Below are 210,850 nucleotides of genomic sequence, written 5' to 3' on the forward strand. Positions count from 1 at the left end.
GTGTTTGATTTAAATAATGAAATCAAGGAAAATGCATAATCACATGCCCACCATTCCCATCTCAGTGTGAGTTCCAGACATTATGTCAGTTACTTAATGTCTTGTAGTTCAAATGATTTTTCATCCTTTAAAAGAAACATAGAAATGCCCTTAAATTGAAAATCTAAGTAATAGTTGCATTATTTAATTAAGAGCACATTTAAGTAATCTAACCCTGAGAAGTTTTTAGATTAATCTGCCATAAATATGCTATATTTTAATTGATTCAGTTGCAATTACACACACTTTTGGAATTTTTGCTTCAATTTACATTTTAGTATTGTTTTTAAAATATTTTTCACAAGTAGAAAATAAGTGCATTATTGTTTAATTATTGTGGAATTTAGGGAAGTACTCCATTGGTACTAGATGAAGATTTTGAAAGTAAATTTTAGTTTATAATTACCTAAAGGCTGTTACTATTCAAAATTTATTTTATTTTGCAGTTCACTTTTTTGTTCTATATTAATAACATAATCTCATTTATGTACTGTTGCTCTATACATATATATTTCAGAAATTATCAATAACAACATGAATATAAATTGGGATTCCGGCTAATCTTTTGTTCTTCATATTCTTTGATAACCAGGTTTTGATTCTGACTTTTGAAGATGGATGAAGGTATAGAAATTTCAAGTGATGGAAATTCCCTGATCAAAGCAGTCCATCAGAGCCGGCTTCGCCTCACAAGACTCTTGCTAGAAGGTGGTGCATACATTAATGAGAGCAATGACCGTGGGGAAACACCTTTAATGATCGCTTGTAAGACCAAACATGTTGATCACCAGAGTGTCAGTAAAGCCAAAATGGTTAAATACCTGTTAGAAAACAATGCTGACCCCAACATACAGGACAAATCTGGGAAAACTGCTTTGATGCATGCTTGCTTAGAAAAAGCCGGTCCTGAAGTTGTTTCCCTGCTCCTAAACAGTGGGGCTGATCTCAGCTTGCAAGATCATTCTAGTTACTCAGCCCTTGTTTATGCTATAAATTCAGAGGATAGAGAGACCCTGAAAGTTCTACTTAGTGCTTGCAAGGCAAAAGGGAAAGAGGTCATTATTATAACGACAGCAAAATCACCCTCCGGTAGGCACACTACCAAACAGTACTTAAATATGCCTCCTGTAGATATGGATGGGTGTCATTCCCCAGCCTCCTGTGCCACTCCTTCAGAAATAGACATAAAAACAGCTTCGTTGCCACTTACACATTCTTCTGAAACTGAAATGACACTTTTTGGCTTTAAAGGTCTGGAGCTCTCAGGAAATAGTGATGACACACAGGACCCAGGCTCCCCTGTGAGGAAGGCTTCTGTGGCCTCTAATGGTCCCAAGCTACCCCAGACCTGGATCAAGAGTCCTCCCTTATTCATGCACCAAAACAGAGTGGCCTCCTTGCAAGAGGAGCTCCAGGATATTACTCCAGAGGAAGAATTGTCCTACAAAACCAATGGGCTGGCACTTTCCAAGCGATTCATCACTAGGCACCAAAGTATTGATGTAAAAGACACTGCACATTTGCTGAGAGCCTTAGATCAGGCCAGCTCAAGAAAGATGTCATATGATGAAATAAATTATCAATCATTTTTTTCAGAAGGAAATCAGCAATGCATTGAAATCCCTGCTGAGCCAGATCCAGACTCTAACCAGACGATATTTGCTTCCACCTTAAGAAGTATAGTCCAAAAAAGAAACTCAGGGGCAAATCACTACAGCTCTGATTCCCAGCTCTCGGCTGGTCTTACCCCTGCAACTTTAGAAGATGGCAAAGCACTTATAGGAAAGAAAAAGATCCTCTCACCGTCTCCTTCCCTGTTGTCAGGGCCCAAAGAATTGTTGGAGAATATCTCACCAGGTCCCTTGAGCAGGAGAAATCATGCAATTTTAGAAAGGCGTGGTTCAGGAGCTTTCCCTTTAGATCACGGTATCACGCAAGCCAGACCAGGATTTCTGCCACCCTTAAATGTGAATCCTCATCCCCCCATCTCTGATATCAATGTCAATAATAAGATTTCCAGCCTCCTTTCTTGTGGTCAAAAAGTGCTAATGCCAACAGTTCCTATGTTCCCCAAAGAATTCAAAAGTAAAAAAATGTTGTTAAGGAGACAATCACTGCAAACAGAACAAATTAAGCAATTAGTAAATTTTTAAGAGATGACTAGAAAGCACATTTTGTTCAAATGTCTACATCAGAGAAATATAGAACCAGAAAATAAATCTCAAATGTTCATCTTTTAAAATCCTATAATTGGTTAGTCCATAATTGTTAGAGGTATCAAAATATACTGTGTATCATATTAGGTACCGTGGACACACAAATAATACATAGTTTCTGCTAAGGAAATTCTCTCAAACAAAATTAAAGCTATACTTCTCAAAACCTCTAATATTTAACAATCTTCATATGGTCCAAGTTTTTAATTTAAGCAAAAATCAGCAAAAAAAAAAAAAAAGTCACATGTGGTGGAGATGACTTTAAAATTTTTTTCAGATTTTTCAGATATTTTATTAGGAAACACTGCATTCAAATCAATAAATATTTTTAACATTAAAAGTCAACAAATAAGATTGTAATTTCCATGATGCCAAAAGCATAAAAAAAAAAGGGACAGCTATTAAAATGTTCTATGAACAATAAGCCAAAGGTACAAAGCCTAAGGCATAAAGAAAGAATGAACTAATTCTTTTAAATTTTTTTTTTTTCAACGTTTTTTATTTTTTATTTTTGGGACAGAGAGAGACAGAGCATGAACGGGGGAGGGGCAGAGAGAGAGGGAGACACAGAATCGGAAACAGGCTCCAGGCTCCGAGCCATCAGCCCAGAGCCTGACGCGGGGCTTGAACTCACGGGCCGCGAGATCGTGACCTGGCTGAAGTCGGACGCTTAACCGACTGCGCCACCCAGGCGCCCCAGAATGAACTAATTCTTAAAAAATGTTGACTGCAGGTAGGTGAAATCTAATTAAAATTAAAAATTTTTTTCTAATTCAAATTTTAAAAAGACCAACCTATTATAGTAGACTAGGCAGCCAATATTCGTATGGTCAGTTTAATCAACTCCAAGTGACAGATCAGTTTTACAAACTAGTAATAATCTATGTGAAGTGCTGGTGTGCTGTTTTTTGCTTTATTTTGATTTTAATGTAATTTCATGGAATTGTTTCTCCATATCTTTTAATTCCTGCTATTATTTTTTAAAGCCTATATATAGGTTCTCAACAACAAGATAAAGCAAAAGGTTTAAAAGTGTTCCTCTTTACTTATATCAAATTACTCTTGTCGTTCTAAGGACAACCAAAAAATGGGAATTTATCACAAATAGAAACTATATGCTTGCTTCGTTTAGAAAAGAAAAGCTGATTATTAGATTACCTTAGATTAGCTAAAATTAAGAAAGCCAGTAGAAACTTAATTACAAAATATACTAAATATTCGGCCAAAATTAAACAGTATCTTTAATTTCTAATATATAATCATTAGATATTTATATAATAAGAATAATAAGGGTAATTTCCTTAGCGTGACATTCCAATCACCTAGTATTTAGGACCTATGAATAACTTCTAATTAAATAAATGAATACCATGCTACTATCATAAAATGTTACAAAATGACTATATTATCTGTCTGATTTCAAAATGTGGTGTTTATACAAAAAATCCTCATTTCAATCTAGCAGTTTTACAACAAAGAATAAGTCAAATTATATAAAACCTGAGTATATTAATTTGATGACTGTCATATACAACTTTATTTCTTTGCCTATTAGTAGAGGATATCCTAACAATTGGCATGATACTTGGTAATTTGATATAAGCAAGTTGTAATGTACATGGTAATTATTTAATTTCTTGTGGCTTTTATTTGAAAAAAATAATTGGAGGTTTTCCATTTAATGTTTTGGAGAACAATAATGTAAATTACATTAGAAATATTTTTTGATTCAGAACTTAGAATTGTACCTGATGTTTATAGGTAGCTAAGCCCTTTTTGCAAGTTTTAATATTGAGAAAAGTGCTTGGCTTTGAGTTGTAAGGATATAGTCTGGAAAAATATGTAAATAGAGTAGTTCATAAAAAAATGGTATCAATAAAGATTTTAAATGTTATTTGATTATCATTGCTTTTTATTTATTTCAAATACTAATGATAAATATTTCAACATAATCTCAGGAGAAACTGTGCCACATGTTACTTTGAGTAAATAGAAAACTAAGAAACAAAACTTTTGATGCAATTCACATCCCAATGTGCAAAAAATATTTAATAGGATTAAAGTTCGTTGAAGGTCATATTTATTTTACTTTTTTAATGTTTATTTGTTTTTGAGAGAGAGACAGACAGAGCATGAGCAGGAGAGGGACAGGGAGAGAGGGAGACACAGAGTCCAAAGCAGGCTCCAGGTTCTGAGCTGTCAGCACAGAGCCCCAAGCTGGGTGGAACCCATGAATGGCGAGATCATGATCTCAGCCAAAGTCAGACACTTAACTGATTGAGCCACCCAGGTGCCCCCGTTGAAGGCCATATTTAGAAGAGCTCTTAGTCTTCCATCAATCCTAAAAACATGTTAGGGGCTAAGGTTGCTTGAGTTAGTATGCAAAACCATCCTATGGGACTTTTCACTCTATTAAGTGGACTGTATCACTAGGATCCCAATGGTAAGTCACAGATGTTTTCAACAGGAATCAGATATGTATACATGTGCTATATTTTAACTTAACATAGAAGTATAATTTAACTTTAATTTCAAGGTATGATGACACTTCATTCATTAGTTTTACAGGTACCATTCTTAGTTACTTGTGGCTAGGATTTCCAAAGAGTACAGCTAATACTTATTCACAGCAAAGATAATTTTGGGGAGAACATAGGGCAGTCCTAGTTACAGAGACAAGTGGGGACAGTGTCCTATCCAAGCAGTGTCCAGGCAAGGTGGTGAACACCTGCCTGGCATATTCTTTGGTGGAGATGTACGCATCAGTTATCAAGTACCTGAACCATTTAAAATCTCAAATGATAAAACTACCCTTGTTCCGCTTAAATATTCACTATGTAACCTTCTAATAATTTGATTCCTATGTAGCTTGTTTAAAGGGAAGAATGGCAAAAAAAAAAAAAAAAAAAATGGGGCACCTGGATGGCTCAGTTAAACATCTGCATCTTGGGGCACCTGGGTGGCTCAGTCGGTTAAGCGGCTAACTTCGGCTCAGGTCATGATCTCGCGGTCCGTGAGTTCGAGCCCCGCATCGGGCTCTGTGCTGACAGCTCAGAGCCTGGAGCCTGTTGGATTCTGTGTCTCCCTCTCTCTGACCCTCCCCCATTCATGCTCTGTCTCTCTCTGTCTCCAAAATAAATAAACGTTAAAAAAAATTTTTTTTGAAAAAAAAAAAAAAAGTCTGACTCTTGATTTTGGCTCAAGTCATGATCTTATGGTTTGTGAGATCGAGCCCCAAGTAGGGCACTGTGCTGACAGTGTAGAGCCTGGTTGGGACTCTCTCTCTCCCTCTCTGCCCCTCCCCTGCTTGCATACATGCACACTCTCTCTCAAAATAAATAAATATACATTTTTTTTTTAATTTTTTTTTTTTAACGTTTTTTTTTTATTTATTTTTTGAGACAGGGAGAGACAGAGCATGAATAGGGGAGGGTCAGAGAGAGGGAGACACAGAATCTGAAACAGGCTCCAGGCTCTGAGCTGTCAGCACAGAGCCCGACACGGGGCTCGAACTCACGGACCGTGAGATCATGACCTGAGCCGAAGTCGGCTGCTTAACCGACTGAGCCACCCAGGCGCCCCTACATTTTTTTTTAATAAAGGAAGAAATTAACTTGTCAGGATGATGACAATTGTATTAATCATGTTTTTTAATTTTGTTTATTTTCTGATGCTTTGATATCTTAGGGCCTTGTTGACAGTGGATGGACTGCCCCTCCCAAGGTTAGCTAATTCCTAGAGATAGAAAATAACTTGCCACAGAATGTGGCAAACCAACCAATGTATGCATTATGTATGCAATGCATACACAATGCAATTATGTATGCAAACCAACCAATCCAGAATCCATATACTCCAAATATCTCCTTTATCAGGCTCTCACAGGGCTCTCTCACTCAAGGCAACTACCCGCCTGCCCTAATCAAGCCAGGATCAGGTACCAAACAACCAGAGACAGCTCCTACACCTCAGAAACCACCAAAATTATTCAAACTAGCCAAACCTAAGCCTGCTTACCCTGCCTCATTCATTCTTATAGAAACCATAATGAAGGGTCTTTCCCAAGTTTTCCCCTTACTACTCTGCCTCCAGGCAGACCCTGGTACTTTCCCACATTGGCCCTATGTGATATAGAATGCTTGCCTCCTCTTGGGAATTTTAAGTAACAAACTACATTTTTCAATATAACTGTCTCCTGATCTGTTGGCTTCAACATATGTGAATAGTAATAAAACCTACATTTTAAAACAAGAAGGCACAGTCTTCTTGGAAGTCACAATTCTAAATAAAATAATAGTTAAGTTTATATAGCCTTGTTTAGTGCCAATATTCCTTAGCTCTAAGTCACATTTCTAAGTCATTTCTAAGTCTCCAAGATAAGAGGACCAGATCTGGATGATAGTAAATCCACTAAATTTACTGGAACTGCCCATTGGCCTTCCCATGGTGACATCCTATCTCTTTGTATACCTTCTTTGAATGTCTACAATTCTTTTTTTTTTTTTTAAGTTTATTTATTTAAGTAATCTCTACACCCATTGTGGGGCTCAAACTCATGACCCCAAGATCAAGAGACACACACTATCCCCCCAACCCCTGACTAAGCCAGCCAGGCCCCCCTGAATGTCTACACTTCTTAAAGGGAAGGCCAGGAGAGGAAAATCTGGCAAGAGTAGCTAACACAACAAATCACAACAAAAACAATTTAAAAGAATTTCAATTAGCTGAAACATTGGATCAAAGTATAAGGATCATGAGTAGGCTACATTTAGGTTTTGAAAATCAATTGCTTAAGATTAGAAAATCAATAATTTACATGGAAAAACTCTAACAGTTTTAGTTAGATACTAAGTTAACAAGTTTGTCAGGACTCCTAACAGAGCTAAGACTATATTGTTAAAAGATTAACCAGTTTCTACTAGTGAATCTTACTACTGGTAGAGCAAATCTGAAATAGTTTTTTAATTCTAGATAGCACATCGTACAATATATATGTAAGAAGATAAAGATAATAAAAAATCTAGGAAAAAAAACATTAAAAGAGGTGAAAGAATTGATATCATTTAGCCAGAAGATAAAAGACTCAATTGAGATTAAATAGCTGATCTTAAATACGGAAGGGACAGAAACACTGACTTAGTCCAGAATCCTCCAAATTAAGATAAACTGGCACCAGAAAATTGAAGTCACAGAAATATATTAACACTTTAGTTCCTAGAGCAGTTTATCTATGGAAAACTCTGTCCAAGGAAGATATGAACCACATTTTTTTGGAAACAGGCAGAGGATGGATGTTGATCAGAGATTTAATGAGATTCATTTTAATGAAAAATCTTTAAAGTCTTTTTAAAGATTGAGACACTCTATGTATTAACAATTCTAGATTCAGTGGGAAAAGTTGAAATTAATGATTGAACTTAGTTACATTTTTGGACTTCAATCACATACATGACTTCTTAGTTTTATTTTCATATTCAATAAGTATTGGTTATAGTGGCAGAAATTTAAATTTTGATTGTCAGGCAAAAACACTTTCCAAAGGTTCTTCTTACCAATTTCAAAACAAAAAATTGCTATTCTGTACCTGCAACTTTGAGTCCTATTAATGTGGAGAATTTGGGACGCCTGGGTGGCTCGGTCAGTTGAGCATCCAACTCTTGATTTTGGCTCAGGTCATGATCTGGCGGTTTCTGAGACTGAGTCCCACGTTGGGCTCTGTGATCACAAAACAGACCCTGCTTAGGAGTCTCTCTCTCCTCTCTCTCTCTGCCCCTCCCCAGCTCATGCATTCTCTCTCTCTCTCAAAATAAACATTTTTTAAAAACCTGGAAAACTTTAAAAATGCTAATTCTTTTAAAATAACAACAAACCCATTCATGTTAGAATAAATAACCATATTTTCCAAAATATACTTAGTGAAAAGAGTGGTATTGTTTTATGGTTTCACAAATCCCTTTAATCCTTGGCTTAATAGAAAACAGCTGGATTGTCCTGTTTCTGCATTCAATCTGTTATAATATGTTGTTTTAGTTGAAACATATGAAGAAAATATGGCTTCACACAAATGTATAATTGTAAAAGGAAGAAATAATGGGCTTTTCAGATAATTGTGGATAGTCTTCTTTGATACTATACTTAAACTTGGGTAAGTGGTACTTTCTTAAAAGTTTAGCTATAATGTGGAATCTGAAACTACATCAATGAATTTTCATATTCAATTACACTATATTCACTGTACTATCTTGCAATTTGAATGGATTCCTTACTCATGCAAGGTTTTATAATATCATGGACTAGTCATTTGGAAAATAATGAATCTTTGAGTTATTCAGATCTTCCAAATATTGACACATTTTATTATAATACATTGTGTTATATTAAATTACATTAAAAATCACATTTATTAATATTGCCACTGGTATCAGAAAAAAAGTCTTTAAGCATTGGGAATTGTCAAGTTCACAATGATGGATTCAAGTTTATTCAAATTCTAATTTTTCATGTAAAAGCTCAGGTTTTGTAACTGGCAACAGATACTGTCAGTTGTTTTCCTCGAAGTGACAAACTTGCTTTGTTCATTTTTGAGAAAATATGTGCCAAATACCCAAGACTGAATAACTAGTCTGTCAGTTGTTCTTTCCAGTAAATATTTTTCCCATGAAAAAAATGACTAGCTCTGTTTGCAACATGTGCTTTTCTTTAGGACAACCACTGAATTTCAGTATACAGCAGAACTATTCTGTGTTTACCTCCCATTTTGTCACACAGACTACATTAAAGAGGCAAGATGTTAATAAATGTTCAAAATAATAATTTTTGCTGAATCATTGATGATACTTCTAAGTCTTTTTTTTTTCCTTTCTAATGTGAGTGTGTGGCAGTGGAGAATATGATTGCTAACTGATGCCATGAACTTGATTTATACTAAGACATCAACAGTTTCACCCACCATTGTTTTTCCAACATCATCGTATTTACACGAAACAGGCAAATCCTGTTTTTTGTGTGTGAAATAATAACAATTTCACAAATGGTTTTGACCTCATGAATCTCCTGAAAGGGTCTCAGGGGCACTGAGGGGTTTGTGCACCACACTGTAAGAATAACCGGTCTAAGAAAATTACCGAGGTTTTGTGTCCATCCATCCATCCATCCCATTTGTTAGGGGCCTATTCTGACCAGACATCATATAAAAATGAATAGTTTCTTCCTCTAAAACAACACAGCTGAGAACAAAACACAAACCTGTAAAATAATTATAATCCAGCAGAGAAGGTACCTCAGGAGAAAGCCCACAGGTCTGCCTGGGGAAGTCATGAAAGACTCCTTAAAAAACCTTGGTTTAGGGGCTGAGCTCAACAGGCTCTGTGAAGAGGTCATGGCTTTCTACTTTAATCCAGAGTTTTTGATCATCTCTTGAATTCACAAAGTAGCAAAAGACTCTCACAGTCAATATTTCGGTTAAGATTTTCAAACTCTTATTACATTCTTTCATCCCAAGGAAAACATAAAGAAAAAGGCAATGACCAGCCTTAATGAACATTCTGTAGTGGCAAGCAAGCCCAGAAGAGTTCAGCCACCAGATTTAGTCAGACTGATTCCTTTCTTAGGCAGAAGCATAGAAACAAGAACCTCCCTACAGGGCAGGAGGCTGAGTGGGCCCCTTTCAAGCCCTGTTTTCTCTCTTCACTGATGGTGGGACTGTGGAAATAGTTATATTATTGAAAATTATGGAATAATTAAAATATGTAGTAAAGTAGCAATTACTTAGAGAGTCTTTAAGAAACTGGTCCAGTTAAAAAAAAAAAAAAAAAGAGCATCCTTTCTAAAGTTAGAGTAGGAGATGAGTGAGTTAAGGGACAGGCAGATGGGGTTTTCAAGCGTTCTTTCCAAGTTGGTATAAAAGAGCACTATCAACAAATCACTGAAAAGTATAGTTACATGTGGCCTCTGTCCTATCTTGTTTGGGTTAGTAGCACCACTTGACCTTCTGTTACCTAGCAAACAATATATTCACAGCGTGCCTGAGTGGCTCGGTCAGTTAAGCATCCAACTTGGGCTCAGGTCATGATCTCATGGTTCATGGATTCAAGCCCTGAGTGGGGTTCTGAGCTGACAGTTCAGAGCGTGGAGCCTGCTTCAGGTTCTGTGTCTCCCTCTCTCTCTATGCCCGTCCCCTGCTCACACTCTGTCTCTCTCTCTCAAAAATAAACATTAAAAAATTTTTTTAATTAAAATATAGATTCGCTAGATTCTTCCCTCTCTCCCATACTCTCCATTCAACGAGCTTAAAAACTCTTGCAAGTTCTCCCTTTGTAACCTCTTTCCTCTGTTTCTTGAGCATTTCCATCTGCTTTTGCTACCACTTTAATTCAGGGCTTCATCTCCCTTAACTTCAAGAATTCCAAATCTTCTTCTCATGCCATTATAAACACCTTTCTAACACTCAAAACCGGTATTAAAGCTCCCCTACTTAAAATGGTGCAATGAATGATTCCTATGGCCTAAGAGAAAAGGAGCCAGCTCCTTGGCTCAGAAAATGAATCTGGCCCCTGCCTCAGTGCCCAGCCTCATAGTGTGGTGTCTTTATAAACTTTTTGAACAGGTCAGATAAGTCTCTTCCCTCACTTAGAGTTCCTCTGCGCATGTGCCTCTGTCTGAAAGACCCTTCCCTCTCTTACTCTACCTAGTGAATCTTACTCATTCAAGACACAACTTTAAGTGTTTTCTCTCAATTAGAACAAAATGCTGTCTGTTGCCACAACCTGGTGTATAGTTCCATCACAGGAGTTACAGCAAATATCCAACTTATTGTCTACAGATCTCTCTTCCTAGATTTTAAGATCCTTGAGGCAGAAATCATTTCTGAATTATTTGCACAGCTTCAGTCCATCATACATCAATTAAATGCCTGCCTCTTCCTTCCTCTCAGTATTCCTACTAAGCCCTGAAGACACAAGTGACTGGACAAATCGAGGTCCTTGCCCAAAGGATGTTAGATACAAAGAAGAGAGAGAAGCAATCACAGTCACAAGTAAAAAATACACTGGTGTGGTACAGTAGACACTAGAACAAAGACCCTGAGCTCCTGCTGCTGAGGTCCCAAGAACTCCTAGATCCTGCCCGGCTTCTTCCAAGACCTGGTTATCAGGTGGTCTTGGTTTCATTTATTCATTATACTCCCATTTTCTAGATAAAAAGTTCTTCAGTGCTACTATCTTCATCTTTCTATCAGTGAACTTTTCCTTGCATTGATTCACGGATTTATTATTATAAGCAGATTGTAGGCTCTTACTAGGCAGGCTCATACCTTAAATTTCAAGATGAGAGATAGGGCATTTTTCTATATATTCACTAGGTACTTAATTTTTATAATTACAAGGAAAAACCCCAAGATTTTAACTCCAACAAACAAGCAAGTAACCAATCTGTTGTGAATAATCTTTAACAATTTCCCACTTGGTAAATGAGTATATATCTGACTAATTAGTAATGACATCACTTTTACAGGGCCATATCAACCATACTTTTTTTTTTTTTTTTTTTAGTGTTTATTTTTGAGAGAGAGAAAGACAGAGTGTGAGCAGGGGTAGGCAGAGAGAGAGGGAAACACAGAATCCAAAGCAGGCTCCAGGCTCTGAGCTGTCAGCATAGAGCCCAATGTGGGGCTTCATCTCACAAACCATGAGATCACGACCTGAACCAAAGTCGGATGCTTAACTGACTAAGCCACCCAGGCGCCCCTCAACCGTACTTTTTAAAGCTCTGATTTTTTTTGAACAATTGGATCTCGTACCAAAGTCTCTTCTAGGACCAGGATTGCTCTGCCAAACTTGGGAAATAGCCCTTGGATGCCATGAGTTCTCAACACCAAACATTAGACTTGAGAACCTGGAGGGGAAAAATAAGTTATACTTATTTTGTGTCTGGGAACTTCTTCCCAAATATTTTCCTATGATACAAATGCATATAAAGTCATATAATTTTACATAAATAGGATACCAAACATCTGTTTTGCAGCCTGCAAGATAACATCTTTCCATATTGATAAATGTAGAGTCTCACTGTTCATATAGTATTGTATTGCATTCTCCTACATTAAGGCCTTTTTATAATTATTATTTATTTATTTTTAATGTTTATTTATTTTTGAGACAGGGAGAGACAGAGCATGAACAGGGGAGGGTCAGAGAGAGGGAGACACAGAATCTGAAGCAGGCTCCAGGCTCTGAGCTGTCAGCACAGAGCCCGACGTGGCGCTAGAACTCACGGACTGCGAGATCATCACCTGAGCGGAAGTCGGCTGCTTAACCCACTGAGCCACCCAGGCGCCCCTATAATTATTGTTAATTAACCAAGTTATGAAGTGTCTGTCCTTTTGCCCATTTTTAGTTGAGTTGTTTAGCTTCTTTTTAAGAATTAGTTTATAGGAGTTCTCCAAAGATTCTGACTATGAGACCTTTGTCAGATAGGTATTAATGGAGTCTTTTGATGATAAGTGTTAAATTTTGATAAAGCCTATTAACCCATTTTTTTCTTTTTTTTAATGTTTTATTTATTTTTGAGAGAGACATTGAGCAGGGGAGGGGAGAAGAAAGAGGGAGACAGAGGACCCGCAGCAGGCCCTGTGCTGATGGTAACGAGGCCCATTCAGGGCTCTAACTCAGGAACCCTGAGATCACGACTTGAGCCGAAGTCAGACACTCAACAAAATAAGTCACCCAGGCACCCCAATCAATTTTTTCTTTTATGATTAGTGTTGTGTTATGAGACATCATTGCCTTGGATGTGGGGGAAATAGGAAAAAAATTGGAAACATCTGACAATTTTATATGTCAATTATACCTCTACAAAGCTGTAATTAAAAAAAGAAATTGTTGCCTACTCCAAAGTCACGAAAACATTCTCCTTCATTCTCTTTTAAATCCTTAATTTTAGTTTTCACATTTGGACCTAAGATTCAAGTCAAATTATTATTTCTGTATGGTATGAAGTAGGGATCAAAGTTATTTTTTTCCATGTGAATATCCACTAATAATTTATTTTCAACAGCATACATTTTATAATTCCCTTACATATTTTTGTTCCCCAAAACAATTTAAAATACAGCTCTAAATCTTTTTTTTAGTCTTTCAACATTTTTTATTATATCATTAAAAGTATCATTTATAAAATTTCCGTTTTTTAAAATTAGGATATAGAGATGAATTAGAATTTGTACCTTGACTCTATAAGGCAACTGATGAATTCGTTTATTTGTTTTGTTTTGTTTGTCTTTTCAAAACTTTATTTTATTTTTTTTTTAATTTACATCCAAATTAGCATACAGTGCAACAATGATTTCAGGAGTAGATTCCTTAGTGCCCTTACCCATTTAACCCATCCCCCCTCCCACAACCCCTCCAGTAACCTTCAGTTTGTTCTCCATATTTATGAGTCTCTTCTGTTTTGTTCCCCTCCCTGTTTTTATATTATTTTTGTTTCCCTTCCCTTATATTCATCTGTTTTGTCTCTTAGAGTCGTTATATGAGTGAAGTCATATGATTTTTGTCTTTCTCTGACTAATTTTACTTAGCATAATACCTTCCAGTTCCATCCACGTAGTTGCAAATGGCAAGATTTCATTCTTTTTGATTGCCAAATAATACTCCATTGTGTATATAAACCACATCTTCTTTATCCATTCATCCATCAATGGATATTTGGGCTCTTTCCATACTTTGGTTATTGTTGATAGTAAATACAGCTTTAAATCTTAATCTAAGTAATACTCAGCTGATAAAGTTCTCAAAATAAAAGAATTTTGCCTTAAGATTAATATTTTTAAAACTATTATCAAGGGTCAAATAATCAAGTAGCAAAAATAATCTTCTGGACAAATGAAATTTTATTTAAAACCTCATTAAAATGCAGTTCATTTAGAAAATTTGTAAACTAAGCTTTACTTTTTATTATAATTTTAAATTATTCTTTGTTCCAATTGTTAAAATTTTGTAATTATAAAATTTTGTCTTTTGTTTTTGGCAAACAACCATAGAAAGTGAAGTTTTAGGTATTATTTGACAAATAGGACTGTATTTAGTTGGAGCTAAAATTTAAAGTGGAAATATAATTGTCTTCTTTAAATACTTCTATGTCTACAATGTTTCATGTTATACTCCTCACTGTATTTATCTACAATGGATATGATCATATGACAAGTCTAGAAGAAGGGAACTAACCTTGTCTGTTGAGTACTTACTATGCGTTGAGCATTGAGCTAGATCCTCTATTACATGAATCTCAATCTTCATAACAACTACAAGAAAATCCTCATTTTCCCTCCATTTTATAGATAAGGAAATCAAGATTCAATGAGGTTAAATATTTCCAAAAATCTATAGCTAGTAAGGGACAGAGGTGGGGCTATAAGGGAAGTCTATCTGAATTCAAAATTATATTTTCACTATATACCACTTTATCTTCTGGGAGAAAATGGCTGATAAACCAAGGCAAATTACATATCTTAGGACATTCATTAGTAAGTTTCTTTTTAATAAATGAAAGAAGTACATGTTTTTCTGAATACCTTGCTCAAGACTAAGCCACATACTATAAAGGACAGTTAAGAATGCACCCTTACCATGAAGGGCTTTCTAACCTAGCTGAAGAAATATAACTAACATGTATGACATAATTAGTGAACAATATTAAATAGTTAAAATTAACTGTTAAAGGAAGGTCTGGAGACCATTGATGTTGCAGGCATTTTTGAAATGAAGCACTGAAGGTCACTGAATTGACTTTTAGAGTGGGCTACATTGTGGATGGTCTTTAAGAGTAAAATTCAATAAAGTTGCATGTAAGAGGCCCCTGGAGGTTTCTAATTTGCAAGAGGCACTTATAAAAGCTTTCTTCAGCAGAAATACTCAGAGCATCTCTGAGTAGAGTGTGAACAATGAAGACATGAAGAACAAGTTTCTGAAGTTCTAGCAGTAAAATAAGGGCCTGAACAAGGCCCTGAAGGGCCTGAACAAGGGCCTAAGGTGGTGCTGGTGAGAAATGAAAATCAAATGATGTGTCACTAGGATTAAAATTCTACTCTTCAAGCTGCTCTGGAAGATAGTGTGAAGGTTCCTCAAAAAATTAAAAATAGAACTACCCTATGACCCAGCAATAGCAGTGCTAGGGATTTACCCAAGGGATACAGGAGTGCTGATGCATAGGGGCACTTGTACCCCAATGTTTATAGCAGCACACTCACCAATAGCCAAATTATGGAAAGAGGCTAAATGGCCATCAACTGATGAATGGATAAAGAAGATGTGGTTTATATATACAATGGAATCCTACTTGGCAATGAGGAAGAATGAAATCTGGTCATTTGCAGCAATGTGGATGGAACTGGAGGGTATTATGTTAAGTGAAATAAGCCAGGCAGAGAAAGACAGATACCATATCTTTTCACTCATATGTGGATCTTGAGAAGCTTAACAGAAGACCATCAGGGAGGCAAAGGGGAAAAAATAGTTACAAACAGACAGGGAGGAAGGCAAACCATAAGAGACTCTTAAATACAGAGACCAAACTGAGGGTGGATGGGGGTGGGGGAGATTGGAAAATGGGTGATGGGCATTGAGGAGGGCAATTGTTGGGATGAACACTGGGTGTTGTATGTAAGCCAATTTGACAATAAATTGTAACATTAAAAAAAAGAAACCATGTGGCTAAATAAAAAAAAAATTATGCTCTCCAGTAGTATTGTACTCACTATAGATAAAATATTATGATGGAAATAAAGAATACAAAACACATACACAGTTGCCAGCATGCTCCCAATAATATGGGAATGCTAGATCCATCTAATTTAATCTATATTGTTTTCAGTAAGTGGATTTTATTCTGTCATGATAAAGGTGCTCACCTGTGTGAAAGTTAGAACATTTTTAAAGCCCTCTTACTCTTCTGTAATTTCTGAAATAACCAGTTCTCCAGGAAAAAAGAAAGAGGGTGCCAGAGTTTTGTTGAATCTCTGTAATACAAGTGCCAACAAAATGTGATTTATATCCAAGCTATAACATGTAAATTCTTTCAATTACCTTCAGTATATCAAAATCATATTTTTATAAAGGTTTTCAAAGCATAATCTTCCTAAATTATTATTACAACAGACCCACTGAAATATCTTATTTCCAAATCTTTTTAAAAAATTTTTAATGTTTATTTATATTTGAGAGAAAGACACAGCATGAGTGGGCTAGAGGCAGAGAGCGACAGAAGCAGGCTCCAGGCTCTGAGCTGTCAGCATAGAGCCTGACATGGGGCTTGAGCCCATGAGCTGTGAGATCATGACCCAAGCCAAAGTTGGACACTTAACTGACTGAGCCACCCAGGCACCCCTCTTCTTTCCAAATGTTTTAAGTAAGTACAGTATCATAAGGATATATGCCTAATAAAGTAAGCACTAAGTGTTCTTTGATTAGATGATGTGGAGAATAAGTCAATCATCATAATTTATGTGGTAATTAGTTCAGACCAAAGCAGGGGATTATGAAACCAAAACATGAAATAACTTAGAAGAATCTTCTTAGAGATTAACTTTGACTCCAATGGCTTGTTGAAATTCATGGTTTTGTGGTTCTAAGATGTCATAGAAAACTTGTTTTTTGTCAAAATGGTCTCTAATGCAAAGTAAATCTTCAATGGAATAGTTATCATTTTTCCCAGTCCAAATAGTCAGGCTGTACCTGCATTAAAATAAAACAGAATTATACAGTGAAAAGTAAAAGATAAGAAACAGTGAACAGGAATTCCAATAAGCCTAAAAATAGTTACTCTCATTTATCTTTAACCCAAATTCACAGACAAAAAAATTAATTAGCAGTGCTAGAACATATAGTTTCTGTTTCATTCTTTCATCAACATTAAAAGGACTAGCGAGAAAAAAAAATTCACATTGCTGTCAGCTAAATTAGGTAACTGCTATATCTGAGTTACAGGAATGTTAAATGGCTTTGGAAACCCAGACTGGTAACACTGAAAATGGGCCAAATTTTGGACAAAAAAACTAAAGAGATTGTATTGCTGATCAAGGAATATGTTCCCTACACAAAAGCTACAGCTCTAACTTGTTTTTTTTTTTTTCAGCAGGATGGGTAGAGTCAAAAGCATGACTGCAAGAGATTATGAAGAGATATAAATGCCACTGATATTACCAACATTCATATTCACTTATAAATGGCCCTGCTCTCCCTTCTGGTCGGTGGCGGGGTCGGGGGGGTGGGTTATATGAGATATAAGAATGCCAAGAGATGTCACTAAGGATGCCAAACAGAATAAATTCAGATCCTTTTCTGGAGTTAAAAAAACAATAATAACATATGCAGATTTATTATGGATGTGAAGAATATATTCAGAATTTTAATGTTACTTAAATTGTATATTCTTTAAGTAAACATTACTTCTATTAAAGTACTCTTGTCACAGTGCACCTGAGTGGCTGAGTTGGTTAAGCATCCAACTCTTGATTTTGGCTCAGGTCATGATCTCACAGTTGATGGAATCAAGCCCCGCATCAGGCTCTGTGCTAGCAGCATGGAGCCTGCTTGGGATTCTCTCTCTCTCTCTCTCTCTCTCTCTCTCTCTCTCTCTCTCTTTCTCTGCACCTCCCTTGCACAGGCTCTCTCTCACTCTCTTTCTCTCTCAAAATAAATAAACTTAAAAAAAAAACTCTTAAAAAATCCACAATACCCCTAATGCATCAGAAACTGAGAAAATGCAAAGCTGGTAAGTAGCTTCACATTTGTTTTCCCCATAAACATGTCAGAATCCAGGAAGAAATCGCCAAAGCACCTCTTCTACTATTAATAAGAAATAATCTAACCAAGGTATATATTCTTGCTATGTTGACATATTCCTGTCCTTAAGGATGGTGACATCATTCTGGAAATGTAACAGAGAAAAAAGTATTTTGAATTTCATTCCATAGCAGCATTATGTGGCAAACCAAAAAGAAATTTTAAACTACAAGCGAGGATACACACACACACACACACACACACACACACACACACACACACATACACACACAAATAGGAATTACTTTACAAACTATATTTCTTATGACTTACCAAGACTGAATCAGAAAGAAATTAAAAATATGGATAGATCAATTACTAGTAAAGAAATTGAATCAGTAATTAAAAACTTCCTAATGAAGAAAAGCCCAGGACCAGGTGGCTTCACTGGTGAATTTTCTAAACATTTAAAGAATTAAAACCAATTCTTCTCCAACTTTTCCAAATAACTGAAGAGAAGGAAACAATTCTAAATTTATTTGACAAGATCAGCATTATCCTGACACCAAAACTAGAAAAGAACACTACTAAAAAGGAAATCTATAAACCAATATCCCTGACGAATACAGATGTAAAAATTTCCAGTAAAATACTACCAAATTGAATTCTGCAGCACAATAAAAGATCATACACCATGATCAAGTGGGATTTATCTCTGTGATGCAAAGACAGTTCAACACATACAAATCAATCAATGTTACATGTCACATTTAATAGAATGAAAGAAAAGAATCATATGATCATTTCAGTAAGTACAAAAAAGCATTTGACAACATTCACCACCCACTCATGATAAAAACTCAGTAAATTAGGCTCAGAAGGAACATATCTCAACATAATAAAGGCCATATATGACAAGTCCACAGCTAACACCATACTCAATGGTGACAGGATGAAAACTTTTCCTCTCAGATCAGGAACAAGACTAGGATGCTCAGTCTCACCACTCCTATTCAACACAGTACTGGAAGTCCTAGCTACAGCAATCAGGCAAGAAAAAGAAGTAAAAGCTATAAGAATTAGAAAGAAAGAAGTACAATTGTCTCTGTTTGCAGATGACACACTTTTATACATAGATTTGGTATAAAGACTCAACCAGAAATCTGTTAGATCTAATCAATGATTTCAGTAAAGTTGCAGGATACAAAATTAACATACAAAAAAAAAATCAGTAGCATTTCTATACACTAACAGTGAAATTTCTGAAAAAGAAATAAAGAAATTGATCTCATTTACAACAGCATCAAAACAATAAAAGACATAGGAATAGATTTAACCAGGAAATGAAAAATTTTTATGCTGAAAACTGTAAGACATGGATGAAAGAAATCAAAGAAGACACAAAGAAAAGGAAAGGTATCCTGTCTTCACATAGTGGAAGAATTAATATTATTAAGATGTTAATCCCACCAAAAGATTCAATGCAATCCCTATCAAGATTCCAATGGCATTTTTTACAGAAGTAGAAAAAAAATCTCCTAAAATTTATATGGAACCAGGAAAGACCCTGAATAGCCAAAGAAATCTTGAAAAAGAAGAATAAAGCAGGAGGCATTATACTTCCTGATTTCAAGTTATACTATATAGCAATAGTCATCAAAACAGTGTGGTATTGGCATAAAAACAGACAAATAGACAAAGAGAACAGAATCAAGAGCCAAAAAATAAACCCAAGTATAAACTGCCAACTAGTATTTGACAAGGAAGCCAAGGATATTCAAAGGAGAAAAAAAGTCTCTTCAATATATGGTACTAGGATAACTGGATAATCACATGGAAAAGAATGAAATTGAACCTATACCTTAAACCAGTCACAAAAATTAACTTGAAATGGGTTAAAGACTTAAAAATAAGACCTGAAACCATAAAACTCCTACAAGAAAACATAGGAAAAAAGCTTCCTGACATAAGTCTTGGTAATGATTGTTTGGATATGACACCTAAAGTACAAGCAACAAAATAAAAAATAAACAGGTGGGATTAAATCAAACTAAAAAGGTTTCCCCACAGCAACAAATTGAAAAAACAACTTAGGGAATGGGAAAAAATATTTGCAAACCGTATATTAGGTAAGGAGTTAATATCTAAAATACATAAAGAACTAACAGCAAAAAAAAACTAACAGTGATAATTATAGCAAAAAAACCATCAAATAACCCAATTTAAAAATGGGGAAAGACATTTTTCCAAAGAAGATATATGAAAGGCCAACAGGTAATGAAAAGATACTCAACATCACTATTCATTATGGAAATGTAAATCTAAACCACAATGAGATATCACCTCATACATGTTAGTACGGCCATCTTCAACAAGGCGCAAGATAACAAATGCTGGCATGGATGTTAAGAAAAGGGAACCCTTGTGCACTATTGGTAGGATTATAAATTGGTGCAGCCACTATGAAAAATAGTATGGAGGACCCTCAAAAAAATAAAAATAGAACTACCATATGATCCAGCAATTCCACTTCTGGGAACATATCCAAAGGAAACAAAAACATCAATTCAAAAACATCAATTCAAAAAAATATCTGCACCCTCATGTTCATATCAGCATTATTTACAATAACAAAGACATTGAAACAATCATGTCCATCAATAGATGAAGGGATAAAAAAGTTGTAGTATATACATATATACAATGTAGTATTATTCAGCCATAAAAAATGGGGAAATCCTACCATTTGCAACACGATGGATGGACTTTGAAGGCATTATGCTAAGTAAAGCAAGTTAGACAGGAAAAGAAGTACTGTACAATCTAACTTATATGTAGAATCTAAAAGAAAAACAAAACCTTCACAGAAAAAGAGATCAATCTTGTGGTTACCAGGGGTCGAGGGTGGGGAAGGGGTAATAGAAGAAGGTGGTCAAAGGTATAAACTTCCAGTTATAAGATAAATAAATACTAAGGATGTAATGTACAAAATGATGAGTAGAGTTAACACTGCTGTATGATTACATAGGAAAAGTGTTTAGACAGTGAATCCTTTTTTTACAAAAAAAAAAGGTTATTTCTTTATTTTGAGAGAGAGAGAGAAAGAGAGAGCACAAACAGGGGGAGGAGTAGAGAGAGAGGAGAGAGAGAATCCCAAGCAGGCTCCACGCTGTAACACAGATCCCAATGCAGGGCTTGATCCCATGAACTGGGAGATCATGACCTGAGCTGAAATCAAGAGTAGGATGCTAAATCAACTGAGCCACCCAGGTGCCCTGAGAGTAAATCCTAAGAGTCCTCATCACAAGGGGAATTTTTTCCTTTTCCTTTTTTTCTTTTTACTGTATTTATATGAGAAGATAAAGGTTTGCTGAACCTATTTTGATAATCATTTCACAATAAATGTAAATCTAACTATCATGGTGTATATATTGATGTATTTCAATTATTTCTAATAAGACTGGAAAAATACTTTAAAAACCCTATATTTTTGCTAAAATGGCATCTATTACTTTATTTGAACACTATGGTGACACAGATATGGATTTAGATTAAAAAAAGAGCTCTACAAAGTTACTATACCTCTTTTAATCCTCCCTCTATTATATTTAAAGTGAAATAGGAAGACAAATTGCCTAAGGGTACCTTAAATTATGTTCATTCAAATCAGTTCTCAGGTTTTATTTTTTAAGCCCTTTTCATTATGAAATATATAGGAAAAACCCATAAAACCATAAATATGAATTTTAACAAATTATTATAAAATGAACTCCAGTGTAACCAAAACACAAATCAAGAAAGAGAGCACACCATCACCATCACTACCTTGGGAGGTACCTGTATGTCACTGTGCTATCACAACCTCTCCTCTCCCCTGGAGACCTCACAACCTTGACCTTGATGGTAGCCATTTTCTTGTTTTTCTTTATTTACTGCCTATATATCCATCTGTAAAAAGTACAGTTCAATTTTTGCCTGTTAGTTATTTTTATGTAAATGGAATCATATGGTATATAATATTTTTTGGTCTTAGTTCTTTTACTGAATATAGTTTGTGAAATTTCTCCAAGTTGAAACATGTAGCTGCAGTTAATCCATTTTCTTTAGAATACGGTTTAGCATTATCTACTAAAGTAGAAGCTATGAATACTCTATGACCTAGAAATTCTATTCCTAGATATTCCCTCCCTATACAACCTTTATAAATGTAGGCATATGTACACCAGGATGTGTGTGTGTGTGCATGCGTGTGTGTGTATGTTCACAGCAGCAATACCTGTAACAGTCAAAACCATGAAACAATCCAAATGTCATTCAATAATAAAACAAATAAATTGTGACATACAAATAATAGAATATATACTTCTTTGTATATTCTCTATTAGAGCCCTTTTGAGATACAAAAATATTCCCCAACTCTGTGCCTAATCTGTTCATGTTCTTCATGGTATCTTTTGACAGGAACAATTTCTGAATTTTAATGTATTCAAATTACTCAAACATATTCTTTATGGCTAGTGATTTTTATATCTTAAGAATCCCTTCTCGGGGCCTGGGTGGCTCAGTTGGTTGGGTGACCGACTTCGGCTCAGGCCATGATCTCATAGTTTGTGAGTTCGAGCCCCGTGTCGGGCTCTGTGCTGACAGCTCAGAGCCTGAGGCCTGCTTCCAATTCTGTGTCTCCCCCTCTCTCTGCCTCTCCCCTGCTCACGCTCTGTGTCTGTCTCTCAATAATAAATAAATGTTATAAAAAAATTAAACAAAAAAAAGAATCCCTTCCCATCCCCAATGTTATGAAGATATTCTCTAGTGATATATTCCATTAAAGCTTTGCTATTTTACCTTTCATATTTAAAAAAGACTGTGAAAGAAATGTTGTTAAGAGGGGCACCTGCGTGGCTGAGTCGGTTGAGCGTCTGACTTCAGCTCAGGTCATGATCTTGCATTCATGGGTTTAAGCCCCACATCAGGCTTCCTGGAGTCTGCTTTGGATTCTGTGTATCCCTCTCTCTCTCTCTCTCTCTCTCTCTCTCTCTCTCTGCCCCTCCCCTGTTCATGCTCTGTCTCTCTCTCTCAAAAAAAAAAAAAAAAATGTCGTTAAGAGAATTCCAAAATTAGAAAGAGGCAAAAACAATTCAACAAAAATAAACAAAACAAAAGAGAACTAGACAGAGAAGTAGATAAATCCATCTGGTGCAATGCCATGGAGCCAAACACAAGGGAGTTTCAAACTGAAGGGGGTAAATATGAGTACTTAATTATAGAGTTTAGGAATTTGACTTGAATATGGTTGGGTTGAGCGTTTGACTCTTGATATTTGGCTCAGGTCATGACCTCACACTTTGTGAGGTCCAGCCCTAAGTCAGGCTCTGTGCTGACAGCACGGAGCTTGGAATTCTCTCTCCCTCTCTCTCTGCCCCTCTCCTGGTCACTCTCTCTCTCTCTCAAAATAAATAAAGTAATCTTAAAAAATAAGAATTTGACTTGAACAGAGTGCAATATTCAAATGAGAAATTTTAGGAAAGAAAATGACTTCATAGAGAGAACGTGAGAAAACTGAGGTAGTAGTAATGAAAGAAATAGGAGGTAGAAACTTCTTATTTGAACATAGCAGCCTAAAGTCAGCACTGCCTCTTTTTCCTCCTAGGAATTACCCAGGGGCAGCAAAAAGAACAAAAGAATGAAAATAGAAACCCCATCTTCAATGAAATTAAGAAAGAACTGAAACTAAAAATTATAAAACAGGTGAAAAGTTTCCAACAGCAACAGAGATTAAAGCCAGATGAGTATGTAAGGAAGTGAAGAGAATTTGCCCATGTCTGTAGATTACAGAGAAAGCCTACCAAAGACACTTCTAGATGAGGGGCAGAATCTACCTAAACACTTTGCAACAGTGGGAATGGCATCCCTGAGCTACAAATGGAGGCTTTCTTGGGGTAGGTTTGGTCCCAAGAAGTTATAGAAACAAGGAAAGAGTTAACACAGAAAAGTCACAGTTGTGCACATCAGACTATTTAGTCCTGTGGAAACTCAAAATTTTAAATATAAGCAATAGATAAAAGATTCTACTTAGAGATACCACAACTGCCTACCTCTATTCACTGGGAAACGTTAAAGGCTAAACACACTCACACATAAAACTCTCTGGTCATAAGAAGCATAGTTTTAATTCCTCTGCAATATGCACTTTGGGCAAGTAGCCTGTCTAGAAAAAAAAAATGACTTTCTCTAAAATGCAGCAATTGGGGCACCTGGGTGGCTCAGTCAGTTAAGCATTCAACTTCAGCTGAGGTCATGATCTCACGATTCTTGGGTTCAATCCCCACATTGGACTCTGCATTGACAGCACGGAGCCTACTTGGGATTCTCTCTCTCTCCCTCTATCTCTGTCCCTCTCCACCCCAAATAAATAAATAAACTTTAAAAAGTAAAAAAAATAAACTGCAGTAATCAAAATAAAATAAGGAGAAGTACAAGAGTATAAGAAAATAATAAGGATAAATAAATGGCAGATGGAGAAATAAAAACATCATCTTTAAAAAAACTGTCAGATATGGGCACCTGGGTGGCTCAGTCAGTTAAACGTCTGACTCTTAATTTCAGCTCAGTTAATTCGCTTGAGTCCCATGTCGGGCTCAGCACTGACAGTACAGAGCCTGCTTGGGATTCTCTCTCTCCCTCTCTCTCTGCCCCTCCCCTGTTCGTGGGCTCCCCCTCTCTCAAAATAAATAAACTTAAAAAAAAATTAAAAAGTAACAAAATAAAAAACTATCAGATAGCTGAAATATATGTAAAATTTAAAGAAAACCATCAAGGCAGATGAAAGCCATAACCAACATTTTTTAAATGATGCAACTGCTTCTTTGAAGAAAGAGCACAAAGCAGAGATATGAGCTATGGAAGAGGTTGCAAGATGGTACCAAAGACATAATAAAACATTAATTGGCAGATTATAGGAAAGAAATAAAGAATTAATACTATTATAGAAATAAAGTGAAGTCTGAAGATATACGAGGAAAAACAGGCATTGTGGAAAATATTGTAAGAGATATAGAAGACAAATTATAAAATCAAGAAAAATAAAATCCAAAAAAATAAAAAGCAAAGAAAGACTAAAGAGAAAATAATAGATGCCAAAGATAGGCAACAGAGATCTAAATATTCATAACTAGAATCCCTGAAAGAGAAAACTTAGTTTACAAATAAAATAAAACGAGTATTTCAAAATATAATTCACAGATATATTCCAGAAAAGACATTTTAATCTATATACTGAAAACAACACTTTCTACATTCAGTTGTCCCCCAATAACTCCTGCCAAATCAAGACACTTAAAAGAGGAAAAAAAAAATCAGACTGGCTTCAACCTTTGCCACATCAACACTCAGTAGAAACCAGAGGAGCAATGTTTTCAAAATCCTCAAGGAAAGGCACTGTGAGCCAAGAATTTTATAGACAGCCAATTTACCATTGACTATAAAGTTCAAAGTTGACAATAAAAGAGAGTACAGTCAAAATTAGGTGAAAGGGGTAAAGAAGTACACTAATTTTATTATTGTTCACAGGAAGAAATTAACAGGTACCTTTAAAGAAGCAGATTAAGCATACTTTATGGAAATTACAGTCATGAATAATCAAAAGGGAAAAATGAACCTCACAAATTATTAAAATTAAAATACAAAGGGTGGAGGGAAGATGGCGGCGTAGGAGGACGCTGGGCTCACCGCGCGTCCTGCTGATCACTTAGATTCCACCTACACCCGCCTAAAGAACCCAGAAAACTGCCAGAGGATTAGCAGAACGGAGTCTCCAGAGCCAAGCGCAGACGAGAAGCCCACGGAAGAGGGTAGGAAGGGCGGCGGAGGCGGTGCGCGCTCCATGGACTGGAGGGAGGGAGCCGGGGCGGAGGGGCGGCTCGCCGGCCAAGCAGAGCTCCCAAGTCTGGCTGGCAAAAGCGGAGGGGCCGGACGGACTGTGTTCCGAACAGCAAGCGCGACTTAGCGTCTGGGAGGTCGTAAGTTAACAGCTCTGCTCAGAAAGCGGGAAGGCTGGAGGACAGAGGGAGGGAGAGCTGCTGAGCCCCCGGACAGCAGAGCTAAGCGTGGCGCGGAACAAAGGCGCTCGCCAGCGCCATCTCCCTTGCCCATCCCCCAGCCAAAATCCCAAAGAGAATCAGTTCCTGCCAGGGAACTTGCTCGCTCCGCGCAAACACCCAACTCTGTGCTTCTGCGGAGCCAAACCTCCGGCAGCGGATCTGACTCCCTCCCGCTGCCACAGGGCCCCTCCTGAAGTGGATCACCTAAGGAGAAGCGAGCTAAGCCTGCCCCTCCTGCCCCCGTGCACCTTGCCTACCCACCCCAGCTAATACGCCAGATCCCCAGCACCACAAGCCTGGCAGTGTGCAAGTAGCCCAGACGGGCCACGCAACCCCACAGTGAATCACGCCCCTAGGAGAGGGGAAGAGAAGGCACACACCAGTCTGACTGTGGCCCCAGCGGTGGGCTGGGGGCAGACATCAGGTCGGACTGCGGCCCCGCCCACCAACTCCAGTTATACACCACAGCACAGGGGAAGTGCCCTGCAGGTCCTCACCACTCCAGGGACTATCCAAAATGACCAAACGGAAGAATTCCCCTCAGAAGAATCTCCAGGAAATAACAACAGCTAATGAACTGATCAAAAAGGATTTAAATAATATAACAGAAAGTGAATTTAGAATAATAGTCATAAAATTAATCGCTGGGCTTGAAAACAGTATACAGGACAGCAGAGAATCTCTTGCCACAGAGATCAAGGGACTAAGGAACAGTCACGAGGAGCTGAAAAGCGCTTTAAACGAAATGCAAAACAAAATGGAAACGACGACAGCTCGGATTGAAGAGGCAGAGGAGAGAATAGGTGAACTAGAAGATAAAGTTATGGAAAAAGAGGAAGCTGAGAGAAAGAGAGATAAAAAAATCCAGGAGTATGAGGGAAAAATTAGAGAACTAAGTGATACACTAAAAAGAAATAATATACGCATAATTGGTATCCCAGAGGAGGAAGAGAGAGGGAAAGGTGCTGAAGGGGTACTTGAAGAAATTATAGCTGAGAACTTCCCTCAACTGGGGAAGGAAAAAGGCATTGAAATCCAAGAGGCACAGAGAACTCCCTTCAGACGTAACTTGAATCGATCTTCTGCACGACATATCATAGTGAAACTGGCAAAATACGAGGATAAAGAGAAAATTCTGAAAGCAGCAAGGGATAAACGTGCCCTCACATATAAAGGGAGACCTATAAGACTTGTGACTGATCTCTCCTTTGAAACTTGGCAGGCCAGAAAGGCTTGGCACGATATCTTCAGTGTGCTAAACAGAAAAAATATGCAGCCGAGAATCCTTTATCCAGCAAGTCTGTCATTTAGAATAGAAGGAGAGATAAAAGTCTTCCCAAACAAACAAAAACTGAAGGAATTTGTCACCACTAAACCAGCCCTACAAGAGATCCTAAGGGGGATCCTGTGAGACAAAGTACCAGAGACATCACTACAAGCATAAAACATACAGACATCACAATGACTCTAAACCCGTATCTTTCTATAATAACACTGAATGTAAATGGATTAAATGCGCCAACCAAAAGACATAGGGTATCAGAATGGATAAAAAAACAAGACCCATCTATTTGCTGTCTACAAGAGACTCATTTTAGATCTGAGGACACCTTTAGATTGAGAGTGAGGGGATGGAGAACTATTTATCATGCTACTGGAAGCCAAAAGAAAGCTGGAGTAGCCATACTTATATCAGACAAACTAGACTTTCAATTAAAGGCTGTAACAAGAGATGAAGAAGGGCATTATATAATAATTACAGGGTCTATCCATCAGGAAGAGCTAACAATTATAAATGTCTATGCGCCGAATACCGGAGCCCCCAGATATATAAAACAATTACTCATAAACATAAGCAACCTTATTGATAAGAATGTGGTCATTGCAGGGGACTTTAACACCCCACTTACAGAAATGGATAGATCATCTAGACACACAGTCAATAAAGAAACAAGGGCCCTGAATGATACATTGGATCAGATGGACTTGACAGATATATTTAGAACTCTGCATCCCAAAGCAACAGAATATACTTTCTTCTCGAGTGCACATGGAACATTCTCCAAGATAGATCATATACTGGGTCACAAAACAGCCCTTCATAAGTTTACAAGAATTGAAATTATACCATGCATACTTTCAGACCACAATGCTATGAAGCTTGAAATCAACCACAGGAAAAAGTCTGGAAAACCTCCAAAAGCATGGAGGTTAAAGAACACCCTACTAACGAATGAGTGGGTCAACCAGGCAATTAGAGAAGAAATTAAAAAATATATGGAAACAAACGAAAATGAAAATACAACAATCCAAACGCTTTGGGACGCAGCAAAGGCAGTCCTGAGAGGAAAATACATTGCAATCCAGGCCTATCTCAAGAAACAAGAAAAATCCCAAATACAAAATCTAACAGCACACCTAAAGGAAATAGAAGCAGAACAGCAAAGGCAGCCTAAACCCAGCAGAAGAAGAGAAATAATAAAGATCAGAGCAGAAATAAACAATATAGAATCTAAAAAAACGGTAGAGCAGATCAACGAAACCAAGAGTTGGTTTTTTGAAAAAATAAACAAAATTGACAAACCTCTAGCCAGGCTTCTCAAAAAGAAAAGGGAGATGACCCAAATAGATAAAATCATGAATGAAAATGGAATGATTACAACCAATCCCTCAGAGATACAAACAATTATCAGGGAATACTATGAAAAATTATATGCCAACAAATTGGACAACCTGGAAGAAATGGACAAATTCCTAAACACCCACACTCTTCCAAAACTCAATCAGGAGGAAATAGAAAGCTTGAACAGACCCATAACCAGCGAAGAAATTGAATCGGTTATCAAAAATCTCCCAACAAATAAGAGTCCAGGACCAGATGGCTTCCCAGGGGAGTTCTACCAGACGTTTAAAGCAGAGATAATACCTATCCTTCTCAAGCTATTCCAAGAAATAGAAAGGGAAGGAAAACTTCCAGACTCATTCTATGAAGCCAGTATTACTTTGATTCCTAAACCAGACAGAGACCCAGTAAAAAAAGAGAACTACAGGCCAATGTCTCTGATGAATATGGATGCAAAAATTCTCAATAAGATACTAGCAAATCGAATTCAACAGCATATAAAAAGAATTATTCACCATGATCAAGTGGGATTCATTCCTGGGATGCAGGGCTGGTTCAACATTCGCAAATCGATCAACGTGATACATCACATTAACAAAAAAAAAGAGAAGAACCATATGATCCTGTCAATCGATGCAGAAAAGGCCTTTGACAAAATCCAGCACCCTTTCTTAATAAAGACCCTTGAGAAAGTCGGGATAGAAGGAACATACTTAAAGATCATAAAAGCCATTTATGAAAAGCCCACAGCTAACATCATCCTCAACGGGGAAAAACTGAGAGCTTTTTCCCTGAGATCAGGAACACGACAGGGATGCCCACTCTCACCGCTGTTGTTTAACATAGTGCTGGACGTTCTAGCTTCAGCAATCAGACAACAAAAGGAAATCAAAGGCATCAAAATTGGCAAAGATGAAGTCAAGCTTTCGCTTTTTGCAGATGACATGATATTATACATGGAAAATCCGATAGACTCCACCAAAAGTCTGCTAGAACTGATACATGAATTCAGCAAAGTTGCAAGATACAAAATCAATGTACAGAAATCAGTTGCATTCTTATACACTAACAATGAAGCAACAGAAAGACAAATAAACTGATCCCATTCACAATTGCACCAAGAAGCATAAAATACCTAGGAATAAATCTAACCAAAGATGTAAAAGATCTCTATGCTGAAAACTATAGAAAGCTTATGCAGGTAATTGAAGAAGATATAAAGAAATGGAAAGACATTCCCTGCTCATGAATTGGAAGAATAAATATTGTCAAAATGTCAATACTACCCAAAGCTATCTACACATTCAATGCAATCCCAATCAAAATTGCACCAGCATTCTTCTCGAAACTAGAACAAGCAATCCTAAAATTCATATGGAACCACAAAAGGCCCCGAATAGCCAAAGTAATTTTGAAGAAGAATACCAAAGCAGGAGGCATCACAATCCCAGACTTTAGCCTCTACTACAAAGCTGTCACCATCAAGACAGCATGGTATTGGCACAAAAACAGACACATAGACCAATGGAATAGAATAGAAACCCCAGAACTAGACCCACAAACGTATGGCCAACTCATCTTTGACAAATCAGGAAAGAACATCCAATGGAAAAAAGACAGTCTCTTTAACAAATGGTGCTGGGAGAACTGGACAGCAACATGCAGAAGGTTGAAACTAGACCACTTTCTCACACCATTCACAAAAATAAACTCAAAATGGATAAAGGACCTGAATGTGAGACAGGAAACCATCAAAACCTTAGAGGAGAAAGCAGGAAAAGACCTCTCTGACCTCAGCCGTAGCAATCTCTTACTCGGCACATCCCCAAAGGCAAGGGAATTAAAAGCAAAAGTGAATTACTGGGACCTTATGAAGATAAAAAGCTTCTGCACAGCAAAGGAAACAACCAACAAAACTAAAAGGCAACCAACGGAATGGGAAAAGATATTTGCAAATGACATATCGGACAAAGGGCTAGTATCCAAAATGTATAAAGAGCTCATCAAATTCCACACCCGAAAAACAAATAACCCAGTGAAGAAATGGGCAGAAAACATGAATAGACACTTCTCTAAAGAAGACATCCGGATGGCCAACAGGCACATGAAAAGATGTTCAACGTCGCTCCTTATCAGGGAAATACAAATCAAAACCACACTCAGATATCACCTCACGCCAGTCAGAATGGCCAAAATGAAGAAATCAGGAGACTATAGATGCTGGAGAGGATGTGGAGAAACAGGAACCCTCTTGCACTGTTGGTGGTAATGCAAATTGGTGCAGCCATTCTGGAAAGCAGTGTGGAGGTTCCTCAGAAAATTAAAAATAGACCTACCCTATGACCCAGCAATAGCACTGCTAGGAATTTACCCAAGGGATACTGGAGTACTGATGCATAGGGGCACTTGTACCCCAATGTTTATAGCAGCACTCTCAACAAGAGCCAAATTATGGAAAGAGCCTAAATGTCCATCAACTGATGAATGGATAAAGAAATTGTGGTTTATATACACAATGGAATACTACGTGGCAATGAGAAAAAATGAAATATGGCCTTTTGTAGCAACGTGGATGGAACTGGAGAGTGTGATGCTAAGTGAAATAAACCATACAGAGAAAGACAGATACCATATGGTTTCACTCTTATGTGGATCCTGAGAAACGTAACAGAAACCCATGGGGGAGGGGAAGGGAAAAAAAAAAAAAAAGAGGTTAGAGTGGGAGAGAGCCAAAGCATAAGAGACTGTTAAAAACTGAGAACAAACTGAGGGTTGATGGGGGGTGGGAGGGAGGGCAGGGTGGGTGATGGGTATTGAGGAGGGCACCTTTTGGGATGAGCACTGGGTGTTGTATGGAAACCAATTTGACAGTAAATTTCATATATTAAAAAAAATAAAATTAAAAATAAAATAAAATAAAATAAAATACAAAGCAAAGGAAACAGCTACAGTGAAGTATTTTCAGGAGTGACTGGGTAGCTCAGTTAAGTGTCAGACTCTTGACTTCGGTCCATGCCATGATCTCACGATCATGATCTCATGGTCGTGAGATTGAACCCTGAGTGGGGCTCCACACTAAGTGTGGAACCTGCTTAAGATTCTCTCTCTCCTTCTTTCTCTGCCCCTCCCCCATTCTCTCTCCCTCTCAAAAAAAGAAAGAAATGTTTTCAATGCTATACAAAGTAACAAGTATGCTACTTCAAAAAAAATGACAGAAACAAGACCAAACAAGACCAACATATCTGTCTTTTTATAAATAATGTAAATAAGTTAAACTCTTCTTTTAAATGGCTATTAGATTAAATTAGTGGGAGTCAGGTATCTAAGTATCTGATAAGAAATTTATAACAAAGAAAAGACTGCTAGAAAGAACCCTAAGGGGTTGGGGTTGAAATTAGAATTTCATTATGAACTCATGGATTTTATATATGTATATATACACATAGAAATGGCTATAGATGTAGGGGTGCCTGGGTGGCTCACTTGGTTAAGTGTCTGACTCTTGACTTTGGCTCAGGTCATGATCTTACAGTTCATGGGATCGAGCCCTGCATTGGGCTCTGCACTTGGGCTCTGCACCTTGCTTGGGATTCTCTCTCTCTCTCAATCCCCACTCTCTATTAAAATAAATAAACTTAAAAAATATGGTTTTAGATGTATATATTGTTGTGTGTGTATGTGTGTGTGTATGCATGGTGTGTGTTTGTACACACAAATACACACACACATACACACACTGTAATCACACATATACACAGACAAGTATTTACTAGCTCTGTCCACTGAGATGTTCTAGAAGCAATGACACTCGAGTAGCAATGATCATACCAAACTCCCAGGTTTCACTTTCTAAATACTATCCGCCACTGTAATCAAGCATAAAGTTATCCTTGAAGAAGTGGTCAATTTGAGAACTGGGACAGGGAAAGTACCTAAGTCTCCTAAGAACACAAGCATGAGAAAAATGAGGAAAATATCGAACTGATCCAAGTTGAGAACATCTTTCATAATAAAAGCCCTGTCATTTTTTAAGACTGTCAAGTATATGAGATTGGGAAAGACTGAGGAACTATTCCAGACTGAAGGAGACTGATGAGACATGACAACTAAATATAAGACATGTTCTCAGAAGGTTTCTTGGACCCCAAGGAAAAAAGAAGCATTTTTTTGAATGGTTGATAAAATCTGAATGGGTCTGAGGACTGCATGGTACTGTTGTATTAATGCTGGTTTTCTGATTGGGAGGCTGCATAGTAGTAATATAGAAGCCTGCCTTTGCTTGAGGAAGTACACTCAGGAGTACTTAAGGATAACAAGGCATCATGCAAGGAAAAAATATAAATAGAAAAAAAAACAGAGAAATAATAAATAAATGCAGGAAAAAGTTAACAATTGGGGAATCTGGGTAACAGAGATGTAGAAAGTGTTTTGCAACTTTTCTATAGGTTAAAAACTATTTTTTTAATGACAATAAATCACTCTTCAAAAAATGAATGAAAAATAAAACTATAAATTTATTTTTCAAAAAAGTATATGGCCAAGTATTCAGGCCAAAGACAATGTGAGCTTAGGTAAAATATCAATCAACAGACCAAGACCTTTTAATAATAAACTTATAATTAACTCTTCATTGAAGAGTCTGGGAGGAAAAGAGACTGAGTCTACCAGGGAGAAATCAGGACAACTTGAGAGACCATAGGTGGGTGATTGCGAACTGTGGGAGATAAAACGGGCGGTGCAGGCACGGAGGGGAGGGATCCCCTTCTACCCACAGACATAGGGAAGAGAAAGCAGCTGGGGAAGCGTAGGGCTGTATCTGGACAAGGGAAAAAAACCTTGGACTGGGATGGAGAGGGGTCCCATCTCTAACTGCAGGTTAGAGGATCTCTAACTGCAGGTTCCATCTTTGGATTGGGGCCCGCTGCCCCGCTCGCACACCTGGGGAAGAGGGGAGCCACCCGGGTTCAGCGGTAGATCGGGGTGCAGTCTGCAGCAGGAGAAACCGGTTCCCTCCCCTGAAGGACTCCGGCACAGGACAAAACCAGCCAGGACCTCGTATGGGGAGGTGCTTACCCAGTACTGGGGCGCACTGAGCAGGAGTTTAACTCCCAGCCAAGCCCCCGGGGCAAAGGAGTCAGCAGAGTGAGACAGTCTTGTCTGCACCCACAGCACAGTGAGGATGGCTCCAAAGGAGTGATTTGACACACGGGGTCATGGAGAAGAGACTGGGAACCGCCATTTTTCTTCCCACCACCGCCAAGGTGGGGCCTCAGGTATTCGTCTGCGGGGCCCACAGTGGAGGTGGGACCAGCCGACACCAAACCATGCCCCACCAACGCTGGGTAACTGCATACCTTTTGGAGTGGGATTGACGCTGTGGAACCAGACGGCTCCATCCTCCAGACCAGTACTATTGCGTAGCCTGGATTAATTCTAGAACAATTCTTGTTATTTAGATATATTCTTCCCCCAACCCATTTCTCCCTCTTATCTCTTCCCTCCTGTAGGCTGGGTACTTTGGTTATTGGTTTGTTTAAACAGACATATTTAATCCATTCTCTTGATACATGTTCTACACCTCCTTCTTTACACTCCTTTCTCTCTCTCCGGAATAATCAAGCCGTATAGTTTCTCTGTCTGGGTAACTTTATCTTCCTTTCTTTTTCCCTGCCTCCTTTCTTATTTTCCTTTTCTCTCTCTCTGGATTAAGGCTTTTAGTCCCTCTGCCTGGTCAATGTTTATTTTTTCTTTTTCTCCGCCCCTGTCATTTCTCTCTCTCTATGTGCTCTTCCATCAGTATCGCCTCCACCCTGTTCTTTACTTGTAGCTGGTGTTTCTGGTTTTTTGCTTTTGGATTTTTAGTTTTTAGGTTTTTTGTTTTTGTTTGTTTGATATGTGTGTTTTTGTTTCCTGTTTGTCTGTTTGTTTTCCTTTACAGGGCTACTTCAAGGAACAAATCAAAGCCCACCTGGTGGATGGTCCAAAACATCACTACGACTAGGAAAATAAAAAAACCAAAGTCACAACAACAGAGAGCAAGTCACACTCTCCAAAAAACACCTGAAGGGCCAGGCCCTGGACAGTGTATGACCCCCCTTTAATAATTAATTCTTCATTAAGATAAAAGAGATGTGAATATGTACCAAATAATATATCATGAATATTTTAATTTTTTAATGTTTATTTTTGAGAGAGAGAAAAACAGAGCACAAGTTGGGAAACTTATGTACATAATAGGGTAACATTTATTTTTCAAACATCTACCTTCCTACTAATGGTCTTTCTCAAGACCCTTTGTATCCTCAGATCCCTACCCTCCTCCTCAGCTCCTGTAAGCCTGCTGTTGCCTCACAGTCTTTAGATTTTCAATGTCTGTGTAGATTCCCCATAAGTATGCTATTAAATTTGATTTTCTCCGGCTGTTCTCTGTCACATCAATTTATTTAGTCCAGCTAGAAGGACCTTAAAGGAAAGAGGAATACTTCCTCTCCAACAGAAGAAATTAAAAGAATGCGAAGCTATTTGAGCCATCTGTGAAAAAATAAACTTCAAAACCTGGGTGAAATTAATAATTTTCTAGAAAAATACAGTATATCAAAATTGGCCCCCCAGAAGACAGAAAATCAAGGGACCACTTACCATATAATAAAAAGGTTGTACAAGTTAATCTTTTCTCAAAACACTAGGTTTGGATTGTTTACCAAATCAGGTACAGGCCATTTCAATGTTTTGTTTTATTTTTTTTTAAGTTTATTTATTTATTTTGGGAGACAGAGTGAGTGGGGGAGGGGGAAAGGGAGGGAAAAACAATCCCAAGCAGGCTCTGCACTGTCAGCGCAGAGCCCAACTCGGGGCTGGACCTCAGGAACCATGAGATCATGACCTGAGCCGAGATCAAGAAGTTGTCTTAACTGATTGAACCATCCAGGTGCCCCTCAATGTTGTTTTTTTTAATATCCCAGCACAAAGAAAAAGGAATGGTTCTTAGCTTTTTTATTGAAATGCACATGACATTTATACCTAAAACTGAGAAAGAAAAAAAGCTACAGACCAGTCTCACTTTCAAATGCAAACCTCCTAACTAAAATTTATCAATAAAATTCAGCAGCATATTAAAAGAATATATCATGATCAAATGGGGTTTATTCTGGAAATGTGAAGATAATTCAATATTATGAAATAGTGCCATAATTTATTTTATTAATAGATATTGGGGAAAAAAACAAGATCATTTTCACAGAAACTGAAAAGGTATTTAGTAAAAATTCACTATCCACAGGAATGTGAATACTTCTTTAATGTATGAGTATCTGATTCCCTTACTCTAATATAGTAAATTACCAAACTGAGTTTTTTCTGGATGAGTTGGGAAAATTCTTTATTAGAATTCTTTACATCAGTCTAACGTATGCATCAAGGATAGTTTTACCAGAATCTTTCCATTTTTATGTATTCAAATGTATCAAACTCTCCTTTTATAGTTATGAAAGGAAAAACTCTCTAAAGGCCTCTGAAGGGCAACCATTTTAAATTTCCTTCTAAGTCAGCACGACTGTACAGAAACTTTGTTCAAACCAAAAGCCTGATTTATGGCCTGCCAGGCATGCATTATACATCTGCTTTGTAAATGAGCAGCCTAAAGGAAAACCATCTTGTCCTTGAGATATTGATCAATGCCTCTACTCCCTTCATTTGATGATGTTTAAAACACATGATTCCTGCCTATACGCTAATCTATAATCTTTTGAGCTTTTACAAGATGTTAAAAAGTATATAACCCTGTAAACATGTTCATTCTCTGGAGCACTTTCTTCCCTGTGAATATTGTGTTTCCCAGGCAGCTGTCCTAATTTGGGCTCAAATAAAACTCTATTTTTTAAAATATATATGTATTAGAGTTCTCTCTCTGGTAACTTTGTGTCAGCAATAGCATTTAGATTCTGTGCCTTACTAAGAAAGGTCTCCTCCTTTCTGAAACTATATAAAACATCACGCTTTTTCTTTATGTATTTAATGTTTGATTTTCAAGTATTTAATTCACCTAGAATTTATTGTGGAAAAAAGATTAAGGAGCAGTGCCAGTTTTGTCTTTTCTGCAGAGTTGGCCTATTTTCCCAACACTACACTAAACTTTTACTCCAATGATTTGAAATGCCAGCTTCTCCTAAACTAAGTTCCATGATAGATTTGGGTTTATTTCTGGGTTTTCCCTGCTGTTCTACTGACAAGTATATTAAAAAGATAGTATCAAAGTTGTTTCAATATTTGTATCTTTATAGTATACTTTAATAGTGGTCCAACTAATTTTTATTACATATTAAAAAGATAAAATTTTGATACAGAAAAAACTTGTGAAATTAGGATGGAATTCAAAGAGAAAATATTTTATCCTCTTACAACTTTTTGAGAATATAACATCATTAAAAAAGGACATTTACTGGGCACCTACTGTGTTCAAAAACTTTGGTAAGGAACAGAGATGAAAGACATGATGTTATATAAGTTAAGGTTAACTGAGAGTTTCATTCTAGTGAGGGAATCTGCTTGCTTTACAATCGGGGCTCATTCTCTCTCTCAATCTTTTTCTCATACACACTGTCTACATAATCAGTTTTCATCCTCTTTCTGTCTCTCTTACACATGTACTCACATGCACATCCTACATTGTTAAACTTATACATACCTGTTTGATTTCTTTAACAGCCAGAGTAACTGAGAACAAGACTGCCTTACTAATGCTGCTCTGACAGGAAATGTTACAGGCAGATTTAGGTCCTTACATATATATTCCATTTCTTTCACCATTGTCCAACTGTAACCTGAAATTAAAGAAAGAAATTCCATTTTTCTAACTGGAATACTGAAAGTCAATTAAATAAGAAACTAGGGGAGCCTGGGTGGCTCAGTTGGTTATGGGTCTTGGTTTCAGCTCAAGTCATGATCTCCAGGTTTTGTGAGTTTGAGCCCGGCATCTGGCTCCCTGCTGACAGTGAGGAGCTTGTTTGGGATTCTCTGTCTCCCTCTCTCTCTGCCCCTCGCCCACTCACTCTGTCTCTCTCTCTCAAAATACATAAATACATAAAACTTATTAAAAAAATAAGAAACTAAGTTAAATTACTTATAAATAGGTAAATTCACAGATAATTTATAAAAATTTCTGTTTGGATACAGAGTGACTTAAAAAAACACTTAATACATGAAAAAATTTTCAGTGGAAAATGTAGACAAAAAATTAATTCTAAATTTTTTTTTTTTAACGTTTATTTATTTTTGAGACAGAGAGAGACAGAGCATGAACGGGGGAGGGTCAGAGAGAGGGAGACACAGCATCTGAAACAGGCTCCAGGCTCTGAGCTGTCAGCACAGAGCCCGACGCGGGGCTCGAACTCATGGATCACGAGATCATGACCTGAGCCGAAGTCGCCGCTTTACCGACTGAGCCACCCAGGCGCCCCGACAAAAAATTAATTCTAAAATCATGCCACAAGTGACCAAGAGAAAATTTAACAAAATATTAAAATATTAAAAAGGTTTTATGGGGCACCTGGGTGGCTCCATCGGTTAAGTGTCCAGCTTCGGCTCAGGTCATGATCTCACGATTCACGAGTTCAAGCCCCACATCAGGCTCTGTGCTGACAGCTCAGAGCCTGGAGTCTGCTTCAGATTCTGTCTCCTTCTCTCTCTGCCCCACCCCTGCTCATACTCTGTCTCTCTCTAAAAAAATAAATAAATAAACATTAAAAAAAAAAAGGTTTTACTAATCTCTCAAGCACAAAAAAAGCAAATTTTGACACTATACCTTAAAGATTCTAAAGCTCTTCCCGTAGGTATAGCTGCATCATTAATAGTCTCTATAAACTTATATTTTCCATTGTGTAATTAAGTATTCTTTTCCAAGAGAAAGATGGCTGCTAGGTACTAGACATTTTTTTTTTTAATTTTTTTTTTTGACGTTTATTTATTTTTGAGACAGAGAGAGACAGAGCATGAAGGGGGGAGGGGCAGAGAGAGAAGGAGACACAGAATCAGAAGCAGGCTCCAGGCTCCGAGCCATCAGCCCAGAGCCCGACGCGGGGCCCGAACCCACCGTCCGCGAGATCGTGACCTGAGCTGAAGTCGGACGCTCAACCGACTGCGCCACCCAGGCGCCCCGGTACTAGACATTTAATTAATAATTATCGGGGCACCTGGGTGGCTCAGTTGACTAAGAGTCTGACTTCACCTCAGGTCATGATCTCACAGTTCATGGGTTCAAGCCCCACCCTGGGTTCTGCACTGGTGGTGTGCAGCCTGATTGGGATTGTCTCTTCCTCCCTCTCTCTCTGCCCCTTCCCCACTTGTGCATGCTCTCTCTCTCTCTCTCTCAAAGTAAATAAATAAAACATTTAAAAAATTTTAAGTAATAATTATCTTCATGGTTGTTTTTTGGCTAGTCCAAATTATTTATACATTTTACCTAAAGTAGAAATAGTGGTAAAAATGACTTTTATACATGCATTTTAAATCTTATTAAGACATTATGGAAAACACACTTGCCTATTTATAAAAGCTTCAGAAAAAAATTTTCTATTTTTTAAATAACACTAAACTCTATCAAAAGCAGGCTGTAAAAAGTATTGATCAATACAGGAACATTTTACAGAAAGCCTAAGTAAATATGTTAGTTTAGCAGCTAAACTCCTTATGAAAAAAGGGGAAAGTTCTGCTTTCCTGAAAAATATGAAAAACTATCGTTTTTTAAATTTTTTTTTGTTTATTTATTTATGTATTTTCAGAGACAGATAAAGAGCACAAGTGGGGAAGGGGCAGAGAGAAAGAGAGACGGAATCTGAAGCAGGCTATGGACCATCAGCATAGAGGCCGATGTGGGGCTCGAATTCACAAACTGTGAGATCATGACCTGAGCTGAGATCAACAGTTAGACACTTAACCAACTCACCACCCAGGTGCCCCTATATCTTTTTAATTAGAAAAAGGGACTGCTAACAAAAGCTATATTTACATGACTATAAACTTTTAACTCTCTTTTCTAAATCTGTGAAATAACAAGTAAGGGAGCATAAAGTGCATGTTGGTAATGACAAGAGGAGGGTGAAAGAAAAGTAGCCTGGAGACATTCAACACCACAATGACTTCAAACCCAGATATGGTATTATTCAGTTCAAGGATCAGGTTAAGCCAGAATTATACTAAACAGTGATAAAAGGAATTGGAATCAGTAAGGAAGTTACTAAACTGTTTATAGTTTACCTTATTTAAACACTTTGAATTATAAGCAATATTCTTTAATGAAATTAATAAAATTAAAATGAATTAAAGAATTAGAATTAAGTTAAAGCATATTGCTTTTTCTCTCAATCTTATTAACTGTTGGACCAGGGGGTTAAACCTAAATGTCACTACTCACTTGATAGCAGTTACTCTAATCTTACGTTGGGCTAAAATTTAACATCTGAAAACAATAAATGCAAATAAGTAAAAAAAATGAATGCCGTGAACACAGGATAAAGACTAATATCTCTGGGTGCCTGGGTGGTTCGGTTGCTTGAGCATCTGACTCTTGATCTCCCGTCAGGTCCTGATTTCATGGTTCTTGAGAACTGTTTATCTGGAAATCACTACCTAGGTATGTATGAAGAAATAGAAAGATGAACCCAAATAGCATAGTCAGTTTCAACCAGGGAAAATAATCTGAATGTCAGGTCCATCCTGAAGGGAAAAGGTGAAAGGAAAGAAGGGATTGGACTAGAGGAGAGTCTCATGGCCTCTCACTCCCCTGTCCAACCAAAGAGAACATGAGGGTGCCAAAGTTCTAGCAAACTACTTTTAAGGGCCTCCCTCTGTCTACAGAACAGAACTTGTGCTCTTCAACCACACTCCCCTTACTTCTGGCCTCACATCACTGGCTAAGTTTTTGTTACTACTTCTTTATCTTTCATCTGACATAGGAAGTTTGCTCCAAGGTAAAAAGAGTATATTGTGTTTTCCAAGTTCAAATAGACAACTCAGGATATGTTTAAAATTTATAAAGAGGCAGCTTTTGTTAATCTAGACCTTGTAAATAAATATTTCCCATTGAAGTTTGGTAACAGAATATCACCAATGAATGCAGTGTCTATATGAAATAAAAGAAAGAAGAGTCATACAGATGCCTTTAGGACCAGACCTTTCTCTCCATTAGGCTCTTAGATTGTGGAATAAGTTTTTGGTTTTGTGCTGAGAAGTGTTATTTTTATATTTCAAGTAGATTTTAATTTGATCAAAAAGAAATACATTTTAAAAATTATTACCTTCATTGACTTTCTCAGGATGCCATCCTGTTGTCCAACCCAGGGAAAACGTCACATCTGGAAAGAAGGATGTCACTGTGTCTATAAAAGGTTTTGCATCCACTACTCTGCTATTTCCATTTGGACCAGGAAGAATATCAGCATTAATCCACACAGGACGCTGCAGATGCCTCTTCACATTTTCCAGGAGCATCATGGATGGTTCCACAGCTGCTAGACTAAAAATATAGTTTGCTGTCAATAAGATACATTCCTAAAGTAAAAATAAAAAGAAGTTCTTTGAGACTACTGTTTTCAATGTTCTCAGCTTCCTAATAAAAGTATAATACAATAATGCCTAAATTAAATAAATTCAAAGATCACATAGAACCAGAGGGGAAAGTTAACATATTCCACATCTCAAAACACTGATTTATACTTATTATTCATGAAGGTACCTGAAAGGTACTATAAATGTACGAATAATGTCACTATTTGTAGACAGACTGAGGTTTCAAATCTCTGTATTAGGATCACTCAGTATAAAATAATTTCAGAAAATACACAAATATTCACTCATAAGAGAATGTATAAATAAGATTTAAAATTAGATACATTTATAATGTGAAAATTCACATTTATTAAAATACCTAATGTGTACCCAAGCACTGTGTCTTTAATACTGGCTCATGACCTCAGAGAAAAGAGCCTCTTTTCCTTCACGTATTCTTATAAATTTGGATGCATAAACATGTTTCTAAAACTGATTGCAAAGTGTAAAATTATAATATTTTCTTAAAACTTTTACAGATTTCATTTTCATTTCATAAACATCTTTTTTGGGGGTGCCTGGGTGGCTCAGTCTGTTAACTATGTGACTTGATTTCAGCTCAGGTCATGATCTCATGGTTCGTAAGTTGATCTTGCTCTGTGCTGACAACATAGAGCCTGCTTGGGATTCTCTCTCTCCCCCTCTCTCTCTGCCCTCTCCCCATCTCTCTTTCAAAATAAATAAATAAACATTTAAAAATAAATTAAAAACAAGCATCTTTTCTTAAAACTAGAGACAACTATATTTCAGTTACTTTTAAATAAAAAAGCAGCTTCACTCTTTTCTTCTCTACATCCATTCTGACATCGATAGGTTTTAAAACAGTAAGGTTTCAATCAGCCTACATAAATTTTACTTTTTAAGAATATATATAACTTTACTGAACTACAACACTACTTATACTTCTGAATCTCTTCTGAACCTTTAAGTTTGCTTCTAAGAAAATTAGCTTTACCCTTATGCACTGTTTGGGGGAATGCAAACTGGTGCAGCCACTCTGGAGAAGAGTATGGAGGTTCCTCAAAACGTTAAAAATAGAACTACCCTATGATCCAGCAATTGCACTACTTGGTATTTACCAAAGGATACAAAAATACAGGTTCGAAGACGTACATGCACCCCAATGTTTACAGCAGCATTATCAACAATAGTCAAACTATGGAGAGAGCCCAAAAGTCCATTGACAGATAAATAGATAAGCAAGATGTGGTATACATACCATGGAATATTACTCAGCTATCCAAAAGAATGAAAACTTCTCATTTGCAACAACATGGATGGAGCTAGAGTATATTATGCTAAATGAAAGAGTCAAACAGAGAAAGACAAATACCATATGATTTCGCTCACCTGTGGAATTTAAATAAAACAGATGAACATAGGGGAGGGGGGGGGGAAAGAGAAGAGAGGAAAACAAACCACAAGAGACTCTTAATGACAGAACAAAATGAGGGTTGATGGAAGGAGGTGAGTGAAGGATGGGATAGATGGGTGATGGGCATTAAGGAAGGCACTTGTTATGATGAGCACTGAGTGTTGTATGTAACTGATGAATCACTGAATTCTACTCCCGAAACCATTTTTTGTAAGGTATGTTAACTAACTAGAATTTAAATAAAAATTTAAAAAGAAAATTAGCTTTTAGTGAATACTACAACGGGAGGCTAAGATTCTGGGAAATGCCTGTCGGAGGGAAGAACATTCAGTACCCTCTCCTCACATTACAACTTTCTTAATGGACTGGACTCCTCCTGCCTATACTTCTACCATTCTTCACCTCACTCCTTTCAGGCCTCTTACTGTAACGGGAGAAACTGATAACCTCATTATTTATTAGGTCCAATTAATTAGTGAGCAAGGATACTGTTCATTAAAACCATTGAAAACCAGCCCCCAGTCTTTCTTTACTCTGCCCCCATGTTGTGAGCTTCTTTTTGCTTATTCTTCTTGCCCTGAAATGGAGGCCCTAGATTTTAGTGTAATAAACTCTAATGCTGGACCTAGCAGACTTTAATTTAGAGACTGTCATTTCTCTGTCCTAAATGCTTTCTGCCTTAAACAGTATCAGGGCCATGTTAAAACCACAATTCTGAGATCTGGCACCCCTATTTTTGGTACCAAGCAACTTGCAGCTGCGCCTCCAAAGCTTGTTTTTCAAGGCCTACAGGAGAAGCCAAGTTACTGTGGGGTTCTGCTCTTCATGGGTGGATCTGGAGGAAAACCTAAACTAATCTATGCACCTCTGGCAACATCTCTTTTTCCAGAAAGAATTCTGGTTTCTTAAGAAATCTGGTGTCTTTGGAGGTTGGGTTAAACACTAATTTCTAGTTTATATTCAGGAGGGAGAGTCTTAGGCTTTCTCAATTTAGTAAAATAATATAGGGCTGTTGAATAATGGTTTCCCATCAGATAATATACAATCTCAGCGTATTCTCCCCAAGATTGAATCCACCAACATATATTAAGTGTCTACTATGTGCAAAGCACTGTGCAGTTAACCATAAGGAGCTATGACACAGAACATAATGAAACAAGAATTTAATACATGTATTCTTTTTTTATATGTAAATATTTTAATTATTGCTAATATAGATTATTGTAATGCCACTTCCCCTTATCAGAAATTTAAATAAGAAAAACAAAACCTATATTTAAAAAAAACATAAAATCTTACTAAGGAAAATAAAAGTTTTTGTTGTTGTAGTTTTTTATTTTCTGGAATTTGACGAAACAATTATCAAATTCTTCTGGGGTCGCCTGGGTGGCTCAGTCAGTAGAGCATCTAACTCTTTGTTTCGGCTCCAGTAGCTATGCCAGGGTTGTGGGATAGAACCCCGTAGCAAGCACCACACGGAGCCTGCTTGAGATTCTCTCTCTCTCCCTCTGCCCCTCTCCCCCACCCACAATCTCTCTCTCTCTCTCTCTCTCTAAAATAGAATAAAATAAATATAAAATTCTTCTGGAAGAGTAAATATCAAGGAAAAGTCATAACATTTTTGGAAAAAAAAAGAAAAAAAAGACTGAGGATGAACTTGGCCCAACAGCAATATATAATGTATACCTGAAAGAATAACATACCATGTTCCTAGCCTGGAACATGTAACAAATTTGTAAATATTACAAAATGATACATTTCTCCCAATTAATCTACTAATTCCATGTAATAATTTATTTTAGCATATTCAAATTCAGTCTTTAATGATTCTAATTCTAGGTGGTATCTCTAAAGTACATCCATATAGTAAATTTGTTTTTTGTATGTTTTTAAAGTTAGTTAACATACAGTGTAATAAGGGTTTTAGGACTAGAATTTAGTGATTCATCACTTACATATAATATCCAGTGCTCATTCCAACAAGTGCCCTCCTTAATGCCCATCACCCATTTAGCCCACCCCCACCCAACACCCCTCCAGCAACCCTCAGTTTGTTCTCTGTATTTAAGAATCTCTTATGATTTGCCTCCCTCTCTGTTTTTATCTTATTTTTCCTTCCCTTCCTCTATGTTCATCTGTTTTGTTTCTTAAATTCCACAGATGAGTGAAATCATATGATATTTGCCTTTCTCTGACAGACTTACTACTGACTTAATTTAGCATTAAACACTCCAGCTCCATCCACGTTATTGCACATGGCAAGATTTCATTCTTTTTCACTGCCGAGTAGTATTCCATTGTATATATGTACCACATCTTCTTTATCCATTCATCAGTCGATGCACATTTGGGCTCTTTCCATACTTTGGCTATTGTTGATAGTGCTGCTATAAACATTGGGATGCATGTGCCCCTTTGAATGAGCAGTTTTGTATCCTTTGGATGAATACCTACTAGTGCAATAGCTGGGTGATATGGTAGCTCTGTTTTCAATTTTTTGAGGAAACTCCATACTGTTTTCCAGAATGGCTGCACTAGTTTGCATTTGCACCAGCGGTGCAAAAGTGTTCCCCTTTCTCTGCATTCTTGCAATATCTGTTGCTTCCTGAGTTGTTAATTTTAGCCATTCTAACAGGTATGAGGTGGTATCTCATTGTAGTTTTGATTTGTATTTCCCTGATGATGAATGATGTTGAGCATCTTTTCATGTGTCTGTTAGCCATCTGGATGTCTTCTTTGGAAAATAGTCTGTTTATGTCTTTTGCCTATTTCTTCACCAAATTCTTTGTTTTTTGGATGTTGAATTTGGTAAGTTCTTTATAGGTTTTAGATACTAACCCTTTATCTGGTATGTCATTTGCAATGACTGTTTTCTTGATTGTTTGCTTCACTGTGCAGAAGCTTTTTATCTTGATGAGGTCTCAATACTTCATTTTTGCTTTTGTTTCCTTTGCCTCAGGGGACGTGTTTAGTAAGAAATTGCCGTGGCTGAGGTCAAAGAGGTGTTGACTGTTTTCTCCTCTAAGATTTTGATAGTTTACTGTCTTTACACTTAGGTCTTTCATCCATTTTGAGTTTATTTTTGTGTATGGTGTAAGAAAGTGGCCCAGGTTCATTCTGCATGTCACTGTCCAGTTTTCCCAACACCATTTGCTGAAAAGACTCTCTTTTTTCCATTGGATATTCTTTCCTGCTTTGTCAAAGATGAGCTGGCCATACATTTGTGGGTCCATTCCTGGGTTCTCTATTCTGTTTCATTGATCTATGTGTCTGTTTTTGTGCCAGTACCATACTGTATTTATAATTACAGCTTTGTAATATGGCTTGAAGTCTGAAATTGTGATGCCCCTAGCTTGGTTTTCTTTTTCTTTTTCTTTTTTTTAAACATTTATTTATTTTTGAGAGACAGAGACAGAGTACAAGCAGGAGAGGGGCAAAAAAAGAGGGAGACACAGAATCTGAAGCAGGTTCCAGGTTCTGAGCTGTCAGCACAGAGCCCGATGCGGGGCTTGAACCCATGAACCACAAGATCATGACCTGAGCTGAAGTTGGATGAGTAATGAACCGAGCCACCCAGGAGCCCCTGGTTTTTTATTTCAACTTTACTTTGCCTATTTGGGGTCTTTTATGGTTCCATACAAATTTTAAAATTGTTTGTTCTAGCTCTGTGAAGAATGCTGGTGTTATTTTGATAGGGATTGCATTAAATACGTAGATTGCTTTGGGTAATATCAACATTTTAACAGTATTTGTTCTTCCAATCCATGAGCATGGAATATTTTTCCATTTTTTTTGTGTCTTCTTCAATTTTTTTCATAAGCTGCCTATAGTTTTCAACATACAGATCTTTTACCTCTTTGTTTAAGTTTATTCCTAGGTATTTTATGGTTTTCAATGCAATTGTAAATGAGATAGATTCCTTGATTTCTCTTTCTGCTGCTTTATTATTGGTGTATAGAAATGCATCTGATTTCTGAATGCTGATTTTATATCCTGTGACTTTTCTGAATTCATGTATCAGTTCCAGAAGTTTTTTTGGTAGAGTCTTTTGCGTTTTCCCAAAAGTAGAGTAGAATATCATGTAAGAGTATCCTGTCATCTGCAAAGAGTGGAAGTTTGACTTCTTCCTTGCCAATTTAGATGCCTTTTATTTCTTTTTGTTGTCTGATTGCTGAGGCTAGGACTTCCAACACTATGTTGAATAACAGTAGTGTCATGTTCCTGTTAGGGGAAAAGTTCTCAGTTTTTCACCATTGAGGATGATATTAGCTATGGGTCTTTCATATAGAGACTTTATGATCTTGAGGTATGCTCCTTCATCCCTACTTTCTTGAGGGTTATCAAGAAATGCTGTATTTTGGCAAATGCTTTTGCTGCATCTATTAAGAGGATCATCTGGTTCTTATCTTTTCTTTTATTAATTTGATGTATCACATTGATAGATTTGCGGATATTGAACCAGCCCTGCAGCCCAGGAATAAATCCCACTTGATCATGGTGAATAATTCTTTCAATGTATTGTTGGATTCTGTTTTCTAGTATCCTGTTGAGAATTTTTGCATCCATGTTCATCAGGGAAATTGGTCTTTAGTTCTTCTTTTTAGTGGGGTCTTTGCTTTTGAAATCAAGGTAACGCTGGCAATACCATGTAATTCTAATTAGAAATAACAGTGGCTAACATTCTCAATTCTAACATGTATTAAGTGTCTCATAAAAAACTGACAAAGGCTACTTGAGAACAAAATGAGGGCTGATGGGGGGTGGGAGGGAGGGGAGGGTGGGTGATGGGTATTGAAGAGGGCATCTTTTGGGATGAGCACTGGGTGTTGTATGGAAACCAATTTGACAATAAATTTCATATATTTAAAAAACAAAACCTGACAAAGGCTGGCCAAGATGATCACTTGAAGAGGTAAGTTCTGATCAGTATACCACCTAAAATTTCCCTTTTGTGGTACTTACTTAAATTCCTAGGAAGAATATGAACTTTGTTTTTATAGGATAGGTTTTTTTCCTAAAAAGTTATTTGTAAGTCAAACTTCTGAGTATCATACCTATTTACCTATTAACTTTGTTTAGAAATTGGGGATGAGAAAATAAAAATCATCAATCACAAAAAACACAATAAACCATTTAAAATTACATTCTATAGGAAACTTACACATAAAATTTTAACATTTAATTATTATTTGTATACCAAACAGAATAACTTAAAAGCATATAATAAGAACTAGTAAAATTTAACTAATAGGTTATTCAGCTACTTTTACAGAGGTAGTACAGAGTTTGGGTTCACAGTGTGAACTCTTCAGCCAGGCTGGTAGCTTTCCTACTATGTGACAACAAGCAGGCTACTTACTCTTCTCTGCCTTTGTTCCCTCATCAAGAAAATGAGGATGATAGCAATAAGCTACCTCCTAGGATTGTTATAAGGACTAAATAAATGAACACATTTAGTGCTCTTAGAACAATGTCTGACACACTATAAATGTCCATAAATTCATTCCCCTTCAAATATGTTATGACCAAAAAATTTGAAAAATCTTTTTTTTAGTGCCTCAGCCCTTTTGGATAGCTGCTAGGAATGAATCGGTTGATCTGACTGGTGAAGAGCCAAGGAATATATTAGAGAGAACAATTCAGTAGGCAATAGTAAACATACACATGAAACGGCAAAGAGTGCTAAAACTCTGAATCACCAAACATTAAAGATCAAACGCTTTATTTCATGGTACAGAGAACACTATACCTTGGATCTCATCCTAGCTCAGCTGTCAAGTTTAGCTATTGTCCCTGGGTCAATCATTTAACTTCTCTGGGACTAAGTTTCTTTGTCAATAAAATAGAGTTTGGGCCATTCACCACTCTAAAAACTTTAAGATCTTAACATAGCTCTTTCATTCACCAACAGTATAATGAAGTTTACTGGTACATTTAGCCCTACAACAAATGATTAGAGTCATATTGATAATTCTATTAGTAAGATTTCCAAATCATTATTAATTTCCTAAGAAAATGCCATTTAAAAATATTGTTCAGAGATAAGGTATATTTACCACAAACCCTAGATTTTCATTAGCAGTCGCCTTCATGGGGCTTATGGTGAGCTTTTGTGGTATCACAATATATTCCTGGCTTTACTTATAATTTTTATATAGCCAAAATGGCACAAAAGTAAAATTTCCCATGATAGCCACTGGAAAGGAAATGACACTTAATCTTGCCCTTCATTATCAATACTTCCAAATATTATTTTTAAAGAACTCTTGGATTATTAAAGACTTCTAGATAATTCCCCATATACAAATATAAATCAAGTAGGATATGCATTAACTTCTCAAACTACTGCCAACTCTGTCTCAGACCACTTTTTAATGAAAGTAGCATTTTAAATTTACCATTCTATTATCACAATGGTAATTTATGATAAATTCCTTTGTAAAAATTAATTTTATCTTCAAAGAGTTTCCAAGAAACAATCTTATTAAACAACTCAATGGGTCTTAGGTCCATTCTTGAAACATATTAGTTTACAATTCTATTTTCAATTTAAAATTAGTCAAGCACAGATATGTGATGCTATTAATCCTTTTTTTCCATTGTTATTTTATAACAACTAAAAAACTGAAAATGTTTATACAAATACCTCTTAAAATCCAGTTTGATGCCTTTATTGCTTTTTATAACTTCAGTCAGCCATTCCTGTAAAGTATTATCACTATTTGTTTCAGGAGGATGGGCCATGATTGGTTGGCTATATTCTGATCCATCACTTGGAAGAAGGACATCAGCCTCTATCATGTGAGCAGGACCTGTCCAAATAAAAGAACTTAAGTTAATGCTGATAAAATAAGGACTGCAGAAGATGTCATATTCAGGAGCCTGTTGAGGAGAATAAAAACTAACATTTACTGGGTAACTACTAAGTGCCAGGTACTAAGTGCTAGGCCTTTACATGTTTGTTTCACAGATGAGCAAACAGGTGGTGAAGAATTAAATGCCTTTCCCTATGTCATAGAGCTCTTACACTGTTGTTACAGTATTTAATTTCTTCCCAGGACATAGCAAAATGAGCAAAGAAAACAAGGATTAATAAGTGTTTGTTGACGTTTCTGAGAATAAAAATAATATTTTTATCTTCTCATTCCTTAAATTAGAAACTACAGATATTTATTATAGTCACACTTTTCCTAAAGATGTTACAAAGGCTTTTTTCAAGGCTTAAAAAAAACACACTTTTTTTCTCAAAAAGACTTAAATCGTTTTCCATTTTTTTCCAACGTATCTTTTAAAATGAATGTGTTTAAAATATACATGCTGAAATGTTACAACATTAGTCTGTGATCATTAGTCTGTGATCATTAGTCTGTGATCTGGATGTTTTGACAGTGTAATACCAGGTGGTACTTTTACATTTCTCCTCCTGTACTTTGTTTTTTTTTTTTAAGTCATGATATTGTTAAAAACCCAGTTTTACAAGTTAATCAAACTGAAACAGCTCTATTAATAATAGTTATACTACATTTAAATATTCTGGAAGAAATGAGAAAACCAGTTAAATACAGCATGCATGTCTGCAGGAGGCTGTCTGTCTCCTCTCCTTTGGACTAACAAGAATTTACGAAACTAGCCATGGCTTAAAAAAGGGATTTGTGAAGAGCATTCCCAAACTATAAAACTTAGCTCTCTGGTTTTACCAAACCGAATGTAAAAAGGACATTATCTGAACACTAAGTAGCCTATGAAAAATTCCCAGGTCAACATCAGACTGCCAGCAATTGGAAATGACTTTCCATCAGCATTTTTAAAACACACTTAAAAGTAAAGTATCCATATTTAATTAGATTATTTCTAGTAAAAGATTTCCACACAGACTATTATGAATTGAAAATTTTAAAGATTTTTCTAAATTTTTAGTTATTACATAGAATTAAAATTTATTTTGTTTTGACTTTGTATCCTGAGACTTTCTAAATTTACTCATGACTTACAATCATTTATCTGAAGAAACTTTGATTTTCTACATATACAACCAATTGTCTGTAAACAGAAGTTTCACCTTTTTTTTTCCATTTAAAAAAATTGATATATAATTCACATACCATAAAATTCACCCTTTAAAGCATACCATTCAGTGATTTTTAGAATATTCAGAATGGTGTACAACCACTACCACTATCTAATTCCAGAAAAATTTCATTATCCCATAAAGAAACCCTGTATCCATTAGCATTCACTCCCTATTTTCTGCTCTGGCCAGTTCCTGGAAACCACTAATCAGCTTTTTTCCTGAAGCATTGCTTTTGCTAAAATTCACTTATTAAAGAATCACTGTGTGTTATTATGTGTTAGGTATTGTTTTAGGTATCAAGGATTCAATATTAAACCAAAGCTCCTCCCTTTGAGGAGCAAAGAATAACAATTTAAAACAGTATCTTTACAATAAAATAAATATATATTCAGACACATTATCCAGATACACAATTGAGTAGGATGCAAAAGATGCATAGATTTTTATAGCAAAACTTGGGACTGAGGAATTTTCCTTGTTGTACTGGGTCACTTCAAGTTATGCCCCAGACCTCTCTCGTTATATGCTTTCAGTCTCTTGTGCTGCTGCAGCCAAGAGGAGTACTTCTTAGGAAAAGGCTGAAAAAACTGCTATCATGTTCATCTATAAAGAAGGAAGATATAGATATAGATGGATATGAAGATGTAGGTGTAGGTGTAGGTCTAGGTCTAGGTATTAGATATAGACTAGATAGACAATATATAGATATAGACTAGTGATAGATACAGATATCTATAGGTATAGATATAGATATATAGATACAGATGATTATAGATTGAGTTAGTAAACCAAAGTCTTAGTTTCTAGCCTAAGCATAAATACTGACCAAGGAAATTAATTATAAATTAGTATACAAAGGCTTCATCCATCCATTCAAAAAATATTTATTGACCCTTTCCTTAATACACTATGAAAGACACAAAAATATGTAAGACATACAACAGTGACCTCAAAAATTTTACTCCAATCACTACAGTATATAGGGAAATGTAAATACATTGAAAGTTTCAAACAGACACAGAAAAGGCAAGTCCACTTCTGGAAAATAAGAAAATCCTTCCATTATGGAAATTTGTTCATTTTGTAAACAAAATGAGATATCTTATAAAAATGTTTATGTTGGCCTAGAATTTATACTTTGATCTTCTAAGTCTTTGAAACCTGAAAATATGCCCAGATACCAAAAAAAGAGTGGAATTAATCTATTATGCAATGTGAAAAGAAGAAACTATTGACTTACTTTTCAGTGCCTCATTCACCTGTGCCTTGTGGTTAGCAGCATGATACCAGATGATCTCAGCGCCATCTTCTGTTGTGATGTGGTTATTTCTCAGAAAATATTCTAGTATATTTTCACTCCAAGATCCTAAAATGACATTTATATTAAAAAAAAAAGGATTGTTTTTTATGAATTAAACATTTCTTTTAGGATCTTGAGTGTTGGGTTTTTTTATTAATAATTTATTATTTTTTTTAATTTACAGCCAAGTTAGCATACGGCACAACAATGATTTCAGGAGTAGATTCCTTAATGCCCCTTACCCATTTAGCCCATTCCCCCTCTCACAAACCCTCCAGCAAACCTGTTTGTTCTCTATATTTAAGAGTCTTTTACGTTTTGTCTACCTCCCTGTTTTTATATTATTTTTGCTTCCCTTCCCTTATGTTCATCTGTTCTGTATCTTAAAGTCCTCATATGAATGAAGTCATATGATATTTGTGTTTCTCCAACTGACTAATTTCACTTAGCATAATACCCTTTAGTTCCATCCATGTAGTTGCAAATGGCAAGATCTCATTCTTTTTGCTTGCTGAGTAATACTCCAGTGTGTGTGTGTGTGTGTGTGTGTGTGTGTGTGTGTGTATACCACATCTTCTTTATCCATTCATCCATCAATGGACATTTGGGTTCTGTCTCTCTCTCTCTCAAAATAATTATATTAACTTTAAAAAAAGCTGTATTAAAACCTTTTAAACTGTGTACAGCTTAATTGTTTTCTCCACCAGAGGCCCCATTCTATATTTATATTAACAATTTAGAATCTTAAGCTATACATTTAAGCATATGCACCTTGGGATTATGAATGTGGGCAAAATTTATATCAGTGACTAAATTCCTGAGCTATTATTTATAGATTTGTTTACCATGTACAAATATACATAATTCCCATATCCATCAACTACTTTTTGGATATCCAGATTTTCTATTAAGCATTAAAATATGTGAGTTAACCAAGACTGTAATACTTGAATCCAAATCTACTCCATACTGTGTAATATCCCAATATAACAGTGAGAAAAATAGTTACCCACATAATTCTTATATATTAATTTAAACATTTTAGTGCCTATCAATTGCCTGCAAATTCCTTCTGCATGAGCTTATATCTTCTGTTAATTATTTGTTTCTTAACTCTGCCTAGCAATAGTTAAAAACCTGAAAATAACCAGCAGAAACTTCCAATAAGACATTGAGAAAAAGTAAATTTTGATTAGAGAATGGAGGAACATATAAAGAGAAGTTCTAACTAACATGCATGGAACTTAGCAACCACTCTGTATATCGGGCTATAGAATAAAGGTGAGAGTTAGCTATGGCATCCACTATGGCCCCAAACATGTGGTTCTATTTAGTATATGCAACAGTCACACACTCTTTAGACTCAGAAGAAAATATGCAGCAATTTTAAAAATATTTGAATTAGGGGTGCCTGGGTGGCTCCGTTAAGCGTCCGACTCTTGATTTCAGCTCACCACAAATTGATTGTGGTGATGGTTACACAACTCTGATATATTAAAAACCACTGAATTGTATGCTTTAAATAAATGAGTTGTATTTTTTGTAAATTATATCTCAATAAAGACTTTTAAAAAAGAAAAATTAAAAAAACAAGAAAAATACATTTACCCAGAAATTCCACTTTCATAAACTTATGCCATAGATAAATATGCCTATATGTGGTAAGTGACACATTTGGTACAAGGATATTTGATATAACATTGTTTGTAATAGCAAAAGTGAAAATAATCTTTTTAGAAAATAACCTTTTTAGAAAGGGTGCAATATTCTTGCTACTCTTGGCCATCCCATCGGCTTTTCTTTCAAGGCCCACAGGAGGAACCAAAGTTCTAGGCCACTCCGTTGTGGGCGCACTGAGGAAGTGGACCTCCATCAGGAAAAGACAGTGGTGCTATCAGAGGAGTCTCTCAAAACGCTCCAACCATAGGCGCCACGCCCAAGTGCAGGACTGCGAGCCAATCGAGGGAAGCCCTTCAGGGACCCACAAAGGCCGGATCCGCGCTTACCAGGGCCCCCAGCGGTCGCTGTCATGGCAACGACCGGCCGCAGTCCGCGGAGGCGCTGAGCCGTGGGCAACCGCCGCTGACCGTCACAGGTGGCGTGGAAACGCGACTCAACAAACAACACACTGTAAACAAAAGAGCCGCCACCTACGGCCCACAGAGCGCCGGAGCCGAGGTTCCCCAGTCGGAGGCGGAAGGAGAACGGGAAGCGGTGCGCACGCGCAGAGACTGAGGCTCTAGTTGCGCGAGCGCGCAGTCTCCGCTCTGGTGTCCGCGGTCCAAGTGTCGCGCGAATTGCTCTTTTGAAAGGTAGTGGGAAAACGGGTTGTTCTTCTGAAGAACTTTACGTCAGGAAGGCAGAGGATGAAACGCCGAGATTGAAAGAAGTCACTTGCATGGGGTACGATTTTTTAAAGTTGGATATATATATATTTTTTATTTTAGTGCCATCCTAAAATGACATGGAATCATTTCTCCATAAAAATGAGCGTTGCTTCACAAGGATTTTAGAAGTGAGAACTTGCAAGTTTTGTCTCCCTCTTCTTCTGTACTAGTGTTCACTCAGGAAACACTAACAACTGTATTCTCTTACCCACTACCTTCTTTGCCCTCAACTCCCTACTTTGCGCCAGCGACGCTGAAGCTAGAAAAAGACCTCAGGCAGTCAGACTGATCTGAGTTAGCAGCATAGCACTGCCATTTTCGGGTCCTGTGACCCTAATACAACTCAGTTGTCAAATTAAGATAACAACACATCACCTACGCATAACACGAATGGCAGCACTGCAGATTTTTATATCTTTTTAGTCTTTTCACACTTGGGTTGTAACTATTTCAATTTGTCTTCAGTCAGGCTTTCAGTATTCTCTGGATGTTCTCTAGCTGAATCAAAAAGATTTCGAGAGTTTCAGAAAACAGTAAATTTCAATGATTTCAGTGGTCTTTAAAAAAAAAGATCTTTGAGATATATAATTGGTTGACTCGTATTTGATTTGCATTTCCCTAATGATAAAAAAAAAAGTTATACATTTAAAGTGTTCAAGTCAGCGTATTCATAGAATTTTGCAACTGCACCACAATCAACATTTTGATCACCCCAAAGCAGCTGCTTTCCATTTCCTCCCCAACCCTTTGCAACCATAAATCTTATTTTTGTTTCTGTGGATTTGCCTATGTTGGCCACTTCATATAAATGGAATCCTACAAGGTAATGGTCTTTGTGACTGGCTTCTTTCATTTAGCATGTGTTTGCAAGCTTCGTCCACATTGGAGCACGCATCAGTATTTTATTCTTCATGACCTAGAAAAATTGCACTGTTGGTAGATTTCACACTTGACCATTCATCAGTTAATGGACATTTGTGTTGTTTCTGCTTTTTGGCTACTAATGACTAAGCTGCTGTAAGCATTCATGTATAGATTCTGTGTGGAAGTATGTGGAAGGTATTTCTCTTGGAGTAGAATTACTGGTTTATACGGTAACTCTATGTTTAACTTTTTGAGGAACTGCCAGTTTTTCAAAGCAGCTACTCCATTTTACATTCCCTCCAGCAATGTATGAGGGTTCCAATTTATCTACATTCTCAACAGAGAATGCTGTCTGTTGCTATCTGTTGCTATCTGTTGATTTTTTTTAATGACAGCCATCCAAGTGGAAAATGAAGTATTGTCTCATTTTAGTCTTGACTTGCATTTCCCTAGTGATTAATAATGTTGACCATATTTTCAAGTGCTTATTGACTATATATATATTTTTTGGAGAAAGGTTTATTCAAATCATTTGCTCATTTTTAATAGGGTTGTTTGTGGGGTTTTTTGTTGAATTATAAAAATTTCTTATAAAGTCTGACTACAAGCCCCTTAATATATATGATTTGCAAGTATTTTCTCCCATTTTGTAGGTGCTTTTTTCACTTTCTTGATGGTATCAGTTGCAGTTCAAAAGTTTTTATCACCTCTTGGTCACAGTATTAGGTCAATATTTTCATATATTTTATAATTACTGACTCAATTAAAATTACTGTTCACTGTCCATTTTTTAGAGCTGCATACTGAAGTATTTAGCATGAAATGATGATGTCTGAGATTTGGTTGAACACACTCCCGCAAAGAAATAAAGGGATAGATGAAGCAAAAGTGGAAAATCTTGAAAATTGTTGAATCTGAGTTATAGGATCAGTACATGGAGCATCATCATACTATTTTCTCTACTTTTGAATGGGAATTTTCGTACCAAATATGTATCTAATTGCTTTTTTTGGCACAAAGGAAAGGTTTCACGAGTTAAGGGTATATGATACATTGAGGAAAGGATAGCAGATACATAGAAACTTATGAGATTAGAAAGTAACAAATGGGCATTGATCTGAGAGTTTAGAGATGGTTTTGATGATATAAATAAATAGGAATAAATAGTGTATTGTTAGTTCTGAGTAACCCAGTCTGGGTAGAAGTGGTGACGTACATAGTAGAGGAGCGGAATAAGATGAGGCCATCAGGGGAGCATGACCTTTGATTCAGTATACATAACTCACTCTTGGGTAAGAGTGTAGCTGGCCTTAGAATTTGGTTATTTCCCACTCAGCACTTGTGTGTGTATGTGTATATATATATATACACATACACATAAATATACATATATATACATAAATATACAAATGATTGGCATAATTTGCAAGTCAAATTGACACAGACAACTGCAGATTGTCACAGAGGAGTGTTAAAGATTCTCATGATCACCCTGGCAGTGGTCTCCAAAAGCTCTTCTGCCTGTGAGAAGGACTTCTTTTATAAGACAGACACTTCGGGGCGCCTGGGTGGCTCAGTCGGTTGGGCATCCGACTTTGGCTTAGGTCATGATCTTGCTGTCCGTGGGTTCGAGCCCCGCGTCGGGCTCTGTGCTGACAGCTCAGAGCCTGGAGCCTGTTTCGGATTCTGTGTCTCCCTCTCTCGGACCCTCCTCCGTTCATACTCTCTCTCTGTCTCAAAAATAAATAAATGTTAAAAAAAAATTTATAAGACAGATACTTCAATAACTTACAAATTTTTACTTTTTTACCCAAGCTCATCCTCCTGGCAACATTAATAATTTTGAGTCTGAAGGCTGCCAAAGTGTTGTTGTTTTTAAAGAAAATAGCTTTTGGGGCGCCTGGGTGGCTCCGTCGGTTAAGCGTCCAACTTCGGCTCAGGTCATGATCTCACAATTTGTGAGTTCGAGCCCCGCGTCGGGCTCCGTGCTGACAAATCAGAGCCTGGAGCCTGCTTCGGATTCTGTGTTTCCCTCTCTCTCTGCCCCTTCCCTGCTCATGCTGTGTCTCTCTCTGTGTCAAAAATAAATAAACATTTAAAAATAAATAAATAAATAAATAAAATAGCTTTTGATGGGGTATGTGAATATCCTGAGGAGATTTGTTTTAAAGTGTGAGATGAGGCAGGAATTGTGGCTTAGAGTAGTATCTTATTTTCGGTAAGACTTTAATTTTAGTTTGTTTTCCAAATTTCTCTTAGAAGTCAGGGTTGTTGTTGTTGTTGTTGTTTAATAAATATGGTATCTCCTTAAATTCTATGCAGAATTTTATGTTTATGTGTGTTTTTCCCTTGGGGAGGGAGTTTAGTTTCTTCATGACCTAAAACAATTAGAAAAATACTATATACTTACAGTATAGAGATTCTGAATAAGAATCTACCAAATTTTACTATTATGGAGAAGGTTAAGGTCAATGTGGTACAGAACTTTCAAGACAGAATAATCTGTTTTAATTTTTACACAGTTGCCACCATTTAATAATAGAAAAACAGTGAGCGTATTAATCGGGGATAATAAAACTGAAACTTTTAGAAAAGCGGATTCATAATGATAGGATATATCCAGATTTATTTTAACTGTGACTCTTAGTCTTTAAGTCAACTATTGTGAGACTAAACTTTGAGTACTCTACTTTGTTTCTAGAATTTATCCTGAATATCAGGCTCTTAGTTTGACTTGTCCACAAAGTCCTCCTTTTACTTTATAGTTACAGTTGTTTTCAACTTAAATTGCAAAGGATGGGAACTAAGCTTTTAAAACCACTTACAGTTCAGAACATTACCTTTTATTCCCAGTGATTTGGGAATGCAAAAGCTTCGGTGTCTCTCTTTCTCTACGACTCGCTGCTATAGCCCCAGTGAGAGCTTCTGGAACCACACTTATTTTGACAGAATGTGTTGTTTCTCTTTGTCCCCATATTTTGATATTTTGAGAAAGAGACAGTGCTCATGCAAGCATGAGTGGGAGATGCTCAGAGAGAGAGGATCCCAAGCAGGCTCTACATTGTCAGCACAGATCCTAGTGTGGGGCTTCTACTCACGAACCATGAGATCATGACCTGAGTCGAAATCAAGAGTCAGATGCTTAACCGACTGAGCCATCCAAGTGTCCCACTTTTGAATTTTTTATTTTACACAATTTCATTTTAATTTATATATTGACTTTTAAAAAGTAAATCTCCATGCGTATATTGTTTAGTGATTACTCTAGAGATTATTGCATCCCAAACTTTTTGCAATCTACTTTGAATTTTTGTCACGTCAAGTAAAATATAGAAACCTTACAACCATATAGGTCCCTTTACTATCCTCCCATTAGGATGTAGTTCTCTTATGTATTAGATCTATATATGGTGAACATCCTGTCAGTGTTATATATTTTTTATTTCAGCAGTTATACATATTTTAGCAAACTTAAAAGGTGAAGAAATAGTCCTTTCTATTTATTAAATATTACCATTTTTGTTGTTCCTTCTTTCATGGCATTCCAAGGTTCCCTTTTCTATCATTTCCCTTCCCTATAAATTTTCATTACCATTTCTTTTACAGAAGTTCTGGTAGTGAATTATCTTACATTTTTCTTTTTCTGAAAATGTCTTTATTTCACTTTGATTCCTGAAGGATATATTTACTAGTTAAAGGATTCTGGGTTCATAATTGTTTTTGCTTTGTTTTTTTAAAGCACTCTACAAGTGATGTTCCACTTTCTCTGGTTTCTGGTAAGAAATACAACATAATTCAAATCTTTGTTCTCCAAAAAATGTGCAGTGTCCTTTTCCTCTGGCTCTTTCCAAGATCTTTATGTTTACTTCATCAGTTTGGTTATGATGTGCCTGGGTATGGTTTTTAACTTTTTAGCACTTTCTATGCCAGTAGAACTGTTGTAAATATAATTTTAGGTAAACGTATATAAATTTATGTCTTTCACCACATTTTGGAAATTTTCAGTCATCCTTTTTTTTTTTTAAATGTTTATTTATTTTTGAGAGGTGGGGAGGGGCAGAGAGAGAGGGAGAGAGAATCCCAAGCAGGCTCCACACTTTCAGCACAGAGCCTGATGCTGGACTCAAACTCATGAACCATGAGATCATGACCTGAGCTGAAACCAAGAGTCAGACGCTTAACTGACTGAGCCACCCAGACACCCCAGCCATTATTTCTTCAAATGTTTTTTTCTTCCAGTCTTTTCTCCTCTTCTTTTGCAACTCCTATAACATGAATATTAGGCCTTTTGATATTTTCTCATAAGTCTCAAAGCCTTTTTTTCCCTTTGTCATTTAGGCTGGATAATTTCTACTGATGTATCTTTAAATTTGCTGATGCTTCCCTTGGTTGTCTCTATTCTATTAAAACCCTCTAGTAAATTTTTTGTTATTTGTATTTTTCACTTATAAAATTTCAATTTGGTTCTTTTTATAGCTTCTCTTTCTTTGGTGAAGACTTCTACCTTTCCATTCATTTCAATAGTGTTTGCCCTTGCTTTGTGGAACATGATTAAAATAACATGTTGTCTTTTCTGATAATTCCAAAATTTGACTAACCCCAGAATTGGCTATTGTTCATTGTCTTTTCCCTTTAGAGTTGTTTAGATCTCCCTAATGTTTTACATGTTATTTGGATTATTTCCTACATATATTGAATATTATGAAACTCTCAGTCCTGTTCAAGTCTTCAGAAGAATGTTTTTGTTTTTGTTTGGTTTGTTTTAGCTTGTAGCCCATCCTGTTAGTTCAGGCCACATATTCTGGACAGCTGTATGTGGGTTGTGGTTCCAATGATAATTTAGTTTTCAATACCATTATAGTGCGGTTCTAATCTGCCCTGATCGTGCTCCACCCAGTGGCCAGTCTGAAACCTGCATCCAGGCATACCTCATTATATTGTCATTATATTGCACTTCACAGATAATTGTGTTTTTCACAAATTGAAGGTTTGTGGCAACCCTGTGTCAAACAAGTCTATCAGTGCCATTTTTCCAACAGCATTTTCTCACTATAGTTTACTGAATATTTTTTTTTAATTTTTAAATTTTTTTATTATTTATTTTTGAGACAGAGAGAGACAGAGCGTGAATGGGGGAGGGTCAGAGAGACAGGAAGACACAGAATCCGAAGCAGGCTCCAGGCTCTGAGCTGTCAGTACAGAGCCCGATGCAGGGCTCGAACTCACGGACCATGAGATCATGACCTGAGCCGAAGTCGGATGCTTAACCGACTAAGCCACCCAGGCGCCCCGGTTTACTGAATATTTTAAGCCCACTGTTGAGACCTACTGCTCAAAAAAAAGATTTCTTTCAAGATATGACAGCTCATTGACAATTCCCCTGGCCACCCAAGAGCTCTAATGGAGATGTACAATGAGATTAATGTTACTTTCATGCCTGCTAGTACTATATCCATTCTGCAGCCCATTGATTAAGGAGTCATTTCTATTTTCAGGCCTTATTTAAGAAGTACATTTTGTGGGGCACCTGGGTGGCTGAGTCAGTTGAGCATGTGACTCTTGATTTTGGCTCAGGTCATGATCCCAAGGTCGTGGGATTGACCCCTGCATTGGACTCTGTGCTGAACGTGGAGCCTGCTTAAGATTCTGTCTCTCCCTCTGCCCCTCATCCCTGCTCCCCACCCCCGACACACACACTCTTTCTCAAAGAAAAAGAAAAAGAAAAAAATATTTTGTAAGGCTAGAGCTGTGTATTGATTCCTGTGATGGATCTGGGCAGTCATCTGAAAACCTTCTCGAAAGGATTCACCAGTGTAGATGCTGTTATGAACATTTGTGACTCATGGGAAGAGGTCAAAGTATCAACACTACCCAGTTTGGGAGAAGTTAATTCCAGCCCTCATGGATGATTTTGAGGGGTTCAGGGCTTCAGTGCAGGACATAACTACAGATGTGATGCAGATAGCAAGATAACTAGAATTAGAAGTAGAGCTGGAGATGTAACTGAATTGCTACCATCTCATGATAAAACTTGAACAGATGAGCACTTGCTTCTTATTGATGAGCAAAGAAAGTGGTTCCTTGAGATGGTATCTACTCCCGTTGAAGATGCTGTGAAGATTACTGAAATGACACCAAAGATTTAGAATATTATATAAACTTAGTTGATAAAGACCCTCTACCAGCAAAAAGATTATGATGTGCTGAAAGCTCAAATGATGGTTAACATTTTTTAGCAATAAAGAATTTTAAAATTAAGGCATGTAAGTTGTTTTTTAGACATAATGCTATCACAGCTTAGTAGAAAACAGTATAGTATGAACATAACTTTTATGTGCGCTGGGAAGTCAAAAAATTCAAATTTGACTTGCTTTATTGTGATATTTGCTTTATGCCACATTATCTCTGAGTTAATGCCTATAGTGATATGCAGTGTAGTTCAGTGTTTAAAACCCTTACTCAGCTGCTTCTGGTCAGTTTCACACATGCACAGCTTGGGACTGGTCCCAGGATTTTATACACAAATTTGGAGGTTCACTTCCTATGATCTTTACCCACATTCTCTGGTTCCAAGATCCTCCTCCTTGGTCTTCTGGTAGAAGGTCGGGGCTTTCGGCCTCCCTTAACCATTCCCAGTATTCCACCCAGCAGTCTGATTGTCTGCCACCACTGCACCAGTGGGTAGAGGGGGGTGATGCTGTTTTGCTGTCTCTAGCTTGGTGTAGGGCAAGGTTCCCTCACAGGGTTTACACATGGTGAGGAGGGTGTGTGTGTGTGCGCGTGCGCGCATGCTGCTTTTCTGCAGCTCTCCGGGAATAAGGCAAGTAAATTCAAAAGGTCTGTCTCATGGCCCCAACTCCTTTTTTCCTGTTTTTTTGACTAGAGAGAGCAAAACTGTTACTTGGACTCTGTGCCAGCTGGCAGTTCCTGTTTTCCTATGTGTCTATAATGATTCCTTTTTGTTTGGGAGTTGTCTAGCTTCCTAAATCTGTGGAGTAATGTCTTTCATCAGTTTTCAAAAGTTTATATTTAAAAATATTTGTTGAGGGGTGCCTGGGTGGCTCAATCAGTTAAGCATCCAACTTTGGCTCAAGTCATGATCTTACAGCTAATGGGTTTGAGCTCAGCCATTGGGCTCTGTGCTAACAGCTTCAGATTCTGTGTCTCCATCTCTCTGTCCCTCCCCTGCTCGTGTTCTCTCTCAAAATTAAACATTACAATTTTTTTTAATATTTATTCATTTTTGAAAGACAGAGAGAGACAGAGCACAAACGGGGGAGAGCTAGAGAGAGAGGGAGACACAGAATCTGAAGCAGGCTCCAGGCTCCAAGCGGTCAGCACTGAGCCTGATGCAGGGCTCTAACTCACAGACCACGAGATCACGACCTGAGCCAAAGTCAGCCACTTAACCCACTTAGCCACCCAGGTGCCCCTAAAAAAAATTTTTTTAAGTATTTGTTGTGTCCTATTCTGCTGTCTCCTGAAGCTAGTTAAGCATATATTATGACTTCTCAATACCTGCTGTATATGTTTCTTTCCAACTTGTTGTCTTTCCAGGCTGCACCTCTGGAGAATTTTTCCTGATTTATATCCTTATTTATAAATTTTCCCCAGTGGCTGTATTCTATCCTACCATTAAACCTACTTAATTAGAGCTTTAGAGTTTTTATATATTCTTGCAACATGTGTATTCAGTGTTTTCCCAAATTAGCTCCATCACTTTTTATGGTGTCCCATTCCCTTCAGGTACCTCACACCTATTTTTTAAACACAGAAATCAGGAATCTAATACCTAAAGGAGTTTTTCATTATTTCTACTAGTTCTTGGCTCTGGAGTCATTTCCTTACATGACTCCTTATTTAACTGTGTGTTAGTAAATGTTATGCTTGAAAAGTAATTTGAGGCCTGTAATGAAGTTACTTTGCTATGGAGAAGATTTACATTTTTATTCCTTCTGCAGAGTGGAACACCTTAAAGCAAGTTAAATGCTTAAGAGTTTGGATGATGTAGGCAATTCTAAATTTGGCTACAGTTTTATAATACTTTGTACTTCTGGTTCCTCCTCATCCCAAGGCTAAAACCCTTTGGGGTTGGTGTGTCTCAGCCTTGTGGGAAAATTCCCATTAGGTTCATGATTCTGATTAGATGCACAACCTTGTGTGGCTCTTGAACTTTGATATCTACCCCCCCTCACCCTGTAAGTTTGTCTCAAATAGGACCACATGCCAACTTCTCTTTTTCTCTTTCCTCTTGAACATTCCTAATATCTTGATGCTTTAAGAAGAGTTTTGTATTTTAATCACCTTAGGTTTTCAGCAGAAGAATGGATCTAAGTATCCCAACATGCAATTCCCAGAAACAGGAAGTTTCCCACAACTCCATCTTTGTTCCTATATGGCCAAACCCTATTCTATTGGTATTCTCTGCACATAGCACATCCTACTTGTGGCATGTAATCCATAAATGTTGCTAGGAAATATGCTTTATTCTATTAAGAGTTAATCACTTTTAGCAATTTTTGTGTATAGCTGCTCAAAAATATTATATTAGTTATCTAATAGTACTTGCTGCATATAACAAATCACCAGAAAATTTAGCACCAGAAAAATTTATAATCTTAGTTTCTGAGGTTCAGGAATCAGAGAATGGCTTTTTTTGGTGGTTATCGTGAGGTCACAATCTTTTGGCTGTGACTGCAATTTGAAGGCTTGACTGGGGTTGTAGGATCCACTTCCACTCATTTGGCTGTTGGCTTCAGTTCTTTGTCAAATGGGCCTCCCCATGGTGCTGCCCATGCCTGGCACCTGGCTTCCCCAAGAATGAGTGATCTAACAGACAGGAAGGGAGGCACAGAGTGAAGAAGAAAGGATAGAAAAAAAAGGAGGAAAGGAAGAGTGGGAAGAAATGCACCAAAGATAGAAGGGATAGTTTTTCACAACAGTCTTAGAAATAACATCCCAACCCTTCTGCCATATTCTATTGGTCGCAAAGACCAACAGTGTTATGTGGGAGGGACTACACAAGGGTATGAATATCAGGAGGTAGGGATCACTGGGGGTTATATTGGAGGCTGGGAAGCACTGTATTTTACCAAAAGAAAAAGAAAACCTTTATTATATTCAGAGGTTCATAATAAAGCACTTGAGTTAGACCTACTTCTTCATTTGTATAAAGCATGAAAAATATGGTTGCAATTTTATCAGTGAAGATGCACAAAGTATTTCCTAAAGAGTGTTAAATATTAAATTGTTCCAAGCTTAATACAAAAGAAAAAATAAAAGATTTGAAACTACAAAAATCTGATGTGAAAAGAAAATGTCGATTATATAGCAAAAGATAAATTTAGATGGCAAGGCTTGGTGTCTTAAAAAATTTTAAGTATAGCTCAAATAAAAAATAAGCTTGCAAGTGTTTTAGTAATAAAAAAATTGTTATGAGAAAAATAGTCCTCCCACTGAAACATATGGTCCTAATTCCAGTAACAGGATTTTGTCTTTCTGCAATTAATAAGCTTTTATCAATAGTGGTTTGAGAAGGAACAAAACCTTTAAAATTCTAAATATGAACCTCATAACTCAAAGTAATTGAGAAAGTGAATGTGTTCTTCAGTATAAACACCATGCTACATTTTTTGGTATAAAAAATGAAAAGAGGAAAAAATACATGTATCTGTATTTGCTGCTACTACACCTAAACTGTGAGAAGATACATATGAAATGGGACTCCTGGGTAGCTCAGGTCATGATCTCACAGTTCATGGGTTCAAGCTCTGCGTCAGACTCTGTGCTGACAGCTCGGAGCCTGGAGCCTGCTTCGGATTCTGGGTCTCCCCCTTTCTCTGCCCCTCCCCCACTCATGCTCTCTCTCAAAAATAAATAAAACATTAAAAAAAATTAAAAAAAAAGAAACTAATAAAAATGATTACTTGTTGAGATTGGAGGGTAAGAAGAACAAGGTAGACACGTGGAAGGTAAATTTTACATTGATAAGTTTCTTTTTAATGTTTATTTTTCTTTTTGACAGAGAGACACACAGAGACAGAGACAGAGAGCAAGGGGGGGGGGAGGGGCAGAGAGAGAGGGAGACACAGGATCCGAAGCAGGGTACGGGCTCTGAGTTGTCAGCACACAGCCAGCATGGGGCTCAAACCCATGAACTGCAAGATCATGACCTGAGCTGAAATTGAATGCTTAACCGACTGAACCACCCAGATGACCCTACAAGTTTTGTATATTATTCTGATTTTTGAATCATGTGTGTGTGTCTGTGTAAATATATATATATATAATATATAAATATATATGAAACTTTTTAAGTTTTTTAATGTTGGGGGGGGGGAGAATGAGTGGGGGAGGGGCAGCGAAGGGGAAAGAGAGAGAATCCCAAGCAGGCTCTGCACTGCCTGATGTAAGGCTTGAACTCACAATCCATGAGATCGTGACCTGAGCCAAAATCAGAAGTTGGACATTCAACCAACTGAGCCACCCAGGCACCCCTGAAATATATTTTTTTAATCACAAAGAAAAAAATTAAAACCTAAGATGGTTTTGTAGGTTTCTGGTTTATTTCAGGATATTTTCTTTTAAAATAGGAGTCAAGTTATCAAAGTTATACTTGCTACTAAAAAAAGAAAAGTTCTGTTCTTATAAAACAATATTTGAATCTAGGCTATTATAAATTTAGGCAGTTGAGATACCATAGTCAGGCTACTGCTTTTATGATTAAATCAGAAGGTGAGATATTCATACAAGAGAAGGTCCAGTCTTTCTATATATTACCTACTTTTCAGATTTTTATCTCTTACCTAGCCGAGTTTAATGCCCACTATCTAACAAGTTCTCAGGTAACCTTCTCCTTATTGGTATAGCCATCCTCCTGGGTTGTTTTCCAACCATGTAGTCAAGATTCATATCTCTATTATAGCAATTACTTTTACTTTGTTAATTATCTGCTTCACATATTCAGTTCCATTAGGGACAGAAATACTTTATTCATCTGTCAACCAGTGAAGCCTAATAAAGTGCTCTGTACATAGCAAGTATATAGACACAAAGTTTGTTTGGTGGCTGCATAGAACAAGTGGGCTAGATTTTACTTCATATTTCAAAATTCAGAGAAAAAGAGCAATACTAAAAGGCGTAAGACCAAAACAGATCAGTGCAGACTGAATACAAAGAACCATTCTATTTCTTCACCTTTAAAAAAATTAAAATTTCAAAATAAGTACCAATGTGAAGAACATGACCAAATAAGTAACAATGGCATTCAGAAACATATTGTACAGCTACAAAGAACACTTCAAAATGTGCCTCCAAAGGCACATTATTCCAATTTTTATTAATTGTAGAGACTTTATGAAAACAAATCCAAATCCTATCCTATCCTATATCAAGGGAAGCACCCTGCACCAAATTGTTATTTTAAAGTAATTTCAGTATTCATAGACTGTGCAACTACTTATACTGCAAAATAAACACACAGTATACACAGAAAACATAAACTGAGTTTGATATGCAATTGTTTTTATCCTATACCATTCAATAAATTTCACAGGTTACTTTGTGTTGCCTTTTTATTTAATAGCTGCAACATTTTACATTGCTTATGAAGTAGCTACTTCCAGGAGACTGATAATCTCCTTCATAGGGTGTCTTTGGCTAGTACTACAGATGTGATTCAGTAGGAACCATATGACCAATGGAGTAAAATTCTCAGTCTCTCCTAGCCTGAGACTCAGATCCTGAGTTATAACCCTGACTTGGTCTTCATAAGTCTTTTTCTTACATCAGGGTTATTTAGTGTTGAGATGCTTCATAAGTCTTTTTCTTACATCAGGGTTATTTAGTGTAGTTTTCTTTTTTCTTGAAATATACAATGAGTGTTTTGATACAAAAACATATACCACATAAGAATAAAAAAGAAACATGAAAATAATGATTATATTCATATAATGTAAATTATAGGACTAACTAAAATATCCCCTTTACTTTTTTTTTTTTTTAACACAAAGTACTTCTTACAATTTTGCTGTTTGAAGAGGAAAGTTCTGTAACAGTTTCAAACACATAGAATTTAACTTAGGTTAATATCCTGTTATAAAAAATAACTACCATATAGAGAATATAAAATATGCAAAAGTAATTGGTTCATTAAAATGTATATTTAGTACATTGGTGTCACTGAAAATATGCAGACTCGCCAAGAAAGTTCTAAGGTTTAAAGGAGAAGTTGAAAAAATCCTGTTTCAGGCTTCATTTATTGCTACATAATGACTACTTCAAGGGTCATATGGCCTGTTGTCCATCACTCTTAGAAGTGGTAAATACAGTGGGGTATATTTTGGAAGGAAAGGAGAAAACATAATGCACTGCAATACAAAAATATTACCTATTTATAAATTATTAAAGACTTATAAAACATATACTGAATCACATGTTTTTGCTATAAAAACAATGTATTTAAATATATAAGCACAAAATTCTGAAGCACCCACAATTATTTTAAGAATACCCATTTAATAAAGAAGAAAACCATATATATATGTGTGTGTGTGTATATATATATATATATGTATATATATATATATATATACACACATATATATATACATATATATATAATAATTTGAGAAGAAAAAAGGCAAAATTCTGATTTTGATCCAAATAATCAGAGTTTATCTAATCATGGAGGTAGGTCTCCACTCCAATTATACAAATACGTTATCTGCCTTATTCAAAGAATTATAAGACTAAGATCTGGAAACTGTGCCGTTGAAATTCATTTTTAACAGACTCTAGAAGCCAGCAATGTAACTGGCATATGTAACAGCTATTTCCCTCATAAGGTTACATCTGAAAAGAGCCTTCATTAAAATCATTCTTGGCATAAAGAGGTATACATAAGTGCAGATACTTTGGCTTTGCATTTAAATAACACAGTAAATGCTACAAATTTATTAAAGACAGAAAAAATCTTTGTCTTTATAGAACTTGTATTAAGTCAGAGCTTCAAAAACTGTGGGTCTCTTAAATTTTTAGAGATTTAAATATTGTGCTAATGATTTAAAAAGATCATTTCCTACCTAAAAAGCAAAACTTACATGTTTCAAACAGCAAATCTTTACTTTTAGTGTCTGTGGCATTTCAGTTTTAGTGGATTTAGTTTTAACAAATTACTTTGCAATATATAATATTACTCATATCTTTCACTAAAAAAGATTTTCTATAATGAAAAATACTAATTCTATTTCTAATGGTAAACTAGTAGAGCTGGAGGTCCCACCATGGAGTACAGGGATTAGAGCACTATCAAGATCATTTAAATAATGCTGAGGAAGAAGTTGGCCATCAGATCCTGCCTGAAATTCAACCTGGAAAAAAAAAAATCTTGATAAGTCAACCCTAGAAAGTAAGCAATCTTGCTTAACTCAGCAGATGAATACAAACTAATATAAAATATCAGTTTAAGCATGTTAAGAAAATACTTGATAAATACTTCATAAACTAATGTTTCACATCTCCTATATATTCTTTTATCTGCTACATAAGTTGTAAGTGTCTTTCCCATAGACATCATGAAAATTGTTTAAATACCACTACTTCATACTTCAGGTTTCTTCTCAATGCACATGTAAACACACTAGAGAACTAAGGTTTTAAATAATTACCAACATGACTTATAAATAAAAACCTATGGTATTAAAAAAAAATCTACTTAAAATTATTTTGAATTTGTTGTTGCAAAAATATTTAATATTTGAATGTAATGTTGCTGGTGAAAATTACATTTTAATACATTTGCCTAAAAAAAATAATTGGGCTACTGAAACAAATAATTACCAGATGCTTACTTGAAAAAGGAATTTTTAATAGTAAGATCAAAGTAGAAGTTCTTTCCAAAAGAACTATGAGTATAACACATCCTGACTGAAGAAAAGCAAACCCTCAGTATATGAACTCATTCATGTTTAGATTAACCATTCTAATGAAGAACCTACTTTAAAATTGATTATATTGGATGTTGGAAACAGAAATGCACATTAAAATAATACTGGAGTATCATTTTTTACCTATAAAATTGGTAAAAGTCAAAAATTTGATTACATACTGCTTTGATAAAGATTTGGGGGAAGAACTCTCTCACACAAATTGTGGTAGTAACCTCTGTTTGAGACAATATGGTAATATCTATTGAGTACAAACTTACACCTGGCAATTCTACTCTAAGAATGTTATATACTCACACTTATGCAGAATCAAAATATTGTGGATAACCTAAATGTCAATCAGTACATAAAAACTAGTTATAAATAAATTATAGTACATTTATATAAGAAATGACTACTATGCAACTGTTAAAAAGAATATGTAGTCATATGAAATATCTCTAAAACATAGATTGAAAGAGCAAGGTTAAAAAATAAGAGTAAAAGGAGGAATAAAAAGGATTTATATACTTATTTGCTTGTACATGCAAAAATTCATAAAGACTACATAGAAATGGGTAACACTGATTGTGTGACCAGGAATGGAGGATGAAGAAGAGTATGGAGATAGACTATAGGGGTTGGGAGTCAAGAGTGGGAAGGAGATCTTTCCAGGGCTATTATCTTATACAACTCTACTGGGAACCATTTACATTATAACCTGGAGTTAATATCTCTAGGGGCTACCCATTACATGGACTACAACATGAATATTGCTCTCTGGAAATGTTTGAAAAGATGGTCCTATTATACACGCTTGTGAGACAACAGAATATATATATCATTCTCTGCCCCTGGTTTCTGGTATAGGGCTCCTGACACCCTAGTAATTATATATATATACACATGTATATATATATACACGTGTATATATATATATATATATATATACACGTGTATATATATACACACACATACACGTATATATACGTATATATATATGTATATATACGTGTATATATATTCACACCTATATTTTTTTAATTTGTTTTGAGAGATAGAGCTCAAGCTGGGGAGGTGCAGAGAGAGAGGGTGAGAGAGAATCCCAAGAAGGCTCCATGCTGTCAATGCAGAGCCCAAGGCGGGACTCCATCCCACCATGAAATCATGACCTGCTCCAAGATCAAGAGTTGGACACTTAACCGACTGAGCCACTCAGACACCTCTACCCTTGTAATTTCTTAATTGATAAGAACACTGTTAAGTGTCTCTTGTTCTCATATTTGTATTTTACACTGTCCATGACACAGGGCTCCTAAAACCCTTATACATTCCTAAGTGATAAGAGCACTAGGAGTATCTTTTACTCTAATGAAGTGACTCTGGGTGGGTTCCTGAATGGGGACTGGTCACCAGAAAGACCAAGCCATAATTAGAAGCTTTAGATTTTTCAGCTCTACCCTTACCTGTCCAGAGAGAGGAGAGGGGCTAAAAATGGCATTACTATTTGATCCTACCAACATAAGAAAGCCTCCATAAAATCCCACTAGTGGGGAGTTTAGAGAGCTTTAGGCTGGCTAATACAGCCACACTAGGAGGGTGACATACCCCAACTTCACTGGGACAGACGTGCCTATGCTTGAAAACCTCCCAGACCTCACCCTATGTATATGTCTTCATCTGTGTATATCCTTTAATAAACTGGTAAACATAAGTGTTTCCCTGAATTCTGTGAGCCACTCTAGGAAATTAATTAAAACCAAGGAGGAGGTTGTTAGAATTTCTGATCTATAGCTGGTTGTTCAGAAACAGAGCGGACAACCTGGGCTTATGATTAGCATCTGAAGGGGTGTGGGGGAACAGTCTTGTAGGAATGAACCCTTAACCTATGGGATCTGATGTTCTCTCTCTGGGTATAAAGTGTCAAAATTGAGTTGAATTTCTGGATATCCTGCTGAAGTCTGAGAACCACTTGCCGGTGGGTGTAGTTTCTCTACATATCTGGTGACCAGAAGTGTTAGAAATGAAGAATTTTGTGTGAGTAGTAAAGGAGACTCACAGGAAGGAAAGACACATTAGAGAAAAACATAGGAAAGAAGACTAAGGTTTTCCTTTTTTTAACATTTCTCGAATTCTGTAATTTTAAATCATGTGAACAAAGTCAGAATTTAAAAAATTAAAAACCTACTTATCAAGTAGGACTGCTATGGTGCAGAGGTCAGCAAACTATGGCCCGTGGGCCAACCTGGCCCACCAGTTATTTTGTAAACAAACTTTCACTGGAACACAGTGAACTCATTAGTTTATATACGGTCTATGGCTGCTTTTGCACTATAATGGCAGGACTGAATAGTTAGTTGTAAAAGCCGTCAGCCCACAATGCCTAAGATATTTACTGTCTCACATTTTACATAAAAGTTTGCTGACCACTGTTGAAGAGAGTTAAAGATGATAATGTACATGCAATGTGTAGTACACATTGATGTTCAACAAATTTTAGTTCTCTTCATTTGTCCCAAATAAAAGGTTAAAGAAAAAACTTTTGATTATTTAATATATGATACATTCATTTCAAAAATACATTACCAAAAAATGCCTCACCATATCAGTATCAGTGGAAACTCTGAGACCAATTTTATTCATCCCATTACTCTTCAGAGTTTTCAGGTGAGGACACAGTGCAGCACTACAAGCCATGGCTATTTCTTTTGCAAACTGATAACGAGTTGCTGAAATAGATAAATCCTGGTCCTTTAGAAAGTAGAACACCTGAAATGTATTTAATTAGGAAACAAGTCATGATTAAGATTAAAAGTAGCTTGAAAAATACAACTGCTATTTTCAATTCAACTTTATTAATAAAATTCCAGTGTTAGTGCCATGGAATTCACAAGTTAAAAGCATTATCTATATATACACACATTAGTAAGTAGTAAGTAGTAAGAGCTTAAAACCAAAGATTCTGGAATATGGCAAGACTTAGCTATTTTAACCTAAAATTAACCTGTGGCAACAAAAACCCTGTTAGTTCAGTTTAGAGAAGGGTAAAAATGAGTCCACCCTATAAGATCACCTTCCTGTAAGGATCTTAATGAAGCTAAAAATCATACAAAGAAATAATATTCTATAGTTTCTATGTCCTCTATAGTTTCTCTGTATCTTGTACATGCATAAAATCACAGAGAATACCTAAGAAACGAGTAACACTGATTGCCTGACTCAGGAGGTAGAGTGAGGGAGAGTATGGACATAGACTAAGGGGTTGAGAATCTATAATTCCATAATCTCTTAGTTTAAAGTTGAAACATGCAAAAATAATTTTCCATTGTGAATGCTGATTATAAACTGATATTTATAAAATATTTTATTTTTTATAAAATAAGAGAAAAATGAAAATAATACAGTCAAATAACATATTACTATACAAAGATGGCAATGCTGCCAAAACTTAACTATGAGCCGGCAGGGAGTACAGGCAGTACCATACAAAGCCTGAAATAATCTTTTTTTTTTTTTTTTCTGCCCCTTTTTTTTTTTTTTTTTAATTTTTTTTTTATTTTTTAATATATGAAATTTACTGTCAAATTGGTTTCCATACAACACCCAGTGCTCATCCCAAAAGGTGCCCTCCTCAATACCCATCACCCACCCTGCCCTCCCTCCCACCCCCCATCATCCCTCAGTTTGTTCTCAGTTTTTAACAGTCTCTAATGCTTTGGCTCTCTCCCACTCTAACCTCTTTTTTTTTTTTTTTTTTTTCCTTCCCCTCCCCCATGGGTTTCTGTTATGTTTCCAAAGCCTGAAATAATCTTATGGAAATCCAAATCTGGTATACAGAAGGCAGTATGGGATGAAAATATGTGTGTGTTTCAACATGTAATATAAAAAGTGTTAATAAGCTGCAATGAGAAATCTCCCAAGTTTAAAAAAAAAAAAACCATATCCAAACACAACATATAAAGGGAAGGAATCTTCTTTCTCAGTTACCTCAGTACACTTTACAGTCTTCTCATCAGTTTCAAAATCTGCTTCCAGTTTTATTTTTTCACTTGGAAATCCTTGTAATGATATTCCATCCACCGAACTAATAACACTAACAGAATAAAACACAATATGGTAGTATTATTAGTACCAAAATGCTTTCTATGAAATGAGTCATTAGATTTGAATAAGGAGAAAATATATGAAAACTATAAATTTATAGCAGTAAGACAGCTCATTACCTACAAATATTTAAATAATATTTACAAATAATTAAAACATTTACCAAGATTTCTTGATTGTGTAGCAAATTATATCTACTCTTTCATATGCCCAATACAGACCTGAGGTTTAAAATGCCTTAGACTCCTAAAAGAAAAGCTGTCTGAGGAATTTCAATAACTTGGTTTTGGAATCCTTCAGCATTAGCCCTCTTTTTCCTTCTTTACTATAGACCCTTTAGCCAATCTCCAAAAGAGCAAGAAAATGGATAACTGAAAGGAAGGAGTGGCAGTAATATTCTATACGGCCTCTAATGTATATATTATTAAATTCAGTTATTGTATTTACGGTGAATCAACATAAAAAAGAATAAACACTCAAAGGGTATCCTTTACTTACTTCACAAAAATAGGTACCAAACAACAGAAAAAATATGTTGCCTTTTTCAACCTTGGTATCAAGGTCACATTGCTACAAAGTGCACATTTTATCACTGTCCCTCTCCCAAAGTGACCACTCTTTAATAATTTATAGCATCTTAGTCAAGAAAATATACATGAGGCTGGTTTAGCACATGTTTGAAAAAAAAAGACCACTCATTAGAGTATAGGCATTTAAATTAATGGTATAATTCTATATTGACTCATAAAATGCTTAATTTTGTTAGCAGGGCATTTTTATCCTTCCCCTTCCATCAAATCAATTATATTTTAGTAACAAAAAATTCCTACCCTTTGTTTCCTTTCTCTTCAGAATCTACCCAGCAGATATCCACATATTCTCTGAGGTCTACAGCATCAACTTTCCCACACGTAATTTTAAAGTCTTTCTGTTCTCGTAGAGCTAGTCGCAAGCCATCCATGGTCTCTGGTGTTATTTGTACCATTAAGCCATCTAAAAATGAGTTGTTTCACTCATGAGTTGTTTCATTCCTTTTATTAAATATCAATTTATATATCTAATCCATAAAATTTGCTATCAAAATATGTTCTGCACAAGATACAAGTTTTATATCATCTGTTAAATGATTTTAATGATTTTCTACTAAGAAATAAAAGTATTTCAAAGTTAAGGATTCTTTTTTAAACTTTTTGTAATGTTTATTTATTTTGAGAGAGAAAAAGAGTGAGTGTAAGTGGGGGAAGGGCAGAGAGAAAGGGAGAGTGAGAGAATCCCAAGCAGGCTCCGTGCTATTAGCACATACCTTGACGTGGGGCTCACTCTCATGAACCAAGAGATCATGACCTGAGCCAAAATTAAGAGTCAAAGCTTAACCAACTGAGCCACCCAAGCGCCCCCCTCTTTTTAAAAAAAAAACAAACAATGGAAAGAATTTTCATTACTATGATGAAATTACTGATGCCAAACTGCCCTATCATAACAACCAGTCATAAAACTAGACAAAATATATGAGGTAATTGTTTTCAGGTAGTGAACAACATGAAGTGCAATACTGTGATTCCTAGAGGAAAACTCAACAGGTACACCCACAACTGCCCAGGTTCTAGGCTTCAAGACAATTTCTGCATGGTGACCCATTAAACCTACAATGGCCATTACTGGGCTGAGAAGTCAGAGATAAGTTTGGGGAAGCCTGGAATCTGGGGCCAAGACACTGAAGGGGGAGACACCAGATGACTGTGTGTAAGGATCCCTTTGAGTCCTTGGACAAGAATTGCGGACACAGTATTCGAGTTAGATTAGATGAAGCCTAACAGAGAATAGCTATTAGGCTTGGAACATAACAGAGATACTAGAAACCAAGCAATGCTGGGAGATACTGACACTCTGGACCAACCAAAGTAGAGAGACCTTATTAACATCTCATTAACTTGCACTGTGGCAAAACAAAAACAAACAAACAAAAACCAAAGCCCTTACAAAATCTGTAGGCAAAACAGATTTGGAGAAGTGTCCTGCCAGATTGTAAACACCTTAGGAGTTCCACAGATCCATCTGTTAACAAAGTGAAAAACACAGACTACACAAGCTCAACATGATTTGCCATGAAAATGCCTGCTTAAATATAAACCTTCTTCAGAAAAAGTTAATAGAATCTCAAGTCTCTAAGCATATTAACAGTGACAAGTATATAATCAAAAATTACCAGAGAGAACTACAAGAAAATGTGAGCCTCTAAACAACTGAAACCAACCATGAGATAGATAGATAGCCAAGATGCTGTATTAAACACACACTTGAAAACATCTATTCTAAAATATATTTAAAGACCTAAAGCAAAACTTTCAAAGAATGAAAAGCAAATATGGGCTAAATGAATAAACATTAAAAAAAATATTAACAGAAATAGAGACTAAAAGAAAACAAAGGGAAATTCTAGAACTGAAAAGTTCTAGTAACTTGAAACTGAAACCTCAATGGATAAGCTGAATAGTAGATTGAAGATGGCAAAAAAAAAAAAAAAAGACTCAGAGAACATGAAGAAAGGTCAATGAAAATTATCCGATCCAAAGAACCCAGAGAAAAATGATTAAAGAAAAATAAACAGAACATCAAGGACCCAAGGGATGGTATAAAAGAGATATAGATATAAATATACATATACATATATACAGATAAAAATATATAGATATCTCCCAGGAGAAAAAGATAGGAATATTTAAAAAATAGTGGTAGGAAATTCCCAAGATTTGATGACAAACATTGACCCATATTCAAGAAGCTCCATAAATGCCAAGCAGGAAAAATATAAAGAAAACCACATAAAGGCACATCACAGTAAAACCGGTGAAAACCAAAGATAAAAAGGATATCTTGAAAACATCTGGAGAAAAGGGCACATTAAATATGGGGAAACAAATGTAAAAAATTATGCTGACTTTTCATTAGAAGCAATGGAGGCCAAGAGACAACATGACATCTTTAATGATGATTAAAACTTTCAAAGAATTCTAAATCTAACAAAAATATCCTTCAAAAATAACAAATAAATATAGCTTCAGATCAACAAAAGCCAGCCAACTGGTATTACAAAAAATGATACTGACATCTAGTGTCTACTCCAACATATAAAGAGTTTGAAGTTGTCACTCCCATTCTTACAAGAAGAAAAATACTGAACAAACTGAAAATGAACAACTCTTAGGTCAGAGGACTGAGGTCATAGGACAAAATGCTGCCCTGAAAAATGGAGCAAAATCAAAACCCACCACAAAAAAGTAAAACATGAAAAAGCCTACAATAATTTCAATAGATTCAGAAAAAGCACTCAGCAAAGTACAACATCTATTTGTGATAAAAACCCTCTCTAAAGGAAGTCTAGAGGGAACATCCCTCAACTTAATAAAGGCCTTATATGAAATAAAGGCCAATATCATACTCCATGGTGAAAAACTGAGAGCTTTACCCCTAAGGTCAGGAATAAGACAAGGATGTTCATTCTCCCCACTTTTATTCAACATAGTAATGAAGTCCTAGCCACAGCAATTAAAGAACATGAAGAAATTAAAGGCATCCAAACTGGTAAGGAAGAAGTAAAACTCTATTTGCAGATGACATAATACTATATATTAAAAATCTTAGGGGTGCCTGGATGGCTCAGTCGGTTAAGTGTCCAACTTTGCCTCAGGTCATGATCTCATTCTTGAATTCAAGTCCCATGTCGGACTGTGCTGACAGCTCAGAGCCTAGAGCCTGCTTCAGATTCTGTGTCTCCCTCTCCTGCTGCCCCTCCCCCACTCATGCTCTGTCTCTCTCCCTCTCTCAAAAATAAATACACATTAAAAATTTTTTTAAAAATCTTAAAAGACTCCACCAAAAACTTAACTAGAACTGATAAGTAACTTCAGTGAAGTCTCAGGATACAAAACCAATGTACAGAAATTGGTCGTGTTCCTATACACTGATAAACACAGAGTAAAATTAAGGAAACAATCCCATTTACAACTGCACCAAAAACAGGGGCACCTGGGTGGCTCAGTCAGTTAAGTGTCTGACTTCAGCTCAGGTCATGATCTCACGGCTTGTGAGTTCAAGCCCTGTGTCAGGCTCTGTGCTGACCACTCAGGGACTGAAGCCTGCTTTTGGATTCTGTCTCCCTCCCTGCCCCTCCCCCGCTACTGCTCGCTCACTCTCTCTCAAAAATAAACCAAAAAAATTTAAAAAAAAGGAAAACAGGGGCGCCTGGGTGGCGCAGTCGGTTAAGCGTCCGACTTCAGCCAGGTCACGATCTCGCGGTCCGTGAGTTCGAGCCCCGCGTCGGGCTCTGGGCTGATGGCTCGGAGCCTGGAGCCTGTTTCCGATTCTGTGTCTCCCTCTCTCTCTGCCCCTTCCCCGTTCATGCTCTGTCTCTCTCTGTCCCAAAAATAAATAAAAAACGTTGAAAAAAAAAATTAAAAAAAAAAAAAAAAAAAAAAGGAAAACAAAGCAATTGCACCAAGAACAATAAAATATCTAGGAATAAACTTAACCAAAGAAGTGAAAGATCTGTACTCTCAAAACTATAAAACACTGACAAAAGAAATTCAAGATGATACAAAGAAATGGAAAGACATTCCATGCCCATGGGGTGGAATAACAAACATTGTTTAAAGGTCTATACTACCCAAAGCAATCTACAGATTTCATGTAATCCCTATCAAGATACCTACAGCATTTTTCACATAACTAGAACAAACAATTCTATAATTTGTATGGAACCAGAAATGACCCTGACTAGCCAAAGCAATCTTGAAGAAGACAAACAAAACTGGAGGTATCACAATTTCAGACTTCAAATTGTATTACAAAGCAGTAGTAATTAAAACAGAATGGTACTAGCATAAAAATATACACATAGATCAGTGGAACAGAAGAGAAAACCCAGAAATAAGCCCACAATTATATGGTCAATCAATCCTTGACAAAGGAGAGATGAATGAATAATGAAAATGACAGTCTCTTCAATAAATGATACTGGGGAAACTGGACAGCTACATGCAAAAGAATGAAACTGGGGGGGTGCCCCGGTGACTCAGCTGGTTAAGCATCCAACTCTTGATTTTGGCTCAGGTCATGATCTACGGTTGCATAATCAAGCCTCACTTTGGGCTTCATGCTAGGCATGGAGCCTGCTTTATGATTCTCTCCCTCCCTCTCCCTCTCCCCCTTCCCTGCTCATGCATGCACATGCTCTGTCTTTAAAAAAAAAAAAAAAGGAATGAAACTGGACCACTTTCTTATACCATACACAAAAATAAACTCAAAACAGATTAAAGACCTAAATGTGAGAGCTGAAACCATAAAAATCCTTGAAAAGAGCACAGACAGTAATTTCTCTGACATAGGTGACAGCAACATTTTTCTAGATATGTCTCCTGAGTCAAGAGAAATCTAAGTAAAAATAAACTATTGAGACTACATCAAAACAAAAAGTTTCTGCACAGTAAACACAACGAAATTAAAAGGCAACATCCTGAATGGCCGAATGTATTTGCAAATGATATATCTGATAAAGGGTTAGTATCCAAAATATATAAAGAACATATACAGCTCAATACCCCAAAAAACAAATATTCCAATTTAAAAATGGGCAGAAGACATGGGCAGACATTTCTCTGAAGAAGACATCCAGATGGCCAATAGACACATGAAAAGATGCTCAACATCACTCATCATCAGGCAAATGCAAATCAAACCACAATGAGATATCACCTCATACCTGTGAGAATGGCTAAAATCCACAATACAAGTAACAAGAGGGGTTGGTGAAGATGTGGAGAAAAAGGAATCCTTGTGTACTGCTGGTAGTAAGGCAAAGTGGTGCAGCCACTGTGGAAGGTAGCAGGGTGGTTCCTCAAAAAATTAAAAATAGAACTACCCTATAATCCAATAATCTCACTAATGGATATTTACCCAAAAAATAAATAAAAAACACTAATTCAAGGGATACATGCACCCCTTTGTTTAAAGCAGCATTATTTACAATAGCCAAACTAGGGAAGCAGCCCAAGTGTCCACTGACAGATAAACAGATAAAGAAGATGTGATACACACACACACACACACACACACACAGAATATTACTCAGCCATAAAAAAATGAAATCTTGCCCTCTGCAACAATGTGGATAGAGGTAGAGAGTATAATGCTACGCAAAGTAAGTCAATCAGAGAAAGACAAATACGACATGATTTCACTCATATGTGGAATTAAAGAAACAAAACAAATAAGGAAAGAAAAAAAAGAGATAAACCAAGAAACAGACTCTTAAGTGTAGAGAACAAACTGATAGTTACCACAGAGGAGGTGGATGGGTGTAATAGGTGACAGGGATTAAGCAGTACACTTATCATGATGAAACAAACAAAAAACCCCAAAACATTTAAAAAGCCTGAAGATATGTGATAAGAAATAAGAAAAAATATAATTGGATACCTCACATCCATTATCAGAATGACAGAGATGGCACACAAAATTGAATCATAAAAGCTCACTTATTTTTAAAAGGTATTATTTGACAAACATGGATCTAGACAAGAGCATTTACATTCATTGCTTCAACTGGTAGACCTAGCCAATAATCAAGAAAAATAAAAGCCAGATGGACTGTAAAGAAATAAGCTAAATTACCATTATTAAAATATGATACACTGAGCTATAAAGAAAACTCTAAAAAGATCTATAGGTAAATTATTGTAAAAAATGAGAATTCAGCAGTGTTACTGGTTATAAGATAAAAATACAGAAATAAATGAATTTCTAGACATCAAAACAAAAACTTTAAAAAGATACATTTACATCAGCAATAAAATCTGTTACAGAAATAAATCAAAAGAAGACATGCAAGACCTATACAAAAACTATAAAATTTAAGTTTTTAATTTTTTAAAAGATTTTATTTTTAAATAATCTCTACACCCAATATGGGGCTCAAACCCCCAACCCTGAGATCAAGAGTTGCATGGTCTTCTGACTGAGCCACCCAGGTGCCCCTATAAAATTTCACTAAAAGACATTGAACATTACCTAAATTAAGGATAGCCCATTTTTATGGATAGGAACACTGAGAATGGAAAATAAGTCAGTTTTTCTCAAAATTAAACTAATTGATTTAACGCAATTCCAATAAAAATTCCAATGGACCATTAGGACCTGACAAGTTGGTCCTAAATTTAATGTGGCAAACTGAAAGGCTTAAAGTGGCCAAGGCACTACTAAAAAAAAGAATAAAGTATGTGCATGGCACCAAAGATAAGAGAATTTCCTATAAACCTATGTTTGAGATAGTAGGGAGGACATTAGTGAAAAAGCAGACTTAAGAATCTCCCAAAATACTCTCCTCCATAAAAAGAACAAGGGAACTAATAAAATGTCACAAGAAACTTTTTTAGAACTCTGGAAATTAACTAAAGTCTTGCAGCAATCTGGGGGATATTTATTCAAGAAAAATGGCTGGATCTTCATAAAAACAGCAAACTTTGGGCTTTCTGTCATTTTAACTTTCCTATTCCCATCCTCTCCTCTCTAGCTGAGTGGAAGCCTTAAAAACCAATAGCCTACAATCATGGTAAAAACCAAAAGCCTGGTAGCCACAGGAAAGGGCAAAAGGAGGTCAGAGCTCCTTCAAAGTCTCATTACCAGAGAATTGATAATTTTGACTTGGGTATTTTGCCCAGTGCAAAAAGGCCTTTCTCAGGGAGCATTTGTCAAAAACAATTAGAGGCCAATGATTAACAGTGGAGCCACCTGTGCAGCAGATGAACAGAAGAGGCAAACAATAGGCCAACCAAACACTTAAAAGGAAAAGCTGGAAAATGTGATGGCCATAAGGTTTTGAAAAGCTCTAACATATTTCTGGGAATTTAGAAGGCCACACACATGTACAATACTGTGTGCATGATCAGGGTGTGTGCATGCTAAGGAAACACCCTAAGTTCTCACCTCAGGCTGACTGTTAGGCTCTGTACAGGCAGGACGTGCAGCCTATGGCAGAGTTGTTATGCTTAAGGTAGACCCAAATATTGGCAATATTCTGGTCCTTGAGTTGGGTAATGATTTCATATAAATTTGTGGTAGTGTGCTTTCTAACTTACATATGTTCTTTTCTGTCAAATACATTTTAAAAGGAAATGGAAAACATCTTTACGTTAAAACAATCTTAAAAATGAAATTCATACCTTCAACTATGCTGGACTTAGCAAGAAATCCTGAAGATGTTTTGAGAGCTCCATTGAATACCACAAAACTTGCACCTGTCACTGATAAAAAAAAAAGTCTTAATATTGCTTTTTTTTTTTTTTTTTTTTTTTTAGAGAGAGAGCAGGAGTGTGAGCGGGGCCAGGGACACAGTGAGACAGATGGAGAGAGAGACAGAATCCCAAGCAGGCTCCACATTCAACACAGAGCCCACCAAAGGGCTCGATCCCACAACCCTGAGTTCATGACCTGAGCAAAATCAAGAGTCTGACACTCAACCAACTAAGCCAAATAGGTAGGTGCCCCTAATGTTACCTTTTTTTGAAATACTATATATTTGTTAAATGTATAATGTGGAGCATGGCATATTTAAGTACTTGATAAATGCCATGCCCATACCATACCACTTATATTAGAAAGCTAATAAAAAAAAACTAGACCAAATTAAGATAAAAAATACTGCATAAAGGTTAGGTAATGTTTGTATCTAATAATTGACAGCTACTGTACTACTTAAAATGTTTGTGTCTATGTCAGAGAATGGGAAATCAAACATCCACTAATGGTAAGACCATAAATCAGAGCAACCTCTATGGAAGACAACTTGATAATTACCTATTAAAATTGCAATTCCACTACCAGGAATATATACATATACAAGGTTATTCATAGTACATTTTTATAAATAACCAAGAATTGGTACTCACTATGTCCATTAATAAGGAAGAAATGAATGATGAACACATAAAAAGTATAAAGTTACGTAGAATACAAAAGTTCTTTTTATACTAACACAGAATCATCTCCAAGATGTGCTAAAAGAAAAAGCAAGGTGCAGAATGGAATACATGTTATGACTTGTTTAAAAAAGTGGAAGTGGGGAGCCTGGGTGGCTCAGTTGGTTAAGCGTCCGACTTCAGCTCAGGTCACGATCTCACAGTTTGTGAGTTTGAGCCCTGCTTGTGCTGACAGCTCAGAGCCTGGAGCCTGCTTCAGATTCTTTGTCTCCCTCTCTCTGCCCCTTCCCCACTTGCGCTCTCTCTGTCTCTCAAAACTAAATAAAAAATTAAAAAAAATTTTTTAAGTGTAAGGATGATGTGTGTGTGTATTTGCTTAAATATACATGCAAGCAAAAATTTTTCTGAAAGGATGTACAAAAAATTGATAACACTGGTTTGGTTGCCTGTGGGGAGGAAAAGAGATGAGCTTCACGGTCAAGGGAAGAAAGGAGGTTTTACACTGTAGATATTTATACCTTTAAAATTTTATAAAATATATACCTATTCAAACAAATATTAAATAGTTGTTGAGTTTCAATAACAAAAGTGTTAATGACATGTTAAATTAAAAATATAAATATCCAGTAAAATCTTCTACTTAATAGATATCTACTAATATAAGAAGGAAATATGTTAATGTCAACAATGGCCATACCTTGGCACTATTTTTTCTTTTACTATTTTTTAAAACATATTCTCTAAACTTACTGTAAATATATATTACCTTTATAATCAGAGGCAAAAATTTTATTAGCAGCTAGAATATCAGACTTTTAAAACTTTATTTTTTATTTAAAATACTTAAAAATTCTTTTAAGTTTATTTACTTATTTTGAGAGGCAGCGAGAGAGCAAGGGAGAGGCAGAGAGAGAGGGTGAGAGAGAGAATCCAAAGCAGGCTCTGCAGTGTCAGTGTAGAGTCCAACACGGGGCTCTACCTTACAAACTGTAAGATCATGACCTGAGCCAAAATCAAGAGTCAGACAGTTACCTGATGAGCCACCTGGTGCCCCCGTTTTTAAAAATACTTTTTAAAAAATATGTATTTTATAAAAATGTATTACTTTTATGAAATACTCACTTTCACTTAACTTTCAATTTGTTAGGCCCTCTATTGCAAGGATTTGGCAATCACAGTAGTCATTGAGGCCATTCAGCCAGAAGTGAGAGTAATGACACTCACATAAGCTACTCTACCACCTTTACCATTTTTATATCCCCAGCCACTTATAATTTTATAAATCATTCTCGGGGCGCCTGGGTGGCATGGTCAGTTAACCTTCCGACTTCGGCTCAGGTCATGACCTCATGGTTCATGGGTTCAAACCCTGCATCAGGCTCTGTGCTGACAGTTCAGAGCCTGGTGCCTGCTTTGGATTCTGTGTCTCCCTCTCTCTCTGCCCCTCCCCAACTCACGCTCTATGTGTCTCTCTCTCAAAAATAAGTAAACATTAAAAAAAATTATAAATCATTCTTCATTCTTTATCCACCCTGTACTCCCCTAAGAAGAGTTGAAGCAAAGAGCAAACAAAGGTGACAAACACCTCATTCCAGAGAGAAATTACTGAAAATAAAATTCATACCACATGGGATAAATTAAACCTGAAGATATCAAAATAAATATAATGTTTAACCTTTAAACCTAATGTAGCCCAAGAAAAAAACACAAATTAGAAGCAATTTTTAATCTCTGTAGCTAAAATTTTATTTTTTATTTTATTTTATGTTTTCTTTTATTTTTGAGACAGAGAGAGAGTGTGAGCAGGGGAGGGGCAGAGGGAGACACACAATCCGAAGCAGGCTCCAGACTCCGAGCTGTCAGCACAGAACCCAAGGTGGGGCTCGAACTGGTCAACCGCTAGATCATGACCTGAGCCGAACTCAGACACTCAACCGACTGAGCCACCCAGATGCCCCTGTGTAGCTAAAATTTTAAAGCAAACTGTATTATCATCATCAATTCAGCAAATAAGTAAAATATATATATTTCCCCTTTGGATGGAATTCCATTTATTGAGGTCCTTTTATAGATCAATACTAGGAACCAACACTTACCTTTTCTAGGATGGCCAGTGGCACTGTTGGCCTGTGTTTGATAAATGCCATCATTCTGTATACAGACTAGGTGAGAATCTGCTTCAGTACTAAAACTAGCTCCAATGCTAATGACATGCTCATTAGAAGAATTTATAACTTTCATCACCTGGGGGAAAAAAACCACCATTTAGAAACACTATTAACATGCTATGTCCTTATTAGTTACAATCATTCAAAGGGCCACATTTCCAACCAGCTTCTAAGCTTCTTCTTTATTATCAAGCTTTGGTCTAGACAACTCCCTGAGAATGTGATAGAAACCAATGTTTTAACATAAAATCACCTCAATTAACAGATAAAACAGTAAAGGGGCACCTGGGTGGCTTAGTCAGTTAAGCCTCTGACTCTTGATTTTGGCTCAGGTCATGATCCTACTGTCTGTGAGACTGAGCCCCAAATTGGGCTCTGCCCTGAAAGCGTGCACCCTGCTTGGGATTCTCTCTCTCCCTCTCTCTGTACCCCTCCCCTGCTTGTGTGCACTCTCTTTCTCGGTCTCAAAATAAACATTAAAAAAAATAGTAAAGAAAAAACAAATCCCTTATTAGGAAACAAATCTAAAATTTCAAAAATATTGGGGTGCCTGGGTGCTCAGTTGGTTGAGCGTCCGACTTCGGCTCAGGTCATGATCTCGCGATTTGTGAGTTCGGGCCCCGCAGCAGGCTGTGTGCTGACAGCTCGGAGCCTGCAGCCTGCTTCGAATTCTGTGTCTCCCTCTCTGCCCCTCCCCTGCTCATACTCTGCCTCTCTCTGTCTCTCAAAAATAAATAAATGTTAAAAAAAATTTTTTTAATTTCAAAAATATTATTTTTTGCCATTATGTATTAGACAGTCTGATTCAAAACAAATTTAACACACCTTTAAAGAAATCTAATGTTCAATAATTATCTTCAAAATCTGCATGAAGAAATTAAACTTACATCATTGTATTTTTTCCGAGGTATTTTTATGCAGCTCTTCCCCATTTCCATATGAATCAATAGCTGGTCTATGGTATGCAAGGTATACTGGTAATTTCGAAGGTCCTACATATAAAATAATGACATTTCCATAAACCTTAAACTATCCATGAGCATTTTACCCATTCATTAAATACTTTTTTAATAATGTCCATCATTTTAAGACTTGTGATATATAACTATCAAAATGCCATACAGAAAGTAGTACCAACTTGAAAAACCAACTAATTCTCCTAGCTACTCCACAATAGTAATAAAGAATATCATTCTCAGGAAAAATTCTGTAGTATTTAGGGGTGATGTCCTCTTTCTAATTATAAATCTTCCAAAATAAGTCTTCAAAGTAAACATGTATAAATTAAAAATAAGTCCACTCAAAAAAAAAAAAAGTCCAAATACTTTTTTATGGTTACAAATAAAACAATTATTTAAATTAAAGGTAGAAGGGAACCTGAGATTATCTAATCCAATCCTTCCTATTACAAATGAGGAAACTCAGGCCACAATTTGCTCAAAATCACCAAACTGACTGACTTTACTAACATTGTTACTAATTACTTTTACTAACACTTCAATAACTGTGTAGATCTCACATTACCTAAATGTGTTAGCAATGCAGCAGAATGAATCAAAAGGCAATCAGAATCAGGTACACATAAATTAAGAGATGTATTCTAAAAAGCAATCCATTAGAAACAGAGCCCATTTATCTAAATAAAGATATATTATAAACAAACTCTCATTATACCAAATATGCCAAATTAATAGAGGAAAATGCAAACATATAAAATATGCTAAATAAAATATTAAAGTTAACAATGTAAGAACACTTAATTGTTTGATTACTCACAACAAGTAAGTTCATAATAGTATGTCCTATTTCTCCAAAAAGAGGTTTTCGGCCTCTGATACTTGTTAGAGGAGCAGGATATACTATAGATAAGAAAGGAAAACTGGTTACCATCAATAAAACCCGAAAAAAGTCTTGAATTTATTACTTCTAATTCTCATTTTTCAAAGATTATGGATAGATACCACCCAATCAGTTCTCTGGGGAAAGTGAGAGATACATTAACCCATAGTGTGTATTTACTGGAGGCTACACTGAACTGCAAACTTTATATACATTATCTTATTTAAGCCCTAAAACAACCCAGTGAGGCAAGTATGTCTACCCATACTTTACAAATGGGAGAGGAGAGACACAGAAATTAATAAAATTGTCTATGGTGACTAAGTTAATCACCAGTGAAACAGATTTGAAATTAGGCTTGCTTCATTCCAAAGTATTTAATCTTTTCATTATACATGTTGATTTCACAAAACGATAATGGCTGGAAAATTAGTGATCTGATATACCCCTATAAAGTTCTGACAATTTAAACAGAAATGAATAATTCAGGATTTTTAAGACATTTAAAATTAATATTCAATTGTGCTAATTTACAGATGGTAGTAAACTTTTATAGTTCTTGGGTCAGCATGATAAAAGGGGTACACAGAGTCAAAAAAATCAATGCAGAGCAACAGAAGAAAGGTGGAGTCTATCACCTAACTACTTTTCTCTTCCTTTAAGGCACTATAAATATTATTCACCAAAAGGAAAAGGTATTTGGTTAGCAGTGCAGCACGCTTCTGGAAGAAAAGGTAAGACATTTCTATAACAATAAAAAGCAGAAAACATTTTAACTTTCAGTTCTCAGCCTAGTTCTTAAACAAACCTCTCTCATACCTGTCATACAAATATTCTTTCTTAATATTCTAAGAAAACACATATTACCTGACATTATCTATTTTTAAAATTTAAGTCAGAGCAACTCACATCTTTGCTATTACAAACATACTTTTTGGTTTTTAAAAGGACAACTATGTTATTTAGAGGGCAGAGGGTACAGAATGGAAAAAGACACAGATGTTAGTGGTAAAAGACATTAAAATGATAAGTGATCTGATTAAGATAAATGATGACTTTTCACTCCATCTTTTATGAATGAGGGAGCATCCTTTACAACTTGAAGTAATTTTTTTTAAATTTTTTTTTTACATTTATTTATTTTTGAGAAACAGAGTGAGACAAAGCGTGAACGGGGGAGGGGCAGAGAGAGTAGGAGGCACAGAATCTGAAGCAGGCTCCAGGCTCTGAGCAAGCGGTCAGCACAGAGCCTGATGCAGGGCTCGAACCCACGAACTGTGAGATCATGACCTGAGCCGAAGTCGGACGCTCAACCGACTGAGCCACCCAGGCGCCCCTACAACTTGAAGTAATTTTATTTGAAACAGTATTTTCAAAGGTTATGGCTTATTTAGAAAGACAACGTTCTGTCAGGGTTACAAAGGGATCTCTTAAATCACCTAATCCAACACTGAATGATAATCCAAACAAACGGTCTCAATGCAAATGTGTAGATAATCCCCACTTTCTACTACTATTTCTAATAATTACTGCTTTCAGACCATTATTTCTATCCTTTAATCTTGGAACTCTAACTTTTGTCATTAAATTTTCCATACATCCATTTTCTCTAACACACACACACACACACACAGTACTTCCAAGTTCATGCCTAAAGAGGCATGGACACCATGCCTCTTTATATCTAAAATCCACCAATACATAAAGAACTCAGAAAACAGCTAAAACTAATTAACTTCTATGTATGTACAGGTTTCTCCCTCATCCAAGTTTGCTTTAATACCACTTTGCTTTTACAAAAGACCTATGTGACTTCCTGTTTTCACTATGAAACAGATTTTTGTGCTTATGAAGTGGTGATAGCTTCTTTCCTTTATGCCATTTTGGCTTTAAAAAGGTTTTATAGGAATGTTCTACTTTCAGGTAGCAGGAAAAACCTGTATAACTCATGATTTTTATCCTCATCATCACTAAACAGCTATCATAGCTTTTGGGCTCCAACCCCTGTGATCTTCTGATAAGTCCCACAAGTTGCTCCATGATTTTGCTTCTTTGAGCATGAGAAAAACAGATTTAGTATCTATAAGTGATACTAACCAAAACACTGGCCAAAGTTATATATTATATGTTCCATAACGACTTAAGGTTATATATTGACCTAACTTCTCATAAAAATAGCATTCAAATATTTATATCAGAGACAAAATATCAGGCTGAATGTATGAAATAACTGACACAGAATTAAATTTCTTAAGCTCTGTAGTTTATACAATAAAAAACCTGAAATAAAATTTACTTTTTACATAATAGCATCACATATCACATGTTTAAATCCTAAATGGTAAAGACCTCCCCCTAAAATCAAACAGCATAATAAATTTGCCAAAGAGGGAGATTTATATCTCACTGAATTTGCCCATCTTGAAATATTTTATAAATTTTATAAACCCCCTACATTTAATTTTCCTCCAAGAAAATACCTATTTTAATTAAATTATAATCAAATACCTAAAATTTCATTAGATATATTTTACATGCAATAAATAATTTCTTGAAAAAAGTCAGGGATGAAGGGTGGGAATTCAAAAAGTTTAACACCAGAAATTATTTCAACTTAGAAATAACCATATACATAAACCCAGACCATTATTTCATAATCTTTCATGTTTGGTTTTATGATGTACACAAATTTAGAGGGGAAATCATTTACCTTCTTAAAATATAGGAAATGTAACAAAATGTACTCCCTACAGTATATGCTTTTAAGAAAACTTTTCAATGTTTTCTATGTTTTGTTCTAAAATTTAAAAACAAATTTTTTTAAGGTAAGTTAATATAGCTATCAACATCTAAAACTTCATGATATACCAAGGTTGTCTAGACAGTTCATTTGGTAGTAGAGAAAGGCTGTTTTGGAATTTTAAAAATATATCAAAACAAAAGTAGTCCCCTTAAATCCATTAAAAAATTGATTTTAATGATATCACTGAAATTCTTATTTTACATTTAGTACATATGAACCTATGTGATTTAACTTATTATTCTAAAACTTACCTTTATATTCTGCACCCAGTCTCAACATTAAACGCATAGGAAAAACCTTTGCCCAGGGAATCTCTAGCTTCTGGATAAGAATTCCACAAAGAAAAGGATTACTTGGTAACAGGAGATCATCAAGTTTCTGAAAAGTAGGTGTAATAAACAGAAATCCTCCATGATCCTTGCTACTGAGAAAACTCTCAGTAAAAGTTATATTGTCCAAGTTTTCTATGTATTTTCCTAGAAATAAAATCATTAATAAGAAGATTTTTAAATTGTTCTGAGAGGCATTCTAAGTTTGAATGTTGCAGTATAAACTTTCTTAAATAAAAGCAATGTAGATTTTTTTTTCTTATTTCCACTCTTGAAGCATCATCAATTGAGTAACTTATGTGTACAAAGCTCAGTTATTCCTGGAGACTGAGAATTGTGAACAAAATTTTGAAAATGTTTCTAACCACAGGTGGTTTAAAATTTTTCTCTGCACTGCATGACCAAGTGAAAATTCTTATCTCCCCCAATCCTACACAGATAGTAAGAAAACAATATAGACATATATAAAAAAATGAAGGCAAATATATTTCCATTTTTAAAATTAAAAAAAAAAACTGTTTAAAGACACTAATTACATAAAATGCTAGATTTAAGGTGACTGAAAATGATGAAAATTGAAAATGACTGAAAATGACTGAAAATCTTTTAAGACATCAGCAATCTCTTCACAAAATAAATCTTTAGCACAGTTAGCATAGCCAAAAGCATAAATGCCTTTAATTAATTTATCCATCCCCTGGTCTGAACAGTTCAAAATAAAATGCTATACCTTTTACAGCATCCTTATAGATGGTGATAAATAGTTTGAAGATGTCGGTCGGAATAGCATCTTCATTTGGCAAACATAATAATAGAATAATTATTTCTGCCTGTCCCAAGCCATGCAATCCATTGGTTGAGAAGTACCAATATTTGTCTGAGGAATCTTAAGTGATAAAAGCATACAACTATAAATGTCAACTTCTTTTAACCACAGAAACTAATGTAGTTGTCCTTTGCATGAAGCACAACTTTTCAAATTCCTTATTTTCCCAAAGTTCTCCTCACAAAAAAAACACTTTAAATTATATAAGATTAATGTAAAAGAAAGGATGAAAGATTATCTTATAGAGTCAATTAATAAATAACACTAAAATAAAAAATAAAATACAAGATGCACTAATATGCTGAAATGTAGTGGGTAAGAATCAATTAAGTTTGTTTCAGAGAATGAAACGCTGAGAGATGCATTGTTAAGTACTGAGGATTATTTACTTCCTTACTTTTAATTAGGTCACATGTCACTTACTCTAAAACTGTCTTTATTGCTATTAAATCAAGATTCTTATTTAATTACCAAATTTCAATTCATCTAAAAGCTATATGAAACACAGTCAATTATATCTTTAATATCAAAATATAGCTCAGCTAGGAGCCCATAAGCTTAACCTAGCACTGACTGAAAGACACTAGTAGAAATCTTTAAGCTTTCATTTCAAGTTCCACTGAATATAAATCTAAAAAATCTATATTCCTTTGTGGCTAAAAATTCAATACCCAATGCTTACTTTTTATAGTTGCCAGTCAAAATTCAATTAATTAATTTCAGAAATTCTGCATACCAATTAGGCAAAGAAAGATTAATCATTACTTACAAAATACTATCTTGACATTCACAAGTAGATTAGCATTTAAGACAAATGTAACAGGACGAAAACTTTTGCTTTCAAGAAGCAAAATGATTTGCTCATGAGATGGGTGTTCTTCTATTACAGGCACTAAATCATGAAAGTAACATATTCGTTAGAATATAACTTCCAGTTAAATATGCTTGCAATAAAAACAAAAAAACACATTTAGAAATCCTTCAATAGCTTGATCAAACTTAGTAACAAAAGCAAACCCATTTCATAAAAATCAGTCAATGCCCTGGACAACTATTATTATGTACTCATTCTTTTCTATTTATGTAAAGATATTAATGCTATAATACATATAAGCCCTGACATAGTATATTATATATGTAGTATATATGCAAATACGTTGATTAAACAGCATATTTATGCAATTTTAAAACACACATTTTTGTAACGTGGATTCCAGACTGCCAGCCACTCTATTTATAAATTCTGAAATTTACAACTCTTGAAAGTACAGCTTTATAACTCTCAAATTGTACATACTGCTTGCTGCCGTATGCCCTATGTCAGTGACCAAGTGTCAAAAAACATCTTGATATCATCAACAGGAAAACAAGCAAAGTATAGGACTTAAGGTATTTCTGCCACTACAGGCAGGTTCATGAAATAGCTCCTACTGACAGAACAGAGATCCTAAGCTTTATTCCCCTATATTATGATGCACAGAACATAATCATTTCATGTTGCAGGATGCAGCATAATGCCTGGGGTGACAAGGATGTATCCTAGGGAACTACTCTGAGTTGGGAGCTAGCCACAGAAACTCCAGCTTGAAAAGGACCTTAGGGATCGTACAGGTTCTCTTCTTTTACACAGGAAACTGAAGCCCATAGAGATTAAATAACATGCTTCAAGTCATAGATGTATTAAGTAGTAAATGAGGAACTAAAGTTCCTAGTTTGTTGTCCAATCCAATACTCTCTTCTTTGGGCGCTATGCTCCTTTAAAGAAAAATGATATGGGGGGAGGGGGGCAGGGGAAAAAATAACAAAACCCTAACACAATGGAAATATTTTCAGGACTAAAAATCAATGAGTTTCCCTGTTGAACTAGACTTTTGCCTCATTCTAAATTAGGGACTCAAGATGTCATAAATGAATCATATCCATTCAACTCAAAAGTTCAGATCTTTTTAGAATTTGTTTTCACATAATAAGACTTTTTGTAAACTTAAGATACCAAGCCATAGTACATATTTCAACCAAATTGTCTAAGCCTAAAAAGTACATTTCATACATCACAAAATTCACCAGTACATTCTTTCAAAAAAACCCTCTTTTAAAATTTAAATAGGGGCACTTGGGTGGCTCAGTCGGTTAAGCGGCCGACTTAGGCTCAGGTCATGATCTCGCGGTCCGTGAGTTTGAGCCCCGCGTCGGGCTCTGTGCTGACAGCTCAGAGCCTGGAGCCTGCTTCAGATTCTGTGTCTCCCTCTCTCTGACCCTCCCCCGTTCATGCTTTGTCTCTCTCTGTCTCAAAAATAAAATAAATAAATGTTAAAAAAAAAAAATTAAATAACTGCTATCCTACCTGATCCCTTTTCTCCAGATGCAACCATAAGAGGGGGCAAACTGTCCTCATCATTAGGTAGAAGACTAATCTTATTGCAGACATTCTTGTCAATATCACACAGTAACCTATAATCCGAAGTACTAGCAACAGGTAAATTGCTGTGAACTAAGACATCAGTAGGAGTAGGTGGTCCCTCAATTTCTGCAAAAACATCATCATTTAGTGTAAAAGAACAAGAAGTAGGTAACCCCTCAGTTCCTGTGTTTATAGGCAGTTTTTCCACAGATGGAACCTGAGAAATAGGACTCCGAATTATGTCACTTGTAATCTCTCCTATCTCATTGTTTGCTTTCTCCACTGCAGTAGAATGGGCATGATCCACTGTGTTTACTGTCTGTAAAATATGGAATTAAAAAAACAAAACAAAACACATCAGTTCATATTCTCTGTTCAACTGTGAAATGTTAATCGCTATAACCAAAGATACCTTTTTAACAAGAATAAATAAAACCAAAATGGGCTCGGAAATTCTTCAGAAGCCAAATTTGCCAAGAAACAGTACCATTTTGCTTCTTTAAATTCTGAAGAGTAAGACTTAACTTTACTATATCATATACTCAGTAGGTGTTAATGACTTTAATTTTATAGACTAGAAAAAGGAGGCAAGAAGAACTTCAGGATCCTGTACCATATCACACACTAAGCAAATTTAGTTCAACTAAACTCTCCTGACAATAGCCAAAAAGCCTTGGGTGTGGGGCGGGGACCAAGGGAGAGATTAGCAGGTAAAGCAGGGAGGGGAGTGGTTAGGAAGCAGAGTGGTAGGTATATTCCTCACTAGTAACCACCAATAAACAACATTTCAAGCTGGCTTCAGTAAAGCCCCTTTCTTTTTGAACTGGCCAAAGCTGAGTCATTATTAAATGAGAACCAGTTTGAACTCAAGTAAATCTTACTAGCCTGTTTAGAACTTTTATTTTGTTAAAATATCAATTGAGGGTAGGTGTTAGCTAAGAAACATACTTTGGGTAATTATGGCTATTTGTAAATTCTAGCTCATGAACCCTGACAAAAAAGCATAGGTTTATATGCTATGTGAATTTAAACAGAGTAGGATACATAACAATCTTGTCTACACCCAGGATAAATCAGGTAACTGGCACAGAGTAGATGCTCAATAAATTTGTTTACTGAGTAAAAGCATTCCAACTTCATGTATTAATACTCACTTCTATTAATATTTTGCTACTTTACAATAAGAGTTCTTAGTGGGCTGGGATTCTGTCTTACTTATCTTTTATTTAACACCTAGCATATTTGTTTAAATGCAAACATAAATACCACTATCAGATACTTTATTGAATGTATGAAAATCACTAAACACATATTAGTCTAAATTAAATTACTAAATCTCAGTTCTATTTTGTTACACCAGAGGTTCTTAAAACGTAAGTCAGGGGGGCGCCTGGGTGGCTCAGTCGGTTAAGCGTCCGACATCAGCTCAGGTCATGATCTCATGGTTTGTGGGTTTGAGCCCCGCGTCAGGCTCTTTGCTGACAGCTTAGAGCCTGGAGCCTGCTTTGGATTCTGTGTCCCCCACCCTCTCTCTGTTCCTCCCCTGCTTGCACTCTATCTCTCAAAAATAAATAAAGATTAGGAAAAATTTTTTTAAAAATGTGAGTCAGAGATCTCTGAGGTCCTCAAGATCCTTTCAGGGAGTCAGTGAGGGCCTAGGATTTTCTTCATATAATTTAACTAAAAGCAACATAACACAACAGACTGAATATGGAAGATGTGAGAATCTTGTATTAAGACAGACATCAAAGAATTTTGCAAAAATATGAAAGTGTCATTCCTCTCACTCAACTTTTATTTTGAAATGTCTATAAAAATACTACTTCTATTAATATGACAAATTTATTTTTAAATTAACTTTTATATTTTTCACAATTTTAATACAGGAATTATCACTAGGTATAACCCACATAACCTATAGTAGCTCTTTGAAGGTCTAAGTAAGTTTTAAGAGCATAAAGGCATCCTGAGAGCAAAAAGTCTGAGAATCATGACCTTAAACTGACATTAAAAAAGGTAAAATCTGGGGTGCCTGGGTGGCTCAGTCAGTTAAGCATCTGGCTCTTGATTTCTGCTCAGGTCATGATCTCACAGCTTGTGAGACTGAGCCCCATGTTGGGCTCTGCCCTGACAGGGTGGAACTTGCTGAGGATTCTCTCTCTCCCTATCTCTCTGCCCTTCCCTCTCACATGCATGTTCTCTTTCTCTCTCTCAAAATAAATGTTTTTAAAAAAGGTAAAATCTAAAATATATTCACTACATCATATATTTCTCACTTTAGGAAGCTCACAGTATTAAAAAAAATAAGTACTATAATAATCATGCTACAGAATATACTTAAAATAAAATCTTATTAAATCAACAAGTCATTCTTTAGATTCCTTACCAAGGGCATATCAGGCAAGAGAGGACTAACGTCTTCAGGACATCTTTTACTTCCAGATGATAATTTTGTTGTATCTGCAACCTCACCATTGGGCAGTATACCATCTGCGAACCATACTCTTTTCTGTTCTTTGGAGCATAATCCTAGGATCAGTTTATAAAGTAAAGTACTTGAATTTGGTAATATTACAATGATTTAATACTAAATCGGTCGGGAAGTGATTTCAAAAGCTTCTTGCTACCCATTGGCAAGACCTGCCTTCTCAGGATTGCAAAGGCCTAGAGAAATGACCTTTTATGATTTATCTACCCAGAATGGAAGTCTTTTCCTAATTCATAAAAAAGGAAGGAGTAACACTGGTAATTACATACTCAGAATAAGTGGACAGGAGAGGTTATATCTTTAGGACACTGGGGGCAGATTTAAAGCCTGTATTACTAAGCATACGTTTCTGAGGAGTGAGTGAAAACTGAATAAAATTTAAAGACCACAGCACAAGGTGGAAAAATGGAGTACACTGGAGGATGGTAGATAAGCAAAGAAAAACATGGAAAAACAGAAAGAAGTATAAAAAGTCTAAAAAGGGCAACAAGATCACTTGTGCATCAGAGGTCATTTCTTATTTTTAATTTACTTAACAAAAGAAGCATAATAATTTTTGTTCTTATAATATGGATATTGGATTTTATTAATATTTCCCTCCCAAATTTGGAGAAAATAATTAGCTATCAGCGTAAATATATGTTCTCTTTTATTACAAAGCATCCACAGATGGAGGTTATGAAAAAAGCTGCCAGATGGTTTTAGAATATAAAAATCAAAAGATTGGCATCTACCTTCTAGAACATAATACAGATAACACTGAGAAAACTGGCATCACATATAACTTTTGCATTATGGATAGACATTCTAAATAAGGTATCTTTTGGGGTGCCTGGGGGCTCAGTCAGTTAAGCATCTGACTTTGGCTCAGGTCATGATCTCAGGATTTGTGAGTTTGAGCCTCACACCAGGTTCTGTGCTGACAGCTCAAAACGTGAAGCCTGCTTCAGATTCTGTCTCCCTCTCTCTTTGCCCTTTCCCCACTTGCACTCTGTCTCTGTCTCAGAAATAAATAAATGTTAAAAAAAATTTAAATACGGTATCTTTCATGTATCTGCAATACTTTTATAATTTAATAATTTAGGATGTCAAGATAAGACAATATGTAAATATTTTTAAAAAATTTTTTAATGTTTATTTGTGTGTGAGAGAGAGAGAGAGAGAGAGAGAGCGAGCGGGGGAGGGGCAGAGAGAGAGGGAGACACAGAATCTGAAGCAGGCTCCAGGCTCTGTCAGCACAGAGCCCGATGCGGGGCTCGAACTCATGAACCATGGGATCATGACCTGAGCCAAAGTCAGACACTTAACCGACTGAGCCACCCAGGCGCCCCTAGAATATGTAAATATTTTTAAAGTATATTTATTCATTTTAGAGCTATAACATACAACCATATATTCTGAATCTTATTTAAGTTATAATGACAAATGGAAAACAGCTCTATTAAGAGATAAACTGAGGGGCACCTGGGTGGCTCAGTTGGTTAAGCATCCAACTTCGGCTCAGGTCATGATCTCATAGTGAGTTCAAGCCCTGCATTGGGCTCTGTGCTGACAGCTCAGAGCCTGGAGGTGCTTCGGATTCTGTGTCTCCCTCTCTCTCTGCCCCTAGCCCACTCATTCTCTCTCTCTCTCCCTCTCTCTCTCTCTCTCTCATAAACATTTTAAAAAAATGTACACAGGCTTTACTGAAGACCCTAAACCACAACAGCTGTAAAAAAAAAAAAAAGACCAGAGAACCCAAAGATTTTTAAATACGTTTTAAAAACATTTTATTGTAGTAAAATATACATTTAAAAACACATTTTTGAAGAGAGGGAGATGTGCCAGTTACTTACTTGTCTCTCAAACCCAAGGCCACCCTTCTATATAAGGTGCTCTTTGATGCCAGGCTAAAGTCTGGAGAGTGCAACTCCCAGACCCCCTTGCTGGTTGGCTCTGACCATGTTCTGCCAATAGTGTTGGTGGGAAACTGGAAGGTGGGAAGAGAAGGAATTGTTTCCAATTCCTTCCAGGATCCTTACAGCAGCAGTACCACCAGATACACGTGCATGCCATGCAATTTTCAGTACTCCTAATATCAAGCCTGGATCACTCCTTTGCTCAACTGAACACCAATTGTATGAGAGCCCTTGATGGTTCCAGGATTTGCCACTTGGTGCTCCCCCAGAAATCACAATACCAGCCACATAGTACCCCAAGCCCTGAATCCCAGTTCTGAGAACCAAACACCTCCTGGTACTCCTGCACTGAGTTCTAGAATACTGCCTTTCACCGTTCATTACCCCAACCCTATGGGTAGTGGTTGTTTCCTGCAGTTAGCAATCTCTGAGTCACTTGAGCATGCCATTTTTGCTCTTCCAGCCTTCTAACACATATACCTACCAGTTCCCCGTACTAAATTTCTTCTGATATCTAGTCTAGTCCTCGCTAGACTCTATCAAACTAGAAAAATTCCATTAAAAATTATCTTTAGTCTAAAACACAGCATTTTCTTCTAATTACCTTCAACACTTGGTTGTTTAAGTGCTGAGATCGGTAAAGTTGTAGGTGAAGGTATACTGGATGTTTGACTCTCCTGAAGAGGCTGGATGTTGGCACATTCATCAGAATGATTAGATTTAAGATTAGAACCAGTTGGACTCATCATCCTTTCGAATGCCTGAGCTATAAAGGGGAAAAATATTAAAATATTAAAATATTTTTGAACTTCAAAGTAAATTATGATAAATTATCTATTTTTTCAAGTTGTGAGGAGAAAGAACTCAATGGCTAAGCAAGAAAAAGAAGTGGCACTTGGCAAAGACAATGACCTTACTCCAGCTGGCAGCACCCTACTTCACTATAAGTTACCAATTGTCTCAATATTCTATTTAGCATATGTTTGATATCTACTAAAGGAAATAACTGCTATTTAATATGACTGTCTTGGTTTTTGTCCTTGTACCCCTACAGTCTGTTTTTGACACAGTTCAGTGTGATTCTTTTAAGACATAAATCCTATCACATCATTCCTGTTTAAAATCCTTTAATTGGTTCCCAACTGGAGTGAAAATCCCAGTTGTTACAGTGGCTCACAAGACCCTACACAGTCTACATCCCTACCTCCTCTGTCTTCCCACTTAGCTCTCTGACCTCATCTCTCACTACGATCCCACTTGCTCATTATGATCCAGCCACCAGGCCTCCTTGTTCTTCAACAAGTCAAATAAGCACTCTCCTAGCTTAGAGTCTTGGCTCTTATTCTCTCTGCCTGGAATGTTCTTCCACAAATACTCACTTTATTCTCAGCTTTATTCTCTCACTTAAGTCTCTGCTCTCACGTCATATCATAAAGCCTTATTCTGCCCAACATTAAAAAACACTACTTCTTGTTACCAATCCGGCACTATCCATCCCTCTTATAATCTTTTATTTTCATTTAGGATATTATCGCCATCTGATATCCTCTTTCCTAACTATCCATCTCTCCCCACATTCCTAAGCTCCACGAGAACAGGAAATATATTCTTTCACAGCTAGAGCTCCAAAATGCAAAATATTGCTTGAATGTTGGTGAATGATTTTTTATCCAAATAACATAGAACAGGCACTGAGAGCTCTCCCTTCAGCATTTCTCCAAACCAATCTGCTAGATATGTTGCCACTGCTACAGTCATCTTCCTCAAAGGCCACTGAATGACAGCACTCTCATGAATCAGCTTCCCCTCACCAAATAAAATCCAAACATCTTACTCTGAGTTTTGAGTAATGTCCAACTTGCCCCAAGTCTACCTAATGGCACTCACTAGCAGGCTTCCTTGAAACTTACACAGTCTCAGCACAGCTTCCTCATTATCCATAATCTCTATTTAAACTATCTTTTCTTCTTAATCCTTATGGAATCTAACAACCCTTCTTGAGCCATCTTTCTCATCTTATTTAATAACATTATTTTAAATGGTCACGTCTACCATCTTCAACCCTCAAGTTGATATTAAAATAACTTGTGTTTGTTTTCTTGTGGTGTATAAATTAATGTTAAATAGAACTGTGAGAATATATTCTAGAAGGTATCATACAGAATAAATAAAACAGATAACTAAATAACCAAATTCATTCCAAGATATTTTCTTTGAGAAACCAAAGCATGATCCCAAAATCCTACTGAGTCTCTTTAATGACTGCATCTTTTCTCCTGGTACCTTACAGTCAAAATGTTTGAATGTTCACCTAAAACTCTGACATGTCAACTCAAATAATGTTTCAAATATTAGTGGCTATTTTATTTTTTTTCAAGTAGGGAGAGAGAATTATGTGGGAGCCTGAATTCTATTCCTGAATTCTAGCAGGCTGTCTGACCACCAGCACCAGCAGTCTTCTGGGGCTACTGAAACAGCATGGGAAAAAAACCAAGACAACTATAAAGTCTTAAACTAACCTCTTCATAAACAATGTTGGTAATATGGAAATATAAAAAGTTCACACTCTGTTATCTTCCAGAGCAAGGGGCAACAACAGGGAGTAAAGTAGCTTACCTCAGGCTAACAGACTCCCATCAGAGCTTTTTGGAAAACTGATGAAAAATTTTATCTTCATTCAAAAGAGAAAAACAAATTATTATCAGGTATTTATTCTCCTAGCTCACAGGGGAAGCAGTACCTGAGCTAAAAGCACAGGTCTGGTATTGAAAAGTCCCAAGTCATATTTGCTGGGAATTAAACTGTCAACAAATCTTTCAAAATGCCAAGAAGTACTCAAAAGAGCAAATGTGTATTTGAGGGAAAAAGCACAATACAACACACACACACACACACACACACACACACACACACACACACACACTGTGAGAACACAAATAAGACTACCAAGACTATTGCTGATAATGGTAGCTAAGCTAGGGAGCCAGAAACAATGGGAAATTCATACAAACAAAATTCTAAAATTGAGAAGGGAAAAAAATATGAGACAAAATGTGCTAATACTGTGACAGTTCTATGAATTTATATATAAAATCATAAATATTACTACCTTATTTTTTATTCCCATCTTAGATTATAATTTTCTAAAGGGTGGGAACAATTATCTTGCCTTATGCTATTAGTGTGTAACACTAAATACTATTCAACAGTAACTATTCTATAAAAGTTTAGATTAAGATGATAAGGATGACAATAATGTTGACAAAACAAATAGGCAGATGAAATGCAGCATTTAGGGACTTGGTACCTGTTAAAAGTTAATGAACTGCCACTCCAGAAACTGCTTCCTTTCCGGATTGGTAGTATTAATTGTGAGAGTAGAACAAAAAGAAGAGAAACCAAGCCGTGGGATGGCCCACCTAAGCCAGATAAGTCAACACTAGGTCCTCGCCTTAAGAAAATAAAGAAGTTTTTCTTTGTCACAATCCAATTGTTTTTAAGATATATTCAATTACTGGAAGAAAATATGTCAGGTTAATACTCACCTTTACTTATAGACTCAAAGCAGACTACACATACTCTTGCTTCCTTTTCTAGATATTGCAGTTTGCACTTCCTATTACAACAGACACCACAAAAGACCTATAAAGAATAAAATATCGAATTTGGTTTTGTGTCAAGCATGTTTATACCTACAGGAGGCAGGGAGAGAGGAGGCCCAAAATCTAATTAACCAAACACCATTTTTTTGATGATATAAATAATTTTTCTAATCACCATAATCATAGATAGTTATTAAAATAATTATTTTTTGTTTGTTTTATTTCAATGAGGTTTCTGCAACTTAAAATCATATCTCTGGAGTGGCTAGGTGGCTCAGTTGGTTAAGCATCGAATTCAACTCATGTCATGATCTTGTGGTTCATGAGTTTGAGCCCCACATCAGGCTCTGGGCTGACAGCTCAGAGCCTAGAGTCTGCTTTGGATTCGCTCTCTCTCTCTCTCTCTCTCTCTCTCTCTCTCTCTGCTCCTCCCCAGCTCATGCTCTCTCACTCTCTATCAAAAATAAATAAAACTTAAAAAAATTTTTTTTAAATAATAAAAAAATAAAAATAAAATTGTATCTCTCACAAGGGGAATTCCTTTAAGTCAATTCTGTTCATTGGAAAGGAACAAAAATGTTCTTTAATGAGTAACTTTACAATTTAAAAAGTTTTCTGTGGTCCTTTATTTACAACTTTTAAAGGTAGAATGTCATTATTTTTCTAAAAGAAAAGAGGGGTGATCTGAGACCAACCCAATACTGAAAATCAATGCTGAATAAAAAATGCAATGTTGGGGTGCCTGGGTGGCTTAGTCGGTTGAGCATCCAACTTTTGATTTCAGCTCAGGTCACACTGGGGTCTGTGCTGAGCATGGAGCTGTTTGGGGTTCTCTCTCTCTCTCTCTCTCTCTCCCTCCCTCCCTCCCTCCCTCCCTCTGCCCCTCTCCCCTACTCACTCTCTTTCTCTTTAAAATAAATAAAATGAAAATAAATGAATACAAATAAAAAATTTGAAAGAATTAAATGTTATTTCTATAGGAAACCCTTAGAGTTTAGAGTCAATGCAGTCAGAATGCAAACAACGCCAGCTTCAGCATTCTGAACCTTGTGGCAACCAATTTGTTTTTCTTTCTCCCAGTATTTCCCTAGATAGACTCTCTAACACTAACTGCAAAATGGTCTTGAAATTAAGACTTCAAGGACCCAGGGGGATATAATGAATTTGGGACATCTCAAGTGTAAATGTTAGAGAGATAAAGATACATATTCTTTAGATTTCATAAAAACTAGTAATTAGTATTCCTTATTTCCCAGTATGTAATACTAACGACAATGTGACATTTATTCATTCTCAAGCAATCTATAAAATGAAAGTGTTTTATTTATTTCTACGTACGTGAAAAATAATGATTTTAAACTAAAACTTTAAATCATCTATCAATCTGTTTTGTAACATTAAATTTCATTTTAAATGTCTCAAAAGAATAGGAGCACCTCAGTCCATTATGTGTCCGATTCTTGGTTTTAGTTCAGGTCATGATCTCCCAGTTTGTGGGATTGAGCCCCAAGTCGGGCTCTGTGCTGTCAGCACAGAGCCTGGTAGGGATTTTTTCTCTCTCCTCTCTCTCTGCCCCTCCACCCACTCGCTCATACACGTGCACACACTCTCTCTCAAGATAAATAAATGTTTAAAAAAAATAAATGTTTCAAAAGAAAAACAAAGATTTTTATAACTTACTTTCCCACATGCTCGGCAGTGGTGTCGCCTTTTCGTAAAAGTAAATTTGACCTGGCAGTTCATACAGTTTGGAGCTTCTGAATCAGGAACCCAAGTAGGTTGTTTTAGGCCCAAAACCAGGCCTTCTTTGCAAGTGTTTACAGGTAGAGATTCTTCACCCACAGTTATAAAAGTGGATCCACCTTCAAAATTACTTTCTATATCAATGTAATTAGAGTTGAAGCTAACCTGAGGATCAGCTGTAGAATCAGTAGTACAAGTGGTTGGAACAATCGTATTTGTTGTGCTGGGTTCACTTTCAGGGATATTTGGAACATCTGGTTTACCTGGTTCCTTTGAACTCCCTGGTCTTGATGGAATGCTAAACAATTGCTTAGGTCTAGCCCCTCCAACATGAACAGACTGACTATTAATATCAGAGACTGATAATTCATTCATAATCTCAGATTTATTGTTAGGTAACCCTTGTTCATTTGCAATTGTACTTTTTTCCCCTAAAGAAAGGCCACCATTTGCTGTTGTATTTTGTTTATCAACTGTTTCACAAATCATATTAATACCAAGACTTTCCCCAGTAGCTCCTGTTTCAGCATTGAAATATGTATTACTGACATTTCCATCATCTAGGCCTTTCACATCTATCTGATTCATTTCAGATTTTGAGTCATTCACATTTTCTTCAAAGGCTTTTATGTTACTAGTCTGAAGATACTGTTCAGTTAGAAAGGCATCAAGTTCAGCATCACTAATTAGTGTTCCACTTTTCATACCTTCATCAATATTAAAGTAATCTAAGTCTTGCCCATTGATATCAGTGCTTAAAAAAGGGAGACCTTCACAACCATCAGGAAACTCTGGGGCATCAGCACCAGAAAGCTCCAATTGAGATTCTGTAGCTGTAGAAGAATTTGTGTTACCAGGGTAATCCAAAGATTCAACTCTGATTACCATAAGGTTGGACTCTTCCTTTCTATCTCCCACCTTTTCAATTACGTTTTCACATTTTTCCTGTTTCAAATGATCAGTCTCCTTCAACGGTTCCCCACCCAGAATAACACTCTTCTGTATTTCTTCATGGACTGTCACTGTGTCTTGTATGTTATCTTTATGTTCATTCTGTGATAAACAATCACCATGTGCTTTACTTTCAATTAATGATCCACACAAAGACCCAGGTACTGGAAGACAGGTCAATGAGGAATAGATCTCTTCATCTGAAACCTGTAAAGCTGGAGAGGAATCTTGGATTGTATCTTGATTATCTTTAAGACCTATATTTCTTGAGTCTTCTTTCGCAGATTGTTTTACAAATACAGCAGTCCTATCTTCCTGAAAGGAAAAGTCAGGTAATTTGAAATTTTCATCTTTTGAATTTGAGTCATGTAAGTATAAATCTTCATTTTTTGGAACACTGCAGGGCACAACACTTATGCAGTCTCCTTCTTTTAAACATTCTGTGGCAGCTATGACTGCCACGTCTACTTCATCTTCCACCAAACAGCTATCAGCTTTTAGTAATTCACATGGCTGGTTCTTGTGTTGTAGGTTGTCTTTGGTATCAAACATTTTAGAACTTTGTTGAGTCAAAGCAGATGGCATGTTAAAACCATCAACAACTGGTTCTAACTGATTAGAGATCTTTTTATCCTTTAAATTCTCTTTTCCACCGTAATTACATGAATCTGAAGGTGTTGTATCTACTTTTATACCCAATTCTTCAGCTCCACTAATTTCTCTATTTTGTAATTCAGAGTGGACATCATTCTGTTCCTCTCTGACAGTATTATTATCACGGTCTGTTGAAGAGGCATGAAGAGTTTCTGACACTGAAGATAAATCCAATCCAATCAAAGAATCTGCACTAGACTTAAAATCATCTGGCAATAATTGTTTAATATCTTCTTCACTATTTGTTACATGAACTAAGTTACCCATGTCACTTATCAGATCACAGACAGGTTTACTACATCGTCCCATATACAGAGGCTGGATTTCATCTGAAGTGCCACCATCCACAGAAGAAAGCAGATCAAGTCCTGTTACATTTTTTTCATTTTGTATAGAAGTTAGTCCCTCAAGTGTTTTGTTCGGAGAAATCTGATTTGTTTCATAGCATGTTTCTGATGAGGCACAACAATTAATGCATTGTTGATCCTTTGGTAGTAGCGAGGAAGCCAACTCTGAAGAAACTGAACAGTGGTTAGAATCATATACATTTTGCACATCTCGGAGATAATCTTGTTCATCTAATTAAAAGAGAGATACAATGTTATTCAGGAGAGCCAAATTAAAATTGTCACAAAGATGTTACATTTTCTAAGACTTCTAAACTGAACTTTTATTTAGACCAGAGGTAGACTACTTTCTTACAAACAGTAACAACCTCCAAAACATTTTTTTAAGATTTTTTTCTTTTTGAGTAGTCTCTATACCCAATGTGGGGCTCAAACCCTGAGATTAAGAGTCACATGCTCTGATTGAGCCAGCCAGGCGTTTCACCCCCCATTATTTTTATTTAAATTACTTGGGAGTTTTTACTATTCAATGCAAATGTCACAATGTGATAAAAGTTGCATTTGAAATAGGGGCAACTAAGTGGCTCAGTCAGTTAAGCATTGGACTTCAGCTTAGGTCATGATCTCACAGTTCATGAGTTCAAGCCCTACATCAGGCTCTGTGCTGACGGCCAAGAACCTGGAGCCTGCTTCAGATTCTGTGTCTTCCTTTATCTCTGCCCCTCCCCCACTCATCCCTCTACACTTGCGTGCTCTCTCTCAAAAGAAATAAGTAAACTTTAAACACACACACACACACACACACACACACACACACACACACACAAAAACCAAAATAACTCAGCTGCACTATAAAAACCAGACTGAGGAAGAGCTGAAAAACAATTTAACTTCTTGGTTCTCTCTCCAGTTTCCTAGTCTTCATTCTTTTTTTTTTTTTTTTTTTTTTTTAATTTTTTTTTTCAACGTTTTTTATTTATTTTTGGAACAGAGAGAGACAGAGCATGAACGGGGGAGGGGCAGAGAGAGAGGGAGACACAGAATCGGAAACAGGCTCCAGGCTCCGAGCCATCAGCCCAGAGCCTGACGCGGGGCTCGAACTCACGGAGCGCGAGATCATGACCTGGCTGAAGTCGGACGCTTAACCGACTGCGCCACCCAGGCGCCCCTCCTAGTCTTCATTCTAAAATGAGTAAAACAGGGGTGCCTGAGTGGCCCAGTGAGTTAAGTGTCTGACCTCAGCTTAGGTCATGATCTCAAGGTTCTTGTGTTCAAGCCCTGCATCAGCCTCCACACTGACAGTGCAAAGCCTGCTCTGGGTTCCTTCTCTCTCTCTCTCTCTATCTCTCTCTCTCTCTCTCTGTCCCTCCCCTACTTGTGCTCTCTCTCGCAAACAAATAAACTCAAAAAAATGGGGTTGGTCTTTATAAAATATCATTATAAAAAATAATAAAGTGAGTAAAACACTATCTCTCATAGTAATGAAATACCAATTCATGTAAAGTTTTCAAGTTGCTTTCAGCTGGCTCATATGTTGATTTTAAAGGTCTTTTAGTTAAATTTGTATCTGTAGACAAAACTAGCTTCTTTACTTCTATTTCTGGCTATTGGTTCTATTCTGTATAAGAATAAACTAGCATGTTATAATAAAACATGAACTCTTTACAGAATATAACCTTGTGACCAGAACTAAAACCAAATTTGCTAACAGTACTCTCTATCTTAGACAACTGATGCACAGACATTTAAAAATTCCATTAGTAACAAAAATTAAAAACCAACACACCTGGATTCTGTTCAAAATCATCTAGGAGTCTGTCCAAGTCACTGACTGCTGCTTTAAAATAACTGTCCATCCTACTTAAAGACTTATTCAGAATTTAATTCTCTATGCCTAGAAAATAAAAAGTCATGAAAGTTCATTTAATTCTCTAACATATAAATATTATGCCATCTACTGCATACCGAGAAACATAGTCGAGAAATAGACACAAATAAATTCCTTTGAGGAATTTACAATTTAGTTGAAGCAATTGCTTCTCTATATACAAAATGACAAGAAAACCAACTCTAACAACATAACACACTATTTAAAATTTACACTATTGTAAATTTTAAAACACTTATCTAAGTGACATGAGTTACTTAAGGTACATAATCAAAGAAGAATTCATAAGTGAATGCTAAAAATAGTTATAGGAACTTTATATCAAATAATATATATGATATGGTAATATAAAATATACCACTTACAAATAAAAATACTGCATGTAAAAACTTATGGGATTCAGCAAAAGCAGTACTTCAAATACAGCTTTAGATCCTCATGTTAGAATAGGAGAAAGACTGAAGATTAGTAAGCTAAGAACAGGAGTTAAAGAAATAGAAAATGAACATATTAAGAGAAATATAAAAAAAACTAAAAGTTAGTTTTATGAATAAAGCAGATAAATCTCTGATCTATGTCAAGAACTTCTCCATGTAAGTCTGGAGACACCTTAAAGAAATCTATCAGTGACTAATGGGATAAAATCAAAAGGACACAGGAGCCTAGTTGAAGGGGTTCCTACTGTCTTAAATAGGACAACCAAACATCAAATTAACTAAGCCTGCAAAGGACTGAACACAAATCAAATAGATAAAAAACAAAGAGATCTTAATGATACTGAAAACAAAAACAAATACCACCACTCATTAGAGGGTTGCCAGGACATAAACCCATTGCTCTGAAAGGTGATACATTAAGGGAAAAGAGCCAATAACTTATCCTTCCCTTTATTAACAAAATGTACTTTAAGTAGTTGCTGAAGGAAAGTTCTTTAGGTAAGAATCTCAGGTAATAAATGCAGATGTATATTAAAATTTTTTAAATCATCTCTTTGCAATCCTTAATGCAAGTAATAGACTAGGCAATGGCTATCAATGGATGTTAATTAAAGTGTTAGATGAAAGATTGGAGGAGAACTTTATAATGGTGGGAACAGACAAACACATCTGATTTCCAGTGATCAATTTCACTATCAATAAATATGGAAGGGAGTGCCTGGGTGGCTCAGTCGGTTAAGCGTCTGACTTCAGCTCAGGTCATGATCTCGCAGTTCGTGAGTTCGAGCCCCGCGTCGGGCTCTATGCTGACAGCTCAGAGCCTGGAGCCTGTTTCAGATTCTGTGTCTCCCTCTCTCTGACCCTCCCCTGCTTGCACTCTGTCTCTGTTTCTCAAAAATAAATAAACATTAAAAAATAAATAAGTGTGGAAGAACCAAACATTATGTGCCTCATGTGGAAGACATAATATCGCATATGATATATTCTTACCCAAAAAAACTGAACCTCAATCTAATCAAGCTTTTAGAACTAACCACGTATTTACAGGAAATCCAAGCATAGAGAGACAAGTTAGATGATATCAAAACAAAGCAATCAACTAAATCCAGAAGGTGGAACACTCTACAGCAACGTTCCTCACACTGTCTTTGGTAAATGACCTTTTCTAAAAAAAATTTCCAATCTGTTCCATACTGCTACTTTTGTAAAGCATAATCAACAATATAAAATTTGCAATAATACATAACAAACAAAAAGATATACATTATTAAGCACATCTGAACAGTTCCCTGGGGTGAAGAATAAGAGTGGGAAATGAGGGATAAAAGACAAAAATGAGACAGTTTTTTATAAGAACCATTTATGATAGTGTCATGAAATGAACACTTGAGGTCCAGAAAAAAATAAGGACACTTTAAAAATGAGTTAAAAAGCTTAGACACAGCTTAAGAGAAAAATGAATGAACTAGAAAACCTACCTGAAAAAACAACCTAAAAGGCAGCCCAGAAAGACAAGAGGGACATATGACAGGGTAAGAGACATGGATGGCAGAAGTCATCTATCATAAGAATGGAGACCTCTAAGGAAGATAGACAGCATGAAACAAGGATGCTTAAAAAGATGGTAGGAATTTTTCTAGAATTGATGAAAAATACAACTCAACAGATACAGGTAACCCCTATACCAAGCCATTTCAATAAAGAGAAATGCACAGGTGGCCACTCTATAGTTAAACTTTTATACTCCAAAGGTAGAGGACCCTTCAGAAAAGATCACCTTAAAAGAACAATAATTAGGGGCGCCTGGGTGGCTTGGTCAGTTAAGCATCCGACTTCGGCTCAGGTCATAATCTCACGGTCCGTGAGTTCGAGCCTCGCGTCGGGCTCTGTGCTGACAGCTCAGAGCCTGGAGCCTGTTTCAGATTCTCTGTCTCCCTCTCTCTCTGCCCCTCCCCTGTTCATGCTCTGTCTCTCTCTGTCTCAAAAATAAATAAACGTTAAAAAAAAAACAACACAATAATTAGGGGCGCCTGGGTGGCTCAGTCGGTTAAGCATCCAACTTCAGCTCAGGTCATGATCTCATAGTCCATGGATTTGAGTCCTGTGTCAGGCTCTGTGCTGACAGCTCAGAGCCTGGAGCCTGCTTCGGATTCTGTGTCTCCCCCCTCTCTCTGCCCCTCCCTTGTTCATGCTCTGTCTCTCTCTGTCTCAAAAATAAAAACATTAAAATTTTTTTTTAAAAAACAATAATTATTCTGGAAACAGGTAAACTTCAGAACAATTTTCAATAATAATGGCATGTCATCCTAATTTAACAAAGCACATTACTTCTTTTATTTCCATTTTTAAATTTTTTAAATATTTTATTTTATTTTTCAGAGAAAGAGAGAGAGAGGGAGGGAGCAAGGGAGGAGCAGACAGAATCCGAAACACACTCCAGGCTCCGAGTTGTCAGCAGAGAGCCTGACACGGGGCTCAAATGCATGAGCCACGAGATCATCACCTGGGCCGAAGTCGGATGCTTAACCAACTGGGCCACCCAGTCAACCCATTTTCCATTTTTAAATTGTGGTTATATCATACATATACAATAGTGCACAAAAACACACACACCAAAACAAACAAAAGGAACTTGGAGTAAGAGAAAAATGCAGGAAACAGAAGAAAACTTCAAAGAAACTAATATTCTCAGAAAAACAGCAATGCATATATGACACAGGAACAGGAAGCCATAAATAAGGAACATATGTCGGGGGGGGGGGGCAGGGAGTGATCATGAAAATTGATGGCAAAAATCTTAAAAATTCAAGTGAAGCTTGTTGGACGCAATTAAAGCAGTGCATAGAGAGGCATTTATAACTTAAGTGCATATGTTTAAAAAAAGATCTAAAAATCAATCATCTAAGCTTCCACCTTGGGAAACTAGAAAAAGGAGAGTAAGAAGAGCAAAACAAGTAGAAACAAAGATAACAAAGATTAGAACAGAAAACAATGAGATTAAAAGCAGGAAAGCAACAGAGAAATAGGAAAAAAAAAAATCAGTGAAATCAACAACTCCTTTCTTTGAAAAAAAAAAATCAGTAAAACTGATAAATTAGGCTAATCAAGAAAAGAGAGAAGCACCTGGGTGCCTCAGTAGCTTGAGCATCCGACTCTTGATTTTGGCTCAGGTCATGGTCCCAGAGTCATGGGATTGAGCCCTACATCAGGCTTCATGCTGAGCATGGAGCCAGCTTAAGATTCTCTCTCTCTCTCCCTCTGCCCCTCTCCCCTGCTCACACATGCTGTCTCAAATTAAAAAAAGAAAAAAGAAAAAAAAAGAGAGAGAAACACAAATTACCATATCAGAAATGAAAGAGGAAACAAAATTACTGATAATATGAACTTAAAGGAAAATGAGGAAATATGAACAACTCTATGCCTCCAAACTTGATAATTTAGATGAAATAAACCATTTCCTTGGAAGACACAAGCTACCAAACCTCACACAAAGAGAAACAGATAACCCAAACAGCCCTGTATCTATTAATGAAACTGAATCAATAATTAGTAACCTTCCACAAATCACCAGATCCAGATGGCTTCATTGGTGAATTTTACCAAATATTTAAGGAAGAAATAATACCAGTTCTCCACAATCTCTTTCAGAAAAAAGGAAGCAGAGGGAATCCTTCCTAATTCATTTGATTAGACCAGTATTAATCTAATACCAAAACCAAATACAGACATTACAAGAAGAAAACTACACACCAATATTGCTCATGAACACATACATAAAAATCCTCAACAAAATATTAGCAAGTAGAATCCAACAATGTATAAAAAAATTAACAGAACAATCAAGTGAAATTTATCCAGGTATGCAAGGCTGGTTCAACCTCTGAAAATATCACATTAACAAATTAAAGAATTATCATATAATCATATCAATGGATGCAAAAAAAAAGCATTTGACAAAACTCAACACTTACTTATGATAAAAACCCTCAGCAAGTTATGAGCAGAGAGAAACTTCTTCAATTTGATGAATAGCTACAAAATGCCTACACCTAATATTATATACATTATGATGAGAAACTGGATGCTTTCCAATCAAAGATTGGGATCAAGGAAAGGATATCTTCTTTCACAACTCCTATTCAACACAGTACTGAAACTGCAGTAAGAAAGGAAATAAAAAGTACACCATTTGGAAAGGAAGAACTACAACTGTCTTTATTTGCAATGACATGATTTTCAATGTAGAAAATCCCCAAAAACTGATCCCCCCCAAAATAGAGTAGTGAATATAGCAAGGATGTTGGATACAAGGTTAATATACAAAAATCAAATGCATTCCTATACATGAGCAAGGAACAACTGGAATTTGGAATTTTAAAAAATACCATTTACGATAGCACATCAAAAGAGTAAATACTTAGGTACAAATTTAACAAAATACATACTGAACCCATATGTGGAAAACTACAAAATACGAATGAAAAAAATTAAAGAAGGCCTAATTAAATGAAGATATATTCCACGTTCAAGGATAGGTACACTCCATATTGTTAAGATGTCAGTTCCTCTCAACTTGATCTCTGGATTCAATGCAATCCCAATCAAGATCCCAGCAAGCTTTTTGGTAGGACTCAGGAAACTCAGAATTCTAAAGTGTATACAGAAAGGAAGAGGACCTAGAATAGCCAACATAACGCTGAAAAAGAAGAACAAATTTGGACAACTCACTCTAATTTTAAGACTCATAAAGCTATAATAATTAAAGCAATGTAGTACTGGCAAAAAAAAAAAGAAAAGAAAAAAAAAGACACATAAACCAGTGCAAAAGAATAGAGAGCCTGCGGGGCTCCTGGGTGGCTCAGTCGGTTGAGCATCTGACTTCAGCTCAGGTCATGACCTCATGGTTCATGGGCTTGAGCCCCACATCGGGTTCTGTGCTGACAGCCCAGAGCCTGGAGCCTGTTCGAGATTCTGTGTCTCCCTCTCTCTCTGCCCCTCCCCTGCTCACGCTTTGTTTCCATCTGTCTCAAAAATAAACATTAAAAACAATAATAAAAAAATAAAAAATAAAAAGAATAGAGATCCTGGAAATAGACCCACACAAATAAATACAGTCAAATTATCTTTGACAAAGGCGCAAAGGCAATTCAAAGGAGAAAGGCTCGTCTTTTCAACAAGTGGTGATGAGAAAACTGGACATCCCAAAAATGGGACATCCCATGCCAAAAATACGAACCTAGATATGGACCTTACACCTTACACAGGAACATACTTAAAAAGGATAAAGAACTAAATGTAAAATATATTATAATATTTCTTGAAGAAAACATTACAGAAAAATCTACATAACCTTGGGTTTGGTTATGAGTTTGGTTATGATCATAACAATACCATGATCCATTAAAAAAACTGATGAAGTTAGACTTTAAAATTAAAAAACATATGCTCTGAAAAAGACACTTAAGAGAATAAGAGGACAAGCCATATCCTGGGAGATAACATTTGCAAAACACATATCTGATAAAGGACTTGTATCTAAATCTCCAAAAAACTCCTAAAATTAAATAATTAGAAAACAAACAATCCAATTAAATGGGCAAAAGTTCCACAAAGAGACACCTCACCAAAGACGACACACAGCAAATAAATACATGATAAAATGCTCAACGTCATTTGTCTTTAGGGACTACAGATTAAAACAATGAGATACCATTTTACATCAATTACAATGGCTAAAATCCAAAAAACTGACAATACCAAATGCTGCAAGGATGCTATTCAGCAGGAACTCTCATTTATTCCTGATGGGAATACAAAATGGTACGGCCACTCTGAAAAATGTTTGTCTCTTATAAAACTAAACATAGTCTTACCATATGATCCAGCAATCATACTATTAGGTATTTTACCCAATTGACTTAAAGATTTATGTCCACACAAGAATTTAGATGTGAAGTTTATAACAGCTTCTTTTACAACTGACAGAATTTGGAAGCATCCAAAATGACCTTCAGTAAATAAACAGATAAATAAATTGTGATACGTCCATGCAATGGAATAGTATTCAATGATACAAAGAAATAAGCTAACAAGCCACAAAAAGACATGGGACGTACCTTAAATATGTATTGTATGTGAAAGAAGCCAATCTTAAAAAGTCTACCTACTGTATGATTCTAACTGACATTTTGGAAAAGGTAAAACTACAAAGAGAATAAACACATCAGTGATTGCTAGTAGTTTGGGTGGGGGGCAGTTGAAAGTAAAGCACTGTGGATTTTTTAGGGTGGCGAAACTACTTTATATGATACTATAGTGGTGAATATAAGACATTAAGCATTTGTCAGTATCTACAGAACTTTATGACACAAAGAATAAACCTCAGTATTTCCAAAGTTTTAAAAATTATTTATAAGATCAGGTGATCGGGCGCCTTGGTGGCTCAGTCAGTTAAGTGTCTAACTTCAGCTCAAGTCATGATCTCATGGTGCATGGGTTCGAGCCCCATGTCGGGCTCTGTGCTGACAGCTCGGAGCCTGGAGCCTGCTTCAGATTCTGTGTCTCCCTCTCTCTGCCCCTCCCCACTCATGCTCTGTCTCTCTCTCTCTCAAAAATAAACAAACATTAAAAAAAAATTTAAGGAGCGCTTGGGTGGCTCAGTTCGTTAAGCATCGGACTTCAGCTCAGGTCATGATCTCACCATTTGTGAGTTCGAGCCCCACATCAGACTCTGTGCTGAGAGATCCTAACTTGGAGTCTGTTTCAGATTCTCTGTCTCTCTCTCTGCCCCTGCCTCCCACTCACGCTTTGTCTCTCTCTCCCCCTCAAAAATAAACACTAAAAAAAAATTGGGTGGGGGGTGGGGGAGGCGGTGCCTGGTTGGCTCAGTCAGTTGAGCATCGCATCCGACTTCAGCTCAGGTCATGATCTCAGTCCATGAGTTCAAACCCTGCACTGGGCTCTGTGCTGACAGTTCAGGGCCTGAAGCCTGCTTCAGATTCTGGGTCTCCCTCTCTCTGCCCCTCCCCCACTCACACCTCAGTCTCTCTCTCTCTCTCTCTCTCTCTTTCTCTCAAAAGTAAATAAACATTAAAAAAAATTTTTTTAAGTACTGAAGGAATTCTGAATATAGAAATATTAAAAAACTAAAGCACAGGAACTAGAAGGCCTAGAAATAGTCTCTCATTAGGAAAAAAACCAGCATTTTTTAAAAAAATTATGGAATTCATTAAATGTTTACAGAGTATCTCTATGTATACCAGTGTACTACTAAGCATTATGTCATTTGAGGTGCCTACAAGGTGCAAAAAAGGAAAGATAATTAAATAATAATAGAATCCAATAATTTATAAAAGATATAATGCAAATACTGTACATGAAACCTTTTTTTTTTTAACGTTTATTTATTTTTGAGACAGAGAGAGACAGAGCATGAACGGGGGAGGGTCAGAGAGAGGGAGACACAGAATCCGAAACAGGCTCCAGGCTCTGAGCTGTCAGCACAGAGCCCAATGCAGGGCTTGAGCTCACAGACCCCGAGATCATGACCTGAGCCGAAGTCGTCCGCTTAACCGACTGAGCCACCCAGGCGCCCCACGTAAATGAAACCTTTTAACATGGCATTTGAAGCTGCACATAATTCCCATTTCAATCAACTAAGATGTACTTACTGTGCCAAAACTCTATGATGTACAGTAAAAAGACACAAATGGAATATAAGATATACTCCCTATTCTAAAGAAGTTTATTTATGTGTACATATAGCAACCTGTTTTAGGTAATATTTTTTTTTTAAATTTTTTTTTAATGTTTATTTTTGAGACAGAGAGAGACAGAACATGAATGGGGGAAGGTCAGAGAGAGAGGGAGACACAGAATCAGAAGAAGGCTCCAGGCTCTGAGCTGTCAGCACAGAGCCCAACGCGGGGCTCGAACTCACGGACCGTGAGATCATGACCTGAGCCGAAGTCGGACGCTTAACCAACTGACCCACACAGGCACCCGTTTTAGGTAATATCTTTACTTACCTGACCATTTATATACTCCCAGATTTACAATAACATATTTACAATATTTCCTTTACAAAAATGGTTTTTAAAAATCTCTTCATGATTTTAAAAAAATTGGCAACAACATGGAAAATTAATCAGAAAACCAACAAAACCAATAGTAAGGAGACTCCTAAATGGTTAAGATGAGACACAATGAGGGCCTAACTGACATAATGCAGAGCAGATGGAAAAGGGATCAATAGAAAAGTGACTAAAGAATGGGAAATTCTGGAGAGTGAAACAAGGGAGAAAGCTAGGATTACTGCCAGGTTTCCATCATGGGTGACTGAGCAGACAGTGGTACCACTGACTATGACAGGCAATACAAAGAAGAGCAGGACTCAGGGAAAAAGTAAGTTCACGTTTGGACTGTTGTTTGAAGTACCTTGAGAACATCCTGGGGGAGATGTCCAATAGGCAGTTGAATATAAGGATCTGGAATGCAGGAGAGAAGTCTGAGATAGATAAAAGATTTGGGAACTGGCAGCACATAACTGTTAATGGATGAGATCACCTAGGAAGAGAATATAGAAGAGGACAGGAGCCTGACATCAGATAACTACAGATCACAATTAGTGTTTCTAAAGCCACTCTGGATTAAACTTTGCCCAGAGTTATATGCACTTTGATAGGAAAATATCCAGTATAGAGTACTAAATGACTAAAAATCAAATTGCAAAATGTCATGTACAGTACAAACCCATTTTTACAAGTAAGTTGTTAAAAAAAAAAAAAAGTTAGCAAAGGCACGGGAAAAAAATATAGAGAGGCAAATACCAAACTGGTAATAATGGTATCTGTGATAATGCATGCCTTTCACATCTACATTATGTAATTCTATAGATAATGCATAATACATATCTGTATTTTACTTTTTGTTTACAAAAATGTACTACTTTTGTAAATAACAAAAAAGATAATTTTCTTCCTTTCCTAGAAACTTATAGTGCATATCCTTACAATATAAAATAGATAATAAAGGGGTGCCTGGGTATTTCAGTTAGTTAAGTACCAACTTCAACTCAGGTCATGATCTTGCAGTTCATGAGGTCAAGCCCTGCATCGGGCTCTGTGCCCTGGAGCCTGCTTCGGTTTCTGTGTCTTCCTCTCTCTCTGCCCCTTCCCTGTTCGTGCTCTCTCTCTCAAAACTAAATAAACATTTTTAAAAATTAAAAAAGAAAAAGATAATAAAAATCTGGTAGGGGGCGGGGCACCTGGGTGGTTCAGTCAGTTGAGGGTCCAACTTCAGCTCAGGTCATTATCTCACACACAGTTTGTGAGTTGGGAGCCCCACATCGGGCTTGTTGCTATCAGCCTGTCAGAGCAGAGCCTGCTTCAGATCCTCTGTCGCTCGCTCTCTGCCCCTCCCCCACTTGCACTCTCTGAAAAAATAAATAAATATATTTCTAAAAATCTTTTAGGGGGCATGTGGTGGCTCTATCAGTTTAGCATCAACTCTTGATTTTGGCTCAGATCATGATATCAAGGTTCATGGGTTCAAGTCCCTGGTCAGGCTCACACTGACAGTGCAGAGCCTGCTTGGGATTCTCTCTCCCTCTCTTTCTGCTCCTCCCCAGCTCTCTCTCTCAAAATAAATAAATAAACTTTTTAAAAAACCCTTTAGAAAACAACACATTGACACTGGATTATAAATGCGCAAATAATATGAACTAGTAAGATTATGAAAAAATATTCAAAGCACAATCTGTACTATCAAAATAATCTGAATTATAACATATATCATTTGTTGCCTACTAAATCAGAACACAATTTTTTCTTAGTGATCTCTACACCCAACATGAGGCTCCAACTCACGACCCCCAAGATCCAGAGTCTCATAATTTCTTTTAATAATATAAGGGATCGGGGTGCCTGGGTGGCTCAGTTGGTTAAGCATCCCACTCTTGATTTCAGCTTAGGTCATGCTCTTGCAGTTCGTGAGCCTCAGCCCTGTGTCAGGCTCTGTGTTAATGGTGCAGAGCTTGCTTGGGATTCTCCCTCTCCCTTTCTCTCTCTCTCTCTGCCCTTCCACCATGCTTGCTCACACCCTCTCTCTCTCTCTCTAAAAAAAAATAAACTTAAAAAGCTTATTAAAATAATAATAATGATAAAAGTGTTGGTAAGGGTGTGACAAAACAAGCATCTCCAATACCAATGACAAGAAGTAAACCAGAATACCCTCTCAGAAAAACAATGTGATAATATGTATCAATAGCCTCAAAAAGTTTCCTAACATTTGATGTAACAATTCTTTTTAAAAATTTAAAATAATCCAAAGCAACTGAAAATATGCAAAGATATTCTACCAAATCATTAATTGAAACCATCTAAACACCAACATTAGAAAATTATGCAGGCATCAAAAGTAATTCTACTTCTAGAAAAACATTAGCACTTGTGTGCAGGAACACATCACAAAGAAATTTGAATGCTGCAATGTTTGTAATGGTGCAAAATTTCAAAGAACCTAACAGCTCATCAACATAAGAATAGTCAAATCACCTTTCTCAAACTGGTCTAAGGACCCCTGGAAGACTCTAGAACTTTTCAGGGGATCTGTGAGGTCCTTCCTTTTCCAAACACCTATCTATGCAAGTCTGGACTTTCTTAATATGCTTTAGTGTACAAGATAGCACATAAGAGTGAAAAGACAAGCAAATCTGAGAATCCAGCTGTCTTCTATAAAGCCAGACATTAGTGATCTACAAAAATATAAAACAATGCCACCCTTCCCACTACATTTTTTAAGAAAAATATATTTTTCAAAAATACTCTTTAATTCAATATATAAAGGGTTTTTAATGCACAATTTTTAAATATTTTCTGAATTTTAATTTCTAAAATAGCAAAATACTGCATTAAAGAACAAAAAATCTTTTAGTCTTCAGTCACCTTTAAGTTTGTAAAGGGATCCTGAAACCCACTGGGTTAAAAAAACTGTGATACCATCATATTACCTAACATTACAATTGGGGTGATAATTAAATGGGAACTGAGCTTTAACTGCAATGTTCCAAAAGATAGTTCACTCATGTATTACTTGTGTAATCAAACATCATAAAGATACTCATGAAGCTTTTTAAAAACTGGAGGAAATACTTAAAAAATTTTAAGCAAAAAAAAGCGGGCAATCCAACTGTATATAACATCTCATCATCTTAATTAAGAAAATGCCATGAGAAAAAACCCTGGGAGATTAAAAGTCAAAATATTAACTGCGGTTGATTCACTTTAAATGGTTGAATTATGGCTTATTTTTTCTTAATCTTTATTATATTTAAGATTTTTTGTGACACTAAGTGTGCAGTTTAACATCCATGGGAGAAAAAAGGGGAGAAAGTGGGTGCAAAATTACAGTTTTACTGGATCAAACCACTGCACTCTTGCCAATTCAGAAGGAACAAGTTCTAATAATTTAAGGAACCTAATTCAACCAACAAATTGCCTTATTTTGTTAAATGAAAAAGATGACTTTATCAAATATATGGGATGGTTTCCACACGAGTCAAGCTAATAAGAACACTCAGTCTGGAATAATTTGTAATCACGGTAGAACAAGTAAGTTAATAGTTTCAAAGTTAGGCCATCTTTTAGGATTTTTCAGAGGTACCAAAGAAAAGGTAGAGGAAAGGAACACTACCGCATCCTTCAGATCTAAAATGATGAGAAAATGCATCGGTGCGAGAATGGGGTTTGCGAAAGAGCACAGGCGGCGATGACAGATTCTTCTGCTGGAGTCCTCCCAGCGCACAGGCTACCTCTCCGCGGGAACGACAGTCCCCTCTAGCAGGCACAGCCCCTCCCAAGGTGGGCTAGGCAGCCCTGGGGGCACTTCTCCCAGCCCCCACCGCGGCCCCCCGGGCCGCTCCCACCGCAGCCCCGAGCACTCCCGACGGCCCGGGTGGGTGGGACCCGGCAAAAAGCCGCCGAGATTGCCCTCCCTGCCTGGTCCAGCCGGCCAGGCTCTACCGAAGGGGCACGAGGTTTGAGGGTCGTGATTCCCTGGCCAACTCAAGGAGCTCGGAAAGAGAACAAGTCGGGGGCCTAGATTCGGCCCTTGGAGGAAAAGGAGGGCCAGACCCGGCACTCAGGTCGGCCGACCCAGCGGCCACCCCGCCCCCTCCGCGAGTGCAGCAGGGGTGAGGGGAAGGCCAAGAGGCCAGTTACTGGGGGGGGGCTCTTACCTCCCCCACAACCCTGAGGAGCTCTCTGAGGACTCGATACGACGAGGCGCAGAGGAGTGAAGAGCGACCCCGGCCGGGAGTCCCGGGGGTGAGCTACGTCGGCTCAGGGTTTGTTTTCCCCCGGACCTGTTTGGGGGGGGAAGGCGGGGTGGGCGGGGAGGAGCAGACAGCGCAGGCGCAGAAGAGGTTTTCCGTCGACACACACACACACGCACGCACACACTCACGCACACACACACTCCCCTCCTTCCTTCGAGTCCGCGCGCGCGCGCGCACACACACACACACACACTCCCTCCCTCCCTGCGAGTCCGCGGCCTCCGCCAAGTCCGGAGGCGCCTGCGCGAGGCTCTGCGGGGTCTGAGCCGAGGGTGCCGGGATTCTTACCGGAAGTGCCTGAGAAGGTTGTGCGGTGATGAGGCAGCTTGAAGACCCGCATTAGACGGGGACTGAGTTTCCCCCTAGACGTCTGGGAGCCGGAATCGGGAGGCCACCTGCGTCAGTGTCCGGCTTCCTTTGCCCTTGGATGACCTATACGCAGCTTCCCCCGCCCCCACCCTACGGCCTCAGCGGAGCCGGCGCAGCGCACCGGCCTGTACTGGACACGCCCGCCTGCCAGGCAGCGAACCAGTCCTGCTTCCCGCTCCGCTGTCCTCCCGGAAAGCCTTTTTACTTAACGCTGGTGTTGCCCACCCCCGTTTTTCTCTCGGCGGCAACTGAAAAGCTCCCACCTATCCCCCAGCTTCAAGCCCTCCAGTTGACTGCCTGCTCCCAAGGCTGCTGGCCTTCCCTCTCATTGCTTTAGTTCTGCTTTTCTAACAGTGACCACGAGAACAGCTGCCTCCCCGCGTCTAAGAACAAAAGCTAACCAACTGGAGAAATAAATGCTCCTCATGTGATGTACGTTTGTGCTTGTTGAGCTTTACTATTTTTACCACAAGTTTCCTATAAATTTAAGTGAGGGAAAAGGAGATCATGGGTATGGGGAGAAAAATCCCATCTGTTGCCAAAAAGTTTTACCGGTAATTCATACTGGTCTTTCAAAAATTTCAAGAGTTGTATGTAGTACGTTTCATTCAGATGTGATTTATGGTGAAAGATTTGAGAATCGGTTCAAATTCTAAATCTGCAGTTTGCAACAAACAATAGGTTGTGCTCTTTCAAAAGTACTGAATCTCTATTTTCTTTCTCTGATTTTACTAAACCTGAAATGAAATTGTGTTGTTTTAGTCCAACAGTAAAACTTTTCTTGATACTTGATAATTTTGATAATTTATTGAGCATCTACCATGTGACAAACGTTGCATTAAATGCTTTGCTTATATTATCTCACTTAATCCTAAGTAGTTCTACAAAGTACTGTATGCATATTTCTCTACTATGCGTTAAATGTTGTTTACAGATAAAAGGGTCATTGCCCTTATGGAACCACCATCTAATAGCAGAAACTCGTGGATACAAGTGTTTGGGATAGAAATATTTATATAGAAATATTCATATAGTATAACACATATCTATATCTATATATCTATATCTATATAGTGTGAGGACAAAGAATAGAAATAGAAACACTAAGACCTTGGGGCGCCTGGGTGGCTCAGTCGGTTGGGTGTCCGACCTCAGCTCAGGTCACTATCTCGCGGTCCGTGAGTTCGAGCCCCGCATCGGGCTCTGGGGTGATGGCTCAGAGCCTGGAGCCTGCTTCCGATTCTGTGTCTCCCTCTCTCTCTGCCCCTCCCCCGTTCATGCTCTGTCTCTGTCTCAAAAGTAAATAAAACGTTAAAAAAAAATTAAAAAAAAAAAAAAAAAAGAAACACTAAGACCTTACAGATCAATAGGAAAACTGTATACATGAATGGTCAATTCACAAAATAAATTCATAAGTGCCTGGTACATGTTTTACTAATATTCAAACTCATTAATAATGAAATGAAGACAAATGAGATATTTCCAGTGGATCTAATTAGCCAATTTGTTTAAAATGCGAATTAACTCCATTGGTGAGGGTAGAGTGAAATGAACACTCATCCTGTTGGGGATCTAAATTAGGACAAAGATTTTGGAAAGTTATTTGTCAAATCATAACAAATTTTCGCATGACCTAAATTAATAATCTCCTTTCTGGAAATTATAAGGAGATATTCCAGAATACAAACATTTATATGAAATAATAATAAGGGAAGTGAAAAAGCTCCCCAAACTGGAATACCTTTCTCATACAAATGCAATTGTACTTTGTATCACATTTATTTGTTTATGGGCATTTCCTCTGTGTGGTTCATTATACTTGGTTTGGAGTTGTAAGGATCACAAAGATGGGGAATTCATGAAATTTGCCCTAAGAAGTTCACAATCCACTGTGTCATTCTTTTACTTACAAACATTAATAGTTGAGAGGTTGCTGCAATATCATAAAATAACAAGATGTTTGTGGAGCTTGTCAATTAAATTTCCTATGATTTCCTTTGCTGATAGAAATGAAGAAGAAATCTGCACATTGAATGCAATGTCAAATAAAATATTAATGAAAAAGAGACCTTGCAAAGTTTGAGTAATAATTATTGAAAAACTCCCATGTATTATTTAACCTCTAAAGATCCCAATTTATTACTAAATAGTTATGACTTGAGGAAATTGTCCCAATTGTAACATATGTGGCCAACTTATTCTTTAGACTTGAACTAGTTCTTACTTGGACCATAAACAGTTTTCATTATTTTGAAGGTTGTTAGAATCTTGATTATCTTAAGAGGCTTAAATTCCACAGTAACATGAACTTGCAAAGCTGTTCCTTTTTCATAGGTAGTCTGGGTGGAGAAAATACCAGAAGCAAATGAAGATAACAATTACAATTATTCATTTGTTTCATGGCTGGTGTTATACTAACAAGCAATTTTAGAACTAGGAGTTCATTGCTCCCAAACACAGAAAGTGACATGGAACTGTTAATCATTAGTATTTAATGCTATCTAACCATGTTAGAACACCCATGTTACAAGGAAAAGAGCTAATTTTGTTTTAAATTATCTACTTAAGGGCCACTTAGATCAGCTACCTGAAGCAATGTCACTAAGGAAGAAATGGCTATAGTTTTGGTAACCATGAGAACGAATTTTTAAAATGCATAGAAAAAGTTTGGAAGGAAATCCACTAAAATATTAACTGTGATTATCTTTGGAAGGTGAAATTATGGGTGATTTCCCTCTTTCTAGTTTTTTATGTTTTCTAAGTGTTTTACAATGGGAATGTATTGCTTTAATAATCCAAAAGGAAAATAGAACACTTTTAAGAAGTATTGCTAAATTCATAATTGAGTCAACCAGTTACTTTACAGTCCTTATGCAATCAATACATTGCATACTGCATACAATATATTGCATGAGTATGGTCATTAACAGGGAAATAACCCAAAAGGATGGATAAGCACTTCTGTCTGGAGACTGTCTTAGGGGTGGCAACAGGTACAGTTATTTGGAGGGCTCATATGATACAGCTTCAACACAATGACCAGGTGCTCTTAGCAAGGAAGTCAGAATTCTTTGCCAAATAATTCCAATTCTCTCTTCTGGCCATACGATGGCATTGTACTTCCGGGCCCCCTTGTGGTTGAATAGGGCTGTGTGACTGATTCAGACAAGTGAACTATGAGAAGTAACACGTGTCTTTGCACACTGGATTTTTTTTACGCACCAATGTAAGATATTCCAGAGCCTGCTGTCCCTCGGGCACAGCAACAGGCAAGACTTGATACTGCGGCTACTCTATCAGTCTGAGTGCTTGAGAGATTCCAGTGAACAGAACACTTCTAGAATAAGAAATAGACTTTGTAGTTATACACCACTGAGATTTTGGGGATGATTTGTTACTGCAGCATAGCTTAGCCTGACATGGTAAATAAACTTTGTTTTAAGCCTCACATTTGGAGGTGGCTATTCTGAATGATATACTGCGCGCCTCAGTGAGTCTATCTGTGGCAGCATTGTTTCCTAAAGTGTTTTTCCTTCACACCTGAATTACTCAGTACTCATAATTATTATGATATGCCAGGTGAATACATTTCATTGTAAATGAATACTTACCTCTATTGCTTCTCAGAGTAACAGTGAATTTTGTTTTGCTTTTAATTTTTTTTATTATGGAAAATGTCAATCACATGTAAAAGTAGAATAGTACAATAACCCTCTCAGCTTCAGTATCAACAACTCATGGTCACATCTTATTTCCTAAGATGTACATTCACCCACCCTACCCTTCCCCCCACAGCTGGATAATTTGGAGGCAAATCATTTATCATATCTTTTCATCTCTAAATTTTTCTGCCTGTGTATTTAAAAGATGAGTACTTTACAAAGTAGAAATAATAATGCAATGAATTCCCTCATATCCAATACCACCATCTAACTTCAATGTGGACAAACTTGTTTCATGTATACCTTTACCCATGCATATTATTTTGAAGCATATATAATATGTCATATCATTTCATCCATAAATATTTCAATATGTATTTCTACAATAAAATTGCTCTTTGCGAAAACATAATAATATTATTTTCACACCTGAGGATTTATCAATAATTCTCTAATAATGCTAAATATTTAGGCATTGGTGTTCATATTTCTAATTATTTCATAAATTTTATAATTTTTAAATTGTGTGAATCATAAAGTCAACATTTTTAGATTGATTTCTAATAATGTTCTCTCTCTTTTGTTCCTTGCACCTTATTTTTTGAAAAAAAAACATGTCTTTTGGCCTGTGGAATTATCAGGATTTGGACTTTGTCTTTCCCCACAGTGTCTTTTAACATGTTCCTCTTGCCTGTGTGTTTCTTGTAAGCTCATAGCTACATCTGGAAGTTTGGTTTCGTACAGGTTTAATGTTTTCGCAATGCCGTCCCATAAGTGGTGTTATATACTTCCAACAGATACATAATATCTTATTGGCCTCTTTCCATGATGTTAGCAACCATTGATAGTCACCACTTGGATTCACTCTTTTTTAATTTTTTTTTTCAACGTTTTTTATTTATTTTTGGGACAGAGAGAGACAGAGCATGAACGGGGGAGGGGCAGAGAGAGAGGGAGACACAGAATCGGAAACAGGCTCCAGGCTCCGAGCCATCAGCCCAGAGCCTGACGCGGGGCTCGAACTCACGGACCGCGAGATCGTGACCTGGCTGAAGTCGGACGCTTAACCGACTGCGCCACCCAGGCGCCCCTGGATTCACTCTTTCATTTGGGTTTGCAAAATGGTGACATCCTATTTTTTCTTTTTTATTCATTATTGGAACTAAATTCCAATAGATAAAAATTCCCTCAACAGCTGTTTAGTTTTCCCAGAATATAGTTCATATAGAAAGGAAAGTTAAATATTTGACCTTTTACTGACTGTTTTCAGAAAAATGAGTTGCCTCCCTTGTATCCTCTAAAGGAGACTAATGGTGGGGGAGGGGGGTTAATATATGTAAGTTAAATATATGTGTATGTATGTATATGTGTATGTATGATACTACACCAGTTCTCTAGATTTTTTGTGTAAACAAACTTAAGCATTTCACCATTGTTCATCCCAATATTTAACGCTATAATGAACACATGTCATACTTATTGCCTTAATCATAATACAAAAAAATATTAAAATGGTCAAAGGAATCATAATTAAATTTAAATCAGATTAGGATTTTTTTTAATTCTAATGTTAGATTTCTACTTTTTTCTATTAAGTCAAAAAACAAATCAATAAGAAAAGATTTTTAAAACTAATAGTTGCTTTTATATAAATAAGGATAGTCACATCTGAATTCATCTGCAAAAATTTTGAAGACATAGGCATGTCATATTAGTACACACACTAATTTTATATTTAGAAGCTGGCATAAGGAAACTCACCAGAGCTAAAATGTGTTCAGATTGAGTTAACAATTTCAGGCAATCGAAAGAGAGAAGAAACAACTGTTGATGATCCAATTCCACTACCACTTAGCATGTAAACTGGAGACAGAAAGAGAACTGAAATTCAAATCAGAGAAGTGAAATTATTCTCCTTGTCAGTTGCTTGAATAATATTTAAGAATAAGCTCAAAAGAAATGTTAATGTGCTTTCTGAGTTACATAAGTTTAATCCTGTGCCATAATTAGGAGAAAAATTGAACTAGGGTTATCATCTTCTCTATGTACATTTGAGAAAAGAGATCACATTTGCAAACATTGGGAAAACTCGAGCTTTCTTCAGCGGGAAATAAGACAAGTAACCCACCACTGGGTGGCAGAGACCACGTCCTGAGGGCCTGTAGTGACCCTCTCAGAATGTGGCAAGGAGAAGCACACCCTGAAGTCAGTGGGAAATTTCCTGTGACATGCATCTCTGAGCCTGCCTGACATTTCGTGCCCAAGAGTCAGGCTCCAGGGCTGTATAGCAGCATCTTGCAAGCAAGAGAGCAATGGCAAAGAGGGCTAAGCAATGGAGAACCTAGAATAGCACAACCACACTGTTTTGACAATACTGAAGTCCAGGATTAGTGCAGGACCTCCCCAAAACAGGAAAGGGAGTTTCAAAAATGATTGGTTGAATTTTCCCTCCAACCTCAGAACAGATTACATTTTATTTAAGAAATATGGGAATGTGATATTTCTTTTATCCTGGCGTTGTAGAATAAACTTCATGCCCATTGTATGTAATTTTATAATAGTGATTCCTTGATAAAAAAAAAACAAAACACATAAATGGAACAGAAATCCTGTCTTTTATGATGAGAGATAATGATGTTTCTGTCAGGCTTTTTTTTTTTTTTTTGGTAACAGATTGAGTAGTTAGTTCAAAAGTGAATTTTTTATATAAAATTTCTTTGACTTCTTCAAATCAAGAAAAAGAAATAGTAATAACCAGAAGAATCTTTTCTGCACACTTTGCAATGTGCCTTACTATTTAAAAAAAAAACAACAACGCAGGGGTGCCTGGGTGGTTCAGTCAGTTAGGCTTGCATCTTTGGTTCAGGTCGTGATCTCGCAGTTCATGGGTTTGAGCCCTGCATCCGGCTCTGTGCTGACAGCTCAGAGCCTGGAGCCTGCTTTGGATTCTGTCTTTCCCTCTCTGTCTGCCCCTCCCCCACTTGCTCTCTGTCTCTCTCGCCCTCTCTCTCTCAAAAATAAATAAACATTAAAAAAGTTTTTTGTAAACAGTAGAATTATGGACTCAGACTTTTACAACACAAATTAAACTCTATGCATATATATATATATATACACATGCATATATATATATATATACACACATGCATATATATATATATACACATACATACATACATATAATGTGTGTGTATATATATATATAGTTAAGCAGATTAGAGATATATATGTACAGTTAAACAGGTTAAAATATATATACACAGTTAAATAGGTTTTAACAAAGTATGTAAGTATGCATTAAGTAGGAAAAGGGAATCATCATCTGCCTCATATTTCCTCTTGAAGTAAGGTTTTGCAAAATTGTCTGCTGTGATTGACCAGTGATATACAAGGAGACTGGATAATATAGGACCACATTTCCTCATGTGGGATTTCTCTCTGCTACAGTCATTTCCATGCCCATTTCCTTCTTAACATCAAGGACTCCTGGACAGGATGCCTGGTCTCAAATAAACACTATTATTTCTCCCAAATAGAATCTTCTTCAATGACTCCTATTTTCATCTCAATGATGGTTTGTCATTTCTGTTACAGTCTGGGCTTTTCTTGCTGTCCTTCTATATATAGTTAGATTTAGAGTTGACTAAGGATGTTAGTAGCCTTCAAAATATCAGAGGCTTGAACTAGATGCTTATTTTTCTTTTGCTTTAACATCCAGATACAAGTAGTGTAGGAATGCCATGGAACTCTCTTCTGTGAAGTGAGTGCAGACTTTGGATTCTTCTAGTTTTTTACTCTATCATCTGAGGCCTCTATCCTGATGGTCCAAGATGGCTCTTTAGCTCCAGCAAGAAGAAGGAAAAAGACACAGTGGGTCAAAGGGCATGTAAGACATTTCTTAAGGAAGGGTCTCTGAAGCTGTTACAGGATACTGTTATTTGTATCCATTGATTAGAACTTACTCTCCTGGCCACATACAATTGCAAGGAAGAATGGGGAATTGTCTTCATTTTGGGAGCCCTGTGCCCAGCTGGAAATTCTAATGGAAGAATGGATATTGGGAGGAAATAGCAGTTTCTGCTACCCTCTGTTTGAACCATGGTACCTTTGAGAACTCCCTTGTTGCAAGAACACAATAATATTTTATCAAGCAGCAAGGATCTGAGCAAGCTCTGCATGATTACTGTAACTCTAGAATAAAGGCTGACTTTTCAGTCATACTGGAGCACCCTATTGAGGATTACGTTGTCAGTGTTTAATCTTCACCTGCAAAGTCAAATACAAAACCTTCTCTCCACCCCTCCCTTTCTTTTCCTCATCACATCTTTAGGAATATCTGCTCTTGCTGACTCACTTCCTCACCTCCTTTGTTTATCTTCAACCTTCTTCAGAATGGATTCTCCCAAATTACTCCACTATTCTTGCTAAGGCCAAGAGTTAACCCATAAAACTAAATTAGTCAGCTGTTTTTCTGTCATCTTCCTTGGCTTCTCAGCATCGGGCAAAGCTGGCACTTCCTCTTTTTTGAAACCTCTTCTGTTGGATTCCATGACACAACATTCTTCCAGAGGCTCCTTGTAAGTCTTCTTTGTGGAACTTCTCCTTGACCAGAACACAAAATGATGGATCTCCTAAGCCCAGTTCTAAGTTCTTCTGTTCTCTGCCATTACACATAGATGAATTCATCCACTGCAGGCTTCACTTATCATTGTGCATCGAGGATTCACTAAACTATGCTTATAGCTTGACCTTTATTCTGTTTTGCAATATCTCTTTTACTTTCAATGTCTGAGCAAGTAAGTGACTAATTTGTCTTTGATTAGCCAAAGCTGCTTCTTTATTATCCATCTGAATGCACAGAAATTTTTAAAAATGTATGAGCTTGTTAGTAAACCATAAACTCTATAGCCACATTAAGAGAAAAATATTATAACTAGCTTATCACCATAATGATTAATCTCTTATTCCTCAACTGACTTAAATAATTAGATATCTGCTGTTTCTCAGACACATTCTCTATATGTTATTGAGGATTAAAAAGAGAAATGAAAGAAAATGTCTCTTTATTGGGAATTTAGAAATATAATTGAGGGTCACCTAGGTGGCTCAGTTGGTTAAGCGTCTGACTCTTCATTTCAGCTTGGATTATGACCTCATGGTTCATGGTCTGAGCCCCACTTGGGATTCTCTCTCTCCCTCTCTCTCTCTGCCCCTCCCCTACTCATGTTCGCTCGCACTCTCCCTCTCTCTCAAAAATAAATAAACTTCAAAAAATAATTGAGAATGAAGATATGCCTTAAATACACAGATATTTGCAACATATACATAATTATATGTACACAAAGAGCAATGTTAAGCCCTTCTAGGGATAAGTATTAGTTTATATAATGGGTCTGTGCCTTAGTTCAGTTATTTATAAAATAAAGATAACAATAACACAAGATTGTTGTAGAGATTAAATGACTAATCTACATAGGAGTGTCTCAAAAGTTACAAGAATTCCACATAACACAGATACCTAATAAAACTGAGATATTTTTGAGCTCTACCTCTCACAGTTTTGTTCTCCACGAGACATTATTAAATTTTTTTAATGTTTTATTCACTTTTTGAAATAGAGAGGAAAAAGACAGAGACGGAGCATGAGCAGGGGAGGGGCAGACAGAGAGGGAGACACAGAATCCAAAGCAGGCTCCAGGCACCAGGGTGTCAGCACAGGGCCCAAACCTGTGAACTTCAAGATCATGACCTGAGCTGAAGTCAGAGGCCTAACCAACTGAGCCACCCAGAAGCCCCTCCATGAGATGTTATTGCAGGTTGTCTATAGTTGTTTTGAAGTTTTTTTCAGGCCAAAATGATCATTGTGGGTGTTCTGGTGTGGAACACTGAGATAGCAGGTGACTAGCTATTCAAGTGTTAGAGCTATTCAAATGTACTTTTTAAGGAAAAGGAAAATCACTGGTTTTGTCCTCTGATACCTAGTCATATGACCTACTTATATGCAGATTTGAAGGTCTTCTATTCTACCATGCCCACTTGCAATTAGAACCCATCATCAGCTGCAGAATACCTGCATTCCTGGGGGCTCCTCAGATTTTATATTTGAATTTTCTGCTGGTGAACTCATATCAAAAGCTTAGTTGAGAGAAGAGTTCTTGAGAAATCATCTATGGTAATGTTTTTTCCTTGGATTAAATTACATCCTGAGAAGCAACACTTGAACTAAATTACTTAGCCCCTTGTAAAATCACCAATGCTAATTTGAGTTTTAATATTATATTCCCAGCTTTTACCAAAATTATTATAACACATAGTGATGTAAAATTTGGTCTTGTTTGTTATTAAGCAAAACCAGACCATTTCATTGCTCAGTGAGTTCGTTTTATCTTTGTGTCTATTGTCAGAAATTGCTATAAGAATTTAAAACCTGAAAGAACGATGTGTATGTCTTAAGGAACAGGTATGCTTCTTCCTATCTAAAAGTTATGAAACCTGACTTAGTTTGGTCCTGTTTTGGTTTGCTACTGGCTTCCAAGAAGTTAAAAGGCAAATCAAATGATCAATCACACTAAGTCCATCACTATTATGATCACTTTTTACCTTCTTTCATGATTGATTCTATATTTCTATTTTATTGTGTATAAACAGATAGATGATAGATAGGATGGATAGATAGGTAGGTAGATAGATAGATAGACAGACAGATAGATAGATAGATAACAGATAGACAGATCTCCCTTAGGATAAGCCACATAAAATATGTTAAGGAAAGATTTTCTTTTCTTCTACTGTTAATGTTAATGGAAAATGATCATTTCAGAGAGTTATTGTAAATATATAAGAAATATTGGAGTGAGGATTAAAGGTTTAAGAAATTTAATAAAATATTTAGAATTATCTTCTTGGAATTTCAATACTGCAGTAACAAATATTTAAATGTATTCTAAATTTCAATTTAATCTTTTTTGAAATGATCAACAAATAGATTTAAATCATGATTTGATTTGCATTACTAATTTACACATCATGAATTCTATTGAATAAAGTAAATTAGAATGCTTTTGCATATTGAAGATTTAGCAAGAACACAGTCTCTAACGAATATGAACTGCTTTCGTTAAATTGCAAGATCTCTTCAATTATAATCTTCTCCCATGCAGTTTTATATTTTTCTTAGGAAAGGCAATGCAACAAGGCTCAAACTGCCATAAAATTTTCATAGGGTTATAAAGCTAAAAATATTTTTAAAGGGTTATTTCATTAAAAATTTCTTTTTTTATTTTTTTTAATGTTTTATTTATTTTTGACAGAGAGAGAGAGACAGAGCATGAGCGGGGGAGGGTTAGAGAGAGAGGGAGATACGGAATCCGAAGCAGGTTCCAGGCTCTGAGCCATCAGCACAGAGCCCAATGCGGGGCTCGAACTCATGGACTGCGAGATCATGACCTGAGCCGAAGTCGGACGCTCAACCGACTGAGCCCCCCGGGCGCCCCAAAAATTTCTTTAATTAAACTTAATATTAGATTTTTAAAATTATTTTATGAAGTTTTTTTACTTTATATTATTGAGACAGAGAGCGAGGGCACACACATAAGTGGGGGAGGAGCAGAGAGAGAGGGAGACAGAGGATCCAAAGTAGGCTCTGAGCTGACAGCAGAGAGCCCAGTGTGGGGCTCGAACTCACAAATCGAGAGATCATGACCAGAGATGAAATCAAGATTCAGAGGCTTAACCAATTGAGCCACCCAGGTGTCCCATTTAGACTCTATATTTTAAAAAAAAATTATTTTTATTTTTTAATGTTTATTCTTGAGAGAGAGAAAGAGACAGAGCATGACCTGGGGAGGGGCAGAGAGAGAGAGGGAGACACAGAATCTGAAGCAGGCTCCAGGCTCTGATCTGTCAGTGTAGAGATTGATGTGGGGCTCAAATTCAGGAATTGTGAGATCATGACCTGAGCTAAAGTCAGACGCTTAATCAACTGAGCCATCCAGGCACCCTATTAGACTTTATATTTTAAAGCAGTTTTTAGATTTACAGAAAAAAATAGCAAAAAGTACAGCATTCCTATATATTCCCTTTTCTCTCACCCACAGCAATATTTCATTTTTAGTAAGAACAGTTAAAAAAAGTTTAACCCAATGGATACCTAGGGGGGTCACCCCCCAAAAAAAATAAATAAACCTTTTTTTTTTTAATGAGGGGGCACCTGGGTGGCTCAGTCAGTTAAGCATCTGACTTCAGTTCAGGTCATGATCTTGCAGTTTGTGAGTTCGAGCCTCACATCCGGCTCTCTGCTGTCAGCACAGAGGCAGCTCCTGATCCTCTGTCCCCCTCTCTTCTTCCCCTCCCCTGCTCGTTCATGCGCACTTTCTCTCTCTCAAAAATAAATAAACATTAAAAAAAATGAGGAAGCTTCTTTCTTTAGAAGCCTCCAGCAAATCTAAAAAAAACAAAAGGATGATTTCATTATTACAATAAGTCATTGGCAGCTGTGACTTCCAATGACCTCCTTTGTTATTCTATTCATAGATGCTACATGCATATTATTAATTAATGCATTAATTAATTAAATGCATATCACAAGGGTAAGTGAAACATTACAATTATAGTATTGCTTAAACTGGACACACTGAAGTAAATATACCTATGTTTATAAAAAATATAAAAATTATACTTGATCACTGTTATTAGAATAATATTTTAAACATCCTCTTTAAGGTGCCTCTAATTTATCTGTTCTGATATTCTTTCTGTACATTTCATCCATTTGTGCCAATTTTAGTGCCTAGTTGTTTTTTTTTTTTTCCTTTAAGATTTTATTTTTGGACACCTGGGTGGCTCAGCTGGTTAAATGTCTGACTTCAGCTTAGGTCATCTCATGGTTCGTGGGTTTGAGTCCCACACCAGGTTCTCTGCTGCCAGCAAGGAGTCTGCTTCTGATCCTGTCTTCCTCTTCTCTGCCTCTCCCCCACTTTCACACTCTCTCTCTCTTTCAAAAATAAAATAAACATGTAAAAAAAATTATTTGTAGGTAATCTCTACACCCAACATGGAGCTGGAACTTACAACCCCTAGATTGTCTGATGCTATGAGGACTGAGCCAGCCAAACACGGCCCTACTTCTTTTTCTTTTTTTTTTTTTCTTTTTTTTTATTTTTTAATATATGAAATTTACTGTCAAATTGGTTTCCATACAACACCCAGTGCTCATCCCAAAAGGTGCCCTCCTCAATACCCATCACCCACCCTGCCCTCCCTCCCACCCCCCATCAACCCTCAGTTTGTTCTCAGTTTTTAACAGTCTCTTATGCTTTGGCTCTCTCCCACTCTAACCTCTTTTTTTTTTTTTTTTTCCTTCCCCTCCCCCATGGGTTTCTGTTACGTTTCTCATGATCCACATAAGAGTGAAACCATATGGTATCTGTCTTTCTCTGTATGGCTTATTTCACTTAGCATCACACTCTCCAGTTCCATCCACGTTGCTACGAAAGGCCATATTTCATTTTTTCTCATTGCCACATAGTATTCCATTGTGTATATAAACCACAATTTCTTTATCCATTCATCAGTTGATGGACATTTAGGCTCTTTCCATAATTTGGCTATTGTTGAGAGTGCTGCTATAAACATTGGGGTACAAGTGCCCCTATGCATCAGTACTCCTGTATCCCTTGGATAAATTCCTAGCAGTGCTATTGCTGGGTCATAGGGTAGGTCTATTTTTAATTTTCTGAGGAACCTCCACACTGCTTTCCAGAGCGGCTGCACCAATCTGCATTCCCACCAACAGTGCAAGAGGGTTCCTGTTTCTCCACATCCTCTCCAGCATCTATAGTCTCCTGATTTGTTCATTTTGGCCACTCTGACTGGCGTGAGGTGATATCTGAATGTGGTTTTGATTTGTATTTCCCTGATAAGGAGCGACGTTGAACATCTTTTCATGTGCCTGTTGGCCATCCAGATGTCTTCTTTAGAGAAGTGTCTATTCATGTTTTCTGCCCATTTCTTCACTGGGTTATTTGTTTTTCGGGTGTGGAGTTTGGTGAGCTCTTTATAGATTTTGGATACTAGCCCTTTGTCCGATATGTCATTTGCAAATATCTTTTCCCATTCCGTTGGTTGCCTTTTAGTTTTGTTGGTTGTTTCCTTTGCTGTGCAGAAGCTTTTTATCTTCATAAGGTCCCAGTAATTCACTTTTGCTTTTAATTCCCTTGCCTTTGGGGATGTGCCGAGTAAGAGATTGCTACGGCTGAGGTCAGAGAGGTCTTTTCCTGCTTTCTCCTCTAAGGTTTTGATGGTTTCCTGTCTCACATTCAGGTCCTTTATCCATTTTGAGTTTATTTTTGTGAATGGTGTGAGAAAGTGGTCTAGTTTCAACCTTCTGCATGTTGCTGTCCAGTTCTCCCAGCACCATTTGTTAAAGAGACTGTCTTTTTTCCATTGGATGTTCTTTCCTGATTTGTCAAAGATGAGTTGGCCATAAGTTTGTGGGTCTAGTTCTGGGGTTTCTATTCTATTCCATTGGTCTATGTGTCTGTTTTTGTGCCAATACCATGCTGTCTTGATGATGACAGCTTTGTAGTAGAGGCTAAAGTCTGGGATTGTGATGCCTCCTGCTTTGGTCTTCTTCCTCAAAATTACTTTGGCTATTCGGGGCCTTTTGTGGTTCCATATGAATTTTGGGATGGCTTGTTCTAGTTTCGAGAAGAATGCTGGTGCAATTTTGATTGGGATTGCATTGAATGTGTAGATAGCTTTGGGTAGTATTGACATTTTGACAATATTTATTCTTCCAATCCATGAGCAGGGAATGTCTTTCCATTTTTTTATATCTTCTTCAATTACCTTCATAAGCCTTCTATAGTTTTCAGCATACAGATCTTTTACATCTTTGGTTAGGTTTATTCCTAGGTATTTTATGCTTCTTGGTGCAATTGTGAATGGGATCAGTTTCTTTATTTGTCTTTCTGTTGCTTCATTGTTAGTGTATAAGAATGCAACTGATTTCTGTACATTGATTTTGTATCCTGAAACTTTGCTGAATTCATGTATCAGTTCTAGCAGACTTTTGGTGGAGTCTATCGGATTTTCCATGTATAATATCATGTCATCTGCAAAAAGCGAAAGCTTGACTTCATCTTTGCCAATTTTGATGCCTTTGATTTCCTTTTGTTGTCTGATTGCTGAAGCTAGAACGTCCAGCACTATGTTAAACAACAGCGGTGAGAGTGGGCATCCCTGTCATGTTCCTGATCTCAGGGAAAAAGCTCTCAGTTTTTCCCCGTTGAGGATGATGTTAGCTGTGGGCTTTTCATAAATGGCTTTTATGATCTTTAAGTATGTTCCTTCTATCCCGACTTTCTCAAGGGTCTTTATTAAGAAAGGGTGCTGGATTTTGTCAAAGGCCTTTTCTGCATCGATTGACAGGATCATATGGTTCTTCTCTTTTTTTTTGTTAATGTGATGTATCACGTTGATCGATTTGCGAATGTTGAACCAGCCCTGCATCCCAGGAATGAATCCCACTTGATCATGGTGAATAATTCTTTTTATATGCTGTTGAATTCGATTTGCTAGTATCTTATTGAGAATTTTTGCATCCATATTCATCAGAGACATTGGCCTGTAGTTCTCTTTTTTTACTGGGTCTCTGTCTGGTTTAGGAATCAAAGTAATACTGGCTTCATAGAATGAGTCTGGAAGTTTTCCTTCCCTTTCTATTTCTTGGAATAGCTTGAGAAGGATAGGTATTATCTCTGCTTTAAACGTCTGGTAGAACTCCCCTGGGAAGCCATCTGGTCCTGGACTCTTATTTGTTGGGAGATTTTTGATAACCGATTCAATTTCTTCGCTGGTTATGGGTCTGTTCAAGCTTTCTATTTCCTCCTGATTGAGTTTTGGAAGAGTGTGGGTGTTTAGGAATTTGTCCATTTCTTCCAGGTTGTCCAATTTGTTGGCATATAATTTTTCATAGTATTCCCTGATAATTGTTTGTATCTCTGAGGGATTGGTTGTAATCATTCCATTTTCATTCATCATTTTATCTATTTGGGTCATCTCCCTTTTCTTTTTGAGAAGCCTGGCTAGAGGTTTGTCAATTTTGTTTATTCTCTCAAAAAACCAACTCCTGGTTTCGTTGATCTGCTCTACAGTTTTTTTAGATTCTATATTGTTTATTTCTGCTCTGATCTTTATTATTTCTCTTCTTCTGCTGGGTTTAGGCTGCCTTTGCTGTTCTGCTTCTATTTCCTTTAGGTGTGCTGTTAGATTTTGTATTTGGGATTTTTCTTGTTTCTTGAGATAGGCCTGGATTGCAATGTAGTTTCCTCTCAGGACTGCCTTTGCTGCGTCCCAAAGCATTTGGATTGTTGTATTTTCATTTTCGTTTGTTTCCATATATTTTTTAATTTCTTCTCTAATTGCCTGGTTGACCCACTCATTCGTTAGTAGGGTGTTCTTTAACCTCCATGCTTTTGGAGGTTTTCCAGACTTTTTCCTGTGGTTGATTTCAAGCTTCATAGCATTGTGGTCTGAAAGTATGCATGGTATAATTTCAATTCTTGTAAACTTATGAAGGGCTGTTTTGTGACCCAGTATATGATCTATCTTGGAGAATGTTCCATGTGCACTCGAGAAGAAAGTATATTCTGTTGCTTTGGGATGCAGAGTTCTAAATATATCTGTCAAGTCCATCTGATCCAATGTATCATTCAGGGCCCTTGTTTCTTTATTGACTGTGTGTCTAGATGATCTATCCATTTCTGTAAGTGGGGTGTTAAAGTCCCCTGCAATGACCACATTCTTATCAATAAGGTTGCTTATGTTTATGAGTAATTGTTTTATATATCTGGGGGCTCCGGTATTCGGCGCATAGACATTTATAATTGTTAGCTCTTCCTGATGGATAGACCCTGTAATTATTATATAATGCCCTTCTTCATCTCTTGTTACAGCCTTTAATTGAAAGTCTAGTTTGTCTGATATAAGTATGGCTACTCCAGCTTTCTTTTGGCTTCCAGTAGCATGATAAATAGTTCTCCATCCCCTCACTCTCAATCTAAAGGTGTCCTCAGATCTAAAATGAGTCTCTTGTAGACAGCAAATAGATGGGTCTTGTTTTTTTATCCATTCTGATACCCTATGTCTTTTGGTTGGTGCATTTAATCCATTTACATTCAGTGCTATTATAGAAAGATACGGGTTTAGAGTCATTGTGATGTCTGTATGTTTTATGCTTGTAGTGATGTCTCTGGTACTTTGTCTCACAGGATCCCCCTTAGGATCTCTTGTAGGGCTGGTTTAGTGGTGACAAATTCCTTCAGTTTTTGTTTGTTTGGGAAGACCTTTATCTCTCCTTCTATTCTAAATGACAGACTTGCTGGATAAAGGATTCTCGGCTGCATATTTTTTCTGTTTAGCACACTGAAGATATCGTGCCAAGCCTTTCTGGCCTGCCAAGTTTCAAAGGAGAGATCAGTCACGAGTCTTATAGGTCTCCCTTTATATGTGAGGGCACGTTTATCCCTTGCTGCTTTCAGAATTTTCTCTTTATCCTTGTATTTTGCCAGTTTGACTATGATATGTCGTGCAGAAGATCGATTCAAGTTACGTCTGAAGGGAGTTCTCTGTGCCTCTTGGATTTCAATGCCTTTTTCCTTCCCCAGTTGAGGGAAGTTCTCAGCTATAATTTCTTCAAGTACCCCTTCAGCACCTTTCCCTCTCTCTTCCTCCTCTGGGATACCAATTATGCGTATATTATTTCTTTTTAGTGTATCACTCAGTTCTCTAATTTTTCCCTCATACTCCTGGATTTTTTTATCTCTCTTTCTCTCAGCTTCCTCTTTTTCCATAACTTTATCTTCTAATTCACCTATTCTCTCCTCTGCCTCTTCAATCCGAGCTGTCGTCGTTTCCATTTTGTTTTGCATTTCGTTTAAAGCGCTTTTCGGCTCCTCATGACTGTTCCTTAGTCCCTTGACCTCTGTGGCAAGAGATTCTCTGCTGTCCTGTATACTGTTTTCAAGCCCAGCGATTAATTTTATGACTATTATTCTAAATTCACTTTCTGTTATATTATTTAAATCCTTTTTGATCAGTTCATTAGCTGTTGTTATTTCCTGGAGATTCTTCTGAGGGGAATTCTTCCGTTTGGTCATTTTGGATAGTCCCTGGAGTGGTGGGGACCTGCAGGGCACTTCCCCTGTGCTGTGGTGTATAACTGGAGTTGGTGGGCGGGGCCGCAGTCCGACCCGATGTCTGCCCCCAGCCCACCGCTGGGGCCACAGTCAGACTGGTGTGTGCCTTCTCTTCCCCTCTCCTAGGGGCGTGATTCACTGTGGGGTGGCGTGGCCCGTCTGGGCTACTTGCACACTGCCAGGCTTGTGGTGCTGGGGATCTGGCGTATTAGCTGGGGTGGGTAGGCAAGGTGCACGGGGGCAGGAGGGGCAGGCTTAGCTCGCTTCTCCTTAGGTGATCCACTTCAGGAGGGGCCCTGTGGCAGCGGGAGGGAGTCAGATCCGCTGCCGGAGATTTGGCTCCGCAGAAGCACAGAGTTGGGTGTTTGCGCGGAGCGAGCAAGTTCCCTGGCAGGAACTGGTTTTCTTTGGGATTTTGGCTGGGGGATGGGCGAGGGAGATGGCACTGGCGAGCGCCTTTGTTCCCCGCCAAGCTGAGCTCTGCCTTCCGGGGGCTCAGCAGCTCTCCCTCTCTTTGTCCTCCAGCCTTCCCGCTTTCTGAGCAGAGCTGTTAACTTATGACCTCCCAGACGCTAAGTCGCGCTTGCTGTCGGAACACAGTCCGTCCGGCCCCTCCGCTTTTGCCAGCCAGACTCGGGGGGCTCTGCTTGGCCGGCAAGCCGCCCCTCCACCCCGGCTCCCTCCCACCAGTCCGTGGAGCGCGCACCGCCTCACCGCCCTTCCTACCCTCTTCCGTGGGCCTCTCGTCTGCACTTGGCCCCGGAGACTCCGTTCTGCTACTCCTCTGGCGGTTTTCTGGGTTCTTTAGGCAGGTGTAGGTGGAATCTAAGTGATCAGCAGGACGCGCGGTGAGCCCAGCGTCCTCCTACGCCGCCATCTTCCCTCCCGGTCTCCCTACTTCTTTTTCTTGATGAATTGTTGATCAAAGGCAATTTGTGGAATATCTGCCATTATATTAATTCCTCTTTCCTCTTCTGCAGAGTATTTTACTTTTCCCAATATTTTTTCTACCATCATAAGCATAACTAAGTGTTCAGTTCAATGGTACTAAGTACATTCACATTGTTGTGCAACCCACCGCTACCATCCATCACCAGAATTCTTTTCATCTTGTAAAACTGAAACTCCATATCTCAGAGGATCAGAAGGAGCCAGGGTTTAAGGGATATCCCAGCCCCTGGCAACCACCATTATGCTTTCTGTCTTTGCAAGTTTAACTATTCTGAGCACTTCATTTAGATAGAATCATACAGTATCTGTCTTCTTATGACTGGTTCATTTCACTTGGCATATTGTCCTCAAGTTTCATCTATATTGTAGTATATGTCAGCATTTCCTTCCTTTTTATGGTTGAATAATATTCCATTGTATATATGTACCACATTTTGCTATCCATTCACCCATCAGTGGACACGGGGTTGCTTCCATGTTTTGGCTATTGTGAATACTGCTGCTGTGAACACGTTCATACTGCTTGCATGTGAACATCAAGTGTTTTTGAAGGAATGCTTATCAAGTGCCAGGGGCAATCCCAGAATAATTCTTGCCTAAATTCTTAGACTGAAGAGCAGATATGGTCTCCTGACCCCCAGTCCCTCTCAGGGCCTCACACTGTGCCTAGGGAAGTCTGTGATCTTTGTTCGCACATATGTAATGTGTGAAATTAACAATATGATGGAAATGTACATCAGAGTTTTGGATTTATGAGTAATTACTTTGGAATAATTATGGACTCAGATATTTCTGTGGGAAATCTCTAATTATTTGTATCTGCCAAGATTTTCTTTTCATCTAGTCAAAGAGTAACATACACAAAGTAACTATCACAAAGAGTAATATACTAATTTAGGGGGGTTGGGGAGAAGGTTGGGGGAAAGGAAGTGGGTAAATCTCAGTTAAGAGCTTTCTCAGAATCAAAGAAGGGAAGAAAGATGGGGTTTCACTATTCGATGTGCAGACTTTCAGTTAGTAATTTTTCTGGTTTTCAGTCCTGAGCCTCCTGAATTATGTAAAAAGTTACAAAAAGAGTGGTTTTTTAAAAGGACCTTTGAAAACAAAAAGTTCTAAAATTCAGCACATTAAAAACCAAATTCTGGCTATTCTTCCCGAATCTTCTCTTCTCACAGTTTTCCCATTTTGATAAATGGTGACTTTATACTCTTGGTTGCTCAAAGTAAACTTGGGCATCATCGTTCACTTGTCTCTTTCTTTCCCTTTTCCCTCACATTTACATCTGTCAATCACTAAGTCCTGTTGGCTCCGCCCTCACAATATATCCACTTCTCACCATCTGCTGCAAACCACCACCATCTCTAGTCTATGGCAGATTGCTCTACTAACATTTATTCCTGCTCTGTCGCCAACAAAGAATCTATATGTTATTTACTTGGACTAATATGCTAATATGCTCCACTTGCCTGTGTTTTTTTTCATGCCATAGCTTTCTGCTCTGGACCTGACCACTGATGCTCTGATTTGTGGTACCTGTGAGACTCCTTCCAGTCAAATCGCAGTTTTGGAACCCACTACTTTAGGCCTCCCGTACACCAAATCTAGGGAGGGAGGGCTCTGCTGGTGAGGAAGAGAGAAGAGCAAAAGCAATAAACTATCTGCCCTGTAATTCTGTCCCAGGCCATGCCAACAGTTCCTCAGAAAATAACCATGACTGTCACTGTGCTGGTCATTTGTCTATTTGTCTTCAGATTTATTCCCTGTCCTTCCTCCATTCCACTGTGTATTGCAGCACCCTGACACCTGCCAAGTGCATTCCCCAGGCTCTTTGACAACTGGTTCCTAGTTAAGATGGACCACTGAGAATACAGTGACTGGAGCTTGGAGGATGAGAAGTGGGAAAACCAAGGCATTTCTCCTTTCTCTCTTTGCTTTGTGTAACATCTCAGGCAGGGCTCCATCCCCACCATGGTTCCATCTCTCTCCAGGATTCCTAAGCCCTGGTTCCACCTCCTTCTCCCTCTGTCCCTCTGGCTGTTGGAGCAAGAGCAGTTTCCTGCTATTGGTAAACTCCAATGTGTTGCCTCGCTGACCTCTGATTGCCTTCTCAGCTCTCCCATCACTTTCATGACTTGTTCCCCACACTAAATTTTCTCTATTAAAATACCTTGGTTCTGGGGGCACCTGGGTGGCTGAGTCAATTCAGTGCCTGACTCCGGATTTCTGCTCAAGTCATGATCTCACGGTTCATAAGATTAAACCCCACGTTGGACTCTGTGCTGACAGAAGGGAGCCTGCTTGGGATTCTCTCTCTCCCTCTGCCAATCCCCCATTTGCGCTCAATCTCTCTCTCTTAAAATAAGTAAAATTAAAAAAAGTAAAATACCCTGGTTCTATTTTCTGCCTTGACCTTAATACTGCCACCTTTCAAATTCTTGCCTTATTCTGCTAATACTGGCTCTAGTTTTATGCTTATAACCAGACTTTCCCCCAATACTAATATTTGTTTGCATTCATAGCTACCCTGAAGGTTTAAAACAAAATTGTCTACCTTCTATAAAAGTGGAGTTTGAGGGTGCCTTGGGGGTTTAATCAGTTAAGTGTCTGACTGTTAGTTTTGGCTCAGGTCATGATCTCACGTTCGTGGGATCGACCCCTCCATTGGGCTCTGTGCGGACAGTACAGAGCCTGCTTGGGATTCCCTCTCTTCTCTCTCTGCCCCTCCCTCCACTTGTGTGCATGCATTCTCGCACTCTCTCGCTCTCTCAAAGAAACATTAAAAATTAATAGTAATAAATGAAAGTGAAGTATGTTTAGAAGCATAGTCTATGTGTTCATTCTCAAGATTAGGATAGCAGCTTCCATTTGGGCGAATCCCTATCACGGGTTGGATACTGAGCTAGACACTTTGCAAATGTTTTCTCAAATCTTCAAGATCACCTGTAAGGTAGTTACTACTCCCTGTTCATCAAAGGGGAAAACCGAGGCCCGGAGAAATGAAAGAACTTGACCAAGATTATGTAGCTTATACGTGGTGAGGCTTGGCTTCACACACATCTGCTTGATACAAGCAATTTCCTCTATCCCATTCCACTTTTCTAACATACGGCATGCCCACCTTCACATTAATCAGTGTTTGCTCATCCTTATGATTTTAACAAGCACAAATAGGTTTTATTATATATTATATATTTACATAGTAATTATAGGACCATGTGAAAGATATATGAATTTAGGACATATTAAGTCTAAGCGTAGAAAACTGTTTGATTAGGTCAACAATTGTACATGACTTCAAACGTCATCTCAACTACTATTTGTCACTTGAACCATGGAAACAATATTGAATCAATGAGTTAATTCTATCATGTAAAACTAATCATATGTTTCAGTATCCATTGAGCTCCATTATGAAGTTAAACCGGAATAGTCACTTACATTTATTTCACAAAAAAATGCAGAAGCAAAACCGAAGCAGTTGCTTTATCTAATTACTGAACCCCTGTTTTGAACGGAGGAAGCTACTTCCTAAGAGAAACTGTCACATGCCTCTGAGAAACAGAAGATACATGGAGCCAGTTCTTAAGCACTGCAAAATTTAAACCCAAAAAGCATCCTACAATTATTTTATTTGCTCACAAAGTTGAGGGCATACACTCACAAGTTTGTACAATATTTTTTAAGAACCATGTCCAAAGAAACTAGAAAGGGGCACCTGGGTGGCTCAGTCGGTTGAGTGTCTGACTTTGGCTCAGGTCATGATCTGGGTTCATGGGTTTGAGCCCTGTGTCGAGCTCCGTGCTAACAGCTCAGAGCCTGGAGCCTACTTTGAATTCTGTCTCCCTTTCTCTCTGCCCCTCCCCCAGATGTGTGCTCTCTCTCTCTCTCTCTCTCTCTCTCTCTCCCTCTCTCTCTCAAAAATGAATAAACATTAAAAATATTTTTTTTAATTTGAAGAAACCAGAAAGGAAAGTGTGACCCAAAGAAGTGCTAAGGCCAGGATTTCAAGTGGGAATTAACAACAGATGAGGAAAGAGTAAATTTTACTTGAAATAGAAAGCGAAACACAGCCCTACCTTTCCTCTTTTTGCTGTCAAATCCTTGAGCCCTGACATTCACCTTCAATAGTTACAAATCCTCAGAAGGAATTTGACCTAATTTCACAAATAACACTTGGGTATAATCTGCATGTAGATTTGTACTTTGCAGGATCTTCTGTAAGAAATTAACATTCCATACTCTTTTTTTGCTGCTGCCTGGCACCCAACTGCTGCCAATCCCTTCCAGCACTGGCTGCTATAAGTTAAGAAATGACAAATGATTTACAATATATAATTGGGTAAAACACAAGCTTCCTATGATTTCATTCCCCTTGGGGGGGGGGGTGTAAAACACCTCACAGTCTGCAGTCTTACCATATATAGTTTTTAATTTTTTATGTTTATTTATTTTTGAAAAAGAGAGAGAGAGAGAGAGAGCACAAGCGGAGGAGGGGCAAAGAGAGAGGGAGACACAGAACCTGAAGCAGGCTCCAGGCTCTGAGCTGTCATCATGGAGCCCGACGTAGGGCTAGAACTCACAAACTCTAAGATCATGACCTGAGTTGAAGTCAGACGCTTAACCAACTGAGCCACCCAGGTGCCTCTCATCATATATTTTTAAGGCAAAAAAAAAAAAAAAAAAAAAGATTTCTTGGATGATGATGTTTTTAAAATACTTGTGCCCCTTATCCCTTATATTAGCACAAGTGATCAGAAGTTAATTCTATACCATTGTTTATCCCAATGCAAAGTAAAGGTACATGGAGTTTAGTTCTGATTAACTCACCAAAAATGTGATAAAAATAAAGGATCCTTCATTCGATACTCACTTAACAGCTGATAATACATTTTTACTTTCAAAAAAAAAAATCTGATTTCTACCATTTATTGGGGACATTCTGTTCACCATTTTAGTCTATGCTTATAAGGTATAAGCATATAAGCATCAAATTCTTTCATGTGGGACTTATTATAGAATTATTTTCTAGACTTCTAGTGACTGTAAAGTATATTCATTACAAAATAGATTTATTTTATATCTTATTTTTAGAGACTTCTATGGAAGACTTTACCATAACTTCTTATGATTCAGTGTTGCCTCTAAGAATATAGCTACTAGTCCTGTTTTACTTACTCTAAGACCTTTTTTGCTGAGATTTACTTTCTTTTCAGAAGGGCATGGTTTCAAGGCATTTAGCATTCCAGTCAGGAATTAACAATGCATCCTTTAAAGATCTAGCATTAGGTAAGGAGTCAGCAGACCTGGGTTTAAGATCTGGCTCTACCACTAACTAAGGTATATCATCTTGGGAAAGTGTTTTAACTTCTCCGGCGCTAAATTTCTACATCTCTACAGTGGAGTAATAATTACAGCCCCATGTCATTCAAAGGCTTCATGTGAAATAATGAAATGTATATAGAGTACTTAGGGAATCTACACATTCTAATGGTTGAAAACTTTATGCATGGCTGACATTGTGTTAGCAAAGCAGGAAGTACTCACCTATCTATGCACTCAATCCCAAATTTCTAAGGTTTTCTACACTTCAATAATTTGGCAAGAGAGTCAAAAGAGGAAGGACAAGAAAATAATTTTTTTCTTGTATTTAACATTCAGATACTTCAAGATCTGTTACCTCTCCAAAGACAACCTTACAAAAATTGTATATTTCCTGAGCAATAAGCTTCTCTTTAACTGAATATTGCAAGGGACTCCAAATGCTCTTGATTCAAAACCAAGAAGTAAAAGGTCAGAAAGAATCAGTTAAGTAGTTTCTAAGTGGTGTTATTTAGTTGGTGTTAGTTGCTCTAACAAAGAATAATTTCTGTTAGACAATGCACATAACATTCATTATGAACAGGATCTGGCAGCCCAAAATTACATCTTAAAAGTTTTATGGTGACACCTGGGTGGCTCAGGTGGTTAAGTGTCTGACTCTTGATTTCAGCTCGGGTCATGACGTCATGGTTTGTGAGTTCAAGCCCCTTATCGGGCTCTGTGCTGACAGCACGGAGCCTGCTCTGGATTCCCTCTCTCCCTCTCTCTCTCTCTCTGCCCCTCCACAACTCGTGTGTGTGTGCGCACTCTCTCTCAAAATAAATAAACTTAAAAAAAGAAATATAAAAGTATCAAATGAGTGTACTAAGTAGGGTATAGAATTGTTGAATCACTGTATTGTTCACTTGAAACTAACATAACAGTGTGTATTCACTATGCTGGAATTAAAATTTTTTAAAGTTGTATTAAATGAAATAATGTGAAATCCTGGATTTTAAAACTAAAAGTGAAAATATTAAAAGGCAAGTTATCTAGAGAATTTCAGGATGATGGAAAACTAATAACAGAAATTTTACAGGGATTCCTCAATCCAAGTATTTAATTCTTAAGGCACATTTCTATCTTTTGGATTGCAAAAATCAGTCTCCTCCCCCTCCCCCCTTTTATGGAGAGTAAAAAAGTAAAGAAAAGGAGAGAGGATTAATGTTCAAAGCTTCTGAAATGCAGTCCCAGGGACTGGATTTATTCTCTCATCTAAAACAACCGAAAAGTCAAGTAAAAATAGTTGTCAATGACAAGACAGTTTTCAAGACATTGGACATCAGGTGATAAAAGCCAGTGATCCCTGAGAGATGGCAAATAACAAAGTGAACCCTAGGTTTTTGAAGCTTTCTGACTTGAGAATTTCTAGGCCACAGTGTAGACAGGGAGCACCCAGGAAGAGCCTGGTGGACTCCCCAAATTACAGAGACAGGCAGCCAGAGTGTGTAGGTCAGAGTACCAGAGAGTACAGGGTTGCACAGAAAAGGAACCCCAGAAATTAGCACATGGGCCCCCTCAAAGATTCCACTGAGGATTGATAAGGGTAGGTATTTGATGATACTACCTGCAGCTGGCAGGTAGTTAGGATTCAGCACAACAGAAGCCAGGGCTGACACAGGGCCAGGAGTGGTGCCTATTCCTACCAGCCAGACTGGAAAACCTCATAATTTACTGAGAATTAGAAAGAGTACTTAAAAGTGACTTGCCTCAGTGGAGAATAATTAGCCCTAGAAAAACGCTGCTTTCATCCATATTATTCTCAAACACCACTTCTTCTGCTGTTTAACTTTACATTTTATACAAAACAAAATGATGCATTTTAGTCTTCCATCATTTCTACGTTACTACAAAATTCTAGCACTGTCTCTATTTGTAAGTGTCCCTAACATCTAACAGATGTATTTACTTCATTGTGACAGCGCATATAAAACCAATTTTTAAAAATAACATTATTTTACAGGCTCCTGGGTAACTCAGTCATTTGAGCATCTGACTCTTGGTTTTGGCTCAGGTCATGATCCCAGGATCGTGGGAATGAGCCCCATGTTGGGTTCCATGCTGAGCATGGAGCCTGGTTAAGATTCTCTCTCTCTCTCTCTCTCTCTCTCTCTCTCTCCCTCTGCCCCTCTCCCCCACTCACACACTCTCTCTCTCTAAAATAAAAAATAAGATAAGATAAAACAAAATAAAATAAAACAGTCTCCTTGTTCTTGCGGATTGATTTGCTGAAAATATATGCTATAATTTGACATTATAAATTAAATTCACACTGTAAAACAGGTCATCATAAAATTTTGTTTGGAAAAAAGCAAACAGTTTCATGGCTTAAGTGTATGGAAAGTGCTTCTCCTAGATGACTTATAGAAATGTGTTTAGTATAACAAAAAAGGGAAGCCTATTATATTGGTAGAGATTTTTCACTGAGAAAATATGAGTTGATAAGATAGACAAAAATAAGAATGTAATAAATCTTATAGTTACATCATGGAAGACAAATGTCTACAGGTATATATTATATATATTTCATAGATCTACAAATAAAAAATGTGGAGGGACAGGTGGGTGGCTCAGTGGGTTGAGCGACTGGCTCTTGGTTCTGCTTGTGTTGTGATCACAGGGTCATGGAATTGGGCCTCTGTGTTCAATGTAGAGCCTGCTTGGGATTCTCTCTAGTCTCCCACTTGAGCTCTCTCTCCCACTTGTGCTCTCTTTCCCTCTAAAATAAATTTAAAAAAAATTTTTTTAATGTTTTAAAAATGAAAAAAACAATTTTTTTTTTTTTAAACGTGGGATGCTAGGGGCGCCTGGATGGCACAGTTGGTTAAGTGTCCAGCTTTGGCTCAGCTCAGATCTTGTGGTTCAAGGCCTGAGTCAGGCTCCACACTGAACAGTTCAGAGCCTGCTTGGGATTCTCTCTCTCTGTCTCTCTCTGCCCCTCCCTAACTAATGCACGCACTCTCTCTCAAAAAATAAATAAATAAATAAATGAATAAAAGAAAGAGTGCATGTAAGAGTGAGTGGTATTCTCTCTCTGCTTCTCTCTCTGCCCCCCACCCCCCTCTCTTGCTCTCTCTCTTGCTCTCTCTCCCAAAACAAACATTAAAAAAAAAATTAAGTCTTGACTAGGCAAATGATTTCCCCAGTGACATGAAATATTTTAAGTTTAAGATTATTCTTTACATATTTGTGGTCATGATGAGTTATTAAGTGAGTCAGAGGTACAGATTGTTCTTAAGACTAGCAAGCAGAGGAGGCAGGGAAATGAACCAGAATTCCTGGGCCATGAAACAAAACAGCTTTACCATGTGGTTTTAGCACACTAAGACCTGCCTGTTAAACGTATCCTAAGAATAGAAATGAACACTAAAAGAGGAAGTATGTAGCTTTAAATATGAATTATAGCTTCTTTTGCTTAACTACAGATAGGGACCTTGAGAATGATTTGGGCACCTAGCCTTATGATTTGAAATAAAACATCAAATACACAGTCATCAGAGTCAGCACACTATAACTTTCCATCCATAAATATAAAATTATCATGTTCTTTGAGGAGAATTCTACAGTGGACTAGAAACAAGTCATACATAGGGGCGCCTGGGTGGCTCAGTCAGTTGAGCGTCTGACTCTTGATTTCGGCTCAGGTCATGATCTCACAGTTTGTGAGTTCGAGCCCCATGTCAGGCTCTGTGCTGACAGCACGGGTCCTGCTTGGGATTCTCTCCCTCCATCTCTCTCTCTCTCTCTGTTCCTCAGCTTGCTTTCTCTCTCTCTTCCAATCTCAAAATAAATAAACATTAAAAAAAAAAAAAAAGAAACAAGTCATACACTACCAACCTGTGCATATCCTTTCAGTCATAAGTCATTAGATATATGCAGTAAGCCCAGATGCCAAGGATCATATTGAAAATTGCTCAGAAGAAAGGCATGCACAATGGGACATTAATTAACACTAAAAAGAAGATTTTATAAGAAATAATATTTAAAGCTTATTTGCCTTAAACAAGATTACATACAAAACTCTGCTTTCAAATCTTTTCTCAGAGTTACGTATACTACTATAGAAAGAAATCTAAGATATATTGTCCATGATAAGGGCAAGATACAAAATGGACTGTTCATTTTTATAAAATATACAAACAAAATAATTAATCCTCAATTAATGACTCCATTTAATTTCTGAAGATTCTGCCATTAAATGAAAAGATATTTCTATTCATTCTAATGGAGAAAAATGATGATATGGTCTATCCCATCTCAAGACACCCACCAGTTTTCACAAACAGGAAAATATACCAATAGATAATATAAGTAATAATAAAAAGTGTTTGAAAGTAAATAAATGCAATTTGCACATAATATCTAGGAAATGAAAGTATATTTTAATCATTAAAGGAGGAAGATTCCTATTTTGATGGAAGAGGGATTTGAGGAAGTTTTTCTTTGTAGGTGGTGGAAGATAGATGACTGATTTTCAGGCAGACGATTCTTTGATGGCTAATGGTTATCTTGCACTGAAACTGCTCACAACCAACTGAAGAGTTGTCACATTTATTGCTATAAGTAATTTAAAACCTAGAGAAATATATATAATATACACAAAACGTAACAGTGGTTATCTCCAGAGATAGGAGCATAAGTTACATTTGCTTTCTATACTATATATTCTATAATATTTAAAATTTACAAGAAGCATGAATTTTTATTCACAGAAAATAAAAGCTGAAGAGAAATTTGTTTAGTTTTCCTTAAAACAAATTGTTAACACATACCAAAGGTTGATCCCTTCTTGTATATAAAGCTAATACAAATTGACAGGACTGACTCTAATTTGCAGAGCCCAGTGCAAAATGAAAATGTGGAGCCTTTTGCCCAAAATTATTAAGAATTTCAGGGGTGTCTGGGTGGCTCCATCATTTGAGCATCTGACTCTTGATTTTGGCTTAGGTCATGATCCCAGAATTGTGAGATGGAGACCCACACCCAGTGTGGAACCTGGTTAAGATTTTCTCTCTCTCTTTCTCTCTCTCTCTTTCTCTCTCCCCCCACCACCAAATAAATAAATAAACTTTAAAAAAGAGAATTACAGATTATATTTTATTTTTTAGGTCATTGAATTCGTTGTTTAAAAATGTTTATTATAGGGGTGCCTGACTGGCTCAGTCAGTAGAGCATACAACTGTTGATCTTGAGGTGGTGAGTTCAAGCCCCACACTGGGTATAGAGCTTACTTTAAAAACAAAAAAGTTTATTATACTAAGGGGTGCCTGACTGGCTTGATGGGTAGACCATATGACTCTTGATCTTGGGGTAATGAGTTTGAGCCCAACATTGGATGTGGAAATTACATAAAATAAAATCTTAAAAAAAAAAAAAAAGAATAAATGAGAGGAAAACTACAAATAATTCAATGTTACATGTTTCTGGTATTTTCTCCATGCAATTTACATATGAATGAGAATCAGTTTGTTCACAAATAATATGGCATTCAGGGTAAAATCTTTGGAAATTTGGAAAAAACATACCACTATGTAATTCAAGCTTCTTAAAGTTTTACACCAATTAAGACTTGATTATCATTCAAAATAATGAAGCCGTTGATGATTGAAGCAAAGACTAGTTTTGAGAAGCAATAGTTTTGAGAAGCAAATACTTTAGAGCTAGCAGAAATTCCTCAAGTGCTTCACATGCTCAGTTAGAAACATATGAGATCCTGCCTGGAATGATTTTTTTTAACGTTATTTCTCAAATCACACCAAGGAATTCCTTTTCATTAATATTTGATTTAGTACTATATCTGATGTACAAATTTCATTTCAATCACCACATGAAATAATAGAAATTTTAATTTCTTCCAAAGAAGACTCTTCTAAATCTCTTCCAAAGAACCTAAAGTCATTTCTCAACCTTGTGTTGGTGAGAAAAGTAATCATTAATTCCAAACAATTGCCACAACATGGTAATTCACTGAATCCATCACTCCTCCAAGGCAAAAATACCTATTGTTTATTTTTTTGATTCTCACTGACTCAACCACAGTGCCTTTTACATAGCAAGTATTCATGAAGTAGTGAAATAATAAATGAATAATTTTAAGAGTAATTTCACGTTTTTATTGCTAAGTACATTTTAATTTCTGGTAGCCTAGTTACTTTCCTTATATTAAAACTATTTCTATTTCTTGGCAAATACTAATTAATGCTACAGGCTAAGATCATGGCTTGTTATAAAAGAAAAGCTATGTATGCACACTAAAAAAAAAAAAGAAAGAAAAGCTAAACTGTGTTAAATTTTTCTTCTGTAGATAATCCATAAATTATACAAATCATACACAAGTACCCAAAAGTTGAATATATAGTATGATTATACTATGTAATCATAAAAATCATAAAAAGACTGAAAAAATATACTGTATTATTAACTATAACTGCCTTGAACCATGGATATATTGCTGTGCTTTTGTTCATAGAATCTGGAATGAGGGATAGCTATATTTCTAGGAGCTTTTCAGTACCTACTACTTCTACATCAGTATGCAAGTTCTGTGAGGCACCCATAAGGTATTTCAAGTGGCATGATGAACTAACATTTTTCCTCATTATCTTTCTCTAAAGGATGTTTTTCCTTCTTAAGTAAATTAAATTATTCCTATTACAGTTTTTCAGGTAAGTATATTTTACATAAATTTCCACCCACTTGTACAATTTTTCAGGGTCACTCTGAATTCTAATTCGGTTCTCCAGGGTATTAGATGTCTTACCTAATTTTGCATCTTTAAAATATCTATGCATTTTCACAAGTTTTTGCCCAAATGCCTGATGCATATAATAATTAAAAAGCGTACCCATTGACATAATCCCAATTCAAAGTTGTAATTACCATAAATAAATGATGAAGTCAATAAAATTCAAATCTGAATTGAGTCTAGTTATAAGTTTGTCAGGTTTTAATTTTTTTCCATTCACTAACACAAAGTGCTCAATACAAAAACTTTTTCAAAAATATAATTTTTTTTCTCATGTAAGGTTGGATGCAATATAGATGTATCTTCAAATATATTTGCACATATAAATACACATATTTAATAAATATACTATACTTTTTTGTTTTATTTGGGGAGGGGGAAGGGCACAGAGAGAAGGGGGGATATAGGATTCAAAGCAGGCAGCACCAAGCCTGACGCGGGACTCAAACTCATGAACCAAACTGTGAGATCATGACCTGAGCTGAAGTCAGACACTCAACCGACTGAGCCACACAGGCACCCATATATACTGTACTTAATACATATATAAATACATACACTATTAAGCAAATATGTACTGTTTTATGGAGTATCTAAACTGAATGCTTGAAAGCTGAGTCCCAAGAAACTCACACTAGAGCTCAAAAGGACACAGTTTCTACCAGTCTTAGAACAAATCTGCAGAAAGAACAGCCAAATGTTGGTGAACTAATTCTCTTGCCAGTCATCACTTAACTAGAACCAGGAAGACAAGTGAAAATCATATTTTTTCTTTTCTTCTTTTTTTTTGTAATCTCTACACCCAATGTGGGGTTCTAATTCACAACCCCGATATCAAGAGTTGCATGCTTTTCCCAGGCACTGCTCAGTTATTTTTATCTTCAAAAGATATTTTGTGAGAGAAAAGAATGAAACAAATGACTGATTTTTGAGTTACACAAATTATCCTGGACAGATTATTTTTTTTTCCAAATGTTTATTTATTTATGTATTTTGAGGGGGCGAGTTGGAAAGGGGAAGAGAGAAAGAGAGAGAGAATGAGAAGCAGACTCTGTGCTCTCAGCACAGAGCCCAATGCAGGAACCATGAGATCATGACCTGAGCTGAAATCAAGAGTCAGATGCTTAACAACTGAGCCACCGAGGTGCCCCTGGATGAGTTATCTTTAAAAATCCAGTGGATGGCACGCCTGCCTCTCTGGCTCAGTCAGTGGAGCGTGCAACTCTTAATCTTGAGGTTGTCAGTTCAAGCCCCACGATGGGTGTAGAGCTCACTAAAAAATAAATAAATAAAAATAAAATCAACAGGAGTTAGCATATTGTTTGCTCACCTTCACAATTGCAAAGATCCATCATGTTTCTCAAAACTTTGAGAGAGTTTTTAAGCTTCTTTCAGGCCTGGAAGGCAACAAAATACTACAGAGTCCATCTGATGGCAAAGAACCAGAGAACACGGGCATGTTCTGAAGTCAGTACGGGAGGAATCAGACAAAACTCATGCCTGAAGCTGCCTTGGAACCTCTGTGACCAAAAGACAGCAACCGGAGCCAGGATCTGCAGGAGCAGTGTGAAGTCTTCAAAGCAATGGCAAAGATGCAACTGCCAGAGGCAAAGTGTCAGCCCCAACCTCTGTTTTCTGAGACATAGGAACCCAGAATTCTTGTGAAATTCCATGGAGGGAAAGAAGGAGCCCTCAAATAACTGAGGTTGGCTCCCCTCCATCAATGCAAAGCAGATTAAATTTAATCTAGGGAAATGAGGGTCTGTGACTTTTTGTACTACTATTAAGTACCCATTAAGTGTGGTTTTTAACCTCTCGATAAAGAAGATTGGAATCAACTAGGAATACTACCCTCTTTAAGAGCATTACTGGGGTGCCTGGGTGGCTCAGTCCGTGCATCTGACTCGTGATTTGGGCTCAGGTCATGATATTGTGGTTCATGGGATCAAGCCCCATGTTGGGCTCTAAACTGTCAGGGCAGAGAATTCTGCTTGGGATTCTCTCTCCCTCTCTCTCTGTCCCTCCCCCCATTCTCTCTCTCTCTCTCTCTCTCTGTCAAAAATACATAAACTTTAAAAAGAGAGAACACTTCCAATAAACTCTAGTAGTATTTTTCGTTCCTGGGATGTGGTAGTCAGTAAAACTTTAATTTATTCTTTCAAGGATAGATTGTAAAGGATACAAGATGCATTTTTTCCTCCATATTGTATAATTTATCTTAATATTGATTTTACCATACCTTCATTGAATGAAAAAATATGAACAGAAACATATGGCTTTTCAGATCCTTACAATATAAACTGAACAAAAATATATAATAAACAAGTTAAAGAAAAGTATATACTAAATGGAAAAAAGGGAAACTTTCTGTCACTACTTCTCCGTAAAATCTCTTTATAGGGTGATTGCAGCGGGGGTGCTCAGTTCACAAAGGGATTTGGCTCATTTGGGACTTCATTTCCTCCACAACATTTTCTCCTTTATGATCATCTCTTTATAGGTGTCCTATATTAAGGTTAAGAGTGCCTGAGCTCCTAAGCTCCTAAACTGGCCCTCTGGGCTTTAGTTATTTGGATGACAATAAATTTTATCATACATTTTTTTTTCCCAAAATGGGACTTTCATTATTAGCTTTTTATTTGTTTTTATGGTTTTCTTGATGGCCTATGTCTCCTTTAAGCCTGTTTCTGAGTTTTTCTTATTGTTTCCACCTTTGACACTAAAAGCATCAGAAGATCTCTTGGCATAGGAGATTTTGATTTGGTACACATGGGCTCAACACTCTGTGCAGCTATTCATCCACAAACCAAAGGACTTACTTTACACCAACAAGTTTCTGAAAGCAGAGAAAATATTTTCAGTCATCCCTGAAGAGCATTGACAGTGTTGTTTGCATAATCTCTGCCCATAAGGCTGAAAGCAAAGGCTTTTCCTTTACCCCTATTTCTCTTTCTTCCTCTTCTGTAGAAGAGAGCAGCTGGCTCTCCCTCATTGCCACCATTTCTTCACCACAACCCTCTCCAGTTAGGATTCTACCCAATTACTCCACTAAACTGCCCTTACTGCTCTTGCTAAGTCACAGTGACTTCCAAATTGCTAAAGTCAATAGACATGTTCAGTTGTCAGCTTGTATGGTGTCAGCATGGACACATTTGTCCATTCCTTACTCCTTGAAGCACTCTTTCCCTTTGGTTCTGTGACACCACACTGACCTGAAGGCTTCTTCAAGTCTCCCTTGAACTCCCGCTCTTTTAGAAGATTTTCAAATGTTGGAGTTCCTCAAAGCTCTGAATGAAGTCCTCCTTTCCAGATAACATGAGCCTAGATGATCGCATCCATTACCATGGTTTAATAACCACTTATGTGCTGATGACACCCAAAGCAATCTTTAGCCCAAACTCTCCTGTTGAACTCAAGATCATGTATCCAACTGTCTGCTGGCCATTATCAAGAACTATAAATGTTCTGAGGTTTTACCCTACTTCTAAGATAACTAGTTAACCTGCCAATTTTACAGGTGCTGACAGAAGATATGAGACTCCTAGGTCAGGAAAAAAAGGGCTTAATACTCATAGCATAGGCAACATGAGCTCCAGGTTTGCATCTGTTTTCTTGCCCCCCAAGATCCCATGGGAGTGACAAAGAGAAGGGCCCCAATAGATGCTATGCATGCAGTGGGTTTGTGTCCCTGTTGAGGAGCTCTGAATTTAGGAAATCCCAATCTTTAAGAGTTGCTGATAGCAAATCTACCCTATTCTTTATTATCCTAGACAGCAAATACATCTGCTCTCTGCCCTTAGTCTTCTAAGGCTGTTTGTCACAAATATCCTTGAAAAGGTGATTCACAAAAAGTTGCCATAAGACAAAAGTCCATATGGAATTGTCTCCCAAAAGATACCTTTCTCTGTTGTTTTAACATATACCTTACCTAAGGCCTGGTATAAAATAGACACTTAATAAACATTTGTTGACTAATATGCCTACATATTTCTCTTTTAAGGGTGGACACACAGAAGAAGCAATAGGTTTCTTTTTCTTTAGGAAATTTTTTTTAAGTAGGCCCCATGCCCAACATGGGGCTTGAACTCACAACCCTGAGATGAAGAGCCACATGCTCTACCCGCTGAGCCAGCCATTTATTCCACATTTATGAAATTATTTTGTTTTCAAATATATGTCTTCAGTAGTTTATGCATTGTGGGAAGCAATAAAGAAATAAAAATTCCATATCCAAAAGTTGACTTACTGTATTTCTTTCTAAACCATGTAACCTGTTTCATTTCCTGTCACAGTGAATGGAACTGAGCGCTGAAGTTGGAGCCTTAGGTCTTATCTTCAACTCCTCCTTTTTCCTTCTACTCACTCTTCCAGCTGCGCACATTAACTCTCTCACCAAGTCACATTGAATAGACAGCCCATGAGATATGGGATTTCATATCCAACCCTATTTGTCAGTCCTATCTGTCTATTCTTTAGTCAGTTTTTAGGGGGGGAAGTACACTGAGGGTGTGTGGGTTACTGCAGACATGTACCAATGAGATCACCTAAGAAGAGCTGAGAATTAAGAACAGCCAGTGCTTAAGGAGCAGGGTCAAAAGTGTCAAACCACCACATAGAAATGAAATAAGAAAATGATTGCAAAATGCCAATGGATTCAAGTATAAGAAGGTCACACCCACAAGAATTCCAGTGTAAGGAAGAGAGATGACACTGGAAAATAGTAGATGAGGATTCCATGTAAGGTGGGGTGAACTGATGTTCTCATCTCACAAAGAACTATTGTTTACAACTAATGGAACAAAAGAGAGATGTGTGATGCTTACAGCTATAGGGGTTGATCAGAAAAAGAACTGAGAACAGCAATATAACTTCTTTTTTTCTTATGATTTATTTATTTTTGAGAGAGTATGTGTGTGTGGGGCGGTGTGCATGCCTGTGCAGGAAGAGCAGAGAGATGGGGAGGAGCAGAGAGAAGAAGGAAGGGCAGAGAGAGGCGGAGGGCAGGGAATGGGAGGAGGGGTAGAAAGAGAAATGAGAAGGGGCAGAGAGAGAAACACAGGATCCCAAGCAGGCTCCTTGCCGACATCAGCGAGCCTGATGCAGGGCCTGAACTTATGAACAATAAGATCATGACCTCAACTTAAGTTGGACTCTCAACAGACTGAGCCACCCAGGTGCCCTAGCAATGTAAGTTTCTTCAAGGGGAATATAATGAAGGTAAATCTTCATTTTTCACATGGGGAAGTCAATTTAAAAAAAAAAACAAAACAAAACAGGGTGTGAGGAAGAACTATTAATTTTCCTCATAAACTCATTTCTACATTGGTTTCTTTATCTATAAAATGGAGACAATAATGTCTGCCTTACAGATTGTTGTCAGGATAAACTGAGATAATACATGTAAAGGGCTAAGAATAGCACTAGGCACAGAGTAAGCATTCAAAGTTACGTAATCATTTTTTAAAGCCTTTGTATATATTAGTTTATAAAGAAATTAAAAAGCTGAGGAATTCAAATTCTGAATATTAATTGCTTTCTCTAGACTCCAGCAAAAATGGGAGATGGGACAGAGGAGCTGTAGTTCTGTTTTGCTTTAAGATTAGAGGCTATGGAATTTGCTTACGGATGGAAGGATAGGAACTAACAGTAAAAAAAAAAAAAAAAAAAAAAAAAAAAAAAAGAGGATGAAGATACAAGAGCTAATTGACAAGGTCCCTGAGATTTTTGTCTGGAAGGGTAAGCCTGAGGGCTGAAGATAGAACTTGTAGGGCTATGAGATTATGAAATTAGGGACTATGGTTTATTCATCGCTCTAACTTCAGGGTTTAGCGTAATGGTGGAGTAGGAAGAGTATTATGCCATACATTCTTCTTGAATCTTCTTGAATTTTGCATAGATATAGAAATATTACCTATAAAATAAAAAGTAGGCCTTAAATTATCTAGCAAAGTACCATATACAAATGGGTTTTGTTTAAAATCCTCTAATTTACAATTCTCATTCCCTTCTTTTTTATCATGTGAATTTTGACTCTATCTCTATTTTTCCCAAAATACCTATTTTGTGTGGTTTTCCAGATTATGAAACCTTAAAAAGTTTCCCCAGCTTTATCCTCAGTGCAGTACAAGACTTGTAGCTTTCATATAAGGTTTATTTTTGTTATATTCTTGTACTCACAAGATCCTTCCATACAGATATTTGTATTGAACCATGCTGATGAAATTAGATCACAGGATAATAATCTCAAGTGGAATATGGAATATAATACAATTATAATTTAATTTTTCCTAAAATCCCTCAAATATTAGAAAATAATTTTGAAAAATAATATCCTTCAAGACTTAACAAAGAGAAAAGTTTACCAACTGCTGTATGACAATCATACATTTCAGTTATGATTTTGGTACTACGAGGAATTTTCAAAAGACTCAAATCAATAAACTCCCATCTCAAAAACTAGAAAAATAAGAACAAGAATAAAGCCGAAGCCAGCACAAGGAAGGAAATAATGGAAAGCTGAAGCCAATAAAATTGAAGAGAAAAACAATCAATGAAACAAAAAACTGGTTCTTTGACAACTCTACACATATAAATTTGACAATTTAGATGAAATGGATCACTTCTTCAAAAAAAATATGAACTACCACAACTCACCCAATATGAAATAGATCATTTGAATACCTTTATAACTATTAAGGAAATTGATTCATAGTTGAAAATCTGCCTCTGAAAAATTCCAGGCCCAAATAATTTCACTGAAGAATTCTGCCAAATGTTTAAAGTAGAATTAACATCAATTATACATAATCTTCTCAAACATTAAAAGAGAAAGGAACACTTCACAAATCATTTTACAAAGCCAGTAATTAAACAAAGATATTTCAGTAATACTGAAATGAAACAAAGACAGTGCAGAAAAGGAGCATCTGGCTGGGTCATTCCGTGGAGCACGGGACTCTTGATCTAAGGGTCATGAGTTCAAGCCCCACACTGGGCAAAGAGCTTACTTAAAAGAAAAAAAAAAAAAAAGTGCAAAAAGGAAAACTATAGACCAATATCCTTTGTGAATATAGACACAAAAATTCTTATCAAAATATTAGCAAACATAGGTGCACATGGGTGGTTCAATCGGTTAAACGTCTGAGTTAGGCTCAGGTCATGATCTCACTGCTTGTGGGTTCAAGCTCCTCATCCGGCTCTGTGCTGATGGCCCAGAGCCTGGAGCCTGCTTTGTATTCTACATTTCCCTTTCTCTTTGCCCCTCCCCTGCTCCTACTCTGTCTCTCTCTCAAAAACAAATAAACATTAAAAAAAATTTTTTTTAAATATTAGCAAATATAATTCAGCAATATAAAAATAATAATAATACCATGACCAAGTGAGTTTATTTCAGGGATGCAATATATGTTTAATATTAAAAAATTAATACATAGTCTTCCATATTAGTGGACTTATTTTGTTTATTTATTTTAGAGAGAGAGGGCAGAGTGGGAAAGAGGGGCAGAGGGAGAGAGAATCTTAAGCAGCCACCACGCTCAACATGAAGCCCTACACATGGCTCAATCCCATGACACTGGGATGATGACCTGAGCAGAAACCAAGAGTTGGATGTTCAACCAAGGCACCCAGTCACCTCCCCTCCTTTTTTAAGAGAGAGAAAGAGCAATTAGGCTAATTTTTAAAAGATCACATGATCATATCAATTGATACATAAAGCATTTGACAAAATTTAACACTTATTACTGATAAGAAGTCTCAGAAACCTGGGAATAGAGGGAAATTTCCTTACTTGACAAAGAATATCTACAAAAATCTACAGCTAAGCTCTTTGTCGATGGAGGAAAACTGAATGTTTTTCCACTAAGTTTCTATCTTCCAAGACACAGCTTCTCAGTGGAAACCTCTAAGGAAGAGCCAAACCCAGCTTAACAAAATAAAGGCATATTTTAAAAAGCCTTATAATAAGGTAAAACTTCTATGTTGGTAATAAATACATGAACTCAGAAGACTTCAAGGCCCAAAATAAAACTAATCACTGAAGGTCAGCTAAGAAAATTATATTGTCTATTCGTTGCTTTTAATGAATAACAATTGTACTAGGTAAACAGAAAATGCACCCTAATTAAAGAAGATTATGGGCACATTTGAGTGTATGCCTGTCAGAGGTGCTAATAATAGGTGCTAATATACACTTTTTAAAAATAAGTTTTGGGGCACCTGGGTGGTTCAGTCAATTGAGCATCTCACTCTAGATTTCAGCTCAGGTTGTGGGATTGAGCCCTGATTCTCTCTCAAACTTCCTCTGCCCCTCGCCCCTGCTTACTCTCTCTCTCTCTCTCTCTCTCTCTCTCTCTTTCTCTAAAATAAAAAAAAAATTTTTAATTAAAAAAATAAAATAATTTTCATTAATAAAGCTGATGTTCAGAAAATACTACTGGAAAGTCTATAAATATTACTGTAAGTGATATCAACACATTGGGAATACAGTGACTACTGAAAGGTGCCATTCTCTTTTCTTCCTTGGAGGATTATCCCTGTAAAAAAACTGACTTAGCAGTCGGAGGAAGACAAATATCATACAATTTCACTCATATGAGGACTTTAAGACACAGAACAGATGAACACAAGGGAAAGGAAGCAAAATAATATAAAAACAGGCCAGGGAACAAAACATAAGAGACTCTTAAATATGGAGAACCGGTTACTGGAGGGATTGTGGGAAGGGGATGGGCTAAATGGATAAGGAATCTACCCCTGAAGTCTTTGTTGCACTATACGCTAACTTAGATGCAAATTAAAAAAAAAATAATAATAATAAATAATAATAATAAAAATACTGACTTAGGGGTGCCTGGGTGGCTCAGTCGGTTAAGCCCGACTTTAGCTCAGGTCATGATCTCCCAGTTCGTGAGTTCAAGCCCTCTGTTGAGCTCTGTGCTGACAGAGCAGAACCTGAAGCCTGCTTCAGATTCTGTGTCTTCCTCTCTCTCTTCCCCTCCCCCTGCTTAACTGGGACACCCAGGCACCCCTAAAATAATAATGTTTAAATGGCACCTGGCTGGCTCAGTTGGTAGAGCATGTGGCTCTTGATCTTGAGGTTGTGAGTTCAAGCCCCATGTTGAGTGTAGAGCTTACTTAAAAAAGAAAAAAAAAATCTTACAATCAAAACAGAACGCAAACCACAGCATTAAGTTCCTCATAAAATGAAGCTTTATAACACACCAGTGCCAACTAAAATGATGTATACCTCCCTGTGAGAGAAGATTTAATTAAATATGGATTAGTAGTTGGCAGTTTCCTCTGGAAAACGATGTAATTGTTAGAAAAAATAAAATAAAACCAAAGTCTCAACTGACTGTGACACTCTGATGATGAATCTTTGCCTGAGGCCTTTATTTATGGTAAGAAATATTTTAAAAACAATTTTGTAGGGGTGCCTGTCTGGCTCAGCATATAGAGCATGCTTGATCTCAGGGTGGTAGGTTCAAGCTCAATGTTGGGCGTGGAGCCTACTTATAATAATTGATAATAATAATAGCAATAATAATTTTCTACCTCAATCAGGTTTGTGGAAAAATATGAAAATAATAATAAAAATGCCAATGTGATGATGATGACGATAAATCCACTTTTTTTACTTCACTTTGATCTGGTTACTTTCTCCTTTGTGTAATATCTTTCTTTTACCTTGGAAAATATCAGTTACCTCTTTGAATCACTATATTGTATGTCTGAAATTAATATAACACTGTATGTTAACTAACTGGACTTAAAATACAATAAAAAAAATTGTCGATGACCTCAAATTCTGGACATCTTGTGTGCCTATTGTTTCTTTCCTTTTTGGCCATGCTTGCTTCTAATTAGTTTCTAATTCTTTCATCATATCTGTTTTTATACCCCAGAGAACAATAAGACCTTAGCTGAGAGAGAGACAGGGAATCATTGACCATTAGTCATTGGTCCAAAAGAAAGTTACTATCTTCATCTTGCAAAAGAAATAATTAGGATCCAGACAAGTTAGGACACAGAATCACCTCCTTCTTTGTGTAATTCTTCTCCCATTATACCATCCTTATTTTTTTTTTAATATAAAGCTTCTCATATTTTTCCTTATTAGAAAGGTTAAGGGGCACCTGAGTGGCTCAGTCGGTTAAGGGTCCGACTCAGCTCAGGTCATGATTTCATGGTTGGTGGAATTTTAGCCCCATGTCAGGCTCTGTGCTGACAGCTCAGAGCCTGGAGCCTGCTTCAGATTCTGTGTTTCCCTCTGCCCCTCTTCTGCTTGTGCTCTGTCGCGCTCTCTCTCTCTCTCTCTCAAAAATAAATAAATATTTTTTTAAAAAGTGAACTGGGATGGATTAAGTAGAAGCCACTCTAGGGCACTTAAAAAAAATAATAAAAAAAGAAAAGAAAGGTTAAAAAGTGCTCAGAAAGCACAGACATGCTAAAAGGACATGAAGGGGCGCCTGGGTGGCTCAGTTGGTTAAGCGTCCAACTTTGGCTCAGGTCATGATCTCGTGGTTTGTGAGTTTGAGCCCTGTGTTGGGCTTTGTGCTGGCAGCTCAGAGCCTGGAGCCTGCTTCAGATTCTGTGTCTCTCCATCTCTTGGCCCCTCTCCTGCTCTGTGTCTCTCTGTCTCTCAATAATAAATAAACTTTTAAAAAAATAGTAAAAAAAGGGGCGCCTGGGTGGCTCAGTCGGTTAAGCGTCCGACTTCAGCTCAGGTCACGATCTCGCGGTCCGTGAGTTCGAGCCCCGCGTCGGGCTCTGGGCTGATGGCTCAGAGCCTGGAGCCTGCTTCCGATTCTGTGTTTCCCTCTCTCTCTGCCCCTCCCCCGTTCATGCTCTGTCTCTCTCTGTCTCAAAAATAAATAAACATTAAAAAAAAATTTTTTTTTAAATAGTAAAAAAAAAAAATAATAAAAGGACATGAAAACATCCATAATTGCAGAACCCTTGGAAAACCAACATAAATGTCTTGATAAATCTCTCTAGATCCATTCCAGAAAGATTAAAAAAATAAGTATGAAAGACAAAAAATGAAAAGGACTTTTGAAGACTTTTATTCATGATCTAGGTAAGGGTTTCTTAAACAAACTATAATTAAAAGGGAAAAGTTTAATAAATTAGCCTACACTGAAACTAAACTTCTGTATACTAAAGGATACTATAGAGAACAACAACAAAAAAAAGACAAACCATAGAATGGGAGACAATGTTAGCAACTCATAACATCACAGGACTGGTGTTCAAAATATATAAAGAACTCCTATAATTAATAATTGGGAGGCACCTGCATGACCCAGTCGGTTAAGGATGCAGCTCTGGATTTCAGCTCAGGCCAGGGTCTCATAGTTTGTGAGGTCAAGGCCCGAGTCAGGTTCTGTGTGACAGTGAGAAGCCTGCTTGGGATTCTCTCTCTCCTTCTCTCTCTCTGCCACTCCCACATTTGTGCGTGTGTGTGTGCATACACATGCTCTTTCTCTCTCAAAATAAACTTAAAATGGCCCAAAAATATAAAAATTTGACTAAACTCCATAGTCAAGGAAATACAATTTAAAGCTACCATGAGGTACTATTACACAACCACCAAATTAAAAAGTCTGACCCCCACCTTGGGCATCTGGGTGATTCAGTCGGTTGAGCATCCAACTTTGGCTCAGGGCATGATCTCAAGGTTCTTGAGTTCAAGCCCCACATCAGGCTCACTGCTGTCAGGCTGTTAGCACAGGGCCCACTTCAATCCCCTGTCCCCATCTCTCTGCCCCTCCCCCACTTGCATTCTCCCAAAAATAAATAAATATTTTTTTAAAAGTCTGACCCCTCCCAAAAAGTGTGACCCCCTAATACTATTAATAAAAAGTAAAATGACTTTTTTTAACTAGGCTCTACATGCAACATGGGGCTTGAACCTCAAGATCAAGAAGAGTTGCCTGTTCTATGAACTGAGCCAGCCAGGAGCAATAAAAAAGATTCTGGGGGCACCTAGATGGCTCAGTCAGTTAATCATCTGACTCGGGCTCAGATCATGATCTCAAAGTTTGAGAGTTCAAGCCCCGTATCAGGTTCTGTGCTGACAGCTCAGAGCCTAGATCCTGCTTAGTATTTGTGTCTCCCTTTCTCTCTGCCCCTCCCCTGGTCATGCTATGTCTCTCTCTCTCTCTCTCTCTCTCTCTCAAAAATGAATAAACATTAAAAAAAATTTTAAGATTTTTTTAAAAAGACAAAAAAAAAGTCTGACAATACCAAATTTCAGAGAGAATTTAGGGCAATAGAAACACTTTTACAGGGACCGGGGTGGCTCAGTTGGTTGACTGTCGAACTCTTGATTTCAGCTCAGGTCATGATCCCAGGGTAGTGGGATGGAGCCCAACATCTGGCTCTGCACTGAGCATGGAGCCTGCTTAAGATTTTCTCTCTCCCTCTGCCCCTCCTCCCCCACTCATGCTTTCTGACTCAAAAAAAAAAAAAAAAAAAAAAAAAAAGAAAGAAAGAAAGAAAAAGAAAAAGAAAGAAAAATTTAAAGTTCCGTAGCTTGATATTTATTGCCATTTGATTCTCAGGTATGAGAAAATACAGTGTGAAACAACTCTGGACTAGATCAGTACCGATTCTTGTCCAAGATTTTAACTGATTTCACACGTTGGCTTTTCCCTGCCAACAAGTGATGCCCTAAAGTTCTTTCCACATATAAAATGCCATGAGATGTCTCCAAATAAATCTGACATTGATTGAAGGAATAGAATAGATCATTACCACTGGAACCCACATGAAACACCTATAAAAATGCCTTGCTTTTAGAAATTCTCACTTGCATGTTTTGGATTTGGACCAAAAAAATAAATACAACATTGTGGTAGGAAAATAATTGCATTTACACATATAAAATGTTAAAGTTAATGCCAAATCTAGAAGGTCTGAAATAGCAGAAATTACTTACTGTATTAGAAGCTTAATTAAAAAGCTATAATTTATTTTGGCAATAATTTCTTTCTTGGCAATATGAACCATATATCTGGTAAAGTATGGAAATGAACTGCATATTTTATTAATCAAGATGGTTGGAAAATAGAATAGTATAGATGGTAGTTTCCATTTGAAGGAAAGTCAAATGTAAGGAAATATGATTGTTTTAGTAACTACTGGTTTGATTGTAAATTTGTGAGTAGGAAGCAATATTTCAAATTGTATATTCGGTACTTCCAACATATGAAAAATTCTTATTCCTTATGCTTCATTCATAATAGAATTTATGGTGGAGATTGTGATTGTCTTTCTGGACTTTTCACATTCATTTTTATAAAATCCTGAATATACACATGACATTTTTGGATGAGAGACAGATTATTATTACTTACATAATAATAATTGTGCTGGTTCCCTGCTTTAATTCTTATCCCTGGAGAGACACAATGAAAACCAGATGTCACCCCACAGGCAATAGGGTCTGTACTGTAAGGGAGAAAATGAATCTAGGCATTTATGTAGGAAAGAAGGCAACTGTCTTCCTACCCTTCTAGAAGAAGGGGGAAAAACACTTTGCTCCTTGAAGACAAGATGTAAAGAATCCTTGTACTCTCTCTAACCCTTTCATAATGTAAATAAATCTCTCCAGGGGCCAGAGAAGCCCAATGTCTCCAGCTTTATAACTCAAGAGATATCTCTGGAGTCCCACGCTTCATCCCAACTTGAAAAGAAAACACACATTTCCCGAACTTACATCTTTTTAGTTCTAATTATCCATGTTTTCTGAATTATCTTCTAGAGCTGGCTTTTAGTCCAAGATCTCAAGGTTCCACAAAACTTTCCCAGAAAGCCCTGTGTAGAAATACAAAAATATTTTCTCAATACTTCACATGGTTCCAAAATTAATTCTTCCTTCTGCCTGGGCAACATGGTTGCCCAGTTAAAAATCTCATTTTCTAATTGTTTTCAGACAGATGTGACCCTGTGACAAATTCTTTCAGTTACCCTCTGAGAATGTATTGATTCCATCTTCATTTCTGAAGGATATTTTCCCTGGGTAAATAATTCTTGGGTCACATTTCTTTCAGTTCTTGAAACATGTTCATTTCCTTCTGGCCTCCATGGTTTCTGATGAGAAATTCACTGTCATTTGGATCATTGTCCCCTAAGTTTAATGAATCTTTTCTAATTGCATTTAAGATTTTTACTTTGTCTTGGGGTGCTTGGGTGGCTCAGTTGGTTGAGTGGCCAACTTCAGCTCAGGTTATGATCACATGGATTCATGAGTTCGAGCCCTGAGTGGGCTCTGCACTGTCAGCAGATTCCCTGTCTCCTTCTCTCTCTGCCCCTTTCCCTACTCAGCTCTCTCTCTTTCTCTCAAAAATAAACATTTAAAAATTACAAAAAAAAAAAAAAAAGATTTTTACTTTGTCTTTAGGTTTCAGAAATTTGAGTGCCTCAAACTTCTTTGAGTTTATACTATTTGTAGTTCACTCAGTTTCTTGAATCTGTGGCTTGATGCCTTTTACTAAGTTTGGAGGATTTTTAGCCATATATTCACTGAATACTTTTTCATGTCACATTCTGCCCCTTTTGGGAGGTGTCTCTGATGACACCAATGTCAGATCTTTTGTTACTGTTCCACAGGTTCTTGAAACTCTTTTCTTTTCAGCCTGTTTTCTCCATTGTTCACAATGGGTAATTCCTACTGTTTTATCCTCAGTTTCATGGAATTTTTCCTCTGACATCAACTTCTACTATTAAGCCCATCCAGTGAGTTTATTTTACAACTATTTCCATTTGTTTCTTCTTTATATTTTCTATTTGTTGAGACTTTCTATTTTTTCATTTGTTTCAAATGTGTTCATAATTGCTCAGTGATACATTTTTATAATGACTGCTTTAAGATCCTTATCTGATAATTCCAACATCTATGTCATCCCAATGTTGGCATCTGTTGTCTTTTTTCATTCAAATTGAGATTTTACTGGTTCTTGGTATAATTAATGATTTTTCTACGTATTCAGGACATTCTAGCATTTTATTATGACACCCTGGATCTTATTAAACCTTCTATTTTAGCAGGCCTCTTCTGATGCTGTGCCAGCAGGGAAATTGCGTAAAAAAGCAGCATAAGGCCTCCATGACATTCTAATCCACTAGAGGAGGGGGTTGGGGAGGACCACGTTGTTGCCATGAAGTGGAGGTAGGACTTCAGAGTCCCCACTCTGCTTCTTCTGTACCATCCCAGAAGAAAAGGGGAGGAGTGCCTCATTACCACCAGGCAAAGTTGAAAGTCTAGGCTTGCCACCCAGTATTTACTGGTGGGGTGAGTGTGGAGACATGGCATTTTCCATGCAATTTGGCTAGAGTCCCCTTCCTCTCCTTTTCCTGTCCAAGACTGTCTCTCTCCTCATCCTTTGCCAAGGGAGAGTAGGCAAAGGGAACATTTTTTTGTGTGTAAGTACATTGGCATTTCTGGGTTGTGGCTCCTCCAACATTCTTTCCAGGATATACGAGATAGAAAGAAAACCCGGGAAATTCAATATCATGCTGTTCCTTAAGTCTCAGGGTCTCCGGATAGTCCATCTCATTCTTTCCATTTCAGAATCTTCATATGTTCATTTTATACATAACGTCCAGGGTTTTTAGCACACTTAATAGAAGAGGAAGAAATGCATGTGCTCTATTTTTCCGGGAATCAGAAGTCCAGCTCCCTTAATAAAAGATACAGCTTTTTGCCCTGGGTAACTATACTGCCCCCACCTGGAGGAGTGGAAAGCATTTTGCCAGCACAGAACAAAATCCAGATATGTATCTATTCTTCTAAACCAACTGAAGTATCCTTCACCTAAGGCCTCTGCTGCTTGGTATGCCCACTGTTCACCGGTGGAGGATCAAGGGAGGAATATTAGAAAAAATAGTGCTAGGGAATGTGGAGATTTACGAGAAGAGAAAAACTGTTCTGGGGTGGTTTATCAGCATTTTTTTTTTTTTTTTTGCTTCTTTACTTCACTACTTCCCACACTTCAATAGATAATAAGAAAAGGAAACATGCCTTTAAAAAGTGAGCTTTAAAGGTTCGCAATTAAAGTGTTATATACTTCCTCCCAAGAAAACTCCCCTTACCCAGTAAATGATTAAAGAAAATAAAAACTTTTCATTGCTCATTCTTGTTTTTATTTAGATTAGATTGATAACTTCTCCTTCTTGGTTAACGGGTCATAGAATCTCTAATAACTACAACAAAACAAGCAAATTGTATGACAGGTTATGAACTTGTTGTTGACAATAAAGGTCACGAAAGACCAAACTTATGTAAGTACTAAGGTAATGAATAACGTGTTAATCCTCTTGTTCTACAGCTTGCTCTTGGTTGAACCAACAGATCTATCCTAGGTGTGCTGATTGGTTATGCCTGGAGTTGATGTATTACAGTTTTTGAAGAACTGTCTTTTCTTCTAATTTTGTATTTTCTAAGTTAGGCTGCTGGATGGCCTCTTTTTTCCCACAAGATCTCTTCTTGCAATATGGGTATTGAAGCGGTTATTAAGCGCTTTCTTACTACAAGCATCCAGGCTTTTGTAGACTTTGTGTTTTTTCTGAGATGTACTATCTCTTCCTTGCATTTTTTCCTTATACTCTGTTTCTGATAGTTTCTGTTTTTTCTTGTCTTGTTCACAATTTATCTGAATTGGACTTTCTCGCCAAGTTCCCTCTTTCTGATGATGGAGTTCCTTGAGAAGCTCTATTCTCTGCTGTAAGATTTGACATTCATTTTCCAGCAAAGCTGCAATCAAATGCAATGAATATGTGTCATGTTCCAGTTTCTTCACTTGTTCCTCCAGTTCATGCTTAGCTGACACCTCATTGTTTGGTTGAATTTGGAAATGCACTCCATTATTTTCAAGAGTTTCTTGTATGTCTTTCTGAGATTTCTGATATGATCTTATTAGTTCACTAAGCTCAGTATGTTGCACATTCCAGTGTTCAGCTTCCTGTAGTAACTGCTCCATGTTGCTCCTAAGTTTGATGTTTTCTTCTTGAACATGATGGTGTCTGTAATTTGCTTTTTCCTTGCTTAATTGAGTTTCATTAAGGGGTCTGTTTTCTTCTGAATGACTTACCAAATCCTTTCCAAAAGTTTGTACCATGTCCTTGGAATTCTGGTTTTCCAATATCATCTCCTGTTTCTTTACATTCTGTTCTTTCTCTAGGTCTGAACTACCAAGCAAGTTTTTCAATAACACTTTATTTATCTTGTCAAGTTCTCTGATTTTTTCTTTAAGTTCTGACACATCCTCAGAAATACTGGTTTCCTCAAAAGAATCTTTTGTTTCTGTGATCTTCTCTCCACAACTTGTGACACTTTTAATGATGTCTTTAATTTCTTTTAAGAGATTTTCAAACTTTTGTGCAGTCTGTTGTTCAGTTACTTGATGACCACTACTATTTAGGGAAGGGAGAGAACCCCAGGAGACAGGGGGAAGGGATCCAATTTCGAATAAGGCAATGATAATCCAAGGATCCAAGGACTCTTGATTGAGATCAGGAGTAGGTTTAAGAGTTTTGGAGAGGGCGGACACTTCCATCTCAGCTGAGTTAGTAGGGCTGGTGATTACAGCATGTGGCAAGCAGAAAACCTTAGAAATTCCAGGAAGGGAAGGGGGTGGTCCTCTGTGCAAATGGGTAGGGAATACAAAACCAACCAGAAGTCCAGAGACCAGAGCTAAGGTCTCAAACCAGGGAGATGATGTTTAAGCGGAAGGTGACATCTCAGATGACCTAGGGGAGAGGGAGGGTGAGTAAGGGGACCAGGAGCTAGGGTCCATCTCCCCTTCTCCAGGCTTCTAGTGTTCATTCCCTGACCCTAGCAACCAGGTCTTTATTCTGTCACTGCACTATTGTGGCCTATCTCCAGCTTCTGTTTCTTTTTGTCACAATAGAAACTTCTTAACCCCCATACCCAATGACTCACGAATCAAAATCTATCTTGAGTTACACCTACTCATCATCCCAGAAAGACCTTTATGCCAGTCCTTTCCAAAATTCCCTACTTTTCTAGGTTTTTATTCAACTCATTCTAACTGTATTCTATGACCTCCCAACCTCATCTCTACTACCTATAACCCAAACTCAACTGCAACATGGTTTTTTGTTTGTTTGTTTGTTTGTTTGTTTGTTTGTTTTTACCACCTAAGTGCATGGTGTGAAAACTTCTCCATGGACTTTCATAGCACCTTGGAACCTTATTGCTCCTAGGAGAGATACTACCATAAAACAAAGCTGCCCGTACAAAATAGAACCCAAAAAGTGCTGCATGTCTTCGTGAGTTTAGAGAAATCGAGAAATGGAATTGCTGCATTCAAAAATATTCCAGGGGTGCCCGGGTGGCTCAGTTGTTAAGCATCTGACATCGGCTCAGGCCATGATCTCATGTTTTTGTGAGTTCTGGTCTCACGATGAGTGAGCTTGAGCCCCCGCTTCAGGTGAGCTTGAGCCCTGCTTGCGGTGAGCACAAGCCCTGCATCAGGTGAGCAAGAGCCCTGCTTCAGGTAAACACAAGCCCTGCATCAAGTGAGCCCTGCTACCCGTCCCCCCACCTCCCCTGTCTCTCTCTTCCTCTGCCCCTTGCTCACTGGCATGCTCCCTCTCTCTCAAAAAAAAAAAAAAAAAAAAAAAAAAAAAAAGAAAAGAAAAGAAAAAAATCCACTGCAGTAAAAAGAGAATATCTGAGTGGTTCCTTAACATAATTACAAACTGGGACTTTTCTTAGCTTTAAAAATAGGCATCCTTTAAGACAGACTTATACACTTGTTCCTGATTCATTTACAGGTGATATAAAACTTTGATCATTACTTTTCACAAGAACTTGCTAAAAAATAGCATAATTTATCTAAAGCATTTGAAACAACTAGATCCTGTAGTGGGCTATAGAAAAGTAACTGAAATGGATTAAACCTAGTGCATTCTTGTCTTTTTGTTCCTAGGAATCAGAACCTTGAGAATATTAAATTCAAAAGAAACATTCCTTATGTGAGACTTTCTCTTTGCCTTCAAAATCTTTCTAGTAAGCATTTCACTAACTAGAAGTTTGCATCCAGTCTTAAGGGAAAATTCATGCTCTTGTAGATGGTTTTTATTTTATTAGAGAAAAGAAATTTATGTTTTTTTCTTTCATAGCTACCAACTCACTCTGACTTTAATTTCCCCGAGCCTCATGCACATCTCTAGTCAGTTGGGCTCTGAGACACTGCCTCATGACCATCCACAGATGCAGCAGTGTTGGTCTTTCTTTTCTACTTGAAGAAGGAGCACCTTTTCTAATTCATACAATGATATCATACAGGGGGCACCTGGGTGGCTCAGTAGGTTAAGTGTCCAATTCCTGGTTTCGGCTGAGGTCATGATCTCATGGTTCGTGAGTTTGAGCCCTGCATCAGGCTCTGCGCTGACAGTGCAGAACCTGCTTGGGATTCTCTCTTTCTTTCCCTCTCTCTCTGCCTCTCTGCTGCTCCTGCTCTCTCTTTCAAAGTAAATAAACTGGAAACAAAATGATATTACAGAGGCTAGCAATTGCCCTTATGCCTTCATTCTCCCTCTTAAGATCCAACTTCTGTTGGTATTTCCCCTTTGACTCAAACTATCATTTAAGATAGTCTTTAAATCAGGGTGCCTGGGTGGCTTAGTCAATTAAGCATCTGACTCTGGCTCAGGTCATGATCTCGTGGTTTGTGGGTTTGAGCCCTGTGTCAGGCTGTCTGCTAACAGCTCAAAGCCTGGAGCCTGCTTCGGATTCTGTGTTTTCCTCTCTCTCTTCCCCTCCACCCACTCATGTGCTCTGTCTCTCAAAATTTAATAAACATTTAAAAAAAATTTTTTAAGACAATTTTTAAATCTTCAAAATAAAGGAATTTTTTTTCTGATATGGTCATTAATTTCTAGCTTTATTGCATTGTAATCAGAAAATAAAATATTTCTACCTTTTGAAATTGATATTTTTTCTTTGGCCTAATTATCAATGTTCATTTATGTTTTATGGATAATTGAAAAATATGTAATCTTTATTTTTGTTTTTGTGGCTTTTTGATGCTTTTGGACATAAACCTGATATTACTTTTGCCTTTAATTTTTATGGAAACTAGTTTGAAGGTGGCTTGTTCAAGATACTAAAGATCATTCTTTTTTCATCAAAAAAGGGTGTAGGGGCACCTGGGTGGCTCAGTTGGTTGAGCGTCTGACTTCGGCTCGGGTCATGATCTTACAGTTCATGGGTTCGAGCCCCACATCAGGCTCTGTGCTGACAGCTGGGAGCCCGGAGCCTGCTTCCGATTCTATGTCTCCCTCTCTCTGCCCCTCCCCCACTCACACTCTGTCTCTCTCTCCTTCAAAAATAAATAAACATTAAAAAAAAAATTTTTTTAAAAGAGGATGTAAATATTTCGTTCCTTCTTACAAATGTAATGAATTTCAAATAACATTTCTGTTAATTTTACTGAAATTTGAATTCACTGGAGATGGTGAAAGATTTCTAGAGTGGTTTCTTTTTTTTTTTTTTATTGACCCATTTTCTCAGTGGGTGACTATGAAAATTAAACAGATTTAGACTGTCTTACAATTGCTGTCCACTAAGTTCCCAATAACCTAAAGACTTTTAAAAAACAAATGCCAAAATAAGTCAGTCAGAGAAAGATAAATACCATATGATTTCACTCATACGTGGAATTTAAGAAACAAAACAAACAAAGGGAAAAAAAAGACAAACCAAGAAACAGATTCTTAACTATACAGAACAAACTAATGTTTACTGGAGGGGATGTGGGTAGAGGAATAGGTGAAATAGGTGAAAGGGATTAAGAGTACCCTTATCCCGATGAGCACTGAGTAATGTACGAAATTGTTGAATCACTATATTGTACACCCGAAACTAATGCAACACCATGTTAACTCTACTGGAATTAAAATTTTAAAAAAATTTAAAAAGAAGAGCAGGAGCTATTTCTAAAATATTAGAAGAAAACTTGTATAAAATTTTCTCTCTCTTTAAAACCAGTTTGCCTTGGGGTGCCTGGGTGTCTCAGTTGGTTAAGTGTCCTTCGGCTCAGGTCATGATCTTGTGGTTCTTGGGTTTGAGACCTGTGTCAGGCTCTGTGCTGATGGCTCAGAGCCTGGAGCCTGCTTTGGATTCTATGTCTCCCTCTCTCTCTGTCCCTCCCCCGCTTGTGCTTTGTCTCAATCTCTCTTTCTCTCTCTTTCAAAAATAAATAAACATTAAAAAATATATATTTAAAACCAGTGTGCCTTAACAAAACATAAATCATATCAAAGTACACATGATGTCAATATGTCTTGCTGCTGGTGATGTTAACCCTACTCACTTCATTAAGTGATATCTGCTGGATTTATTATAAAGTTACTCTTTCCCGTTGTAATTAACAAACATCTTGGGAGAGATATTTTGACACGCTGAAAGTATTCTGTTTGTTTTCAAACTTTTACCTATTGGTATAATTTTAGAGCACAGAGTTTGGTTTTTCATGCAACAATTATTACTGTGGTGATTGATCTACAGGTGATTTTCTATTTCTGTCATTCCTTTTATATTTGTTGATTGTAAAGAAGAGCTGTCTCTTTCCTGTATTTACTTTTCATTCATTCATTCACTCATTCATTCATTCATTCATATATGTATTTTTAGGGGCACCTAGGTGGCTCAGTCAGTTGAGCAACCAGCTCTTGGTTTCAGCTGGGGTCATAGTCTCACCATTTCTGCGTTTCAGTCCCATGTGGAGCTCTGCACTGACTGCTCGGATCCTGCTTGGAATTCTCTCTCTCTCCCGCTCTCTCTTCCCCTCCCCTTCTTGTTCTCTCTCTAAAAATGAATAGGGGCACCTGTGTGGCTCAGTCGGTTAAGCATCCAAGGTTAAGCATCCAACTTAGGCTCAGGTCATGATCTCATGGTCAGCTCAGACCCTGGAGTCGGCTTCATATTCTGTGTCTCTCTCTCTGATCCTTCCCCGCTTGAGCTTTGTCTCTTTCTCTCAAAAATAAAGGTTAAAACAATTTTTTTAAAAAAAAAGAATAAATAAACTTAAAATCCTCTACATGGAAAACAATCATTTAAAAAAAAACAAAAAACAAGTATGTTTATAGAAGTATGGACTTACAGATATTTATTTTTGGGGGTTATAATTGAATACTATAATTTATTTTCTTGCTCAAATATGTAAGAATAATTTTAATTTGATGATTTTTTTGGTATATGGAAGTATATTTTTATTTTGGGTAATTGTTCTAATTGTTCAGTAGTTTTGTTGTTGTTGTTTTATTATTTACATCCAAATTAGTTAGCATATAGTGCAACAATGATTTCAGGAGTAGATTCTTTGATGCCCCTTACCCATTTAGCCCATTCCCCCCCCCCAAACCCCTCCAGCAACCTTCTGTTTGCTCTCTACATTTAAGAGTTTCTTATGTTTTGTCCCCTTCCCTATTTTTATATTATTTTTGCTTCCCTTCCCTTAGGTTCATTTGTTTTGTCTCTTAAAGTTCTCATATGAGTGAACTCATATATTTGTCTTCCTCTGACTGACTAATTTCACTTAGCATAACACCCTCTAGTTCCATCCACGTAATTGCACATGGCAAGATTTCATTCTTTCTGATTGCCGAGTAATACTCCATTTTATATATATATATATATATATATATATATATATATATACATATATACGTATATATGTGTGTATGTGTGTGTGTATATATATATATATATATATACACACACACATACCACATCTTCTTTATCCATTCATCCATCGATGGACATTTGGGCTCTTTCCGTACTTTGGCTATTATTGATAGTGCTGCTCTAAACATTGGGGTGCATGTGCCCCTTCAAAACAGCACACCTGTACCTCTTGGATAGATACCTAGTAGTGCAATTGCTGGGTCGTAGGGTAGTTCTATTTTTAATTTTTTGAGGGACCTCCATACTGTTTTCCAGAGTGGCTGCACCAGCTTGCATTCCCACCAACAATGCAAAAGGGTTCCTCTTTCTCCGCATCCCTGCCAACATCTGTTGTTGCCTGAGTTGTTAATGTTAGCCATTCTGACAGGTGTGAGGTGGTATCTCAGTGTGGTTTTGATTTGTATTTCCCTGATGTTGAGTGATGTTGAGCATTTTTTCATGTGTTGGTTGGCCACTTTGGAAAAGTGTCTATTTATGTCTTTTGCCCATTTCTTCAGAGGATTATTTGTTTTGGGGGTGTCAAGAAACTCTTAAATGTAGAGAACAAACAGAAGGTTCCTGGAGGGGTTGTGGGCTAAATGGGTAAGAGGCATCAAAGAATCTACTCCTGAAATCATTGTTGCACTATATGCTAACTAACTTGGATGTAAATAATAAAAAACAACAACAACAAAACTACTGAACAATTAGAACAATTACACAAAATAAGAGAATTAGTATTTTGGGGATGTTGTTTAATAAGTTCTTTATAGATTTTGGATACTAACCCTTTATCTGATATGTCATTTGCAAATATATTCTCTTATTCCGTCGGCTGCCTTTTGGTTTTGCTGATTGTTTCCTTTGCTGTGCAGAAGCTTTTTATTTTGATGAGGTCCCAATAATTCATTTTTGCTTTTGTTTCCCGTGCTTCTGGAGAGTGTTGAGTAAGAAGTTGCTGTGGCTGAGGTAAAGAGGTTTTTGCCTGCTTTCTCATTGAGGATTTTGATGCCTTCCTGTCTTACGTTTAGGTCTTTCATCCATTTTGAGTTTATTTTTGTGTAAGGTGTAAGAAAGTGGTCCAGGTTCATTTTTCTGCATGTCGCTGTCTAGTTTTCCCAGGACCATTTGTCTTTATTCCATTCGATATTCTTTCCTGCTTTGTCAAAGATTACTTGCTCATAAGTTGGTGGATCCATTTCTGGGTTCTCTATTCTGTTCCATTGATCTGAGTGCCTGTTTTTGTGCCAGTACCATACTGTCTTGATGATTACAGCTTTGTAATACAGCGTGAAGTCTGGGATTGTAATGATTCCAACTTTGGTTTAATAGTTGTTTTTTTTTTTTTTAAACCAAAGCCATAGTTGATTATTGATGACTATTTAAGAGTCTTCTTTATATTCACAAGGGATTCTGTGCAGAGTCTGATTTTAAATATAAGGACTTGTATGGTTGCTTTAATATGTAGTAGTGTACTTGTATGTACCCATTTAGGGGAAAAATGATCTGAAAATTAAATTTTTGTTCAAACAAGCAAAATACAGATGTAACTGGACAGACCTGTTAGCTGTGATCCTCTGCGTGTTCTCTTAGACCACCAGGTGGTGCTGTTGGCTTTCAACATTACAGAAGTTGCCACTTTTTTTTTTTTTTTAATATTTAACTACAGAGTTAGTGATATTGCAAAGATAGTGTCGTCCAGAATCTTTTTTTTTTCTTTTTCCCACAGTTTGAGAGTGGAGGTGACTTGCCCAAGGGTACACATAGTTACGATGAGAGCTGGGATTAGAGTTAAACTTGAAGGGATGCAGGTTCTGCACATCAGAAAGCTGTGAAGAATTTTTAAATATTTAAGTGTTATATGAGATAGGGGTTATGTGGAAAAGCAGGTTTTCAAAGCTGATGAGACTGGCTTGTTTTACAAGATGTTGGCAAACAAACCTATGTAAGACAAATGGCATTTCAACAGGCAAAGATGTGATTGGAGACTCAGAAGAATCTAACCTTTATTTCCCTCAGAGCAATACTTCTGTATTTGCTAATTCAATCTTGGCAGCAACTTTATAGAACATCACTGCAAAGAACAAGATTCAGCTGTATGTAGAAATAAAGACCCCCAAAAAATTACAAAACTTACATTCTGAAAACTACAAAGTATTGTTGAAAGAAATTAAAGAAGACCTAAATAAGTGGAAAAACACCTCACTATCATGGATTTGAAGACTTGATATTGTTAAGACAGCAATACCTCCCAAACTGATCTACAGAGTCCATACAATCTCTATCAGTATATCAGCTGTCTGTTTGGCAGAAATTGACAAGCTGATCCTAAAATTCATTTGGAAATTCAAGGGATCCAGAATAGCCAAAACAATCATAAAAAAGAAAAACAAAGTGGGAAGTCTTACATGCCCTGATTTTAAGACTTACTCTACAGATGTAGTATCAAGGCAATGCGGTATTAGTGAAAGGGTACACATAGATCAATAGAACACAATAGAGAGCACTGATGTAGACCCACACGAATACAGCCAACTAATTTTTATCAAAGATACAAAGGCAGGGAGTGTGGGTGGCTCAGTCAGTTGAGCTTCCCCCTTTTGATTTCAGCTCAGGTCATGATCTCAGAGTTCATGAGTTCGAGCCCTACATTGGGCTCCACACTGACAGCGTGGAGCCTGTTCGCGATTCTCTTTCTCCCTCTCTCTCTCCCCATCTCCTGCTTTGTACACACACCCTCTCTCTCTGTCTCAAAATAAACTTAAAAATAAATAAATACGTACATACATACATACATAAAAAGACACAAAGGCAATTCAACAAATAGTGCTGGACAGATTGGATATCTGTATGCAAAATAACAATAAACTTTGACACATACCAGACACCTTATAAAAAAGATTGAACTCTTTGGGGATTAAGGGGCACACTTGCTATGATGAGCACCGGGTATTGAATAGAAGTGTTGAGTCACTATATTGTACACCTGAAACTAATATTACTTGTATGTTAACTAACCGGAATTTAAATTAAAACTTTGGGGTGCCTGGTGGCTCAGTTGGTTAAGTGTCCGACTCTTGATTTCAGCTTAGGTCATGATCTCAGGGTCATGATCCCTGGGTCCTGAGATTGAGCCCTGCATTGAGCTATGCCCATGCTAGGTATGGAACCTGCTTGAAGTTCTCTCTTTCTCCTCCCTTCTACTGCTCACTCTGTCTCTCTCTCTCTAAAAAAATTAATAATAATAATAAAATAATTAATGAAAACTTTAAAAATATTTAACTCTAAATGGATCATATTTAAATGTAATTTAATGTATTTTTTTACATTTTACTTAAACGTAAAATACAAAACTAGGGGTGCTTGGGTGGCTCAGTTGGTTAAGCTCCAGACCTTGTTCGATTCCTGCATTGGGCTCTGTGCTGACAGCTTGGAGCCTGGAGCCTGCTTCAGATTCTGTGTGTGTGTGTCTCTCTCTCTGCTCCTCCCCTGCTCTCATTCTGTCTCTCTCGCTCTCTCAAATAAATAATAAACATTAAAAAAAACTAAAAAAAAATTTTTTAAATACAAAACTAAAATTTCTAAGAGAAAACAGAGAATATGTATGATCCTGGATCTGGCGATGGCTTTTTAGATACAATACCAAAAGCATAATTCATGAAATAAAAGTTTGATGAATTGGAATTTCTGAAAATTAAACCTTCTCATTCAGTGAAAGACACTGTGAGGTGAATGAAATGACAAACCACAGACTGGGAGAAAATATTTGTAAATCATGTATGCAATGAGACGTATATCCAGAAAAATATTTTTTATATATACATATATATATACACGATATATATACATGTGTATATATATATATATGCCGCATATATATATATATATATATATATTTAACTCAGCAATAAGAAGACTTAAAAACTGGACAAATATCTGAACAGAACACTTTAGTGAAGCAGATAATGTGAACAGCAAATTAGACATGGATATAAAAAGATGCTCAATATCATTTACCACTAGGGAAGACAAATTGCAAAACAATGAGATACCATGACTTACCATTAGAATATTAAAACACACACACACACACACACACACACACACACACACACGTACAGCTTGACGGTACCGAACACTGTCAAGGCTTTTGAAAAAGGGTACTATCTTTCAATCCTGGTGAGAATGCGAAAATCATACGGGCACTTCGGAAGACAATTTGGAAGACAATACAGACACGTTGGAAGATAACACTATAAAAACTGGGTGTTATATAGTGTTAGTGTAAACTTACCAAAATGACAGAGCATCATGCTCCTAGGTGTTTATCCAACTGATTTGAAAATTTATGTTTATAGAAAAACCCGCATATGAATATTTATAGCATCTTCATTCATAATCACCCCAAATTGGAGGCAACTAAAATGTCCTTCAGTAGATGAATGAATAAACAAACTGTGGTATACATGATGGAATATTACTCAGAAAAAAAAAGAAGCACAAAATCTGGAGAGACTATATATTGAATGATTCTGTTCATAACATATTATGGAAAAGGCAAAACTGTAGGAATGGAAAACAGATCAGTGGATTCCAGGCATTAGAAGAAGAAGGGGTTAACTAGGACCTGCATGGGAAGAAATTTATAACTCCATGCATTTGTCAAAACCTATAGAAACTACAGCAGAAAGAGTAAACTGTAATGTATGAAAAAGTGTTAAAAATCAACCAGGACTTTAAATGACAGAAGGGATGAAATGCAGATTGTGACAATGCTTAATGACTTGCCTCACAAGAGTGGAGTATGGGAAAGGGGAATAAAGGTAACTTTACATTGGAGAAACCTGGCAAACACTACCTGGGCTGTTAAATCAGTGTTGAATCATGGCAATAGCATATATCCTTGATGTGATGAGAATGAACCTTCATCTCTATAGTCTTCCTCTCCCATCCCCATTATCCCTAGTCTAACCATGAGGAAAACATTAGACAAAAACAAATTAAGACACATTCACAAAATAGCTGACTTGTGTTTTTCAAAACTATCACAGTCATAAAGAGCAAGAGAAGTCTGAGAAGCTGTCATAGACCAGAGTAGACTAAGGAAACATGATAACTAAATGTAATGTAGTATCCTGGATGCGATTCTGGAACAGAAGAAGGACATGGAGCGAAAAACGGTGAGATCCAAATGAAGTGGTAAGTTTAGTTAAGAGGAATGTACGATTGTTGGTTTCTCAGTCATGGCAAATGTGCCATAGTAGTGTAAGATGTTCACAATAAGGGAACCTGGAGGGATGTACAGGAACTCTCTGAACTATCTTTGCAACTCTTCTCTAAATCTGAAAGTTCATTCTAAAATAAAAACATTATTTTTTATGTTAGTCAAATTCCTTACTTGGCAACACAGAAACGACCAACAGAATAAAATAAGAACCCATGAGTGCATATGATTATAAACAGGTGGTAGATGAGTGGTATAAATAAATAGATAAGAATGAAGAGAAAATTCTTCCCTTTTTTTCTTATTAAAAAAATTTTTTTATTGTTTATTCATTTTGAAAGACAGAGACAGAGCACAAGCAGGGGTGAGGCAGAGAGAGAGGGTGACACAGAATCTGAAGCAGGCTCCAGGCTCTGAGCTGTCAGCACACAGCCCGACTCGGGGCTCAAACTCACACACCGCAAGATCATGACCTGAGCCGAAGTCGGACATTTAACTGACTGAACCACCACCACCCTGGTATTCCAAGAGAAAACTCTTCCTTATGACAGAATGCCAACTGTAAATGCAAAGGTAGTGCTGAGCTTAGAAAATCACCATTTAGTAGCCACCATAGTAGTCTGTTTCAAACATAGTCTGTTTCAACCAAAGATCATCAATGTATGATTAAAACTAATGGGTAAAAATTTGATAGGAACTCAATATTCACATCATCTCAAAGCATCTTTCCAAAAATAGTTATTAATAAAAGGAAGAAGAGTAACTTTACAGGGGAGAAGCCAAGCAGGCACCACCCTAACCAAGTAATTAAAGTTAGCATCACCAATAAGGGGACAAATAAAATTTCTATGCCTCCAGGATGGACTGAGAAAGACACAGCATCACTTCTGTAGTATTTGTGCCCCCAAATCCATCATCTGAATCTAAACATGAGAAAACATCAGTAAAACAAAAATTGTGGGACATTTTATAAAATCACTGGGTTTACTCTTCAAAAATTTAAGAAGATAAAAGCAAAGAGAGGGGCACTTGGGTGGCTCCATTGGTTAACCATACAACTCTTGATTTTGGCTCAGATCATGATCCCAGGGTCATGGGATTAGCCTTTTATCAGACTCTGTGCTGATCAAGGATCCTATTTAAGATTCTCTCTCTCTCTCTCTCTCTCTCTCTCTCTCCCTCCCTCCCTCCCTCTGCCCCTCTCTCCCACTCACATGCTCTCTCTCTAAAAAAAAAAAAAAGACCAAGGACCTGTTCAAAGGGCATCAAAACAGTATGACAACTAAATGCAATGTGTGATCTGGGCACCTGAGTGGCTCAGTTAGTTAAACATCTGACCCTTGATTTCAACTCAGATCATGATCTCATGATTCATGAATTTGAGCCCCACATTGGGCTCTGAGCTGGCAGTGCAGAGCCTGCTTGGGGTTCTCTCTCTCTCCCTCTCTTTCTGCCCCTCCTGTGCTTTCTCTCTCTCTCTCTCTCTCTAGTGCTTGGGTGGCTTAGTCAGTTAGGCATCCCACTCTTGGTTTCTGCTCAGGTCACGATCTCAGTTTTGTGCTGCTGGCACAGAGCCTGCTTGAGATTCTCTTTCTCCCTCTCTCTCTGCCCCTCCCCCACTCACTCTGGCTCTGCTCTCCGCAAAATAAATAAACTTTAAAAAAAAGTAAAATAAACATAAATAAATAAGTAGATAAATAAATAAATAAAATTGTTGTGTTGATACTACCCAAAGCAATCTATACATTCAATACACTCCCTATCAAAATAACACCAGCATTCTTCACAGAGCTAGAACAAACAATTCTAAAACTTGTATGGAACCAGAAAAGACCCTGAATAGCCAAAGCAATCTTAAAAAAAGAAAACCAAAGCTGGAGGCATCACAATTCTGGACTTCAAGCTATATTATAAAGCTGTAATCATCAAGACAGTATGGTACTGGCACTAAGACACATAGATCAATGGAACAAAATAAAAACCCAGAAAGACACCTGCAAATGTATGGCTAACTAATCTTCAAGAAATCAGGAAACAATTAAATTTGGGACAATTAAATTTGAATATGGTCTGTAGATTAGAACCCAGACATCAGTACTTTTTAAAGCTCCCCAGTAGATTTCCCTGGACAGACAAATTTGAGAACCAGAAGAGTCCCTTCCCTGATTTTTTATTTTTTCTTAAAAAATAGATTTGTTTATTTTTCATTTGTTTATATATCTTTAAATAAAAATTGTATAAATTTAAGGTGTACAACATAATGATTATATATATATATACATATATATATATACATATATATATACATATATATGTATATATATATATATAAAATGAAATTATTACTAGTCAAGTTGGTTAATACATATCTTCTCACGTGGCATTTTGTGTGCCTGATTAGTATACCTGAAATCCATTCTCCCAACATGGTTTCAAGGTTCAATACAGTATTATTAAGTATAGTTATCAAACTGTTCACCGTTTGCTCAGTAAGACCAAGCAGTTTCCAAGTCCTGCATAGGCATAGTGTCTGAGGATCGCTAGGATGCTCTGAAGACAGATTGTCATGATGACATCCTATAAACCTAACACTGGCATGCTTTTAAGGTAATTAATAAGACTAATGATTATGGAACTACATTAAAAGAATTGCAGAGCACTTGAATGATGTAAATAATTAATCTTCCTTCACTATGATGTTTTTAAGTTGTCAATTCTGCCTTGTTTCTTAATTTCTGAAGACAAGCTTCCATCTCTAAAGTAAAAAGGGCAAGCAATAAAACTGATTGGAGAATAAGGTTAAGAAGAATCTAAATAGCTTGTCTTTAGGTGTCGGGTTTCAGTTCTCTTGCCTATCAGGCCTAGCATTCCCACTCTCTTTTCTTCCTTATCTCCTCTGGGCCCAGGATGCCAAGACTTTTACCTTCTGAAAGATCAGGATTTTTACTGACTACATTGTACTACTTCCGTATGCTGGAATCTCTAAAAAATATAAAAAGAACATTACATCCTCACCAATCTTCCACCTAAGGCCCTACCTCTCTTCTCTTTCCAAGCAAACAGCTAAATGCCATGTCCATTTCCTTACTTTTGCTCACTCTTCAAACCACTAGAATCGATCTGCCTTCTTGCCCCAGAACTTCAAGAAGTTGCTTGAAGACCTCCTTGCTGAGAAATCTGAAAGACAAGTTTACATCTTTACTGACTTGTCCCCTCAGCAACATTTTACACTCTTACCCATTCCAGACATCCAGACCCAGACTTTGAAATCAGACTTTGAAATCAGAGAGCCTGAGTTCAAAGCCTGGCTTAGCCACTTACTAGCCCTGCAACCTTGGCTATTTACCTAATCTCATAAAGCCCGAGTTTCTTCAACTGCTACATGGGAAATGTGATTATATGTGTCCATGAGACAGGATATTGTAAGCACTGAGCACAGCATCTAGCCAGCACTGAATAAGCATTCAATGAATTGTGACTTTATTTTCCCTTTTGTTTTTCCATGGCCCCAACTTTTCTGATTTTCTGTCTCATTCTTGTTCTTACTCAGCCCTTTCTTTGTGCATGGCTTTCTAGATTCCCAGGAATATGCCTTATCTTTTCAAAGCCCCCTTTAAATATCTCATTATCCAGTTTTTCCATTAAAATTTCTTTTTCTTTTGTTTAAGTAGGCTTCTTACACAGCATGGAGCCCAACACAGGGCCTGAACTCATGACCCTAAGATCAAGACCTGACCTGAGGCCAAGAGTTGGATGCTTATCCAACTGAACCACCTCCATTTAAGTTTTTTGGTCAGCTTCTCATTAGATTCAGTTGGTATAGCCACCTCAGGCAGTCACAATATTAAACAATTGCTGCTAATAGTTTTATGATAAATGCCTTGGGAGTAGAGCTGTTCTTGCAGTGTGAGCTCTTAGGTTAAGCAGAGACAGGTATTAAAAATGGAGCTTTTCAAGGAACTTCTAGATAATTCAAATAGTGACAATTCTATTGGGGCTGGGGCTGTTTTGGGAACTCCAAACCTATTCTGCCTACTATGGTGCCTGCTAGGTTGCTGGCTTTCATAGCTACTCAAGCTGTAAGGCTACTCCAGAGCTAGGGAGATGAGGATGGGAGTAGGGCAACTTAAAACACCACAAATCTCGTTTTTCTTACTAAGATTCAATTGTTTTTCTTGGAAACCCAGAAAATAAACCAACAGCTGTATGGTTAATTAATATTTGACAAAGAAGGAAAGAATATCCAATGGGGAAAAGAATGTTTCCTTAACAAAAGGTATCAGGAAAACTGGACAGCAACATGCAAAAGAAAGAAACTGGACCACTTCCTTTTTTTTTTTTTTTTTTTAAATAATCTCTATGCCCAACATGGGGCTCAAATTCACAACCCTAAGATCGAGAATCCCTGTTCCACCAACTGAGCCAGTCAGGCACCCCCGGACCCCATTCTTACACAATACACAAAAATAAATTCCAAATGGTTTAAAACCTAAATGTGATACCTATAACCATAAAAATCCTAGAAGATGGGAATGCAAGCTGGTGCAGTGACTCTGGAAAACAGTATGGAGGTTCCTCAAAAAATTAAAAATAGAACTACCCTATGACCCAGCAATTGCACTACTAGGTATCTATCTAAGGGATACAGGTGTGCTGTTTCAAAGGGACATATGCACCCCAATGTTTATAGCAGCACTATCAACAATAGCCAAAGCATGGAAAGAGCCCAAATGTCCATCGATGGATGAATGGATAAAGAAGACGCGGTGTGTATATATATACAATGGAGTATTACTTGGCAATCAAAAAGAATGAAATCTTGCCATTTACAACTAATGGAATTAGAGGGTATTATGCTAAATGAAATTAGTCAGAGAAAGACAAGAATCATATGATTTCACTCATATGAGGACTTTAAGAAGCAAAACAGATGAACATAAGGGAAGGGAAACAAAAATAATATAAAAACAGGGAGGGGGACAAAACAGAAGAGACTCTTAAATACGGAGAACAAACAGAGGGTTATGGGAGGGGTTGTAGGAGGGGGGATGGGCTAAATGGGTAAGGGGCACTAAGGAATCTACTCCTGAAATCATTGTTGCACTATATGCTAACTAATTTGAATGTAAATTAAAAAAAATTAAATTAAAAAAAATATACAGCAATTTTGCAATATAAGAATTCTAAAATGAGGGCATAATTAAGAACACAATGTCACAATTATATTGTTTGAAACCAACTTTTGGGTAAAAAATTGTATTCCATTAAAAAATAATATTCCATTAAAAGTAATATTCCTCACATTAAAAAAAAAAATCCTAGAAGAGAACACAGGCAGTAACTTTTTTGACATAAGCCATAGCAACTTCTTTCTAGATATGTCTCCCAAGGCAAGGAAAACAAAAGCAAAAAGAAACTATAGGGACTACATCAAAATAATAATCTTGTGCAGTGAAGGAAACAATTAACAAAAGTTAAAAGGCAACCTACAGAATGGGAGAAGATATTTGCAACTGACATATTAGATAAAATCTATAAAGAACTAATCACACTCAACACCCAAAAAACAAATAATCCAATTTAAAAATGGACAGAAGAGGGGCACCTATGTGGCTCAGTCGGTTAAGCGTCCGACTTCAGCTCAAGTCATGATCTCATGGCTTGAGGGTTTGAGCCCCGCATCGGGGTCTGTGCTGACACCTCAGAGCCTGGAGCCTGCTTCAGATTATGTCTTGTCTCTCTCTGCCCCTCCCCCACTCTCACTCTGTGTCTCTGTCAAAAATAAAATAAAAACGTTAAAATAAATAAATAAATAATAAAAATGGATAGAAGACATGAGCAGACATTTATCCAAAGAAGACATACAGATAGCCAACAGACACATGAAAAGATGTTCATCATCACTTAACATCAGGGGAATGTAAATCAAAACCATAATGAGATATCACTGCACACCTGTTAGAATGGCTAAAATCAACAACACGAGAAACAACAGGGGTTAGTGAGGATGTGGAGAAAGGGGAGACCTCATGCATTATTGGTGGGAATGCAAAATGGTGCAGCCACTCTGGAAAATAGCATGGAGTTTCCTCAAAAAGTTAAAAATAAAGCTATCCTACAATCCAGTAACTGCACTTTTCAGCATTTACCGAAAGAATAAAAAAAACACTAATTCAAAGGGATACCTGCACCCCTAAGTTTATAGCAGCATTATTTACAATAGCCAAGATATGGAAGCAGCCGAAGTGTCCACTGATTAATGAATGGATAAAGAAGGTATGGTGTATATATACATAAAAATCAAATCCTGCCATTTACAACAATATAGGCAGAGCTAGAGATTATAATGATAAGCAAAATGAGTCAGAGAAAGATAAATACCATATGATTTTACTCACATGTGGAATTTAAGAAACAAACGAGCAAAGGGTGAAAAAGAAAGAGAGAAAGAGAGACAAAGAAACAGACTCTTAATTATAGAGAAACTGATGGTGAGGAAGGTGGAGGGATGAATTAAATAGATGATGGGGACTGAGGAGTGCACTTGTCATAATGAGCACTAGATAATATATGGAATTATTGAATCACTATATCATACACCTGAAACTAATATAACACTGTATGTTAACTAACTGGAATTAAAATAAAAACTTAAAAAAAAAACTAATTCTGGTTAGTTTCCAGAGTTTGGCAATTTTTTTCAAGAAATATTTTTGCTTACATAAAGGAGTGGATTTTCAGAAGTCCTTATTCTGCCATTCTTAATCCATGAGCGCTCACTGTCTTCTCCTTAAGCCCCAAGCTGCTCTTCCTGTTTGGTTTCTTCTTAAATTGTACCCACAGAGCTTCATGAAGCAGAAATCTGGAAATAATCTTTGACTCCTCCCTCCCTCTTTGGATTCAATAAAATACCAAATCCCAACCATTCCACTTACTAAATCTCTCTCAAACTTCCAACTCTTTCTTCTCAATTCAACTCTGATTTACCAAGGCCCCATTACTATCATCTCTCCCTTTAACCTCTGCCTCTAATGGGATTTTTTCCCCCTCTATATCCTCCATTATACTCAGTCATAGAGATCATTAAAATATGCAGAATAGTGGAGGATAAGAGTTCAGCCTTGAGACTCAAGTTGAGGGGTGCCTGGGTGGCTCGGTCGGTTAAGCATCTGACTTCAAGTCAGGTCATGATCTCAAGGTGCGTGAGTTCTGTGCTGACCGCTCAGAGCCTGGAGCCTGTTTCAGACTCTGTGTCTCCCTCTCTCTCTGCCCCTCCCCTGTTCATGCTCTGTCTCTCTCTGTCTCAAAAATAAATAAACGTTAAAATTAAAAAAAAAAAAAGAGAGACTCAAGTTGACATGGGATCTTTACTATTTATTAGCTCTGGGTCCTTGGTCAAATTACTTATTCACTTTGTGACTCACTTTTCTCATCTATAAAATTGAAATAACATTGGTTCTTAGCTCATAGGATATTCAGGAGGATGAAGTGAGAAAATCCTAGTAAAGATTTTATTACGTTGTCTGACATGTAGTGAGGACTCAACATATGATAATAATATAAGACTAAAGTTCCAATTCTTTAACATGACTTAGAACACACAATAGCATCAACCAGGGGTTTAGCCTTCCAATAGCTTCTCCTGATCTTGGAGCCATTAGAAATTTCATTCCCTCGGGGCGTCTGGATGGCTCCATTGGTTGGGCATACAACTTCGGCTCAGGTCATGATCTCATGGTTTGTGGGTTTGAGCTCTGGGTCCGGCTCTGTGCTGATGGTCAGAGCCCGGAGCCTGCTTCAGATTCTCTGTCTCCTTCTGCCTCTGCCCCTCCCCTGCTTGTGCTCTCTCTCTCTCTCTCTAAAAAATAAATAAACTTTAAAAAATTTAAAAAAAAAAGAAATTTTATTCCCTCATACATAGGAGAACGCAGTATGTTCATTCTCAGTTCTCACCTCTCAGCTCTCAGCCTTCAAACATACCATTCTCTGCCTGAAACATCTGCTGTTTCTCCAATATATCAAACATGATTCTGGCTCAAGGCCTTTGCACTGGCTATTCCCTCTGCCTGTAATGCCCGAGGTTGCGAAACCCCCCACAGGAGACCACCAGAATCGTAAGTCAAAGCCAAGCGGCAAGGGTCGTTTATTGCAGGTTTGAACCTGGACCTCCGCGCACTCGTTGCCAGTGACGCTAAGAGGCCCCGATCAGGGTTGGTACAGCGTTTTTATAGACAGAGACAATTAGCATAGGGGAGGTTTCAGGTTATGAGGGGCCTGATTGGTTGATTTTAAAGTAAAGACATTTGTTGTTCTCTGATTGGGCGTCCTTTGTCTGTCCTTTGGCGGGAAGGCTTTGTCCGTTACTTGTGGCGGGAGAAAAAGGGGGAAGGGGGAAGGGGAAGAATGTGTTAAGCAAGCAAGATTACAGAAGCGAGAAAATGCTGGTTAGTAAGTATTTCCGTGATCTTAGGGTATAGTAAACTAAGTCTAGAAAAATTTAACGGTGCTCACATCGAACAATAGGCAAGACATACAAAATTTTAAATTCATTCTTTACAGCCTGGGAGGATCTTTCTAGGACCTTCACTCTCTTTCTCTACTCATGTCTCTCTGCCCAAATTTTATCTCCTTAGTGCAGCCTTCTCTGATCACCATATATAAAGTGGTGCTCCCAGGATTACCCCTTTACACTGTGTCGTTGTCTTTTGCAGCCCTTATCCCTGCCTGGCATTATATTATCACTTTATTACTTACCTGTTTTCTTTGTGAGAAGGTAAGGTCTACAAAGGCAAGAATTTTGTCTTGTTCCTTGTCTGTCTCTGACACTTGTAAATCCCTGACTCATGAAAGACACAATTGTTTGTGGAATATATGAGTAAATGTGAGATCTTGGTGAGTTTCCATGATAAGATATTTTGTTGACACTATACAGAGATGCAGATAAGAAACAGATCTTATTTGAGATACTCAAAATGACCTCCAAGGACCAGATATAGGACCACTGACAGACCCAGATTCACTTTAACACACCTATTCCATTGAGACAGGAGTAAGAGATTCTAGGTGGATATGGTATCAGTCACAATAGAGGCTTTCACTAGTTTCAAGGATGGACCAAAAGACCTATCTAGGAACACTAAATCTCTCTTTGAAGATTTCTATTATTATGGTCTTCCTGTTGTTGGTTGGACATTCCCTGGCTGTTGAAAAATTATAATCTTTTGATACACACATATTATTATGTGTTTTGGACTAGGTGCTTGTATCTTCTCCCTAGAGCTGATTCTGCAGTACAGGCAATCAGTCAACTGTCATGACCATTGTTATCATGAAGAGAAATCTGGGTTTCATAAGATCTTTGTTTTCTGTGCTTTACTCTCCATCTCTTGAATTTTCTGCTTGTAGAATTTTACTTACTTTCTAGCTGATATTTCTGTTTTGTCTCTTCCCATTCTTAATCCTCTTGAAAAACCTTCTTTGGAAGAATGCTGCCTTTCTGCTCAAGAGTTTATTAAGTATATCAGCTTTCTGATGCAAAGTTTTGTATTCATTTTCCAGCAGAGTTTTGGCTTAAAGCAGTGAATAAGATTTGTGTTCCAACTTCTCTGTTTTCCAGCCCTTGCCGAGCTAGCAATTCAGTGCTCAGTTTGGACTGGAAATGGCCTTTATCTTTTTCAACCAACGTTAACAAAAGTTCCTTTTGTGAGCCATCTATCATCTGTTTTTTAACTTCTCAGTCTGGTTACCTGCCAGCTATTTCAGCTGTGCAATGCCATTACTCAAAACTTGAAATTCATTTTCTTTGTGAGCAAGGGCACTTGCTATGTCTTTTGGAAGTTTCTGACAATGTTTCATGAGATCACGGAGCTCATTTCAGTTTTCTGTTTCCAGTTGCAAGTGTCTAAGTCTCTGAAGTCCAGTGTATTCTTTTTAACCCTCAGAATCCAGGTTTTGTCCCTTTACTTAGACTAACTTCATTAAAGGTTCTTTGTATCTCCGAAAGTTTGCAAAAGCCCTTGTAAAAACCAGTAATATTTTCACTAAGATTTGGCATTGTTATATTTTATCCTGGCTATTTACATTCCTGTTTGGGGAGGCCTAAAATAACAAGTGGATTTACCACTGGCATCTGATTTGTTCCATCAATCCCTTTGATTGCATCTTGTTTTAAAATTTTTAAAAATGTTTTTATTTATTTTTGAGACAGAGAGAGACAGAGCATGAGCAGGGGAGGGGCAGAGAGAGAGGGAGACACAGAATCCGATGCAGGCTCCAGGCTCTGAGCTGTACACACAGAACTCGATGTGGGGCTCAAACTCACAGACTGTGAGACCATGACCTGAGCTGAAGTCAGACACTCAACAGACTGAGCCACCCAGGCGCCCCACTTTGATTGCATCTTTAAACCCACTTCTTCAAAGTGATTCTTATTTGTATCTTGGGTTCCTTCTTTGTAGCTCTGATGATCTATTGATAATCTGACAATTATTTGAGAATTTCTTTTTTCCCCCAAGAGGTTTTTAAATTTCTGCACAGTGTGCTGCTAGTCACTTCATATCTTTTTCTCATTATGTACAGAAACATTCCTCCTAAAGAAAATGCCAAGTAATTACTTCCTAGCAAGGCAGTTCTAGATTCCCAAGACACTTATTAAAAACCAGGGTATGGGGGGGGGGGGGCGCCTGGGTGGCTCAGTCGGTTGAGCGTCCGACTTCAGCTCAGGTCACGATCTCGTGATCTCACGGTCCGTGAGTTCGAGCCTCGCATCAGGCTCTGGGCTGATGGCTCAGAGCCTGGAGCCTGCTTCCGATTCTGTGTCTCCCTCTCTCTCTGCTCCTCCCCCGTTCATGCTCTGTCTCTCTCTCTATCTCAAAAATAAACGTTTAAAAAAAATTAAAAAAAAAAACAAACCAGGGTATGGGGGTGCCTGAGTGGCTCAGTTGGTTAAGCATCTGACTTCAACTTAGGTCATGATCTCACAGTTTGTGAGTTTGAGCCCCGCATCAGGTTCTGTGCTGATAGCTCAGAGCCTGGAGCCTGGAGCCTGTTGCAGAATCTGTGTGTCTCCCCCTCTCTCTGCCCTTCCCCACTCACACTATCTCTCTCAAAAATAAATAAACATTAACAAAAATTAAAACAAAAACAAAAACCAGGCTATGGAAAAGAAAGAAAGAAAGAAAGAAAGAAAGAAAGAAAGAAAGAAAGAAAGAAAGAAAGGAAAAAAAAGAGGGGCACCTGGGTGGCTCAGTCGGTTAAGGGTCTGACTTCGGCTCAGGTCATCATCTCGCGGTCTGTGAGTTCAAGCTCCGTGTCGGGCTCTGTGCTGACAGCTCGGAGCCTGGAGCCTGTTTCAGATTCTGTGTCTCTCTCTTTCTCTGACCCTCCCCTGTTCACGCTCTCTCTCTGTCTCAAAAATAAACGTTAAAAAAAAATTAAAACAAAAGAAAGAAAGAAAGAAAGAAAGAAAGAAAGAAAGAAAGAAAGACGAGAAAGAAAAACAGGGTAGAGAAGCGCTCCTGGCTGGCTCAGTTGGTTGAGTATGCAACTCTTGATCTCAGGGTCATGAGTTCAAGCCCCATGCTGGAGGTAGAGTTTACTTTAAAAAAATTGAGGGGCACCTGGGTGGCTCAGTTGGTTGAGCGACCAACTTTGGCTCAGGTCATGATCTCACGGTTTGTGAGTTTGAGCCCCGTGTTGGGCTCTGTGCTGACAGCTCAGAGCCTGGAGCCTGCTTCTGATTCTGTCTCCCTCTCTCTCTGCCCCTCCCCCACTCATGATCTGTGTCTCTCTGTCTCAGAAATAAATAAACATTAAAAACAATTTGAAAAGAAATTCAGGCTATGGAGACTATAGTGTGGGACAGCGATGTGTCAGAGAGAACAGAAGGCTGAAGCTAGCAGGCTCCAGGGACCAGGCAGGGGATATACTTGTTGAAGTTAATTCCTACCAGAGCCAGGTGAGAAGAAAAGTCCAGGAGAAGAAAGAGCTAGAACTCAGGATCTGTTGGTGTCCCAGAACTTCCTGTCGTATTGCATCTGGGACTGGCACCCAGATCTTTATTCCAGAATCAGGCATGGCTAGTCCTTCCCCAGATCTTATTCTAGCCCTGTTACAGTCAGACCCTCTCCTCAGCAGTACAGGTTACTCAGTAGCACCTGTGTGGGAATTAGAAACAAGCACTCCTGGGGTGCATGGCTGGCTCAGCCATTAGAGCATATGACTCTTGATCCTGGGGTGTGAGTTCAAGCCCATGTTGGGTGTAGAGCTTACTTAAAAATAAATTAAAAACATTTAAAAAGATGCAGTCGTCTCCTTCCATGATGCTTTCCTGCCCTCCGACCCAAGTTGGTTATAACACGTGATCAAATCTATGGTAAATATGATGTCACTGGTGTTTCCTAAAGATACACCATTTACAACGTGTACAATCAAACATAGTGGCCTATACCTCCTGCCCCCTGCAGTGTGAACTCCCCTTCCTAGAATGACCCAAAAAATAGAAATTGCCTTCCTCCTAGGAAACTTTTTAGTTTAATCCCAATCCCATTGGCCTTCCCCTTCCTCCAGCCTGTCCCATATTACTGTTCAAGATAAAAGGTAAACCCCCAACACCATGAGTATCCAGAGAATCCCAAAATAGATATACTTTTATTTTAAGCAGGCTCCAAGCCCAACATGGGGCTTGAACTCAAGACCCTGAGATCAAGAGTCACATGCTCTATGACTAAGCCAACCAGGTGCCCCTAGAGGCCCAAAATATTTAAAAGAGATGATGGATAAGGTACATAAGAAATTGAGAAGAGTTTATTTTTGCTCATGAGAGGGAAGTGTGAAGAGAATGGGATGAGGTGTCAGGCCTGGTCCCACCTCTTCGCATGCCAATAGCTGAGCAAGCTGATCTCTGGCATTTTACTTTGGGCATTCTACCCTGAGCTTCAGAGAGGTCACTGTAGGATAAGTAGACTGAGCTAGATGATCATAAGGGCTGCCTCCACATTTGGCATTCTGGGGCCATTCAGTGATCAGGGGTTAGTGTCCAGACTGAAGGAACAGGGAGAAACCTGAAAATAGTTTCACTGCTTTTCTGGGATGACATGACTTGGGAGAAATTGTTCACTTGGGAGGAATGAATCATGCCATGCTACCTAGATCTGGACAGGCAGCCTGACACTTTCCTGGTGCTTCTTTCATGCCAAAGTCAGAGCCACTTCTAGGGTGTCTAATTATGCTGATTTAAAAAAAAAAAAAGAGAGAGAGAGTTTGTGCATACTCAAGCAGGGAAGGGACAGAGAGAGAGAGGTAGAGAGAATCCAAAGCAGGCTTCACATCATCAGTGCAGAGAAAGATGTGGGGCTCAAACTCAGTAACCATGAGATTGTGGCCTAAGCTGAAATCAAGAGTTGGAGGCTTAGCCAACTGAGCCACCCAGGCGCCCCTGATTATGCAGATTTTAACACATTACAAATGAGCCCCAGGTAGAGTGCTTTTGTTGGTTAAGGAAGTTTTCTTCTATTTCTAATCTGTCATGAGTGTTGACTTTCATCAAATGTGTTTTCTGCATCAAGGGAAGGATCATGTAGTTTTCTCCTTAAAGTTGTTAATCTGGTAAATTATATAGATAGATTTTCTAATATTAAACCATGCTTGAATTATTTTGAAATCATGGTTTTTTTTAATACACCATTGAATTGGATTTGCTTGTATTTTATTCAGGACTTTTCCATCTATGTTTATAAACACTGTTTTATTTATTTTTATTTTTTTATATTTTAAATATTTTATTTTTAAGTAATCTCTACAGCCAGCATGGGGCTTGAACCCACATTGTGAGTTCAAGTGTTGCACCCTCCACCAACTATGCCAGCCAGGCACCCTATAAACAATGTTTTAAGCACAAAAGAGAATTTATTGGCTCATTTGACTGAAAATTCCAGAGGCAATTCCATCACTGTTTACGAGTGACAGTGATTTTTAATTTTCTTTTTTCTGTGCTGACCTTGCCTGGTTTGGGTATCAGGGTTACACAAGTTTTGAAAATGAGTTGTGTAACTTTCCTTCTTTCCTATTTTTTGAAGTAATTTGTATAAAATGAAGATTAGCTGTCCTTTGAAGTTATATTTAATAAACTTCTAAAAATAACTTCCACTTGATTAGGATGCTGTCCAGACACCCCGGACAAACTTCCCAGTAAAACAATTATGCATGCTGGAGTAAACATTTAAAAAATTATGTAACTGTATTGCTGAACTGGTAAAACTAAAATTAATTCAAAAGAGAAAGGAAAGGGGTGCCTGGCTGACTCATTTGATGGAGCATGAAACTCTTAATCTCAGGGTTGTAAATTTGAGCCCCAAGTTGGGTGTAGAGATTACTTAAAAATAAAATCTTTTTTTATCATTAAAAAATTTTTTAAAACTTTGTTAATGTTTATTTTTGAGAGAGAAAGACAGAGTGTGAGTGGGGGAGGGGCAGAGAGAGAGGGAGACACAGAATCTGAAGCAGGCTCCAGGCTCTGTGCTGACAGCACAGAGCCTGACACAAGGCTTGAACTCATGGACCACTAGATCATGACTTGAGCCAAAGTCAGATGCTTAACTGACTGAGCCACTCAGGTGCCTCTACTTAATTTTTTTTAATCTTTATTTATTCATTGAGAAAGAGAGAGTAGGAGAGGGACAGAGAGAGAGGGAAAGAGAGAATCCCAAGCAGGCTCGGCACCATCACTGCAGGGCCCGACAAAGGGCTGGATCTCATGAACTGTGAGATTATGACCTGAGCCAAAATTAAGAGTTGGACACTTAGCCGATTGAGCCACCCAAGGCCCCCAAAAATAAAATCTTAAAAAAGAGAAAAGAGACAGAAAGGAAAGTGAACACTCAAAGGAAGCAGGAAACCAGATTTTTCTCTCAGGGCATCTCCAAATCCAGGTAAATTTGAACTTCAGCTTTGGCTGTTGGGTATAATACAGGAGGATAAGTGACAAAACCCTCTCAGAGTCTAATAGAAGACTTCTCTATAAAGCCAGGTCTGCAAAATGGTAAGCTCTTTATATAAGGGTAAACCAGAAGTAAATTCACATCACAGATGGGCACAGTGAGGAACTTGCTTACCTTGATCTTGTTGCTGTCTGGAAGGAAAGGAGATGATTTTTTATTTGGGCACAAGACTTCCTGGAGTAAAGATTGTATTTCCCAGTGATCTCTGCTTCTAGATGTGGTCATGTGACTATATGTTCTGGCCAATGGAATTTAAGTGGAAGTGATGCTTGTATTTCATTATGGAATTCTCCATGTATGTTCATAAAGGAGATAGAATGTTAAAGTTCTTTTCTTGTGTTGATTTTGTCTGATTTGAGAGTTCTTAGAGAGGATGAAAGGTATTGGGATAGACAACTGGCAGTCTCTGCTGTCCTAGTGCAAGAAATGAAACAGGTGTTGCAGAAACAGAAGGTTCACATGAACAAGAGGGCTTCTTATTCTTTTTTTGTTGTTGTTTAATAATTTTTTTAATGTTTATTTATTTTGAGAGAGATAGAGGGAGACAGAGCATGAGCAGGGGAGGGGCAGAGAGAGGGACACACAGAATCTGAAGCAGGCTCCAGGCTCTGAGCTGTCAGCAAAGAGCCTGATGCGGGGCTCAAACCCACGAGCTGTGACATCATGACCTGAGCTGAAGTCGGACGCCTAACTGACTGAGCCACCCAGGCTCCCCTTATTCTTTCTTTTTTTTAAGATATTTTTTAAGGGGGACCTGGGTGACTCAGTCAGTTGGGCATCCAACTTAAGCTCAGGTCATGATCTCACGGTTGGTGGGTTCTATCCCCACATTGGGCTCTGTGCTGACAGCTTGGAGCCTGGAGCCTGCTTTGGATTCTGTCTCCCTCTCTCTCTGCCTCTTCCCTGCTCACACACACACACACACACACACACACACACACAGACACACACACTCTCTCTCAAATAATTAATAAACATTAAAAACAGGATATTATTTTTAAGTAATCCTGCATCCAATATGGGACTCGAACTCACAACCCTGAGATCAAGAGCTGAATGCTCCACTGACTGAGCCAGCCAGGAACCCCAAGAGGGATTATTACTCTTAAAAGAAGATCCCAGCCCTAGGATCTTCTAAGCTTCAGCCAAGATTAAATGCCTTGAAAAGGAAGCCATAATTAATGACGGAAGTAGTGGAAGGACATGAAGTAAATTACTTTTGTCTTCATTCCAAAGTAATCCAGATGGGATGCCTGGGTGGCTTAGTCAGTTTGAGCGTATGTCCGACTCTTGACTTTGGCTCAGGTCATGATCCCAGGGTCGTGCATGCATGTGCGTGCGCGCTCTCTCTCTCTCTGTCTCTCTCAAAATAAATAAATAAAAAAGAAAGAAGAAAAAAATTGTGTGTTTGTGTATGTGTTTATGAGAGAAGCCTGATACAATTTAAATATTTCTTGAATTATCTCTTTTCCTGGGTATGCTAGTCAGAGCTCTTATTTCAAATAGGCCTCAATTCAACCTCAATCCAGCCTTCAGCATTCCTCAATTCCTCTTCTCATTTATCCTAAAAGCAGTCTCATATTACTTGCTATTATCTGTGACTCAGGGCCTTGCCCTTGAGCAAGCTGGCCTTTCTGCCTTCCAGATTCGCAATCACCCTGGGCTCAAGGGCACAGGGCTGGTCTGAGTTGGAGTGGTTTAAAGAGTTACTTTATCAGGGATGTAACTGCTGATTTACGGACTCTATTCTAGTCCCAGTAAAAATTAAAAAATAAAATGTTCTTGGAGCCCTTCCAAACCTGCTGAATTCCACAGTTTCAGATGTATGCCCTTCTTTCCTATCACTGGGTTGAATCCTATGAACATTCCCATGTTTGTCCGTGTTTTGGATTAGCAATCTTCAAAACTTTTTGCTAGTATACTCCTCATAAAAGTTTTTTAAAAGTATGGGGGCACCTGGGTGGCTCAGTCGGACTTTGGCTCAAGTCATGATCTCACGGTTCATGAGTCCAAGCCCCGCTTGGGGCTCTGTGTTGACAGTTCGGAGCCTGGAGCCTGCTTCAGATTCTGTGTGTGTGTCTTTCTCTCTGTTCCTCCCCCACTCGTGCTCTGTCTCTCTCCATCTCTCAAAAATAAATTAAAATGTTAAAAAAAAATTTTTTTTAAGTTTTTTAAAAGTATGCACTACTTTACACATTTCTACTTTGACAAGCTTTCTCAGCAAATTTCATTTAGGTACATAGATTATAATTCCTGCATGTTGGCATGTTGACATAAATCTGTTACATCATTTTTAAAAAATGTATCCAATGGTATTTAAATACTGTAGTGATTTTGATATGCATCAACCTCCATTTAAAAAATACACAAACAAGCTCCTTTTTAACAATGGGAAATTTGTATTACTCCTTCTTTTCCTTGAACTGATGTTTTCAATACATTTCCCCCCACACCCAGAGTTTTATCCTAATGAAATACGTATTTATTCTTGAAAGTTTTTTATATCACTTGTCATAATTCTTTGCAACAAAAATGTGTATAACTTGAAATCTTCATTTTATTTAATTTCCTCTGAACCTAAGGCTTTAAGTCTTATAAATTACAATTATGAGTAATACAAAATTGAAATGTTTAATTATTAAAGGAGGTTTAAAAAACTTATTGGCACAGGTTTTTTTTTAGCCTTCTAAAATAAATAGGTTAGTATTTTTTAAACTGTCTTCATGTCAGGTGGCTCATATGAATCACTGTTTCACTCAGAGTCAATATCTTTTGTTTGTTTGTTTGTTTTCTATACATTGTCTCAGGGGCATCATGAACATTGGTGAAGCATCATTTCCTAAAAACCTGCTTCATTCTGTTCTCAGGAGGGTTTTCCTGTAAGTTGCTGACATCTATTTAAGTTTTGATGCTGACACTTTCTTGTTTTGAACAGAAGGTACCAGGCAAAGACCACTATGGCAAGACTGCCATACAGATGGTAACATGCAACAATTCCAGAAATAGTATTAAGTTGTGGAGGGGGCAGAAAGAGTATCTTAGAACCAGTGAGGTATAGTATTGTGAATGGGAAGGCAGGAAAGGAGAACTATAGGAAGCTAGAACATAGGAAATAGACTCCTTTAAATCTATCTGTACCTTTTTCTCCCTGGACAGTGCACACAGTTTGAAGATCATGCCCAAAAGCATCAATTCTCAAACTTTTTGGTCTCAGGACCCTTTTGCACTCTTACAAATAATCGAGGGCACCACATAGCATTTGTTTTTGTGGGTTAAATCTATTTTCAGTGAGGGGTTCCACCCCGACCACCACCACCACGGAATGTGCCACTTTAGCACATGCATTATTTTGAGCTGAAGGCACTTGAAACCTTGTGGGCTCAAGAGAAAATTTTGTCCTCCCTTAACCACACAGAAGAATCTAAACTGGGGGGTCTTTCCCAGAATAAGGATTATTAACAGATAAATTTTTTCTGAGTGGCCCATCTGTATGGCAGAGCAAACATCTAATTACCAAGTTTTTGCTCTTCTTACTGTCCTGTGAAGTGCATTCCTTTCTTCTGAAGTCCCAGACCCATACACCCTTTTCTTTAGGTCAGAATGACATTTATGCCTCATTTTGCCTGTCTTTGGAGTTTCCGTGTCTATGTGGATTCCCCCATATTTTCTCCTGTTAATCTGTCTCATGTCAACTTGATTCTTAGTCCAGCTAGAAGGACCTTTGAGGGGAGAGGAATTCTTGGTCCCCCAAATAGTATTAGTAATTAAAACAGAAAAAAATTAGGGGTGCCTGGCTGGCTCAGTCGATGGAGCATGTGACTTAATCTGGAGGTCATGAGTTCAAGCCTCATGTGGGTGCACTGTTTACTTAAAAGTAACAAAATTGAAAAAAAAAAAGAAAAAGAAAAAATTTAAATATCCAGGTAATCCAATTTTTAAAACAATAAACCTGGGGCTCCTGGTTGGCTCAGTCAGTTGAGCATCCCACTCTTGATTATGACTCAGGTCATGATCCTAGGGTCATGGGATTGAGCCCTGCCTGTGTCAGGCTCTGCACTGAGCATGGAACCTGATTAAGATGCTCTCTCTCCCTCTGCCCCTCTCCCCCACTCATGTGCTCTCTCTCTCTAACATAAATAAATAAATAAATAACAACAAACCTATTGCGTATTACCAAAAATGATGCATTAATTTTTTTTTACTTGAGTATAGTTGATACACAGTGTTACATTAGCTTCAGGAATACACATAGTGACTCAACTTCTTCATATGTTATGCTATGCTCACCATAAGTGTAGCTGTTAGTCACAGCTACAATGCTATAATTCAGTACTATTATAGTACCATTGACTATTTTCTTTATGCTGTAACTTTTGTTCCTGTGACTTCTTCATTCCATGATTTGAATCCTGTATCTCCCACTTGCCTTCACCCATTTTGCCCATATCCCCACCCCTCTCTCCTCGGGCAACCATTAGTTTGTTCTCTGTACTTATGATATCTAATTCTGTTTTTTTGTTTGTTTATTCATTTGTTTTCTTAGCATTAACATATGAATGAAATTATATGGTATTTGTCTTTCTCAGACTGACTTGTTGCACTTAGTGTAATATCCTCTAGGCCCATCTGTGTTGTAATGGCATAATCTCATCCATTTCTAGGGTTGTGTAATATTCTACCATACTTATATACCACATCTTCCTTATCCATTCATCTATCAATAGACAGGTTACTGCCATATCTTGGCTATTGTTTAAAAAGACATATTTTTATTGGGGCACCTGGGTGGCTCAATCGGTTAAATGTCTGACTCTTGATTTTAGCTCAGGCCATCATCTCATGGTTTGTGAGATCAAGCCCCGTGTTGGGCTCTGTGCTGATGGTACTGAGCTTGCTTGGGATTCTCTCCTTCTCTCTCTACCCCTCCCATGGGTGCTCTCTCTCTCTCTCAAAATAAATAAATCAACATTAAAAAAAAATAGAAGACAGCTAGATCCTCATAACTCCTGCTTCCAATATGTTGTGATACACTCTTTTGGTTGAAGGATATGAAGGAAATTTGGACTCACACAGATGTGTGTTTGGAAAAGGGATGATCTCCCAAGAGGACTCCCAGGAGCCCTCAGACCACATTTTAAAACTGTTGACCTAGAAAAATATTTGTACACGTGTACCAGAAAATGTATACATATCTTATGAGCATGCATTTTTATAGCAACATTGTTTTAAATAACCAAAAACTAGAAGCAAGATACATACTGAAATACTGAAACCATGCCCCAGGGTTAATGAGGTCAAAACTATCACCAGGAAAACCTCCGCTGATCGCCCCCCCCCCCCCCCCCCCCCCCCCCGCTTCCAGCCCCCTTTTCTTCACAGGAATGTTAACCTTATCTTTTAGAAGCAGACAACAGGAAAAGCTCCTGCTGGCCTGAACCAGTTTGAGCTGAACCAGTGACACACACCTGCACAGATGGAACCTTGGAATGTTCAATAATTACCGCTACCTCATTATAATGTTAAAATCTCTGCCCCAGGAGCAGCACAAACTTCATTAATATAACATAGGATACATGGATAGGCATGTTATCCAAGTAAGCCTGCACAACCCTACGCTTGCCTTTATATGTGATGATAAAACTCCCCTTCCTTTTTTTTTCGTTTTTTGTTTTTATATGTATATATTTATTTTTTATTTGAGGATAGTTGACACACAATGTTCCATTAGTTTCAAAAGTACAACTTAGTGATTGACAAGTTTACATATTATACTATGTTCACAAGTATAGCTGCCATCTGTCCCATTACCAATCCTTCAGCCATTTTTAAGTCAGGCTATCTTTTTATCTTTGAGTTGTTAAAAGTCCCCTTTCTGAAGATTCACTCCAACCCTAAATGAAAGAAACCCACTTACCCCATCTGGGGAGTCATGGCTTTGGAAATTGTTCCCTATGGTCTCCTTGTTTGCTGCAAATTAAGTTTTCTTTGTGTGACAACTCTGCCTGTAATCTCTCTATCTCTAACTCACCAAAGAGTGAACTTACATTAGTTCAGTTACAAGATAAGTGGAATATAGATAAGCAAATTGTAGTATATTCAAATAATGTAATACACATTGATGAAAAGGAATGAAAACAGCCAGCTGCAATAAAGTGGATGAATCTGGGGCTCCTGGGTTGCTCAGTTGGTTGAGCATCAAACTTCAGCTCAGGTCATGATCTCACAGTTCATGAGTTTGAGCCCTGCATCAGGCTCTGTGCTGACAGCTCAGAACCTGGAGCCTACTTCAGATTCTGTGTCTCCCTCTGTCTCTGCCCCTCCCCTACTTGTGCTCTTTCTTTCCCAAAAATAAACATTAAAAAAAAAAATGGATGAATCTTATAAAATGGCAATGACTAAGATAAGTCTATAACACAATCAATATGATACCGTTTGCACAAGCTTCAAAAATAGGCAAAACTAAACTAGTTGGATGTATGTACATTGGTAGTAAAACTATACAAAGACAGAGAATATAATTATCTTCAGGGTGGAGAAAGAAGGATGTGATAGAGAGGGGACACAACGGAGGCTTTTATACTACAAGCAGGGTTGTATTTATTCATCCAGATTGAATTTACATGAGTGATGGCTTTTAATTATTCCTTTTTAAAATAATTTTTTTAATGTTTATTTATTTTGAGAGAGAGAGAGAGAAAGCAGAGGAGGGGCAGAGGGAAAGAAAGAGAATCCCAAGTAGGCTCCATGCTGTCAGTGAAGAGCCAAGGTGGGTTTGATCGATGGTGAGATCACAACCTCATCCTCAATCAAGAGTCGGATGTTTAACTGACTGAGCCACCCAGGTGTCCTATTCTTTACAGTATACATATATGTTCATTTATTCGTTGTAGCTATTTTGTATCTCATAATTAAAAATAAAAATATAGAGGTGTCTGGGTGGCTCGGTTGAGCATCCTACTCTTCATTTCCACTCAGGTCATGTTTTCATGGTTCATGAGTTTGAGTCCCACATCGGACTCTGCCCTGAAAGTGCAGAGCCTGCTTGGGATTCTCTCTCTCCCTGTCTCTGCCCGCCCCCTGCTTGTGTGTTCTCTCTCCCTCTCAAAATAAGTAAATAAACTTTAAAATATATATGTATAAAAAACATAAAAATACATTGCTTGCAATAACACTAACAAATAAATGTTTAATATGTTTATATTAATGTTTAACAAAAATGTAAAATATGTTTAACAAAAACTGTGCAAGAATATTTTTAAAAAACTGCAAAACCTATGTAAAAATGATATAATTTTTAAGAATATGTTTACAAAAACTGTGTAAAACCTATGTAAAAATGATATCTTTTAGTTTTTTAATTAATTAATTTTTTGAAATTTTATTTAGTTTTTAAAATTTATATTCAAGTAGGTTAGCATATAGGGCAATAATGATTTCAGGGGTAGAATCCAGCGATTAATCCCCTACATATATCATCCAGTGCTCATCTCAACAAATGTCTTCCTCAATGCCCTTTGTCTGTTTAGCCCTTCCCCCCACTCTTAACCCCTCCAGCCACCTGGGTGGCTCAGTCACTTAAGCGTCCCACTTTGGCTCAGGTCATGACCTTGCAGTTCTTGAGTTCAAGACCCGCGTCAGGCTCTGTGCTAACAGCTCAGAGCCTGGAGCCTGCTTTGGATTCTATATCTCTCTCTCTCTTTCTGCCCCTTCCCCGCTTGCTCTCTGTCTCTGTCTCTCTCAAAAATAAACATTAAAAAATTTTTTTAAAAGAGTCTCTTATGTTTGGCCCCCTCCCTGTTTTTATATTATTTTTGCTTCCTTTACCTTATGTTCATCTGTTTTGTATCTTAAATTTCACATATGAGTGAAGTCATATGATATTTGTCTTTTTCTGATTGACTAGTTTCACTTAGGATGATACACTCTAGTTCCATCCATATTATTGCAAATGGCAAGATTTCATCTTCTTTTTTTTTTTTTGATTGCTGAGTAATACTGCATTGTATGTAGATACCACATCTTTATCCATTTGTCTGTCGATGGACAATTGGGCTTTTTCCATACTTTGGCTATTGTTGATAGTGTTGCTGTAAACATTGGGGTGCATGTGCCCCTTTGAAACAGCACACCTGTATCCTGTGGATAAATACCTAGTAGTGTAATTCCTGGGTCATAAGGTAGTTCTATTTTTAATTTGTTGAAGAACCTTCATACTGCATTCCTACCAGCAGTGCAAAAGGGTTCCTCTTTCTCCGCATCCTCGCCAACATCTGTTGTTGCTTGAGTTGTTCCTTTTAGCTATTCTGACAGGTGTGAGGTGGTATCTCATTGTGATTTTGGTTTGTATTTCCCTGATGATGAGTGATGTTGAGCAAAAAATGATATAATTTTAATGAAAGTTAATAAAAGAGACTCAAATAAATAGAGAAATATATATGGTGTCTTTGGATAGAAAAGTCACTCATGTAAAGATGTCAATTCTTCATAAGCATCTATAGATTCAATGAAATTCCAGTAAAAATTCCAACAGGCAGTTTGTGAAACTTTACAAAATGATTCTCAAATTTACATGGAAGAGCAAAAGGGCACAGATAGTTAAGATACTCCTTAACTTATGGTGGTAGGACTTAATTTTTCAGATATCAAGACTCATTCAGATTTATGCTATAAAATTTAAAAGAGTAAATATAGTGCAGGGATAGATAATTAGATAAATGGAATGTAACAAAGAGCCCAGGAAACAGATCCAGGCATATATAGAAACTTGATTCATGACTTGGTATTGAAGATGAGTGAGGAAAGAAAATTCACTAACAACAAAATATCTGAAAAAGAAATAAAGAAAACAACTCCATTTATAATAGCATCAGAAACAACAAAATACTTAGGAGTAAATTTAACAAAGGAGGTAAAAAAAATTTGTACACTGAAAGTTATAAAGCTTTGATGAAGAAAGTTGAAGACACAAATAAATGAAAAGATAATCCATGTTCAAGGACTGGAAGCATTAATGTTGTTAAAATGTCCATATTACCCAAAGCCATCTATAGAGTCAGTGCAAACTCTATCAAATTTCTAATGGTATTTTTCACAGTAATAGAAAAAACAATCCTAAATTTCATATGGAATTCTGAAAGACCTCAAATAGTCAAAGCAATCCTGAGAAAGAAAAATAAGACTGAAGAGACCACATTTCTTTTCAAACTATATTGCAAGCCTATAGTATTCAAAATAGTATGGTATTGGCATAAAAAAAAAAACAAACAAACAAAAACGTAGACCAATGGAACAGACTCAAGAGCCTTGAAATAAACCCTCACATATGTGATTGACTAATATTTGACAAGGGAGCCAAGGATTCTTGATGGGGAATGGATAGTCTCTTCAATCAATGGTGCTGGGAAAACTGGATAATCACATTCAGAAATATGAAATAAGATCTCTCCCTTATATCCCCCACAAATATTAAATCAGATTATAGGCTTAAACATAATAATACCAAAAGCTGTAAAACTTCTAGAAGAAAACAGGGAAAAATTCTCCTTGTCATTGGTTTTGTTGTTGATTTTTAGGATATGACACCAAAACCATAAGCAACACAAGCAAAAATAAACAAGTGGAACGACACTTGGGTGAAGGACGTGAGTAGACATTTTTCCAGAGAAGATCCTAAAATGGATAAAAGGTACATGAAAAGGTATTCAGCATCATTAATCATGAGGGAAATGCAAACCAAAACCATAATGAGTTAGTATGTCTATTGTGAAAAAGACAAGAGATAACAAGTGTTGGCAAGGATGCAGAGAAAAGACTGCCCTTGTGCACTTTTGGTAGAAATATAAATTGGTGCAGTCAAAATGGAAAACAATATGGAAGTTCCTCAGGATGGAAAAACCACTACCTGGAAGAGATATTTTCACCCCCATATTCACTGCACCCTTATTTACAATAGCCAAGACATGGAAACAAACTAAGTGTCTATTGATGGGAGAATACAGAAGACACGGTATACATAAAAAATGAAATATTATTCAGCCATAAAAAGAAGGAGATCCTACCATTTGTGACAATGCCACTGGACCTTGAAGTCACTATGCTAAGTGAAATAAGTCAGACAGAGAAAGACAAATATTATATGATCTCACTTATATATGAAATCAAGTAAAACTAAAGTCATAGAAGGGCACCTGAGTAGCGCAGTTGGTTAAGCATCCAACTCTTCATATTGGCTCAGGTGGTGATCTCCAGATCTTGAGATCCAGACCTGAGTCAGGATCTGTGTTGAGTGTGGAGCCTGCTTGGGATTCTCTCACCCTCTCCTCTGCCCCTCCCTTGCTCATTCTCTCTCATTCGCTTTCAAAATAAATGAATAAACTTAAAAAAAAAAAAAACAAACAAAAAGCTAAACTCAGAGAAAAAATGTAGATATTGAGAAAGAGAGGAGATAAATGTAGTCACTCAGTCTGCCATTTTGAACCCCTAATCTCCTCCCCTTGTTTTAAAATTATTTCATCAGGGGGTACCTGGGTTGCTCAGTTAAGTGTCTGACTTTGGCTCAGGTCATGATCTTGAGGTTTGTGAACTTGATCCCCACATCGGGCAATGTGGTGTCAGCAGAGAGCCCATTTGGGATCTTCTGTCTGCCTCTCTCTCTCTGCCCCTCCTGCTCTCTCAAAAATAAATAAACATTAAAAAAATTTTTTTTTTTTTTAAGTTTTTCATCAGAACAAAAATATAAGGCAACCTTCACTGTGTGAGCTGTCTCCATTTTGAAGTACTCTTATGAACCCTTGTCCTGCTTTGGGATTCAGCTGAAATAAGGCAATATATATATAAATTTGGAAATCAGTGGGACACAAAGTGGTTGGTTCCTTTCTTCCACCCTCCTGTTCTACAAAAGGTGGTAGTTTTTGACTCAGTCTTTCCCCTGAAATCCAGGGTCCTCAATATTGACTGTGGTTAAATAGAAGCCACAGGGGTTCACATCCTAAAATTTTCATCTTATCTGAACTAATAAATGTTCAAAGAACTGTTTGACTCCAAGCACTCCCTATGTGAAAGATTCCCAGAGTTAGAGAACTCCAATTAGATTAAGGTATTGTTTCCTCTCGGGATTCCCCTGGAGCAAGGCTTGAGGGAAGTCACAGGCCGACTTTGTACAGAAGATGAGGGCCCAAACTTCTCTGCCTGCATCTGGCTGCAGTGGGCATATAGTTAGAGGCACCGTTTGACATTCTTAAAACATAAAAGCAAAGAAGCCTTTTTTTTTTTTTTTTTTTAATGTTTATTTATTTTGAAAGAAAGAGAGAGCACGGGAGGGGGAGAGAGAGAGAAAGAAGTAGAATCTCAAACAAGAATCCCAAGAATCTCTCCTATTAGCAGAATGAGGGGCAGGATCCCATGAACCCTGAGATCATGACCTGACTGAAATGAAGATGAACACTTAACCGACTGAGCCACCCAGGGGCCCCCAAAACTAAGAATGCTTTACACCTGTTGGTATTTCTTCCATCTAAGCACTAAGCCTCACTTACTTTTAAGGTAGAAGCTAAGACATTTTACTCTGTTTCCTACTTTTCCAAAGCCTCTGTGTTTAAAGGGAATTAAAAAGTAAGGGCACCAGGAAAACCTATATTTCTAAAAGAGAAACCTCCCAAAGTTATCTCCTTGATGAGGGTACGAAGTCATCACCATTAGCCTTTTAGGAACTAGATGGTAAATCTGGAGGTTGACAACAGCATGAGCCTTTCATAAATTGGTATCTAAGGTTTTCCTGGGGAGAGATTTCAGTTAAGCATTTTCCCCACTAAATGGCCAATCTTTTGCTTCCCTGCTACTTGCCTTGTCACTCTCCCTCCACCCTCAAGTCTATAACATTGCTTTAACTCTGAGTTTTCTATTAATTGAAACCATTTCTCAGAAAAAAAAAAAAATTGTTGTCTGTTTCCTACCTCAGTTTACCGCAGCTCAAATCAAACATCCCCATTTCAGATATCCTACTTTGACTGGTGGGTGAGAAATGAATATTCCTAAGACTCAATTTGCTTCTTCAGAAAATGCAGTCGGGTTATGGAATAGAAGCCACTCCTTTTTATTTTTTTTTATTTTTTAATTTATTTTATTTTTTATTTTTTTTAGTTTTTTTTAACGTTTATTTATTTATTTATTTTTTAATTTTTTTTTCAACGTTTTTTATTTATTTTTGGGACAGAGAGAGACAGAGCATGAACGGGGGAGGGGCAGAGAGAGAGGGAGACACAGAATCGGAAACAGGCTCCAGGCTCCGAGCCATCAGCCCAGAGCCTGACGCGGGGCTCGAACTGACGGACCGCGAGATCGTGACCTGGCTGAAGTCGGACGCTTAACCGACTGCGCCACCCAGGCGCCCCACGTTTATTTATTTTTGAGACAGAGAGAGACAGAGCATGAACGGGGGAGGGGCAGAGAGAGAGGGAGACACAGAATCGGAAGCAGGCTCCAGGCTCCGAGCCATCAGCCCAGAGCCCGATGCGGGGCTCGAACTCACGGACCTCGAGATCGTGACCTGAGCCGAAGTCGGACGCTTAACTGACTGAGCCACCCAGGCGCCCGGAAGCCACTCCTTTTTAAAAATAAAACAAAACAAAAAAAAGAATGTTTAATATTGCCTCCGATTTGTAGAAATGGCATGGGAAAAAACACAAAAAAAATCAAAATGATTGATGTCAGTTCAATAAAAGTGTACTTTTAAAAATGCATTCTTAAAAAAACCTTAAAGCAATCGTTCCTAAACTTGTCATGAGTTTCAGAGTCACTGATTTTCTTCATTGGGTGTTTTCCTCTTTTGCTTTAAAGAGGGAAACAAAAATGAAGTCGTTCTGAATATTTTCTTACCATCTTTTCTTAGCCATTTAAAATTCTATTGTCGAATCAAAAACATGTTTCTGTAACCGAAATACAATTACAAATAAAATAAACTGGATTGTCTTTCTGTGAAACTTCAGGAATCACCTTCCACTTTTCCATCCTTCACAGAACAATGTAAACATCTTTCAACTGAAACCCTCAATGAAAGCCTTTTATTGATTTTCAAGAAACGAGGTGGTTTCACAGGCATTTAACTCTCTGTGGGTCTTTTAAAACCAGTTACCTCCTAAGAGGCTACCTTCAAAGGAAGTATCACATAAAGGGGATGTAAACGAAACCAACAGAAAAAAAAGAAATCAGCAGTAGTGTCTTTAGATACACATTAAAAAGATAATACTGCATAAAGTGTTTTTTTTTTAATTTAATTTTTAAGTAATCTCTACACCCAACTTGGGGCTCGAATTTACAACCCCAAGATCAAGAGTCCCAGGCTCGATTGAAAGAGCCAGCCAGGAGCTGCCCAAGTGTTCTTATTTGAAGAAGTGGGCTGACCTCTTGTTCTTCCCCTCAGGAAATTAATTACAACGGATTAACGTGGAAAACTGAAAAGGTTGCCTGATTTCTCTTTTGTCTTCCCCTCCCCCCTCAACCTCAAGCCTCTCTGAAAGTGTTTACTTGAAATCAGAATATGGAAAGTTTTTTGGGTTGAGTTTAAAAACCAAAGTCAGAATAATTTTCCTCGGTATGCAGAAGAACAGAAATGAGCTGTTTTCAGAAATGGTTTTTAAAGTTCATAATAAAGTTGAATATTGACTGTAATGTTGATTTGCCTGCTTTACACAAATATTTGTTTTTAAGAGAGGAAAATGGAGACTTAAAAAAATTTCTTCTGCCCTTCAAGTTCCTTCGAGCTGGACTAAAAATCAAAATGATGTGAGACAGATTAACAGAAGAAAATCAAATTTAGTTTCCTATGTACTATGTAGTTTCCTATGGGGAATCCACAGATGTGACATTCCCTTAATATGCAACTTGAGGCTTATTTGACTTCCAGAGCTAAGGAGAGGGGGAAGGGTCTGAAGATAGGAAGGGGGGGTGGGGGCGATTTCTAACCAGAAGGTGAGAGGAGATGTTTGGGAAACAAAGGTTGCCCTGTTATGGAGACAGTTCCTTAGATAAAGAGATCTCTGTTAATAGCTCTCTCCCTGGCGGAGGCTCTCCTTTCCAATGTAAATTTAGGCAGTTGAGTGGGAGGTAAAGCGCTTTTCCTGAATCTCCTGGGTTTTAATTGCTTTTAACTCAAAATAATCTTCATGTCAAACAGTCCATCTTGGGGCAGTCTGTCCTTGGCCCCTTCTCACGATACAACTCAGAGATGGGTGGGGGAATATATATTCACATTATACATATATATGTTTCCTGTGGACTGATATTAAGTCTAGGCTATTAACCTGAGGATTTAGAAAAAAATGATTTGTTCCCAGAATGGTTGAGCAATACTGAAAAACCCATTGAAAAACACTCTCCCCTCTTCATTAATTTGGAATTTGGGCCCTGGGGTATTACAAGAAATATTTTCCTTTGCCTTATCTATACTCAAAGGACTTGTCAAGCAAATTAATAATAAGATAGGACAAAAGGAGAATCTTTAAAATACTGAGGCAAAACACTTTAATGATCTAAGTGCTGAAGAATCCTTAGCTTTCCATACTGACAAAATAACTGACCATTACAAAAGATTTCTCCAGTTCTCTAAAGCATCTATCCTTAGAAATTGCTACCTTATTACATTCATTACTTTAATTTGTAAAAAATAAAAGTATAAAAAAAAATCCTCCCAGAGGGGAAGTGTGTGGGGCATGTGTGAGTAGGTGATGGGGATTAAGGAGTGCACCAGTGAAGGGCACTGGGTGTTCTATGAGGGTTGAATCACTGCATTGAACACTTTAACAGAACACTTACGTTGACCATATTTGAATTAACATAAAAAACTAAACTAAAGAGAAAACCCTCCTCTCAATAGGAATTAATGGACTTACATTCGACCTTCTTTCTGCCTTTGGATTGTTTAATGAAATTCAACAGAGAGGTGCACTGAATGTACAAAATGGAAGGTTTTTCTAGAAGGAGGGTGGGGCAAGAGAGTTATTAGCAAAAGAAAAGGATTGTTTCAGATGAGCGTGCTTTTTGTGAGAGAAAAGTAAGGTTCCTTACCTTGCAGATTACTGCATCTTTCTTTGGCAGGTGAAGGAGACCCAGGTGGCTGACTCTTTAGTACCTATTGAAAAATTCCTGACTGACGGGTTAAGACCGTATTTCTTGGAGAGGTTGAAACCGCAATATGATTATGTATTAAGTCCCAGTTTGGGAACTTGGTGTAAATGATACCTTTTGGGGCCTGTGTGTTTTTGTTTGTTTTTGTTTAACAGGGTAAAGAGATAAAAAGAAAAATATCTTAAGCAGGTATTATTTTTCCTGCCCAAAACAAGCAGGAGGCTGAAGAGCAGGAACAGTGGGCACCAGGGACCTCAGAAGGAGCAGCATGGGTGGCCTGGAGGGACAGAAGCCAGGCCTGAGAGGGTTCAGAAAGATGAAGCACCAATCTTTGTTTCCTAGAAATCTTAAGGCAAAAAGAGGAAAGGGTAGTAGCTGCATCAAAAAAGGTTTTCATTTGGGGCACCTGGGTAGCTCAGGTCATGGTCTCATGGTTCGTGAATTTCAGCCCCCCCATTGGGCTGTCTGCTGTCCGTGCAGTGCCCGTTTCAGATCCTCTGTCCCCTTCTCCCTCTGCCCCTGCCCAGCTCTTGCTCTCTCAAGGAAAAACAAAAACAAAAATGAAGACAAAACAAAACATTGAAAAAAAAGGTTTTCATTTGTTGTTTAATTTGGGAGAAATTTGACTATGTGTATAGCTTGAGAATGATTCAATAGAAAGGAAGGACTGAAAATGCTTGGAAGAGGGGCATCTGGGTGACTTAGCCGGTTAAGTGTCCAACTGTTGATTTCAGAGATTGAGCCTCACTTCAGACTTTATGCAGACAGTGAGGAGCCTGCTTAGGATTCTCTCCGCTCCCCCCTCCCCCCCACTTGCATGAGTGTGTGCTCTTTCGCTCTCTAAATAAATAAACTTAAAAACGCTTGGAAAAGAGCAAATGAGGAGACAGGAGGTAACGGACACTAAGGTAGGATGTGATTTAACACATAAGAATTAGTGTTAATTTTCTTTTAATGTTTATTTTTATTTTTGAGACAGAGACAGAGCATGAACGGGGGAGGGTCAGAGAGGGAGGGAGACAGAGAATCTGAAGCAGGCTCCAGGCTCTGAGCTGTCAGCACAGATCCTGACGCGGGGCTCGAACTCACGCACCGGGATCATGACCTGAGCCGGAGTCGGACGCCCAACCGACTGAGCCACCCAGGCGCCCCGAATTAGTGTTAAAAAGGAAGGTGAGTGATTTTTAAGTTGGGAAACTCAAGGAAGGTCCATATAGGGTTAAAAGCAGGAGTTTGGTGTCCCAAAGCTGCCGTGCTCACCAAAATGAGAGTTAACTAAGAAAGAACACTCCAGAAAGCCAGATATCCAACAGAAGAGAGTGGCAGGGGGTGGGGGGTGCCAGAAGGACAGTGGTGCAGCAGCAGCCTGGAGGGATCCAGATTGGGGTCCTCTGGAAAGCTGTAGGAGAAAGAAAATTCTTGTGGAAAATGGAATCAATAGGTTATCTGATATGGTTGATATCTGGTAAAAAGAATTATGATAGTTCAGATGGACAAATGGAGAAAGATCAAGATTAGGTACACACAAATTCATGCAAGTAAAACATGACACTGAATACTTAATCCATGCAAGGTGCTGTTGTAAGTGGTTTAATGTGTATAGATTTTAATATTTTTTTGTTTAGATTTTATTTTTAAGTAATTTCTACACCCAACGTGGGGCTTGAACTTACAACCCCAAGAACAAGTCACATGTTCTATAACTGATGCAGCCGGGTGCCCCTCCAGAGTCTCTACTCTTTAAAAAAAAATTTTTTTTTTTTAAATCTTATTTATTTTTGAGAGAGGGAGACAGAGAGTGAGCAGGGGAGGAACAGAGAGAGGAGACACAGAATCCAAAGCAGGCTCCAGGCTGTCAGCACAGAGCCCGACTCAGGGCTTGAATCCACAAACTGTGAGATCATGACCTGAGCCGAAGTTGGACGCTTAACCGACTGAGCCACCCAGGAGACCCTAGTGTCTCTACTCTCAACCATGAGAATATACTGTCTCTCCAGGTAAGGTGGATGGGATTGAAAAAAAAATTGACGAGAAAAAATGTTATCATTATACAATTTTGTGGTTATGCAAAGAATATCTTTACCATTTATAATTACATAAACGTTGACTTTAATTTTATGAACACTGTGATATGATTAGGTCGGCAAGATGTCAGATGGAATGTTCAGTGGGTTAAGATTTCAGACTACATGGGGGTGCCTGGGTGGCTCAGTCGGTTAAGCGTCCGACTTCAGCTCAGGTCATGATCTCGCGGTTCGTGAGTTCAAGCCCCGCGTCGGGCTCTGTGCTGATGGCTCAGAGCCTGGAGCCTGTTTCGGATTCTGTGTCTCCCTCTCTCTCTGACCCTTCCCTGTTCATGCTCTGTCTCTCTCTGTCTCAAAAATAAATAAAGGTTAAGATTTCAGACTACATGAAACAAAAGATAATGTACAATAAATACAGTCAACAGATCGGTAAATAACAGCATAAGAA

The 210,850-nt window shown here is 37.4% G+C and overlaps 4 protein-coding genes and 1 long non-coding RNA gene across 13 annotated transcripts; 2 read left to right on the plus strand and 3 right to left on the minus strand.

Moving 5' to 3' along the window:
• The first annotated feature begins 653 nt into the window (after window positions 1-653).
• Window positions 654-2,192, plus strand: ANKRD34B (ankyrin repeat domain 34B). The gene has a single exon (XM_019462879.2). It carries the CDS (start codon window positions 654-656, stop codon window positions 2,190-2,192), a length of 1,539 nt encoding a protein of 512 aa, XP_019318424.1.
• A 5,353-nt stretch (window positions 2,193-7,545) lies between these two features.
• FAM151B (family with sequence similarity 151 member B) lies at window positions 7,546-54,295 on the minus strand. Of its 5 annotated transcripts, XR_008423813.1 has the most exons (7): window positions 54,103-54,292; window positions 52,037-52,162; window positions 49,372-49,537; window positions 41,041-41,258; window positions 37,434-37,569; window positions 21,857-21,979; window positions 16,847-16,981 (listed from the first exon to the last, which is right to left on the minus strand). XR_008423813.1 is itself a non-coding variant. In XM_053907243.1 (6 exons), exons 1-6 carry the CDS (start codon window positions 54,125-54,127, stop codon window positions 7,829-7,831), a joined length of 813 nt encoding a protein of 270 aa, XP_053763218.1. In that variant the 5' UTR covers window positions 54,128-54,295; the 3' UTR covers window positions 7,546-7,828. The 5 variants fall into 5 exon arrangements, 4 of the variants coding, with proteins under 4 accessions (XP_053763218.1, XP_019318437.1, XP_019318436.1 ...); XM_053907243.1 differs by lacking the exons at window positions 16,847-16,981; window positions 21,857-21,979 and adding an exon at window positions 7,546-7,970 and having other exon boundaries at window positions 54,103-54,295; XM_019462892.2 differs by lacking the exons at window positions 16,847-16,981; window positions 21,857-21,979 and adding an exon at window positions 14,869-16,266 and having other exon boundaries at window positions 54,103-54,294.
• Window positions 54,296-54,311: 16 nt separating this feature from the next.
• On the plus strand, window positions 54,312-87,090 carry LOC128778290 (uncharacterized). Its single transcript, XR_008423814.1, has 3 exons — window positions 54,312-54,499; window positions 81,728-81,906; window positions 87,019-87,090. It is a non-coding gene; the product is annotated as an uncharacterized LOC128778290 (long non-coding RNA).
• ZFYVE16 (zinc finger FYVE-type containing 16) lies at window positions 65,891-119,788 on the minus strand. Of its 5 annotated transcripts, none has more exons than XM_019462888.2 (19): window positions 119,345-119,788; window positions 115,159-115,287; window positions 106,184-106,291; window positions 102,383-104,628; window positions 100,646-100,742; window positions 97,705-97,866; window positions 95,101-95,243; window positions 92,658-93,033; window positions 91,083-91,205; window positions 90,218-90,373; window positions 89,410-89,634; window positions 86,293-86,375; window positions 85,404-85,508; window positions 84,445-84,592; window positions 81,593-81,673; window positions 74,207-74,369; window positions 73,260-73,365; window positions 71,874-72,041; window positions 65,891-68,717 (listed from the first exon to the last, which is right to left on the minus strand). In XM_019462888.2, the coding sequence occupies exons 3-19, from the start codon at window positions 106,251-106,253 to the stop codon at window positions 68,556-68,558; spliced, it is 4,614 nt and encodes a 1,537-aa protein (XP_019318433.2). In that variant the 5' UTR covers window positions 106,254-106,291; window positions 115,159-115,287; window positions 119,345-119,788; the 3' UTR covers window positions 65,891-68,555. The 5 variants fall into 5 exon arrangements, with proteins under 5 accessions (XP_019318433.2, XP_053763216.1, XP_019318431.2 ...); XM_053907241.1 differs by lacking the exon at window positions 119,345-119,788 and adding an exon at window positions 118,958-119,098; XM_019462886.2 differs by lacking the exon at window positions 115,159-115,287.
• Window positions 119,789-166,465: 46,677 nt separating this feature from the next.
• SPZ1 (spermatogenic leucine zipper 1) lies at window positions 166,466-168,181 on the minus strand. The gene has a single exon (XM_019462895.2). It carries the CDS (start codon window positions 167,898-167,900, stop codon window positions 166,785-166,787), a length of 1,116 nt encoding a protein of 371 aa, XP_019318440.1. The 5' UTR covers window positions 167,901-168,181; the 3' UTR covers window positions 166,466-166,784.
• Window positions 168,182-210,850: the final 42,669 nt, after the last annotated feature.

Source organism: Panthera pardus, unplaced genomic scaffold, assembly GCF_024362965.1.
Source record: "Panthera pardus isolate Hobbes unplaced genomic scaffold, ASM2436296v1 HiC_scaffold_2, whole genome shotgun sequence".
Taxonomy (NCBI): domain Eukaryota; kingdom Metazoa; phylum Chordata; class Mammalia; order Carnivora; family Felidae; genus Panthera; species Panthera pardus.

Coding starts and splice junctions, on each gene's coding strand:
- ZFYVE16 (XM_019462886.2), bottom strand. CDS start 106,253: ATGGACAGTTATTTTAAAGCAGCAGTCAGTGACTTGGACAGACTCCTA. Junction 104,629..106,183: donor TGATTTTGAACAGAATCCAG/GTGTGTTGGTTT, acceptor TCTTTTAATTAG/ATGAACAAGATTATCTCCGA. Junction 97,867..100,645: donor CTTTGAGTCTATAAGTAAAG/GTGAGTATTAAC, acceptor TCCCCTTTATAG/CTCAGGCATTCGAAAGGATG.
- SPZ1 (XM_019462895.2), bottom strand. CDS start 167,900: ATGGAAGTGTCCGCCCTCTCCAAAACTCTTAAACCTACTCCTGATCTC.
- ANKRD34B (XM_019462879.2), top strand. CDS start 654: ATGGATGAAGGTATAGAAATTTCAAGTGATGGAAATTCCCTGATCAAA.
- FAM151B (XM_019462891.2), bottom strand. CDS start 54,127: ATGACAGCGACCGCTGGGGGCCCTG. Junction 49,538..52,036: donor GGTGAATGAGGCACTGAAAA/GTAAGTCAATAG, acceptor TTATTTGGACAG/GTCCTGCTCACATGATAGAG. Junction 37,570..41,040: donor TCCTGAGAAAGTCAATGAAG/GTAATAATTTTT, acceptor CTTTAATTTCAG/GTTACAGTTGGACAATGGTG.